Source organism: Grampus griseus, assembly GCF_964374135.1.
Source record: "Grampus griseus genome assembly, chromosome: 4".
NCBI classification, from domain to species: domain Eukaryota; kingdom Metazoa; phylum Chordata; class Mammalia; order Artiodactyla; family Delphinidae; genus Grampus; species Grampus griseus.
In genome coordinates this window covers 139,940,341-140,226,601 of record NC_138997.1, presented here as the reverse complement: position 1 = coordinate 140,226,601, position 286,261 = coordinate 139,940,341, and the positions used below count along the sequence as shown (strand labels likewise).

The 286,261-nt window shown below is 52.5% G+C and overlaps 5 protein-coding genes across 9 annotated transcripts in view; 2 read left to right on the top strand and 3 right to left on the bottom strand.

The window, feature by feature from the left end:
• Nucleotides 1-33,964, bottom strand: part of SORCS2 (sortilin related VPS10 domain containing receptor 2) — a gene marked incomplete at both ends in the record, with an annotated part of 482,856 nt that extends 448,892 nt beyond the window's left edge. The window contains one exon of the mRNA XM_082653831.1: nt 33,488-33,964. Coding sequence (XP_082509957.1) covers nt 33,488-33,964 — 477 coding nt within the window. The remainder of the gene's footprint in view (nt 1-33,487) is intronic.
• A 99,259-nt stretch (nt 33,965-133,223) lies between these two features.
• On the top strand, nt 133,224-144,832 carry GRPEL1 (GrpE like 1, mitochondrial). Its single transcript, XM_082653389.1, has 4 exons — nt 133,224-133,344; nt 135,342-135,504; nt 136,849-136,930; nt 143,703-144,832. The coding sequence occupies exons 1-4, from the start codon at nt 133,250-133,252 to the stop codon at nt 144,047-144,049; spliced, it is 687 nt and encodes a 228-aa protein (XP_082509515.1). The 5' UTR covers nt 133,224-133,249; the 3' UTR covers nt 144,050-144,832.
• Nucleotides 144,833-146,351: 1,519 nt separating this feature from the next.
• On the bottom strand, nt 146,352-161,478 carry TADA2B (transcriptional adaptor 2B). The gene is made up of 2 exons (XM_082653180.1): nt 161,185-161,478; nt 146,352-149,653 (listed from the first exon to the last, which is right to left on the bottom strand). Exons 1-2 carry the CDS (start codon nt 161,452-161,454, stop codon nt 148,661-148,663), a joined length of 1,263 nt encoding a protein of 420 aa, XP_082509306.1. The 5' UTR covers nt 161,455-161,478; the 3' UTR covers nt 146,352-148,660.
• Nucleotides 161,479-162,075: 597 nt separating this feature from the next.
• On the top strand, nt 162,076-163,710 carry CFAP184 (cilia and flagella associated protein 184; the record flags this gene model as incomplete). The annotated part of the gene is made up of 1 exon (XM_082653534.1): nt 162,076-163,710. The coding sequence occupies one exon, from the start codon at nt 162,076-162,078 to the stop codon at nt 163,708-163,710; it is 1,635 nt and encodes a 544-aa protein (XP_082509660.1).
• A 5,004-nt stretch (nt 163,711-168,714) lies between these two features.
• TBC1D14 (TBC1 domain family member 14) lies at nt 168,715-271,899 on the bottom strand. Of its 5 annotated transcripts, none has more exons than XM_082653762.1 (14): nt 271,869-271,899; nt 260,907-261,645; nt 225,439-225,559; nt 202,631-202,749; nt 200,803-200,885; nt 199,400-199,517; nt 197,239-197,345; nt 193,732-193,812; nt 192,559-192,653; nt 190,253-190,324; nt 189,435-189,563; nt 186,798-186,907; nt 174,868-175,126; nt 168,715-171,401 (listed from the first exon to the last, which is right to left on the bottom strand). In XM_082653762.1, exons 2-14 carry the CDS (start codon nt 261,626-261,628, stop codon nt 171,336-171,338), a joined length of 2,082 nt encoding a protein of 693 aa, XP_082509888.1. In that variant the 5' UTR covers nt 261,629-261,645; nt 271,869-271,899; the 3' UTR covers nt 168,715-171,335. The 5 variants fall into 5 exon arrangements, with proteins under 5 accessions (XP_082509888.1, XP_082509889.1, XP_082509890.1 ...); XM_082653763.1 differs by lacking the exon at nt 271,869-271,899 and adding an exon at nt 271,370-271,456; XM_082653764.1 differs by lacking the exons at nt 190,253-190,324; nt 271,869-271,899 and adding an exon at nt 271,370-271,456.
• Between the last annotated feature and the right edge of the window lie 14,362 nt (nt 271,900-286,261).

Here is a 286,261-nt window from a genome sequence, read left to right as displayed (position 1 = left end):
CTGTGATTGCAGCAGGCCCCTTCTCCGCGAGGATGCCAGGAGAGAGGGAGTTTCAGCTATGTGGTTTCCTTCTTTGCCGCTTGCACCTAGGACAGTGCCTGCACGCGATCAGTGCTCAGTAAGACTTGTGGAGGTGTGCACACTCCCTCAGGGCTGGGCAGTACCTACAGCTGATGCTCCACAGGTGCTCATGTCCGTCTGCAAATCAAATTTTGGCGCTAGCCACGTGACCAAAAGGGCTCGCCCACCCGGGGAAGCTGCCCTTGGAATCCAGACAGGTGCCTCACCCTTGCTGTGAACTCTAAGTGTCTCCGCCCCTGAGCGCTCATCAGCATGGCCCCAGTGGACCCCAAGGGACAAGGTCAGTCCCTGCAGCAACCAGGACCTGGTCTCTCAACAGGCCCTCAAGCAGCCAGGATGGATCCCAGTGGGGGCTCAGCCAGGGGCTCAACAGCGCGTCCCCAGGAAGCTGTGCTGCCCAAACACTTCCCTCTAGTCACCCCCAGGGAGCGGTTCTCAGCCACAAGGCACAGGCTTCGAGGCCAAAGGAACCGTGACAGGACCTTCTGTGTGACCTTGGGGGAGTGGCCACACCTCTCTCACCCTGCTCTGCCCATCCTGCGGGTAAACTCCCGCCTCTGTCTCTACGAGCCTCCACCCGTCTCCTCTGCAAGGCTTCCCCAGTCTCCAGCCCGGAGCAGTCACTGCCCCTGACCCATGGCTGCCTCGCGGCCAGAGCCTGGGTGGTCCTCTGTCAGGCAGCTGGAGGGGCGGCAAGCTGTGCCCATGGTACCCAGAGCTTAGGGAGTCTGGACCGAGCACCACCTGTGTGCCGGGCACCGTGACAACCAGACACGGGACCCTGCCCTGAGGGGCCCAGGTGGCGCCTGGGGGACAGATCACAAAGGACAGCGGCGGAGGGCAGCCCCTGGACCTCAAGCCCATAGCCGGGGTGAAGCTGGGGTTTCCTCATGCTCCGGAGGCCCCCCAGGGAGGGTGGCTGTCTGACTCTCTGGCTGTACTGCCCACGGATGGCCCAGAGCCATCACCATGCAGGGTCACCAGGAAGAGCCCTCCTGGAAATCCTCAGGCCAACAGCCCTCCGAGGGCACAGGACGTAATTCAAAGTCATGCTCTCTTCCTAAAAAGAAAGACCAAGAAATTGACAATGGCTGTCAACTCCTTGGGAGCTCAGCACAGCCCTGACCCCCTTCCCCCAGCTACTCGAAATCAGTTCAAGCCATCAAAGGAATGGGTACATTCGAGGGTGATGGACAAACCTGCCACCTTGGTGACGGTCCAAATCCTGGGTCACCATCGAGAACCCCAGCACCTGGGGACACCGGGCTGCCAGGCTGGGGGCTCAGTGAGGGTGACCGATCCGGCATCTGCAGCTCTCTCTTCCCCAAGCCCAGGACCACAAGGCACCCGGGCCTGCCCGCCGCAGCACGTGGCCCATGCAGAGACTCACGTAGGCCTCTCCCACCACTTCCAACCTGTCCCTCAGGTCCAACTGCCATATTCTAGGGATGAGGAAACCGAGGCCTAAGAAGGAGACAGGACAGTGTATTACTCAAGTCACTCTTTGAACGCTCATAACCACCATCTGATGTGTGCACGGTGATGACGTCCATTTTACAGACGGGGAAACTGAGGAACGAGGGGCAGGGACTCGCCTGAGGCCCCAGCAGGCAGAGCCAGGGACAGGACTCAAATGCAGGAAGGATGGCTCTGACTGACCTGGAAGGTGCCGCACGGTACAAAACAGGGGGGCCTTGTCACACCATCTGGGGACTTCACGATGCCCTGTCTGAGAAGCACTCCACCACGCAGTCACCACCGGCCGCGTATGGGGTCTTCCTCTGGGCCGCGTGCACCCAGCCCCATGGCCGCGGGAGTCTGCTGCGCTCTGAACCCCTCGAGGCGTGGTCCGCCGAGGCCGAGTCCTGGCTGCAGGTGTGAGGGGTCCGGCTCCAGGTGATGCCCTTAGGGCCTCTGTCCACCATGGAGCTGGAGCTCAGCAACGGCCAGAAGACACGGTCACGGTCACCCTGACTGTGCTCACGGGGCTCCCATCCCGTCACGGCTTCTGCAGGTCAAGGCCACAGTGAGCAGGGCAGCCCCTGGACCGTCCCTCCAGCTCTCCGGTCTGGCCTGCCCTTCCCCCTGCTCCAACACATCCCAGGCCTTCACCTCCTCGCTGTTCCTACCGCCTGGGGCGCCTCACCTCTTGCAGCACGGGGGTGGGACCACACCTGCCTCTGGCCCATCTACCTCCACCACTGGCGGGCTACGGCATCAGACTCCTGGGTTCAAACCCCAGCCCTGCCACCCTCAGAGGTGTGACCAACCCTCTCAGTTCCTCAGCTTCCCCACTTATAAACAGGTGGTGATACAGTAATGCCGGCCTCATGGGGCTGTAATCGTAACAGATGAACTGACCTGAACCACGGGAGTCCCAGAGCGGGGCCTGGAGGGGCAGCCGTGAGGTTTGGCTACCACAGTGCTGTACCCATCACTCTGCCCCGCCATGCCTCACCGTGGCCATGCGGCCGTGTCCCTGTGGGACCCCATGATCCCCAGGGGCAGAGCTTTGCCCAGCCTTGACCCTGACACCTGGTGCCTGACAGTCCATTAAGTGGAATTAAACTGAGCACCTGGGCTCCTCCACCGCGTCTCCCACAGGTGGGAGGGGACTCACGGCCTCCCACCCCAGGAGGGGGGAAGGCAGGCGTCTACACAGCACAGCGCCTCCCCCGGAAACGGCTGCAGCTGGCCCAGCGGGAGCCCACACCTCCTGCAGAGGCCGGCGGGCTACCGAGGCCTCCACTGAAATGTCGCAATGTCGGAGCTGAGCGGGAGTCTGAAGGTCACAGACCATGGGCTCGGCAGGGAAGCAGACTAAGAGCTCGGGACCAGAACCCTGGAGGGCTTCAGAGCTGATGAAAAGAATGAACCCGCCGCCCTGGGCACCGTGGCTTCTGGCCTAACGCGGCCGCGCACCATGCCTCGCTTGCTAACTGGAGCTGTCCGGTGACCAAGCGCTGGGCCAGGACCCACGGCCTGGACGCCCTGGGCAGCTCACCTGGGAAGGGAAGGGGCACCGCACCATGATCAACCACGGCAGCCTCCCAGGACGGAGGCCACGGCATCATCGGGATCCCACCTTCCTCCACTCTGCCAGGGCGGCCTTCCCACCTGTCCCTCCCTCCTCCTTGCTGGCCCGGCTCCCGGGGTGACAGGGCTGGCGGAGGCTCTGCCCCCGCGGCCATGCTACCAAGGGGGAACTGGGCTCCCGACCTGAGCGTGTCACATGGGGTGACGTCGAGTGCCCTCTGCCACCTCCCACCAGTAAGGCCCACCTCACTCTCAGGCCCCGCGAAATGCGGTTTCCTAGAGAAACTGAGAACCACGTGGGGTTTCTCGTCCCAGTCTCTGCAGCGGGGGAAAAGCCAGGGCCGCAGAGCGGAACGCAGAGCCAGCGGTGACCAGAGAGCTCCAGGCGCCCCGACGTGCACGGAAACCACGGAGGCCTCCCGCCCGCAAGGCGGTTTGAGCCGGTCTCGTCTAGATGTCAGGAGGCAGGAAAGCCACAGCCGCCGTCTGGCTTGCATCTCAGGATTGCTCAAGTAGCGGGGAGACCCGCTGGCCACTTTCCTGAGCGTGTGTGAGTGTGCACGGGCGGTGGAGGCGTGTGTGGGCGACGAGGACACACTCATCCCAGCCTGCGATGCCCGGCCCACTTCCAGCTACGGCCCCATGGGTCGCAGAACTAACTTGCTAGCAAAGAGCTTGTCATTCAGTTTAGATGCTCGTGATCTTGGCGATAAGGAGGCCCAGAAGTGAGAAACCAAAGACAGGAAAAGCCGGCGCCCTGGCGCTTCCTGGGGGTCCTCGAAGACACAGAACAGCTGTGCCACCCATCCGCACCCCCCAGAACAGAGCAGGGCCTGGCCGTGAACCCTCGACCAGCGAGACTCCCTGCCACAGTGGAGCCACTGTGTCTTACCCTGAACGGTGACACTGAACAGGAGGTAGCCTGCGAAAGCGGGGACAGATGGCGGTCTGGACTAGTGGGTCTCGGGGGAGGGGCCGGTGTGTTCCTTGTCTTGCACGGCATGTAGCAGGCTGTTAAGGGCCTGCAGAACCACGGCCCTGTGCCCTCCACCTGTTAGGAATAAATCCGGTCATAAATATCCCCTTGCGGGGTCCGTCGTAGGCATCAGGACTTAACCCTCGAGCACACAGGATGGCGCCAGCCACAGCTATGGGGCACATTCCACACAGCTCCGCCACCTCCGACCCAGGGCGCCCCCTGCTGGAGGGGCGTGTGGGGCACATTCCACACAGCTCTGCCACCTCCGACCCGGGGCGCCCCCTGCTGGAGGGGCGTGTGGGAGCCGAGCAAGCCCGGGCTGGGGGTCAGCTGGACTCGGGTTCAGATCCAGCCTCTGCTCCTTAGGCTTTGTGACCTCAGGCCAGCGACGTGGCCTCCCCCAGCCTCAGCCGTAAAGGAGGTGAGTGATGCCCGCCTCCCTGGGTCCGGAGCAGAGACGGTCGTGCCTGCACAGCCGTGCTCCAGCACACACGCACAGACATGACCCGAGGCCTCTGACCCTCCCGACGCGATGGAAAGCCGTTACAGGAGATCAGAGGTTGGGCTTCCCTGGTGGCGCAGTGGTTGCGAGTCCGCCTGCCGATGCAGGGGACACGGGTTCGTGCCCCGGTCTGGGAGGATCCCACATGCCGCGGAGCGGCTGGGCCCGTGAGCCATGGCGGCTGAGCCTGTGCGCCCGGAGCCTGTGCTCTGCAATGGGAGAGGCCACAACAGAGAGAGGCCCGCGTACCGCAAAAAATAAAAATAAAAAAATAAAGATCAGAGGCCCCTGGGCTGGGGATGGGAGGGGACTGCAGGGGCGCTTCAGATCTGCCACAGCTGCGGCTTCTCACCCTGGTGGTTTGCAAACACAGCTCCAAAAGCTAACTTTGCTCCCATGGCCTATGTTCCCTCCCCTGAACCTGGACAAGCTTGTGGCAGGTTGGCGGTGGAGGTAACACTTTGTGACTTCCAAGGCTGCGTCCCAAAAGGCCACGGGGCCTCCGCTTCTCTGCAGGAGCCCCACGCTGGGGCCCAGGACGGCCACGCACGCACTCCACTGCTCTGAGGCCACCGTGCCAAGAGGAAGCTCAAACCGGTCCACGGGCAAAGCCCTGAGAACCCTGAGAGCTCGTGAAGAGAGGGGCGTCTACACCGACCCCAGGGAACCCTCCAGCCCCCAACTGTGCCCTGCTTGACAGCCTGGGACCACAGGGGGGTGCCAGGGTCTCTGCCGCTTCCCAGGACTGGACCCAGCACACACATGGTTCCATCCTGACAACTGCCAGGCTGGCTGAGTTCCAACGACTAAGAGGAGAAACGAGGAAGAGTTCAGGAAACAATGCAACAAGCATCCCTGCTGTGCTCTGTGTCTGGCCAAACGCTGTTGTCAGTATTCCTTTCCATTCAACAAACGCTGTTCCTTTCCATTCAACAGTGGTTGTGGCCCATCCTTAGCCAAGAGCAGTACTGCACAAAGATGAAGATGCAGTGGTCCCTGCCGTCCAGAGTTCCAGGCCCAGCAGGCCAGACCCAGACACCCAGGAACCGTAATGACAGTTGGGTATGACCCAACAATGATAAAACCGTGTGTGCAGCAAAGCACCGGTGTGAGCAATCAGTGTGACTCTGTCCAGGGGAATCAGGAAAGACTTCATAGAGAAGGCGATACCTCATTAGGGTTTTGAAGGATGAACAGGAGTCTGCCAACATATTTTATATAATTGGATCCTACACTCAATCACTCCCTCTTCCTCCCTCTCTCCTTCCCCACCCGCCTTCTTTGAAGCATTTTATGGGACATAGCATTTGCACATCACTCCTCCATCACTAAGGTGGAGGGAAGACTGGTCTGTTTACCATCATGTAGACAAAACACCCAAGCAAAGAGGGCAAATGTCTTCCCTAAATAAAATGCATAATGAAGCTCAGAATCCTCGATCGGGCCCGTGTGGCCCCCAGGAGGCTGGTGGGACAGGTCACAGCCTCAGGACTGCCCTGGAGGGGAAGGGAGGGCAGGCAGGGGAGGGGAGGGGAAGCGGACCTCCAGCCCCTCCCTGATTTCACGCTTCCACGGCCCCCCGCCAGGACCACCAGGATCACGAGGTGTGGGCAGAAGAAGGAGGTGACTAAAGCAAAGGACCAAAAGGCAGGGTTTTTAAGGACAGAAAAGACAGCTGCCTCGTGCCTACGGATGCAGAGCCTGTGGATCTGGGATCGCAGCTCTGCCTTCCACTCACCCCACCCCCATCACAGACTATTAAAAAGTAATTCCGAGTCGCCCGTGTGGCGCCGTAATGGTGCATCCGCCTCACACTAGAGGATTTGGCCAAAGGAGGCAGGTTTAGAGGACGAAGTTAAACGCAGTCAAGCCCGCCTTCCCCAGCCTGCTCAGCCGCGCCCTGCGGGGCTCCTGCGTCACCGGCTAGGGCTGAGCTTCTCCGGAGCTTCCGTCCTCCCAGCAGGTGGGTCAGACTCGGCCTCCTACCCGCGGTGCCTGGGGGGCCCTGCAAACCAGCACGCCAGGCCACCGCAGACTTCCCCAACCAGCGCAGGGGTCCCCCCCATCTGCTGTGGCAGCCCCACTCTCGTTGCACATCTCGATTCACTTGCTGACACAATTGAGAATAATGAGATCGGACAGCCATCGGGCTCCTACGCTGTGCCTGGGAGGCGTCCGTAACCCCACTGAACACATGAGAAAACTGAGGCCCAGAGAAACCACCCACCGCACAGCTGCCTAAGAGCATGGATTCTGGAGTGCGGCAGCCAGGTTCAAATTCCAGGGCTGCCACTGAGCTGCGATTTACTTAACTCCTTTGGGCCTTGGCTCTTCTAACTGCAAATGGGGTGCGAGCAGCACCCGCCTGGTGGGATCGTTGCGAGGCCTGAATGAGTTCACTCATGCAAAGCCGGAGCGCGGACCTGGAGCGACAAAGCGCTGGGTGAGCGCGTGTTGGGGGTTGGGAGGGAGAGACCCCAGCCCGGCCGGGCCACCCCCATCACCCCTGGAGCCCTGGTCTGCCTGCTTCCTTGGGCCCCTCACAGCAGCCGGGCAGCAGCGGCTCAGATCTAGGCGGAGGGTGGGCCGAGAGGAGGCTCCCCCTGCTCTCCGCAACAAGCCCCTTCTCGGCGGGTCCCAACCTTCACTCCAGCAGGCCTTTCAAGCAGGGGCCTCCCGGTTACACAGCTTGTCCTGTCCAAGGTCACACCTGGAATCAGACACACGGCAGCCTAGCCCGCCCCCCAGGCCGCCACTGCCTTCCAGGGCCGTCATCCCCCTCTCCCAGCAGGCGTGTACATACCAGCGCTCCCCAGGGGCACCTACGTTTGTGCCCACTTGCACTCCATCCACGTCTTACCAACCATCAACTCGAGTCATTTATCTGTGGAAACCAGAGGCCCACGTGGGGGACCTCTATATTCCCGGGACACTGGAGTGACCGCTGCCCGCTGGAGCAGCAGCTGAGAGCCACAGCCCGAGCACTGGGGAGGGGAGGGGGGCGGCTGTGTGTGGGTGCATGTCCAGGGGCCGCGGGAACCTTCTCGGTAACCCAGCACCCTCCTGTGATGAGCACACCCGCCGGACCAGGCTCTGACCAATGAATGACTCCTGGAATATGCAGGTCACTGGTGAATAGAACCAGGATGCCTTGCTGACCGGCACTCAGAACACTTCCAAACACTGAAGGACACAGTCTGAAGGCTCAGCTATGCAAGTCATAAAAGCCTTCATTCAGTAAAATTCCTGGATTTCTGTTTTAATCTTCCAATAAAACTTCAGCAAAGCCTCGGGCAGAGAGGGGCTGTAGGGTAACCACAGCCACTGTGAGATCACAGGAGAAACACTTCTGGGCTGGCTTCACGTCCCCAAAGTGAAGAGGCCAAACAGCCTGTAATAAGCGCAGGCCAAGGCTGACGGGCTTCACCCACGTGCGAAAATAACCGTGGGGATCCAGGCCCAGCAGGAGCCCAGAGGCCAGCCTCGGCAGCCACGCCCACGGAGGCTGGAGGTTGAGTCGGGGTGCTGGGCAGGGAGAAGTGAGCGCCGGCTTCCCGGCCTGTCCAGCGCTGGGAGACCACTCAGCTTTGGACCCCCAGCTCCCTCACTCCCTCCCCCAGATAAAGGTGTGTGTTCCAGCCATGGAGACTGCACAAACTGGTCCCCACTGCACCATCCCACAGTGGGCCTCGCCGGACCATGCAGCCTCCAAGAAGCCCTTCCCAAGCCCAGCCCTTCGCAGGAAGGGACCAGAGAGCCCGTGTGACACCTGCACTTGGAGCCACTGTGACTCTGGGTCACATCGGCGGATCTTTCCAGAAAACATCTGCATAACGGCTGCTGGTGTGTTCAAGGTTCATGACCTTTGACTAGTGACCCTTTCAGGGAATTTGTCCTAGGAAACTGTCAGACACATAGATAAAGAGTTGCCTCCAGAGGTGTTGATTTGGTTAATGATGTCAATACCATTGTTCATAATGAAAACTGCTCTTCCTTCCAAGAATACAACTATAGAAAAACAATAAAGAAATGACAGTTTGGGCTTCCCTGGTGGCGCAGTGCTTGAGAGTCCGCCTACCGATGCAGGGGACACGGGTTCGTGCCCCGGTCCAGGAAGATCCCACATGCCGCAGAGCGGCTGGGCCCGTGAGCCATGGCCGCTGAGCCTGCGCTCCGCAACGGGAGAGGCCACAACAGTGAGAAGCCCGCGTACGGCAAAGAAAAAAAAAAAGAAATGACAGTTCTTAAGAGGTGCAAACTTCCAGTTACAAAATAAATGTCACAGGCACTAAATGTACAGTGTGGGGAATACAGTCAGTAATTATGTAATATCTCTGAACGGTGACAGATCGAATCTAGAATTATCACGGTGATGATTTTGAAAGGCACAGAAATATCCAATCACCATGTTGTATAACAGGAACTAACACAGAGTTGTAGGTCAATTATACTTCAAAAACAAGCAAACAAAACTCAGAGAAGAAGAGATCAGATTTGTGGCTACCATAGGTGGGCTTAGGGGGACGGGGAATTGGATGAAGGCTGTCAAAAGGTACAAACTTCCAGTTGTGAGATAAGTAAGTACCAGAGATGTAATGTACAACGTGATAAATATCACTAACACTGCTGTATGTTTCACATGGAAGTTGTTAAGAGAATAAATCCTAAGAGTTCTTACCATAAGGAAAAAAGGCGCTTTTTTTTTCTATTTCTTTAACGTTGTATCTATACAAGAGGACGGATGTTCACTAAACCCATTGTGGTCATCAATTCATGATGTATGTAAGTCAAAACATCACGCTGTACACCTTAAACTTATACAGTGCTGTATGTCAATTACATCTCAATAAAACTGGAAGAAAAAAATTTTAATAAAGTTCTAAAACAACAACAACAAAAGATGTGATTGGGCTTCCCTGGTGGCGCAGTGGTTGAGAGTCCGCCTGCAGACGCAGGGGACATGGGTTCGTGCCCCGGTCCAGGAAGATCCCACGTGCCGCGGAGCGGCTGGGCCCCTGAGCCATGGCCACTGAGCCTGCGCGTCCGGAGCCTGTGCTCCGCAGCTGGAGAGGCCCCAACAGTGAGAGGCCCGCGTACCGCAAAAAAAGAAAAAAAAAAAAAAAAGAGTGATAGTTCATTCACTGTAGTTTTCGAAGGATTTCCAACGACGGAGGAAAATGCTGACAACAACATAATGTTAAGTGTACAAAGAATTCCAAACTGTATCACCGGGTTCTAATCTTTGCTCAGAAAGGGAACGATCAAAAGGTTGGACACTGTTATCTCTGAGGATTATCAGTAATTTCAGGTTTCTTTTTTCTTAGAACTTTCTTCTTGCAAGGTCTAAGATGAGCACGGGTTACATCCTTAATCGATCGTAACATGAGTCCGGATTTTCTGCTGTTCGGTGGGTCGTTGGTTTTTAATGAACTACACACCTTGGTCAATTCAGGGCTCCGGAGGTCTGAGATGTCAGCATCTGGGGGCCCCAGGAGGGAGCAGGACCAAAGCAGAGGAGCCCTCCCTCCACTGTCCCGGCAGGGGTCTGCCCGAATAAGAGACAGAAGAAGCCCCTGCAGGGTAACTAGTGGATTAACTGAGGCAGAGTGGTGAAAGACGAGCAATGGTTTTCCAGCCTCCATTTGGTTCCTCTGCAGCAAATCTCTCCAGGCCTGCCCTGTGACCACACCTGCTGTGCCTGGCCCCGCCCACCTGTGCACTTCCACACCCACCTCTGCCACCCTGAGCCTCTCCAGCTGTTTCCTGAGGCTCCAGCTCTCTCTAGCCACTTCCCCGGGGTGCCCTTTCTCACCCCATCTGTTCCCCCTGCCTAACCACAGCACCTGCGCCCCCCCACCTGCTCTGCTCCAGCCACGCCACCTTCTTTTTAACAGTTTTGTTGAGACAAAATTCACACAGCATAAATGTGACTGGCTTCCTTCACTCTGCATTGTGTTCCAGAGTCCATGCATTTCGTGTATCCGTGCTTCATCTCTTCTAGTGGCCAAATAACATTCCATGTATGGGTACAGCACAGTGCCAATCCATTCATCAGTGGAGGGTCATCTGGGTTGCTTCCACTGTGGGCTATTGTGAATAACGCTCCGATCAACAATCACGCACACATTTCTATGTGGGTTTTTACTTCTCTGGAGTAAAAACATAGATGTACATATACCTAGGGGTGAGACTGCTGGGTTGCGAGGCACTGCCCTTCTTTCTGTCCCCCAAACCTGCCAAGCCCATTCCCAGCTCAGACCCCGCTCTTGCATGCAGGCTCCTAAGCCATCCCTGATCACCGCAGGTCATTGTTGGTTTGATTTTCTCCGTAGCATTTACCACCATCTGAACTTACTTTGCTGGCTTCAGGTTATGTGTCTCTCTCCCCCTGATAAAATGCAAGCTCCACAAAGGGGGTTTGTCTGATTTGGTCATGACTGAATCTCTACCGCCTAGCACAGGGCTGGAGACTCAGGCGATACGCAATGCACATGGGCTTAATTTAATGTAATTTAATTCCCCACATCTCAGTGAAGGGCCTCCTCTTCCAGGAAGCCTGCCCTGATCCTTCCCCAGCAGCCCTGGTCACTGCTTACTTGTCCATCTGCTCCCTGGACTCGGGGAGGCTGGCGGGCAGGGCTTACATGTCTTCTTTCTCTGCCTCACGTGTGCCCACGCGGGCCTGGCACACAGCAGGCGCAGGTGAGTTGTGCCAGCTCACGGGTCCCCCTGACACCACTCCACCTTGCGATGGTTCATACCGCTCAGGGAACTGGGTGCTTTTCTCACCTGTCCCACGATTCAACTCGCCCTCTTGCACACCTCGAATTGGAAGGACACAGAGTGTAACCACGGCCACTGAGGAAGCCCCGACCGAGTTCTCTGATCCTGCTGGCCACTGCCTGAGAGAGAGCGCCCCATGGAGGGGTACAGCCCAAGAGCTCGTGGAAATCCAGGCACTGGGCCCACCCACCGACTCCCACTCAGGACATTGGAGGTGAGTTCCGGCCTCTGCCTTTATAACAAGCTCCCCCAGGAGAGTCTGATACACACCAGTTTGGAAATAAGTCATCGAGGACATCAGTTCAGCAACTCAGGGGGAAAATATAAACGAAAAAGAAGGTGATACTATTTGCCCACCAGAACATGGGGACATCTGGTCAACCCCAGGGGTGGGGAGCCGGCTCTGCCCGTGTGAAGGAGAAAGTCAACGTGATTAGGTGCTGAACTGGGCACCTCCCTGAGCTGGTGCATTTGCCCACATAAGTTATTATGATTTCTTAAACATCATTCTGCTTCTTAAAGCCTTCTTTTCTCTCTCTGACAAATCAGCGGGGCTTTACTTCGTTTTGGAAAATCATTCCTTTTTTAAGAAACTGTGTGGGTGCTGCTTAACTAATCATTTACTTTCTATAGCAACGTGGAAACAAACTGAACGCGCAGTGTGCTGAAATCATTTCTTGGAAGGTTCACGCAAGCTCACCCCCTAAATCCCTTCCCACTGCACAGTCCCAGCAAGCACTCGGGAAGGGACTAAAAACAGCAGGTCTGAGCACCAGCCTGGGGAGGGCACCCCACAGTGCTGCACACAGCATAAGGGCACCTCCCCTCTGAGCCAGGCAGCAGGCCCAGCCCTTGCCTGAATCAACCCCACCCACCGAAATGAACACTGAGCAGATAGGTATGTCCAGAAAGTCAGTTTCAAGGGACACCAACACGTAGGCCTGCCTGAGACGCACCCACGGCCCCACCTGGGTGTAGGAATCAGGAAAGCAGGCCCCTTCCCTTCCTCCTTCCTCTCCTCCATCCATGCGTTCCTCTACCCCAATTATTTTCTGAGGTCCTACTATGCACCAAGCCTTAACTTAGGTATTAGGGTGCAGAGGTGAATTGGAGGCCCCTGTTCCAACACTGCACCCTCCAGTGGGGGAAGGTCACACCAACACCAATATGTACCGCACACCAGGAGAGCGTGGCCCGGTCCCCTCTCGTCCCGAGCCTCCGTCTCTGCTTCAGGAGCTGGGGAAACAGCACGGAGCTGGCCCTCCTCACTCCAGGGCGGCCTCCCCACATCAGGGCTGCAGCCAGGGCTTGAGGACAAAGCCAGACTCAGAATCTGCAGCCTCAGCCCACCGCCAGCGACGCTAAGCTCGCCGGGCTGGGCGGCCAGTACTGGCTGCTGTGTTAATGCTGGGAACGCTTTTCGTGGAACTAGCACTAAAATCCATTCCACAAATCTCTGGCTTCTTACGCCGAGTGAGCCAAACGCTCCTTTATCTTCACACGGACACGGAGGCGTGACTCTGAGGCCGCGTGGTGGCCCCTGAGGGGCCTGGGCTGGGGCTGCTCCTGGCTCCACATCGGGGTCCCATCTGTCCTGCAGGGCCTCCCGCGTGCCCGCCAAGTTCCCAACCCGTGACAGCAGTTCTCAAACGTGGCTGCAGGTCAGAATCATCCAGGTGCCCAGGCCCACGAAACCAGGCTCCCTGGAGTGGGGCCCAGGCAGCAGAAACTCTAAAGCCAAGTTAGGGACCCCCGGATCCGGAGGACTTCGGCACCCGGGGCACCTCAAACTCAGCATGGCCCCGAAGTCTGACACCGTCCCTGTATTCAGGAAACTATTTCTGATAGAGACAGAAAAACAGACAGACAGACATGCAGACAAAAAGATAAATCAAACAGAGTTTTCACAGTGTAATTAAGGAAACGGGTGGAGACTAAAAGGACACGTTTAAGGAGACTGATGGGAAGTCTTTGCTGAAAAGATCCCCAAAGTGAGACGGAGGGGATTGCGGGCACACGGAGGCTGAGATGGGGAGGGCCTGGCATGTTCCAGAAGCTGAAAGAACGGGGCTCTACAGAGTGCAGAGGGCAGGGTGAGTGGAGGCCAGGCAAAGAGTCTGGATTTTATCCCAAGAACAGTGGGAAGCCCCAGGACGGTTGTCCACATGCAAACGTGGGTGGAGGGATGCGTATTAGAAACAAGACACGACACCCCATCAGGATCCATCGTCACAGTATTAAAGGGTTGCCTTCTCGACCTTTATCGTCAAATCCCCACCAGCTTCAGAGACTTGAAAACACACGTGGAGTATGGAATCAACCATTAGTTAAATACAGGAAAGGTATCAAATCGATTTTAAATTCCCTAATCTCCTATTTCCATCCCATATGCCGAGCAGAAATAGAGAAAAAGAATATGCATTACGTTTAACAAGGCACAGCGTTTTAAATGTCTTTAATCTCTGGAGAGAGGAATTATTTCAGTGGGCTGAAGCCGATACCTATAATTAATATCTATGAAAAGTTGAACCCAAGAAAAAACTTTTTCAGGCTAAAAACCCTCATGTGATTTCTAGGTAATTAACAGTTTGGTCTCCACCACGGTAAAAATAGGCTTCCACCTGAAACTAATTCCCTTCTTGGCTACCAAGGCCATTCTTTGAGTGATGGAGGAGAAGAAAGCTATTTGAATCCATTTACGCGGCACAAATAGGAAGTGACACCTGGTCGGATGGGAGGTGAGCCGGCCAAGTGCAACTTGGAGCACAGAATCTCCTTGTTTGGGTTTCTTTCACTGTTTAGCACAAGCTTCTACTTCAGCCAAGTCCGACGGCTCACAAACCTCCAAAACTGAGCTTCTGCTCCTGGAGGGGCCCTCCTGAGTCCTGGCCCATCCAGTGGCTCAGCCCACCCTGGCCATTCACCCTGGTCTGCAGGGAGAGCTCCGCGTCACACGCGGGGCGGCCAGGCCACCGAGGGGTGCGATGGTCCGCGCAAGGTCACAGATAACCAGCGGAAGGCGCAGGCCTGGGACCCTGTTCCCCAAGTTCACCATGACCCCAGCTCAGCTTAGCTGTCCCCTCTCCAGGGCTCTCAACTGTCCCCCAGATCCCTCAACCCTCGCCATCCTAACATCCAGGCATCCATGCAAGACCCCGGCCCTGCAGAAGGAGCTGCCCGCCACCCCCCTTCCGTTTCATCCATTTGTGCACCGTTGTCAGACACACATCCGCACACAACTAAATAATAAGTAACTTGAGAGCAGAGGGCACAGGCCTTGGGCACTTTGGTTGTGGGCATGAGGGCCACACCCTTTCACCCACCCCGAGGGATCCGCCTTCTGTTCGCAAATGTTCAACAAATATTTGCTGATTCGATATCATTCAAAGTTGGCCATGGGACCTCCCTGGCGGTCTAGTGGTCAGGACTCCGTGCTTTCACCGCTGAGGACGCCGGTTCGATCCCTGGTCAGGGAACTAAGATCCCATAAGACGCGCAGCGCGGCCAAATTAAAAAAAAAAAAAAACAAAGGTGGCCAAATTTTACCTCCAAGCGGCTTAAAAACCTTCATCTTAAGTAAAAGCACGCAGATTCAGGCCCCTGGTAGGGGCTGTTTGTCCCGTGGACCCCCAAGCAGGTCTACAGGCAGAACGATGGACCCGAGAGGCCAAAAAGCAGCCAAGTCGGTTAAATGCGCTTTAAAAATAACCTTCATTTACCTGCAACTCACTACGGACTCTTCCACTCGCCCGTCTGTTCCACAGACATTCACTGAGACCCGCTGTGCCCGAGGGCTCTGGCACCTGCAAGGCTGCGGGGGCCACGGTGTCCCGGGGAGACGAGAGGAGGCGCGACACTATGGTCTTGAGTGGGGGCTCCGACGGGGCAAAGCAGGGGCGGCCAGCAGTTAGGAGCCCAGGCTGGAAGGGTCCAGGTTGAGGAGACGCGGTCACAGGGGCAAAGGCCAAGAGACAAGGGGAGGGAGGGACCTGAGGACAGTCGGTGGCCGCTGCGGCATAAAGGCCAGGCAAGGCTGGTGAGAGAAGAGGGTGGTGACAGGCTGATAACAGCCCCCAGAGATGCCCACGTCCTAATGCCCAGAACTGGTACCTATGCTACCTCGTAAGGGACTCTGCAGATGTGATGAGGGATCCTGAGGTGAGCAGGTGGTCCTGGGTTATCCAGGGGGACTCAATGTACTCACGAGGGTCCTTGTAAGAGGGAGGCAGACTGGACTGCAGCCCGGTGAGACTGACGGTGGACTTCTGACCTCCAGAACTGTAAGAAAATACATCTGTGCTGTTTCCAGCCACCAAGTTTGTGTTGTTTGTGACAGCAGCCAAAGGAGGAAGCAGTGCAGAGAAACGTGGCCTTGGGAGAACGGCCCTAGCCACAGACCCCACCCGTCTGTCCACCACTGCTGGCCCCAGGTGGACCAGTCCTGGGCTGGGTTTCCACTGGTGGCGGTGCTCACCATCACAAAGACAAGGCAAGCTGATCTCGCCTTCGCCTCCGCTTTCTAATGTATCACCCGGCAGCAAAGCTGGGGCCACTCAGCAGTGCCGCGCATCACCGTGCTTTCCCTGAGGTTCACGGGTCAACAAGACACACAGCCCAGAAAGCCAACCAGTGAAGACAGGCATCCTTCGCGCCCATCCGGACGACACACCCTGCCTGCAGCACTGCCTTCTAACACAACCTCAACTCGGTGCTGACCTCAGCTGCTCCCAGCAAGCCCAGACACCCTGGAATGTGCCGTCCCGGGAAGGGGGTGAGCCTCCCGTCGCTGGAAAGATCCCAGCTGGGGCTCGGTGGCCTCTGAGTCCACCCCGGGACTCCTCCTTGGCAGCCATCCTGTGCACAGTAGGTGCCCACGTGGCATCTGCTGAATGAATCTGCCCCGAGGGCCTTCCCACCCAACAGCTGTCCTTTCGGTGGAAGAAGCTGACTTCCTTCTCGGAGACAAGCGGAGGCCCATCTGTGATTCACCTTCTCCCACGAGTCCTGTCAGACACCAGGGCTGGAGACTGGAGGCAAAGACACCAAAACAAAGTCGCAGCCGACTTCCTGCCAGAGGGGAGCCAAGCCCTGCCCACGGCTCGCTCACCGCAGGGAGCTTCTCCCTGCAGCTCAGGGTAGAGACGGGACATAAAAGGCTGGGGAGGCTGCTGCAGCCACCCCAATCCCTGGAGGCTCAACCAGGGCTGCTCGGGCATCTGAGAGCCTTTCCCAGGGTCCACCCCCAGGCCCTCTGGGTCTCCATCTGGAAAGAGCCCTGGCCTGGGACCCTGCAGACCTGGTCTAGCCCCACTCTGCCACCCGCAGCTTGGGACTCTGTTCAAACCACTCGACTTCCCAGGGCCTCAGTTTTCTCATCTGTAAACTAAGGCCACGGGGCTCTGAGATGCCTCACGACACCCACAGCCCTGCTTGAACTCAGCGGCTCCTGACTTCCTTGGGTTGAGATTTTGGCAGCACAGGGACGGAGAGACTCAAATCACAGCCAAATCACGGAAGCGTGGGGCCCCTCGGCTCCAGGCCAGGATGACCACACCAGGCACGGCCCACTTCCCTGACCGCCTTCTGTCCATGTCACCATCTGAGAGGGCTGCCTCCAGCCTGCCTGGGCTGTCCTGCGGTCCACGACCAGGGCGCCAAGACCTCGGGTGTCCCAGGACACGCCCGCCCCTGCCCGGGGTGGCGTTGGCTGCCCCCTGCACTTCACCCCACGTCCAGCCACCGCCGCTAGGCCCCAGTGGACCTACGGTGTGCATTGACCAAAAGACAGCACAGGTGGCCCGCACAGGAGCATCCAGGCCACCGTGAGATGCGGTGAGTGCCACACACCAGGAGTCTCCTCTGCTCTGAGCTACGTGGACGCGGGCATGGCCCCTGGCAGAGCCGACAGGCCTGGGGCTTCACCGCTCAGCACACCATAAAAAGCAGAAGTGTGGGGCTGTCTCGGCCTTGACCATGTGGAAATCACGCAGCCCATAACTGACCCCTCTGGGAGTGCAGGGCATTGGGGGAGGGAGTGGGGTGTCATCAGCGGCCATGGGTATTCTCCCAACGTGGAAGGATGACCCTCCAACGACAAAGCCGGGAGAGACGCGACGCTGCTGCTGGACCCCCCAACTCACGACAACGCCCTCTGCAGGGTCCTACCCAAAACTACGCTCTCGGTCTAGTGCGCGTGGGTCCAGGGTTGGGGCCCTGGCCTGACAATCAGCATATCAGCCCTCTGGCCGAGGTGACGGGTCGGGGTGGCCATGTGACCCATGCCGGCCAGTGGGTCTCTGTTCTGGACTTCCACTGAGAAGGACTGGTGGACGGCAGCATTCTCCAGCCTCAGGTTCTCAGGGAGCCGTGACCCGGGTGGGCTGTCGGAGAAGGAGGCCAACACACAGGGAAGCTGAACCCAGGGACAGGGACAGAGGCTGAGGGACACAGGCTGAGAGACTGCACCTGGGGCCCCTGGAGCCAGCCACACCTGAGGCCAGAACCCTGGACTTTCTGGACCTGTGAGCCTACGAGTCCACTTTTTCACTTAGGCTAGTTGGAGTCGGGTTTCTGTGACTTGTGACCAAGAATCTTGCTTCACACACCCCCTTCTGTGCACAGCCTTACAGAAGCCATGGGAATGGCAGGAAATAAGAACACACACCACACCCTCCTGTAACCTTAGACCGAACCAGGAAGACCTGACCAATCGGCCCAAACACACCAGGTGGGGACACAGGATGTGACCAGTACTGCCGATTAGAGGCTGGGGGAGAGGAAGACCCCAGAGGGCCGAGTGACAGGAGCCAGATCTCACTCCTGGGCCCCCTGCACTCTGTGCTTTCTCTTCCTTCCACAAGAATTCCTCTCCCCACTGGGGGGACGGGAACTCCACCAGGGCAGCCACGGAGATTCAGGGCACTAAAGGAGATGTAACCACACATATTGCTGGGAACGTTCTTGAAAGAATTAGACAGAAACAGACACCAGATAACGTTCATTATATACTTGCACTGCTATAGAAAATGGACATTACATTTTCCTCCAGGTGAAGCAAGAATAAAAGGGATTAAGGATTAGCTGACAGAGTCTTCGCCCCTCGCCCAGGCCCCCTCCACCTCGTCACACCCACTTCCCTCCTGACGATCTGGGGACGTGTGTGCACTTGGTAAGATGATCCACGTCTTCTAAAAGGCACCGTGACATACAAAGTAACCTATCTACAAAACAGAAACAGACTCACAGACATAGACAACAGACCTGTGGTTGCCAAGGCTGGGGGGGGGGGTACTGGGAGTTTGGGGGTGATAGATGCAAACAATTACATTTAAAATGGATAAACAACAAGGTCCTGCTGTAGTGCACAGGGAGCTGTACTGAATATCCCGTGATAAACCATAATGGAAAAGAATATAAAAAAGAATGTCTCTGTGTGTATAACTGAGTCACTTTGCTGTACAGCAGAAAGTAACACAGCATTGTAAATCAACTAGATTTCAATTAAAAATTATTTTTAATTAAAAAAAACAAAGAGGGCTTTCACTAGTTAGAATTTCTGTTGTCTTTGTTAAAATTCTGAGAACTTTATTTGATTTCTTTGATATAGCATAGATGAAAAACAAACAAACAAAAATAAAAGGCACCGTGACAAATGTTAGGTAAGTGACCGTCCCAGTGTCACCGCCTGGCTCCTCCCAGGGACCCTCCCTTCTGGGTTCTCCTTCCCCCACCCCACCCCAAATTCCCAAACTCACCAAGATGCAACAACGGGCCCAGCCTTTGCCCTGCTGTTCCCACTACCTGGATGCCCTCCTTCCTCCCACCCTCCTTTCCCGGCCGCCACCTCTGGGAAGCCTTCCCAGATTTCTCCAGGAAGGGACGTTCAGGGGGAAGTTTTGTTCCCTGCAGTAGGATGAAGACTCAAAGTCAGAATTTATTGACTTCAAGAAAAAAATGCAGACACATGAAATTTCTTGCAGTGAGTTTGTGGCCCCGACTCAGCCCTGCTGTAAACTTTCAGGCGTTCTGAGGAGCAGAGGGAGCTCCCGGAAGAGCCCTGTGGGCACCGAGGTGCTGGCAGCTGGCAGGCCACCACCACCTCCCCCAAAATGCCTCTCTCGTAGGCTCAGGAACGGCCAATGCCACTCAGCAGGTGGGAGATCCTTGTATCCCCTTCCTGGAATAAGAGGGGTGCCAGGCTCAGTGGGCTCTTGACTGGGAGAGGACAGGCGGCCCTGAGCACCACAGCCACCATCCCAGGCACCCCCAGGTCCAGAGAGGACGTCGGACAGAGAGAGGGAGGGAGGAAGCGCCAAGGACAAGGGCAGCCTGGCTGCTTTCCCTGAGCGCTCCCCACTGCAACCCTGCACAGCACCGCCCAGGGCACCCTCCAGACCTCCTGGAAATGCCACCCCCTCCTTGGGACCCCTCCCTGACCACTACCTCAATCGGGCCCTTGCTTCCCCTACCCCAGTTAGAGACCCCCATCACCTGTGCCTTCCCCCACAGCATCCCTCCCACCTGCCCCTGCCCTTGTGTCCCCAGGTCATCAGGTCATTGTCTGCCCCTCTCCCCAGGCAGGGACCATGCTTCATCCTGGCCATGTCACCCCTTCCACCTGGCAGAGGGTCTGGCCCATAACTCAGAATCGATGAACGAATCAACCACTGCAAAAGCCTCTCTGAAACGCTCTGGGGCAAATGCAAACTCAGGCCAAGCCCCCATGGGCATCAACGAAAGCTCTGGATTCGCTGGTGAGTGGGGACATCTGGAGCTCGGCCCTCCTCCATCACGCTGAAAACAAGCTGAAGATGGCATCGCGGTGAGTTAAGAGGGAAACACCAGACTAGAAACGCTGACCTGTGAGTTTGGGATCACGTGCACGTCAGGCCAGCCGCCACAGTTAGGGAGCTCTGCCCGCCCCGTACCCAAACGTGCAACCCATCGGGGACCAAGCCTACCCACAGCAGCCCAGCAGAGGGGCACGTGCCGGCACCTCCAGCCGGCCTCACCGCCGGCGGCCACCTTCCAGCGGAGGAGGTCCAAGGGCTTCCTACCAAGCAGGGGCATATGGTCCGCACAGGCCCCCCACCCCCGGTCGTCCCACCCACCCCAGGACGGGCCAGCCAAGCCCAGAAGGATGAGGTGGCCTGGAGGGGCCGAGCAGAAGCTGGCCGCCCAGCATGGAGCCGAGCCCTAGCACGCACCGGCCTTCAGTCCGCAAGGCCCGAGCGGGCCTCGTCACCCCTTCTAGGATGAGAAAGACAAAGGTCCATGGGATCAGGAGCTGGCCGGGGCCACACGTGGCCAAGAGGCGACAGAGCAGAGTGGACACCCCAGTGGAGGGCAGTGGGCGTGAAGAGGGCCTGAGTGTGGTCGGGGGCAGGTGGGTGAGGCAGACAGGACCACCCTCCGGGCTCTGCCCGTCCCAAGCCAGGGCAGGGGAGCCAGGCAGCTCGCAGACCCAGCCAGCGTCTCGGAGCTCCTTCCCGTGCTCACGAGACCCAGACCGGGGCACGGCCGCAGGCTCACCCAAGAGACTAGAGAAGATTCATCCCCACAGAGGACCCCGGGGACCCTGAGGGAGACAGAGCACGGCAATCCCGGCCCGCGGGTCCTGCTCGGCCCCAACTGAGGCAGAGAGGGGACAGAGCCACAGCCTCTCATCCTTATAAAAGGCTGCGTGGGCCCTGCTCGCGGGCTGTGGGGCTCAGGGGATAACGCTGCACGGGCTCTGCACTGGGCACAGGGCAGGCAGGGCTGGGGCCCCATCACGTGACAGGAGCCTCAGCCAGAGCCCCGCCCCCGGTCCCCTCCCACCAAGCCCCTGCCCTGGCGATAATTCCCCATCACTCCAGTGGACAGCGTCGCTTGGATATGCTCCAGAAAACAGGACTCCCAGGAGCCCTGGAGAACTGAGGGCAATCCGCTTCCTTCCCCCATGTGCCATGTGGATGGCCCCCAGCCCCACCCTTCTCCCAGGTCAGAGGTCAAGGTGGCCAGCACCAAAGTCGGCCAAGTCTCCACATCCCAGAAGAGCGAGGTGCCAGGTCAGGCAGGGCAGGGCAAGGCCACCTCAGCACCCAGGGTCCGTCTGCTTGCTCCTCTGTGCCAGGGAAGGCACATGTGACTGCAGGGCCGGCTCCCTCCCTGGGGCAGGGGAAGCTGCGGGATCTAGGGGAAGCAGGTCCCAAAGGGCCCTTCCCTCCAGACCCCGCCCCGTAAGGCCATGGGTTTCGGGTTTCCCCTTGGCTGCCTGCCGGGCCTCTGCTCCGTGAGATGGAAAGAAAGTCTGACTTGACCTTAGGAGGTGAGCATTTCAGGTGATAATTCGTATCAGGAAACTTGCAAAAAAAAAAAAACAGACGTCAACGAGAAATCCTCCCTCTAAAAGTGGGCTCCTGGAGCCCACGCTGCTGGGCTTGGCTGTGCTTTAGCAAACTACTCAGGAAATGGGACGAAAATGGAGCCACGCCACCCCCCGCACGTCAGCGGGGCCCTGGCCAGATGCTGGGGTGAGCTCCGAGCCCACACATCCCTCAGCCCCCCAGGGAGTAAGGGGAGGGTGCGAGCACGCAGCCACAGCCTCCGAAGGTGGCACCTTCTCAAGCGTTAAAAAGGTAACGTGCTGGGACTTCCCTGGTGGTCCGGGGGCTCCCAATGCAAGGGGCCTGGGTTCGATCCCTGCTCAGGAAACTAGATCCCCCACGCCACAACTAAAGATCCCACACGTGGCAACGAAGATCCCACGTGCCGCAGCTAAGACCCGGCTCAGCCAAATAATAAATAATTTGTTTAAAGGTAACTTGCTGATGTGACTTTAAAGAAAAGACACGGGCAAACACAGAACGAAGGTGATGAGGACCAAAACCATTTTCGGGGGCTCCCCCACCCCAGGGCTGATATCAGGACCTAGTTATCCCCGTAAGGTTGGCCCAGAGGAAACGCTCAATGCAGGTCTGATGGACGGATGAATGAACGAGGGACCAAGCGGGTGACACTTAGAAAGACACCCATCAGAAAGCCGACCTTCCCAGTTTTCCCCAGATGGCCCTCCAGGAAAGCACCTCCGTGTTTAAACCCACCCAGGGTTGCTTATCTGCTGCAAAGCGGAGCCAACCATCTCCTGGGTGCTGTGTTACGTTTTATGTGAATGAAATGAGGCTGGGAGCAGAGAAGCAATTTAAAAGCGCCAACTTCATTTGGGGACTGATGCTCCCTCCCCACTGAGCACCCCGGCTCCTGGCTGAGCCACCCCAGCCGAAGGGCAGAGGCCCGGCCAGGGGGAGGCACAGGGCGCCGTGGCCTGGCTGCACGGCCACTGCTGCCAGTCGAAGCTTCTGGGCAGAAAGCTTTGGGCAAGAAGCAGTCTCTCCCTCTCCCCCAAAGGGCTCTTCCCTACGGGGAAGGCTCAGGATCCTCACTGAACACGGGTGGGGACAAATGAGTGCTTTACAGAGCTTCAGAGGTCACAGGGGGAGCAGGCAACTGAACAGGGAGGCCAGCTCTGTCACCCACCGGCCACGGGGTCCTTCCCAGATCCTCAGCAGAGAAGGAGGTGGGCCGGGCCTCTGAGCTCATAGCCCTTCAGGACCAATGAGCCCCTCCTATCCTACTCATCTGGTCAGTTGCCAACGTTTACTGAGCATCTGCTAAGCACCTAGCACTGGGAGACAGCAGAGAACAGACAGACCAAAGCTCCGCCCTCGCGGGGTCCACACCCTTAGGGGCCTGAGGGAGACAGGACACTGGGAGCAGGCACTGGGGTGGGGGGTGGCGGAGAAGAGAATCATCCCCACGGGGTCCGTCCGTCCCCTCTCTTTCCCAGGAGCCACGTCCTACCTGGCTTCTTCACTTCTATTCACTTCACTTCTACTCACCTGTGATTCCCCGCCAGCTCTGCTGGGACCACAGAATCCAGGGGCCCATGAACTTGGGTGGAGAAACAAGAACTGGGTTTATTTTCATCAACTCCGACTGAAATTGGGCGTTTCCTTCATCATAAAGCAACAAGTCACAATGTTGTCATTAGTACCTGGGACTTTGTCACCAACAGAAATCACAGGTGTTTTCCCGGGCACGCTCACAGCTGTTGCCGACCCCGAAATATCGTTTACGTCCATCACAACTTCAGAACTGTGGTACTTATCACACTTGCTGCTAACTCTTGTTGATGTGTTACTAAAGAAATCAGCTTTAATATTCTGGTAACTTTATTGCCATAGCATTTATTTTTTAATAATCATCCTTTATCTATTCTATTCTATAATCCTATCTATTCTATGTTATGCTGGTTATAAAAACTACATTCTGAGAAACTTCATGGGCTTCTCCAGACTTGGGGTGGGGAGAGTCTATGGCACAGAAAGAGCTGAGAACCTCTGTGCCAGGATGGGCGGCGGGGGTCCTTGAAGCCGGGAAGCCCCTCCGCGTGTGTCCCGGGGCAGCCCGTGGTGTGACACCCAGCAAGGCACCCAGCAGCCGCCTCAAACGACTGAGACAGAACGGCTGCAGGAATTAAATAAAATCCCCGAAGCCCCTGCACGGTCAAGTGATCAATCAGCACATAAACCTGGATGGGGTTAAGCAGTATCGATGGGAATAAACTGAAAAAAACGTAAGATTTTTTACTGAGCGCTTCATTTTTACGAGTGAAAAGTGAATTATTTAACTGGTCGATGAACTAGTCAATAGGGAAAAGGGCCTAAACGCAGGGAGGACGTAAAGTGCACGTGAACTTGAAATACAAACGGCAGGAGCTCCAGACCACGCCCCCCTGGACCATTTCCTACCCCCCCGCAGGCCCCCCACCGCCAGACCAGTCAGCCTATTTCTGACTTTCCAACGTTGACAGATCTGGATGTCCTGGGCTCCAAGCAACAGCCCCTCCCCTTGGGTCACACATAGCAGAATGGGGGGTTATCAGAAGAAACCAGAAATAGCACCACTCCCACCCACTGTACTGTCTCCCTGCTGTGTCCTTCCCAGGTATGGGATGGCCCTTAGTGCTGTGAATATTTCTCCCCCAAAACCACAGGGCGACAGGTTTCTTTGGGGATTGCAACCACGCAACTAATTAGCAAGTGGGCAAAAACTCAAAGCAGACACAAGAACGATGTCTGCTGTAGTTAAGACCTCAGGCTCAATCCAAAAACTAACACAGAATTCTGCAATCCCACTTCTGAGTATACAGCCAGAAGAAGAGAAAGCAGGGGTCTGAACAGACATTTGTACCCCAATGTCCACAGCAGCGTTGCTCACTCTAGCCCAGAGATGGGAGCAGCCCAAGGGTCCACGGATGAATGAACAAGAAAACAAATGTGGTCCATCCACACAGTGAAATATGATTCAGCTTCAAAAAGGAAGGAAATTCTGACACAGGCTACAACTTGGATGAACCTCGAGGACATCATGCCCAGTGACGTAAGCCCGTCACATAAGGATAAACACTGTGTCACTCCACTTATATAAGGTCCCTAGAAAAAACAGCCAAATTCACAAACGGAAGTAGAATGGTGGTTTGCAGGGAAAGGGGGAGACAGGAGGCGATGGGGGGCTAGTGTTTAACGGGGACAGAGTTTCCATCTGGGAAGATGAAAAAGTTCTGGAGGTGGATGGTGGTGACGGTTGCATAACAATGTGAATGTACTTCATGCCACTCAACTGTATACTTAAATTGGTTAAGAGGGTAGATTTTATCTGTATTTTATCACCATTAAAAAATAACAATAAAGAAAAAAGAGTAGAAATATTTCTTGCACTAAAAAAATAGCACGCAGGGACTTCCCTGGTGGCACAGTGGTTGAGAATCCGCCTGCCAACGCAGGGGACACGGGTTCGAGCCCTGGTCCGGGAAGATCCTACATGTCGCAGAGCAACTAAGCCCGCGCGCTGTTACTACTGAGCCTGCGCTCTAGAGCCCGCGAGCCACAACTACTGAGCCCGCGTGCCACAACTACTGAAGCCCGCGTGCCTAGGGCCCGTGCTCCGCAACAAGAGAAGCCACCGCAATGAGAAGGCCGCACACCACAACGAAGAGTCGCTCCCACTCGCCACAACTAAAGAAAAGCCCACACGCAGCAACGAAGACCCAACGCAGCCAAAAACAAATAAATAAATAAATTTATTTTTAAAAAAATAGCACTCAGGCTCAAGAGTGAAGAAGGAAATCGCATCTCAGACCCTTTTTAGCTGTGTGACTTTGGGCCAGTCCCCTGGATGCTGTGAACCTTTCTTTTCTCGTCTGTAAAATGAATATAATAATCGTATCTATTTTTTTAGGACTGTCTCCAGGACTAAATGAGTTAATGCCTGTGATGTGCTCGGCACAGCCATGGACACATAAAAGGGGACTGTGATTATTGACTTCATTATTACTAATCAGAAGCAATATGTAAATAATGAGAAATTGTTATTATAAGATAAAATTACGTCCGAAGGAGAAGCACGGAGGCGATCCTAAATGCCATCTCTCCAGCTAAGGCCTGGAAGATGGTATCTCTACCTCTGACGCCTCAGAATTATGCGCAGCACAGAAAACTCATAAAGAGCCCTTTCTGAATTAAAAGTGATCTGAAGAGAAGCAGCCACACTCGGCCTGGCTCTTTTCTTACTTTAATTTGAACTTAATTTATCTCTGAGCATCAGGAAACGGCATCATGCAAGAGATGTGCCCTGTCGGAGTCAAGGCGAGCTCAACATTGCGGGAAATGATCTGCTTTTGCAAGAAAATCACGAAGGAAGGAGGGTGCTGTTATTTTAAGATCTTCGAGCTGGTGTGAGAAGAAACTAATTAAATGATTGTAATTTTCTGTGCAAATGCAGCAACTTGACTACTGCAGAGATGCAAAATAAGAAGGAACTTTTCCACCTCAAAAGAACAGCGGAGTCTTAATTTTTTCTTCTTTCCGGTTCTCCAGTGACAGCTCACATTCAAGTACTCCTATAAAACGTTTAAAACAACAAACAGAGCTTATGCGGGACAAAGATGATGTGCACACTGTGTGCTCTGGGAAGTGTCCTGGAATCACGGGGCTGGAGTAGAAATGGTTTTGTTGCTGCCCTCAGTGGGCTGTCAGTCGCCAGCTCACAGCGCAACTGGGAACAGGTTGCGAGAGTCTGTGCTCTGCAACCCACCGGAGGGACGGCTGCACCGTGGGAACCCGCGTGGGGCAGAAGCGGGGCCTTCGCCATCCCCACCATCCACTGGACAGAACCGGAAGGGCCACGGGTGCGTGTCTCCATGGCGGTTCTATGCCCAGCATCCAAGCTCACGCCCCGAATGAGGCTTTCAAAGGGCTCCCACAGGCAAGAGCAGGCTGGGGACAGACCCACACGCATGCTTCACCCTCCAGATACTGGGATGGAGACCTTGTCGTGACCACGATGAGAGCCAGAGTTCCCCTGCTCCCTGAGCTTCCACACCTGGGCACACGCTGGCCAGGAACAGGGCTGCAGTAACAGCTGGCTTCACGGGTCATCACATCCCTCCGTGCTCCATAAAGCACCCATGCAAACTCGGGAATTAGGAGCGCGAGGGCGAAACGGGCTATTGGTAAGAATCTATAAATAACTCACTCTTCGGATGCTAAAAAAAGAGAAAAGAAAAGTGAGGAAGCTCCCAAACAGAAGGCAGTTTACAAGCTCGCCCTCCGGGTCTTCCTGAAATGGAAGCGCTCAGGGATGCTCAGCGTGTCGCCAGCGCATGTTCTCATGGCTCCAGCTCCGCACTCCCACGGTGTCATCCTCGGGGGCTTAGCCTGCCTCTGACAAATTATAATAAAGTAACATGTTAAAACAACAGGAGCTCCAAAGAAGGCCTAATGCAAGCACTGGGCTGCCTTCTAATCTGAAGGGGCGTGCAGAAGAATCAAGTTCATTTATGACCTCTTTAAAACACTCTCAGGAACCCTCATGCAACCACAAATTAAATAGCCACGTCATTAAAGTAAACGTAGATCTGTGCAATGTGTTCGGGAACGTTATTAACAGGGCTGTTTTGATGCCTTTGAGCCAAAAGCTTCTTGATTGACGGACCTGTTCTTTCTCTGCCTGGTGCTCCGGGGTCTTCAGGACCCCGGGCCTCTCCCTCAGCCTGCACAGTCTCACCATCGCAACATCCTCCTCAGCCCAGGTGACACTGACTCTACCCACCCTTCAGAGCTGCTCGATCATCACCTCCTCCAGGAAGTCCTCCCTGACCCCCCCAGCACAGATCCTTAAAGCACCAGAATTCTGTAATGAACTCCTGTCCAGTCCCAATGTCCTGCCAGGACAGGGGCCATGAGTGATTTTGCTTGTCACTGTACCCCGGCACCTAACAGACCCTCTTAGAAAGCAGCTGCTCTGAAGGCTACTATGAGGTCTCTTCTCACCTGGGGCTCTCAAACTTTGTGTGATCTCTCCAGGCACAGACAGAATGCAGAAGACCCTAGGTGGTCCCAGGCACAGGGCAAGCATACCCCCAAGTACAACACTGCTGCCTTGCATGCCAGGACTTCCCCAGGCTCTGCCCACCAAGCATACGTGTCCACTGAGCGACACCCATCCCACAACACAGGCTGCCCTCGCTCTCTCATCACTCTTGGTCCAGCCGCCAGGCCCAGGGTCCCCGACAGGTGGCACAGCTGGCTTCCTGACAACAAATGTGACAGGCACTCAGTGCTGGTCACAGCATCCCGTGACCTCTGTCTGCCTCTGTCCGTCTCTGGGTGGCCATTGGCCGCCCTTGGTGAAGCTGCCACGACAGAGAAGTGCTTCATCTGGGGGCAGAGGCCCACAGCCAAGCACTGAGCAGTCACAACTCAGCCACCCATGAACCGGACCACTCTGTCCAAGGGAGTCCCCACCCCAAAACGCCGGAAGGCCCGCACTGTGCTGGTCTGGAATCCCGAAATTTCTCACGGAAAGTTCAGCAGACTTGGAGCCACCAAGCCCGCCCACAAGAGCGGAGTGGAGCCGTCACCACGAAACCACAGCCGTCAGACTCAAGGCTACAAATCAGCTTTGTCGCTGGATTCACTCAAGAACCCGAAGGGCTTTCCACGAAGGCCTTCATGGTCTCTGGACGCTGGAGCCTGGCCGTGAGCCATGAGGCCTCCGTAGGGGGTTGGGGAGCCACGTCCCGTCCATCCTCACCTGAACCCTTTCTCAGACCTGCTCTTCCCTCCCTCGGCCCCCTCCAGGGCCCTGGGCCAGGCCTCACCGTCACAGCAGCCTCCTCCCCGAGTCTCTGTACAGGTCTCACCTCCACGGCCCCTCACCAAGCCCACCCTGCGCACTGTCCCCGGGTCACTGGTTGAAACTCAGCCCAGCCCTGCTATCACTCCCTGAGCACCTGCTGCAGGCCAGACCCTGTCCAAGCACTTTACGTGGATTACCCTACTGAACCTGCACCACAGACAGACCTATGAGCCTTCACTTCCCCCAAATCTAAGACACTGAGGCCCAGAGAGGTCAGTCCATCCACCCCAAATCTCAGAGCCAGAGAGGAGCAGGGCCGGGTACAAGCCCAAGAAGGCTGAAGCTCAAGCACCAGTAACCGCCCCCCCCGCACTGCCACGCTAGGCTGTTCAGCCTCATATTTGGGACCCATTAGGAGTGGACTTCAACCAGTTTCTTCCAAACTTCTTTCCTCTGATTCCTCTCCACGCACAATGCATTCACTGTCTCTGTGTGTGACACAGACATACCTTCAGATTCCCACCTCCCAGACCTTGCTCAAGCAGTTCCTCACCCAGAATGTTCCTCTCCATCTCCCATATACTCCCCCTACTCGTCCCATAAGTCCACCCTGATGCCACCTCTTCCATGCAGTCTTCCCTGATTTCCCCACTGGGGAAGATGGTGCTCACCCCTCGTATCCCAACTGTTCACATCCATCCCTTTTTTCCCCACAGGACTACTCTGAGCTCCCCTGCGTTAAGCTCAGGGGATGCAAAAGTAATTGAGGCCCCTCCCCTGCTGTTACGAGCTGAACTGTGCCCCCCTCACCGCCCCCCACAAATCACATATTTAAGTCCTAACCCCCAGGACCTCAGGATGTGACTATACTTGGAGATATGGTCTTTAAAGAGGGGATTAGGGTAAAATGAGGCCACTGGAGTGGGCCCTGATTCAATATGGTTGGTGTCCTTATAAGAAGAGATTAGGACACAAACACAAAGAGAAGACAGCCATCTATAGGCCAAAGAGAGAGGCCTCAGGAGGAACCAACCCTACTGATCCCTTGATCTTGGACATCCAGCCTCTAAAATGGAGAACGCATTCTGCTGTTAAAGCCATCCAGTCTGTGGCACTTTGCTGTGGAGGCTAATACACCTGCCCTCAAGGAACCTGACATCTGACAGCTGTGTTAGGTGTGACCCATTTCACACCTTCAGAAGCTCCATGCTTCTGACTTGGAGCTCTGGCTCTCTGGGTATAAAATATGCACAGATATCAGGTTCCTGAAGATCCCTGAGCAGAGAGCATGAATAGTCAGGGCAGAATCACCTCTGCATACAGCTCCCCTCGACATCCTCAACCCTGCAGGACAGCACAGAGCAGATGTGGAGCGGGGGTGGGGGACATGCCGATCTGCTGACCACCAGCAACAAAACTGAACCAACTGGGCCTGGCTGCAGGAAGCTCACATTATAGTCCACTGCCGCATCGAAACTGAAGTTCCAGTGCCGTGAGGGAAGGCGTACAGGCGAGCTGTACTTAAGTATAACGCGCACGCGATTTCCCAGAAATGGTAAAATTGGGACAGGGCACAGCACCGTCCCATTGGGGCAGCATGAAGCCCTGACCCCGGAGGCAGGGACCTGCATTGCCATGCTTGTCTCCAGATCACACCTCTGCCTCTGAGGCAGCTCGGGAGACCCAGAACCTGGAGCCTCCGTGCATGACCCGTTCTGGATCCATCGAAGGTAACACCAGTTGGTTTCAATGAAACACTCATTTCACACATAACAATTCATTTCTACAGCTAAACGGCAGACAGAAAGGCAGTGTTCGAACTTCCAAGCTAGTCCCCTTCTGTATCTCCATGGGAGCGGGAAGAAACCGAGCCTTTGGAAGGAAAACGCACATATGTTCTCAGCGCTACAGCGACGGGGCCTGTCCTGGAATAAGCTCGAATCCTGCCGTTCCTTTCTGCAGATGCTCTAAAACACCATTTTAAACAGTCTATCCCTCCCCACATGCTTTTTTTAACTCTGTAAAACACCTGACATGGTAAAGCAAACACCACCTCTGCTCTTGTAGAGCACATCTGCAGAGCGTAGCTCCTTGGGTTCGGATACCTGTGCAAATCAGATGACATAAAATTTTTAAAAGACTCTGCTCAGCAAATCAGCCTCAAGTTAGTTTCTTTTCCGTTTTAGCTTTCAAAGATGGGGCTTTCAAGCGGAGGTGAACCACGTGCAGAATCCTGGCTAAAATCCTTAGCCCTGCGGCTGCCAGAGGGACCAAAGCGCATTTCCGAGACACTTCACGTGCGGAGAAAACAATGCAACGCATGCGCGGAGTGCTGAGAAAATAATGGTTTGAAAAAAGGGTTTTCCTTGGCTCTCGGTTACAGCTTTCACTCCTCTTGAGTTCTTCCCAGGCAAGTGAAACTCTTAAAGCATCACCTGCTCCCCAAGCCAAAGGATGATGCGCTTATCCAGCGAGAACTCCCGTCTCCCCGACTTCCCAAGCCTGAGAATGGGTGAGGGGGGGCGGGGCTGGCAAGAGAAGTGGGAGGTGCTTGAGCCAAACGCCGGGTCAGCATCTCCAGAACCACAGCCGGTAACAGTGATGAGTACTCGGGCTTCGCCTCCCGTCTGCTGAGTGCCAGGCCACGCCCTGCTCTCCACAGCCACCCCGGCCCCCCATTTCCCAGAGGCCAGGGGAGAGCTGCCTCTCTCAAAGCTCCTCCCCGGATCTGGACTTCCCACCGCCCACTAAAGAGAAGTCAGCACCTCCCCACATTCCCACTCCCCACTCCCAAGCCCCCCCTCCAGGCATTCAGCTGCCAGCAGCCAGGAGACAGTCACACAGGAGTCACTCAGCTCAGCCACTGTCCCCAAGCAGCAAAGCCAGGTGGGCTCCTCTGCCAGGCCCCGCCCCACTGGCCCAGACTCTCCTCAGCCTCTCCAGGGGAGCTGTGCTCTCAGGATGGGGGTGGGCGGGCGGGCTGGGTGTCAGTGAGCCCTGAAGGTGCTGGTCCCACCTGGGAGGCTGCTCTCCACCCCTCTGGGTCTCCCTAACTTCTCTCACCCCTACCGCCCCCCACCACGAAGCTGAAAAGAGTGAGCTTCTGGAGGAACAACCTGGGGGGAGGGGGCTTGGTTTGGATGTTCCGGCTCCACTGGTCTGACTGTTAATGCTTACTGGTTCTTTTGAGTTACTGGTGTCCAGGTTACCTTGCAGTCCCTGAGTTACAGCTTACGGTACACAGGACACGATTTGCTCCCGAGTATTGGGAAGGAAGGAAGAAGGGCGGGATCCAGCTGCACGTCTGGGGTCTGACCCCTCTCTCCAGATGTACGTGGGGACGTTCCCCCAAGGGCTCTTCGAGGTAGGGGCGCCTGCTCCCCTCCCTAAAGCACCGCCCCTCAGGGCCCTGCCTGCCCCCTGCTGGCCGGCGGAGCGCAGGGGGTCAGCGCCGACCCGCCCCTCCCCCCAGGGCTTCCAGTCTGACTGGAGACGGTGACCAAGGACCAGAGACCCGGCACAAGCGTGAGAAGCTGGCTGGGGAGGGGGTCCGGCAGGGCGCCGCGCTCTGGACCAATCAGGCCCATCCAGTGCCGCCCCTGCCCCAAGAAGCGCATCCACCCGCCCCTCCCTTCTCCCGCAGAGTTCCCCAGCCAGCGGGGCTAGACAGAGGAGGTGGGTAAAAGTGCCGCCCAGCCCAGGCTACACCCCTGCGGTGACTAGAGAAGCACCTGCATCCCCGCCCCTCCACTCCCAATGGACGCAGGGGCCCTGGCCCAGCGCGGCTTCCCCAGAACTTTGGGAAGCCTTGGTCAAGGAGAAGGGTCGGGGCTCAGCCACTGGACAGTGAGTGGACATTTACGGAAAGGAGTGACGAGGGGCTCCCATCTCTTCTCCCCATAACCTCGCGCGCACACACAGCTGCCACCTCCCTCCACCACTCCCTCTCCCAAAACTAGAGATGATCCACGTGGGGCTGCCGACAGGTGACCCCAAGACAGATGACCACGGGTTATCTGCTCCGGCGGGAATAGAGCGGGGTGGGAGGGAAACGACCCTGTGGCACCCCCCCCCCCGGGGAAGAATATGAGGGTATCCCCATGCCCGGGAGACACCACCAAAAAGGAGGAGGCGGGATCCAAGAGGGGGCAGGACCCACAGAGCTGGTGGAAGGAGGCGCCAGAGGACCTTAACAGAAGTGTGTTTGCAGGGCAAGGGGTGTCCAACTTCCAGCTGGAGCGAGGCCGAACTAGCGGCCAAGGTGGGGGAGGGCAGGGAGTGCAAGGAGCTGGCCTCCGCTCCCAGCCCCGCGAGTAAGCAGATCCCGGCGCATCCAGGTGCGTCAGCGGCCGGTCCTCAAGGCAGCCGCGGGTCGCCCTACGGGAACGCGGGGATAGCGGCGGCCCCAGAATCGAGGGTCCCAGAATCGGACGCCGGGCTGACCGGGGAAGTCCTAGAGCCCGTGGAGGTGCCACGAGCGGGGTCCCGGGTAGACCAGGGTGGAGCGGGTCCTGGAACCAAAAATCCCAAAGCAACGCTGGGTGGACCGGGTGGAGTCTGAAGGCGATAAAGGCGCAACACCGAGTCGTGAATGATCTTAAAGGGCCTGGGGGCGCCCCAAGGTGGCCGGGGTCCCGAAACCTCTGGAGACACCCACCCCCCAACCTGCGATCTGGAGGCCAGTGGGGCCGCCCCTGAGGTGGCTCAGGGTCCCGGAAATCAGCGGAAATGCCCCCCGAGGTGAGGCAGGGCGCTCACGTATCTGGTCCCCAAGTAACCAGTGGCCAGGGGCCAGCAGGGCGCCGCCGAGGTGACTCTCGTCCCCAAGTCTCCGAGAATGCCCGGGGTGACCGCGGGGCCGTCCGGAAGTGGGGGCTCCGAGGTGTCCGGGGCAGGGCCCGGGGGGATGCGCGGAGGTCACTTACGCTGCTGTTCTCGCCCGTCCAGTGCACCATCGCCTGGTTGTGCGTCGCGTCCCCCTTGAGCACGAACGACGTGCTGATGAGTGAGACCTGCGCTTGCGAAGCCGCTCCGGCCACTGGAGCCGCCCGTGCCCAGCGCCCCTGGCCCGCGGCGGGGGCGCCGTCCTCGCCGGGACCCGGAGCCTGACCGGGACCCGGGGCGCCGGGTTCCGCGCCACGCGCCTGCCGGTCCTCGCCGCCGCCGGGCAGCGCGCGCCCCGCAGGCGGGCTTGGCGGCGCCCGGGTCAGCCGGGCGCGGGGACCCAGGCGCCAGGACTCGGGGGAGCGCCCCGCCGCCCCGCAGGCGGCCAGCAGCAGTAGCAGCAGCAGCAGGAGCGGCCGCGAGCGCGGCGAGCGCGGCGGCGGCGGCGCCCGGGGGCTAGGGGCTCGGGCGGCGGGGCCGGGGCCCTTCGGGGCGCGCGGGGGTCCCCGGTGCGCCATGGTCGCCGAGGGGCGGCGGCGGGGCCGGCGGCGGGGCGGCGCGGGCAAGGGAGACCGCGGCCGGGAGAGCGGAGAGCGCTGGGGAGCGCGAGCGAGAGCTCAGAGAAAGGACCCGTAGAGGGGAGGGAGCCGGCGGGAGGAGGGGACTCGCCGCTCCGCCGCCGCCACCCGCGCAGCCGAGGGCGCACCGCCACCTGCCGGCCGGCTCCGTGCCCGCCCGTGCGAGCGCCAGCCGCTCAGGAACCAGGGGCCGGAGGTCCTGGAGCAGGCCGCCACCCTCCAGGGCCACAGGCCACAGACCCCTCTCCTCCCTTCCTTGCTCCTTCCTTACTCCTTCCCTCCTCTCCCGCCCTCCTGCCTTCCTTCCGCCCTTTCTTCTTGTATTTACTGACCACTTACTCTGGGCCAGCAGAGTTCCAGGCAGTGGGGACACAGGGGTAAACACAGCCAGGTGCCTGTTCCCACTGCTGAGTGTCTAATGTGGGAGAAAGACCACACCTAAGTGGACACGTTCACGGACAAAATCACCCCAGAGAACCAGAATGAAGCCAGACCGTAAGTGGGGAGGTGGTCTCCGGAAGGAGCCTCTGAAGGAGTAACAGTGGAGACAGGACCTAGCTCCTTGAGGGTGAGGAGGAGACCTTCTAGGCAGCCGAGGGCCCTGCGAAGACGCTAAGGCAGCTTCCAGATGACCTACAGGTGCAGCCACTCCTGTGGCTTAGGCTTCAGGACTTGCAGACAGTGGCTTTATGTCCCAACCCCGGGGGCCACCAAGGGGGCAGTCCCTGAACATAAGGACAGACGCCTGGGTGAGGAGAGGGTGTGGGACAAGGTCCCATTCAGAGCCTGGCAGCCACGGTGCAGAGCTGGGGAAACAGAGGCTCAGCGCACCAAGTCCCCACCCAAGGTCATGAACCTACTTTAGGTAGATTTCAATGTAACTTCATTGAGCACCCACCATGTGCTCCGCACTGGCCTCAGGGAAAAGACACAGGAGCACGAGATTCTCCGAGGCAAGGCCAGGGTCAGAGTAGCTGTGCATCCTCAGCCAGGGGCCACCCCGCCTCCTCCTTCCCCAGTGGCCCCCACATTAAATAAAAATCCTCAGACTCAGGCTTCCCTGGTGGCGGCACAGTGGTTAAGAATCCACCTGCCAATGCAGGGGACACGCATTCGAGCCCTGGTCCGGGAAGATCCCACATGCCGCGGAGCAACTAAGCCTGTGCGCCACAACTACTGAGCCTGCGCTCTAAAGCCCGCAAGCCACAACTACTGAGCCCGCGTGCCACAACTACTGAAGCCCACCTGCCTAGAGCCCCTGCTCCGCAGCAAGAGAAGCCACCGCAATGAGAAGCCCGCACACAGCAACAAAGAGTAGCCCCCACTCGCTGCAACTAGAGAAAGCCCGAGCACAGCAACGAAGACCCAGTGCAGCCAAAAATAAATAAATAAAATAAATAATTTTTTTAAAAAAATCCTCAGGTTCAGCATCCCCGTCACACTCACCTCCCAGTTGGGTCTCTTTGCTTCAGAGAGAGAGAGAGAGAGAGAGAGAGAGCGCAGAGTGAGAGAGCCTAACGGGGCCAAGGAGCAAAGGCTCGAACGCTTGGGAAAGACAGACAGTGGGGCTTCCCGCTGGCCCCCAAAGAGCTGAAGCACCCAGCACCCTGTCTTCTGCTTGCTCACCCAGGCTCACCCGGAATTCATAGCCAATAACAGACTGGGCTTGCCCTCTGCCCAGTGCTGGGGTGGGGGGCGGGGCTTGGCTGGATACCTATGAAGTCTCCTACCTTGGAATGTGCCCTCACCCCCTCCGTGGTGTAAATTCCCCATCTGTCAGAGTCTACGTCTCCAGCTCAGGCCCAGGGTCGGGAGAGGAGGGGGAGCCAGCAGCTGTGGGAACATCTGGTCTAGCACGGGGAGCAGAGAAGAACAGAACAGGGTCAGCGCAGCACTGACGGGAGGGGAGACAAAACCAAGTGGCAGGCGGGCACTAAAATGACGCTTACGAGCAAAGCAACACTGCAGACGGTGGCTGGCGGGAAGGTGCTCGCTGCACGGCGGTCAGAAGAGCTGGGTCTGTCCCGCCTTAGACACAAATTCACCAAGAGGCTCCCTGATGCTGGCTCAGCCTCCATGTCCCCGGCTGTGAAGGGAAGGGGGCTGCACAGTCTCTAAGGTCTCTTCCAGTTGTTTGTTCGTTTTGTTTTGTCTTGTTTTTAAATAAAGGAAGGCCTCCAAGTATTGTCCTCAAGAAAACTTGACAGTGACACATGATCGAGCACCTACTGTGTGCTGGGCACTTTCCTAGGGACTGGCTGCGTCCTGGAAAAGAAGATGGGGGCCTCTGCTCCTGGGGTGGGTGATGTTGCAGGTTATATTTAACTCTCACCATCAGGCTGTCCCCATCTTACAGTCACAGAAACAGACTCAGAGTGATGGCTGCCCAAGGTCACCTGGCCAGAGTCAGGGGCCAGACTCCAGGCACATTTTCTGGCCCCAAGGGGGCGCTCTTTTACCCCACCCCGGTTACTTGCCATCTGTGCGTGTTACCCCTCCGAGGCTTGGAGAGCTCAGCCAGGCAGGGAGGTAACGTGAACACACATCACCCCCAGGCTCAGACCGAGGCCACATCATTAGGGATTTGGTTAATGTCCCAACAAACCGGGGAGAGGGTCCAGGTCTGGAATGCAGAGGCCATGATGCCTCACCAGTGCTCCCTCCAGAACAACTGGCTGCCTCTGCCCTAATAAGGCCACAAGGCATTCGGAAGAGCAGGACTGATTCATCCCTTTTCTGAATCCAAATCCGGAGACGCTGTGATTCCCCGGATCTCTCAGCTCACAAACATCACTGGACCCCCAGGAACACAGTGATGAGGGAGACAGACAAGTTCCCTGTGCTGGGGAGGAGCGTCCGTCCTCATGCAGCTAGACAGATCCGGGGGAAAACCTAGACAGTGCTGCGTCCCCAGGAGAAAATAAGGCAGGTGTGCGATGGCAACGAGGAGGTGCTGGGGGCCAGGTGACTTGGAGCTGAGAGGCCCGGCACGAGCCTGGCGGGAAGAGCCATCCCAGCAGAGGGGGAGCACGTGAGCCCCAGCCCGGCCCAGAGCAACTGGGTATTCGGAGGAGGAACTGCCAGGCTTCACTTGTATCCACAGACCGCTGCAAAGCCTCTGGAGGGTCTCAGGCAGGAGAGTGAGACCAGCAGCGTTCTTACAGCATCACTCTGGCCGCCAGGAGGACAGGTGCAGGAAGGCACTGAGGACACGACTGTGCAGGACAAGAGAGAAGTCGTGGCAGCTGGGCACAGGGCAGTGGGCTGCGACGGAGGAGGGGAGAGTGGAGGGGAGCCCGCTTCTGGGTGCCTCCCTCACCCCAGTCTCACGCCCCCTACCCCCGCACTCACCCTCCTTAGTGACTCACATCAGGGACTCAGGGACGCAGATGCAGGAGAAAGGTGCAGGCAAGTGTAGAAAGCAAAGGAGAGCTTCGATCAGGCATCCTGTCCGACACCCCCGGCGCAGTGGGGTCTCCGGAGGCCACAGAGGCAGTGTCTGCGGCGCCCACCGAGGTGGCCGACAGCTCAGCAGGTGTCTGGGCATGAACACGTGGAGGCAGGCCACGTGCAGAAGCTGGGGTTCAGCGCCTGGCATCAGGGTGCATGCGTGAGATAAATATTAAACCCCCTCCAGATCTGTAACACCTGATTCTTCACAACAGCAAGATCCTAAGACGGGGAAACCAGCCCCAGTCATCCTCCCTCTTCGCCTCCACGCAGGGCACTGGGCTCCAGACCGAGTCAGGCCTGGTCCTGCTCCTGGAGAGCTCGCAGTCTGATGGGGGAGGCGCACGGCTCAACAGTGACGTCAGGGAAGCAGGCGATCCCAGGGAGGTGTCTGGGGGCCTAAAGGAAGGGGGAGCCGCCATCTGGCCTTCTGCTCTTCCACTCATCCCTCCAGGTAACAGTAACAATAACAACCGAGACTGCCACTCGAGGGCCTCCTCTGGGCCAGGCACTGTTTCTGATGGAAGAACCCAGCGCACCTCTGACTCCCCTAGAGGGTAAGTACTGTTTTCCCCAATTTAAAGGTGGGGAAGGTGAAAGCACACGGGGGCAGTAATTTACCCAAAGGATTCAAAGGCCCACGTCCTCATGTACCAACTGGGTGTCCTGAGCGTGGCCCAACTTCACCTCTCTGTTCCATAAATTGCTTCACCTGTGAAATGGGGCCAGCACGGCCCTGACTCGGTGGCTCTCAATGTGTCATCCCTGGACCCGCAGCATCTGAGTTAATGGGTTGATTTCTGGGCCCACCCCAGACCTACTGAACCAGAAACTCCGGGCTGGGGCCCCGATCTGTGTCCAACACGCCCTCTAGGTGGTCCTGACGCACCCAGTGGCTCTGGGCCCAGGCTGCACAATTGGCATCACTTGGAGGACTTCAGAAAAATACCGACGCCCAAGCCCCACCCCTGACCGCGCCATCTCTGTGGGGCATCTCTAAGCTCCCAGGTGATGCCAGTGTGCAGCCAGCCGCGAGCCCCTGGCCTGCAGCACAGCTTTTCATAAGGATTCGTGAGAGGACAGATGCCAAGTGCCTGGCGTACGGCTGGACCACAGTAAATGGTGCCTTTCCTGACAGGTACGTGGGGGCCCCTGGAACCCCAGGCCAAATCTTTTAGTTTCAAGACCCAGCCTTGCTTCCCGGTTCCATGACAATGCTCTCATCCAGAAAGCAGAAGAAATACGTTGTCACTCCAACATTTTTTGTTTTGTTTTGTTTTGTTTTGTTTTTTGTTTTTTTTGCAGTACGCGGGCCTCTCACTGTTGTAGCCTCTCCCGTTGCGGAGCACAGGCTCTGGATGCGCAGGCTCAGCGGCCATGGCTCACGGGCCCAGCCGCTCCATGGCATGTGGGATCCTCCCGGACCAGGGCACGAACCCGTGTCCCCTGCATCGGCAGGCGGACTCTCAACCACTACGCCACCAGGGAAGCCCACTCCAACTTTTAATCAGACTGCTTGCTCATTAAAAGTCTCAAGCTTTTTTAAATGATCAAAGGTCTCTAGTGATAATATTTTAATTTCTCTTTATAATCGTGACGAAGCTCGGCAGACGCAGCTCCCCGAGCAGGCCCGTCTCAGAGACAGTCAAGGAATCACGAGCGATACTCACCAGGGACACTGGGGGACCCGGCAGGAGGGAGACTGAGGGAACAGGCTTTCGGGGTGCTGGTGGGGTGCTGGGCTCCACAGAGGGGAGCCCCGGCCGCTCCCTCAGCTGCCCAGCTCGGCCTCCCGCGACGCTGAGAAGCTCTCTGCCTGCTCCGGGGCAGGAGGGCAGCGGTGACTTGCAGACAAGTGTCCTGATGACTGTCAGGGAACAACAAGGGTTCGAGGTACCAGCTTTGCGGAGAAGGATCAACCAATGCCACAGCCTCATCACCAGGCTGGCCGGGGAGAAGGCAGTGGGGAGAGCTGGTCGGGACACTAACTTGGACCAGGACAAAAGTTTGCTCCCGCAACGGCAGGGAAACGCGTCCAGACGGAGGAGGAAGACGCGGCCCCACAGCGAGACAGACAGTGCGCAGGCTGCCCCGAGCCAAAGAGGGCGGGGAGACGGGGAGGAAACGGCGGCAGCTCCTTGGGTGGTGCCGCGTAGGGGTGCATTATAGGCAGTGGTGAGGGTGGTTGCTTTTTGGTGGTGGCAGGGATTTCCATCCCCAGAGCACCGGCACTGTGGGCCACCAAAGCCCTGACGTGTGAGAGGCTAGCCAGGTAGTAGGCCCGAACCGGACAGAGAGCAGATGACAAGTGGCCCTTTCCCGGCCATCAGGGCTCTCTTTAATCACGGACACCGCACAGTTAGCGCCTGCAAACAACTTGGTTCATTTCTTCCGCTCATCAAATGTTTACTGAGCACCTACTGTGTGCCTGGCATGAGTCTAGGCCCCAGGGAGAGAGCAGGGAATGAACCAGACCAAATCCCTGGAGGCATAAACAGGAACTGGTGGTGAGACCGGGAAGAGTGGTCCTGGCAGAGGGACCAGCGTGTGGCGCGAGCTGGAAGAAGACAGCATGGGGTCCTTAGAGGAACCAGCGGGTGAAGAGCTCCAGGGCAGCTGAGTGCAGGGCAGGGCGGGCAGGGCCAGTGAGAGCGGAGGCTCCACGGTCCCTCAAGCGTCCACCACAGTGTCAGGGGACCAGGCGATGACCAGAACCAGTGCCCAGCCTCAGGAAGGTCAGCGCCAGCAATGGGGACAAGGACGTCAAAGACACTGCAGCAGAGACGTAGATACCTCCCCAGCACGGGGCACCAGCCCTGCTCCAGGCCTTTGCAGGGCTGCCTCGCTCCCCGCCCCGTAGCTGGGGGGAGGGGTCCATCACCGTCTCCTTTTCACACAGGAGGAAACTGTGGCACAGCATAACCAAGCAGAGGGGCTCGCCCAAGTTTACACCAGCAGCACGAGGGTGGCAGTGGGCCATGAACCCATGCTTCCGCATATGCCAACGAGCTCTGGGGCGTGGGGTGGGCCCGGGGTGCCCCACCTCTCCCCATGCCAGGCTCCTCTGCCGCAGCCTTCACATCTGTAACCCTCCCGACCCTGTGGGGCTGGGTTGACTGTCAGCTCCACTGATACCCGGTGAGACCAAGGCTCTCGGCGTGACAGTGTCCGGCCTACCCCGTGCAGCAGGGAAGCACAGGCAGTGGGGCCTGAGCCTGGGCCCCCCAGCGCCCTGCTGCTGCCCACTCTCCACGTGACACAGAACACTGTGGAGACAGAGCAGGGGCCATGACCACGCTGGCCAGTGCAGGGCGGGTGCCACCCGATACCCCGCTCTTACTGGGTTGGAATGTGGCTCAGAAGTGAGCCCTCAGGGCCTCGGGGCACTACAGTACCTGACCATCTCCTGATGGGCACCAGGGGAGGCTGGGAAAGTAGCCCCCACGGGCCCAGGGAAGTGGGATCCCCCGTCTGTCCATCTGGGGCCAGAGCCCAGTTTGGTCAGCATAGTGGGCAGGGCAGAGAGGAGAAAGGCTGGACCTGGGAGTGACATACAACCAAAGAGAGACCATCCTTGGGGAAGACGGCAGAGGCCGGAGTCTTACCACTGAAGCCGAATGCACAGGCCCTGGGCTGCCGCAGGAGCCCAGGGAAGGTCTAGGGACCAAAGCAGGGAGGCGGGAAACGGGGCGGACACAGCCAGCCCCGGGGGGCACAGCCTCCCTCAGCCCCACCCACCCACCGCCCCACACACCAGGGTTCACCGGAACTGGGGAGGGGGCAGAACTTGCCAATTGCCTCCCATGTGCCAGTGTTGGGGTGCATCGTTATTTTGATGTTAGAAACGGAGGAGGAAACAGAGAGGCCCAGAGAGGCTAAGTCACCTGCCTTGGATCACACAGCTGGAGAGCGGCAGCCCTCGGGACAAGGATGCTGATGGTAATGTTTCAGGTGCCGCTGTGAGCACACTGGCAACACCTGCCTCACAGGTGGGTGTCCTGTGTCTGCAAGCGCCCACCTCATCAGTGTGTACTTAGCGTGCGCTGGGGGGAAATGAGCTCAGAGCGCGGGCGGGAAGCGAGGCTGGAGCTGAACTCCGTCCCGGCCCTGCAGGGCTCTGGGTGAGTCAGTGAATGTCTTTGTGCCTCTGTCTCCTCCTGTGTTCAGTAAGAATGGTCATCAGTCGTTGTGCGGATAAATGAGTGTAAGATGCTCAGGAGGGCATTTCTGCAGAGTGCGCTGCAGAGAGGCCTTCACGGGGGACAGGGACAGAACGACCCACAGTAAGTCCCGTCTGTGTCACACACACCTCATCTATGGTCTGTGACCGTCCACTCTGAAGACTCAGCCCAGACACCCAAAAGCCCCGTCTGGGATGCAGCGCACGTTCATTCACAACGGAAACGTTCCCCGAGGCCGGGGCAGAGCAGCAAGTCCCAGAGATGCTCAGTGGGTGGGGGTCTCTAACTCAAGGGGCCCCCCTCTGCCCGCAGGGCAGCCCCCTGGGAAGCCAGCTGCCTCACCCTGGCCACTCAGTGCTGTGTGCCCGGGGCCTCAGTCTCCCAAAGGGTGAAACGAGGGGGTGAGCTACGTAAGAACTTCAGCAGGACACGAGCCCAATGAGACACCCTCCAGAAATGTACCTGTGGTTTAGGAAATGCCTCTGAGTCTATCCTGTGACATGTACGTATTAAGGACGGAAAAGTTCTGCAGTTTCAAAATCTGTTTCATTTTGATTACTTCAGTTTCCCCCCAACTTTCTGACCCTGTAGTTCTTTACTTCTACTTAACAGCACGAACACCCCAGAGAACACGGGCTATTATGAAAACATGAGCACGGAGGAAGAAATGGAGGGAAGAATGTATTCTGTCAGAAAAAATACATTTGAGCAGGTCTTGAATGATGAGTCGGGACCCAGCTGGAGTAAAACAGAGGGTACGGCGCACACAAGGGACAAAGGAATCAGGGTGCCTGGTCCGCTCAGGGTGGGCACATGGGCCTGGCCCTGCAGGACGGAGCCGTGGCTGCCAGACTGGAGGAGAAAGCGGGCCCAGGAGCTACGGGCTTGCACCTTCTCCTGAGGTCAAAGAGAACCTTCTGGGGTTTTCAGAAAAGGAGCAACAAGATGAGATGTGTGTTGTGGAAAGCTAATTCCGGCAGCTTCTGAAAGCTGGAGCTTGGAAGAGAGACAGAGAGACCAGCTGGGGGGCCATGGCGTTGGTCCAGGAGAGCAATGACGAGACCTGACCAGGATCGTGGGGGGCCATGGAGAAGGAGAGGTAGAGGCGGGTCCCCAGAACCTCTGATTATGCAAGAGGAGAAAGGGGGAGGAGTCAAAGAGGCTCTGAGATATTTGGGAAAACAAGGATGCCATGTTCCTCATTAGGGAACAAATCTGAAGGAGAAGGTGTCTGCGGGGCATCCTGAAGGTATTAGTCAGGTGAGGCCAGGCGGCGCCGCAGTAACAAAGAACTCCAAATCTCAGAGGGGTAACCCAAGAAAGGTGTACCTCACCCATTCACAAAGTCTTACGGGCCCCCTCCAGCCTGTGGCCCCGCGGTCTGGGACACATGACCTCCAGGGTCACTGAGGCAGAGGAGAGAGAAGCACACAGGATGTTTTGTGGGGGTCAGACCTGGGAGGTGCTCCATCACTCACATCCTACTGGCCAGAGTCTGAGTTGACGGCCTCCACCTACCTGCAGGGGAGGCTGCAGGTGTAGGAGCACGTGGGCATTTGGCGAGCCCTACTCGCCACGGTCACACTGCCAGGGAGGCTCCAGAGGCCCTTGGAAACGGTGATCAGCGGAGTATCGGGGCCTGAGACGTAGATTTGGGCATGACTGTTGAGTGAGACCACCCAGGAAAAAAAAAACAAAAAGGAAAAGAGAACAATGGGGTAAAAGAGGTAACACCTCCAAGGTTGTATTTAGGAATTCCCAGAGGATGACAAGATCTAGTCCAAAGTCTGTTGTTTCCAAATATCTGATTATTTGTTGTCACGTAGACAAGGCATCCAGAATTTTTGCTGAATTTTTCAGTTTCCATATGGTTCCTTGGCATCGCACAGGCAGCTAAGAGCAGTTGGCAGGTGTCTGAGTACCACACCATCCATAATGCTCTGTGTAAGGCCAAGGGCCTCACGATGACAGATTCGTCTGGAGCAGAGGTTTTCAAAGCCTTCAATTTCAATAAACGTTTTTTCCTTTTGTTTTTTTGTGGTTTTTTTGCGGTACGCGGGCCTCTCACTGCTGTGGCCTCTCCCGTTGCGGAGCACAGGCTCCGGACGCGCAGGCTCAGCGGCCATGGCTCACAGGGCCAGCTGCTCCGCGGCACATGGGATCTTCCCGGACCGGGGCACGAACCCGCGTCCCCTGCATCGGCAGGCGGACTCTCAACCACTGCGCCACCAGGGAAGCCCTAATGTTTTGAAAGAGACCTCACCGTATTCTTGCCTTTAAGATTCACTTCAGAAATCAAAACTTTTGCTACAAAATTAATGAATATGAAACTGATTTTTTTAGTTTAACTGCTTTGTACGCTTAACATTTTTTTCAAAAATAAAATTATCCACAAATAAAATTTTGGTTGAAAATCATGGTTTGAGGGAAAACTCACTGTTTTCCTTGGAAAGTGCTTCTGCCTTAATCAAGACTACCAGAGAAGCAGGGGATGCTCCTTCCAAATGGCTCCTGCCAAGCCTTTTCCTGAGGCTACGGTCCCAACTCGGAGACCATGAGCTTCCTGAGCCCTGGGACTGTGTCAGTGTTTGTTCTCCACTTATCCTCACTATCCAGCACCCAGCTGGGCACAGAGTAGGCACTCGATCCATATTGGGTAGAGGGATGGAGGGATGGAGGGATGGATGGGCCTTACACTGAAAACCCCTAGACATTCCGACTTCTAAACTACAACTGCTAAAATGAACAGCAATTTGCTGGAAGGGAAAAGCATTGGACTGGGAGTCAGGAGACCCAGGTCCCGTGTCAGCACTCCAAGGGCTGAGCTTTGACAACTTGGGAAAATTCCTTTCCCTGTGGATACTACTCTTCTCCTCCTCTGCTAAATGAGGTCTCACCACTCAAGCCAACCTTTATACCCTCATATCCCGTCACTTCTCCCCTTCCCACATCCTTCCAAGGGCCCTGAACTGTGCCCCAACATTCCTAGTCGAAAATGCACTTCAGGGAGGCAGAACTTGTACTTACAGCCAAGTGAAGAAGTTGGCAAATCCTCTCTCCAAAAGTCAATTATGAAACTGCACAAATTGATAAAAACAACCATTTCCACACTCTGGAAGTCAGCCAAGAGCATGCAACCATGGGAGAAGTGTTTATGCTTGAAAACGGCTGAACTTCAGGTACAAACACTGAGTCTGCAGCTTTCTGGCCCAGGGCTGCTCCCATACCACCGTCCCAGCTGGGGAGACTCAGAGATCCTGCAAGGTGGGGCAGGCCCTGAGGGCCAGCAGCTGCCGTGCCCCGGGGGAAGGGGAATCACACAGTTTGGAACAGTGGGTGATGGCCACGCCCAACAGCATTGTCTATGGCAATCACCATCCTGGAGGTTGTGTAGAACGACTGAGGCTATGTGACTCTGGAAAGGGCGCAAGCCAGCCACAGACTCCTAGCTGACCCTAAGGCCATGTATAGGCACACAGGAAACATCCAAGGCCTAGAGAAAAGGGAAAGCCGGGCAGACTTGAAAATGCCTAAATTTTGAATGTGTTCCTCTTCTCTCCACACACAGGTCTTTGACCTGTGTCAGATAGATAGATAAAGGCTTACTAGATCAAGGTGTTTCAGAATGACGTCTGATCAAAAACCGGCTGACCTCTAGGCTATGCAGAAACAGGGGCTCAAAAGCCGGACTTAAAAATAAAAATTAGAAACTTAAAAAAAAAAAAAACCCGCAGCAGCAACTGCACACAGCAAGGGAGATGAATTTCCCAGATTTAACCCAGACATGTTACTAAACAAACAAACAAATGAACAAGCAAAAACTAGCAACGACCTTCTGGAGGAAATCAAAATTCAGAGCTGCTACAGTATATAACCTAAGATGGTCAGTTTTCAACACCAACAAAAATATGATAAGAAATGCAAAGAAACAGGAAAATGTGACCAATATCTGGGGGTGGGCAGTCCTTAGACGTCTCCAGAAATTGGATTTGGTAGTGAAAGGCTTCAAAGCAGCTATTAGAAATATGATCAGAGAATTAAAGGGAAGTATGACAATTATCAGTCAACAAGTGAAGAGTCTCAACAAGGAGGAGAAATCATGTAAAAGAACCAAGGGCAGATCTGAGATAGCAGGAGAATCAGTGAACGTGTAGAGTAATGCAAATTACCAATATGAGAAAGAAAGAAAACATTGATGAAAAACAAACAGAGCCTCAGAGACCCACAGAACAACTTCAAGCACACCTGTGTGCACTGTGGGTCCTAGTGGATAGGAGAGAGAGAATGGGGCTGAAAAAACACCTGAGAAGTCATACCCAAAAAGCTTTGAAGATTGATGAAAATCCTTAAACATCCAAGAAGCTCAAGAAACCCCAAGCAGGTTAAATACAAAGAGATGTGCACCTAGGCACATCATAACCTGTTGAAGGACAAAGAGAAAACATGAAAGAGAAGACCAACTTACTAGGTATTGAGGAACAATATGATCAACAGGAAGAAAAACAGGACACTGTGGAATGACACATTCAAAATGCTAAACGGAAAAGAAGGGCCACTAAGAATTCTATATCCAGCAAGACTATCCTCCAAAAGAGGCAGATGAAGTCAAGATATTCCCAGATAAACAAAGAGCGACGGAATTCACTGCTAACAGACTTGCCTTACAAGAAATACTGAAGGAAGTCCCTCAGGCTGAAAAGAAATGACACCAGATGGTAAATGAAATCGATAAGAGGAAATAAAAAGCATCAGAAATGGTAAATATGAGGGTTAATATCAAATACTCTACAAATACTCTTAAATTCTTTAAAAGACATTCATAATAATCACAACTCTTGTTGTTTGGTTTATAACATTAAAAATGTAATATATATGTGATAATCATACCACAAAGAGGGGGAAAATTGAAACTACATTAGAGCAAAGTTTCCACATTTGATTGGAAGTAAGTTAGTATTAATCTGAAGTAGATTGTGACAAATTAAAATGTATTTTGCCGTCTCTAGAGCAACCACTAAGAAAATAATTTAAAATATATTATTTTTTTAAAGGGATTAAAATGGGACATTAAAAATATTTCTTTGACACAAAAGAAAACAATAAAGGAAGAAGAGAAGAACCAGACAACAACAATAGCAACAACAAAACCCACAGAAGAAATACAGAAAACAGCAAAATGGGCAGTGAAATGACATATATATATATAAATTCCATTAAACGTGAATTAGCCTAGGGGACTTCCCTGGTGGCACAGTGGTTAAGAATCTGCCTGCCAATGCAGGGGACACGGGTTCGAGCCCTGGTCCAGGAAGATCCCATGTGCTGCAGAGCAACTAAGCCCATGCGCCACAACTACTGAGCCTGTGTACCTAGAGCCCATGCTCTGCGACAAGAGAAGCCACCGCAATGAGAAGCCCGCGCATCACAACGAAGAGTAGCCCCCACTCGCCACAACTAGAGAAAGCCCGTGGGCAGCAATAAAGACCCAATGCAGCCAAAAATAAATAAATAACTAATAAAAATAATATTTTTTTAAAAAAAAGAAAACAGAAAAGCAATAGAGAAAATCAATGAAACTAAAAGCTGGTTCTTTAAAAAATTAACAAAAATTGACAAAGTTTTAGCCAGATGAACAAAGGAAAACAAAAGAGAAAAAGAGGCACAAATTCCCAAAATCAAGCATGACCGATAATAGAGAAATTAATGCCAACAAATTATACTACTTAGATAAATGGACACATTCCTAGAAATACACAAATTACCAAAACTGACTCAAAATGAAATACAAAATCTGAATGACCTGCAACAAAGAACCTGAGTTAATAATTTTAAATCTTCCTACAAGAAAAGCCCAGACCCACACAGCTTCACTGGTGAATTCTACCAAATATTTAAAGAAGAAATTATCAATCTTTCACAAACTTTTCAGAAAATAGAGGAGGGAACACTTTTCAATTCATTTATTCCTCAATTTATCTCTTATTAAACTGATACCAAAACCCTTAATCAAATAGCAACAAACTGAATCCAGCAACATGCAAAAAGGATTCTACACCATGACCCAGTGGGATTTATCCTAGGAATACAAGGTTAGTTTACATCCAAATATCGATTAATGTAATACAGCGTATCAACAGAATAAAGGGAAAAAATCACATGATTATTGTACAGAAAAAGCATTTGAAAAAATTCAGTACCCACTGATGATAAAAACTCTCAACAAAGTAGAAATAAAAGGGAATTCTTCAGCCTGATAAAGGACATCTACAGAAGTCCACGGCCAATATTATACTTAATGATGAAAACAAACGAACAACAACAACAAAAGACCTGAATGCTTTCCCCTCAAAGATCTGGACTAGGGCAAGGACATCTGCCTGTACCACGTTTATTCAGTATTTTACTGGAGGTTCTAACCAGAGCAATAAAACAAATAATCAAAAGCGTCCAGAGTCAAAATGAAAACATTAAACTATCTTTATTCACAGATGACACGATCCTTTATGTAGAAAATCCCCACAGATCCATAAAAACTCTATGAGAACTAACAAACCAGGTTAGCGAGGCTGCACAGTACAAGATCAATATACAAAAAACAATTGTATTTCTACGTACTAGCAACAAACAATCCAAAAAAGAAATTAAGAAAACAATTCCATCTATAATAACATCAAAAAGAATAAATTTCACAAAAGAACTGCAATACCTACACTGAAATCTACCAAACATTGCTGAGAGGGAGAAACTGAACATGCTCTAAATAAGTGGAGAGATATTCCATGTTCATGGATTGGAAGACTCAATATTGTCAAGACGGTAATTCTCCACAAATTGATCAATAAATCCCATGCAATCCCTGTCAAAATCTCATTAGACTTTTTAATGGAAATTCATAAGCTGATCTTAATTTTATATGAAAATGCAAAAAGACCTAAAATTGCCAAAACTATTTTCAAAAAGAACAAAGTTGGAAGACTTATTCTACCTTTCAGACTTCCTATTAAGCCTCAGTAGTTAACACATTGGGGTGTTCATGGAAGGACAGATGTATAAATGAATGGAACAGAATTAAGAGTCCAGAAATCAAGTCTTACATTAGGTAATTGATTTTTGGCAAAGGTGCCAAGAGAATTCAATGGGGGGTAAAGGATAGCCTTGGATCCAGAACATATGGACTCTTAAAACTTGAGAAGAACCCCCCAAAAATAAAAAGCAATTTAAACACGGACAGAAGAATTGAATAGACATTCCACCAAAGGAGATATGCAAATGGATAATAAGCACATAAGAAAACACTCAACACCATTAGTCATTAGGGAAATGCACATTAAAACCACAAGGAGATCCTGCTACATACCCACTAAAGTGACCATCATAAAAAAGACAGACATGAAAAAGATACGGGGAAACTAGAGCTGCACACATTGCTGGGGAGGAAATGTACAATGGCACAGCCACCTTGGGGGAGAAAAAGCTGACCGTTTCTTTAAAAGTTAACATGGACTTTGCATAACACACTCAATGCCCCGGAGCCTCACTCTCCTCATCTGGAAAATGGGGGTTTTTCACTCCTAAGGAGCAATTTCACTCCTAAGAATCCAACCGAGAGAAATAAAACACCCACCCCCACAGAGAATATACGTGAAAATTCACAGCAACATCACCCATAATAGCCCCAAACTAGAAACGACCCAAACGTCCATCAAATGAGCGGTGGATAAACAAGATACGGCAGACGCATCTTTATCAATGAAAGGGAATGAACGGATAGCTGAGGCCTGCTACACCATGGACAAACCTCGGAAACATCATGCCAAGTGCAAAAAAGCCCAACTCCAAATATGACATAGTGTATGATTCCATTTATTTCAAATGTGCAGACGAGGCCAACTTGTAGGAACAGAAAGCAGACCAGTGTGCGCCTGGGGCTGGGGTGGGGATGGGGACTGACTGCAAATGGGCACAGGCTGGGGTGGTGGCCTTACTCCAAAGCTGGATTGAGGGATGACTGCACAAATCTAGGAACGTACTGGAAGTCGCCGGATGGTACACGTAAAATGGTGGATTTTACGATGTGGACATTGCACCTCAGTAAAGCTGTTTTTTCAAAAAGAAAGAAAAGTGCTTCGGGCTTTCATCCTTCACTTGTTTAACCACCATTTCTTGAGCGTTTCCCCCATGTGGCCTCTGCTGGCTGCTGGGCACACGGGGTGAATTATAGTACAAGTAGCTAACGGAGACGAAAAGGCCACTGCTTATCTTACCTCGCCTCTCATCCCTCACAAGGGCCCCGTGAGGTGGGCCCTGTGACCCTCACCCCCAATTTACAGATGGGGAGAGTGAGGCTCCCAGCAGGAGTGTTGTGCAAAGTAACCCGATAACTGTCAGAGTCAAGGTTTGAACTCTCGCAGCCTGCAGCCCGGCCCTCACTCCCACGCCCTTCACCTCCACCTTGGTCCTCACACTTGCCCCTGTTCTGATCCAGCAGAGCACCACAGAGGCAGCCCGAAAGCCTTCATCCTGGGAGCTGGCCTCCACCCCTCTGCGGGACGACCTCCCCTTGCTCCTCTGTACCTTTGCTCACACCCCTCCCACCCTGCAGCGGCCTCGCCTGGCCGCCTCCCCCAGTTCCCATCTGCCCTTCAGGACCTGCTCTCGTGTCCCGCCCGTCCTGAACTGCGTCCTCCTCCAGCACGGGGTCCCACTCAGGGGCCACACCTCCTTGACTTGGCCTGACATTGGGGTCCCTGTCTTCCCCACCCCCCAGACCTTGGGGGCTGGTCTAGGGGGTGAAGGTCTGTAGTGAGTTGACTTCTGTCCCCCGAGAAGATCCGTCCAAATCCTAACCCCCAGAACCTGTCCATGTGACCTTATTTGGAAACAGGATCTTTGCAGATGGAATTATTTAAGGATGTGGAGGTGAGATCATCCTTGTGGTTCTAAATCTAACCACCAATCTCCTTATAAGAGACAGAAAGAAGGGGACGGCCACGTGGAGACAGAGGCAGAGATCGCAGCGCCGCGCCTACAAGCTAAGAAATGCCGCAGGTTGCCAGCAACCACCAGAAGCCAGGAGAGAGGCCTGGGGCAGGTTCCCTTCAGAGCCTCCAGAAGGAACCAACCCTGCCCACCCCTCGACCTTGGCCTCTGGCCCCTCAACTGTGAGAGAATAGTTTCCTGATGTTTTCACACGTGCAGTCTGTGGTCATCTGTTACGGCAGCACCAGGAAACTCAGACAGGGTCCATGCCCAATGCGTGTCCGCACCGCCAGCCCTGACACAGCGCTGGCCCCATCTGGGAGAACCAGAAACGTGTTTGAGTCTCAACCTCCTTGTCCCTCTGATTCATCAGTTGGAGCTTCCTCCCTGAGACGGTCAGAGCTGCTCCAGGGATGGTTTTGTCTTTTCTAGAAAATCGGATACTGCATCCGTGATCCGCGGCCTGCCCGTCTTCACTGTGAGCTCCTTACCGCTTCAGAGCAAGAGGCTCTGTCCTCACAGCAAAACCGGTGCAGGACAAAGGCCACTGAGAATGAGAACAGAAATCAGCATGTCTGGTGAAGGGCGGGGGCGGGCACGTAAGTTACAAAGGAAAGAACAAAGAAGCTCAGGGGGGCTCCTGGAGCAGACAGCTCTCCTTCTTGGCTGGGCGCTGGGACACAGGTGTGTTCAGCCAGAGAAACCACAGAGCTGTTTCCTCACGATACCCGCCCTTTGCAGGCTGTATACTTTACTTCCATGAAACATTTTACAAATGGAACCGAGAATTACGAACATGAACTGATTCTGCCCTCTATGTAACAAAACTGTAGATATAATTGGACTAAAGGGCTGATTTTTAGGACCAGTCAAGTAGAAGTCAAAGCTTGCACTGGGGTATTTTCCGCTGTGATTTTTTTCTAAGAAAGTTCTGTGATAGCGAAATACAACATCCTTCACTTTGGTTTTTTTGTTATGGCTGGCCCACTTGACACCCAGAGAGCGGGCAGAACATTACTTCGGGGTGTCTCTGTGAGGGTGTTTCCAGAAGAAATTAGCATTTGCAGCAATGGACGAAGGTAGATGGTCCCCCTGGATACAGGTGGGCCTCACCCCATCCACTGAGGGCCTGAATAGAGCTACAGGTGGAGGGAGGGGGAATTTGCTGTCTGGCTGCTTGAGCTGGGACACGGATCTGCCCTCGGTGGCCCGGTTCTCATGCCTTCAGACCCGGACCAGAATCTACACCTCCGCTCTCTGGTGCCCAGGCCTTCAAACGACACCACCAGTTTTCCTGAGTCTCCAGCAGCAGACAGCAGGTTGCAGGGCTTCTCAGCCTCCATAAATGTGTGCGCCAACACCTGGAATGAGATTTATCATAAGATACAATATATATTCTACTTGTTCTGTTTCTCTGGAGAACCCCAATAGAACGGCGAAAGTGGGTCCCTTCTCCAGCATAGTGGAGGGCTTCACCACATCAGAGTGTCCTTTTGGGAACATCGGGCCGATTCCCTGTTCTTCTGTCACTTGCTCTCTAGTAGCACCACGCTCTCCTTCGCCACGTGCTTGTGACCGAAGCAGTTCCCTGACCTCACCTGCAGGACTTCGTGAAACTCTGCACCTTTGCCGAGAGTCACAGCTTGCCTTTGCTGTTGGTCTGCATTGTTTGCCTGACTCTGGAGAAGGTCCAGAGTCCAGGTATCAGAGAGACACGAGCCACGCTGACTTGGCAGGTGAGAGCGACTCCCGCAGTCAGACACGGGGTGGTGATCAGGAACTACCTTATAAGTGGTCAGGTCAAAGTACCAGAAACTTGGGGCTTAAAAGAACAAATTTTATTCTCTCACAGTTCTGGAGACCAGAAGTCCAGAATCAAGGTGTTGGCAAGGTGGGCTCCTTCTGAAAGCTCTAGAGGAGAATCCATTTCCTCAGCTTTTCCAGCTTCTAGAGGCACCCACATCCCTTGGCTCGTGGCCCCCTCCTCCCTCTTCAAAGCCAGCAGCCTGGCATCTTCCCATCTGTCTCTGTCTGACCTCTCACTCAGCATCACATCTCCTTCTCAGACCTCTTGCCTGCCTCTCAGAAGGACCCTGGCGATTACCTTAGGCCACCTGGATAATCCAGGACAATCTCTCCATCTCAAGATCCTTTTCTTCATACCTGCAAAGTCCCTTTTGCCATGTGAGGCAACATCATCACAGGTTCTGGGGATTAGGGTCGGATATCCTCGGTGGGGGGGGAATATTGCATATTATCAGCCACCTTCACCCCCCCCAACCCAGCCACCCCCTGCTCCTTGCTCTCCCCTAATTGCCCAGAGCCTACCCATACCTTCCTCCTTCTCTGGCCAACCAGCCGCCCGTGCCCTGCAGCCCCGTGCCCTGCTCGGGGATAAGTTCATCCGCGCTGAGGACTGGATGATTTCCACCACCAGTCCGTCGCCTACCCCCTGGGTGACTCAGGAGGAGGTCACTGAACGTCCAAATCTCCACCCCAGTCTCTCAACGACAAGTCTCGTCTGCCTGCCATGTCCATGGCATGCGAAGGGGCATTTTCCTCTGTTCAGCCCCTCCTTAACCGCATCCCCCATTAGTCAAGGTCCAGGCAGGAGACAGGGTCACATGGACAGGTGGGCAGGGCCCGGACATCAAACATTGTGCAAATCTGCCTGCTGTTTCTGCCGTCCAGGTGGCGGGTGGGTAAAGGCTCGGGACGGGGCTTCCCATGTCCGCCTTCTCCAGCGGCATCCACTGGAATGGATGGTGAGTATGGTGAGTCCGCGACTTAGAATCAGAAGGAGAAGGTCTCACAGCGGTTTCGACCCCAGACACGTCCACTGCCCCGGCACTCACGGGAACCCCACGTTCCGGTGCTGGACATTCATGTTGAGACGGTGAAGTGGGCTCAGCCCCCTCAGGAGCCCCAGGAGGAGGAGAAGGGCGCGGCGAGCCCCAAATTGTGAATTTCTGGGGCCCTGACTATTCAATAGCATCAAAACCAAAAACTGCTACTCCTGTATCTGCCCACCAGGGCTGTCGTGGGACTAAATGAGACTGAGGGGGGCTTTGTAAGGGGCATAAACAAAGTACAAAGCCATGACGGACCAAGTGTCCGTCGAACGATGGATGGGTAAGCAAAATGTGGTCTGTTCATACGATGGAATATTATTCAGGCTTAAGAAGGAAGGAAATGCTGATGCAGGCTGCACCCTGAGTGAACCTGGAGGACGTGTGCTTGGGCACACGAGCCAGTCGCACAAAGACAGATACTGTAGGAGTCCACTTGCATGCGGGACTTGGAACAGCCAAGTCCACAGGGACGGACACTGTAAACGTGGTCACCAGGGGCTGGGGAAGGGGCACGGGGAGTTGTTCACTGGATACAGTTTCAGTTTTGCAAGATGAAAAGAGTTCTGGAAATAGATGGGGGTGATGATCTCACAACAACGTGAACGTGCTTACCATTTTCAACTATACACTTAAAAATGGTTAAGATGGTAAATTTTATATGTATTTTACCACAATTTTTTAAAAAACATAATAAAGGGCTTCCCTGGTGGCGCAGTGGTTGAGGGTCCGCCTGCCGATGCAGGGGATGCGGGTTCGTGCCCCGGTCCGGGAGGATCCCAAGTGCCGCGGAGCAGCTGGGCCCGTGAGACGTGGCCGCTGGGCCTGCGCGTCCGGGGCCTGTGCTCCGCGACGGGAGAGGCCACAACAGTGAGAGGCCCGCGTACCGTAATAAAAATAAAATAAAATAAAATAAAACATAATAAATTACCACCACCACCTTCATCCTCTTCCCCATCTTCCTCATCTTCATTCCCCACCGTGGATTCAGGCCGGGACAGCTAACAGTCTCCACCCACATGCTGACTGTGATCCAATGGGAGCGTCTGCCTGGAGCTGCCCCGTGCCATCAAGGCTTAACAGAACCCTGTGCCTGATCGATGAGTGATGTCTGCTAGGGGATCGTCAGCAGCTGCGTGGTTCATCCGTCTTGGTTTAAGGTGTTGTGCCTCCCGGGGCATTTCACTTTAACAGGAGGATTTGAGGGTTGTATGTTCAAGGGTGGAATCGGTAGCACACGTACAATGGGAGGAGCCATCTGGGGGGGGAACTTTCCTAGGAGCTCCCACCCACCGGCGAAACTACACAGTGACTTCCAATCCCACGGAGAGGTCAGGTCTGCCAATGGAACCTTTCACCATCCTGCAGGACACCTGATTTTCCGTGCCAAGTTGTGGGTGATTTTCCCAGCTTCCTTTTTAAATCGCCGAAATCAGATGTGGTTTGACTAGAGAAAGATTTGCAGGGCCGTCGAAACAAAAGTCAATTTCCGTAATCACATGGAGATCCTGATAGGTAAGTGTGCCGACAGGTGAGTGACGGTGTGATGGAAACACATTTGTACTAAAAATATTCTAAAAGCCCTTCTCTTGATTTATACCCAAAAGAAAATATTGCAAAGGAGAATGAGTTTTCAACTCAAGGAGCACTTATGCTTGATCTAACTAAATTAAGCTCTTTTGAACAGGTGGTTTTGCTCCGTTGCCTTTAATAAAAATAACAATAATGTGCATTTAGAGAGTGTTGCATCCTCTCCAAAGCACAGATCTTTTGCAGTGTACAGTCCCTCTCATCCGTGCAGGGTGACAGGCAAGGTGGGATGGGGGTTTGAGGGCATGAGTTAACAGCAGCTGATCACATTTGGTAAAATCAGCAAATTTCAAATACACAGTAAAGCCAGTGTCACAGTGCTCTGAGGCCAGAAGCCGGGTCTTCCCCTCGTTACGGACTAAATCATTTTCCCCCCAAAATTCATACGCTGAGGGTATTTGGAGGTGGGGCCTTGGGGAGGTGATTAGGTTACATGAGGTCATGAGAGTGGGGCCCACAGGATGGAATTCGTGTCCTTATAAGAAGAGGAAGAGGGACTTCCCTGGTGGCGCAGTGGTTAAGAATCCGCCTTCCAATGCAGGGGACACAGGTTTGATCCCTGGTCGGGGAACTAAGATCCCACATGCCGCGGGGCAACTAAGCCCGCGCGCCACAACTAGAGAGAAGCCCGTGCACCACAACAAAAGATCCCGCATGCCGCAACTAAGACCTGATGCAGCCAAAAATAAAAATAAATTCTTTTAAAAAAAGAAGAAGAGGAAGCGACATGGCCCTTCCTCTCTCCCGAGGCCATGTGACGATACCGTGAGAAGGCAGCCCCCGCCAGACACTGGAACTTCTAGTAATCTTAGACCTTGACCTTGTACTCCCCAACTTCCAGAACGGTGAGAAATAAATGTCTGCTTTTTAAGCCCCCTGGTCTGCAATGCCCTGTTTTGGCAGCCTGAGCTGACCAAGGCACCATCTTTTCTCTAAAGTTTGAGCTTGGGGCCCTGGTGTAGAGACGTCAGGAGGTGTAGCTTCAAGTCTCAGGCCTGAGCTGACCAAGAGCAGCCTCGGGACGCATCCCCTCCCACCTGGAGAGCGCCACCCTCCCTCTGGCTGGCCCACCCAGAAGTCGCGCGGGTAAAAGGCAGGGACTGGCCCGACACCAAGCTGCTTGCAGTTCCCACCACTCCCCTCCCGTGACCCACACGTTGCTGCCTGGTTCCTATGCACACATTCCCCAGTCCCTTCACTGCGGTTAATTCCTTCTTGCTTAGCTTTTAAAACTGATGCTCATTCAGTACCACCTCCTCCAAGAAGCCTGTCCTGACCACCCACCCCTCAGAAGAGTGGCGACCCCCTGCCCTCCTGCAGCCTCCTGCAGATCCCAGCACTCGCGGTTGTCACTGTCTTTTGCACATCAGCCTCCCCCGCTGGAGCGGGAGCCACCTGGGGCAGAGCATGGGAGTTATCCCAGCAGCCGGCACAGAACAGGCTCGACAGATGCTTCGAGACCTCGGTTTAACGTGAGGCTCGCTGCTCCCCACCTGCAAGCTCAGCCCTGTCACAGGTCTGGGGGGACGTGAGGAGCCTGAAATCTATGCCAAGTGGCTCTTCATTAGTCCACGGCCCAGCCTGCAGTTCAAGGACCTACTATCGTGACTTTGTAAAACAAGCCCCCAAATCCAAACTCAGCCCAAGACAGGGACTGGGGTCCAGCTCTGCCCCTGAATACCAGCCCTAGATCACAGCCAGGACCATCTGTGGAGTGAGTCCTACGGGCCAGCCCATGTGCCAGCTCTTTACATGAGTCACCTCCCTCCATCTTGTAGGACAAGCATCATTACCCCATTTCCCAGATGAAGAAACTGAGGCTCCTGGAGGGAACTGTTTGGGCTCCCATTGCTGGCAAGTGGCTGGGCTTGGACTGAATCCCACCTGACTCCACAGCCAGAGGTCCCCACCAAGTGTCTGGACCACCACAGGGGCAGCTGGGTCCAGGGGAAGAAGGGGGCGGGGCCCCTGCCAGAAAGAGTCCAGCATTTTCTACCGCTCTGGAATGCATGCTCTCCTTGCAGACGCTCTCACTCATCACCAAGGAGCGAGCTCTTCTCTCCTTACCCTTGACATTTTTCTTTGTATTGAGATTATTTTGATCGCAAGCGAGGGCATCCCAGCCAGAGTGCACAGCATGGGCAAAGGCATGGAGGTGTGACACGGGATGACAGATTTAGGAAGCTGTGAATCATTCGGGGCGGGGCTGCCAGCAGTGGGCCCGAGGCTGGAGAGGCAAGCCCAGGCAGAGTAGTGAAGGGCTTCAGATACTATTCCCCAGGTCGCGGGAGTCTCAGTGGGTCCGACACGTTGCCCTTCAGGAAGCGCCCCCTGGTGGCTGTTCAGCAAGGGGGTTGGTGGGTGATTCTGTGCCATCCCTAAATTACTCACCCAGACCTCTCCTCCAAGGAGTGTCAGCCCCAGGGCCCTGCCAGGAGTAGCTGACCACAGCCCGGCCCACCACAGCACCTGGACTCACCACCCTTCCCCTGGGTTTCCAGGCTTTCTTACCCTCAGACAGCCTCTCTCCCCACCCTCCCCATTCAATGCAGTGATACGGAAAACACAGGTAAAGAAAACACAGGCTGGGACACGGAAGGGCATCAGCTTTCATTACAGAAAACAAACGAGGCCCCAGAATGCCAGGGAGCTTACGCTGCAGAAATTCCAAGGCTCCGTGGATGAATAATATATGAATAATCATATAACTTTGCACTTTTAAAATGCTTTAATCCAAGGGTTTCGGGCCCTTTGAAAATCACACATTTGACTCAGGGAACATCCTCCAAACACCTCCTCTCTACGCTGGGCACTGGGTAATCCGGAATCATCCGTGCATTCAGGAAAGACCCAGGGGTGCTGCCTGGGTGCCTCACTCAGAGAGGTGATGACAATGGGTCAGTGAAGGGGCTGTCACACAGGCACAGGCTGGGGTTGAGGGATCTCCACAGGAAGATGTAGCTCTCCAGGGTCAACAGCAGGCAGTGTCCCACTCCTAGGCCTGACTGTGGACACAGTGACATCGGTAGCCACGAGTGGGGCCTCCGGACAGGAGAGCACAGCCTCTTCGAGGACCAAGTGCAGGCAGGTAGGAAAGCAGGAGGAAATACTCCAGCCTCTCTCTCACCGGGCCTTCCAGCCTCCCGCTGGTGAACCCCACTGGCCGAACACGACTGCCTGGACGGGCACATCCATAGAGGTCAGCTTCTGGGGCTGCAGCAGGGCTGGGAAGGGGGATTGAGGGGGTCCGAGGGTGGCAAACAGACGATGGCCTGCACACGGGAAGGTCCAGGCACTAGAGGTGCAAGGGCGGCTGCTGGGCCTCGTGGCATCATAAGAGACGGATATAATTCTTACTGTCATTTTACAGTTGTAAGGGATGTTATCGGCTCAACTGGGTCCCTCCCAAATCCACATGGTGAAGTCCTAAGACCCCAGCACCTCAGAATGTGACTGTATTTGGAGAGAGTGCCCTGAAAGAGGTGATTAAGGTAAATGAGATCATATGGGTGGGCCCTGATCCCACAGGACTGGTGTCCTTATAGGGAGAGACTAGGACACAGACACACAGGGATGACCATGTGAGGACACAGGGAGAAGATGACCGTCTACAGGCAAGGAGAGAGGCCTCAGAATGAACCAACCTACCTTCACCTTGATTTGAGACTTGTGGCCCCCAGAACTGTGGGGAAATAAGTTTCTGTTGTTCAGTCAGTGGTCCTTTGTTATGGTGGCCCCGGGGAATGTCCGACAGAGGAACTCACCAAAAGCAGCACAGCCAGAGAGTGGGATCTGGGAGGGCAGCCAGGGCGCCTCATTCCCAGCACTCCATAAAAGGCCCTTATTGGGAACGATGTCTGATACCTCTCCTGACACCATGGATGGTAAGCAGACATGCCTTATTTCTCTGGGGAGTGGCACCCGAGCAGCCTCTGCTCCCCCAGGTCAGAATCCCAGGGGAGTGGGTCACCCCGAACCAGGAACCACCAATGAGGGCTCCTCTCTAAACCCACAATGGCCCTTCTGTGGAGAACAAAGGTCTGTTTGGGGCCTCTCCCACCCAAAGAGGTGGTGAGAGTGACCCAAGGAATTGGGGCACAGGTTGCATGGTTCAGCCTAATTTATATAAGTTGAAGCACCCGGCCCAAGACCTGAACACAAGCCTGTTTGTCTTAACCCCTCTCCTGCGCAGTATTTAGCTTCCCAGGGCTGCTGTCACGAAGTATTGCAGATCGAGGGGCTTAAACAGCAGCAAGGTGTTGTCTCCTGGGTCTGGAGGTCAGAAGTTTGGGGTCAGGTGTCAACAGGCTGGGTCCTTCTGAGCCGGAGGGAGGATCTGCTCTAGGACTCTCTCCTAGTTTCTGGGGCTTTGCTGGCCATCCCTGGTGCTCCTTGGCCTATAGATTTCTTCCTTCGTCATCACATGGCTTTCTGTGTGTATGTGTGACCCCACATCCGAATGTCCCCACTTTTAAAAGGACACGGTCATGTTGGATTAGGACCCATCCTAACGACCTCACTTCAATTTGATCATCTGTAGAGACCTTGTCTCCACATAAGGTCACGTGCTGAGATCCTGGGGGTTAGGACTCCAGCATATGATTGGTTGGGGTGGGGGGGGGTGCGGGAACCACAATTAAATCCACAGCACAGTCTAATACACACACAAGAGCACATGAAACGGAAATCTCCAGCTTCACCAGGACTCTCACCCAAGCGACCACAACCCAGGGCAAGAAGCAGAACATGGTGGTCCCAGAGGCCCCTGGGTCTTTCCCGAGGTAGCCAGGATCCGACTGTGATGTCACGGCAGCCTTGCCGTGCTGTGTGGTTCTGCCCCCACAACCCATGTGCACCTGGACCCAGAGCTCAGCTGTTATGACATCGCATAAATGGAGGCACACAGAGGCTAGCTTCTTTTGCTCACCACGTTTGCCAGGTTCACCCTGTCACCGAGCATGCCTTCCCGCTGCAGGAGACTCACCCAGGGCCCCGTCGTGTGAACACAGCACTGTCTGCATCCACTTCCACTGTGTAGACACAGCACCATCCCCCCGGGCTGTCCGTGCATCCCTGTCCTACATCCCTGCCCACGGAACGTCAGGGTGGATCTGCTGCATCCGTGGAGACGAGCACCTTGACTTCCCTGGAGAACGGCAAACTGTTTTCCCAAGTGGTGGCGCTGCCCGAGAGCAAGTTTCAGGGAGAGAACGGTGCACGGCACCCAGAGGAATTCGAACGTCTGTTCTCCAGAGCTGGGTTGCCGGCGTTCTCGGGAGGGGGGCCCTTTCTGGGCACCAGCTCTGGGCCTGGCATCCGTCCACTTTGTCTGGAATCATCTCCTAACGGCCCTGGAAGGTGTGGTCCACACGTCCCCACTTCCCAGGTGAGAAGTGAGAGGGCGGAGTGACTGGTCCAGAGTCACATGGCAGATCTGAGTTTGGAACCCAGACCTGTCCATGCACGTGTGAACGTGAGGGAACGCACAGCAGGCAGTCGGGAAGAGAGAAGCTTTCAGATCTAACACCCTCATGCCAGGCGTAAGCTGAGAGGAGCAGAACAGGATATGACATCTCTGAACAGGCTCAATATCGCTCAATTCTCCCCGGCCCCAAATCCCTCACACTATTAGCTCCTGGACATGCGGAAGCCCATGCTCGGACTCCACCGAGCTGCCCTAGATGTGTTCAAACCTCGGGGCGATTTAAATGTGCTTTGTGCTTCATGATTTATAGATGAAGGAAGCCCTGGAGAAAGCCTGCTCAGGTGGCCACAGCGCGCATGTTCGTAGAACGGCATTCACGTGAGTTATTTCTGGTCTGCTGGGCGGGAAGACCACGCTTCTCCCTTCTGCAAGCCTTGGAGGATCTGTCCTGACCAGGGAAATCTCAGAGAATTTATTCTTAGGTAGAATCTGGGCTTTGCTCCCTGCTTTCCTAATCATCTCTCATGCAGTTAATTTTCAACCGTTCAGAGCAGTGAGACGCGCCAGCGATTAACCGGAAACATTAATTCTCTGGAGTCCCGTTTTCAGCCCCTCTTGGCACCCTGGTGAAATCGTCAACATCAGCTAAGTCTGTCCTCGTGGCTCTGGGCCTCTCCTTCCCCGGGATCAGGACCTGTCCCCCAAGCACCACGGTGGCTTCCAACCCAGGATAAGTTACCCTCGGCCAGCACTTTTCAGGTTACAAAGCCCATTCACGGGGAGCGGACATGTGGGTCACCCCTTGGCGAGGAGACAACGGGTAGCCCCATTTTACCAGATAAGGAAACTGCGTGTCTGAGAAACAAGCCGCCCGGCACAGAGCTAACATCAGGGCCGGAGCCGGGACCACACTGCTCTCCCCCACGGCTCATCTGAGCGCTGTGGTCACAGGACCATGGATATCCCAGTTTCCAATCTGCCTGGGAGACTGACATGGGGGGAACAACTTCTATCAAAGCGGCGAGGTTAACAACGCTAACTGCCTGGGATGGTTTGAATTGCGTCCTCCCGGAATTCATATACTGAAGTCCTAAACCCTGTGCCTCAGAACGTGACCTTATTTGGAAATAATAAGTTCCATTGCAAGAGTAATTAATTAAGATGAAGTCATGCTGGAGTTGGATGGACCTAATCCAACACCGACTGGTGTCCTTCTTATAAAGGGACATTTGGACACAGACAGGCACGCAGGGAGGAGGCCATGTGACGATGCAGTCAGAGATTGGGGTGACGCTTCTAGAAACCAAAGATCACCAGCAAACCCCAGAAGCCAGGGCAGAGGCCTGGGACGGAGGCGCCCTTTCGGCCTCAGAAGGAACCACCCCCGCTGATACCTTGATCTTGGACTTGTGGCCTCTGGAACGTGGTATAGGCCCCCAGCCTGTGGACCTCGTGATAGCAGGACACCAGGGCACCGCCCCTTAGCAGTGCCTGCTTAGCAGGGCGTGCAGGATCCCGAGGCTGGAGTCCAAACTTGGGCCCTGCGCTGCCGGCCGGGTGCCCTGGGCTGCGCCTCCCACTCCCTCGGAACCCCAGAGTCTTTAGGAATTAAGGTTGCCTTTGACAGCAGATTCTTAAATCTCACCCGCAAATGGCTTAAACAATAAGGAAAAGGTACTATCCTCACGTCACAAGAGGTCTGGAGGAGGGGTCACTCGGGGGCCCTGAGGGGAGACCCAGCTCACCCCGTGCAACCCCCTGGCCCTCAGAACCGGGAGATAACGAGTGTGCGTGGTTTTAGGCTGCTGAGTGCAGGGCCATATGTTACGCAGCAGCGGGAAGCTCGTACAGTGCGGAACAAGGTGAAAACGGAAGCTAGCTCGCGGTCCCTCCTCGTGGGAGCCGGGAACGCTCATTCAGACAGGAGATCACAATTGAAATGAACTAGATCCATGTGTATCAACACAGATACATCTCCAGAAACATGGTGTGCAGTGAGCTGGGCGAGTTGCTAAGGGGATAACTGTGCGGCCCTCTATGTAAATATGGGCGACGGCATGTATCACTACAGCTAAAATGCCCTTCGTTGCAAGTGCCAAGCCTCCCTGCGAATGGCAGCATCACCCAGGGAACAGGGGCTGCTTCTGGGGATGGGAGGAGGGGCAGGAGGGATCGGCACCCACGCTTTGTCGGCAGCGCTCAGGTCCACGGGCGGGTGTGGAGAGAAAGAAGTCTAAGACTGTAAACAGTGTCAATGGTGGGTACGTGGGTGCTTTGTGGTTGTTTTCTGATTTTTTCTGCATGTGTTAAGAGTGTTTAAAACATTTACATTGGTTCTAGTACCTGGGCCTGCCACTTATCCAAGGATCTGGCCAAACTTGGAGAAAATCTCCAAATGTCTTGTAGACCTATGGGTGGACCCATCCCTCCATCCCTTGGTTCAGCCGTCGCCCCCGCCCCTTGCCCCCGAAGCCCTCTCACGGGTCACTGTGGTGCCCTGGCTCCTCCTCATGGAGAATCGGAGCCCTAGATCTCCCTGGGGTTGGCACTGGGTGTGAGGCAGCTCAAGGACGCACAATGCCGCCTCCTGGGGTTGAGCAAGGTTCACGCGGCGCAGCTTACAGGGCAGCCCAGCCCGTTAAGATCTGTGTCCAGCGCTAGCAGTTCCAAGGGATGAAGGCGGAGGGCCTACATCATCAAGGCCGTCCAAGGGGCAAGATCAAGCCCCAACCCTCCCATCAGGGGATGGGACTCCGTGTCCTGAGCCCCACCAAGGGCCAGCTTCTCCTTGTTTGGTCTGTTTACCCTCCGCACTCCTCCCACCCGGGGAAGAGATGAAGCTGCCCCTTACTCACAGCCTCCCCTCTGCCTCTGGAGCACCTCCTAAATTGCTCCACCCCACTCCCCTTCTCCCCCATCTGCTTGGCTAAGGCCTCGAAGACAGCTCCGGAGCCACCTCCTCCAGGAAGCCTGCCCTGATCTCTGAGTGCAGGACTCTGGGCCCCTCCCCGCTCCAGCAGGGCTTACATGTCACCCACATGGAATGAAGGATGTCAGTGTGTGTGTGGTCTTCTCCACTAGCCTGTGGGCTCCCTGAGGGCAGTGGCCACGTCTTATTCCTCACACCCGGGGCCCAGTGCGAAGTAGCCCTCCAGGGGATGACGAATGAACGAATGAATGAACGAGTGAGCGAAGTGACTTGCCCAAGGTCACACCCTCCACCCTCACAGTGACAGCTCAGTAAACACGCCAGCCCCCACAGAGCAGGCGTCCTGAGCTGTCTACACGCGGCATTCCACAAGATGCCCGTTCTAGAAGGAACCAGAGCTCCACTCCAGCCAGCCTCCCCGGGCCAGGACACCCAGGGCCCCAGAGGGCCAGCGCTCCCCAGGAGGGGCCAGCCTGGCCATGCTGCCCAGGGTTCCTCTGACCCCCAGGGCCTGAGCTGAACTCAGACTGACGGTCATTCTCCCAGGGCCTCAAGTTGGACTTCTTTCTTAAATTTAGAAATAAATTGTTGAATGTAGAAGGAATGCATTCCTGCTGAAAAAGAACCTCAGCGTTCAGATACACATAAGCACATAAGAGTAAGTGTGCCCTCCCCTCCCCCGCCCAGCCACTGTGAACAAGTAGGTGTGGATCCTTCCAGATGTTTGCTCCCTCCCACCTCCACACACACACACCAGTGTTTACTTCACGACGCCTAGACTTCAACATTGACATTCTGCCCTCTAACTCGAACGAAGCCTTGTATGCTTTGTCTAAAAGTAGATTCTAAAACACAGCGTCCGAGACACAGCCTCCGTAAAGATGTGGTTAAATAGATATTATCCACTGCCCAGAATCCAGAAAGCATTTAAGACGCATAGAGAAAAAATGTAATCCAACGTCATTAAAACCACCACTCCAAAGAGACTCTTCTTTGGGTCAATGAGAGAGAATCTTCTTTCATTCTTTCGTTGAACAAACATTTACTGAGTGCCTATCACGGAGCGATGCTTCTCTGACTGCTGGGGGCAAGCGGCACACGGCAGGAATCCCTGCCTCCTTGAGCTTCTTTTCTAGTGGAGGGAGGGAGACCATAAACAGAGAAATAAACAAAACTCTATCGTGTGTCAGACACTATGTTCCAAGGGAAAAAACAAAGGCAGGAAAGGGAGACGGGGGTGCAGCGGGGGTCTGACCACAGACTTTGGGCACCGCTCCAATCACTGGCCCGTCTCCTGCCCCCCTCTCTGTTGGCACCCACCTGTGCCCAGGGCCCAGGCACTTTCAGATTGGAAGAAAACATCACACCTGAGCCTGGGATCTGGGTCCCTGAATGGCCAGGGAGGGCTGGATGAAACAACACAGACCTGTGAGTGGATGAACTCCCTGGGGGCGTGAACCTTAACCTGTGAGAAACAGGATGGAGAGAAAAGGTAGGCAGACCCATCCCACCTCTGTGCTCTCACCTGTGGACTCCTCCAAAACACGACCCCTTCCTGCAAACGTCCTGGAGAATTCCTGTGCACCAAGCAGCCTCCTGTGCACCGTCACGGTTCACTGTGAAACCCGTGACACGGTGGTCCCTTCCCCCATCCTCGCTGGTTCCCTTTCCCCTCATCCCCACCAGCCTGGACTGGCACCTCCCAAATGAAGCACAAACACCGCAATCCTAGCCTCAGGCTCTACTTTCTTTAGGACCACAAGATGCAGTTTTAAACATTCCAAAAGGCACTATCCTCACCAAGAAAGGACATTTGCCAAAAGCCTCAAAGAGGAGAGAGAAGCAGCCACGCGGATATCTGGGAAAAGAGCGTTCTAAGCAGAGAGCACAGCAAGTGCAAAGGCCCTGAGGCAGGAGCATTTCTGGTGGTTTCTAGAGACAGTGTGGAGGCCGGCGTGGAGGGAGCACGTGAGCAGGAGAAGGAGCGGGGGTGGCGTCTGAGTGAAGCAGGAACCAGCTGGAGGCCTCTGACCGCGGGGCAACTTGATCTCCCAGGGTGCCTGGATGCTGAGTTGAAAACAGACTTAGGGGGATGCAGGGGGGAGGCAGGGAGACCCGATAATTCAATAATCCAGGTGTCAGAGGGTGGAGGCTTGAATCAGGATGGAAGTGGCAAGAAGAGGAGAGACTAGAAGAGGGATTCTGGATAGATTTGGTTGGTAGAGTGAACAGGCTGTGCTGACACACTGAAGACGGGGCATAGGAGGAAGATAAGATTCAAGGATGAGCCCCAAGATGTCCTGTCCAAGCACGGGAAGGATGGAGTCACCAGCAACTAAGATGTGAAAAAAAGAGGGAGGAGCAGTATGTGGGAAAGGGCAGAAGTCTGCGTTTGGAAATGTTAAGTTTGAGCATCAGTTATACTCCCAAGGTCGGAAATCATGTAGGCAGCCGGACATACAAGATTTGAGCTGAGGGAGGCAAATGAGGATGGAGATGGATATGTGATAGCCCATGTTCATGTCAGTGCTTTGAGACTAGATGAGATCACAGGGTAAAAAACATAGATTAATAAGAAAAGGGTCCGAGAATTGGGTGGGTGGGTGGAAGAATGGATGGATGAATGGTGGGTGGGTGGGTGGGTGGATGGTGGATGGATGGATGGATGGACTGATGGGTGGGTGGATAGATGCATGAGTGGATGAGTGGGTGGGTGGATAGGTAGATGGGTGGGTAGATATTAGAATGGATGGGTATCTGTTGGGTAGATGTATAAACAAGATAGGTAGATGGATGAATGGATGTTATGACAGGCAGGTATTTGTTGAATGGATGTTATGGTAGATGGGTGTTTTTTAAATGGATGGATGCGTGGATAGATGCTAAAATAAATGGGTTTTGTTAGATAAAGTTTGAATGAAGATGTTTGTTGGGTAAATGGACGGTTGGGTGCCCGCACGAGTAGGCGAATGAGTGCTTCCTCTTGGGATGTTTAAGATGCTTTAAGTTCTTAAAACCAAGTGTTCACGCAAGTTCACTGGCCAGCCTCATTTCCCTCAATGAAAATGTCTCATGGTTCGGTAGTTATCTGTGAAAAGAAAGAGCACGGGGTTAGGAGTATAGGGCTGCTCTCCGGGATTGGGCCAGGTGGCAGGTAGATGGTTCAGAAGCCTACATGAACTGAGCACAAACTGTATGCAAGTGTCCTGCAAAACACACACATTACATTGCTATCTTCACAAAGCCCCTATGATTAGGATGACGGTGAAATTTCTTGTCCAAACCCAGCAGGGACACCGCTGAGATGAAAGGGAGCGTAATTATTCTCAGTAGTTATGCCGTGATAGCATGCACACAGCAGGACTGTCTCAGGCAACAGGACACATGGTCACCTATCTGTGCGGTACTATTTGTCACCCCCAATTTAAAGATGAGGAAACTGAAACTCGGGGACATCAAGCAGCGTTAGAAGGTCCCCTCCTTCTCACTGGCCCCCTTCGCATCATTCCCAGCACTGAATGCGCCCACCTGACTGGGCAACCCCCTCACCAGGGCCAGCACCACTGACCTCAGACACCACTGCCCATTCGGGGGGCTTGCCCACCAGCCCTGTGCAGGCACAGACATACTTCTCCACGTGACCCTCCATGGCGCTGAGACCCTCACTTCCACTGGCCCTCAGCTTGGAGGAGGGTAATCCTGCTGCTCCCCGTTCTGTTCTCGGCCACACTCTTCCCAATGCCTGTGTCTGATCCGGGGGATGGAGGATGTCCTGACGGGGGTCCCTTGCCACCCTCGGGCCCCCCACTCCAGAAGCAGCTGAGAAGGGAACTGAACAGACATCTCTTCTCCAACACCATATCCTTACTTCCCTTTTTTGAAGAATAATTTATCATGAGTTGAATAATTTGTCAAAAATTTATCACAAAGTGAACAACACTCATGTAACCACCACGCAGATCAAGAAATGGGTCATTGCCAAGACCTCCAGCGCCCCTCCTTGAGCCAGGCCCCCCTCCCGATATAACCCCTATCAAAAGGTAACATGCTGTGAACTCCCAGGCGGTCCAGTGGTTGGGACTCTGTGCTTCCTCTTCTGGGGGGCCAGGTTCGATTCCTGGTCGGGGGGCTAGCATCTCGCAAGCACACGGCCAAAAAAAAATTTTTTTAAAACACTTCTCTTAATGGAAATAAAAACAAAAATAAACAAATGGGACCTAATGAAACTTCAAAGTTTTTGCACAGCAAAGGAAACCATAAATAAGACCAAAGGACAACCCTCAGAATGGGAGAAAATATTTGCAAATGAAGCAACTGACAAAGGATTAATTTCCAAAATTTACAAGCAGCTCATGCAGCTCAATAACAAAAAAACAAACAACCCAATCCAAAAATGGGCAGAAGACCTAAATAGACATTTCTCCAAAGAAGATATACAGACTGCCAACAAACACATGAAAGGATGCTCAACATCATTAATCATTAGGGAAATGCAAATCAAAACTACAATGAGATATCATCTCACACCAGTCAGAATGGCCATCATCAAAAAATCTACAAACAATAAATGCTGGAGAGGGTGTGGAGAAAAGGGAACACTCTTGCACTGCTGGTGGGAATGTGAATTGGTACAGCCACTATGGAGAACAGTATGGAGGTTCCTTAAAAAACTACAAATACAACTACCATATGACACAGCAATCCCACTACTGGGCATATACCCTGAGAAAACCAAAATTCAAAAAGAGTCATGTACCAAAATGTTCATTGCAGCTCTATTTACAATAGCCCGGAGATGGAAACAACCTAAGTGCCCATCATCAGATGAATGGATAAAGAAGATGTGGCACATATATACAATGGAATATTACTCAGCCATAAAAAGAAGCGAAATTGAGCTATTTGTAATGAGGTGGATGGACCTAGAGTCTGTCATACAGAGCAAAGTAAGTCAGAAAGAGAAAGACAAATACCGTATGCTAACACATATATATGGAATTTAAGGAAAAAAATGTCATGAAGAACCTAGGGGTAAGACAGGAATAAAGACACAGACCTACTGGAGAACGGACTTGAGGTTATGGGGAGGGGGAAGGGTGAGCTGTGACAGGGCGAGAGAGAGGCATGGACATATATACACTAACAAACGTAAGGAAGACAGCTAGTGGGAAGCAGCCGCATGGCACAGGGATATCGGCTCGGTGCTTTGTGACCACCTAGAGGGGTGGGATAGGGAGGGTGGGAGGGAGGGAGACGCAAGAGGGAAGAGATACGGGAACATATGTATATGTATAACTGATTCACTTTGTTATAAAGCAGAAACTGACACACCATTGTAAAGCAATTATACCCCAATAAAGATGTTAAAAAAAAAAACACTTCTCTTCTTTATAGATTTCTATCTAAACCAGCATCCCAAGACACTATATACTTTAACAGCCTTGTTGCAGTATCATTGACAGATGATAAACTTATTTAAGGTATAAAATCTGATACGTTTTGACCCTGTACAGCTCGTGAAACCATCACCATAATCAGGAAAATAAATCCATCAGCCCAAATGTTCCCTGGTGCCCCTTGTAATCCTCTCTCCACCGCCCCCTCCTCCCCACCGCCCTAATCCCTGGGAAGCCACCGACTTCCTCCCTACACACCCCTGAGGTTCCCCACCAAGCCTCTGCTCCCTCTGCAGCCCCCATGCAGCTCACCTGCGCCCCAGACGTCACCTTCTCTGTGCGGCCACACCGTCTGTGTTATCACTGTGTCCTAACTGCTGCCTGCTCGCCCAAAGGCCCCAGACCGGCTCTAGGTTAGGAAACCCAGCCGAGTTCCCTGCTGTCGGGTAGGCTGAGCCACACCCCCTCCAAGGCCGCCCTGGCGGGAGAGGGGCCCTTCCAATTTCTTCTTCCTGGTTTCTCTCTCAGCCCTAAGCTACCATACAGAGTTTCCCTACACCTGTGGGCACTCTTTCATCCGAGTTTAACTGTTCTTTACATTCAGCTTCTCTGTTTGACGCACTGTGTGGTTTTCAGCTCCTGACTGGACCCAGACTGCGGCAGTGACCTTGCCCTGAAATTGGGAGGACGTTCTCTCTTGGGATAAAAGTCTAGGTTGCTGTTTACTGCTGCCAGCTCGTCAGGGATACCGTTCGCTGTCTCATGGCTTGTTGACAAGTCAGCTGAGGCTCTAACCATTGCTCCTTGGAAGGAGAGCTGTCTTTTACAGCTGGGTGTTTAAGAGTTCCTCTTTACCTGTAGTTTTTGGAAGTTTTTACCATGGGGTAGAGAGATGTGGTTTCCTTTTATTTATCCTGCTTGAGGTTCACAGAGATTCCTCAATCTATGGTGTACTGTCTTTGTTATGGCTGAACTGTGCGTCCCCCACCCAAAAAACAATTCCTCTGTTAAAGCTCTAATCGCTGGTACCTCCAAATATGACTGTATTTGGAGACAGGATCTTTGAAGAGGTGATGAAGTCACAAGGAAGCTGTCAGGGTGGCCCTCATCTAGTATGACTGTTGTTCTTATGAAAATAGGACAGTTTGATACAGACACATACAGAGGAAAGGCCATGTGAAGCCACAGTGAGAAGGCGGCTGTCTGCAAACCAACAAGAGAGGCCTCAGGAGAAACCGCCCCCGCCAACACGCTGGTCTTGGACTTCCAGCCTCCAGAACCATGATAAAATAAAGTTCTGTTGCTTAAGCAACGCCCTCCTCCAAATATGGCATTTTGGTATGTCGGCCCAAGCAAACTAATATAGTCTTCCATCAGTTCTCAGCCATTATCTCTTCAAATATTGCTTCTACCCCATTTCTTTCCTTTTCTCCTGGAATTTCAGTTACACGTATGATAGACTTCTAACCGTATCTTAGCCTCTGTTTCTTTCTCTCTTCTATTTTCTATCCTTTGACTCTCTGCTTCATTCTGGTTATTTTCTTTCAAGCCTTCTTATGTCACCAATTCTCTCTTCAGCTGTGGCCAATCTGCTGTTAAACCCATCCACTGGGTTCCCAACTTCATTGAGTATACTTTTGAGTTCTACAATTTCCAGTGAGCTTTTTTTTTTTTTTTTTTTTTTTTTTTTTGTGGCATGCGGGCCTCTCACTGCTGCGGCCTCTCCCGTTGCAGAGCACAGGCTCCGGACGCGCAGGCTCAGCAGCCATGGCTCACGGCCCCAGCCGCTCCACGGCATGTGGGATCTTCCCGGACCGGGGCACGAACCCACGTCCCCTGCATTGGCAGGCGGACTCTCAACCGCTGCGCCACCAGGGGAGCCCCCAGTGAGCTCCTTTTTATAGTTTCCAGATCGTCACTGACATCCTCAATCCTGTTTTTTATCCCTCTGAATGCAGGAAACATAGTTATTTTAAAGCTCGTATCTGATAACCACTCTATCTGAATTCCCCCGTGCGTCTGCTTCTTCACTCTGTTGTTTCTGTAGCTTTTGTCATGCTGCCTTGTCTCCTTGCGTGCCTGGTAATCTGTTATTGTGTCTAAACACTGTATTTACCTAATTGAGGTTTAGGATGATATCATCTCTGTCCAGAAAGGATTTACATGTGTACGCTGGTTGTCTGGGGCAGCAGCTATCCCAGATGAGCTCAGCACAATTTCAGGGATTAGGATTATGTGAAGTTGGCGTGAAGTGAAGTCCTGCAAGGGTCTGTCTACTCCTGTTCGCCCTCACTTATAAGGTGCAGCCCTTTGGGGTCCTAACTCAAAACGAGGTGGGTTGACCAGGTCAGGTGGCCTTGGAGGGTCCCTGTACTCATTTCCTGTGGCATCTGTAACAGATTACACACAAATTTGGTGGCTCAAGACAACATACATCTATTTTCTTACAATTCTCGAGGCCAGAAGTCTGAAATCAGTTTCTCTGGGAAAAGTCAAGGTGTTGACAGGGTTGTGCTCCCTCTGGAGGCTCTGGGGAGAATCCTTGCCTTTTCCAGCCTCTGACATCTTCCCACACCCCGTGGCTCATGGCCCCTTCCAAGCCATCAGTGTGGCATCATCCTTCAGTGGCCACACGGCCTCACCTTCTGTCTCTGTCTTCTCCCTCTGCCTGCCTCTTATAAGGCAAGTGTTAGCACTTAGGGCCCAGTCAGATAATCCAGAACAATCTCCCCACCTCAAGATCCTTACTCACATCTTTAAAGCCACTCTGCCATGGAAGGTAACACTCACAGGTTCCAGAGACTGAGACCTGATGTCTTTGCGGGGGGGGGGGGGGGGGCGTTACTCAGCCGGCTAGAGCCCTGGACCCCCGCTCCTGTCCCGGCACCGCGTGAAGGGGTCGAGGCAACACTCGACATCTCACAAAGCGTGTTCCGGGATAACCGTGGCCCCGGATGCCGCGCTCCCCTCCCCGAGCCTGCATCTCCCCGGAGACCCTGCCCCATTGTTAGTATTGCCCCATTTTCTGGTTCTCCTTCGTGGGAGGGATCGTCCCCCTAACGCTTCTAGGAAACAGAAGTTCCCCATGCTCTCTCCATGAGGAAGCGACAGTGGGCAGGGGCCAGGCCCCAAGTGAGGTCTCCCTGAGGGCTGGGAGTTAGGTGTTCCTATGTGCCAGCCTTGGTCGTAGATCATAAGGACCCTGGCTTTTATGTTTAAATTATCAACCCTTTCTAAGTATAGAGCACTTTCATATTAGTTCATATTAGTCACTCCATTTAGTAATACTTATAGCACTATTCATTAACTACGCTCTACGTGCCAGATTCTGGGTAAGCACTTTCCCAATTATTCGCACTTTTAACGCTCACGCTGAGCCTGCAGCGTGAGCACAACTGTCATCGCTATGAGATGGGGAAACTGAGGCTCCGGGGGCATGGACAGACTGCCCAGGCTTGCACAGCCAGTGGGCAGCAAAGTAATGCTCTGGACACAAATATTTCTGACTTGAAACCTTTATGCTTCCTTACGTTGCGCCTAGGAACACAAACACGTGAGTGGCTTGAGCGACGCAGCACAGCAAATTCCTCACTTCAAACCCTCCTCCTTCCTGTTCTTAGTTCTTTCCCTGGTAAAAAGCTTTCACTGGCCCAGGTGAGTCAGGGAGAGGGTCCTAGAACTTGGAAACAAGACCAGTTTGACCTACTTTGACAGAAAATTGTACCTCCTAAGAGTTTCCAGGAAACTTGGCTCACATAAACCCTGACCCCCAATTAAGGGGAGGTGACCCTCCCAGGGACAGAGACAAGGCGGGAGTCTTTGGAAGCCTGCAGGGGCCCCAGGCATGGAGGTAACTCTTGAAAGCTGTGGCCTAACCCAGGACAGTCTCTGCTTGCTGGGGACACCAGAGAGAGGAGCCGACGGGGACCAATGAGGGATTAGACTGTGTTTAATCCAGCAGCGTCTCTGCCAGGACAAGGGGGATCTGCTTTCAGAAAGACTCCCTGGGGGAAGAGAAGGGTTATTCCTCGGGGGTTTCAGCCTGCTAGAAGTAGCTGTTGAGAATAACTAAATCCATGTGTCTCATTCCAGGGCTCTCCTGTGAGAAAGGAGGAATCAGTCAATAACAGATCAATCATTGCAGCTCGAAACCTTTTGATAAATGAGTTCAGCTAATACCAAGACACTGATTTCTAAAAACCACCCTCTGAAAGGAAGCAAAGCTCCTGGGAAAAATGGCTAACTCCAGGTCTCGGGCAGAGACGGCACACAGTGGGTCTGCAACATCTTGCTGGTATGATAAAGAGTAACAGAGAATCCAAAATTCATGGGGACGGTACACTGCAGGGGGAAAAGGAATATATACACGAGGTGTGGAGTGGGGGAGGGAACACTGTTCAGAAGAATGGACACGATTAAATGGAGACAGAAAATACAACTAGAAAATCACCGCTTTTTGGCCATCATTGTACTCATTGATTCAGGCAAGGACCACGGATGGATGCTGAAGCCACTGGTGAAGGGATGCTGGGTCATGAACTATCCCCACAGTCTCAGAACGTTACCTGCTGGGTTACCGATGAATTGCCAAGGGAAAGGCATCTTTATACTGGAGAAACCAGGTGGAGCCCACCTTAACCAGGTGACCAAAGGGGACAAAATGACTTCATGTGCCTCCCGGCATGACGTACCGGGAAAGACACAACAAATGTTTGACCTGAATCTACAGTGAGGAAAAAGTCAGCTAATTCAAAGCGAGAGACACTCTGCGAAATAAGTGGCCTGAATTCTTCTAAAGCATCAAGTTATAAACCTTTTATGGGGGTGGGGCTGTGCTAGGTTAAAGCAGAGCAGGAGGCGTGGCGACTAAACACAACCTGTGATCTCTGACTGGATCCTGGCTTAAAAAAAGAGCCATAAAGAATATTACTGGGGGGCTTCCCTGGTGGTGCAGTGGTTAAGAATCTGCCTGCCAATGCAGGGGACACGGGTTCGAGCCCTAGTCTGGGAATATCCCACAGGCCGCGGAGCAACTAAGCCCGTGCGCCACAACTACTGAGTCTGCGCTCTAGAGCCCGCAAGCCACAACTACTGAGCCCGTGAGCCACAACTACTGAGCCTGCGCTCTAGAGCCCGCAAGCCACAACTACCGAGCCCGTGAGCCACAACTACTGAGTCTGCGCTCTAGAGCCCGCGAGCCACAACTACTGAGCCCACGCGCCACAACTACTGAAGCTTGCGCGCCTAGAGCCCATGCTCCCAACAAGAGAAGCCACTGCAATGAGAAGCCCGTGCACTGCAACGAAGAGTAGCCCCTGCTCGCCGCAACTAGAGAAAGCCCGCGCACAGCAACAAAGATCCAATACATCCAAAAATAAATTAAGTAAATAATAATAAAATTTTTTTAAAAAAGAATATTATTGAGTGGGGAAATCTGAATATGGATTTATTTTAGAAAATGATACTGTATCAATGTTAAACTTCTGGAGGGTGATCACTGTTGTGATGGTTAATTTTAGGTGTCAGCTTGGAGAGTGTTTTGGGATAAGATTAACACTTATATCGTTCAGTTTGGGGTAAAGTACGTTGCCCTGCATAAGGGGGGTGGGCTGCATGCAATCAGTTGAAGGCCTGAATAGAACAAAAGCAGGTCTCCCCAAGGACCAGGGGATTCTCCAGCAGATGGCCTTCAGGCTCCATCTGCACCACTGACCCTCCTAGGTCTGCAGCCTGTGGGCCCACACTGCACCCACACTGCACCCACACTGCACCCGCACTGCACCCACACTGCAGACTCTGGACTTGCCAGTCCCCATAATCACAGGAGCCAGTTCCCTATAAAAAAATCATGTTAGATAGAGAGAGAGAGAGAAATGATAGAGAGACAGATAGATAGAGAGAGAGAGAGAGAGAGAGAGAGAGATGATAGAGAGAGATAGAGAGACCCCCTTCCAATTGCTCCTGTTTGTCTGGAGAACCCTGGCTAATACAATCGTGCTGTGGCTGTGTAGGAAGACATCCTTGCTTCTAGGAGATGTGGACTAAAGGATTCCGGAGTGAAGTGTCATATGTCTGCAACTTGCTCTCAGATCGCTCCGCAAACAAGAAAGTGTGTGCAGGATGTTAGGGGGTAGGAGATGCGTGTGTCTGCATGTGTGTGTGTGTGTCTGCGTGTGTGTGTGTGTCTGCGTGTGTGTGCGTGCGCGTGCATGCGTGTGTGTGCATGTGAGTGCGTGCGTGTGTGTGCATGTGTGTGTGTGTGTGTGTGTGGAGAGAGCGTGAAGGCAGCTGTGGTCCAGTATTAACCATCACTAGCTCTAGGGAAGAGCACACAGTTACATTGTTCTATTCTTCCCATGTTTCTAGAGGTTCTAAATGTTTCAAAATAAAAATACCAGTCGGGGCGGCGGACTCCTTTGATGCCTTCCTATTCCCTTCGAGTCTAGTTAAGACTCAGCACCTTCCGGGAGGCTGCTGGGTGTTGGGGACCCAACAAGTGGCGCCCCACTTCCCTGTCCTGGTGCTGAGCCAACTGAGAAAGAGGCACAGGAGTGAGCAGACAGGAAGCAATATATCAGCTCGGCTACGGACAGCTGATGACGCTGGCAAGGAGGAATGACCTGGGGAGAGCGGCTGGCCCCCCGCTGCCGCCCGGCCTGGAAGCAGCCCCCCAAGGAGAAGAAGCCTGCAGAGGAAAGCTGCCTTCCTGGGCGCTGGTCCAGGCGGGGGAGGGAGGGCAGGTCCAAAGAAACCGCCCCCCCACCCCGGACCTTTGATGGCAAGAAACGTGGACCAGAGAGTCAGCCGACAGGCAGGGCAGCCCTCCGCCTCCCGGGGAGCCGAGGACGAGGCCGGGTACGGGTGCCCGGCAACAAGGGTCTCGGTCCCCCTCACGCTGCCCGCGCCCACCTGTGCTCCTCGGCCTGCTCTTCCTGGGCTTCTCGGGGCCCAGAGCCGCCCTGGCCTTTCTACTCAAGCACTGTGGCTTCCCCGCCTCTCCCTGCGTCTCCCTGGGGGCTGCACAGTGCTGCGCCCCTCCCCCGCAGTCCCCGTCCCTCCCCCGCAGTCCCCGCCCCTCCCCAGTCGCTGCTTCTGCTGCTGCCCTTGCTTGTGGACATCTGTCTTGGTAAGGGGACCAGGGAGGTGGCTCGAGCCTGGCCGCCCTCCACGGTGTCCACTTTGGCACTGCAAATCCAAACCCCGCCCCCGTGACGCTGGCTAAACCAAGCGCTAGATGCAGCTGCGACGTGGGTGTACGTAAATCCGGGTATGAAGTTGACCTTAGGGCCAAGTCAGCACATCTGCTGTGGGAGGGGCTCCTTCCCGCCAGGTGAGGCCTGGGGTGTACCATGTGTCTGTCCCTGTCCCTAAATTCTTCTGGTCTCTGGCCTCCTCTTGGAGCCCCAGCTCTCACTCTGGGGCAAGGGGAGACACCCTGGGCAGCACCTGGACCCAGGTGGTGGGCCACCCGGTGTACAGATGCTCACTGAAGCCACCAGAACCTCTGGATGGTTGGAAGTAGACAAGGGGGCTGCTCTGTGTGTGACCAGCAATCCATCCCTGGTCATGTGGGCCCAAGAAGTCCCCACACGGCTCATGAGGGGACGGTGCGAGCCTCCTCCCTCAGCACTGCCGGGGTGCTGGGAGCTGGGGGAGACCTGCGGGCCTCCGAGGGCTCCGTGGCGGCTTAGGCCACAGAGCACGATGCAGACTGAGGGGGAGCAGAGGAAACACTGGGAATGCACATGTGGACGAGGGCCAGAGCACGTGCGAGAGCAGGGCCCTGACCCTCGGGCCGCAGCCGCCAGCCCCGGGAGCCAGCCTGCTGGGAGTCGGACCTGCAGGAGGGCAGACTGCTGTCTCTAGTGACAAGCCAGGAGGCCAAACAGCCACCGCTGGACAATCGGCCAGGACTCGATCAATACTGACGGCCTCCCTAATCGTCGTCCTGCCTCCGACTCAGGACCAACCGCAGAAGGCCGCGCCTGCCCCCGACCAGTCACAAAGAATGCCCCCCCTTCTAGACCCTCCCAGCCCTCCAGGCCTCCAGCCCCATCAGGCACCCTGAGCCCCCTTTTCTCCCCTGGGAAGCTCGCCCACGCCTCTGCCTGCCTCTGGGTCTCCGCCAGGCTCAAGCGACAGCGGCCGACCCCCTGTGCAGCCAGCTCCAAGCAAACAGACTTCACTTTCCTCCTTTGGTTACTTTGTTTATTTCCTCAATGAACAGAGTAATAGGGACAAAGCTTTAAAAACACACAACTTGGGACTTCCCTGGTGGCGCAGTGGTTAAGAATCTGTCTGCCAATGCAGGGGACACGGGTTCGAGCCCTGGTCTGGGAAGATCCCACGTGCCGCGGAGCAACTAAGCCCGTGCGCCACGACTACTGAGCCCACGTGCCTAGAGCCCGAGCTCCGCAACAAGAGAAGCCACCGCAGTGAGAAGCCCCCGCTCGCCGCAACTAGAGAAAGCCCGCGTGCAGCAGCGAAGACGCAACGCAACCAAAAATAAATAAATAAAATAACTTATAAATTAATTAATTAAAACACAGAACTTAGCGAAACCACGTGAGCCATGCATCACAACTTCGCTGGCGTGAATTCAACTCACACGCACACATGTGTGCTCACCAGAAGCCCCAGCAAACCAGAAGCAACCCACAGCCCAGCCCCTGTAGAATATGGAGGGGAACAAAGGGGCTTTGGGGGACGGTGTCATTCTGTTTCTTGACCTGGGTGGTGATCACACAGGTTTAGTAAATATTGTGAAAATCCTTCCAGCTCTACACTTAGGATCTGTGTACCTTTCTATGTGGATTTTCTATGTGTGTGATTTTTCAATTAAAAGTTTACTCAAAATCCATGCCCAGAAAAAATCTGTGCACACTTTATAAAAATGAAGTGTGTAAGTGCATTAAACACTTACAACAGTCCTCTGGGGGAAAGGTGGGCAGGAAAGCGAGAGTGGGGAATGGGGATAGGGGATCACGGGCCATGAAGTGAGGACAAGCCCAACCCGGGGCCCCTCCGGACGGAGCAGAGGAACCAAGGGGTTGAAGTAGAAAAGGAGATTCACGCCATATCACGAGTGTCCTGGGCTGTATTAAGAGCCTTCACTCCTCAGACAATGAGAATTGTAAAAGTTGCCAACACTCAGAGCCGTGAAAGTGTGGCGCAACCCTAACTGGCGGGCGATTTTTGGATCTCCATCAAAGCTTTAAACACGTGACTGTTTTGACCCAGCAATCCGTTCCACTTCTAGCAAGACACGCGGTTGAGAACCGGCGGGCAGGCGGTAGCGGGCAGGCACCACGGCACGGCTGCGGCGATGTTCGTCAGCCAGGACGCTGGGAAACGCCGACGTGTCTCTGAGCGTCAGCCTCATGACGTGCACAGGGGACAGTCAGACCCAGACCCAGCCAGCTCCGGGCCACTGCGGAATGAGGTGGCCTCCCACCCACAGGGCAAAGGCCCAGGACAGAGCGAGCACGGACAGCAGGTGAACAGGAGGCACCACGTTCTGCTTCTGGAACACAGTTCCACGTTCATACATGTACTGAACAAATCACAGCGAATCTGAAAGTCCCCACCAAGCTGTGGGGCGGTCACCTCGGGGCCGCGGCCGGGGAGGGTCCCCCTGTACCCGCCGACGCTCACGTCCTCACGGCGGATGCACCGCTTCTGCAGTTTTTAGATGAAACCCTGGTGGGAAGGGACAGGCTAGCTGAACGCGACACCAGGTTCCTTGTTGTGAGAAGGGCCTGGAGAAACACGTCCCGACTCCGTTTTGCAGAAGACCCAGGCCAGGAGCAGGGAGCTGGGTTCTCGACCGCAGTGGGAACTTGACCCGGCCCCTGCTCTCCGGGCCAGGGCTCCCTGGCTGATCGTGATCCCGGGAGCTGAGCAAGGTTATCTCCTGCTGCCCATCAGAAGCTGCTCCCAGTTGCCCTCTCCCCTGGCCACCTGCGTCCAGCCTCAGAAAGGCCTGTGGTTGCCCACCTGCCTGCAGGCCATCAGCCACCACGAGGACAGCAGTGGGCGGAGAGACACTGGCCTGGCCAAGCTCACCCGTGCTGAGCTCGGAGCAACCGGTTCTTGGCTTCTCACGTCTGACCCTGCCCAGGCGGTTCCCTCTGGGTCCAGAGCAACCTGCCCCACCTCCTGCCCCTTCTTGCCTGGTGGGTCCCCCTCACCTGCTGCCACGCGCGGACCAGCCCTCCAGCCTTCATGCGTCTGGCTCATCATCCAGGTACTTGCCAGCCAGGCCCGCGGGTCTGGAGGCCACCCCGGTGTAAGGGTGTCGACGCATCTCCTTATCCCTGGGGTTCAGATGTGGTTACCGAAGCAGGGAGGGCCCTGCAGGTCCCCTGACCCCAACACATCCCTGCGAACGGTGCCCTCATTAGCCCCTGTCCAGTCACTCCCCTCTGGAGAGGGGTTAAATGGGGGCCCCAGAAAGATACACCCACATCCTCACCCCCAGAACCTGCGATTATGGCCTCATTTGGAAACAGCAGATGTAATTCAGGCTCTTGAAACGAGACCATCCTGGATTTAAGGTGGGCCCTAATCCAACGACCTGTGTCCTCATACGAGAAAGGAGGGAGACTGGAAACACAGGGACACACGGAGGAGACCGTGTGAGGACAGAGGGAGAGCCACGCCACCCCGAGGACTGCTGGAAGCGGCTGGGAGCTGGGAGAGGGGCCCGGAACAGACCCTCGATCGACGTCACCAGAGGAGCCACCCTGGAACAATCTTGGTGTCAGACTCCTGGCCTCCTGGACTGTGAGAGCAAAACTCTGTTATGTTAAGGCCCTTAGTTTGCGGCAAGTTGTTCCAACAGCTCTAGGACACGGACGCACCCTCTGGGGCCCCGGTGAACACAGGGCCACAGAAGAGGGGCTGCGGCCCCCTCTGCTGGGGGCCCCGCACCCCAGAGAAATCATAGCACATCCAGCATCCAGCATCCAGCGGGTCTAACTTTCCCAAAGCTGATGCCACCGGGACAGATGACAGAACGCACAGCTCAATGGACCCTCTCTCCAAGGCGACCCGAAAACCTGTCTCAGAGGTGTCCCCACTCTGCATGGTGTGTGACAAGCTGACTTCATCTGTCGACGGCGCTGCTCAAGCCGCCTTTGGGGGAGGCCCACAGAATCGTGTGGCCAAGAGGGGGGCCAGTCCCGCCAGCCCCGCCCCGCTGGCTCCCAGCGGCTTCTCCCTGCAGCTCTCGGGCTCACGGACGTGGCCAGAACTCGGCCTGCGGGGCAGATCCGGGGCCTCGCGCCAGGACATCGATCTCGGCCACTGCAGTTTTCCCTTGTCCTTTACTGGCTCAAAACAGTGTGAAGCCGCATCTGGAGATGGACACTGTTATTTAGCAAAAGCGAATGTTCTGCAGGGTCTTCCTTGTCAGGAGAAAACACAGCTGAAGCCTCTGGGTTTGGCCAATTTCATGTTCTTTCTCCTTCCTGTCAGTCTGTCATTAGTCACTGCCTGAGTCAGCTCAGCCTGTCACGTAACGAAATACCACAGATCAAGTGGTTTAAATAACAGAGATATATTTTCTCACAGTTCCAGAGGCCAGAGGTCCAAGATCAAGGTGTTGTCAGGGGCGGTTTCTGGCGAGGGCCCTCTTCCTGGGGAGCAGATGTCCGTCTTCTCGCTGTGACCTCACATGGTGGAGAGGGAGTGAGCTCGGGTGTCCCTTTTCCTAAGGACACTAACCCCAGAGGGTCGGGGCCCCACCCTCATGGCCTCATTGAACCTTAATCAGCTCCTTAAAGCCCCCATCTCCAAATACAGTCACACTGGGGGTTGTGGCTTCAACCTGTGAACTTGTGGGACACAATTCAGCCCATAGCAGGAGTCTTTATCCTCTTGGGATTTCATCTTTTGCATTTGGTCCAGTACACAGGTCTCTGCAGATGGAGACAAAGACGGGCTCTGCTGTGGACAGAAGTCCCCTCCTCCATGGAGGCTCACCCCCACGAGAATCCCAAATCCCCACCTGGCTGGTGACAAAGATGCCCTCCTCGACCCAACTCGAGACAGCCTCCACAGAGCCCTTTCTCAGGCCTCAACCTGGGCCGGCAAAGACTTGACCAAACACCACTGTAGTTTCTCACAGCTCAAGGCAGCCTCCCTAGGAGGACCCCAGGCCCCCTTGAAGAGCCTGCTTGGGAAGCTGAAGGCTGACAAGAACTGACTGTCTTTTCCAGCCCATACCTGAGGTGGGCCTGTGTCCCGGCCTCCGTGGGAGGGGAGGACCTAACTCCAGAAGCACAGTCAGCAAACCCAGATGGGTGCCACATGGACCCATGCCCCGTTCCACTCGTTGTAACTTTCAGCTCCCCAACTCCACCAAGCCCCCATCTCCCTACTCCCTCTAAGACGCCCAGTCACCTCTGCACAAATCCAAGTGAAGCTCGGGACACACTGGACTCTTCCCTACTGTGACAGTTATCACTGGTTGAAATCTGTCCTTGCCACTGTGGCCAGTGTCCGGCTTTGTTATCTTTGGCACCGGCCACCAACCCAGCGCACACGGGGTCTCCGCAGTTAAGCCTAATTCTCATGCCAAACCGCAGGTCAGAGCATGAAGAATCATCCACTCGCCCATCCCTTCAACAACCCTGCCTCCTACTGTGTGCTGGCATTCGCAGTGGACACACTTGAACTTGAACTGCTTACACTGGCAGGTCCAAGGCAGTGGGTGCTGTTAGGAGGGGGCCAGCCAGCAGGGGGCTGGGGTCCCAGCGGGTGCAGAGAGCCAGGCTGAGCACGGCACGTGGCGGGTGACACATGGTGCGTGGAGGCCCCTGTGCACACACACTGCTCCTGCCATGCTGACCGGCCTCTCCCCGACATGCCAGCAGAGTTCCAAGGTTCTTCCCCCACTGGAGAAGCTGCCCTCCCCACCGTAGTCAGGCATCCTGACTGGCTCCCGAAAGGTCCAGAATGCCTCCCAGGGCAGCAGCCCCCACCCGTGAGCAGACTGTGACCGTGGACGTGACATGAGCCTTTGCAACAGGGACACGCCGTGTCCACTGCCACGCCCCATGAGGGGCTCCCATGATTCTGGACAACGGTACCGCCCAGAACTGCCTGTTTCCCCAGGCGCCGAGCTGGGGGACGTGCGTTAGGGCCAGGAGCGGGGGAGACGGCAGGTGGAGAGCCCGGCCCCAGGCCTGCATCCCCGGCACAGCGTGTCTGGGGCTCTGCCCCCACGGCTGTGTGCCCTGGGCAGGTTACTCAGCCTCTCTGAGCCAGTCCACACAGAGGAGCGAACACCTGCCCTACGAGCCGGTGTGGACACACGTGCTGGGTGACAATCAGTGCACCTGGGCCCTTTCAAGGGACAGGAGCTACTTCTCCGAAACCCAGTGGCCTGGCTGTGGCTCATGTGGAAGGGGTGCCCCAGGGGTGAGGTAAGAGTTGTCTCTCTTTCCTCACAGGCCGAATATATTAACCCACCAAGGCCACTGTCATTATTGCTACTATTTTATTATAAGCTGAAACCTGAACCAGGAAAGGAAGCGTCAAGCGCAAAGGCTCAGAGGCAAGAGAGACGGGCTTCACCCTCAGAACCCCCGGGGCGGGACCCGGCTGGAGCAGGGGCGCATGGGTGAGTGTGCCAGGCAGGCCTCCAGAGGCAGGTCAGGACAGGGCCTCATGACTGCAGTGGGGTTTGAACAGACATGGCAGAGTCAGATTTCCCCGTAAGCGGACTTGCTCTTGCTAAAGTGTGAAAGACACACTGGGGTGTATGAGGCCAACGAGGAAACAGAAGGCTCTGAGGATTCAGGTATGAGACGGTGGATGTCCAGGCCTGGGCAGGGTCGGAGGGAGGATGCCACAGAGACCAGAGCTAGCTAAGAGGAAGAAACAGCAAGGCTGGCACGTGTCAGGGTGGGCGCAGTGCGGCTGAGGGGGCTGGAAGCATAGGTAGCATCTTTCATCATCTACGGCACCTGGAGGCCCAGCCTTGGCTAGACAGAGCGCTCAACTCCAACTGGCCAAGGACACTGGGAATGGGTGTTGGGAGACAGACTCCCGCACCACGGAGCTCCCAAATCCTCCAGGGCCCCGCCTGCACTCACGGCACAGTAATTCTCGTCTCCCTGTACACAAATGAAGATGGTCAGTCTCCATCTGGGGTAGGAAAAGGGGATAAGCATTGTTACCCACAAGAGAGAAGTGAAAAGACCGCTCTGAGAGACAGCTATGATTCATAGCGGGGGTTTTGATTTATGAGGGGAGAGTAAAGGAACCCAATCTGGATTGCTAGAGCGGGTAAGATGGGCCAGAGCTGAGGGACGTGCAGCCCTGAGGAATTCCATTTCGGGGCTGATCTGTGGGGTAAGACGGGCAGAAAAGCTGACAGATGAACGCGCAGTTTGAAAGTAGGAAATGACTTTCCAATACTGAGAGGGGATTTCCTGCCAGGAGTGGAGAATCGCCCACAAGCAGCAGAGAGCAGCAGCTCCCTCTCTGGACGTGCAGCTAACACAGGACTGCCCACACGTCCCTCTGGTGTGGAAGCCAGGCCCTTGGTGTGCAGAGGTCACTCATCCAGGGGGCCATGCAGGACTCAGGTCCTAAATGAGGTGGCAGGAGGTTCTCCGACCTGGCCCTTGAAGGGCTCTGTAGCCGTCAGGGCTCTCCAGAGACAGAGAACCAGCAGAGTGAATGTGCGTGTGTGTGCACAGAGAGAGATTTATTTTAAGGAATTGGCTCGTGTCATGGCGAGGGCTGGCAAATCCAAAACCTGCAGGGCAGGCCAACGAGCTGGAGACCCTGGGAAGAGCTGAAGGCCGTCTGCTGGCAGACCTCCCTCTTCCTTGGGGACTTCCGTCCTTTTCTCACGAAAGCCTTCCCCTGATTGGGCGAGGCCCACCCACGCCACAGAGTGTCGTCGGCTTTACTGCAAGTCCACTGACTTAAATGTTACTTTCATCTGAAAAATACCTTCACGGTGACACCTGGACTGGTGTTTGACCAAATATCTGGGCGCCGCAGCCCAGACAAAGTAACACGACAGGCAGACCCTAGCGCGTGCAGGGAGTGGCCAGTCCAGGAGAATCTGGGCTCCAACATGGGGGCAGGTCACCTGACAGCTCTCTCTCTCCTTGACACTGGGCTGGGGCCCCAGCTCTGCCACTTACAGGTGTGTGACCTATAGGCGAATCACTGAACTCCTCCGGGCCTCTGTGTCCTCATCTGTAAGTGGGGACAATCACAGTGCCGACCAACAGGTATGGCTCAAACGAGATCAACACACACAGAGCACTTAGAGCTCACCTGGCCGGAAGCGAGCTACCGCTCGCTGCTCCGTTACCCGGCTGCCCTGTGGCACAGTTTTTCTGTCCTTAAATCAGATCTAAACTCTTACACTTTGGGAAATAAAAACCAGCTGGAGACGTCCCTGATAACATTCTGGGTATTTTGAATTTATTTTTCTTCCCACACACGTGTCATATGGTATAAATAATTTTGCTTTTTTCACTTAAAATGTAACCATAAGCATTTTCCTGTATTATGAAAATCTTTCATCAGCCCCATTTTTATGAAAACGATATAAAATCTTCTAGCACATAAATATACAACTTATTTATTATCATCTATTGTTTCCAAATTTTTACTATTGTAAATGATTTTCGTAAACATCTTCTCACCTCTGTATTTCTTTGTCCAAATTCTTTCTCCTCCCTTAATTCCCCAAAGTGGAATCCCTAAACCAGAGAGGAAGGCTCTTGAGAGACGGTGATGAATCACTTCCCAAAGACTGGTTTTAATTCAGCTGCCGAAAAGGTGGGTAGCGGCCTCCTCTGCAGCTGCTCAGACCCCACAATGTGCATTTTAGGCGCTACTCTCTGGCATCGTCTTAATCTCTTTTCTTTCTTTTCCCTTTAATGCCCACAAAGTTCTAGTTGTGAAAACTTTCAATCCCAGGCAGAGCAAGGTGGCACACACCTGGGTATTCATCATTCAGAACTCACAAATGATAGATTTTTCTTACAGTTTAAGAAAGTTCTTATAGTTTCTTAAATTCTTATAGTTTCTTACAGTTCTTACTGTCATTGCTTGAGGTCTTTTTATTATAAGAAACAAAACACTGCAGACACAGGCCTCCTTCACATCCCTGGGGCCTGTCCTCCCTCCTCTCCCAGGGCAACAATTACAGTGAAGTTGGCACATGGACAGCTAGCCTACACTCTCACTACTATGTGTCCATAGGGAAATCAGAGAATTGTGTTGGTGTTTTTGAAATGTAGGTAAACGATGTAAAGCGTTAGTTCTGCACCTTGCTCCTTCCTAAGTGTTGCATTAAAACAAACTAAGACGCGAAATAAACAAAAAACGCCTCTTAAGGACCCTGGCAGGACCTGTATCACCTGCTCTAATAACATCATGTCCCACCATTTCCTCTCTTCCAGAAAACAAAGTTCATCATGAGTCCAGTAAAAAACATACAGATGTTTTTAATTCCCAGAATCACATGGTAATGAAAATGCTACGTGTCAAAACTTGTAGAGAACAGCTGAAGTTGTTCCTGCAGGGGAATGTGTAGCCTTAACAGAATGACTGAAAACCAATGAGCTCTAAGCATCTCACTTAAGACATAAAAGCAGCAGCTGAATAAACCCCAGAAAAGTAGAAGGAAGAGGATAAATGAGTGAAACAGAAAACAAAGAAAAATATAAATAACGAACGTCCATTATTTGGGAAGGCTAATGAAATACATACACTAGCCTCTGGCAAGAATGATCAAGAAAAAAACACATAAATAAACAATATTTGGAATTAAGTGGATACGACTATAGATATATTAGAGATTAAAATACTAATAAAACAATATGATAAGAATCTTCATGACAATACATTTTAAATTTAAAATAAAATAGACAGGACTTCCCTGATGGCACAATGGTTAAGAATCCGCCTGCCAGTGCAGGGAACACGGGTTCGAGTCCTGGTCTGGGAAGATCTCACGTGCCGCGGAGCAACTAAGCCTGTGCACCACAACTACTGAGCCTGCATTCCAGAGCCTGCGAGCCACAACTACTGAGCCCACATGCCACAACTACTGAAGCCCACACACCTAGAGCCCGTGCACCGCTACAAAGAGTAGCCCCCACTCACCACAACTAGAGAAAGCCCATGCGCAGCAACGAAGACCCAATGCAGCCAAAAATTAATTAATTAATTAATTAATTAAAATAAATAAAATAAAATAGACAAATTCCTAACAAGAATTATGACAACTGAACTTACTGAGGAAAAAAATTAAAATTTGAAGAGCCCCATGATTTAAAGTAGGATAACTGGCACTTCCCCGGTGGCACAGTGGTTAAGACTCCACCTGCCAATACAGTGGACACGGGTTCAAGCCCTGGTCCGGGAAGATCCCACAAGCCACGGAGCAACTAAGCCCCTGTGCCACAACTACTGAGCCTGTGCTCTAGAGCCCGCGAGCCACAACTGCTAAGCCTGGGCGCCTAGAGCCCATGCTCCGCAACAAGAGAAGCCACTGCAATGAGAAGCCCACGCACCGCAACGAAGAGTAGCCCCCGCTCACCGCAACTAGAGAAAGCCCATGCACACAACAATGAAGACCCAACACAGCCAAAAATAAAATAAATAAAATTTTTTAAAAATAGGATAACTCAATCAGTAGTTTCTCATAAAGAAAGCACCAAGCTTGAATGGTACCAAACTTCCAAGGAACAGATCATTCCAGTCTTATCCAAACTCTCCCATTCTGTGAGACTGGTATAACACGGATGCCAAAACCAGAGACAAAATGCGTGAGAAAGAAAAATTTAGCTGATTTCACTCATAAACAAAGATGGAAAAATCCTAAACAAAACATTAGCAAGCAGAATCCAGCCTTATACACAAAATAAAGGTAAAAGTAAAGTGTAAACACACCATGACCAAGATGGGTTCATCCTGGTCATGCAAAGACGACGTAACATCCGAAATTCTTAAGTGCGCTTCACCACATGATCAGATTAAAGGGAAACATGATCATCTCAACAATGCATAAAAAGATTCTGATAAAACCCAACAACCATGACGTTAAGTAAAACAAAAAAACATTTAGTAAATGAGAAATGGAAAGACATTTTCTTCACTTGAGAAGTATATCTACCAAAACCTAAAACAAACGTAATCTTTCCTGGGAGAAAACTTCAGAAGTGCATTCTCACTGCTGCTCCAGTAAGGCGAGGAAAATAAATACAAGTATAAGAAAGTAGTAACGACTCTCATTCACAAACAACATATCTACATAAAGAACACAAAAGAGACCTACCATCCTATTATTAGAAGTGCTAAGAGAATCCAGAAAGCTTTTTGGACGTAAGCTTCATAGAGAAGACTCAATCCTATTTCTGTACACCAACAACAAACAGAAAATGTAATTTTAAAAATATACCACGTAGAATATCCACACAAAATATTAACTACCTAGAAATAAATCTAATAACTATGTGCCAGGCTTTTATGGAAAAATCCTTTTGCGATGTAATGCACATACAGTTAAATCCCCCCGTTTTGGTGTACAGTCCTGAGCCTTCGTCTAACCACCAGCACAATCAGAATGGAGAGCATTTCCATCACCCCGAAAAGTTCCCTTGTGCCCCTGAAGCTGTCCTCTTGGGCCCAGTGTCCTGTGTACCCAGTGGAATGTGTATGGCACTTAGGACAACGCCACCCAGTGCCAAGGGGCCGAGCTAGGGAAGGGTGAGTGGTAGCAAAGAACAGGGTAGACAGGAATGTTCCATTAATGGGACCCTGCTGGACAAAAGCTAACAGGTTCTTGGGCACAAAGCAGTTGGATGTTTTTGTTCAGTGGGACAACAGCTTCCCCCACACCCATGGGTTTCTCCAACCTCTAGCCCTGAAGCCCAGAGAGGTTAAGTCATGAACCCAGAGTCACAAAGCACCTGGGTGGCAGAAGTCCCAAACTCTCTACCCTCCACGGCCGCAGACCCCCCACTGCCCCCCGCACAGTCACAACCTCCCCACCATGAACTCTGCTTCCTGGCCTTTCTCTTCAGCCCAGAGGCCCAAGGCGTAGCAAGAGGAGGCGAGTGCAAACGCCACATGAGCTTCACACTGACTTTTAAATGGTTTGGTGAAACGAGGCCTCCAGAGGCAGGTCTAAATGCTACCAGATGAGTCAGGAGGGTGGCGACTTCGCAGTGGCTGCAGCGAGCAGGGTGGGAGGGGCTCGGCTGCCCCTGGGCCTCGGCGCCAGGTCCACCACCAAAGCCCTTACGTCCCCAACAGAAGGGGTACCTGGCTTCCTGGCCCACCCCACCTGGAGATCCGGTGGGCCTCAGAGGAGAGGAGGACTCCATGCCCCATGCTCCTCCAGGGCTCAGCCTCACTCACTGGCAGTGGGCCTGCCCTTCCCACTGCCCTGGTCCCGGAAGAGCCCCCAAAGGGCAGGAGCCAACTCCGTTCAGGCCGTGTGCCCAGCTCTCAGCGCAGTAACCACAGGGCATGTCTGCAGGTGAGTGGGTGGCGGGTGGAGACAGGGCACCCTCAGGCCTCCCCACGTAGACCTTCCCCTCTCCCCTCCAGGATGGCCGCCCCTCCACGCATCGGCCTGCCAGATTCCCACCTGGGTTCAGACTCCTCAGTGTTCCCCGGCGATCCCGTGGCCCTGCATGGTGATGGACGGACTAGACCATGAACACCTCCAAGGCAGGACACAGCTGGGCTCCAACTCTGTCTTCCCCACTTATTTGCTGTGTGACCTTAAGCAAGTCACTTAAAGCCCCTGTGCCTGTTCCTCATTTGTAAAATGAGGTTAATAACAGCACCTAACTTACCACCTCACAACAGTCAGAACGGCCATCATTAAAAAGTCTACAAATAACAAATGCTGGAGAGGGTGTGGAGAAAAGGGAACCCTCCTACACGGTTGGTGGGAATGTAAGTTGGTGCAGCCACTGGAAAACAGTATGGAGGTTCCTCAGAAAACTAAAAATAGAATTACCATATGACGCAGCAATCCCACTCCTGGGCATATATCCAGACAAAACTATAATTCAAAAAGATACACCCAGGCTTCCCTGGTGGTGCAGTGGTTGGGAGTCCGCCTGCCGATGCAGGGGGCGCGGGTTTGTGCCCCGGTCTGGGAGGATCCCACATGCCGCGGAGCGGCTGGGCCCGTGAGCCATGGCCGCTGGGCCTGCGCGTCGGGAGCCTGTGCTCCGCGGCGGAAGAGGCCACAGCAGTGAGAGGCCCGCGTACCGCAAAAAAAAAAAAAAAAAAAAAAAAAGATACACCCACCCCTATGCTCATAGCAGCACTATTCACAACAGCCAAGACACAGAAACAACCTAAATGTCCATCGACAGATGAATGGGTAAAGAAGATGTGGTACATATATACAGTGGAATACTACTCAGCCATGAAAAAGAAAGAAATAATGCCATTTTCAGCAACATGGATGCAGCTAGAGATTATCATACTAAGTGAAGTAAGCCAGGCAGAGAAAGACAATACCATATGATATCACTGATACGTGGAATCTAAAATATGACACAAATGAACTTATCTACAAAACAGAAACAGACTCACAGACATAGAGAACAGACTTGTGGTTGCCAAGGGCAGAGGGATGGAGTGGGAGTTTGGGATTAGCAGCTGCAAACTATTACACAGAGAATGGATAAACAAGATCCTACTGTATAGCACAGGGAACTATATTCAATATCCCGGGATAAACCATACTGGAAAAGAGTAATAACAAAAGCACCTAACTTGCATGCATTTTACTTCAGCAAATTAAATGAGCAAATACATACAAAACGTTTTTGACATTTATCGTCTGTGTCCCCAGTGCCCAGGTCTCAGAAACACCTGTTGACTGACTCACTGACTGGGCAAACAACTTTGCCCCAGTCACCTCGCCGTGGCCTCTTTCTGGTAACAATGCTGCAGGTGCCGAGCAGTGATGTGGAGGCCACAGAGTATAGACTCTGGAGCCAGGCTGCCAGGTTCCAATCCCAGCCCCACCAACTTCTCGCTGTGTGACACCAGGTGGCCCCTCAACCTCTCTGTTTCTGGGCTGTAAATGGAGGTGGTCATGTTTGTGCCCTGAAGAACAGCTGGGGGATGGGACAGAGGATGCGTAAAAGGTGCACGGTGAGCCCTCGAGAAGGCACTGTCGTTACGGCCATTAATAAGGATACCTTTGGGCTTCCCTGGTGGCGCAGTGGTTGAGAGTCCACCTGCAGATGCAGGGGACACGGGTTCGTGCCCCGGTCCGGGAAGATCCCACATGCCGCGGAGCAGCTGGGCCCGTGAGCCATGGCCACCGAGCCTGCGCATCCGGAGCCTGTGCTCCACAGCGGGAGAGGCCACAACAGTGAGAGACCTGCGTACCGCCAAAAAAATAAATAAATAAAGATACCTTTCCTTGCCCTCCTCCCTGGAAAGGCTGGGAAAGGGAGGCGAGGAAGCCGAGGACAGGGGAGTGATGAGGCCGTGATCACCCCGTCAGAAGGGACTGATAAATGGAGCCGGATCCAGAAAGGATTTCACAAGCCCCTCAAGTTGGCTGTAAATAAGGTGCTGGAGCCCAGGAAGGGGCTGCCGCGGCAGAGATAAATAGAGACAGACGGCCCACCACCCGTCGCCAGCAACCCCACCAGAGGCCCCAGCTCCAGGGCTGGCGTGTCAGTGGGCTTCAGGAGGCTCAGAAATTACCCCCTTTCAGTGGGTGCCCCCTGAAGATGGGGGGCAGGGACAAGCCAGGCTGGAGGGGACAAGTAGAGAGACTCAGCAAACAGTGGAGGGGCCTGCAGCCCCCGAACCTCCCCCAAGGCCCAGCTCGGGCCAGGCTCTGCGCTTAGCAGCAGAGACGGTGGAGATGAATATGGCCCAGCCCCGTCCCCAGGGAGCCCACAGCCTGTGAGAGCCTTCAGGTGAGAGTCCAGCCCTGGAGCGGTTGATCCAGGGCCAGACGCTGCCTGGAAGGAGAGCCCCTGACAGATCTCGGGCAGACCGGGCGGAAGAGCAGGTGCTGAGCACGGGGAAGGGCCTTGGCGGGGTCCCTGGTCCTGTCCAGAGGGGGAGGCGGGGCAGGCGGACAGGCCCAGGTCACGCCCGCACTGCCCTAGGGCCTCACATCACCCTGGGGGCTGCTCTTATCCCCACGTACAGCTGAGGAGACTGAGGCACACAGAGGCTAAGAAACTTGCCCGAGGCCGCTTGGCTAATACGCTGAGCCAGAATGTGACCCCGCCCCCAACCCCCCAGGTGCATTAATGCCTCTGGGGCAATAGGAAGCCACCGAAGGTTACTGAGGGAGGGAGGGGCCTGGCTGCCCTATGAGGGGCTGGGGGGAGGGGGAACGGAGGATGGGGCTGGAGGTGGAGGCCTGAGCACAGCCCAGTCCGCGGCAGCGAGAAGCAGCTCCGGGACAGCAGAGCCGGGGCCACGTCAGAGTTTGGCAGTGATGGCAGCAGATGTGCCAGCCCTGAGGGCGGCAGGGGCAGGTCTGCAAGCCTCCTCCGATTGGCATTTCCCACCCCTTCCTCACGAGGTCAAGCACAGGTGGCCCACAAGTCCACTTCCCAGCTCTGCTGCCAGGCCCAGCTGGTGCCCACTTCCTCTCTCTTCCCAGAACCCACATCCCTGGTCCAAGGCCGGGGCCTCCTGGCTGCTCTGAGACACAGCGATGATGATGTGGCTTGGGACACCCCATTTTCAAAAGTCCCCACTTTACCTTTGCTGGGGGAGGCTGGCCCCAGTCTCTGCTGTTCTGCCCTGTGGCTCACCTGCAGCTCAACTATCCAAGAAAGAGGGAAGCTGTTTCCCTCCATCGGGTCTGCGATGGGGGCAGGGCGGACAGGTGGGTGGCGTCCTCCCAGCGAAGTCTACGCAGCCCCGCCCTGCCTGGCACAGACCCAGCTGGGTGCAAGAGTAACTAAACATGAAATTCAGATTAATGTTCTGTTTAGTCAGGATGTGACTTTCAAATCAGGCCCCGAGTCCACTCAGATTGACAGTAACCCATCTCCCAGAGCCCATCAATTAGCACCTGGTCCCCAGGCCCACCAGCCCCTTCGGCATCCAAGCAAGCGGCTTTCGCAGAGAAGCCCAGCGCATCGAGACAGGCGGGCGGGGGGCTTTGTGCCAAGACAGGCGGGTTGACACATCCCAGGCCCTGCCTTCCAAGGTCAGGGTCCCCCCCCACCCCGACCCGGGCTTCCACACCAGCCTTCCCCCAAAACCTCCGGTTGATGTGGGCTTTTCCAGCTTTATTGAGGGACAACTGACAAATGTGTAAGATATTTAAAGTGTATGTCATGGTGATTTGATATACGGATACAGAGTGGGACGATTCCTCCTATCTAGTTAATTAGCACAGCCGTCACATCACACATTTATCATGTTTGCCTTTCTTTCTTTCTTCTTTTTTCCCTTTTTTTTTTTTTTTTTTGCTGAGAACATTTAAGTTCTACTCTCTTAGCAAAGTTCAATTATACAATACAATGTTATCAACCATAGTTACCGTGTTTTATGTTAGATCCTCACCCCTTATTCCTCCTACAGCTGAAAGTTTGTAACCTCTCACTAACCTCTCCCTCTTCCCCTCTTGCCCCACCCCCCAAGCCCTATTGCCCTGGCAACGACTTTTCTACTCTCCGTTTCTATGAATTTTACTTTTTTTTAAGATTCCACGTATAAGTGATACCAAGCAGTACCCGTCTGTCTCTGTCTGACTTATCTCACTTGCATGGTGCCCTCAAGGTCCAGCCGTGTTGTCACACATGGCAGGAGGTCCTTTCCGTGGCTGGATGAGATTCTGGTTGGTTTTTTCCCATTAATTTTGCTGCACTTTGCCATCTGCTACCATCGGTCCACACGAGAGCCAAGAGAAGATGCAGTCACTGGCCCATTCGATGCATTCTCCTTTCCCTGTGGCCCCTCCGGGCCTGGCACTGGCCAGCTGAAGGCTGTCCCTGCACTGGGACACCAAAGACACTGTGACCTGACGGTGTGCCCTGTTCCTGGCACCTCCTATCTCACGCTCACCTTTGGCAGGTGCTCGACTCTCCTGACAGCCATTTCCGCACCTGAGAAATGGGGCGACACCACCTCCTGCAGAGACCTGGCCGTGCCCGCGTGTGAGCGGCTCAGTGACGCTCAACAAGTATTTATTCAGGCCTCCCGTGTCCCAGGCCCCATCCTGGGCGGGCAGGGGGGTCAGGGGTGGACACCAGAGTGAACATATGGACCAAACTTTCTGCCCTCACGCAGCTGACGTTCCAGGCAGTGGTTCTTAACAGGGGTGGGTTTCTTCCCCCAGAGGCCACTTGACAATGTTGAGATGTGTCTGGTATTCACAAGTCTGGGGGTGGGGCTGCTCCGGGCCTCGGGTGGGTGGAGGACACAGATGCTACTCAACATCATCTAACGGACCGGGCAGGCGCCCCACAGAGGGTGACGCAGCCCCAAACAGCAAGAGCGCTAGAGCTGAGGAGCACCGTTCTAGGGCGAGAGACAGAAAACAAGACAAACAAAGAAAACGAACAGATTGCTGTTAAGTGCTAAGAGCTAAAGAGTCAGCCCCACACATGGAAGCAAGAGCCGGGCTCCATCTTTGCCAGCACAGCAAGAATGAGATTTCGCAGGCAGGAAGTGCTCCCATGCCTGAGACCCAGAGGCAGGCTGCCCACCTGCTTCTCCACGGAACCAGGCTGGAGATGGCCCATGGTGGCTGCCGGTGGACGCGCCTGGGCCCCCAGAAGTGAATGGGGCCAGGCCCCTGCCCGCCGAGACCACCAGCCTAGCAGAGGCAACACACACACCGTGCCCAGTGCCCTGGCCACCTGTGGGCTGTGTGCTCTTCAGCAGGTGGCCTGACCCTCTCTCTCAGCCTCAGTTCTCCCGTATGTAAAATGGGGACAGTGGTGGGACTATTTTAGGGTCAAATGGGACCTAGTCATAGGAGTTGCTCAGTCAAGGGTCACTGGTGTCATGGTACACAGTGGGGGGGGGGGGTTCTGGAACACTGAGAGGAGGGAATGGTGAGGATGCCATCGGGACACAGAGGAGCTCAGAGAGGCTTCCCTGGGAAGGGACACCCACCTGGGGTCTCAAATGCAGAAGTTCACCAGGTAGTTAGATCAGGAAGGAAAGTAAGACAAAGGGACCCACTGGGTGGGTGTCACTGGGGCGTACATGTGTGTGTTTGGGAAGAAACTGGGGGACAGGGAGGGACAGGGCAGGAGGTGACACTGCAGCCCAGCACCTGCAAGGCCGTGATTGCCACAGCCAGGACTTTACTTCATCCTCACCTCCTGACTGCCCCCGACAGTCTGCTCTCGACTCAGCAGCCAGAGGTTCCCTTGAAACCCAAAGTCTGACCTTTCCCTCCCGTCACAGGCAGTGTGCAAGCCACGTCCTTACAGAACTCCACAACCTATTGGGACTGACATGCACACACCGCTGTATTCAAAATGGACAACCAACAAGGACCTACTGTAGAGCACAGGGAACTCTGCTCAATATTCTGTGATAACCTAAGGAGGAAAAGAATTTGAAAAAGAATGGATACATGTATATGTAAAACGGAATCACTCTGCTGTGCACCTGAAACTAACATGACATTGTAAGTCAACTATAGTCCAATGTAAAATAAAAATTAAAACCCACAGCCGACACAGACCTCACCCTCTCAGCCCCTCTCTCTTACTCCCCCACGCCCCCTCCGCTCCAGCCACACTGGCCTCCTTGCTGTTCCAGAAACACTGCTGGCACACTCCTGCCTCAGGGCCTTTGTATCTACTGTGCCCTCTACCAGGAGTCCACTCCCATCAGTACTCCAGGGTTTGCTCCACCCTCCTTCAGGGCTTTGCGCAGTCAGTGATGATGTCAAAGAGAACATGACCTTTGAGCTGGGCCTTGAGAGAGAGTAGGGGTTTGTCAAACGAAGGAAGGGAGCCCCTTCCAGGCAGAGGGGTCCTGCAGAGCTGGAGGGTGCTGTGTGGGAGAGCACGGCAGATGGAGCTGAGGCCCAGCAGGGAGGCCTGTTAGAGATGACCCAGAGGAGAGAGATAAGGAGGAGTTGCCACGCCTCAAAGGTGTGGAGCTCGGAGACCTGGAGCCTTCAAGGAGGGGAGCTCTGAAGGTCTGGCCCCACCCAGAATGGAGGGACAGAGGTAGCATCCACAGACACCATCTCTATCCCATGTCACTTATCCTCCTTGGAAATAGAGGCCAGCAGGGCTGGACTTTCCTGGTGGCGCAGTGGTTAAGAATCCGCCTGCCAGTGCAGGGGACACGGGTTCGAGCCCTGGTCCGGGGAGATCTCACATGCCGCGGAGCAACTAAGCCAGTGCGCCACAACTACTGAGCCTGCGCTCTAGAGCCCGTGAGCCACAACTACTGAGCCTGCGTGCCACAACTAATGAAGCTCGCATGCCTTGAGCCCGTGCTCTGCAACAAGAGAAGCCACCGCAATGAGGAGCCCGCACACTGCAGTTAAGAGTAGCCCCCACTCGCCGCTACTAGAGAAAGCCCACGCACAGCAACGAAGACCCAATGCAGCCAAAAACAAATAAATAAATAAATTTAAAAAAAAAAAAAGAATCCGCCTGCCAATGCAGGGAACACGGTTGCAATCCCTGGTCTGGGAAGAACCCACATGCCACGGAGCAACTAAGCCCGTGCGCCACGACTACTGAGCCTGTGCTCTAGAGCCCGTGAGCCACAATTACTGAAGCCCACCCGCCTAGAGCCCGTGCTCCGCAGCAAGAGAAGCCACTACAATGAGAATCCCACGCACCGCAATGAAGACCCAACACAGCCAAAAATTAATTAATTAATTAATTCTTTTAAAAAAAAGCCTATCAGGGCCAAACGGCTTGCCCCACCTCCAACCCAAGGTAACCCTGTCCGGATCCGGCTGCATCACTCCCTTACTTTCCTTCACAGATAAGTTGGCATCATTGCCAAAAGCTCCCTATTTTGTTTTTAGATTTGTAAGTTATGGCGCTTACCGACTCTATAATCTTTTAAACGTACCTTCTCTCGCAATAGCATATGGTTAATTAAGATCATCTGTTTCGTCGCACACACCTGCGGCTGTTCATTTTGCCGGCCGTGTGGCATTCCACCGGATGACTCTTCCGTAGCTGACTCGTCCAGTCTCCGGGTGACGTGCACCGGGCTGGTTCCCAGGCTCTGCGAGGGAACAAGGAGCTGCTGAGAACACTCTGCTGCGTGGCTCCTTCTGTGCGGGTGGAACTGCTGGTCCTGAGGCACTGAAGGCCCACTTTTAGCAGATCCTGCCAAGCCTGTTTCCAAAGGGGTGGCACCAATTCGCACTCCCACCTGCTACGGACAAGCCTCCCGATTGGTCCACATGCCTGCCAATGATTGGTCGGGGCATAGGCACGTAATGTCCATCTAGCCAATGAGATTGAGGAGAGGGCTGCCCCAAGGAATGCCGGAAGATTCCCTTAATTCGAGGAATGACGCGGAGGGGAGAGTACCTCTCCTCTTCGTCTGCACATCATTGTGTCCAGATGTGATTCTCCAGCCACCTTGTGACCACCAGGAACGCCCAGCAGAGCAGAGAAATGGAAAGATCTGGGTCTTAGCGTCCATCAAGGAGCCCCTGAATTAACCACCCCTGGAGCTGCCCTGCCTTTGGATTTCCACTTGTTACAGGGAACTGTGAATTTCTTTGTTGTTTTAGTCATTCTGAGCCGAGTTTGCTATTACTTTCCGTTGAATGCGCCCCAGCTGCCTCCCCACCTCGTTGTCGAGCAATTCCGTGGTGCCTTACTCTCCTTTGCAGCAAATTCTTTTTCTGCTTAAATCGGCCAGATTTGATTTCGGTTACTTACAGCTTAGAACCCTGATGATACAGAGGAGAGTCTTAACGCAGGCCTGTCTGCCAACGAGCAATGGCGTTGAGACAGAAATGAGGAGTTTGCTCGGAGGTGGAGATGAGAGAAGGTGGAGTTCCGAGGGTTAACCACCCACTCTCAGGTGGGAACCTGGGAGGTCAGAGGGCAGGAAAACAGCAGGGGGCAGATCCTGGAAGGACTTGAACACGGAGCAGAAGAATATTGAGTTTATTCTTAAGGTCATGAGATTTTGACCAAAAGGGTCACCTACTGGAATTGACATTTCAGGGAATTTGCCTGGACTTAGGGTCCTTGGGGAGGGGCCTCTGGCATCCTCTGAGCTCCTCCAGAGCCAGTCAGGTCCCCACACCATCTCAGCGAATCCACACAGCTCCCTTCTGAGGGAGAGATTAATCTCTTTTCCAGATGAGAGGTCTGGGGTGCAAATCGGGAAGCGATCTGCCCGCGCTGGCCAGCTGGGTAGGGGCACAGCGAGAATTGACAGGCACCAAACCTAGGCTCTTTCAATCACATCCTGCTGCAACCCCATGCATTAGAAGAGAGTTTGCGCTCCAGGTCTGATCCTGCCAAAATCGTCTGTGCTGCTCCAGGAAGGGAGAAACCTCTACACCGATCAGCAAAATGTTTCTGTAACTCTTAAGAGCCAGTGACCAGGTCACTAGCTTTAAGGCTGTCTCATCACACGGCTGCCAAGGCCAATAAGTGATATTCCATCTTTTTATGCAACATTAATTTAAACAAAGCCTTTGCCAGATGATGATGCTTGTCTGTGTGTAATAAAGGCAGTTGAAGACATCTTAGAGCAACGCAGGAGCACTGAGGGAGAAAGGTGGAACCTTGTCGGGGTCTCAGGGCAACGAGGGGTAGCTCTTGGACCCTGGCCTGGGAGGCAGAGTCCAGAAGCTGTACTGCTTCTGCCGGGAAACGCCAAGCTGAGCTCTCTGCCAGCCTCTTCCCGGCCTGAACAACGTGCACAGGGCATGGGAGTTATGAGGCTTTTGCAGAAACTCAGGGACAGTGATGAAGAGACAGCAATTCCTGCCATCTGCAGGGACCAGGCACTCTGGGGATAGATGCTATTTGATTCTCTCAGTCACCCCCTAAGGTAAGTGCTGCCCTTACCATCCTCATTGTATAGGTGGGAAACTGAGGCCCAGGGTTACTGGGGGACTCGCTCAAGCTCACACAGCTGACAGGTCCTGGACCCGAGCCCAGGGCTGTCTGATTCTGAGTCCAGTCCACTCACCTGCCCCTCACTGTGTGAGCACAGAATGACCAGGGAGGCTTCGTGGAGGAGGAGGCATTTGTGCTGAGCCCTGAAGGGTAAGTAAGAGCCAGAGTGGTTTAGGGCAGGGAAAGGCCTTTCCCAGAAAGGAGAGAAGGACGAGCTTAGGCACAGAGGTGAGCAGCCAGGAGGCAAAGCTGCAGGTCAAAACAGAGTCCTTTCAACCCTCCATGGTTCTCTCTTTTAAATTCATCTCAAGATGGGGAGCTGGAAGAAGCTACGTCCCAAAGGAAGATTTGGGGTTCCCTTTCTCCCTGGAACAAAACTTAGGCCAAAAAGATTTTTTTTCATTTATCTATTTACTTATTTTTGGCTGCGTTGGGTCTTCATTGCTGCGTGTGGACTTTCTCTAGTTGCGGCGAGCGGGGGCTACTCTTCGTTGCGGTGTGCGGGCTTCTCATTGTGGTGGCTTCTCTTGTTGCGGAGCACGGGCTCTAGGCACGCGGGCTCAGTAGTTGCGGCACGCGGGCTTATTTGCTCCACAGCACGTGGGATCTTCCCGGACCAGGGCTTGAACCCATGTTCCCTGCATTGGCAGGCGGATACTTAACCACTGCGCCACCAGGGAAGTCCCAAGGCCAGGATTTTAAAATTCTTTTTCCTCTTGGAAAAACATCTCCGGTTTCAAGCCTGCATTTTTGGCAACCTCATTCCCAGAGCCTCTCGCCATTCAGGAGAAACAATGCACTCAGACGGAAGGCACACAGCGTGCAACGGGGAGAGAAGCCTGGGAGGCCGTGAACAGACAGGGTGGGTGCAGAGAAGGAAAAGGAAGAAAGCAGGCCTGTGAGGGGCTCTGATCCGGAGGGGGTGCCCCCAGCAGAGGGGGGGAAAGGAGCACCTACTACGTGCCAGCACTGCCGCCAGGGCCGCTGCCCACGCCTGCCCGGCAGCCTGCTTGGCCCGGATGCCACCCCAAACCCCAGTCCACCTTCCGGCCAACTTTAAAAACGCACCTGCTGGGTACATGATGCCACTGTGTACCCGAGGCCAAGAACTCAGCCTCTGTGACTCTGTCCCCATCAGGAGAATGAATTTACTTCCTGGATCAGAAGGAACTAACATCATCAATACGATAAGTGAGGAAGGGCTTCCCTGGTGGCGCAGTGGTTGAGAGTCCGCCTGCCGATGCAGGGGACGCGGGTTCGTGCCCCGGTCCGGGAAGATCCCACGTGCCGCGGAGCGGCTGGGCCCATGAGCCATGGCCGCTGAGCCTGCGCGTCCGGAACCTGTGCTCCGCAACGGGGGAGGCCACAACAGTGAGAGGCCCGCGTACCGCAAAAAATAAATAAATAAATAGGAGACATTCATTAATTGAAAACATCCTCAATGGAAGGAGGACTTGTGTGGACAGACCCGGCAGCTGGTGAGGGCAGCAGCAGGCAAGCAGGTGGCCACAGGGGGTGGGGTCAGCGCTTCAAGGACTCTGGGCACCCACTCCTCACTGGCGCTGGGACCACGTGAGACTCAGGCACAGGCCATGAGAAGCTCACGGTCCAGTGGAGGAGCCAACACACCAGCAGCATGTGTGGAGGATACTTCTCTGCCCTACCAGGTTTGGCTTGGGGCCATGGCATGTTAGAGGATGGGAGGCAAACAGAAGCTTTAAATGCACCTGTGTTGTGAGACTTGGCCTCTTGTGCTCTGGTGATCCGCCACAAGCCTGGCCCCCAGAATGAGACATGTTAGGAAACCTGAAACCAGCCCAAGGCTGGGAACCAAGCCCCACTGACCCACAGCCTTGGCCAGACTTGCTGCAGCCATCCTGAAGACCCAGGAGTGAGAAAATCAGTACTTTCTGTAATAAACCACCTAACTGGGGGATAATTTGTTATGCAGCATTATTGTAACCATAACTGAGCGATACATAATGACATGGTACAATCAGTGCTTGGTTAGAAGGATACCCAGGTGAGCTCAGAGGAAGCCCTGAGCAGTTAGAGAAGACTTCTGGGAGGAGGTGACATGTGGACTGAGCCTTGAAGGATAAGCATGAAAAGGAAATAAGTCTTTCCAGGCCGATAGAGTAACCACAGAAAAGGAATGAAGGCAGGAAAGAACATGGGCTCAGTAGGGAAGCTGCACTACTAGATGCTCAGTGTAACCAGAGCACGTAGGACGTGATCATCACGATAACAGCCCAGCTGGACCACGGCAGAACGGGAAACCCACAGAGTCCCTGGCAACTGTCGAGCCTGAGCAGTGATCCTTCCTTGGGGAGCCAATGGCCACTCTCGTACTGCACCTGGGAGATGTTCTGTTGCCCACGATTCTCCACAGCCGTGGCTCAGTGCTCTGTGGGGAGGGAATCTGCTGGTCCCTGGGTCTCCATGGCCACCTCTGAGATGGTCATTGGAGAGAATGCCGTCATTCCTGGGGGCCAACCCCTTCATAGCCCACCTGTTTCTGGTGCAACTTGGTTGGGGAGCCCAGGGACAGCCTTAGGGGTTCAATAGCCTCGAGCCCAGACAGATCTAAGCCTGCTTTAGTAACAGAATCCCCTCAAAAACCTAGAAAGCGTCCAGTCCATTCCATGTGCACACGTCCACAGTCTCGCTTAGGCTCAAAGCATGAAGACTCTAGTGTGTCCACCCTGTGCTCTGCCCAGGGCCCCAGCCTTAGCCCAGCTGTCTTCATCTTGAGGTCATTCAAGACACCAAGCTCCAGAGAGAAACACCGCCCTCAGCCGGATTAGTACTGGGTTGTTCTCTCAAGAGTACGTGCTGGCAGGAGGATTGGGGTATCCGGCCCATTTCCTGCTACACCCGTGCCCCACCCCCAGGTCTGCCCACATCACTTTCAGTTTGCGGTAGAAAAGCACTGACCCTTTCACCTCTGGGAGGCCTGAGCTGGTCACCATACATGGCGGGCCCAGCCTCATACTCACTGGTCCTCCTGCATCCCTCCTCATAGATGGGCTGGCTCTAGTCTCAGCTCACATGTCTCTTGAGGGACCTTTCCCAAAGCCCCGAGGAACCGGCCCATGCCAACATTCTGAAACTTTCCCTCCACCCTCCTCACGCTGCGGCCAGACAGCACGTGGCCTTTGTCCAAAGCAGAGCAGAGGACCCTCAGATAAAATATTTCTCCACCGCATCGCATGGGTCACCAGCTTTCCAACCTGCGACGAGTCTGCACTAACGTCCCCTCCCGCCCTTTTCCATTCAACCAGGTCCACATTTTCAGTGGTGTTACTCATGGCATCCGCTTCTGGGCACCAGAGTCCGCTTCGGCCAGGATTCCGTTCAGCTGCTTGTAACGGCAGCCTCCTTTCCACAGCCAGAGCTCCAAGGCAGGGCTGGGCTGCGTGGGAAGCTGACTGTACCCGTGGGCACTCGGGAGGCTCCCTGGGAGGAGGACAGGCCCTCGGAAGGGCACTGGTTGGGGGGATGGCGGGGCGGGGGCGGGCAAGGACTTCCTGCTTTCGCCAGAGGGTAAGATTTCAAGAACCACATCGGGGGAACTGACCCTCTAGGGTCACCCCCCAGACTCCCCGTCAAGGAAGGAGGGAGCCAGCCTTCAATCCCCGCCCCCTCAGGAAAGTCCCCGGCTGCCCGGCTCTGTGCCCAAGGCCACGCCCTTGCAGGGCAGCCCACATTCAAGGATGGTCCAGGCTGGAATAGAAGGCCCTGACCATTCTGACCCAACATTTAACGACTCTGAAGGGCCTTTTAGCTCTAGAGCCCTCCATCAGGCTAGACAGGGCTGCCCCTGGGCCTGAGCTCAGCTGGACTTCTGCCGAACCCTGCTTCCCTCCACTCCCTTTCCCGGGGCTTGGTTCCCAAGGGCACTCCCTGATACAACCCCGCACAATAACACCACCTCGGAGTCAGCTTCCTGGGAGGCCCCGCCTGGGACACCAAGGAGTAGCAGGTGCATCGCCAGAGGAGTGGTAGACGCTCTCAGATACAGCACTGGAGGAACAGCCGGGTCCCCACAGCGGACCCAGGAGGAAAGATAAGGGCGCCTGCACGTCTCAGGGGCCAGAGCTGCGAAGCCCCTCCGGCGTCCAGGAAGGCCAGGTCCTGGAGCCAAGGGTCCTATGAGCAAAAAGCCCAGCAGTGCAGTGGTGGGAGACGAGGGTGTGGGCGGCAGGGGCAGGGCCTGACAATCCCAGCCTCGTAGGCAGAGCACGCACGTGTGCACACACGCACCTGTGGCTGCCGTGGTGTCCCTCCAAACCGGGAGAATCAAGACAATCCTGTCTGTGTGCAGCAATGAGACACGCAAGAAGGCTGCCCAGGGAGGTGGTGCTGGGCACGGTATTTCAGTCATCAGGTGTTTGAACAGCCATGCAGTCTGGAGAGGTGCAGCAAACCATCACCCCCACCTGCCTGGATCACAGCCCCTGGCCAGTAGGAGTCCGTGGGCCGCCTGGGATGCTGGGAGTCTGTGAACCCTGCTGCCACGTTATAAATGCTCAACCCCCCTCTCTGTGCAGCTGCTGTGTCCTGGGTCCAGGAGCCTGTGCCCTGGGACTGAGAGCCCGGCACAGTTGGGCAGCAGCCTGGGGTGGCAGAGGCTTTGCCTCCAGTTGGGGGGAGAAGAAAGGACTCAGAGGGGGGTCAGGGCCATCATGGAGGTGAAGGGGCCCTCAAGGACACAGAGGGGCTGAAGTTGGAGGTGAGGGCCGGGAACAGGAGGAGGGTGAGGCTGGTCTCTCCTGAGTTCATCCTGGGAGGGACAGCAAGGGCCAGAGGAAACAGGGCAGACTGCCTCAGGCAAAGAGCCCGGAAGACCTGGGGATGCGTTCCATAGTTGGACTCTCCAGCTATGTTCTTATCTCCATCCCTTGGAACAGGCTGTTTCCTTCACTGTAAGGCTCTCTCCCATCACCTTTTCTCAGATAACAAGCAGGCTAGATAGCAGCAGTCCAGGGATCGTCGGGAAGCTCCAGAACTTGTTCAGGGACCCAGACTCTTTCTGTCTCTAGGATCCTTGGGTTAGTGTCTCTCCTTATGGTCACAAGATGGCTGCCAGAATACCAGGCATCGCCTTGCCATTCCAGGCAGGAGGGTAGAGAAGCCCCACCCAGGAACTTGCACACACATCTCACGGCCAGCACTGAGTCCCATGGCCACCCAAACTGCAACAGACCCTGGGGAATCTGCATTTTATCCGGACACAGTGCTGCCCCCACACAAAATCAGGGTTCTGCCTGATGTAAAGAGGGAAGGGACTCATCGTTGGGTAAGCAACTCATCGTCTTCCAGCTGTGTGGAGGGTGGGCGGGAAGGTTCAGAATGGAGGCAGGAGCCCAGGGAGGGGCTGGGCAATGGTCCGGAAGAGAGCTGAGAAGGCCATGGGGCAGGAGGAGAGGGCAGCATGCCACACAGCAAAGCCACCTCCCACTGGTCCATGGGAGGAGCGGGCTGGCGGGGTCTGAGCCAGCGTGCAGGTGCCCCAAAGCCCGTGACCTTGCTAAGCTGGTGGTTTGGGGCCATGAGCACATTCCCATAGCAGCCTGGCCCAGGCCCCCTCGCGCAGCCCCCCACCCCGGGCCCTTCCGTCCTCCTTGCCCCAGTTACCCTCCTGGCTTTTCCCTGGCGTCCTTGTCCTGGGTGCCCAGCCCAGGCCCGGAGGAGGGGCGGGCAGGGGGGAGGTTGGTAGGACAGGCCCAGGGAGGCGCTGTTGGCCCTGCACTTGGGGCTGGGAACAGTCCTTTGCTGGGAATTCCCGAGTCAACTCCTTTCCCTGTGCGGCGGCGGGCACGTGTTAAAGCCGCCTTAGACTGGAGGGCTGTGGGTGTGGGTTGTTTGGGTGGTTTTCTTAACATCCTCCCAGGTTTTAATTCTGCGGCATTTGCCTAAACCTCCGCCTCAGAAGCCACCGGCCTGGGAGATCTGCAGGGGCTGCTGCAGGGGCAGCTCAGCTTTCTTCCCGGCCCCGGTGGGACCGCCCGTGACCACCGGCCACCGGCACAGGGAGCGGAGCGGCCTGGCCCGGGGACCTGAGCCCGGCCTTCTCCCTGCAGGGCCCTGTTCCGACCCCCCTCACCACCCCCAAGTCAACCTGCCTCAGTTTCCCTCATCTGCCGTCATCCCTTCCCTGGCATCTGCCCTGCAGCCCCACCAGCGGTGCCTCTACCTCTGCCGCCTCCACGTGCCCCAGCCCTGAGAGGACACACGTTTACACACAACTTGCACACACGTGCATGTGTACACATACACTATGCATACGTGTGTATGTGTACACGTATACGCACAGGTACATGCTCACACGTGCACGTGTGCACGCTCACATGTGCATGTGCACACACGTGTGTGCGTGCATGCAGTCATACACGCTCAAGTGCACGTGTACACACACAGGTACACGCTCACATGTGCACGTGTACACACACTCTCACATATGCATGTGTACACACTGCAGACATTCCCACACATGTGTGTGCACACGTACACATTCACGTGCACGTGTACACACATACTCACAGGTACGTGCTCACATGTGCACTTGTGTACACACACCACACATTCCCACACGTGTGTACGCACACATATGCACGTGTACACACTCACACATATGCATACTCGCATATTCATACACACCCTCTTCTCCACATGCTGGCACGCCCACCACAGCCCACACCCACCCTGCCAGGACCATCCCGGCTCTGGCCCAGTGACCCTGCTGCGGCCCCGACACACAACCGGCCTTCTCTCCCTCCCCCTCCCTCAGGGCAGCGCAGGGGCCCTCATGCCTCCTCCAGCTGCGCCGCCTCTCTGGGCTCCTTTCCTCGTGCAGGCGCCGTGGTCCTGGCCCGTGACTCCAGCAGACTCCCCAGGCAGTAACTCTGTTCCAGCCGTCCCAACACAGCCAAGACCCTCCACGGGCCGGTGGAGGAGCTGTCTGGCTGCCTCTGTCTCTGTCAGAAAGCTCTGGTTGTGTTTGGGGGTCCCACTGTGGCCCACCCATCTCCCACCCCAGGGCCCTTCTCAGGTCAGAGTCAGAACTCCACCATCACTCCCTCCCTGCTGGTGGTGTCAGGGTTCAGCCTCCTGCCTCGCCCTTGTAGGTGCCACAGCCTTGGGGGCCTCTCTGGTTCTGGTCCAGCTGTGTGTCTTAAGGCAGGTCACTTAACCTCTCTGAACCTCAATCTTAAGACAGGGATACTGGACTCTGCTTCAGTCCCGCGTTCAGCTTTGGCCCAATCATCTGACCTGCCTGTTGAGGTCTTGTGCCCACCCTGTGGCAGGGAGGTCACGGCCCCTCCCTGACAGTCCCACTGGAGCCACCCGGAAGCGTGGGGGAGTTCCCAAAACTCAGGGGTGCTGGACAGACGGATGTGCCTCTGTCTCTCCGGCATGGGGGTCGTGAGGATCTTTTGGTTCCTCTAAAGGGAGATTTAGCTCGTCCACTTTTCTGAGAGATAAACAGCCACCCCTCCCAAATAAAAGCTCTTCCCGTGGCCCCAGGCTGGCTGCTGGCTGGAAACCTCTTGGTTTTAACTTAGTCTCCAGAAGGTCTGTTTTCTAGACTTGGGTCTGGAAGGAGGTGTGGACCAGATGGAGGGAAATGGGCCTGGACGGAAACTTGCTGGTCTGCAGAAGGTGCAGGCAGGGCCCCAAAGCAGGAGACACACCATAAAAATCCCACTTGGCTGAGTTACTGCCAAATTCTCACTTCCCCACAAACGGTCCCTCTCATGTGTGCATACACACACGCACGTACGCACGCACGCACGCACTTCAAGGTGACGTTTGCATTGCCAGGAGAATCAGGCAGTCTTGTGTTGTCCTCATGCGCCCCGTCAGGGCCGGGGCCTTGGTCCCTGTTACCTTTTCTATGCTGAATGCACCGTACACATGGGGAGGCACCACCCAAAGTTGCGGCGAGGGCTTGCCCTCAGCATCCCAGCCCCCAGCTCGCAGGTGGAGGCCACATGGAGACCAGGGAAGCAGGGGAGGGGAAGGAAGGTGGGGAGAACCCGGGAGATATAAAGCTTACAGGGGTCCCCAGGATAACACACTTGCCTGGAAGAGATTCCGGAATGCCCAGGCATAGCAATGAAAGTGAGCTGTTTTCCTGGGCAGTTGTTGAAAGGTGCAAATCTAGCAGAAACCCATTTTCCTGCAAGTATTTCCTATGAAATGACCCAGGAAAGGGGTACTTTGAATTTAAAGACATGCCCCCATCGCCATGCTGAGTTTCACATGATTGTTAATGCTTGGGGCCCATTTTCAGAGTCATTCACCTAACAGATATACTGATTGAAAGCTTTGCTCTGTCCTTAGGCCCTGCTCTGGGCACTGGTGATACAGCAGTGACCGAGACACGCAGGACCCCTGGTCTCATGGGGCTGGTGTTTTAGAGGAAACCAGTGAAGGACATGTCAGGGGAGGATGCTGTTACTGTAGCTGTTCTCTTAGCAGCTGTGGGGCTCTGCATCTGCCTTTACTACGCTACGGCCCTCATGCAGTAGGTGTCTTGGTTGAATGAATGAATAAACAAACGGAAAATAAAATGAGATCTGTAGGACCAATTTGCTAGATAGGAATAAAGTAACCCAAACATAAATCATCAGGAACACAGCTGTGGCCCAGAAGTAGCTGATCCCCCCCAGCCCTTGTTTTATTCCCCACGCTGAATCTCTCTCTCTCATGGGCCTCTTTGTCTCCTTGGCAGGCTTTCAGTTTTAGCAAATAAAAATACAGGACCTTCAGCGAGATTTGAATTTCAGATTAAGCAACGCATGATTTTTAGTAGTAAGTATGTCCCATACATTGTTTGGGATATATTTATACTAAAAACGATTCCCTGGGAATTCCCTGGCAGTCCAGTGGTTAGGACTCCACGCTTCCACTGCCAGGGACCTGGGTTCAATCCCTGGTCAGGGAACTAATATCCCACAAGTGCAGCCAAAAAAAAGAATCTACAACTCAGTAAAGTAGTCATTGAAAGAAGCTAGAAACCATCAAAATAAAAATCCAACTTTGAAAAAAATACACATTAAAAGAAATTAAATAGGGCTTCCCTGGTGGCGCAGTGGTTGAGAGTCCGCCTGCCGATGCAGGGGACACGGGTTCGTGCCCCGGTCCGGGAAGATCCCACATGCTGCGGAGCGGCTGGATCTGTGAGCCATGGCTGCTGAGCCTGCGCATCCGGAGCCTGTGCTCTGCAATGGGAGAGGCCACAACAGTGAGAGGCCCGCGTACCGCAAAAAAAAAAAACAAAAAAAGCCCTCCCCGCCCTGTGAGGACTCCGTGCCTTGCCAGCCTGCCTGCCTCTCCTCCCTTACGCGTGAGGTCTGCCGGACCTGCCCATCCAAAATCTATCTTCCTGACACATGCCTAGCTCGAGCCCAGGCCTGGGAACCAAACTAGCCCTGGAAGGTCTCCAAAGATTGGCCCCCTGGGCCAGGAGGGCTGGGGAAGCTCTCTCTTACTGTGGGATCTGAGTTCTGGGAACCACGGAAACCTGGATTGCGGGCAGTCAGCTTCCCCAGCTGCCCGGAAGAACTGCTCAATAAAGTCGAGGCCCAGTGGAAGGCAGACCCAGGAGGTGGAGAGAGAAGCGCACACAGCCCTGCCGCCCCCAGGTTCAGCAGAGCCCGGGCCAGCCCGACACCTGGCCTTGCTAATTACCTGAGCCATCAACTCCCCCGCTGGAGCCAGCGTGAGCTGGGTTTCTGTCACCTGCAAGTGTAGCCAAAAATTCTACAACTAGCTGCGTGGGGGACACTGTTTTCGAGAACAGCTTGGTGAATTGGGCTCCATTTACCTGATTTCTGGCGCTAGCTTCGCGCCTAACCAGGTGATCCCAGCCAAGGCATTGTATCTTCCCACGACTCGGTTTCCCAGCTATAAAATGGAGCTGATGTTCATAGCTGCTTCTCAGCACCTGTGAGTAAGTGATGAAACAACAGAGGTGAGAGGACGCTAGAAAGTCAAAGTGCTGTTCAGAGGACTGGCTGGCGTCTCCCACCCAGTGGCATTACCTGTCCACTTCCGCTTCCCCTCTCCGGACCACGGCTCCCTGACAACAGAAACCTCAATCTCCTCAGCTCTTTGCCCCCGACACCTGGCGCCAGACCTGGAAAGTGCTACAAGCCTGGGTGGGTTTACAGCCCAAAGAACCGAAAGCAGGGACTAGGACAGATGCTTGCACACCCATGTCCACAGCAGCGTTGCTCACAACAGCCAAGAGGTGGAAGCAGCCCTGGTGTCCCCGGATGGATGAGTGGATAAGCAAATGTGGTCCGTCCCCACAGCAGAATAACATTCAATCTTAAAAAGGAAGGATGTTCTGACACAGGCTACAACATGGATGAACATTGAGCACATTATTCCCAGTGAAATGTCAATCACAAAAGATAAATTCACTTATATGATTCCGCTTATATAAATTCCCAGAGCAGTCAAATTCCTGGAGACAGAAAGTAGAATGTTGGGGACCAGGGGCTGGGGGCGGGGGGACGGGGAGTTTCATGGGGACAGAGTTTGGGAAGATGGAAACCTTCTGGGGATGGATGGTGGTGACGGCCGCACCATCACGCCAAGAACATGCAGCAGCGAGGCCAGCACGGCTTCTGTGGCTGAGCCGTCATCATCCAGCTAGAAAGGAACGTGAGCCCAGGGGCAGCCCAGCAGCTGCACTTCACAATTCCAGGAGCCAGAGCTTTTCTTGTCACCTGGCTGCCTCACACCTCCCTGACCCCTGACCTCCGTGCTCCTTTCACGCCTGTGTCACGTGAATGCACTTGATGTCACTGAACTGCACACTTAATGGTTGAGATGGGTTTATGTTATGTGTATTTTATCACAACTTTTTTAAAAACCTGGAAAGCAGGACTTGAAACACACTGAGTGGGAGGCATTAAGTAACTTCAGCAAACAAAATAGGGAATCCCAGCGCAACTTGTTTGCCATGAAAATCGCTCTTGGAATCATAACAGGATTCACGATGTTTTGGGCCTTTGCAAAATGCTAGTCGAGAATCACGTCTGCTCGGTAAATGCGTCTCAGTGCTTTGAAACCACAGTTGTGGAACAAGCTGACACTGCCTGTGACAAAGCTGTGCCTAGTAAGGATCATTCAATCCCCGCACAAAAGGTAGAGACGGTTCTCCTCCCCAGTGTAAACTTGGCAAAGCCGAGGCCCGGAGAGCGTCTGGAACACGCCAGGAACATGCAGCAGTGAGGCCAACACGACTTCTGTGGCTGAGCCTTCATACTTTCTAGATGTTTCTGCGTTTACCGCATGAACAAACAACGTTAACGATGGTGAATCTTGGGATGTGGAGAGAAACCTTTTCCACTTTGTTTACCAGCTTGCATGTGGCTCAACTTTTTTCAATCCACATGTTTTAGTTTTGCAATTAAAAAAAGAAAGTTTAAACAAGAAAATCTCATTGACTTGGGAAGGTAGAATTCCATAAATCAAAAATGGGTGCAGCCTTTGTTATTTACAGAGATCTGATACAGCCACTGTTTTATTTGGTCTCCAAAACGACCTGGGAGGAAGGATTAGCCCATGTTAGAGATGGGGGAGGGGTGGTGATAAGATTTCAGTCATCGTCCAGCTAGAAAGGAATGTGAGCCCAGGGGCAGCCCAGCACCTGCACTTCACAATTCCAGGAGCCAGACATTTTCCTGTCACCTGGCTGCCTCTCACCTTCCCAAACTCCTGACCTCCGTGCTCCTTTCACGCCTGTGTCATCACAGCACCTTCGGTGCCTGCTTTGGAGAGAATTGGAATAACCCGTAAAGACCGTAACAGAAGGGCAGGCGGGTAGCTCGTTCACCCCTGAACCCTGAGTACCTCACATCAAAATCAGGGACTTAAATAAATACGGAAGGATGGGAGGGAGGGAGTGGGGAGGGAAGAGGGGAGAGGAGGAGAGCAGATGGGGGGGAGGAAAGGGAAGGAGGGATGGGGGGGGAAGATTAAGGGGGCAGTTGCCAGCCTGGTATTGACCCAGCAGGGGCTTTGCACATAAATCTCTAATTGCCAGTCTTTTAGGCAAAATAAAGTAGTCATCAAATCTGAGTCACGGGAGCGTGGTAAGGAGCCAAGGTGTCTTGACACCTTTACAGGAATTCCACACTCCAAGGGCCAGGCAGCAAGCGGACAGCATGGTTTCTGACCCTTCAGCACATGCAGTCCGAGCCCTGGCTCTGGCCAACCCATTGGGTGGAGGAATCACAGCTTTGCCTTCAGGGAGCCCGTGTCTGTACGATCAGAGGACAGACTGCCTGTGAGCTTCCTTGATTGCCCACAGAGCCAGCCCAGCTCATACTGCGGACACGCCTGGAGCTACCGCGGGGGACGTCCGAGGATCACTTAATCCTCACAAGCTCCCCATCGGGTGTGGGGGTGGCGCTGGAAGGAAGCAGAAGCAGAGGATGGGCATGGGAGAAACCTGCCAGGTCTCCAGGCTGCGGAGGAGTTGGGATGTGAACGGAGGCAGCCCAGCTCCAGATGCCTGCGTGGTGCTGACCTGCCTCTCCCGGGGCGGGGCGGGTGGGAGCCCAGGACACTCAGGAGCCCCAGCATGGAGGGCCCTGACCCAGCCTGGGTGGGAGGGGCTGGGGAGGCTGCCAGGTGGCTGGGGCCTGAGTCAGAGAAGCAGAGGGGGGAGGGAGGAGACAAGCTCTCAGCTGGAGGGCAGCCAGGGGCCCGAGCCAAAATCCATTCCATTGGCCTGGTGTTTAGGGAATTGGGCAGAGGAGAGGTGATCTCACAGAGGAAAATGAGGACCAGACGCTGGGCCCCTGAGACTGTGTGAAGCGGAGGTATTTTACCCTAAAGGCAGTGAGGCGTCATGGCAGGGTTGAGGCAGCTGGTTGCCAGGGTCAGATCTGCCTTTTAGAAAGATGCCTCTGGATACCGCACGGAAGGTGGGTTCGAGGAGAGAGGTGAGGCTGAGGCCAGTAGAAGCCACCTAGACCACCAGGACAGTGGCCGTGAGGCTGAACAGAAGTGGACACACTCAGGTGGACCATTCTGGAGACTTCCTGGTGACCATAGAAGCTGCACTGCACAAGCCCACAGCAGGCTCCAGCCTTGCCTCTGCCCCTTAAGCCATCACCGGTAAAGAAAAGATCACCCATTGCTTCCCACCAGCAGGAAAAACAAAAATAGCATGTGTTTCCGGTAAACGAACAAAAGCAAGAGAAGGCTTTCTTGGCACTTGGTACTGAGCCCGGAAAGAAGGGGGGTCTCCTGTGGACTGAATGTGTCCCCCCAAAATTCATATGATGAAGCCCTAACCCCCTCCCTTCCCCACTCCCCCCGAGCATGAGATGGTATTTGGAGGTGGGCCTTTGGGGTGATTAGGTCACGAGGTCATAAGGGTGGAGCCCCTGATGGGGTTAGTGCCCTCCTAAGAGGAGGAGACACCAGCACTCTCTTTGTGAGGACACAGGGAGGAGGTGGCCATCCTCAGGTCAGGAAAAGAAACCCACCAGGAGCCCGACCATGCTGGCACCCTGATCTTGGACTTGTTGTCTCCAGAACTGTGAGAAATAAGCCTGTGCTGTCTGAGCCCCCCCGTCTGTGGTATTTTGTTAGGGCAGCTGAGCAAAAACAGGCATGACCACAGCAGCCTGGGATGTCTGCAGAGGGCCTTCTGGTCCAGGCTCACCTTCTCATCTTGAGATGCACAACCCTGGGGGCCTGTCCCCATTTGCAGATAAGGAACGGAGAAGAGAAAAATGACCTGTGCAAAGTCACACATTTACTGAGGGGCAGAGACACCGCTCTAGGAGATACTTGTCATAGAATACGAGACCCAGGCTCAAATCCTGAGTCACCCTCTAATGACGTCACCCTGGGAAATTGACTTAACCTTGAGCCTCAGTTTTACTCATCCATAAAATGGGCATAATAATATTAACCACAAATAATCATTTCAACATATAAACGAAATTACATATAAGAAATACTGTTGTAAACCACAAAGTTCTGGGCATCCATGAGTTGGGACGCATTTTACTTCCTGAGGAAGGATGACGTTTTTATTTAGATGTCTTCTCCACTGGAAGAGCTCTTAGCCCTCCTTCAAAGCCCCTCCCCAACATCCCCCCCCTAGGATGTTTATCGTGACTCTACCCTGCGGGATTCCAGGGTACAGACCCCAGACCCAGCTTTCCCCCAGCACTGCGATGACGTGCCAATGTAGCTGTCCTTGCCAGTCCGAACTCATGGAGGGCAGGGACTGGCACCAGCTCCGTGCCTGATCCCCCAGAGGGGCTCAGAATTAATTTGCTGAATTAATGCAAAATGAAGAAATTCACATTCACCTGGCGCCTACGTGGCATAGTCCCTTAAGCTACATGCTTTGCTCGCTTGCTATCACACTTGATAGAATCCTCCCCCCACCCCAGGTGAGGACGTCATCCCCACCCAGGAGAACTCGGGGGCAGGTCCCAGTCTTCAGCCAATAGAATCTGAGCAGCAGTAGCCCCCATCACCTCTGGCGGAAGCTTCAGCACCAGTACAGGACATCTCATCCCCTTGTCCTGCAGAACCACCGGCAGCTCTTCAGGGAGCGGGGTTCCAGTCGGCCTGGGTTCCGGAGCAGAGCAGACGGGGTTGGTGCCCATCCTCGGTGTCACTGGTGCTTGGGCTTCCTTCCAGGACCCCGGCTCTGTCTCTGGGTGCTTGGCCTGGGTTTCTTTGCAGGTGGGTGAAAGTGCTGGGCAACCCACCTCCAGGGCCCATGATGGACAAGACTACCGACAGTAACCTTGCCTTTGGGTGGGCGGTTCTATACCTTCTCCCAGGGCCCTGTGGGATTGAGTCCACTGTCCACAGGGGTCGTCTGCCCCCAAATAAAGCAGCCTCATATGGCTCCTTCCCTCCCTCTCGCCTTCCCCCACTGACACTTCCTGCTGTCATCTCCCAGGTAAACCGCCTGCACGCAAAGCTTTATCTCAAGGACGGCTTTTGAGGACCCCAACCTCAGACAAGGGATGAGAAAGACATCTTTTTTTTTTATTTTATCCTGACCCTTTTATTGTTGCAATTAAAAAATAAAAGGTACTTAAATACAATGGTGAACACATAGGGCAAAACAGAATCATAAAATTTAATGTTGAATTAAGCAGTGAGCTGAATGTTTGGGTCTCCAAATTGGCTTTGAACCCAAAACCGCTTAAAAAGGGGTATGTTCACAGTTAACGGCAATTGGCTTATAGGTGAGAGATGAGGGTCTTGCGGGGCCCTCATCTGGCCCCTGAGGGCCGTGGGATTTGAGCAGGAGACAAGCCTTTGCTTCAAGCTCCTGGGATGGGGGAGCCGCTTGTTAAGGCAGCAAAACTCAGCCGGGCTGGGAACCATGAGCCAGGTTGGAGATGCAGACGCAGGGCTCAGGGAGCCAGTGGCAGGGGAGGCTCGGCTCACAGCGGTGTCCCACTCCAGGGCAGGCGCCCTTAGCCCACCTACCGGTGCAGGAGGTGGGTGGGGAGGGAGGTGACTCCTCCCAGCCTGCAGGACCCACAGGGCCCAGGGCCCCTGGCTTCACTGTGAGCAGCCAGGGCTCTGCCACTGGTCCAGGCAATCCTGCATCCTGTGGCCGCTGCTGTCCTCCCCACCAGAGGCCGTTTCTGCTCTTCAACCAGACCTTGCAGACCAGCACACACGCTGGCCCAGGGTCTGGAAAAGATGACAGTCTCCTCTGGTGTTCATATTCTCTCCCGCAACGGAGCAGTATCCCCTTTCTCATCCACCTGGGGGAACGCCCACCAGCCTCTACACAGAGGCACCCCACTGAGATCGGCCCTGGTGCCCCTACTTTGGACCCTCCTGGGGACGGGGTTCTGTCTTTGGCGGGGAGTTTGGAAGGAGGTTGAGGGTGAATCTTTCTTCAGACCCTCCTTGGTCGGGCCAAAGGATCATTGCCAACTCTTTGTTTTCCAGACTCTGCAGTTTTTTTGGCAGCTCCGTGCTGGCTCTGGAAATTCTCAAGGTGTTTTTTGTTAAGTACTCTTTTAGCTTTAGTGAGAGAGGAGAGAGAAGAGGGGCGAGACACAGAGACAGAGAGACAGAGCGGGAGGCATCTGAAGACCCACTTGGATCTGGTTCATCTCTTACAGCCATGGGCACAAGGGCAAACCTGAGGCTGGGGGGAGGGCTGCAGAGATCTGCTTAACAACTTGAAAGCCAGGGGCTGGACAAGTCCACCCCCTGACCCCTGGGCCTGGCTTGAAGGCTACATTTTTATAGGCTCTTTCTCTAGACACCGTGGCCGGAGTGCAGATGTGCATAAAACTTTCCTGGATGAGTTTCCATTGTTTGTTTTCCGGCCTCCTCAGGGACTGAGAGGTTCTCCCTGTTCTCACAGTGCCTGGCCAGAGCCGCCTGGCCTGGACTGGTGGAGAGCTCCCGGTCGCTGGAGGCATGCAAGCCAGGGATGCCTCCGATGGAGACGGCTCCCAGGCACCCAGCTGGATGTAACCCTGCCTAAGTAACTTCTCGCGGGGGGCACTCCCTGCCAGAGTCTCGGCTCCAGCATCTGCCAGGGGAACGTGATCAGGTGTGGACACTGGTGGCTTGGGGCAAGTCCCCACCAGGTGTGACCTTGCACACGGGACTGTGTCACCTATCCTCTTTTCTCCATCTTTACAAGGGACAGGGGCGGCTCCTGCCTGGGTAAGGCCACGTGTGCCCAGACTTGGCACTGCCTCTCCACCCCGGCCACCACCAGGCTGCAGGCAGCACCTGGAGCCTTCAGGATCTCAGAAAAGGCAGGTCCACCCGAGAAAGGGGTGAGTCATGATCGGTCCACACCAGTCCTGGCATCACATTCCTCCAGCCTGCAATTGCTTAAAGGGTGGGCATGTATGACCCGGTGGTGACCAATGAGATATAAGGGGACTCTCATGGAGGAGCTTCCCTTCTCGACCCCAAAAGCAAAGACCATGGAGGGAAAAGGTCTTCCTGTCCTCCATCTTCCTGCCTGGGATGTGGATGTGATGTCTGGAGCCACAGCAGCCTCATCCCTGGCAGCACGAGGCAGCAGCCGAAATCATGCCAGGGGCCACTCCCTCCAGACTTCTTGTTCTGTTCCTTACAGGAGGAACATAAACGCCTATCTGTTCAAGTCCCTGCTGGTCAGGTTTTCAGACTTGCAGCTAAACTCATTCCTAACTGACCTGCAAAGGGCCTGCCCAGACCCAGTGCCTACCGAGGCAGAAAGCCCAACGTTCTCACTTTCTGGGGGCCACTCAGCCTCAGCCCTGGGAAGATCAGGGAAGTGAACTTCCCAAAGAAGAGACCCAGCCTTTAGAAAAGCCCCATCTCCCTCCACCACGGGGAGCAGTGTCCCTCACAGGTCACTGCCCACCATCCGCCCTCCTCTATCTAGCCTCAAGGTCACGCCCTCTTACAGATGAGGACCCTGAGGCTCAGAGTGATTCAGCAACTTGTCCAAGGCCACACAGGAAGGGACAGAGCCTGTTTCAAATAAACTAACCAAGCCAGCCTTCTCTCCCTCTACTGCCTCCCCAGAGAGGCCAGCTGCAGGGTCCGGATCAGAGGCCAGCTCCTGGGCTTCTCAGGGGGTGCACATTTCTGGAGCATGTGGCCACGTCTTCACCCCAGTACGCTGCCCTTCAGGGCCAATATCAATAACAGTGACTGCTGTTCTGTCTCGAGCACTTGCTCTGAGCCCCGTGCAGTGCTGAGACCTTTCATCTCCCTGAACCTGCACAGCATCCTGTGGGGCTGGTTCTGCTTCCTCTGTGTTTCTAGGGGAAGAAGTGGACGCTCAGCGGCGGGGGATTACTAGCCAGGGAGGGGTGGGGGTGAGCTAAAACTTGAGTCCATCAAACTCCAACACTCACACCCTCGCCCTACCTCAGACATCCCCAGAGAAGTTCCTACAGGTAACGGAGCCCGGGGTGCACCCTACAGTGGCAGCGAGGGGAAGGAACCCGTCTGGGTCACCGAGAGGGCAGAGGGGAGGCGCAGGGCGGCCCCTGCCCCAGCTCCCCTCCCTGCCGTTTCCTCAAGACTTTTCAGCACCTCCACTGGGCACACACGCAGCCAGCGGAAGTCTGCACTGGCTACAGTGGGCAACCCACCTCGTCCCGCCCCTGACTGCGTGGAAGCCAGCTTTTATTAAGTTAGTTCAACGTGACACTCGTGCACCTATACCTTCCAGGTGCCTGGCCCCGTGCTGGATGTTGGGGATACACAGAGCACAAGACAGAGTCCTTGGCCTCAAGGAGCTTGTAGTCCAGGGGCCGGGGGGGGGGGTGGAATGAACCCGCAAAAAGAGCTGGCACTGCGCGTGGCAGGTGACTCCACAGAGAAGGTCCTAGGGAAGGGTTCTGACTTATACAGTGCTTTTCTGACTGTCTCACCTGGGGCACTTTGAGAGCAGGTGCGGGGCATCTCACCACCTCCTCCAGTACTGATACCCACAGCCGTGCCCGGCACAGGGCGGATACCCGTTGTGTTTGTTGAACAGGCGTCGGCCCTGGGATGGGCCGGTTCCCAGGCGCTGATGTACGTGGACGGTTGGTACCGGAAGCCCAAAGCGGACCCGGCAAAGAGAAGCGGGTACCGGGAGCTCCAAGTCAGGCCGGCACACGGGCCACAGCCCGGCGCAGGGCTTACAGGCGCCGCCCACTGCTCCACGCCCCAAGCAGCTCCCAAAACAAAGGCCCTCCACTGTACTCCGTGATTTTCTGCAAGTTAGAATTCTGCCACGTAAATTACCCTGTATGTTGCCTTTGTGAAAATCATAACCTGCGTTGCGATCGAATACAGAATGTTCCCTCTCAGAGCTGCAGGAGGTACTTAGCTGCTTTTCTCTGCCTGACGATCAGGTGTCCTGCTCCTGCCATACAGGCATTCCTGCTGAGGTGGCTTCGTGACCCAGGGGCACGTCCTCTGCCCAGGCTCGGGATCCTGCAGGGAGGGCTGTTCTGAGGGCATATTGTCACGTTGTTCACTCAAGACCCTCATGAGCCCAGAGGTACAAATATATAATAATACTTCCCCGGCTGCACAAAGCAACCAGAATGCCTGCTCCCCCCTCCGCTCTCTGAAGACAAATTCCAAACGCCTGCAGTCATTCTCGTGGCGGACGTTCGTCAGCCCAGATGCCTCCCCTGCTGGCAGGAATAGAAATGCACCGGCAGAAGGAAGTCCACTTTTCCCACCTAAGGAGTGTACTTAACATCACTTGTTGCATGGATTTTTCAAAACATAAATAGCGTGTGTAAGATATTTCCAGGAACAAAGAAAAATTGGGGGCCACTTATTTAAATCATCCCTCTGGGCTGAACTCTTGGCAGAGTTGGGAGTGGCAGTGGGGGAGGCAGCCAGGAGGCTCGGGACTGACCCGGGAACCACAGCTGGGCCGAGGCCCATTGGGCCACATTTATCACCTGCCCATTGAGCCACGTTTATCACCTCGAAGCAAACCGCTTGCTTCTAGACAGGACCCGGCAAATGGCCAGACCTAGCTGGTAAATCACAGCTGGTGTGGAACGGAAGGTGGGGGCAGCCCGGAGAGAAGGCTGGACTCCGAGACGGGGTGTCAGCGGCGCGGAAGGAGGCCGCTTGCAGCTCTGTCATTATCCCGGAGGAAGGAAGGGACCAGTAGGGGGCAGTGATGGGAGAAGGACGGGAGGAAAGACAGCTCCTTCTGTTCAGCTCAATGCCCTGAGAGGAGTCAAGCTGGACCCACAGCCTCGGCCAAGACAAGAGCAAAGACGCCCACACACGCACGCACCTCTGTGTGGCCAGGGCCCCGACGGAGGAAGACGCCCACACACGCACATGCCTCTGTGTGGCCAGGGCCCCGACGGAGGAAGACGCCCACACACGCACACGCCTCTGTGTGGCCAGGGCCCCAACGGAGGAAGACGCCCACACACGCACACACCTCTGTGTGGCCAGGGCCCCGACGGAGGAAGACACAGAGCAGAATCCCAAAGCAGCCTGGGCAATCTGGGCGAGGCTTCCTGGAGGAGGTGACGGCCCGGTTGGGACCTGAGTCAAAAGATAGCTATCAGCCAGGCAAAGGGAACTTGGGGGGGGGGGTGTTCAGGAGAGGAAGGAATGCTCCGGGCTGAGGCTGTAGAGACCAGAGGGTCTGCAAGACGTCAGTTCACGGTGCTGATGGGGTCTGGAGGGGCACGCAGGGAGTTGAGGACGGCCATCCTAGGGATGTGAGCTTCATCCCGGTGGCAGCAGAGACCCACCTGTGGGCGGCAAAAAGGAACCACGGGATCAGATGTTCCCAGGGGCCCAGCCAGTGGCTCCTCTCCTATGTTTTCAACAAGAAAAGATGTCAGGAAAATGACATGGCAGATAGGAAACCAACATGGGAAACCTCTGTTGCTGAGGAAGTTGATTTTGGAGAATGTGGCTTCTATCTGCGGGCCAGTGGGTCTCCTGACAGCGGGCCCCAGGCCTCCCCAGCGTGGGCAGACATCCTTCATCGGGCCAGGAGAAGTGTGCTCGGTCTCTGCTGCCAGACTTCATGGACTAGGAGAGCCACCTGTCACTGGCTCAGAGCCCAGAAGCAGAGGTCTGAGTTGCTGCTAGTCAGGGCTCTCCAAAGGAACAGAACCGGGGATAGAGAGACATTTACATAAGAGGAGGTTTATTATAGGACTGAGCTCACGGGGTCATGGAGGCTGAGAAGACCCACAGTCTGCTGTCTGCAAGCTGGAGACCCAGGAAAGCCGATGGTGTAATTCAGTCCAAGGCCAAAGGCCTGAGAGCCAGGTGGGTGTCAGGTGTAAGTCCTGGTCTGAATCCAAGAGCTGGAGACCCAGGAGCGGGTGCCTGAGGGCAGGAGAAGATGGACGTCTCAGCTCAAGCACAGAGATCAAATTCCTCCTTCCTCCACCTTTTGTTTGGAATATTCTGGAATATTATTCAGCCATATAAAAGAATGCAATACTGGGACTTCCCTGGCGGTCCAGTGGGTAAGACTCTGCGCTTCCACGGCAGGAGTTCGATCCCTGGTCGGGGAACTAAGATCCCACATGACACACGGTACAGCCGAAAGTAAATAAATAAATAATAATAAAATAAAATAAACATTTTTTTAAAAAAAAGGGGCTTTAAAAAATTGTTTTAAATAAAAGAATGCAATACAGATACATGCTACAATACAGATGAACCTTTAAAACATTCTGCTAAGTGAAAGAAACCAGTCACAAAAGACTTCATATTATATGATTCCATTTTAGGCAATGTCCCGAATAGGAAACTTTACAGAGACAGAAAGTAGATTATCATTTGCCGGGAGCGGGAAGAGGAGGAAATGCAGAATGACAGCTGATGGGCACAGGTTTCTCTTCGCAGCGATGAAAATGTCTGAAAACTAATTGTGGTGAATGTTGTATACGTATCTATGAATATACTAAAACCACTGAATCGTATACTTTAAAAGAGTGAATTGTATGGTATGTGAATTATATTCAATAAAACTGTTTTTTAATCTTTTAAAGAAAGGAAGGAAAGTGACATATTGACCTCAGCTTCTACCATAAGAAACGAGAAATATAGGAAAGCTGAAACCCAAAATAAACAGAAGAAAAGGAATAAAAATAAAAATCAGAGTAGAAATCAATGAAATAGAAAACAGAAAGCAATAGAGAAAATCAAAAGTTGGTTCTTTGAAAAGGTTGATAAAATTTATAACCTCTAGTTAAACTAATCAGTAAAAGAAAGAAAAAAAAAAGACATAAATGACCAATATCGGGAATGAGAGGTAACATCATTACAGATCCTACAGACACTTTAAAAATTATTTTTGCTCAGTTTGTGCCCAAACCACAAGCTTTTAATGAAAAACACTTTCCAGTTCTAAGAGATGTAAAATCTCAGGAAGAGGAAACAAAAACTCAGCGGAAACCATTTTGCTTTGTTTTACAAAATGCAATCGTGTGCATTTTTTAGATTGTTTCAGGTAAACAGTTACAAAACAGTGTGATAAGCATTGTGATAGAAGAAGCCAAGTGTTACATTTTATTCAGATTATGTATTCATGTGTTAATTTTCCCCATCAGACTCAGGGATTCTGTCTGATTTATCTCGGGATCCCCAGGAGCAGCCCACAGTAGGTGTGCAGTGAACAGTGAGTGAGTGAATGAATGGGTGTGGAGGTACCCAGTCCCTGAGCACCACCTCCGTGCCAGGTCTGGGACACAGAGAGGAGCACAGATTTGGGACTTTTTGTTTTGTTTTGTTTTTTGCGGTACACGGGCTTCTCTCTGTTGTGGCCTCTCCCGTTGAGCAGCACAGGCTCCGGACGTGCAGGTTCAGCGGCCATGGCTCACGGGCCCAGCCGCTCCGCGGCATGTGGGATCTTCCCGGACCGGGGCACGAACCCGTGTCCCCTGCATCAGCAGGCAGACTCTCAACCACTGCGCCACCAGGGAAGCCCTGGACTTTGACTTGATGGTATTTAGATGAGATTTTGGACTTAGAATTGATGCAGGAATGGTTTAGACTTGGGGGGATATTGGGATAGTGTGAACACATTTTGCATGTGGGAAGGACGTGAATTTTGGGCAGCCAGAGGGCAGACTGTCATGGGTTGAATTCTGTCCCCTCCAAAGATACGTTGAAGTCCTAACCCTGCCCCCACCCCATGCCCGTCAATGTGACCTTACTTGGGAATGAGGTCTTTGCAGATGAATTAGTTAAGATGGAGTGAGGTGGGCCCTGATCCCATTTGACTGGTGTCCTTTAAGAAGAGGGAAATTTGAACACAGTCACGGAGGGAAGAATACATTTCTGTTGTTTTAAGCCACCTGTATTAGCTCCCCAGGGCTGCCATAACAAAGTATCATAACAGATGGGCTGGCTTAAACAATAGAAATTGAATGCTTCACAGTTCTGGAGGCCAGAAATCCAAGGTCAAGGTGTCATCAGGGTGGTGCCTTCCAAGCTCGAAGGAAAATCTGTTCTCTGCCTCCCTCTCCCAGCTTCTGGGGTTTGCTGGCAATGTTTGGTGTTCCTTGGCTTGCAGAAGTATCACCCCAATTTCTGCTTTCGTCTTCACATGACATCTCCCTGTGTGTCTGTGTCCAAATTTCCCCTTTTTATAAGAACATCAGTCATATTGGATTACAGCCCACCCTGATGACCTCGTTTTAACTTGATTACTCTGTTAAGACCCTGTTTCCAAATAAGGTCACATCCTGAAGCACTGAGGATTAAGACTTCAACATATAAATTTTGAGGTGGGAGGGGGAGAGAGAGAGAGAGAGAGAGAGAGAGAGAGAGAGACACAATTTAATTCATAACACCTGTTCAAGGCTGGTTTATTTCTCATCTTAATTGAAGATTTACAATGTAAATGGGCCATAAAATTTATCAATCCTGTTTTTGTGAAAAGCATTTAGGTTGTTGGTCTTGTATGTTTTGCTACTTAGAAGAAATTGAAATTGACTAAGCAGGAGGTCTCAAAGGGGTTTAATTTGCTTCCATTCCTCCCGACACTCTGCCAGGATTTTCCCAAGCATGTCCACGTCCATGTCTAGTAAAATGTTTCCAAACCCATCCTAGGTTTTTTTTTTCTTACATTATTAATTGTTTTTGATTGTGGTAAAATATAGATAACAAAATTTTCCATTTTAACCATTTTCAAGTACACAGTTCAGTGGCATTAAGTGAATTCACTTTGTGGTGTAACCATCACCACCGTCCATCTCCAGAACTTTTCGAAACAGAAACCCTGTCCCTGTTAAATAACCACTCTCCATTCTCTCTCCCCTCTCAGCCCCTGGGAACCACTATTCTATTTCTGTCTCTATGGATTTGCCTATCCCAGATATTTCCTGTAAGTGGAATCACACAGTATTTGTCCTTTTGTGTCTGGCTTATTTCACTTAGCATAATGTTTTCAAGTTTCATCTCTGTTGTAGCATGTGTCAGAATTTTCTTCCTTTTCAAGGCTGAATAACATTCCGTTGTATATACATAACACATTTTGTTTAGCCATTTATTTGCCAATGAACATTTGGGCTGTTTCCACCTTTTGGCTATTGGGAGTAACGCTGTTATTAACATGACTATGCAAATATCTCTTTGAGTTCCAGCTTTCAGTTCTTTCCGGTGAATACCTAGGAGTGGAATTGCTCATCCCAGATGTTTAACTGTCAAAAATCTTTAGGTCTGTGCACTTGGGTCTTACCTGATCGTCTAATACATTAGTAGGAACCAAACAGTTCCCCGGGGATTTCTACTCTGAGACTCTGGGAAACTCACCGTGTCCCCTGGAGGGAAGGATGTGAGGACTGACCTCTGACGCTCCTCCTGGCATCTCTGCTCAGCTTGACGCAGCTTTGATCCTTCAAGGAGGTGGGGGTAACGTGGTAACCACCTGGGTGACTCCAGACTGGCTTGGGGTGGACTTGAGGATTTCCACACAACCAGTTTACAATGAGCACAGATTGAATTCAGTTGGGATAAAAGCCAGCGGGAGTGCTGTTAGGTAAAGGATCCTGGGTTGAATAACGGGCAGCAAAAATCACAGGGGAAGTCAGACGTCTGTTATATTTGAAAAGTAAGATAACATCAGGATTAAGGCTACCAGAGCCAGGACACACACACACAGACAAGACGCACACAGACAAGACACACAGAGGTACACACAGATACACACACACACAAATACACACACACACACACTCAGGAGGGGCCCCTGTGTGGAGCGCCCAATGCGAAGTGAGCATCGGAGCCGTCGAGGCGAGTGAGAGAAACCAGAGGCTCCTCTGCAGCCTGGGAGGGACCAGGTGGGCGGGTGGTGACAGGCGTGACCGAGCAGAGACAAGGGAGAGGCCAAGGTGCCCAGAGGCGGGAGCAGCAAACACAGCTGCACAAACCAAAGGCCCCATCACCGCCTTCACCCACCTGCTCTTCTGTTCCTTCCGGTCACCCTGAGCCTGCCCCTGAGCGCCACCACCGGCTGGCCCCAGTCTGGGTGCTGGCGGGAGGGCTGAGGGTGCCCACAGGGGAACCACCTGGCCCAGAGGCCACGCCTGGGGGCCTCGAGGCAGTCAGCGGGGCCGCAGCCGGTCTGGTGCGAAGACTGTGCAAAGCCGCCGGGGAGGCCACACGGCCCAGATGGTGCCACTGCCCGACGGCAGGCCCTTGTCCCTGGGCTCCTGGAGCCCCCGCCCCTCGACACGGGCCGTGAGCACAGAATCTCCCTCACCGCCGCATGGTCGTGATAAAAGAAATATTCCCATGGTGAGGTCCGGGGAAGTCATTCTGGCTCATCCGTGGGTCACCTTGGATTTCATGCTAACTCAGCCTGTTTGTGGCCTGTCAAACATACATTGTCCATCTGTTTAATTACTGAGGAAAAGGGCACATTGACCAGATGTAAAGAGTGTCCACCTTAAAAATAAAGGTTAAATGCCTCTGTTCCTGGGACGCCAACACTGGTCCTCCTTCTGTAATAGGGAAGAACCTTTCTGTACTCTATTACATGTTAATCAATAAAGGGATGTTGCCAATAAGCTTAAATTACACATAATTGTCCATTTCTGGGAATCCTGCTTCCCAGATAATGAGCATTAAGCTAAAATACCTTTGTTCAGCTCACAGGAAACATCCTGACCGGGCCCACCTGTGAATGACTGCAGGGGGAAGAAATGAACACATCCCCTCCAGAGGCTGACGGGAACCAGGAAGTGTTTGACTTTGCTCCCTCTTCTTTTAGTATAAAAGGAGCCTGAACTCTAATTCACACAAGATGGTTCTCTGGGGCACGAGCCCACCGTCTTCTCCGTCAGCTGACTTCTGAATAAAGTCACTATTCTTTGTCCCAACAACTCCATCTATTGGCCTGTCTCACGGCAAGCAATACAAGCTTGGCCCCGGTAACAAAATGAGACGTAAATAACAGAAAGAAAGATATAGAGAAGTCATAGCTGACTATACAGTTACTTGAAAAATAACGCTAATCAACTGAAAACAACTTGAAATAACCATTCAGTAAGTTGTAGTGAGTGAGGATCTCAGTGCAAGGAAAATGATCTGACCTCAAGGTGGCAGGAGAGTGGGATGAGAATCATTTGGGCTGCCTTTCGTCATGGCTGGATGGGGGGCGGGCAGGGGAGTCCCTCACAGTGTGAAACCTTCCGGAGACTGCAGCCCAGGGCCACCAGCCAGAGAGGGAGGAGGGCACAGGACCTCCTGGGGGAATCACTGGCGTCACTCAGCATCGTGTGGGGCGTCTCTGGGCCAGAGGGCTCTGAAGAGACACAGCCACCTGGAATCTTTCACAGGCCCCTTTGCTGGCAAATTTCACATGTGCAAAGGAGGCAGGCACCAAATGGCAAAAATATGCTTATTTGGTGTATATTTTAAGTGACTGGATGTGTAAAATTTGAGCTTGGGGCCAGCAGGCTTTGAACTAACAGTCCAGGCTGCCGTGACGAAGTAAGTAACCCAGGGCCAATATGGGGCCATCTTCAATCCATTTACGTAACATGAGGTCAACATAGGAACACCATAGGCTCCCTACACACCAGTGGCCCATTTGCACAGAACAGTCCTTTCACACAAGCAGCAAAAGGAAAACTCTCCCACAATATATGCGCGAGAAAACAACAAAACCCTTCCTAAAGAAAAATTTAAGGGGATCTGAACAACATGATTGTATCATTTTTCTGGAAGAGGCAATTTAATATTATAAAGATGCCAGTTCTCCCGCAATTGATCTATACATTTCAACCTAAATATTCCAGTTCACCGGACTAAGAAGCTGACCCTAAAGTTCACCTGAAAGAGAAAAAGAGTAAGTATAACCAAAACATGTGGCTTTGATGATGAAAAAAAAAAAGAAACAACCTAAATACAATATATTCATCATTAGGGAAATGGTTACATGATCAGCAGTTACCAGTAAAGAATATATTTACCGGCATGGAAATCAGTCTTTTTATTAAAAAAAAAAAAAAAAAGGCAAGTGGAGAACATAGAAATAACATGAGGAACCCATCTTTATAAAACCAAATCTATTAGCTAGTGGGAAGCAGCCGCATAGCACAGGGAGATCAGCTCGGTGCTTTGTGACCACCTAGAGGGGTGGGATAGGGAGGGTGGGAGGGAGGGAGACACAAGAGGGAGGAGATATGGGGATGTATGTATACATATAGCTGATTCACTTTGTTATACAGCAGAAACTAACACAATATTGTAAAGCAATTATACTCCAATAAAGATGTTAAAATAAATAAATAAATAAAACAAAGAGACGCAGTGAAGACGGAAAAAAAAATTCTATGCGTTTACCTATATATCTATCTACCTATCACCTACCCACATACACACATATGTACATGGCTAGGAATGTATCTGGAAGAATACATGACGACCTTTAAAAGTAGTTGAACATTTCAGGCATGCAGACTTTCATTCTGCGTTGTTTGGATTTTCACAAGAAGGTATTCATTGACCACTTGTGTAATCAAAACAGAAAATGTCTTTGATAATGCAGAGGATTTTACCCTGCCCCTGATGTGGTGGGTCCTTCTCCTGCCCTGAGCACTGGGTCAGAGGGACGTAGTTCTCCCCGCCACCTCTTCCCACCCATCCCTCTGACACTCCATCCCTCGTCTGCGGGACGGATGAAGCCCCGCCTTGCAGAGCTGCTTCGGGCTGAGCCCAAGGATTCCCTGCCCAGGGCCCAGCACGTGGCTGGTAGGTGACGTAAGCAGGAGAGGGCACAGAGGCCCCTCTTCTCATGAGTGCCATTGTTGTTGCTGAAGTTACCATCATCATACCAATAAGACGATGGTGAGAATTTCAGTGGAAGTAGATCGCAGGCAGTGTCATCACTCGGGGCAGGTTTGTGGGTGTCCTGATCTCTGTCACTGCACATCACGCTCGGCCACTCACACGCCTGCTGAGGTCCTCCTGCTGGCGTTATGTGTAGCATGGGGCAGGGGGTGGCACCGTGCGGGGGGGCAGCCCAACCTCTGCCCCACAACTGTGCGTCGTCTGGCTCCAAGCCTCGGGTTCTTCATCTAGAAAACCTTCGCAGGGCTATGACGGAGCTGTCACACTGAGGTTGTCATGATGTAATTACACGAGAGACAGTGTGTGCTGGAAAGAGCACGAGTCCAGAGCGAGCGAGATTGGCATCTGGATCCTGGGTGCACCCCCTGCTCTGTCCATTGGGGTTACGGCCTTGGAAGTGACTGTCAACATGAATGTTAGTGAGGACCATGGGTTCTAAGGGACAGAAGACCAACTCAAACCAGCTTAAGCAAACGGGGCTAATTCGTAGTTGGTTCTCAAGGCTGGGACGGATGCTGAAATACCTCAGGAGTGAGGAAAAGGCTGCCAGAAGTGAAGATTTGGACACTGGAACAGGGACTCAGGCCCTCAGACTTCAGTCTCCCCACCTCCCCTCTCTACTTGTCTCTGCTGGTTCCCTCTGGGGTGGGGGGCAGGGATCACAGGGTCCAGATCTGTCTCCCAGCACGAGAACCCTGGCAGTGAGAGAGCTTCCTCCAGTTTCCATATAGCATTGCCAGGGAAGGATCTGATTGGCCCTGCCTGGGTCACATGGCCAGTCCTTGGACCAACCACAGTTGCCAAAAGGATGGGCATCTATAAAAGCCTGGGTCTCAGGCACAGCCTTCTGCCCAGTCTGTCACAAAAAGAAGGGAATTGAAACACATGCTGGGAAGTTCAAACAAAACAAAAAAAGCCAGTTGTAATTGTTTATTACAAAACAAGAGAAAACAACCACAGGGGCCACAGGATTCAATGAGTGAAGGTTTCTGATGCACTGGAAGAGGCCCTGGCACACAGTAGGTCCTCAACATGGGACAGAGAACATGCAAATGAGGTTCCCTTCCCCCAGCTGTCACCGCCACCCCCCACCAGCAGAAAATCCTCCTCAAAAAACACTTCAAAGCATTGTGCATGTTTTTTGAACCCAATTTTTGAGAAACAGTATCTGGACCGAAGCATGTTTGCTCTGTACTCAAGACGCTTCTTGTTCAGAAATGAAACTCAGAACCGGCCATCTGTAGACTGTGAAGCTGGGCAGATGGGCCGAGGCCCAGCAGGAGGGCAGGGAAGCCGGCGGGAGTGGACGGGCTTCCCCCTGGGGTCCCAGCCCCAGCCAGGCTCCGATCGGCTTTTCTACTGCCTTGGAACGCTGGCCTTGTCTCTGTTGAAAGGAAAATCTTCAGTTTTGAAAACTCACCTTAGAGAAAGTGTTTTCCGGGGCTTCACACCTCAGGGAAACGCAGTCAAGTCCGTGAAGCAGCTATAACTTTAATCATATCATGGAGAGGGAAACAATTCTCACGTGGTCATGAAAGGGAGGTTTTCTCCCCAGACTTCATGAAGCCCTAATTCATACATCCATTCACCTACGGGCGCTTGCACTGAGCCCCAGGGGCTGTCATGAGCTGTTGAGATCCGCAGCACATAAAACAGACCCCTCCTGCCCTCATGGAGCTTACGTTCTGGTCAGGAGAGGCCCACGGAGGACGAGACGAATAAGCAAGACAGATCTGCAACGGATGGACTGGTGGGGCAGGGGGATGTGGACAGGGGGAGCAAATGCTGGAAGAACCAGGCTGGCTGGCCAGGCACATAGTGACCCAGTGTCACAGCCTGCAGCCCCTTCCATGGCCCGCTGAGGACAAAAGGGGCATGAGCTCGGGGCTGGGCTCCCCCGCCAAGCCCTGCAAGCCATGTCCTCACGGAGAGCACCTCTTTCTAACTGGCACAAAGGCACCCCAGGGGCTAATGGTGGCCACCGTGCCTGCTATGAGCTAGTGGACGTCAGAGGGCACAGAGGAGAGGGCAGGTGGGTCCCAGCGTGGGGCTGGCCTTGTAGCCGGGACTGTGTGGGCTGGGAGTGCTCTGTACAGCGAGGACCAGAACAGAATAGACTGGGTGGCACCACCGGGGGCGGGTGTTGGCAGGGGCTGGAGGTGAACCTGTCCCCAAGGCCGAGCAACAGGACCTGCTGACAGACGGGGTGTCGGGGTGAGAGTGGGAGGACCCCAGGGGTTTGGGCCAGAGATGGGGGCTGTGGTCAAGCGGGGTTGAAGGATTAGGGGTGGGGTGTGGGCCCGGGACAGACCCGGGCTCAAACCCTGGGTCCAGCACGCATTGGTTATGGACTTCACCTCTCTGGGCCTCAGTTTATCCATCAGTGGGGTGCATAGCCTAGAACTCGGGGGTGTTGAATGAGTGGGTGGAGAACCCACCCTCGCGGCCTGGCGAGAGCATGGCCCTGGCTCGTAGGAGGGGTTTGCTCCAATCCCTGGGATGTCAGGGAGGGGGTCCCCCATACCCAGAGGGAGTGGAGGGTCACGGAAGAGCCCAGGTGGAGCTGTTGCTGGTGTCCCCAAGCATCCTTTGTCCTCTGCGGGACTAGAATTTTAAGCTGGGAAGGGATCACTAGGAACAAAGACCTCCTTCCCAGACTCCCTTGCAGCTAGGTGTGGCCATGTGACTAAGGCCAATAGGGAATGAGCTGATATGGTACCTGGCATCCTGGCAACCTCCTTAGAAGACTCCTGCAGTGCGGCCTTTCCCTCCCCTCATCTCTGCCAGCCTGCTGTTTGAGATATTGCTGTCAGGACCAGAGATCCATCCTCACCGTGAGGGCGAAGGCCCTGCCCTGGGGAGGGCAGAGCTGTGAGCAGGAAGGAGCCTGGGCCCCTGAGGACCTGAAGCCACAGAGCCACCTGGACTTTTGCAGATGGGGGACATAAACGCTTCTGGTTTGCTTTGGTTCCTGATCCAGGAGGGCTTGGGGTTAAGAGCAGGGGCAGGTGTGCCCGCTGCTTCCATGGCTGCCCTGTGTGCACCCTGCATCCGTGTCCATGTTTCCAGACAGGCACCCGAGGCCACCGGTGGCAGGGGAAGGAGGTTCCTAGGCAAGTCGGGTTCAGCCACAGCTCCTGGGAGCCCCTCTGCCCTCGAGCCCTGCTCGTGGGAAGCCCGGGCTTTTCACAAGAAGTGTCATTAGCCCCGTGATACAGGCAAGGGACCCAATCGTCTCTGCTCATCACAGGGTCATGGCTGTCACCTCAAGATGCCTCTGGCTCTAGTTCTGGGTTTGTAATCAATCCAAGGTCAGGGTCAAGGGGAGACAGAGTGCAGGTGCCCAAGGTCCCAACAGGGATGAGAAAGAGGAACTCAGGAGGGAAAGGCTGATAGTCCTACACTCTCCTCCCATTTACATTTTGTAACATTTCTAGGATGGGCATCCATTATTTTTATAATGAGAAACTGTCCCTCCCGCCAACCCGCAGGCTTTGCACCCTTCTGACCTTTCTTCTGGCCAATGGCTGATTCGACCGACACGCAGGAGCGCTCCAATCACAGTGGGCTTGTGATGAACGATTTAGTCAGCCTCGGATTCAGACTCTCTCTGACGTCCAAGGGCTCTTGAAGACACTCTCCTCGGGATGGGGGAGTTTGCCGCTGCTCTCTCCTTCCCTGTCCTTCCAGCGTCTCTGTGGGAGGAACTGATGGTGCCGAGGGCTGCGCCTGAGCCGTACCTAGAGGCCACTAGTTCCAGGCGGCTGCCGTTGGCCTTCAGATGCTCTCGGGGAAGCGGCTGCCAGTTAACGTGTTTGCTCGTTCCTCGTGCAACTGATTTGGCTCCTTCTGCAGAAAGCTATTTCAGCTTGAACGTCTGTGGCCCCTTCTGGTGGCATTTTCTTACCAAGGACATGCATTTCAGTTTGGCGCCCATGTGCTTGGGAGGAATGTCGGTGAAATCTGCCGGTTTCAGGTCCCTCTTCCAGCAAAGTCTCTTAACCGGGGAACCCCTGTTTCCTCCAGGTGGAGGTTTTTATTTGGTGGGGGTCTCCTGTAGCACGGAAACAAATGAACAAACAAACAAAAGTGGGCCAAGAATAAGACCCCATGAAGGGAATGGGAACAAGGTTTATGGTTACTCCATTCTGTGTACTGATATCCCAAATACAGATAAAGTGGAGAGGAGAGAAGTAATGCCCCTCAAAAGGCCGGGCTGGGCTGTGGTCTGGGGACCCGCACAGATGGCCTGTGGAGTCCAGTGCCCTGAGACAGCAGATCTGAGGCCCTCACGTCCTCGCTGGTGGCTGGAGGGGGGCCGCCGTCTGCTCCCTGAGGCCACCTTCTCACTCCCCCGTCCGTCTTCGCACCAGCAGCAGTGATTCGAGTCTTCCTCTTGCTGTGAAGCTCTCTGCCTTGGCCTCCTGGAGGAAACTCTCTGCTTTGAAAGGGCTCACCAAGGTCAAGCCCACCAGATACTCTCCATGAAGGTCACTGACTTGACACGCCAACTACATCTGCAAAGCCTTCACAGCAGCACCTAGATTAGTGTTTGACTGAATAACCAGAGGATGGGTATCTTGGGCCCATCTTTAGAATTCTGTGCACCACACCCATCATAGCCATATATATATTCTTTAATTTGCTTATTTCAGAGTTAAAGGATGAAATTCCATGCTCCAGCCGAGGGACAATAATAATAATAATAAAAGGTGACGATGCACCTTATGGCAGCAGCCAACATTCTGATGAGGGTTCTGGCCCTGATGGTCACATGGGCTGGGATTAGTCGGGAAAAACAGGCAAGAGCTCTGCCTTTTTCCAAGTGTGTGACGAGCCTGGCCCATCCCCCGTCTCCCCATCACCGCAGGGCAGGCTGGTCCAGGAGAGGACACCTGCGCGGAGCCTGGCACTTGTGGGCACTCAGCTGTCATGAGCATCACACCCACAGCCCACATGCTGTTGCTTCTGCACAACCTTCTCCTGAAGACATTTTCTTTTAAACACAGCCCCATCCTTTTTGGGGGCACCATGGGCTGTTTAGCTTGCTCTTCCTGCACCCCCTGTCTGGGCCACCCACTCTCTTGGCTAGAAATTCGTTCCAAGGGCTGATGCAGGAGTCTTCCCACACAGGCAGCTTCATCTCTGCGTGCTGATGACTTGCAATGTGGTGACAAAGAAGTTCCAGACTTCACGGAACTACCTGAGCAGGCGCCCAAGGGCGTAGTTCCCAATGCTGCCACGAGGTGGCAGCACAGACGGGCCTCTGTTCCGGAAAATCTGCCGTTTTGGACGTAATAGATCTGGGGCCTGGCCTCTCGGCTGTCCTGCAGGGACCAGGGATTCAGTGTCGCAGAAACATCGCCACTGCAACAGCCATTGCCTGGCTCTGTCTCAGGACACAGCGGCTACCACTGTTGATCGTCCCCATGCTGCACTGTGAGCTATTTACGGCAGGATTCCCATCTGATTCCCTTGAGCCCTAAGAGTTAGGAAATGAATAGTTGTACCTCTTTTAAACCTCACAATGAATGCTATAATCCCAGGTCTACAGGGAGGGAATCAATGCTGAGACCAATTAAATGACTTGCCCAAGGTCACCGCCAATGAGAAACATGACATGTTTTAAATCAAAAAAAATTTTTTTTGTAGTATAGTTGATTTACAATGTTGTGTTAGTTTCAGGTGTACAGCAACGTGATTCAGTTATACATATATCTATATTCATTCTTTTTCAGAGTCTTTTCCCATATAGATTATTACAGAATATTGAGCAGAGTTCCCTGCGCTCTACAGTAGGCCCTTTTAGGCTATCTGTTTTACACATAGTAGTGTCCGTATGTTAATCCCAAACTCCTAATTTATCCCTCCCCCTGACATGATTTACATTTTGTTACAGAAAACTTCGGGGCTTCCCTGGTGGCGCAGTGGTTAAGAATCCGCCTGCCAATGCAGGGGACAGGGGTTTGAGCCCTGGTCCGGGAAGAGCCTACACGCCGTGGTGCAACTAAGCCCGTGCGCCACAACTACTGAGCCTGCGCTCTAGAGCCCACGAGCCACAACTACTGAAGCCGGCGTGCCTCAACTGCTGAAGCCCGCGCGCCTAGAGCCGGTGCTCCGCAACAAAAGAAGCCACCCCAATGAGAAGCCTGCGTATCACAACGAAGAGTAGCCCCCGCTCGCCGCAACTAGAGAAAACCCGCGCGCAGCAATGAAGACCCAAGACAGCCAAAAATTAATTAATTAATTTACAGAAAACCCAAAAAAACCCCAAATATGACATGCAGGCAGCACCACACTTGGGACACCACGGGCTCCAGCCCAGGACACCTCCTCTTCCAGCACCTCGGCTCCTTCGTGGCACGTGATACGGTAGCACTGACCTTTGATAGATTAACGAAAACATTTGTATTTATGAGCTTTGGCTGTGTCCCCTGAGCCTTCCTCGGTGCTGTTCTTGTTATGCTTCGTGTTTTACTCTGATAAAACTGAAGGTGAAAGAAGAGGGCAAAGAGAAAACAACACACACCCAATTCCCCTCACCCAGCACCAACGCCGCCGTGCTGTGTCACATCTGCTTCCTGGGTTTTGGTTTTCGCGTTAATAGAACTGACAGGTAGCGACGGAGTCCCCTCCGGCCACCAGCCCTCGCCCCTTCCCCCTCCTCCGCCGCCGCCGCGGAGCCGCAGGCAGGACGGGTGGTGCTCCCCTAACACTGTTTTTTTTTTTTGCGGTACGTGGGCCTCTCACTGTTGTGGCCTCTCCCGTTGCGGAGCACAGGCTCCGGACGCGCAGGCTCAGCGGCCATGGCTCACGGGCCCAGCCGCTCCGCGGCGTGTGGGATCCTCCCGGACCGGGGCACGAACCCGCGTCCCCTGCATCGGCAGGCGGACTCTCAACCACTGCGCCAGCAGGGAAGCCCCCCTAACACTATTTTAACCGACTTTTTTAAAGTCCTGCGGTTGCCCGTGGACGTGCTTTTGTCCTTGGCCTATTTGCAGTTAGTCCACACTGAGCGCCCGGTGCCCGGCACGGTCCCAGGAGCTCGCGCTGCAAGGTAGAACAGGACAAATGCCAGCCCCGGCGCATCGCCGACTCCCAGAGGAAAGGGCGGCCTGAGACGTGCAACGTACAACCACGCGGGAAAACCGACTGCCGCCTCTCTGCTCTCCCAAGTCCGTACTTCCGGCGTCCCACCCCCATGCTCCCTCCCTATTGGTTCTTCCTTTGACCACGCCCCTCCGCGGAGAGTCTCCTCCCACGGTTTCCTTCACCTTTCACCTCCTCACCTTCTCGGGCTCTGGAAGGCCTCAGACCCCGCCCACCGGGGGAGGGGAGAGTGCTACTCCAAGACCGGCAATTAGTGGTGAGTATGATCTGTCTATCAGAGGAGAAGCGGTGGTGGATTGGCTGAGGGGAAGTAGTTGGGCGGGGGAAGGAAGCACAGAGTCTGCGCGAGTGTCCTGGTGGCCGAGGGGAGGGGTCAGCCGCCTCCGCGCATGCCCCGTGAGCGCGCAGACCCCGCAGCAGTTATGGCGGCTCGGTGCGTGAGGGTGGCGCGGCACAGCCTTCCGGCTTTGGCGTTGTCTCTCAGGTAAGGGGCGCCGGCTGCCCGGGCTGAGGAAGGGCGCGGTGTGCGTGCCGCCCCCGTCCGCTCCGACCCGAGTCCTGCCCGGCTCCGGCCCGGGCGCTGTGGGCGGCGGTTCCCCCACGCGGGGCGCGGACACCGCGGGGTTGCCCTGCGGCCTCGCTGCCCGTGCTGCCCGCGCGGCGGACCCGGGGAGGGTGGGACGGCGCCCCGCGCGAGCCCGAGGCCGCGCCGAGCCTCCCGCGAGCCCAGGCCGGCGCGAGGCGGCCGCTTGTGCGGGTCCCCGGGGCGCGGGGCGGCGGCGCGCTGGCTCCTTCCTCTCGGCCCGAGTCCTCGTCCACCTCCGCGTGCCCAGGAGCCTGAGGTCAGAAGGGCAGCGGTGCCTGCCCCACGGTGGGGACAGCGACTTATTTATACAAGAGCGGTGACTCCGCGGCGGGGGTCACGAGGCAGTGCCCTCACCTTGGCTTTTCTTCTTTCGTGTTTTTTTTTAAAGCGGCGGTTTCTGCTTTTTCAAAGTCTAGCCTCATAAGTTAGTTTAGCGAGTGCTTAGCACCGTCTGCGTTGGAGGAGCTTCCCAGAACCAGGTTATCTGGTAGAAGACAGATTGGGTAGAAGCTGCGCAGAGCAGGAGCTGGGCTTTCCCCGCAGGAGCTGCTTGAGTGATGGGGAGACCGGGCCGGGCAGCGTGGACTACGGTAGCGCGCGGGATGCAGCGGCGATTCCAGCCCGATACGTGGTGTAGAACTGTGTGGGAACAAGCCCCCCCTGGAAAGCCCGAGTGAAAAGGCCTCTTTGCTCGAGTAATTTGTGATTTTTGTATCTGGAATTAATTGCCAAGACGCGTGGATTTCTGCTCTGAGAACTGGGTTTGTGGCAAGAGGCTCAAGTTGGGGAGTTTAGAGAGCTGAATTGTATGCGTAGCTTTCGGGGTAACTGAGCCCCCGGAGCCTCCGTCTCCCTCCCTGCAAAGCAAAGCGAGACTCGCTCTGGCTGCTGCGGGAGCCTCTGGCGCTCCAGGAGGGGGTCGGCAGAAACAGCTTGTTCAGCCGTCTCCTTCTGACAGCGATCTGTTTCCAGTTGCTGTAAACATCCTTGTACATATGCTCTGTGTACTCCTAGCTTTCCTGTTCATTGAGGCAGTTTGTTTTAATCTGGGAAGAAATCGCATGTGGTTTATTTTCAGGTTGGACTGTGGCATAATTAAGAGTTCCACTGGACCTGGTGCAGAGATGTGTATCATTCCTTAATGGCTTTGCGGCCTTGAGTTTATCACTTAACCTTTTTCATGTGGGGATCAGATTGGGTAATACTTTAAGTCCCTTGCAGCATTAGTTTTAGAGCTCTTTGTATTTCCCCTGTACATACCATCCCCATGCTTTCCAACCTCCAGTCCTTCCCTCTTCCTGAAGTGCGTCTGTCTCATCCATTCCTGACTCTGTATGTGAACTCTTACTTATCCTTCAAAGCCTCGCTGCACAAACCCTTTCATTGCCTTCCATTTACCCAAAGCTAGAAATATTCTACTCTGAGCCTCCCAAAGTGCATGGTTCCTCTTTTATCACTTTCAAACCCCACATTACGGTTCTTTGTATGTAGATATCTTTTTTGCATGCCCGAAGTACCGTGTGGGCAAGATCTCTGCCCCTCCAGCTTTGTAATGAGCATCAGCACTGGGCCTCACCTCCAGTAGTAGCTACTGCATTGCTGTGTGGTGGGCCTGGGTGACCATATCTCAGAAGGAGATGTTTAAAGTGGGAAGAAGAGGAGGTTAGTACCATAGCCTTGGTACACTGACATGTTAGTTTAGGCATTTGTTGCAGAAGACTTTATATCAACAAATAGCTTCTATACGTCATATGCCTTTATTGGATCTGAAATAAATCTTTTCTCCCCCATGGGTCAGTAGCACATAGTTTTAAATTCTGATTTCTTAAGTCATACATCTGACTTTAAGAAGCAAAACAAACATCTTAATTTCTAGCGTGTGGACTTGTCTTTAGGTCCTCTCCTCGGCTGCTGTGCACAGCTACAAAACAGAAGAACAATGGCCAGAACTTGGAAGAGGACATGGGTCAGAATGAACAGAAGACAGATCTGCCCTCGGCAGAGAAGACACTGATGGAAGAGAAGGTCAAGCTGGAAGAGCAGCTAAAGGAGACCATGGTAAGGTTGCGGGCTCTGGGGGGAGTGTGGTCGTTCAAACTCCAGGTGAGTCTTTTCCGAGGACGTCTGGCCAGCCTCCGTGACAACAGAGACGGAGCCCAGACAAATCCCATCGTTGTCCAAGGACTACGGCTGGGTCCTATAACAAGTTACTACCGGAGAAGGGATAGAACCCAAAGCCTGTGTGGCTCTGGTTGTCATGAGGGTCATCTCTATGTGCTACCTAGATTATATTGAATTGAGGCTTAAAATGGTCTTTACAGGTGAGGACTATTCAGTAGGGCCCTTTAAGCTGGTCTTAGGGAAGGACAAGGGTGGGGGGCAGAGGTACGGCCACGTGGCGCTCTCCTAGGGAGGTAGGAGTTCTGTGAACTGATTAGTAATATGGATTATGACCCCATGTGGAAAAGCATGAGTGGCACAAATCGAGCTCTGTGAGCATTTAAGAATGATAATATCAAATACTGTGTGCTGGGGCCGTTCTCACCCCTTTATTTATATTAATTCTCACAACAACCCTGTGAGTCAGCCGTTAATATCCCTGTTTACAGATGAGGAAACTGAGGTCCAGGACGGTTTGGTAAACTTGCCAAGGTCACCTGGCCACTGAGTGGCAGGGCGAGGGCCTGAGCCTGGGAGCTCTTGCTCTTAACCACGGCTCTGGAATCGCCTGAAGGCTGAACACGGTAACCTGGTGCACACGAAAAATAGAAATTCCAGGAGACGGATGAGATTACAGGAAAAGTTGGTGCAAAATGAGGAAGATACCAGAATTCAGATGATTAGTACACAATAAATGTTTCAACTGAATCATATCTGGGCAATCTTAACAATACCAGAGGTTCATTGATGGGGTTTTTCCTCTTCTGTGGCGTAGAGGCCAAAGCTGTCCACTCAGGTTCGTTGTTCTCCTACACGTCTCTTCAGGGTGTGGGAACTGAACGGGTCAGCCCCTAACCGGGCTTCTAGGATTCCCTTAAGTTGGAGATTCTGCTGAGGAATGAATGAATGGTCCTCCCTGGAGGAGAGCCATCGGAACCATGAGAAATGAGAAGCCTCTCCTTGTCCTTCCCCAGCTGCACACTGAGTGAGAATGCCCTCGGGGGCTATGTGAATACGCGACACCGGGCCATCTGTTCCCCACTTGCTGGAAACAGTGACACGGGTTAATGTGTTTGTGTTTATTAAGCAGCAGCTGTCTGTAACCCCAAATTTCAAACGTGATGATAGCTGTTGTTTGTGTTTTGACTTGGAGTTTGTTACATCAGATATGCTTTCCTATGAATTTGTTCCATATTTAATTCACGTGAATCAGTCTTTCTTTCTCCCTTTCTTTTTTTTAAGGAAAAGTATAAGCGAGCTTTAGCAGATACGGAGAACTTGCGGCAGAGGAGCCAAAAATTGGTGGAGGAGGCGAAACTATATGGTAACTTTCAACGTTACATGACATTGACCGAGGGAAACACGGGGCAAGGGAGGGGGTATCAGAGTGCCAGGCAAAGGGGCCAGCCCCGTGAGGAGGTGGGGAGCCTGCTGCTTCACTCCCTCCAGTGTTGGAGATGGGTCAGCCGTTGTCTAGAAGGAGCAAAATTGCCCTTAGGACTCGCACTCGGAGTGGTGAGCGTGATTCCTTCAATGAGGAGCGTGTGCTTTGCTCTTCCACAGAGACCTCGGTGTGAGCCTGCAGGTAACTAGCAGGTCGGCTCTGTGAGGTTCGGCTCCTTAGCTGGAGCAGCCCTAACACGGGTCTCACTTAGGACCTCCTCAGATTCTGTTTGCATTGTCACCTTTGTATGTTTCTGTTATCGTCCTTCCCGTTTTTACAGTTGAGATCAGTGAGGTTGAAATGACTTGCCATTCAGCACAAACCTGGTAATGGCACTGGCACTGAGGCCCGTCTCCCAACCCCAGATGTGTTGTGTTGATTACCCAAAAGGCTACCATTTGAGTACCTATGGGGACGGAGCTTTCAGTCCCCCTGTTGTAGATGCAGAACCTCAGGTTCACAGCAAGACCTTGGGTGCTCACAGTGGAAACTTGATAAGATCCGAGTTCAACACAGAGAACAAATCTCTCTTTTTTTTTATTTTAATTTTATTGAAGTATAGTTGATGTACAATGTTGTGTTAATTTCTGTTGTACAGCAAAGTGATTCAGTTATACATGTATATATTCCCCCTTTTTTTTTTTTTTTTTTTGCGGTATGCAGGCCCCTCATTGTTGTGGCCTCTCCTGTTGCGGAGCACAGGCTCCGGACGCGCAGGCTCAGCGGCCATGGCTCACGGGCCCAACCGCTCCGCGGCATGTGGGATCTTCCCGGACTGGGTCACGAACCCGTGTACCCTGCATCGGCAGGCGGACTCTCAACCACTGCGCCACCAGGGAAGCCCTATATTCTCTTTTTTATATTCTTTTTTTAATATATATATAAATTTATTTATTTATTTTTGGCTGTGTTGGGTCCTCGTTTCTGTGCGAAGGCCTTCTCCAGTTGCGGCAAGCGGGGGCCACTCTTCACTGTGGTGTGCGGGCCCCTCACTGTCGTGGCCTCTCTTGTTGCGGAGCACAGGCTCCAGACGCGCAGGCTTAGTAGTTGTGGCTCACGGGCCCAGTCGCTCCGCGGCATGTGGGATCTTCCCAGACCAGGACTCGAACCCGTCCCCCGCATTGGCAGGCAGACTCTTCAACCACTGCGCCACCAGGGAAGCCCTCCCTTTTTTATATTCTTTTCCATTATGGTTTATCACAGGATATTGAATATAATTCCCTGTGCTCTACAGTAGGATCTTGTTGTTTATCCATTCCATATATAATAGTTTGCATCTGCTCATCCCAAACTCCCACTCCATCCCTTCCCCACCCCCCTGCCTTGTCCACCACAAGTCTGTTCTCTGTGTCTGATTCTGTTTCTGTTTCATAGATAGGTTTATTTTTGCCATACTTTAGATTCCACATGTAAGTGATATCATATGGTATTTGTCTTCCTCTTTCTGACTTACTTCACTTGGTATGATAATCTCCAGTTGCATCTGTGTTGCTGCAAATGGCATAATTTCATTCTTTTTTTTATGGCTGAGTCATATCCCATTGAATATACATATATACCACATCTTCTTTATCCATTCATCTGTCATTGAACATTTCCATGTTTCCATGTCTTGGCTATTGTAAGTAGTGCAGCTGTGAACATAGCAGTGCATGTATCTTTTTGAATTATGGTTTTGTCTGGATGTATGCCCAGGAGGGGAATTGCTGGGTCATATGGTAATTCTAGTTTTAGTTTTTTGAGGAACCTCCATACTGTTCTCCATAGTAGCTGTACCAATTTACATTCCCACCAACAGTATAGGAGGGTTCCCTTTTCTCCACACCCTCTCCAGCATTGGTTATTTGTAGACTTTTTAATGGTGGCCATTCTGACTGGTGTGAGGTGGTACCTCATTGGAGTTTTGATTTGCATTTCTCTAATAATTAGCGATGTTGAGCATCTTTTTGTGTGCTTATTGGCCATCTGTATGTCTTCTTTGGAGAAATGTCTATTTTGGTCTTCTGCCCATTTTTTGATTGAGTTGTTTGGTTTTTTGTTATTGAGTTTTATGAGCTGTTTGTATATTTTGGAAATTAAGCCCTTGTAGGTTGCATCATTTGCAAGTATTTTCTCCCAGTCTGTATGTTGTCTTTTTGTTTTGTTTTTAGTTTCCTTTGCTGTGCTAAAGCTTGTAAGTTTGATAGGACCCATTTGTTTATTTTTGCTTTTATCTCTGTTGCCTTGGGAGACTGACATGAGAAAACATTGGTAGAATTTATGTCAGAAGATGTTTTGCCTTTGTTCTCTTGTAGGGGTTTTACAGTGTCTTGTCTTCTATTTAGGTCTTTATTTAAGCCATTTTGAGTTTATTTGTGTGTATGGTGAGAGGGTGTGTTCTAACTTCATTGATTGACCTGTGGCTGTCCAACTCTCCTAACACCACTTGCTAACAGACTGTCTTTTCTCCATTGAATATTCTTGCCTCCGTTGTCAAAGATTAGTTGACTGTAGGTGTGTGGGTTTATTGCTGGGCTCTCTATTCTGTTCCATTGATCTATATGTTTGTCGTTGAGCCAGTACCATGCTGTTTTGATTACTGTAGCTTTGTAGTATTGTCTGAAGTCTGGGAGGGTTATGCCTCCAGCTTTGTTCTTCTTCCTCAGGATTGCTTTGGCAGTTCTGAGTCTTGTGGTTCCATATAAATTTTAGGATTATTTGTTCTAGTTCTGTGGAAAATGTCATGGGTAGTTTGATAGGGATCACATTGAATCTGTAGATTGCTTTGGGTAGTATGGCCATTTTAACAATGTTAATTCTTCCAGTCCAAGAGCACGGGGTATCTTTCCATTTCTTTGAATCATCTTCAGTTTCCTTTACTAATGGTTTATAGTTCTCAGCATGTAAGTCTTTCACCTCCTTGTCAGGTTTATTCCTAAGTATTATTTGATGGGATTTAAGAGATATTGTTTTTTTTACTTTCCTTTTCTGATATTTCATTGTTAGTGTAAAGAAATGTAACCAGTTTCTGTATGTTAATCTTGTATCCTGCTACCTTGCTGAATTCCTTTATCAGTTCTAGTAGTTTTTGTGTGGAGGGTTTTCAAAATATAGTATCATGTCATCTGCATATAATGACAATTCTACCTCTTCCCTACCATTTTGGATACCTTTTATTTCTTTTTCTTGTGTGATTCCTGTGGCTAGGACTTCCAGTACTATGTTGAATAGAAGTGGTGAGAGTGAGCATCCTTGTCTTGTTCCAGATTTTAGCGGGAAGGCTTTCAGCTTTTCACCATTGAGTATTATGTTGGCTGTGTGTTTGTCGTAATAGCTTTAAATGTTGAGGTGTTTTCTCTGTACCCACTTTCATAAGAGTTTTTATCATGAATGGTTGTTGGATTTTATCAGATGCTTTTTCTGCATCTACTGAGATGATCATGTGGTTTTTGTCTTCTCTTTTGTTGATGTGCTGTATTGCATTGATTGATTTGCATATGTTGAACCATTCTTATGACCCTGGGGTGAATCCAACTTGGTCGTGGTATATGATCCTTTTTTCCGTGTTGTTGGATTCGGTTTGCTGACATTTTGTTGAGAATTTTTGCATCTGTATTCATCAAAGATACTGGCCTGTAATTTTCTTCCTTGGTGGTGTCTTTGTCTGGTTTTGGCGTCAGGGTGATGGTGGCTTCATAGTGTCCTTCCTCTTCAGTCTTTTGGAAGAGTTTGAGAATTGCTATAGGTTCTTTGTGTGTTTGGTAGAATTCATCTGTGAAGCCATCTGGTCCTGGACTTTTGTTTGTAGTGAGTTTTTTATTTTATTTTATTTTATTTATTTTTGGCTGCATTGGGTCTTTGTTGCTGCGCACGGGCTTTCTCTAGTTGTGGCAAGTGGGGGCTACTCTTTGTTGCAGTGCACGGGCTTCTCGTTGTGGTGGCTTCTCTTGTTGTGGAGCACGGGCTCTAGGCGTGTGGGCTCAGTAGTTGTGGCACGTGGGCTCAGTAGTTGTGGCGCATGGGCTTAGTTGCTCCTTGGCATGTGGGATCTTCCCAGACCAGGGCTCGAACCCATGTCCTCTGCATTGGCAGGCGGATTCTTAACCACTGCGCCACCAGGGAAGGCCCAAGGCCTGTTTTTAGTGTGGATGCCTGCCACCTCTTTCCTCATCATATCCTGGCCATTATCCCCTTGATAGGAGGTGTGACTGGTGGTGTGGTGACCAGAGTCTGCACTGGATTTGAGCGGGGCCTCCTCTCTGCTCTGTGGTTGTCACAGCCCTGTTGGGGGCAGGTCCTGCTCCCTAGTTGTTGGAATAGAGGCCCCCAGATCCGTTTCTGAGCTGCCTTGTGGGGCAGGCAGGATTGGAGCGCTCCTGCTGGAAGGGGAGCCACCCAGTATCCCTCCACCAGAGCCATCTACCAGGGAGTGTGCTCTGTGATGCCATCTGTCACCTGTTGTGCGGGCTCACAAAGTGCGCTGTTGTCAACTGCCTTCGGCCCCGCCTGCACCGTGGGAACGCAGGCAGTTGGCCCTGGGGTCCCTCAGGTGCTGTGTGCACAAAACCACCAGCACAGATCCACTGAGGTCAGGTACCAGGACCGGAGTAGTCGTGCGCCTGGACCTGCCGTGGGAGCCGCCCAGACCCTGGCCCTGCTTCTGTGCGTGCCCACAGAGCCCACAGCTGCGAAGGCCGGACCTGTCCCAGCCGCGGGAGCACCCTTTCCACTCGGACGTCCCGCACGCGCTGCTGAGTTGACAGAGTCGGCGGCAGTGGCGTGGATCACACAGCCGCGAGGAGGGGGCTCTGTTTTCAGTCTCACCTCCGCGTGTGGGCAGCCCCCTGGCACTGGTGCTCCCGGAGCTCATAAAGGCGGCACCCAGCAAGAGGCTGCCATGGCGGGCCCCACCCTTCCCTCGCGGGCCCCTTAACAGCGGCGCTTCACCTCTTCTAGGAACTCTTCGTTCCTGGATGCGGTCACCTCACCTCCTGTTGCTCCTCCTCTTCCGGGTCATGGCCTGCGCTGGCTGCGTGTCTGTCGCCCTCCACGTGTCTGGGTTCTTCAGGGCTCGGAGCAGGCCTCCCCCCTCCTCTCGCTGTCCCCCCTACTGACTTGCCCTCCCACGGGTCTGAATGGCATCCACGCACAGGTTCTCTTTCCAGTTCAGACATTTCTTCTGCGTTCTAGCCCTGTATGTCTTTACCTGGACGTCTCAGGGGTGTTTTAAACTGGATTCTCCCCTCTGCCTGTGCTTCCTGTCTTCCTCATTTGAGTAAATGATACTGTTGCCCGCCCAGGTATCTAGGCCAGGCATGTGAACTGTCCTCTCCTCCCTCAAGCTCACTCCCCTCCTATCCGGTGAGTGGTGATGCTTGGACTCTGCTTCATCCACTTGTCTCTGCTGCCTCCGCTGTGGCCCAGGCCAGCTTCAGCTCTTGCATCCCTGCTCCACACCCTAGGCAGAGTGGCCACAGCAGACCTCTACCCATTCCACTGCACCATCTGGAACCTTCAGCTACTCTGGGTCTGCATCTTCCTGGTAGGCTGGCCGTCCTCAGTTCCTCCAACGTGTGGCTCCCTCCCGACTCTCCAGGCCTCAGTTCCCAGAACCCTCCTCTGCCTACCCTGCTGAACCACGTCCCTTAGGTTAATCTCTTCTCAGCACTCACGAGTGCGCCTTGTGTAAGTATCACTGTGATTGTACTTGCCACTTGTGTGACCGTTTCTTGCGTGTCTCAGAGACCATACGGGAACTAGCACAGGGTTAATCCTTAATAGACGCTCCCATCTTTATCAGATAGGTGGAATTTTAATTTCATTTTAAAGCAGTGGGGTGAAAACCCTGTGTGAAAGAGTAAAGCCTAAAACGAGCGCTGCCTCCTTCGAGACGCACAGCCTTCAAGACCCGAGAAGACTTGAGTGGGCCGTGCTAGAGCCTCACGGTCGCTGCGCTGCCGGGGCCAGGGTGGGGCGGGCCGGGGGAGCTGAGCCGTGTGCGCCTCTCATCCGCCCTGACCTCCTTCGTTCAGCAGCTGAAGCATTGTCTTGGAACCACAAACGTTTGTATCTGTGCGAAGTTTTTTAACACGTTATTTCTTCTGTTAGATAAAGGTTAAGGCTTGGGGTGTGTCCCGGTAACTTTTACCCCACGGTGCCAAATAATTGCTAACGTGTGTATTGAGTCCTTAAATGTTCTAGGTGCTCTGAGTGTGTGTGGTTTTGTCCTCATAACCTCACTGTGTTAGGTACTGTTATCCCTGTTTTATAACCAAAGAAGCTGAGACCCAGAGAGGTTAACCAGATCGCATGGGCAGTTCCGTGACAGCCAGGGATGTGGCCCCAGGCCCCGTGTTCTTTAGCTGAGGCAGCCACCTGCGCCCCTTCCTGGCTCTGCCGTCTGCGGGGGTTGCACGTCCTCTTAGCCTGGAGCAGGACTGATGGTGGTTCTGCAGGTTTTCAGCTGCTGGTCTTTATACCTCATTGGCTTTTGTCTAAACCCCAGAAAAGTTTGTCTGTTTTTTAATCCAGCCATTGAAATTCTAGGGCAAACTAGTGATTTGAGACGGTGTCATTAAATAGACCGTGTGTGACGTAAACGGGGCTTACAGTGTTGAGTTGCCCATGCAGTTGGTACAGAATGCAAACGCTGTTCTTCTTTAACTTCGTGTAGGCATTCAGGGCTTCTGCAAGGACTTGCTGGAGGTGGCGGACATTCTGGAGAAGGCAACACAGTGCGTCCCGAAGGAGGAGATTAGAGACGATAACCCGCACCTGAAGAACCTCTACGAGGGGCTCGTGATGACTGAGGTCCAGATCCAGAAGGTGTTCAGGAAGCACGGCTTACTCCGGCTGAACCCCGCGGGGGCCAAGTTCGACCCCTACGAGCACGAGGCCTTGTTCCACACGCCGGTTGAGGGCAAGGAGCCAGGCACGGTGGCGCTCGTTAACAAAGTGGGGTACAAGCTGCACGGGCGCACCCTGAGACCCGCCCTGGTTGGGGTGGTGAAGGCGGCTTAGCGGCCCCCACGGGCTCCGGGGCTTTGTTACGATCACTTGCTGACTCAGGCCACTTCATCTTTCCTCAGCTGCGGGTGCGCGTGACCTTTTCCTAAACCTTGTTGCCAGGCTTTAGTGACCAGTGGCTGGACAGGAAGTAAGCCAGTTGCACAGTTGTGTTAATGAACATTCGGGAGTTACTAGTTCCACGTGCTCACAGGCCGGCGGGATGCTACCGGACCCTAGGGTATCAGGAAAAACACCGTGTCTGCTCAAACTGGTGACGTCAGAGTATTTCAAATGAATAAAAGGTCTTCAGGAGTCCTGCTGTTTGCTAGCTGGCTGCGCCGGCTGCACTGCGTCCTCTGCGTCTCACTGTAGCACGCGAGTTCCTGGACTGCTTAGCCACCACCCGTCACTCAGTGAAGGCAAGGCAAGAGTTTAAACATTTTTCTTGCTAAGAGAAATTGTACGACACCCTTGGCGAAGAACGCGTTCGCGTTCATTTATGATCAGTTACTGTCTCGCTGCTAAGAGCGATCGTCTTCTGGCTTTGGGAGGTGAGAGACCAGCGGGCACACCCTAACGTCCTCACCTCCTTATTTTGCCAGTAACTGAATTTGACACACTCAGTTACTTTCGTCCTGTTTTGTTCATCTCTTTATAGAAAGGTTTAAATCTATACCCAACTAGTTACTAATGACCAGAAGGTACTTTCCCCCTAGTAAGATGGACTTCCTTAGAAATCTGAGGGACTGTGTGCTTGGTATGTTTTAAATGTTAAATTTAAAATTTTATTTCAGAGGATTGAAGCCCTGTTGTTTATTTTCCTACGCTCTGCTAGCTGTGTGCTTTGGTGGAGGAGATCCTTACTAAGCAGAGAAGTGTGGCTTAGCTTTCCGGGTCTTTGCTCAAATCCTGCAGCTGTGCGCCTGACACACGTAAACGTGTTGGCTTCTGTCCCGGAAGGGGACCGTGGACACTTGGAAGCAGCAGCAAGGACACACGACCGGCAAGCGCTGGCCCTGTGACTCGCCGCCGGACCCTCCGTTCCTCGCTTGAGGGGAAAAGTTGAATGACTGAGGTATTCTTATAAACGAGGGGAAAAAAAGTAACCTTCCACTAGCTTTGCTTCTAAGAGGTACTTCTAGGATTAAAGGTCAATACTACGTAAGAAAGGTGGGTAGTCGATTTGAAAGGTGTAGGTGATATTCCCATAATTAAAATTCCAATTTATACCATTTCAAGAAATTTCCCCCCCTTTTATAAATTTATTTATTTTTGGATGCGTTGTGTCTTCGTTGCTGCGCACGGGCTTTCTCTAGTTGTGGCGAGCGGGGGCTGCTCTTCATTGTGGTGCGCGGCCTTCTCATTGCGGTGGCTTCTCCTGTTGCGGAGCTCAGGCTCTAGGCGCGCCGGCTTCAGTAGTTGTGGCGCATGGGCTCAGTAGTTGTGGCGCACGGGTTTAGTTGGTACACGGCACGTGGGATCTTCCTGGTCCCCTACATTGGCAGGCGGATTCTTAACCACTGCGCCACCAGGGAAGCCCGTCCCCCTTTTCTTTTAAGCTGCTTTAAATAACTTGGTCAAGAGCATAGCCCAAAACTAAAGGCAACAGTACAGCATATTGAGAAACAGCCGAGAGTTACGCCTGCTCTTTACACTGTGGCTGTGAGCACAGCCTTTCGCCTCCCTGGACTCACCTGTAAAATGAGGGTGAATAAAGAAGTAATTTTCAAACTAATTTCTTGGAACGTGTGCAGTCCCATCCCATCCCTTTTCACCTAGAGCTGCACCTGCAAAAAGGTGCTAAACCTAGAGATGGTCTCGCTTAAAGGTGATCAGCTATTTGTTTACTGTTTCACTCATCCACAATCACCGCTAACAGGAAAACATTTAATTTTGTACACACTGACACTGGCAATTAAAGACCCGTGGGCTGCACTCTTGTCGAGTTCCTGGGTTTGTGCAATCGTGGCCTGGATTCATAGCACGTGTAGGTGACAGAGGCAGCGCTGTCTACTCACCATCGGTTCTCCCAGCCTGGCTCCACGAGAGCTCTGGCTGTTCCGCTTCTTTCAGGGAAGGAGAGTGGTGTAAAGGGGTTTCTGCTTAAGTGAAATCTATTTTAACTCCCCACAGTCTGGAGGAAAGACTGGTGTGACACGGAAGTGCCGCACTAAGACGTCACGGGCTGTCCCCCATCCTGATTTTGAAGGCTGGCTCATACCATCTACGAGACTGAAAAGCTAAGGCTCCAGGGGCAGGCGGTAAAAAGCAAGCAGTGACACTATTTGGTTCTCAACCTGTTTAATATGTAAAAGGGAAATAAGAACAGTAGGCAGAGTTTCGGTTTTAATACATTCTCGGAATGTTGGCCACTCAGAGCATCATTCTGAATAGCTGATTATCTTTTGTGACTCAAAGAGTTTAAATTCTGAAAAGACCTAATTAACTCCATGGGATTATGGTGACTAGTTTATCATGAGAATTAAATATAGAAATTTAAAGGCTCCGAGCTAACAGCAGGGTAAGGACTAATGTGACAGTAATAGCTGGAGTTGATGGGATAAGAGGCAACCAATCATAAAATTACATTTCCCTTGTAACGAAGCGTTAATACTCTAACATAAATTATACATTCATTATGGTGTTTGTTTCAAAACAGTCAAGCCTAGATAAATTCTTCATACCATCAAAGAGATACACATACTGAAAACCTGCTTAAACACAAAAGTTTTTCACTTGACAGCTCTCAGCCAGGGCCACGCACATTTACAGGGAGCTTTTGCTTCTCAAGCTTAATGAAAGTCTGGCAATCATTTTATATAAAAATAAGACTAAAGTTAAAACCTCATCAAACTAGGAATCTGATGTAGAAAATCAATGACATCAGAGTAGCTAAAGCCAGTAGTTCTCAAACTTCAGCCTGCATCCCGGTCACCTGGAAGGCCAGTAAGAACACAGCTCCACGGGCCCCACCCCTAGAGTTTCTGAGGACTGGGGCGGGGCCTGAGTACCTGAATTTCTAGCAGGTTCCCAGGGGGTGCTGATGCTGCCAGTCCAGGAACCCCAGGTGAGAACCACTGGCTGAACACCTGCGGGAACGTAGCACTGCCTCCGTCTCTGCTCAGTGGTGGACGGGACCCGCTCTCCGCCAGCCGTCGTCCTGCGGGGCACCGGGAGCAACAGCACGGCCCGCCACCGCGTGCTCACAGAGACGCCCTGGACTCCTCGCTAGGCCACAGGGAGCGCTTCTCTGCCAGCGTGCCGTGCAGTTTACAACTAAAGCCATATACAGTGTATCTGAAGGGCTTACTTAATGCTGAAAATTTCACCCCTAGAGGACAGAAGAACGTAAAAAGAAAGGAAAAGGCACCGTAATTAAGTCGTTCTTGGAAATGATGAGGTTTTCTTCCTTTTTCTTTCAAATGACTTCACTTTAATGTAACTTCAAGCCCAAACACTCCAGGAGGTAAACAGTCTTGGTAGCTATGAGGGAGGAGAGGCAGGACGCGCCCCAGGAGGAACTGACTGCTGGGCTCTGGCCACTCCACCAACTCTAAAGCAGGGCCTTGGACACAGGAGCCCTGAGCAGCGGGAAGACGAGGGACTCCTCAGGTTCCGGAAGGAAGGTACCGTCCAGGTCCACGAAAGAGCGCCCCTGGGAGCATCTCTAAACAGGGCCGGGCAGAAGCCACCTCTGAGTGTGGTTCAAGACGGTGACCCAGAGAAGCGGTGCCCAGGCCTCGCCCTCGCCAAGCTGAGCGCCTGACACCACCCCAAGTAAGATGCAGGGCCAGAGTTGCAGCGAAAGAGGTACCTGCAACCGGGGTGAAAACCCTGGGGGGAGCTAACGCCAGAACCCAGAGAACTCTCAACCGTGAACCTTCTAAAACGAGTTCTTCCAAGTACAACGCATGCAAGTTCTCAGAGCAGCAAAAAGCAGCCCCAGCATTCTGGCAGTCCGTGCTGGGCCCGGTGCCCCCGAGACCCAAGGGAGCCTGCCAAGGGCCGCTGCTCCTCCCACGGTGACCCCCTCACCCCCGGGAACAAGCCGGGGCGGTCGGACTCGGGAGCTACGGACGCTCCATTTGGCCAACTTGTTCCACACCACATTCCTCCTCTCCAGTCCCTACGGACGCCCTGTCCTGTCCTCCCCCGGCCTCTCTTCCACCTGCCCTGCCCGGCCCCCATCTAAAGTGCCACGTGCCGGGCTGTGCCGGGGTGTCAGGTCACAGGGCAGAGCTGGCAGCCCGGCAGGGCAAGGCGTCCCTCTGCCCACAGCACAACAGTCACGTACCAAAGGGAAGAAACTCACAAAGGGAAATTACCCAATCTCGTAATTCTCCAAACTGAACACTTAAAGGCAAATCGTCATCTTAAAGTATTACTTTCAGGACTAAGGTAAAATAGATACTTGTCTCCCTCATGATCTGATCTAAGTGTTACTATTGCTTCTGAAGAGGACCATAAAAAGAATTTATATCCCCCAAAAGAGAACTCAATTTGTTTAAAAAAGAGCAACGGGAAAAAAAGCGTTTCCTCGCCCCTCCCCTACCCCCCCACCCCCCGGGTCATTTTGGCTCACAAGCTTTTCAGCATCACTCCAGGTCTCACAGGGACTCGCCTTCAGGAAGCATCCCTGGAAATCCAACCACTCTCCGTGAGGAAGTTTAAAATCCTTTTCTTCAGGACCTTGTCCAGGTAGCTGGGCAGGCGGCTTTTGGAGGGGATGCCCTGCCGCTTCTGGAGGTGGTCCTTGATGATGATGGTCTTGACGGTCACGTAGCGAGCGGGGCTCAGGTTCACGGAGCTACAGAGCACCTTCTCGCGGTCCGACAGCAGCTCGAAGCCGGGCAGGTTCTCGATGGCGGCGAATTCGCTGTCCTTGCCGTCCTCCTTCCCCCGCTTGGAGCCGGCCGTGTTCTTGTTCTCCTTCCGCTTCTCCCGCTTGTGCCGGGCCGCCTCGTACTCGGCCGATTCCTCCATCTTGGTGATGCCGTTGCGCCGGTACCGCTGCAGCTCCCGGATCTTGGCGCGCAGCATCTTCTCCTTGTGCATGTTTTCAAAGAGGTCGTCGAACTCCTTGCAGGACATGAACTGGTAGAGCGGCCGCAGCTTCAGCCGCAGCTCCTTCTCCTCCTTGGTGACCTTGCGCTTGGCCGTCTTCTCCTTCTCCTTCTTGTCCTTGCCCAGGAAGGCGGGCACCAGGTTGTAGTCGCGCGCGATGTTCTTGCGCCGCTGCCGCTCCTTGAGCTTCCGCACGTACATGTCCACGTGCGCGCGCTTCAGCTCGATCTCCACGTCGTCGTCGTCGTAGTTGACCGAGAGCCCGCTGATGAGCGTCTCGGCGTCCTGGTCGTACTCGATCTCGTAGTCGTCCCGCAGTGGCATGTAGCCCAGCTGCTGCTGCTCGGCCACCGAGATGTCTAGGGGAGGCAAGGGGGTGGTGAGGCTGGGAGACAGGGGGCCTCCACTGGGGCAGGTGTGGTCTGTCACCCGATTGGGGATGGTGTCGGGGATGCAGGCTTTCCCCAGGTTTCCGTGGATGTACATGCTTACATAATGCTCCATCACTTCCTGGGGAGTCCGGGAAGCGCCAACGTGAGCAGCCATATCCTCCTACAAGGGCAAAGGTCAGAGGTCATTTCCAAAGTCAGAGTGTCAGACTCAGGGTTTGCGCGATTCCCTTAACGCTTTCACAAAGGTTCACCTGAACTACTTCCTATGGCATCATTATGGTCCCCCCGCACCGGAGACACTCCTCCTGCACGTTCTCTTGGGCTGGGCTGATCGCGTGGAAGTCAGCGCTAGAGGGAACTTCGAGGATTCCGCCCGCGAGAAAGTGAGGACCCAGAGAGGCACCAACGTGCACGGGGTCACGGTGCAAGCTGGCGGCAGAGTGGGGCTGGAACCCATGTCTGAGACCCCAACTCTCCTCCGGGCTCCCTAAGAGGGCGAGCAGAGGCCCCTGGCACGGGCCGATCTGCCCGCCGCTCGCCCCGCACTCGGGGCGGCTGTCTGGCTGAGGGGCTCACAGGACGCGGGCGCACAGCCAGAGCTCTGGGGCGCCCGCCTCATCCCAGCCCACCTCTCCATTCCCACACCGGACAACAGACGCACCCGGGTCTCCAGCGCGCTGCCCGCCTCCCAACAGAAAGGGCCGAGGCCCGGTCTTTGACACCCCGGCCCCGAGGGTCCGCCTGTCCCTTTCAAAGGAGAAGGCGAGCCATCACTTCGGACAGCCCCCGTGGTCTGGCAGCTGGAAACGCCCAGGCTGCAAGCAGGCGTTCATTCCTATAGAAGGTAACTGCCCGCGAACACAGGGTTATTAATGGGAGGAAATCGTACAACTCCCTCAATCTTTTCCTTCTGCCAAGAGGCCTCTTCCTCAAAGTCAACCGCTAAAGCCACTTCAGAAAGTAACTGCCCAGAATGCGCACTCATTCACCGGCAGCCACTCAGCACCCCGCCGGCCTCGCTCACCCCGCGCTCTGCCCTCCCGGCTCTGGCAGCCGCCGGGGCGTCGCACAGGCTGCCTTCCGCCCCAGAAACTCGCGCCCCCCGCCCCCCGAGATCGGGATGCTCCCTGTACCCCGAAAGGCCAAACTGGAACCCAAGAAAACAGCCGGCCCCCTCGGGCTGACGCTGCTGACAAACTGGGCACGGAGGGGAGGGGAGGGGAGGGAAGCATTAGGAAGGATCCCTGGTACAGTGACCAGACCCAGCGGCCCTCCCGGAGGTGCCGCGCAGAGGGCGGGGCTGAAAGGCACCGGAACAAAGAAGGCTGGACCAGGACCTAACTGCACGGCCTCTTTCTGAGCACCATGCAGGGAAAAGGGAGGACCAGAGCTAAAGCTAGACTCTGTCCCATGGAGAAACTACATGCTTTCTTCTTTAAAAATCACTCTTAGCGGGTTTCTTCCCTGGTGGAACAGTGGTTGGGAATCCGCCTGCCAGTGCAGCGGACATGGGTTCGAGCCCTAGTCCGGGAAGATCCCACATGCCGCGGAGCAACTAAGCCCGTGCGCCACAACTACTGAGCCTGCGCTCTAGAGCCCGCGAGCCACAACTACTGAGCCCGCGAGCCACGGCTACAGAGCCTGCGCTCTAGAGCCCGTGCTCCGCAACAAGAGAAGCCACTGCAATGAGAAGCCTGCACACGGCAACAAAGAGTAGCCCCCGCTTGCCGCAACTAGAGAAAGCCCGTGCGCAGCAACGAAGACCCAACACAGCCAAAAGTAAATAAAATAAATTTATTAAAAAAAAAAGACACTCAAAAAAATCACTCACTCTTAGCATCAACTCTGTCATTATCCTTCCCCAGGAAGCATTTCGTCCAAAAAACAACAAAACAAAAGCAAGTCACAACCACTCCCAACAGCTACTGTCACTGACGCAGGCTGGCCCCGCCCTCCTCGGAGCCTTGAGTCCCACAGTAAAGGAGCAAGAGCCCCCCTCAGCGGCCGGCGAGGCTCTCGTGGATGGTAACGGTCTTCCTCCACCCCACCCTGGGGCCCGGGAGCCCCTGGGACACGCTGGGAAGACATTGTCCCTGACCCACGCCCTTTCGGGAGCATGTCACCCTGGTGAGCGTGTCGGGAGCGGGACTGCCCGCCTGCGCCTGGTCTGAGCTGCCAGCTCGGGGAGCCGTGCCCCTCAGCCTCTCCCCCTAACCGCAGCTTCCACCCAGGCTGCGTGCGTAGGAACTTGGGCCCCAGATCTGGGCCCCGTCCCTGGTGCGGTGCAGACCTGCTGTGAGAGCTCTGCCCTCCAGCAAGTCCGCTGTCCACCCTGAACCCCAGCGACCTGCCTCCCAGAAAGCATCAGATGCTCAGAGCACCACACTGAGGGTAAAATTTAAACCCTGAAAGAACAGAAGGATTCTCGGCAGTAAAGCTGCATCTGACCAAACCAAGGTATTTTTATTGATCTGAGGTTCTCTCCATCAATCCCGACACTCTGGGAACAGAGAGCCTAGGCTGTGGAGGCAGCAAGGAAGCCTGGGGGCCGCAGGCCAGGGATGCACGGCGCGTCCTCCCGGCGAGGGCTCCCGGGGCCTCACCCGCGTTCGCTCCCACATGGGGCAGCTGAAAACGCACGCAGCAGAAGGGTGTGTTCACGCTGCTGCCCTCGTGCCCTTGTGCCAAAACGGCTGGGAGACAGAAAGCTCTCCGCCTGTGGTGCATCAGACACCTTCTAAGGACACACGACTCCAGCCCCGTCCCCCAGGGCATCGGGTGGGGTTGGCAGTGGGCCACTTCACTGCACACCTTCTCACGACTTAGCGTTTTCAAGTTATGAACGTACTGCCCATTTTTAAAACTAAGGAAAAGTCCCAAGCAGAGGGAAGCATCAGGAAAGGGGACCCTGAGCGGCTCTGTTCACCACTGTGAGGCCAGGGCCCGGCAGCCAACCGCAAACTACAGACGCCCCACAAGCACCGGGCCAGCACTCCCCACAGGTGTCCCGGGCCCAGAGACACGGAAGGAAGTGTGCAGACCCAGAGAGGACGAGACGTGGCAGCTACCTCAACGGGGGTGCTGGTGGGACCCCGGGCCTGTCTGTGCGTGGGCTAATGGCTCTGGGCCAGTGCTGGCTTCCTGCACGGGGCAGATGCAAGATGCTCACACTTCGCGAGGGATTCTGTGTGCTGGGTTTTCACTTCTTTTGAGTAAAACTACAAGTATTTTTTAAGTAAAGTTAAATTCTGCCTCAATTCTCTGTTTACACAGGTCTAAGATTTTCATCCAAAATGTGTAAAGGAAAAACATACAGAGCCCTTAAAAGACACGGCTCTTGGGCCTCCCTGGTGGCGCAGTGGTTGAGAGTCCACCTGCCGATGCAGGAGACACGGGTTCGTGCCCCGGTCCAGGAGGATCCCACATGCCGCGGAGCGGCTGGGCCCGTGAGCCGTGGCCGCTGCGCCTGCGCGTCCGGAGCCTGTGCTCCGCAACGGGAGGGGCCGCAGCAGTGAGAGGCCTGCGTACCGCCAAAAAAAAAAAAAAAAAGACACGGCTCTTGTGTTCCAGGGGGCGACGCCCCAACGCTTCCGTGGCTGCACGCCTCGCTCTGCAAATCTGCAGACACTCCCGCGCTGCGTGGAGGCCAGGCAGTTTCCGGCCTCGCCAGGCAAGAGGGCCACACAGCTGCGGGCCCTGCGCTGACACCTCAGTTATCCAGCTCCTCTTCAGGTAACAAAGGGGGTCTCTGGCTCCAGACGGACCCGGGTGAGGGGTTATTTATGAAGCCACAGATCAGTGGGGCGCTGTGGGGCTAGCGCCCTGTCACCAGGAGCCCAGGAACCCCCACCAGCAATCAGGCCAGCCACTGCCAGGAGACACTGGCCGCCAGCTGCTGCTGAAGAGAATCGCCCCCCAGGGGCCACCACGTGGGCTTCACGAGCACTGAGAAAGGCCCGGGAAAGCACGCAAGGTCCTTGTTTCCAAGGACCCTCAAGCAGGGAGGGTCATAATGGAACAGTCTAAGTGACAGCGATGACCCAGCTCTGATTCTAACGGGAGTCCACAGAAGGCAGACAGGTTCAGGGAAGCGAAACCATAGAAAGATGATGGTTAAAAACAGCAACGGCACTCCTGCCACAGGCCCAGCACCCTGCTCGTCACCCCCTTCAAGCTTCACGTGTCAGTGGTCACACAAGGCCAGCCCACACACGTGAGAGAAGTGTCCCATCACCAAGTGACAGCGTCCCATGTGACAGCAGGGGGGTGAATGGGAGGGAAGTTCTTTCCCTCACACGTTCAAGGTCAAAGTTGTTGCTTAATCCGGATGGATGGATAGACGGATAGATAGATGGACAGAAGATGGATGGATGGAAGGACAGATGAACAGAAGCATGGATGGACAGACAGACGGCTGGGCAGGCAGGAGCAACAAAAGTGAGTTTGGGGGAAAGAGATTTGAAGAGAAAGTTCACTTCAAGTACAACTAGAACTAAACAAGGAACACAACTGTATCCTGCGGTTGGTTCCGCTCCCACCGCAGCACGCAGTAACACACCGCAAGTAGCCCGAAGTCTAACGCTAAACGCTTAGAAAAAAAGAGACTCCCATCTTTGCAAAAAGGTAAGGAGAGTTAGGGATGCTGCTTCCTTAAGTCCTCCGAAAAACAAAGGAGAACGTGTCTCTCAGACACGGAACTGGGCCCGTGAAGTCTACTTTCCAAGGTCACTAGACCCAGGCCAGGATGCGGCCTCTCCAGGAGAGGAAGGAGGCCCCAGTGGGCAACAGCTCCACCGGGCTCTCTGGCTGCTCTGCACGCCCTCCGGCCTTTCCAGGCGCACGCATGCCAGCCTCCAGCACCTGAGCAGGGAAAGGGAGAAAGAACCGTCTAGAGAGCCGCCAGCACTGCGGGCCGGCCCGCTCCCGCCAGTGGCGCCGCCTCGGGGTCTCTGCCCTCCGTGCTGGCCGCTCTCACCCGAGGCAGCCTCGGCCCCTCCTGACCTGAAGGTCTGCTCGCCGGGCTGCCGTGCCGACATCCTCCAGACAAGTGCCGACCATCCTCCACGTGCGCAGGCTGGGGCCAGGCCTCGCGACCCACTCCTGGCTCCACCCCTTCACTGCTCAGCAACTCAGACGAGTCACTTCTCCGTGCCTCAGTCTCCCCGTCTGAATTACGGAGGTAATGCTACCACCTCCTTCACGGCACAGAAGAGGGAGTTAATGAGGTGATGCACGCACAGTGCTTGGCCCAGCGCCGGGCACAGCGTGCCCCCAGGGATGTTGGCTATTGTTACTACTGCGAAGCTGTCAGCGTCACTTCCACAACCTGTGTTTATTCTCAAGACCCAGATCATCTCCTCCAGGGAGGCTCTGACGATCCCCAGAACTAGGGTCAGATTCTGGCTCAATTACTCACTAGCGTGGGGTCCTTATCCTCTCAACTTCTGCTGCTTGATCTGTAATTCCTCCTCTTAAAGGGTTTGGTCAGGATAAAACAAAAATCATCATGAATAGCGTACGACCCTTTACATCTGTCACCTCGTTTCATCCTCCTAGCAGTTCCCACGAGGTACCATGACTTTTACGGACTGGGAGAACAACGCTAGGTGAAGCTACCCCCAGGGCACCGGCCAGCACTCGCCCACCCGGTGGCGCAGGGCACAGCAAGAGCAGGCCATGCAGTCAATTGCTTTCTGAGACGTTCAAAAGGCAGCGCAAGGCCCCGCCGCCGGGCTCCAGCTCTCCCTTCCAGACGGACCACATCACAGAAGTGCGGCCGCGGCTCCCTCTCTCCCCTCCGGGATGTGTGAGGGCACTGCATGACCTACTTCTTCCCGGGCAGAGAATTCAGTCCAATCTTTGTGCACAAACCAGTGCCTTTAACAGAACGACTGTCTTTAGCGTCACAGAGCATCCTTCCTGTGCAGGCTGGCGGTTCTGCTCTAGAGCGTCCTAGAGAGTGCACATCCTTTCTCGGCGGCAGCGTCTGCCTTTGCTCCGGAGGCTCAGGGGCCAGGCCCGGGGCGGACGTGCGCTGCATCTCCCCAGAGAGGCCCCGCTCCAGCTTCCTTTCTCTTTAAGGGAAGAAGCCTCAAGGGGACAGAAGCAACCCGGCAGTCCCGGGGGCTGGCTTCGGACCCGGACCCGGACCTGCAGCCCCGCCTGGACCTCTGCGCCCCCGCGTGCATGTGTGCCCTTCTCCTTGGACCGGCTGCGAGGACCCCGGGCCAGGCCAGCCCCCTGCGCGCTCACACAGGGCCCTGGACGCGGCCATTGCCTCCTCCAGCCCCGGCCGGTCACCTTTCACACTGAAGAGAACAGCCCGCCTGCCTCTGGGGGCTGGAAGGACGCCCTGGGCCACCCATCCCGCATCGTAGGCCCCAGACCTTCCCCTGCCTTCCAGCCCGACCCCTCCTCCGGGATGCGCTGCTGTCCAGGTCAGGGCCGCCTCCGACCGCAGAGGTCGGTGACTAACACGGGTCTCTCGTCTGTGCTTCCAGGTCATCAGCCATTCCAGGGGCCCTGTTTCCCGGGGCCACTAATCCTGTCTGCTAGGTTTTTTAGCTGGAAAGTTCTGTAAGCCTCCTCCCAGTTCCAGGTTCCCTGTCTGCCTCCCTAAACTCACTCAGGATTCACCAGCTCACACAGGGGACTGGCCCTCAAGGGGACTAAAGCCTCTCGGGTCAAATCAGGCCACCTGTGAAATAGCCTGATAAAGCTGTGTGCCCCACTGCAAAAGCAGAGCACGGCAGGTCCTCAAAAAGACTGCACAGATCCAGCCATTCCATCTCCTGGTATCTACCCAAAATGAGGACTCCAAAAGATAACTGCACACCTACATTCACTGCAGCATCATTCCCAACAGCCAAAAGTGGAAGCAACCCAAGTGCCCATCGAGGAAGACTGGATAAGCAAAAGGTGGTCGGTCCACATAATGGAGTATTATTCAGCCTTAAGGAGGAAGGACGTCCTGACACCTGCTACAACCCTGACGAACCTGGGGAACATTATCCTAAGTGAAACAAGCCAGTCACAAAAGCACAAACATTATTACGTGAACCCACTTACGTGAGGTCCCCAGAACAGGCAAACCCACAGGGACACAAAGTAGAATAGCAACTACGAGGGGCTGGGGGAGGTGGAGACGGGGGACGGAGTTTCTGTCTGTGAAGATGTTCTGGGGACGATGGTGGTGATGGCTGCCCAACGTGGACGTACTAATGCCGCCGAACTGGACACTTACAACTGGTTAAAATGGCAACGTTTATATTATGTATGTTTCACCACAATAAAAATATATACTTTTTTTAAAATAATAGAAGTTTTTAGAAGTCACAGGCCGTGCTCCACATCAGTGGTGTTTAAGGAGGGCCCCTGGGCCAGCGGCAGCTTCACCGGTGAAGTGGTGAGAAATGCAGATTCTCACACCAAGACTCAGACCTGTGACTTCAGAACCCGGAGGGGGAGGGGGGCAGGACCCGCGTTTAACAAGCCGACCAGGCGCTCTCAGTCACACTGCTCTGCATAACTGTGCCCATCCTGGCTGGTTTCTCCATCCAGGCTCTTCCCCCCGCCGCCTCCTCGCCATCCGCAATGGCGACTGAGAACCCCGCCGTCGGGAGGCTCACGGGATGGACTTGCCCGCTCCCACCAACACAGAAGGGACTTGCGCCTGGTTGAGAAGGTGACAGTTCTCATGGTCCCCAAACGAGGCTCTGCTGACCCACTGCATTAGGACTCCCAGAGAACGTCTGTAAACACCTATTTCCAGATCTCACCCAGGGGCTACTCTCTGCACCTAGCACAGGGGCTGACATAAAACGGGCCCCAGGGCTTTCCTGGTGGCGCAGTGGTTGAGAGTCCGCCTGCCGATGCAGGGGACGCGGGTTCGTGCCCCGGTTCGGGAAGATCCCACATGCCGCGGAGCGGCTGGGCCGTGAGCCATGGCCGCTGAGCCTGCGCGTCCGGAGCCTGTGCTCCGCAACGGGAGGGGCCACAACAGTGAGAGGCCTGCGTACCGCAAAAAAAAAAAAAAAAAAAAAAACGGGCCCCAAGTAAGTGCCAGATGAACAAATGAACCAACGACTGCACAGCACAGCGATCACCTACACATCCGGCATCACCCAGGCTGCCGGACGCCTACTGTCATCTACAAGCGTAAAACTCCTTGTTCAGGACATTCCACCTGCCTCCAATAATCAGGCCGAATGTATGTGCCCAAGCACAAGCCCCCGCAGAGTCCACAGAGAGCTTCGCATCCTTTTTCAATTTGAAATCTAGCTTCAAGGCCAGCTTGAACCCCACCTCTCCCTAGAGTCCTCCTGACCACCGTCTGCAGGAGCCCGGGCCTCCCTCAAACTGTTCAGTGCTCCAGCAACCAATCAACAAACGTACAATATTTCACCCTTGTGTTTACATCTGTATCTGCATTCCTGCAGGATCCGTGTCTCATTCTGAATCTGCACAGCGTCCACAACACAACCGGCTGCCCTTGGGGGAGGAGGTCTCAATACCCACGGTGATGAGACCCTGTGGGCCCACCCGCCAGCCCTTCCCCGGTCTCGCCGTCACAGTTGTGTGTCCCCCCCGGCCCCCGCGGCTCGTCCCCAAACCCTCCCGGCCTTACTGCCAGTACCCCTCGGCCGGGCCCGCAGCGCTGGGACACGGCGTGAGCAGATGGCCCGGGCTTCACGGCAGCCTGTCCCCACAAAGTCCCCACGACCCTGCGCTCACACGAACCATCGGAGAAATCGGAATGAAGGCTGTCACCTGCCTCCGCGCCACCGTCCCCACTGCCTTTCTCCACACTTCGCACTCAGCCCGTGAAAGCCGGTTCCTGCACCCTGCCCCGTCCCACCCACTCACCTCCCACCGAGCCGGGTCCAGACCTGGCTCCTCACGTCGCTCGTTACCCCGGGGAGGCTAAGGCCCAGGCTCCGGGGTCAGGCCTGTCTAAACCCTGGCTCCACCGCGTGGAAAGCTGGGGCATCCTGCACGAGCACTTTAAGTTCTCAGAGTCGTTGCTCTTCAGCTGTAAACTAAGAGCAACCCCACAGGGCCGCTGGGAGGAGCGTCACCCAGAACCGGCGCTTGCCAACGACGGCAAGCGTGGGACACACCGCTTACGAGCGCACACCGAGCGCACACCTGGAAACGACACACATCTCAGAGCAGCAGAGGAGCTTCTGATGACACACAGTGAAGCTCAGGGTAAAGCAGCCCCAGAGAGCACAGCTACAGACACTGGAGCCGGCGCCTCGGCGTGGCCTGTGGCCCTCCAGGCCTGGTTAGCCTACCCCAGAAACCCACCCCCGGTTCGGCAGGGAGAAGCACCCGGCTTTGTCTCTCGTTAACAGCCGAGCCTGCTGCCGGCCGGGAGCCGGAATCTGCATTTTTAACAAGCTCCCCAGGTGATTCATGTTAAAGTTTGAAAAGTCCTGCTTTCCAGAACGCCCTCCCAGCTTCCTCCGATACACTACAAATGTTTTAGTCCCCGGCTCGTTTTTCGAGCATTTTCCACAGTGCTGCAGGGCAGGCAGTGTAGACAGTGCAGCTAGGAGCACAGCCTCTGAAGTCAAACTATTCAGTTTAAAACCTGCTGCACTGGGCTGCCGGGAAGATCTCACAAGCAACACAGGAGAGCTCAGCACGGTGCCTGGCACCCAGCTAGGCTCTCGGTCCACGCTAGCTATTCTGAGCTGCTACTGTAGAGATAAGAGCTGCAAGAATGAAGTGGGGAAGGGAAGGCTCTCTAAGGCACTGATATACAGGAAGAAAGACTAGTCACGAGCCATGATCTGGGGGAAGAACTCTCTAAGCAGAAGAACTAAAAAATGACCAAGGAGGATAGCAGCGGGGATCCCAGGAGTAGGCAGGAAATATAAGGCCTGCAGGCCCTGAAGTTTCATCTGCAGAGAACTGGACGCCACTGAAAGCTGGTGTGACGTGACGTGTCCTCAAAGATCACTCTGATCCTGTTGCCCGGAATGGGCTGCAGGGCACAAGCATGAAGCAGAGAGGCCAGTAGGGAGGCTCCCGAAGTGCTCGGGCGAGAGGTAAACAGCAGCCCGGACTAAGGCTGTGACGAGAGGTTAGATTCTGGAAATATTCTGAAGACAGGCCTACTGCTGAACTGGACCCAGAAGGCCCTGAGGATGGCTCTTCATGTGCAGCCCGAGCAACTGCTCGAGGTGTGAGATCTGGGTCAGGGAACGTCGAGGTGTCCGGGAGACAAGCACGAGGATGTCTGGGACGGGTTCGCGATCGAAGGCCGGAGCTCAGGGCAGAACTCCAGGCTCGGGGCCAGCTGCTCACAGCACTGTCAGCCCCTGAAGACCGCGTGAAGCCTTTCTGTAACACGCTCAGAGCAGATGCTCCACACACATCAATAAACGGCATTTCAGGACAAAGTGAGAAGGAAGGTTTTGGCGGGTGGCAATCATGACGCTGGTGCCTAGGTGAGAATTTGTACAGCAGTGTCTCTAAGGAGTTGGGGAGAAGAGTAAAGATTCCAGGGCTGTGGAACGGGTACTGGTCCCTGAAGACTGGCTCACTTTACAGAAAGAAAAGCAAACATAAATAAAGGCAGGGTGTGTTTGGGAACGTGGGGAGAAGTGTGGAATGTCTTCCAGTAAGCCCAGGAGGAGGGGTGTACGGTCGGCTCTTGGTACCCGTGGGTTCAACCCCGCTTCGCCATTTTATACAAGGGACTGAGTACTGGAGGACTCTGGTGGCCTGGGAGGGTTCTGAAACGCATTCCCCATGGATACTGAGGGCCGGCTGTACTGCTGGAGAAGTGGCAGCAAGATGAAATACTGGTTCGGGGAAGCTAGGGGACCATCAAGTGGAAGGGTCTGGAAAGATGGGGAGCTGGGGTCGGGTCTCTCCTCCCTACTTCTCACAATGCCTGGAGGTGGCCGCACATCCTTGGCGGTTGCGGCCCAGAGTACAGCCAGGCTTTTTCCCTTCTAATAGGGATGAGAGTTTCCTCTTGCAGAGTGAAAAGAGCGCTCCTCAGGGACCACCTAGAGAAGCACCGCCACGTCTCTCTCTCTCAAGGAGCCCGCTGTTAACGAATCCAGTCCAGCTCTCGCCTTTTCCTCTCAGATAAGTGTCCCTATAGAAACCTCCTGACAGAGGAAGAGACCAAAACCCAGGACGGGACGTTCCTGTGGCGGAACCCACTGAGTCCTCCTCACACGAGGTCCTGGTGTCGAAGAGACGCCAGGATGAACAAGTGCCTGGCAGGGGACACAGGCCACAAAGCGAGCGGGGCCATGAAGGCAAGGTGAGCGCCTGCGAGGCGGTGGGAGAGGCCGCGGGCCCGTGAGGAGCTCGTCTGGCCTTCACCACCACTGTCCTCCAGGCAAAACCAACTCCTTCCTCGGGCGCCTACTGCTGTCAAGTCTGCGGACCTGCCTGTGTCCCCCGACTCCCACTCCGTCCGGTGTCTCGCCCAAGGGGTGCATTCGGCAGACACCTACGGAAGGAATCCCAAAGGCGGGGAAAACGGCCCTGGTGTCAAGACAGCCACGGTCCGAATCCCCGCTCCGCTACTTCCTGCTGTGTGACCTTGGGCGGGTGGCTTAACCTCTCTGCGCCGGGTCTGGGGCGTGAACTGGCCCTGTCCCCCCGGCCCTCCGCGGCCGCGCCGAACCCGCAGGTGCGCCGGCCTCCCGGCCCGCTGCTCACCCAGTTTCCGAAGCCGAACTGCTCGATGGCATCCAGCAAAAGCTGCTCCTCGCGGCTGGTCCAGCCGCCCTCGGCCTCGGGCCCCCACAGCGTGAAGCGCCCGCCGTCCACCAGCTGGTAGCCGTGGTAGCGGCGGTGGTGGCCGATCTCGGCGCCGGCTGAGAAGCACTCGGGGCACAGCTCGATGTCCTGGCACTCGGTGCAGCGGAAGCGCAGCGGGCTCACCTCGGCCAGGCAGTACACGCAGTACTTCTTACCGAGCTCCGCCATCTTCCCCCGCCCGCCGCCCGCGCCCGCCGCCGCCGCGCCCGCCGTCAGCGCGCCGCCGCCCGGGCCCGCCGCCGCGCTCCAGCAACCGTCGCCCGCCGCCGCGGCCGCCGCCACCGCGCCGCCCCGCCCAGGCGCCGCCGGAGCCGGCCTGCCGGGCCGCGTCCCGCCTCAACACGCAGGCGCCCTCGGGCCGGCCCGGCCGCCGCCGCCGCCGCCGCCGCCGTCGCCCCGCTGCACCGCGCAGGCGCCCCGCGCGCGCCACCGCGCGGGGGCCCGGCCCGCCGCGCTGCGCCTGCGCGTCCTTAGCGCCGGCCGCCCGCCGCTCCCAGAGTCTCCCCGACGCCCCGCCCCAGGCCGGGCGCGGGGAAAAGGGCGGAAAGGAAGCGCGGCACACGCGCCACGCCCCTCGTGGAGCGAGCCTACGGCCTCCCCCAATCAACGCTACCCGTCGTCCGCTCGCGACCTCCCATTGGCCTGCTCTTGCCAGGAGGCGGGGGAAAGGGGCAGGGCGTCAGGAGGACGTCCAGCCAATCGCCGGGCCCACCGCGCGCGCCCCTGGTTGCCCCTGGAAACTTAACAGCCTGCAGCCGGGGTCCGTGGCGCCGGCCCGGCGGGAGGGAGATGGACGACCGCTCCGACCACAATGGGGACCCCGAGAAGGAAGCTGGAGCTGTGGAGAGCCTGGCCTCACGGCTGTCCGGGATCAAAACCAGCTCTGGCCCCCAGTCCGCGGCCGAACCCGCGGAGCCGGAGGCGGAGGCAGTAGAGGCTTCAGAGGAAGGCGCCGAGCCGGCCGAGTCCCAGGAACAGCCGGCGGCCACCGAGGTTGCTGGCGAGAAGGGGCCCGGAGAGCCGGAGTGGCCGGCCGAGGCCGAGGCGGAGGCCGAGCCACGGGACCTGGCGGAGGCGGGGCCTGAGGAACCAGCGAAGCCGGAGCCCGAAGGCGGCCCCGAGGAACCAGAGGAGGAGTGGAAGGAGGAGGACGAGGCGGAGGTGGCGGCGGAGCCGAGGAGGAAGGAAATCCTGTCGCAGGTCTGTCTGCAGCAGGCCACGGCCGGCAAGGAAGAGGCTGCGCCAGACCGAGAGGCTGAGCGGGAAGGACAGCTGGCGGAGGAAGGAGAAGAGAGCGAGGAGAGCGAGAAGAAGCTTGTGCAAGGAGGCCTGGGCAAAACCGAGGACGAGCTGGGGGATTTGGACGAGGGACCCGAGCTTGAGAGCTGCGACTGGACTGAGGAGGTGCAGAAGCAGCAGGAGCAGCAGCTGCGCGCCGAGCTCCTGGCACAGTTCCGCTCCCTGACGGCGGAGCGAGAGCGCCAACAGCGTTACAGCATCTACCTGCAGCACAGGATCCTCGAGGCGCTGCGCAAGAAGGGCCTGGATGCAGCCGAGGTGCCCGAGAAGGGCGCGGAGCCTGAGGCCCCCGAGAAACAGCAAGCGTACCTACGCCATCTGGCCATGCTGGAGGATCTGAAGAAGCAGGAGTCAGATGACCTGCGCTGGTACCACCGCGAGCTGGACCAGCTGAAGCGGCAGTGCGAAGAGAAGCTCTCCCGGGTGGAGGAGGAATGGCGACGCTTGCAGGCACTCAAGAAGCAGGTGGTGATGCAGGCCATGGGCAGCTGCTGGATGAGGGGTGGTCGCCAGGCCGCTCTGCGAGAGGTGGAGCGGATCCAGGCGTTGGAGGATAAGAAGGAGAAGGCGATAAGCGCTGTGAGGCTAGAGAACGTGCAGCTGAAGCAGAGTTTGGTGCACTTTGAAAACAAGCTGAGGGCCCAGGAGGACCAGACAGAGGGCCTGCTCCTGATAGATTTTGAACAGCTTAAGACTGAGAACCAGACCCTGCATGAGAAAGTCGAGGAGAGAAATGAGGAGCTTTTGAAACTGCGCAGCAAGGTGACCAACCATGTGCAAATCATAACCCATGTGAAGGAAAAGTTACACTTTGTGGACATAGAAAATGCGTGTAAGAAGTCAGAGCTTATGCAGACTGAGGCTCAGGTGGCCCTAAAGAGGGACATCTTGACCAAGACTAAGCAAGCCCGGGACAGCCTGCGGACTGACAACATCAAGCTGAATCAGAAGTGCGGGCTTCTGGGCAAGGAAGCACTCCTTCGGGACATGGAAGAGAAGGTGGACAGGACTGAAGAACTCAGCCAGCACTTGGAAGCCCTGAAGCACCATCACGCTGGGCTTATTCTGTCCTGCAGAGGCGTGAAGCAGAAGATCAGGGAAGCCAAAGCCTTTCTGCCTCCTTGACGGGAAGGAGTCGGCAGAGCGTCTTCGATCTCAGCAAACTTCATCCTTCGTTAACGCTTATTCTCCGTTTCTTGCCATTCTTAAGGCAGCCTATGATGTCTGGGATGGAACTGTGTTTTGTCTTCTTAATTTTTCAGCTTCCCAATTAGTGCTGCGCACAAAATTGAGTTAGCACTCAGTTCATACAGGGTTAAGTAAAACAGGTACAGAGGAACGAACAGGGATGACTTACTCCTCATAAAAAGCTGTCAAAAGCCCTTTTCTATCTGAGCAATTCCATAATTTCAGTGTCCTGACACTGAGGAGAACTCCTTCCTCCATGTGTGACAGGGTTCGACAAAGGGGCAGGATGCCAACAACATTCCTGTGCATTAAGCTGTGTGAAATGCCCCTTGAATGCATTGAACTGTGTGGTCCTGAGTCTCCCGGCTCGGTTCGAACCTCACTAATTCCCTTAGTCTAAAATTGTTTTGCATGTAAGTAGCACTAGCTTCTGGGGTAATAAAAAAATACCCAGGAACAGGAGGAGTGAGAACCAGGGAAAGGAGCTGACGTTCCTTCGTCTCTCCTTTTCCAGTGAAAGGAGGCTCAGTCTGTCTGCTTAACTGTGAATGTTTGTTTCTGGCTCAACGAGTCTTCAATTCTAATGAAACGTTTTCTTGGATCCACGAAAGAAATGCATTGATCTGTACCAAAAAATGAAATTTTGTCTTCCAGTGAAGACAGAGTGGTGACTGTATTGTGTATTTTGCCAGGTGCAAAATATATAGACTGGTGACTGCCGACTGTCTGTAAGCCTTTTGTTTTCAGCGAGATATTTTCAGATCTTGGACCCTCACTGTGCACATGATTTCACTCTGCATCAAATATTAAAATGTCTCTCATTCCTTGAGTTCATGTGAGGAACACCTGAGAGGTCCATCTCCTCAACCTGGAATCAGTGATGAATGTTTTCCGGTTTCTTTGACACTCTGGGGAGCTAGGGGTTTGGTTTTATTTCTTCTTAACCTTAGCTTGAATTTTGAGATGTGCAGATTTGGGATTAACAGTATTCTCCCATCGCTAAACTTACGAATAAGAAAGATCATAAGGAGGGTGATCTCTGTTTTGGTGCTAAACACCTTTAGAAACCCTTCTCTAGGCAGATGACTCAGTTGGTCGTGAGAAAATCACAATAACTTTCATCTTTTGATGACATGATTTTGTTTTCTGAAGTGTGTTCCCTTTAAAGCCAATACAGGTTGATTAAAATTCCTTCAGCACACTTACACACTTTTTTATAACACTGTACTTATCAGAGCACACAAATGTAACAAGGAGGGGAGTAAAAAGCTTTGCCTTCCTACTTCCCTTCTCCTCAACCTCTACTACCTCTAATTTCTGTCTTCTCTCCACCCTATTCATCAAGACCAAAGTGAAGTAGTGAATCACTGACAAATAGAACTTGGTTTTCCCGGTGTCTCAAACTGAAAGCGACACAGGCGCACTAGGTTCTGTTGTGGCTGAGGAGGCTTGAAAGTCAAACTGGCAACAGGCTCGGTGCCTTCACCAAGCGAGCAGCTTTCATTATCAGTATCCAGCCCCTTGGTTCACTAGAGAGAACAGGTATTTTCAGCTGACTCTGAACCACTGGCAGTTACCCAGGTGGATCCAAACCTTTCCTCATGAGCCTTCAACCCAGTGACTAGCAGGTCTCTGCGAGCACAAAGACACAAAACAGACTGATGAGGCTGGCCTTGCTTTAAGCAGCAAAGCTGCCGATGGTCTCTCAAATTACATGACCTGTGCTGGAGATGTTCCAACTGACTAGATAAATAATCTGTTGATTATAGAAGCCAGGACCCTAAAGCATCCTCTCCCCCGTCTTACAGCCCTCTGCACCCCACAGCAGCCTGCGTTTAGCCCCATGCCAGCCTTTGACCCACCGCTTTGTGAATGTCTGCTTCATCCTCTGTGCCCCCGAGACAAAGGCCCCGGAAGACAAGGACTGTTGGCTTACCATCCTCCTTAATGGCCAAGCACAGTGCCAAGCACACAATCAATGTTGAATAAATGTGTTGGACTAATGCATGATGTCAGTCTCATTTTCTGAAAATAAGGGTTACTTGAATGCCTATTATATGTCAGGCACCAAGTTCTATGTCAGATTCAGAAACAATTACAGGCAGAAAAGAGGATTTCTCACGAAGTAGAACCACTGAGGAAAATGACAGGGGAGCAGGCTTGCAGCCACGGAAGAAGGACATGCACAGAGTTGTCCATTCCAGCAGAGACCCTGCCTTCCATGAGGGGAAAGTTATAGAGAGTAGTGCCTGAGTTTGGACTAGAAATCCCTAAAACTAAGATTATTTTTATGAACACTAAAAGGCTAAAGTTTTTTTTTCATCTCTGTGTCAAAAAGTACAGGGCTTGGGGCTTCCCTGGTGGCGCAGTGGTTAAGAATCTGCCTGCCAATGCAGGGGACATGGGTTCGAGCCCTGGTCCGGGAAGATCCCACATGCCGCGGAGCAACTAAGCCCGTGCGCCTGCGCTCTAGAGCCCGCAAGCACCTCAACGAAGAATAGCCCCCGCTCTCCGCAACTAGAGAAAGCCTACACGCGCAGCAATGAAGACCCAACACAGCCAAAAATAAATAAAATAAAATAAAGTACAGGGCCTAAAAATGCAGGCACGAGAAAATTTGAATGAGGTGTTACATGAAACTAGCCTTCTGGGTTTTTTTTGTTTTCAACACTTTATTCTAATTTCGAAATACAAATGTACAACCGCTTCTAATCTTCAGGTAGACAGCCAAGGCCTTCCCTTAAGGGTAGATTCTTTGATTCTCGAATGACTGCACCCATTTTGAATTGTCTATGGAGTTCAGAAACTTAAATTTCTTGTAAAATAATCTCAGCACAGACTCCATTATTATTTTCTTTCAAAATCCTGGCCACACCACTTCCTAAATCAGGCAAGTTGCTCAGCCTCTTTGTACCTTGGTTTTCTCAGTACCCATTTCAGAGTTACTGTGAGGATCAAACAGATATTTTATATAAAGGCTTAACGTAGTGCCTGACACACAGTAAACACCCAACAGATGTTAACTATTTTCCAGTTGTGTCACCCACACCCAATTCAATAGCATTTTAAAGAGATCTGCCTTTATTGAGACTTTTCAAAGCTTTCAGTGTTCTTAGAAACGACAATTTCTTTTTGCACCATCGGTTCACATAACATTAAATTATGTAAATACAGTAACTACTACCATTGGCATAAACAAACTTTGGAACAAGAATCACAGTGACTTACACTCAACTCGTAGATGTGGACATGCCAGAGAGCAGCCTACTGGGCCAGGAACGTTCAGGGTAAACTAGCCTTTTTGAAAACATTGGTCTGAGTCGGACGTGTCCACTGTTACAGAGGGTTTTTTGTTTGTTTTGGGCAGCAGTTGGCAGGAGTGAAGCAGGCACTATCTGGATAGAGCTCCAGGCATCTGAAAAAGAAACGCTTTTTTATTGGTAAATGAAAATCATTTTTTGGTGACATCACATTGGAAATTTTGTACTACATAAGTGGAAATACATGTTCATCTGCAGCTATAATTTAGATTTTTGCCACTCAACAGGGATGCCTGTCTATAAAAAGAGTTAATGCACCCCAATTTGGTACTGTTTATGTTTTAAACTTTCAGGTAAGTCTTAAGTCAGAGTGATGAAGCATGCAAATGCTATGAGTGAAAAGGACTCCAGGAGCGTACCTCCGCCGCTTCCCATCTGAGGACTTCCTTAGCTCCAAGTTCCCTCCGCTGGCCGCGCCCTTCCTCTGGTCCACCTGGTGACCAACAGCTCACCCCAAGGCCCCACTGGGTGGCCCGCACCTCCCCACCCCACTGGCAGCACCTCGTTCCCTCTCCTGCCTTCTCGGCAGGCTGCACACTGCGGGGGCGTGGTTTTTGAACTGTCAGCCCCCAGTTTCTCTCGGGAAAACGGTCCCCAACTTCCGCTCCCACCCACGGCTCACGCGTTGCAAGGGGGTCCTCCCCCAGGGGCCGGCCGTCGGGCACGGCTCTACCTCTTCCGAGCTGAGGTCAGAGGCCCCAGAGCAACGTGTTCTCTGGGGAGGGGTGTTTCTGAGCAAGGGCTGGGGAGCCACAAGGCCAGAGTCTGAACCCCAGCTCTGCCACCAACTGGCTGCAGGGGCCCAAGCAGATCACTTCTGAGCCACACCTCAGAAATGGGGCAGTGACAGAGCCGCCGTGGACAGGAATCAGGTCAGCCACGGAGCACTCAGCCCAGAGCCCGGCACGGGTGGAGCAGTGAGCGAGCCCCCGGCAGTCAACCCTCGAGCACCCTCAGCCTGCGGAGGACGGACACCACAGGGCAGTGGCCCAGAGCGGTGAGGCAGGTCACTTGCGGAGAGAGGGCACCGTTTCTGAGCACCGTGTGAGGGCCCAAACACCCCACGAGCCGCGCGCCTCCGAGCACTGGAAGGAAGGGCGCACCGAAACGTGGGCATCGCTCTGCCCAGCTCTGCGGGACCTGGCGGCCTGCTCCTAGCCCACCGCCGCCACGGGCGGTGCTGCTGGTCTCCACCCCAGACGGGAAGGGGCCACGGCCGCCCGCTGACCTTACGAGGCTCCCAGCAGGGTCGAGGTAGTGTCAAGAGCCCGGCGGCTGGCCCAGAAAGCCCGATGACCTGCTCGCACGGGCGGCAGGCTCAGGGATGTGAGCAGGTGAGTGTGGCAGACACGTGGAGACGAGGGGCTAAAGCCACGGGCGCTCAGGCTCGAGGGGCAGCAAGGCTGGGGCTCCCCTCCGCCTAGAAGGGGTGCAGCGCTAACTTTCCAGCCCTTGACTAAATTACCATAACTGTACCATCTTCCTTATTTAACTGAGACTAGTAAGTGGATTTTAAAATATTCAAACAGCATGGTACTCAAGATCTTACCATGCTTCAGGGTGAGAACTCCAACTTTAAACCAAACTGCCATGAACGTAAGTAACAATTTTACATGACTTTTATTTAATAAAACCACATATTTACAATTGAAAAAGTCCTAGTTTGATACACTTTACTAAATAAAATTAAAGGTTAACTGTACAAGCAATTAAAACATGATATGTAGAGCAAGTGTTATCAGGGGTTTTCTATCAGCAAACTATTTAAAATAGTCAAAAACTGAGCCGTTAAAAAGTACCCTTTAAAGTGAACGTTTCTCCAGATGGGATTTCAATGACTGGTGGGGACACGGCATCCGACTCTGAAGTACCAGCTGCACAGAGGTCCCAAACCTGAAGTCTCACATCCTGAAAATCAATGGCACGGGAAGCGGAGAGGGCAGGCTTCCAGGGGCTGCACTTCAATTTCTGCTTCCAGTTTTTCTAAACGAGAAGGTCAAGCAGAGAAGCACAGCCCTGTGCTGTCCGGCAGCCCTCTGCGGAAAGGTGCGAAGTGACCCTAGACTTGGACTTAGAACTTCCCGGCCTCTGAAGTGGACGCATCAAACCAGCAAGCGCTTGTGTGGTCCCTGGACAGGTCAGGAAAACCTCCTTTGAACTGAAGATGTGGAAGTATTCCAGATTGGCCTGGAATCCTGTTTAAAAATGTAATGCATATATGGTGCTATCCAAAGAGATTTATGTCAAACTGTCTGACGATAATGTTGAGGGCTGGGGTCTGACTACACGTGAAGTTGCACAAACGCATTCTCGATAACTTGCCCACGCCCCCTGCTGCATCGCTTTCTGTCACCACTTAAGGAACATCTTTATGTACAGTAAGAAAATATATACATCTTTCAAGAACAGAAAGCCCATGTCATGGAACAAAACCAAGTACATCCGTGAGGAACGGTGTGACAGGGCTCGCGGCCCATTTCCCAGGCCGGGCTCAGCCTGGGTTACACTCAGCCGCATGACGTCAGGGAACGGCTGTGTCTGGGAGGCTGCCGAGAGCTGGGTGGAGACAGAACACCTCCTCCAGGAGGTCAGGCAAGTCAGCGTTTAAAGGCTGAGGCAGACAGTGTATGCAAGATGCTCTGCAACCTCCCTGGAGAGTTCAGCCAGGAACACAAGGGAAAAAATGACACACGGAACAGAGCTGGGACGGAGGGCATGAGGATGGCCACTGGCTCGGCACCTTGCTTTGTACCTGAAGTGTCATCGGCGGATATGGCAGATATAGAAAACCTATAAAAATAATGCTGTAGTTAGGCTCTACCCCAACCCATGTCTCCCTGCCGCACGCTATGCTCTCAGAGCCGAGGGCGCTCCCGACATCAGGAACCAGGTCAGCTGGGGGCACTCCCTGGGGGTGGGACAGGGGGCTGACAAGGGCTGCAGGGCAGCAGGTGCCCTTGAACCTGGCCTACTGAACGCGCCAGAGACCAACATGCCAACGCGTTAGCATGGAACCGGTTTCCGTGGAGACTGGCCTGTCCTTTGGACCCTTCTGTGCCAAAACTCTTCATGTCTTTGAATTTGGATAACCAAAGTTCTCAATACAAAGTTCTCCAAATTAGTCAAGGAAAAGCTAGAACAAAAAAGTTGCTACGAACTTGGGGAAAACCAGCTGTGCGGGGGGAAAGGCTGCCAGCACAGATACTGAGAATCCTGACAAGACGTGCGGGCCGCTGGATCCTCAGTCCTTACAACCGTCCGTCTGTAAGTCAAATGCGTGAGGCGGGATCACCGCACGCAGGACTGCGCCTGCCGTTTAGGGGACAAGGGGAGTGCGCTGGCAGAGCAAGGGAGCAGCCCCCGACCCCGCCGTGCTGCGCCGGCCTCCACAGGAGCCAGGAAGGTGCACGAGGGGGTGGGTCTGAACACCCTCTTGCCTCCCCTCCGGCTCAGAGGGGCCGCCGCCGTCCGTTTCCCACTAGCGTGAAGCCCGTCTCAACTATCGCAGCGTCTCCGTGCGCACCTCCTCCTGCTTGGACTCATCGCCACCGCTGGACAAGCGTGGGCGCAGCCTCTGGGACAGCAGGGCTCCCACTGCAACCTAAGCATGCACTGTCAGCCCTCCTGCTGGAATTCTGTCAAGGCAACGTGGTAGAAGGTCAACCTGAAGGTCAGATCGTGTCCCGGGGAGCCCATGCGCACTCGTCAGCGGCTGTCCTGTGAGAACCCACTTTCCTGTAATGTTATCTTTGGTAGTTGGGCTTTAGAAACATGACCTGCGGCCCTCGAAAGATTATCTCGGTAACTAAATCAGTAATCCCTTTCTGACGAAAATATGAGCCAATAACATCTCTGAGGTCTCCCAAATAACGTTTCTCATGCACCCTGGCTATGAAAAATTGTAATGTACTTTCCAGTAGTTGACATAAAAGCATTACAATTTAATTAACTTTTGCTGAAATGAGGGGAGGGGATTAGCCACTGCCCTATTTTTAAACCATGCAGAATATGCAGTGGTTGGCCATGGCCATCATTCCACCGAGCTTCTTAAGGCTTAGCCTTGGTTTAATTCTTTTAAAACTTTTTTTGTTTGTTTTGTTTTTGTTTAAGGCCAACTCCAGCATTAGGAATCAAACGTGAAAACAGCCCCTGTTCTTCGGAGCTGCCAGCGTGTCCGCCTGTAACAACACAGGTGCCACTTGGAGAACCGCTTCAGTGCCGAGCGCAAGTCCACCTGCCGCCTCAGTGTCTGAGAGATGGGCTTCCTTTCTCCATTTCCCGGCTGTCCTTCTGCAAGGCGGTCAGTACCTGGGAATCACAGGAAGACATCGGTGGGTGAGCTGCAACACACACTGAACACAGGTCCTGACAGCCTCCTGTCACCTGCCCCCTCTCTGGTCCGTCTGCCACGCCTGCATCCAGACCCACCCTTCAGCATGGAAATCCGAGCACGCCGTCGCCAGGCTAACGTCTACGACCACTTCCCACCAGCCAGCAGGTACCAATGGCAAGGCAGGGCTGCGGGGCTCTGTTTCTTCCACAGCCTGGCTCCAGCCCCCGCACGCCCCACTCTAGAATGCCAACATCCTCTGGGGCCTTCACACGCAGCTGCCCCCGCTGCCCTGCCCCTCTCTCTCCACCAGCAAATGATGCATCCTTCTAAGGCCTAAGAGACATCAGCTCCTCGCACGCCTTCCTGGGAGCTCCCAAGGCAACCGAGCTCATTCAACTGGGTGCTCAGCTCTTAGTTAACACCTTTGTTTTTAAAAACATGACATTCCACTCTGATTGCTTTATAACAGCCGGGACATAACAATAGGCCCCATTTATCGCACGCCCACTCTAGCCAAGCAGGGCCCTCGCCAGGCACCTCCAGCACAGCAGCTGTTTAATCCACACAACACTGTAAGTCACCTGAACAACAGACACTCATACAAGTGACCTGCTAAAAGCCAAACAGCTCATATGGACTCAAACCCAGATCCGTCTGATTTCAAAACCAAGGGACTCTCTGTAGCACCTGTGCTGAACTACCTGGGCCAGGCACTATGCCACTTCAACTGAATTACAAAGTACAAGGGGTAAAGCAGAAACACTTTCTGTGGGTTTCAAATAAATTGCGCAGAAGGGCTAAAGGTAGAGAAAAGTCCCTCTCTCTCCCTCTAAGTAAATGACACTTTCAGCTAAACATAAACATTTAACTGTTTTGTAAAGCTCACCAGGATCTTAACCTTAAGCACAGTGTTTAAGAGAAACGGGCATAAAGCACAGTTCCCATGGGACCTGGAACTGAATAACCTCGTGGTGCCTACCAGCAGGCTAACTCCCATTACTGTCCCACCGTCAGAGAATGTCCTACTGTTTAATAACCTTCGACCTGGTTTTAACCAATAATTTTCACCTAAAATGCAAGGAGCAAAATGACAGATCTGGATTCAGTCCTTCTCTCTTCGCGTGTCTCTGTGGGTACGCGGGCGAGGGTGGGGATAGAGGCAAGGACCAGTGAAATACTGGGATGGCCAGAAAGTCCCTTCGGGTTTTTCCGTAATCTTACGGAAAGATACTAATACTAATTAAGGATTTCAAGATGTAGCCCCGTATTTTCATTCTGCGTTAATCAGAGAAAGGCTCTTCCCTCTCGCCAGATCCCTGATAATTATACAGCCAGTCCCGCTCACACGTGAGCTGAGTTGTTTTAACGGCTTTGCTGAGATACAGTTCACATACCACACAATTCACCCATTCAGAGTGCACAATTCAGTGGCTTTGAGTGTATTCGTAGATATGTGCAACCCTCGCCACAGTCAGTTTTAGAACATTTTCATCACCCCATCCTCCAGCTATCACAGCCCTGCCCCCCACCTCGCCCATTCCCTTGGCAACCACTAATCTACTTCCTGTCTGCAGATTTCCCTTTCTGAAACTGCATATGAGTGGAACCACACAGTATGTGGTCTTCAGTGTCTGGCTTCGTCACTTAACATAATGTTTTGAAGGTGCATCCATGTTGTAGCATGAGTCAGTACTTCCTTTTTATAAACTGAACATATTTACTTCAGAAATGCAACTCATGTCACAGTAAGCACAAAACAGTGGCCACCCCACCCTGTAAAAGCAGGGGAGCAGTTCACAGTAACACCCAGGGGCCCACTATAGCAGCTGTGCTCCTTCCCAAAAGACCTAGATGGGAAGGAAGACCACCAGCCAGAGAGCATCATGTAACAGGACAGGGAGATGAGGAAGGACTAGCCGTGAGGCAGACCGAAGGGCCCAGGTGAGAGGGGAACCTCTCTCTGGTTAATAAGTAAACAGGAACTGAACTGTACACTTTTAAAAAGGTGAATTTTATGGTATGTAAATTAATAAAGCTGTTATAAAAATAAAGAGGCTGCTAACTAAGATCAAAGGGAGAGAGTCTAATCACCTATGAAGTAATCTGGCCAAACATAAAAACTGACTGAGCCTTCAGATCTGTCAATTTACAGACATACAGCGTGGAAGGACCACGTTAAACACCACCACAGGGGACTTCCCTGGCGGTCCAGCAGTTAAGACTCTGCGCTTTCACCGCGGGGGGCGCAGGTTCAATCCCTGATCTGGGAACCCCGCGTGCTGTGTGGCAGGCATGAATGAATGAATACATTTTAAAAACACCACAGGGATAGAACCTGCAAAATCCAGATAGTGGGAACTGCTATTGGACAAATGACCTCGTTTCCTCAGTAAATAAAGGGGGAAGGGAGAAGTGGAAAGGTGGGTAGCCTATACACTAAAAAAAAAAAGACTTAAAAGGCATTTCAACCAACTGCAATGTATAGACCTTACTTGGATCTTGACTTAAGCGAACTATAAGCTACGGCTGGCATCCGAAAACAGAAATCTGAAACTGGAGATGTGACAGGCACATGGGGGTTCGTTATTCCATTTCATTCTATTTTCGAATGTACTTCAAATCTTCTACTAATAAAAAAGATTAATCAGGAACAAGCATCGTATGGCACACTTGAGCAAGTGCAAGCCCCCCCGGGACCTGACGCTCAGGCAAACTGAGCATACGCTGCGTCAGGAAGCACGGTTTTATTCTTTCCCTTTCGGAATGATCAAGACTAGAACCAGACAACAACAGCCAATCCCACAGGGGACAAAACCTAAGAGGGGTGTCCAGAGGAGAAGAGAGGAACCTAGAAGAAGCAGGCCCAGGGTGGACGCGCTCCCGCGCTATGGGCTCAGCTGCTCCGCTAACAGCTGCTAGAGCCGGAGCAACATATCCCCACATCCAGGGAAGCCCTCCTCCCACCCTCCCCCCTCCCCCTCCTCCCCCCACCCTCCTCTGCCTCCGCAACTGCTGAGAACACACAGTTCACCTCTTTGGGCCTCCCTTGCTTATCCGTGACATGGGGACAAGTTAGTTCCCTTTGTTTACTGTCTCTGACATTAAAAAAAAGGGGGGAAGGCTTGTTTTACAAAACACTATCTGACACGCAGAGAGTACTGGGACGGCAAACCAGAAGTTCTGACCTCCCAGTGCCACTGCAGAAGGGGTGGGAAGGCTTTTATTCTCCAGCCCCTTCTTCTGGCAGAGACCCAGAGAGGAAGCGCCTGCCCAAGACCCCCCTGTGGCAGAGCCAAGCCTCAAGCCCAGGTCACCTCACTTCCAGCCCAAGAACCACTCCAGAGAGGGCTGTTTCCTCAAAGGGCACTCGGCATAACTCACTTCCTGAATCAGACCACTGAGCCATGGCTCTACGGAGTAGAGAACAAAAGACCCGCTTACCTGAGCCCACTTCTTGTTTCGACTTTGCATCTGAACTGCAGCTATGGAAGCAAAAAGCTCCTCTGCCGGCAAGTCCTCGGGCAGCCGCGTTAGGAACTGAGCTATGTGAATGAAGTCCATGTGGGTCAGGATGTCCTCGAACAGCTTCAGGAGGCCCAGGGCCGTGCGGAACAGAAACTGCTCCCCGTCACGACAGAACACATCCCACACACGACAGGCCAGATCCAGGGGCAAAGATTTGCTGTATAAAGTAAAGATCCTGGAAAAAAAGTTTGAGTTGTTCGCATTCTGGATGGCACAAAGAAAGAGCTCTGAATTCAGGTCGAATCCATTAAAATGCTCCCTGAGTTAGTCACTTTCATACTTACGCTGCGGGGTGGTGGGGGGGAGGTGGAGAAGCCCTAAGCCTGCATTAACTCTGACGGTCAATTTAAACATTTTATAGAACAGCATTATCAGGGAGCTTCCCTGGTGGCACAGGGGTTAAGACCCCGTGCTCCCAGTACAGGGGGCCTGGGTTCGACCCCTGGTCAGGGAACTAGATCCCACATGCGTGTCGCAACTAAGGAGCCCCTGAGCCACAATGAAGGGGCCCTCCTGCCACAACTAAGACCTGGCACAACCAAATAAATAAATGAAAAACAAAAAACAGCTTTATCAGCTTTCACAGAGAATCTCAAACACCGTACAGTTTCTGAATTAGACATCAATTACTTCTGCATACAACACATATTCACCGTGCACCTACTATGTGCTTATTACTCTGAGGTAAGTGCTAGATATAAGGTCAATAAGGCAGACAGAGCTTAGAGTCTGGTAGGGAGTAAAAACAGTCAACGGAAATGTATAATTCAGGGACTTCCCTGGCCGTCCAGTGGTTAAGACTCCACGCCTCCACTGCAGGGGACACAGGATCGACCCCTGGTCAGGGAACTAAGATCCTACGTGCCACACAGTGTGGCCACAAAACACACACACACACACACACACACACACACACACACACACACACACACACACACACACACACACACACACACACACACACACACACACACACACACACACACACACACACACACACACACACACACACACACACACACACACACACACACACACGTACCCATTACTTCTGAAGAGTACCATACACTTTTCTCCCAGTAGGGGTCAGCAAAGGAACAGAGTAAATTCTTCCAAATAAATTTGACAGTGGATTACAAGAAATTGATCTTATATTTAGCAATGCAAACCATCAGATGAAAAAAGTAAGTGAAACACAGATATGTACTCCCTTAGAAAACTGGGATGGTCACAAATCAAACTACCAAACAAATACAGTCTTAGGTGAGCAAATAGGTCTAATCATCTCTACCCTGGACTTGGGCCTATGTCACAAAGCAAGGCGAGTCCAGGGTGAGATGCAGGCCAAGCTGATTCTCTGTGAATCCGCCCTCCTCCCGCAGCTGTGAGACGCAGCCCGGGTGCCATCTCCGGGTGCTTCCTGACCCCCACCCGCTCCGGGCCCCGCTCTGCCCCTGTGCTTTGACCGCGAGCTGTTTGCTCCTGTCTTCCCCACGGACACTGCCCAAGAGCAGGGACCCCACCCACTGCATCTCCATCCGCAGCACCTGGCATTCTCTGCTGAGGAAGTGTGTCCACAAACTCCCAGCCGATCCAGGACGGTACAGGTGTTAGTGGTTCTCACTGCCTTCTTCCCTGTATTAGTCCTCATCACAAGTGGGAACGTTCTCTAGCCCTCCTGGAAAATCACTTGTCCACAGGTTTCAGTATTTCCTCAGTGCCCATGCTGACTCGAGACCCACAGGGCCCGTGAAGGCAGCTGAGCTCAGGTGCTGGACTCAGACGGCGGGGCTGCCTTGGTCAGGAGGTAGTGTCACCAGGCCTTTAACAGCAGGACTCTCACTCTCCTACAACAGATCCTACCAGAAACATTACACCGGGACCTCGCTGGTGGTCCAGCGGTAAAGAATCCTCCTTATAATGTAGCGAAGGCGGGTTCGATCCCTGGTCAGGGAACTAAGATCTCACATGCTGCGGGTCAACTAAGCCCGCGTGCGGCAACTACTGAGCCTGCACGCCTCAACAAGAGCCCGCGAGCCGCAACTAAGACCCGACGGGGCCAAAAGTAATGAATAAAGTAAATAAATAATAAATCTTAAAAAAAAAAAGAAATGTCACCCCATGCTGGCAGACGTGCTCACAGGTTTCACAGGCACGGGCTTCCTGTCTGCCGCAATCTACTCTGCCTCTCTTCCCCTGGCAGGATGCTCTGCGGACGAGCATTCATACAGCGTGCTGAGACCCAGTAACCTTCAGGGCTACCCCCGTCAGTGCTTTACAAGGTTCAAGAAAGGCATAATAATCTAGATTTCAACTCAGATGATGGAAGAGGGAGACAGATGTCAGAGAAAAATCACCCCAGCTCCCGCCACCAGTGACAGAACCAGACCCTGAACCCATGCCCTGAATGTCCACAGTGGCACACGTGCCCTCAGGCAACATGCTGGGGAGGACAACCTACCTTTAAAAGGCACAACCAACCTTCAGCCTGAGGGTTTTACTGTCTCAAAAGACAGAAAACCATCTCATTACTCAGTCTAGAAAACACAGTTCAAGGGACAGCCAAGAGATCTTTGTTTCGCCTCTCAGTCTGAACATTCTCAATTCTATCTAGAAGACATTTTATTTTTAAAAAATGAAAAAGAACTGACCTAATCCATGTCAATTCATCAGTGGAAATCAAACCTTTACATCTTAAAAGCAGAGTCTTGAGCAAAAAAGATGGGAAAATTGAGTAGGTATAGGCAAAGAGGGAGAAAAACAACAAAAGAAATTTCTCCAACATAATATTCTCGAGTTCAGATTTGTGTGTGGGTCTTCATAAACTACTTCAGATATATTTTGAACTTTACAAAATTAAGCCAACATCCAAATGATGGAGAATGCCACATTCATCTGGGACACAGTAAAAGTTCTATACAAGTGTGATTTATTATTACATTTTTTAAAAATGTATACCAAAAATGATATATATTAAACACATTCGAAGTACTGTCTATGGAGTGGGGATGGGATAAAAAGGAATAACGACAGACAAACAAGAGTAGCCTTGCATGAAATAGTGACACTAGTTTACCATGAACTCAGAAGTATGATTAATTTAATCCTCTTCAATTTACATTTTTTAAAAAATTCACAAGAATTTACCAATCAAGCTGTTATCAACCATTTGCTTTACTGAGTTGGCAAATACGGATTATTTGCAGGTAGCATTTGTAGTAAGTCAACGGTTCAAAGTTCAAAAAACTCACCCTGAACTTAGGATGGACTTAAGATATAAAAACTGGACTTCCCTGGTGGTGCAGTGGTTAAGAATCCGCCTGCCAATGCAGGGGACACGGGTTCAAGCCCTGGTCCGGGAAGATCCCACATGCCGCGAAGCAACTAAGCCCGTGTGCCACAACTGCTGAGCCTGCGCTCTAGAGCCCGTGAGCCACAACTACTGAAGCCCGTGTGCCTAGAGCCCGTGCTCTGCAACAAGAGAAGCTACCATAATGAGAAGCCCGCGCACCGCAACAAAGAGTAGCCCTTGCTCACCACAACTAGAGAAAGTCCACACGCAGCAACGAAGACCCAACACAGCCAAATAAATAAATAAATAAGATATAAAAATTACAGCCAAGCCCAGCCCACCCCAAAAAGAAAAAAAAAAAGGGAGCGCCACCCTTAATGCCTGTGATGCCCACCTGCTCCATCCTGCCAACCATCCTAGGCATCCCATTACTCCATGAGGTCACTTCCGAGATCTGAGCCCTGCTGGTTCTCATCAGGTCAGTCCATTCATCATCAATATTTTCCAAAGCCTGCTCTATGCCAGTCCCTGTTCTTTGTGCTGAGGCTATACAGCACAGAACAGAACAGACAAGTTTCCCTGCCCTCATGGGTGGAAAGGATATGCACAGAATGTCAGATGTTGATTTAAATAAAAGCAGGGGTGGGAGATAGGGACTGCCAGTGTGGCTGTGTAAACAGGACGGTCAAGGAGAGTGCATCACTGAAAAGTGACACTTCCATAAAGCCCTGAAGAGGAAGCGGCAAGGCAGGAGAAAGGGTCAGGGAAGTACCCAGACAGAGGAAGTGGTGAGTTCACGAGGTCTGAGGCAGGAGTAAACCCAGCAACACCCAAAGAGCAAGGAGGCCACTGGGCTGAAGCCAAAAACAGCCAAGGGGAGAACACGAGGATGCCTGTGGGGACCAGGGGCCCAGCACACAGGACCTTACAGGCTGTTACAAGGCCTGCAGGTTTTATTCTATGAGTGGAGCATCTGACCAAGGGTGGGGCCTGTCCCCTGCACTGAGAAGCGCCTGCAGGGGAACGCAGGCCTCACTGGGCGACCGCTGAAACAATGAGGCAGGTCAGCACAGCACGGCAGCAGTGGAGGTGGCCTGAAGCAGAGAGACTGTGGACAGACTCTGCGATGGATGTGTCTCACGGGAAATGCAGTGGAGGGGTCTAAGATGCAATTCAAAGGATGGAGTTCTCGTTTAAGGAGATGTGGGATCGCTGGTTTGGACAGGAAGGTCAGGAGGTGAGTTTGAGGCATGTTACGTTGGTAAGCCGGACATCCAAGCAGATAAATGAATTAATCTGGAGTTCAGAGGGCTCTGGGCTGGCGACAGTTTGTGTATAGATGGTATCAGATAAAGGAAGTATTCTAGAATCAGAGAGTGAAGAATGTCAAATGCTGCTGAAAAGTCAAATAAGACTGAGAACTGATCACCAAGCACATACTTCATGTAGAAAAGTAGGAACTGTGCCATACATTGTATCATTTACTATTTTTTATGTACTGAAATGGAATTATTAAGGCCTTGAATGTACTATATCTTAAATAAAATGTGCCTTTCAAATAAAAACGTTTTAAAATTTTCCCCTGGCAAATGTCTACTCACCCACAGCTCAGCGTAGGTGACCCTCTCTCGGAAGGCTGTTTCCTGGCCCCTGGGCTAGGCTGGGTCTCTCCCGATAGATGTTCACACTGCACCTCATACATCCCTTTCATAACATTCATCGAACGGGGATGGGCCTCCCACCCCAGCTACCTTCCGTGCTCTGAGCCTCACAGGCTCTGGGAGGCCTTCCAGCAGTCAGCTGCCGGCCCCTGGGATCCAGCCCGGGCCACCTCCCGCTCAACACCAAAATTCCAGGGTCACTGCCTCCCGGTCTCCTGCCTCTGGATGGCCAGCCTCTGAGCAGGGAGGTTGTTCTCCTCCCCCCTCCCCTTCAAGCAGGGCTGCTCTGATGTGCTCCAGCGTCCGCAGGCTCCCTCCCTCTCCTCCCAGCTCCCCTTTCACTGGAAAACCATTCATTACCAGCAGCTTTCAAATGCTTGACTGTATTCTAAACCACATTCAGACTCAGAACCAGCTGTGAAGAGGACACTGAAACAATGCTCTCTCCTGGTTTCCTCTCAGAAGAGTGGTTAATCAGACTCCATTCCTGCTGTGAAGAGCCACTCAGCTCCCTGGGGCTGAGGTGAGCCGCACCAGCCCACAGCCCACAGCCCACAGCCCACAGCCCAGGAACACGAGGGCTGCTGTGCTGTGTGCACAGGGCCCTCCCTGCCTGCAGTCCTGCAAGTCTGCTCCCCAAGGTGGACTCGGCTTCACCCTGCTCCAGCCAGGATGCGTGTGGAAGAGACGGGGGCAGACGGCGAAAGCCCCACAGGCCTTCCCGGGACCGCTGGTGGTGTTCTCCCATGGAGGAAGAGAGAATTCGAGGATTTCTCCCCCAAGACACACTTGCTTTGCTCCCCTGGACCACTGCATATTACTGCACTGTATATGAAAGATGATAGTTTCAGGTACCGATTCAACTAATGCATAAAAATGTCTTTTTCTATTGCTAAACTAATGAAGTGGCTATAGGCTCATAAAAGACAACAAACACAAACTGTGTGTATCTATTTCCCCCTTAATGTATGTAAGAGGAACAGTTTCTTCCCTGTCAAGTCTTCACAATTTCCAGAAAACATTCTTATCTGGCGATGCCTAATCTAACTGCTTGCCTGCAAACAGGGAGCACAGTCAGGGAAGGGAGATGGGGAGGGAGTCCACCACTTCCAAAGCCGGGCATGGAGGCAAAGCTCCTTCTCAGGAACCAGTAGTGGGAGAACGGACACCCACCCTGGTCTGCTTCTCAAAGGCCCTGGCTGCAGGTAAAACAGCCGCCAGGAAGCACATACTTCCCGGGGCTGGGCGCTGCTTTATAAGCTCCTACCTGGATTATCCAGTTTATTCCCTGAGGAAGTACAACAATCACCTCCATTTTACAGGTGAAGAAACCACAAATAAAGGGAGGCTGTAGGAACACAGACTTAGCCTGAGGTAAAAGGGCAAAGGTCACCTAGCAGTCTCCCTCATGGAGAAGCCACCGTCAGAGACGTGGACCTTCACGGCCTGACATCACCGATTTCCAGCTGTGCCCACATTTTCCCATCCTGACCAGTTCCTAAGAATGAGCCTTCGTCCCCAGAGCCCTGAACCCCACTCCCAAGCCCACCACGGTGCTCCAGAAACTCAGACAAACAGGGAAGACGCTGCTGGATAACTACCTAGCCTCCTTAGATGTTGTGAGGAGTAAATAAAACAACATTGAACACCCAACGCACAGCTGCATTCATTAAAAAATTGAAGGCAGTTGTATGTGTCTTGGTTCAAACTTAATTAATAAGCCCAACCCCTGACGCAATCCTGGAAGCCATCAGCCGGATCCGCCTCTGAGCCCCCAGAGCACCCTCCCACTTGAGCCCGAAGGTGTTCTCACCTTAGGCGCCAGCACCAAGCAGCAGGTAAATAATGTGGCCCCTGCATTAGCGCCTGGGCTCCATCTCAGCCAGGCTGCGGTGCGCTGGCGACCACAGGCTGCGCGGGCCCTTCCTGCGAGCAGCCTTCCCACCTGCGGCCTTGGAACCCTCCTCCAGCCCTCCACACGCGCTGAGGAGGCCCCCACGTGGGCCGGATTCTACTCCGGATGCCGGGAGCTCTGCGCGACAACCGCACCCTGGAGGAGCTCTCAGGCAGACCCGGAAGTTAGAAGCTAATGGGTGAGGGGCTTCCCTGGTGGCGCAGTGGTTAAGAATCCACCTGCCAATGAAGGGGACATGGGTTCGAGCCCTGGTCCGGGAAGACCCCACATGCCTTGGAGCAACTAAGCCCGTGCGCCTGAGCCTGCGCTCTAGAGCCCGCGAGCCACAACTACTGAGCCCGCGTGCCACAACTACTGAAGCCCGCGCGCCTAGAGCCCGTGCTCCGCAAGAAGAGAAGCCACCGCAATGAGAAGCCCGTGCACCACAATGAAGAGTAGCCCCCGCTCGTGGCAACTAGAGAAAGCCCGTGGCAACAACGAAGACCCAACGCAGACAAAAATAAAATGAATCAATTAATTTAAAAATAAATAAATAAAAGCTAATGGTGAAATGTATGCAAGATGCGATGGAAACTAAAATCTTCCGACGGTAATTTCACCTTGAACCTGCCTTTAAGGTAGAGACTGAGTGTAATGACAGGATCTCCAAGTATCACCAAACGTCATTCAAGAAACGTTAATCAGGATAGAGAAAGTTCTGCTTGACTCTTTTATTAATTCAGGATTATATATTACAAAACCTACTCACGCCTCCGAATAATTCTGCCGTTTGACAGCAGTGGGAAATGTTTTTGTAAGTTAAATGACCACATGTCAGTCCTCTGCCTGAACACTGAAAACTCTGTAGGAAGATGAGCACAGCGGGCAAGACCCTGTTGTGACCCTCCCGTCTCCGTGTGAGCAAAGAAGAGCGACAAGCACACTAAATAAGACCCCTTGTCAGGAAGGCGGCATCGGCAAGTGGATCTAAGTCTCAACTGTGAAGTCTCTGTAGCGCTGGGCAGACGGCAGCCCCCAGTCCACGTGGGGAGGCTAGCACCCGAGTGAGCCTCGGGCTGGACTCCATGGATTTTAAACCCAGGAAGGGCCCCTCAGGAACAGCTGAGTTCTTGGCTCTAGGACTCTGAGCCCAGCACGGGGCCAGGCACTAGGGACACAGAGGGGACTGACAAAGCTCAGTCTGTTACCGGAGCAGCAAGAAACCAACGATGCTCTCAGTGGGTCGGCGCTGTGATGGACGGAAGCGCCAACTGCTGGGGTGGAGGGGAGAGAAAAGAGGATTCTGGAAGAATAACTCTTAAACTGGTCAAGACAATGTCCTATAAAGCTACAGTGTTATAATCCAGGGGGTGGAGAAACTGTCCTGGGAGTGAAGAAGGACAATTCCTAGATGGCCTCTGGTGGGCAGACGGCGGGGCAGGAGAGGAGATTTTGTCATCTAATCTGAGCACCTACACAGCTCACCCAGGACACTCTACTGCGGCCGAACCACAGGGGCTCCACAACCCTCCGACATGGACAAGGAGAGTCAGCCCCCGGCACCCTCTGCAGACCACACACACAGTGCAGCTCCACCAGGCGTGTGCAGCTCAGGCAGGCCCTGATGTCAGGGCTGTAGACGTGGCTTTGGGAAAGTGATGGGATGTAGCAGAAGAAGCAAAAGCTCTGGAGAGAGACCGATCTGGACCGCTCACCACGGGTGTGACACTGGGTAAGGGGCCTCAGTGGCTCCCTCTGTGCTAAGACGGACCTGCTCCAGAGGCTGTGAAGGTGAAACAAAGCAATGAATGTCTCTGAAATGCCAGCGTCTAGGGCAGGTCCTGAGCAACACCTGCTCTTTCCCTGGGCCTCCTTCCCATTGCCCACCCTGTTTCTGATCTGAGCTTCTACCAAGAGCCTGAATCACTGCAGACCTTCTATAAATGTGGACTGCAAGGAATCATGAATGCACTCAACTCAAATAGCTACTAAGGCCTGCGCTAGGACTGCGGATACAGGCAAGGTTCTACTTGGTCCTAATTCTAGAAAGCAGTCCAGCACTTCACCAAGAATAAGCCAACACCAGCAGAGGCCCAGGCACCAAAGCACAGCGGGCAGCATTCACGAGGCATCAGGCACCGACCACATCACATCACAAAGGTCTCGGGAGAGGAATCCTCGGAGCCCCGTTCATTGAGACACCCAGTGCTCTGCTGCACGTTCACTGCCCACGTGTCTGACGCACACTGTACGCTCTCTCATCAGAGTGCTGACGCGTCTTTGAGCTCTGGACCCACCTCGTGGGCTATGCTGCCTCGTAACTAAATCCCTCAGCGAGGACTCTGTGGGGAGGCGCACAGGCTCTGGAGCATGAACACCAGCAGTACCATCCAGCTGGCCGGGTGGCCTTGGGCAGGTCACTCTGCCTCTCCGGGCCTCTATTTCCTCACATGTAAAACAGAGGTGTTACAATTCCCTCCAAGGGCTTGTCCTAAGGGTTAAATGAGATCACGTGAGAAGCAGTGGAGTCAATCGGTGCGAGTCCCCTTGGCCTCTGCCCCCGCTGCGTTACAGCTATCCTCGGCCTAGAAAAAAGACAGAGAAGCGCTACCCAGGACAGCGCTCTTCACACTGCCCGTCGTGACCATCACTGATCTCTTGCACCGTGACATCATCAGAGTAGGTCAGCACCAGCTTTTTGAACAAAAACAATAGGAAATTCCAGGGCGCTCTGCACATAGTAAAGGCCAGGTGCTGCTTCAAAACACCTGTCTCAGTCATATATGTATATATACATATTACATTGCTGCACACATGGCCACACACCGGGTCACAACACAAAGTTTATTTCCTTTTGCAAGTCAGGGTGAAAAAAGTTTGAAAGACACTATTCCAAGACAGTGTTTTCCAAACCTCCCTTTAACCTGGAATCCTAAGAATCTAACTTGGGGGCCTAAAACAGATAAGGTGGAAGTTGGAGACTCTGGTCCCACGTGATCCTCTCGTAACACCCTCCCCGAGGGGTCACAGGCCCCAGGCCTGGGAATCTGTGAGGCCAGGGTTCATAGTCAAATTACAGCACACGTGCACCAACAGGGGTGCAGAGGCACAGCCTATGCAAAAGTTGACTGTTCATGGTGTAGAGAAATCATTTGTTGGTTAAATTAAGGTGGCCTTTCAGGCAGGCCCCAAACACTCCCACCCGGCACAGCCAGACAGGTGAGCCCAGCACCCCAGCAGTGGCCGCTTCACGGCCTGATGTCTATACTATTCTGTAGTGACGTCAGCACTTGTGGCCTCAGCTACGAGCTCTGACCTCCAAACCCTTGTTCCCAGCAAGAATTCAGCGTAGTCAGAACAGTCTCAGGGTTTAGAACAGAAGTAATGAAACGCCAAAAGTCCCAAAGGCTCATTCCCACGGGTGCAGACAAATCAGCTTTATTTAAGGGACTGAGCCTCGTTTCAGATGACATTCGGACTTGACCTTCTAGAAGTAAGCCTTTTGTCTCCTGAAAAAAGTGAGCAAAAAAAAAAAAGTCAAACCAGCTACACGTTCCCAGCAGTTTTAGATTCACTGCGCAAATTAGTGCTGGAGCCCAAACGGGCCTTTCAGTCGAAGTACATCTTTCCTTCTGCAGAGCCCCTTCTGCAGGGCGGGGCAGGGGGATGTAGGGTGATCACCTTACAAGGCCCTGAAAGGCTACCCATCTGGGTAGACAGATGAGGAAACAGGCTCAGAGAGGCTCCACGGCCCTCGCTCAGGCCACAGTTAAGTAACGAGAGAGGCCAGGGGTCGGGCGGGACTGTGGGACCCCGGAGCTGACACTCTTCCTGCAGTGGGGCCTGAGGCGCTGCTCCCTCTCTGCCCCCGGCTACCGCCAGCCTTCTCAACTGGCCCCCTGCGGGTGACATTCCAGCCTTTCCCCAGGCCGCCACATCCACTGTGAGAGAAGACTTGCCGGTCTACCGCTCCACCCCGGAACTCTCTGGAAGCCTGTAAGTATACTCCGAGGTCCAACAGGTTCCCTAAAGCTGCCCTGTCGCCGCATGCGGCCCCTCTGATCTCGGCTGGTCCCTGGTCCCGTAGCACTTGCCCTGGGGCCCCAGCCCGCCCTGGCCAGCGCCCCTCCCTCACCCTCCACCCACTTCTGCGGCCTTGGCTCAGGCCCTGCTCTTCCACCCTTCGTCTGTCCCGCCTCCAGGCTCCCCCACCTCCCCTAACCTAAAACTCACTTCCAACAGAACGCACCTCCATCCTCACCCCAAGCAAAGGCCTTCAACTGCTCCCTCTGGCCCCGGTAATCCTGCCCGAGCTCCTCAGCTTGGCATCCAAGATGCACCAGACTCGGCCTCCCGAGCTCTCGCCAGCCATTCTCTGCCCTGCACTTTAGGTTCCCACATCGCCACGCCAACTGCTGCTGCCCTGATGATGCTGCAGCACCGCATGCTCATGTCACGTCTTGCTCAAACTCCCGTGTTACCTTGTGTACCCTGACCCCTCGGCCTGTCTCCAGGCCTCGGTCCTCCCCTTGTTCCAGAGACGGCATTCATCACATGCTGCGCAGCCTCGCTGTGCACGGACAGCCTCTCCCCCGAGACAGAAGCTCCGGACAGGCAGCTCCGCCTGCCTGTCTCCGATCCCAGCGGAGAGCCCGCACAGACCTGGTGCTTAGCGACGCCTCGCAGAAGGAATGGGTAAACGGCACCTTGGCAGCTGAGAGTCCAAGACACCCTTCTCCCCTGGAGGGAGTTCAGGAGGACGAGTCACAGTCACAGGCAGCGCTCAAGAGAGTAACAGAGCCGAGCAGGTGACCAGCAGCACGGGGCTGAGGACACGGGGCTGAGGACACGGGGCGTATCGTGCTCAGGGCGGCTGGGGAGACTGTAAGGCAGGACGTGGGGCTCAGGTGAGCCCTGAGAGAAGCTGGCAGTGAGGAATGAAAAATGGGGGCACGGAGATGAGAAAACACTCTGAAAACACATAAAAATGCAGTCTTACCAATCGATTAGGTAGATGTCTGGAGTTAAGTTGTTTTTCTTGAAATGAGCAAATAATTTCGGCAAATTTTCTTCAAAGAATACCTCAAATGCAGCAAAATAAGTCAACATCTAGGGAGATAATGTGAAATACACTAATAAACGCGTTATCAGCACACGTTTCCAATCTACCAAAAACAGTCAATATACTTACACCTTTAGAATCTGACAATCATCTTCGTATGTACATTCCCACACACCTTCATCGGCAACCCGACACTAGGCACTACACAGCCAATTTCTAAATAAGCTCACTCCCTAACCTCATATGACGCTACCGACTCCATCTTATTATTTGTTTCACTTGTAGATAACTGAAACTCAGAGCAGTTGCGTAGCTTGCCTAATGAGGCCACATCACCAGCGTGTGGCAAGGCAGGGCCCTGAACCCGTGCCTGTCCCGCAGGCTAGGCTGACTCCTGATGGGCTCAGTCTTTTCTAAGAACCAGGAACGAATTAACTGTCGAAAACGATCTCAAAAAACACGCCTGCCTCCCTGCTGACCCCCAGCATTTCCAGAGGGCATATAATGCTAATACTGAGGCAGGGCAACAGCGCTCTGGCTCAAAAGTGCAGCTCTTCTGAGGCACTGAGGGAGAAAACGCTGAAGGGAAGGGAAGCGGCCACAGCCTGTTTTATGAGCACATGCTTTTCAACTTCTTACAGGGTTTGCAGGGAAACGAAACACACAGAGCAGCGGTGCGGTGCTGAAACAGAAAGAACAGCTCCAAGTGGGTGGGAGCGATATGATCTCAGAGGCTGGATGCACGTGGGCAGACGGCAACTCCTGGATGCTGTTCGCACATCTTCATGAAGGCATGTACGGTAAACCCGGGGTTCCCAACTAGGGGGCATCTGCCTCCCGGAGGACATCTGGCTGTGCCTCGGGACATTTCTGGTTGCTCCATCTAGAATGGGGGGGTGCTACTGCATCTGGTGGGTAGAGGCCAAGGATGCTGCTAAACAGCCTCGATGCACAGGACAGCCTCCACCACGGCTACCCGGCCCCAAATGTCCACAGCGCTGCTGCAAAGAAACCCTGCTGGAAATGCAGGTCCCACTCAACGTTATGATTCTATGATTTTTCCTTAATAATACAAGCTAAAATTTTTAAGCACAGTTTTTATCATGTGTTTCCAAAGAGGAAGCTGGGGTCTTATCTTCAAAATGAGGAGGTATTTAGATGTAAGTCATTTTATTATATATAAAGAGTTTTTTCCTGACTATGAAAGTAGTATCTGTTAAAATGCTCACTGTGGAAAACTTAATGAAGCACAGAAATGAATAAAGATCATCCGTAAACACTGTTACGATTGTGGTATATTTCCTTTTATCGTTAAATATGGTAGCTGTTATGGAATACGTTCTGTTACACATGCTTTTGAAAAACTTAGCATTTTATCTTAAATATTTCTCCAATACAATTCTTTGCAATCAGTACTGCGCTGGATATATTTCCAGATTTTAAGGAACCATTCTGCATTCCCTTAAATCCCCATTTTTAAATGTTTTCATTTTTTACAATGAAAAATAATTTTAAATTTTATTGAATAACTACAACCAACCGTGTAATAACCACCTTTGTGCAGAGTGCCTTGCCCACACTTGAACTTTCTTAGAACCGATTCTTACGAGCAGAATTATATACCAACGCCGTTTACTGCTACTGACATCTAACACCAAACTGTCTTCTAGAAGGACTCTGCCAATTTAACATTTCCCTTCACAGCCAGCATTCAGCAGCAGCTTTAAAACACTTCTTAAAAAAAAAAAAATGTATGTATGGGCTGAGCAAGAAATACTCAGGAGTCCTTAAGGTGTCAAGGAGAAAAATTGCCTAGCTGATCTAAATTGTTAGATCGCTTTGGTCCTAAAGTACTGACGATAAATTAATTATCAGTGAACTATCAACAAATGATCAGCAAATCAAGACAACGTTAATTAAAAAGCTGATGATCTGTTGAACTGGTGACTCCTCGTCTGGGCTACGGGAAGCAGAAGGGGTTCCGACGCTGGCTGCTCGCGGACCAGCTATGCGCCTCGAAGGAACCCCGTCACTCCCGAGCCTCGCTTCCTCACCGCGCCAGGAGCAGGTGGGGCCTCCCCAGGGCAAGGACTGCCAACTCCTTCCTGAACACGCCGCCGCCCATGGAGACGCTGGTCTCAAACGCGTCTCCCCTCCTGCGTACCAGCCCACCGCGTGAAGCAGAGCCCCGCGTGGCAGCGAGCAGCCACAGGGCCCCACCATGCGACGGGCTATTGGACAGACCCTAACGTGGGGCCTGCTCCTGAGCTTCTGCTTGGACACAAAGTGTGTACGTTTGTGCAGGAGTCTCCCTCCTCCCTCACTTAAAGAATGTATTTTCAGAAATACTTTCTGAAAGAAGGTACTAAGAAATTCATGCGTATGGCTATTGACCACGTTTTTAAAGTCCAACACAACGCCCCAAATGAGCCGCCACGTTACCTAGGGCGACTTATTCTCAGTATCTTAGTGGAGGGAGAAGGCATTCTTTATCCCGCTGAAGAGAATGATTAGGCAACGCTTGCTGCGTGAGGACACAGCACCCAGGACACAACACACACAGGGGATACTTACGAGGCCGTGGTCCACTCGGAAAAACGCCATTTGACAGGGTTTATTCAAAAGATTAGAAAAAGCAATGAAGGCATCTGCAGTATCTAAGTTCAAGATCAACACGGCCGCTATAAAGGACATGCCCTGAACCTGAGAGGAGAAGAGAAAGGGGCGTTAAACGAACGGCAGCCGCCACAGTCAGAGCAGCTCTTCCATCTTATTGAAAGAGGAACCCAAGCACCCTCACGCTGGAAGGTCCCACACTGCGCCCACCCATCGCCACCCACCAGAGGCTGGACCGACAGCCTCATGGATCCCGGCCCGCCCTGACTCGGAACCAGCTCCCTGGCGCGCCAGCCGCCTGTGTGAGCTCCTTCAGTCCCACCCCTAACACGTGGGAAACCGTAACCGCCCCCACCTCTGCATTTGACACGCTGCCCTGCAGAATGTACAGCTTCCTGGTGCCGCAGAAATGTACGTCTGAGCGAACACGTCACTCTTTCTAAAGCCATGCATGCACACGTCTGCTAAGCCACAGAAACGTCAGCAGCATAGCTTTAAAAACTGTTATTGCTAAAAGCTTTCCTGATTTAACGCTGAGAAAAAAAAATCACATGCAAAAAATGAAAATCAAACCCAGTTAAAATGTAGTCAATGCCACAGAGCGGCCATGTCAGCTCCATTTCTCTACGAGGAAACTGAGGCAAGTCATTTACCGTGAGACTTTCCATACCCAACAAAAAATGGCATTCAACCCGACATCCGCACCTACGATGTGCCGGGCAATATTGTGACTTTCTAGAGGAGAACATTATAAAATATTGGAAAAGTTCACTTACATAACCCACATCCGGTCGGTAACAAGTGTAAGCGCCCAAAATGCTGTGCAACATGTCGTGGTACGGGCCACCCTACAGGGACCAACACACCAAAGACATGCGTCAGCCGTGTTAGTGCTTGGGTGATGGATGTCGCCGCCACCAGGCACACCTGCTGTTTCTGAGCAGACCTCGTGGCCAAGCATTATTAAGCAGCTCGGCGCGTAGCACGTGACTGGACAAACGCTGTCTACCGACCCACAGCTGACCAGGTCATCTGTAGCTCCGCCTACGAAGCTGCGCTGAGCTGGTGGGCCAGGTGTGAGCCCTGCGCTAGAACAACTCCCTTAGCTTGGCTGCTGCTGTGTGACTGCAGTTCCCGGGCAAGTTCAGCAGGGGACCAGGTACCCAGGCTCTTCAGAGCCGGTGCATGCCCACAGGCGCTCTGCCCCCCCACCCCCGGCACGCCCCCCTCCTGACCACCCTTTCTGCCTCCTTTGCCCTAACGGCCACTGTCTGGGTTTCTTTTGTATTTTTCAGCATGGCAGGTGCAGGAGATACCCTCTAATTCTTAAGTCCTAATAGCTACCTTTTTATTCTAAGCATTCTCCGGCTCTTCCATCCCTCCAAGATTTCCATTTGTTCCTGTAACTTCTTCCAAAAATTTAATTTTGGAATTTCTTTTTCCTAACTGAGCACAGAGGTGCCTCGCACTGATGCTAACGTGTCTGAAGACACGGAGCTGACGGGCTCAGCCCACGTCACATGCTCACTGTGCACGTCCGCCGTGTGGCTACACGAGAATGCCATGGCCCAGCCATCCCATCCTGACGTATAAAAAGAAGAGGCACTTTCGAATCACAGAGGGACAAAAGCAAACAGCAAAGGGAGGGTAAAAAGACGACATCCAGGGCTAAGCGGGTAAGAGAAGGGGGGACAAGGAGGGACCCTGCAGTAGCATCAAATGTCCACCCGAGGATTAGTGTCGACTGTCACCAAGTGAAATCTGGTCTAAGGCCAAATGAGAAGAAAGCAAAAGCACTATGCTGAGCTTTCCTTAAAGCTAAACGTTCTTAACTTACAAGATTTCCCACCACCCTTCTGATTACGTCCCTCTAACTTTGGGGCTAAATGGCCTTTGTTTGGTGAAAATATGGTGCCAGCAGATGGCAGTTCCTTATTTTAAACGTCCTTAACTTGCTCTGGACATTTCATAGTTTCCCCACACCCCCCCTTTGATGTTTTTAATACCGCCCATTTATGAAATCTAGAACTTTGGGAACCACAGACTGAGAGAGACACGCCCGAAGGAAGCCAGAGCAAAGAGGAAAGCTAATTGTCCCCAGCCTCACCCGAAAGAGATCCCTAAAGCTCTCCTCCTCTTCTGAACACGTCTTTCGGCACCAAGTTAATCACCCGGTGACTCTCAAAGTCAGTGATGCCGAACCCCCAAGAGATGTTCCATGGAAAACATTCTGGGGCCTGGGTCTGGGAAAGGCTGGACCTCGGTGCCCACAGGGTGCAAGCACCCTCTCAGACTCTGTCCCAGTTCTGTGACAGCCCTTCCTGGCTACACTCCAAGTGTGTCTCAAAGCTCTGCCCTTACACTCTCTTTCCTCCAGAGCAGGGACTGCCCTGCAGCTGGTTCCTACCTCAAACAGAGCAGCCACCAGTTAGTTAGTAGGGTCCACGGAATTGAGCTGTATCCTCTCTGTTCATTCCTTTAGCGAGGTTCCCTCTCCCAAAAGGAAATGGGGATTCCCTGAACCATAAGCTGTTTGATGCTTCCATTCTGGTCCTCCTTCTGCCTGGAATGTCTTTCCCATTCTCTGGTCAGGCTGTCAATTCAAACCTAGTCCAACCACAGCCCAAGAGCCACTTCCTCAGTGACAGCATGCCTGATGCCTCACCCCTGACCTCTCCCGGCTGCTGTACGTACTACCAGGAGAGCACCTGGGACACGCCACATTTTTGAAAAGCCCAGCTGTGTCTAAGCTCTGCACCTCCTGGCTCACTCTAGGTGGGCGCTAACTGATCTGCTGTAATTTATTCCACTGTCCTTTACTGGTTACCTAGTATGTACAAGGCATGTTGCTAGAAACAGGGGCATGACAGAATCAGATTGGGTATTCCTAAGTCATATTAAATGTTTGTTGGAAAGGATCAGTTACCCTTATTTTTAAAAGTCTAACTGTATTAACAAAGGACCCTCCCTCCCAACAAAAATCCCTAGTACTTTTCAAACTTGATTACAAATACATGCAGTTTGACATCTGTGAATTTTAGACAAAACATACTTAGAGCAACAAATCACTGCCACCACCTACTTGCTGGAAAATGCAGAGATTAGGGAATGTTCTGGAAATGTCCAGTTTAATTAGCTCCAGACTGGCTTCTCTGTCTGCTGCTGAAAAACCAGCATCTGTCAAAAGATCAAGAGTCATCACACCTCTCAGAGGTGAGTGTGTGGAATAAGTGCGAGGCTTAGAACTTTTACAAGAATGAAACAAGGGAAGGAAGTTCCTCAGAAGCACACGAGCCTAATTACAACTTGAACCAACAGGATCAACAGTTTGTAGGATTTCTTGCTTTAAGAGTAAAAATCTCAGAGCACCATCTAATGTTAGCTCATCATCAGACATTTTCTAGAGTCTGAAATCAAAATCTAATTTGAAATTACCTTTTACCAACGACTGTCAGTGGAAGTAAGGGCAAGTCAGGGAACAGACACAAATGAATTCCAGGCACAGAAAACACCAAAAGAATCATTATTTAATCCAGAACATCACTGGTATGAACGTAGAATATGTGTGGGTTACCGCAGTATAACACTCGTGTACTATTTCTAACAAATAATTATGAATAACTTGCTTTATATTTTTAAAATTCCAATACCACACAGACAGTATTAAAAAAGAGCGGCAAAAAAGATACTAGTTAACCAACAGGAGTAATCATAACCATTCTCGTGTGTCCCAGAAAATCCTAAAAGCATAACCTAGGAAACGCAGTGTTCTTCTCTCTTTGGAAGTAGCTCTGATGCTCTTATATAAACCAACACTCAAGCAATCCCGGGTGCCAGGCCACTGTACATCACTGAGCAGTGAATAAAGGAGAAGATATCGGTCATGACCAGCCCTCCAGCATGCTAGGACACTAACAAGTCTCAGGAACTCGTATAATCTTTCTTATAAAAGTTTTCTTCTTTAACCTGTTTGCTCTAAAAACTCCCTTTTCGGGGACTCCCTGGCGGTCCAGCGGTTGAGGACTCGGCACGTTCACTGCTGTGGCCAGGGTTCCATCCCTGGTCAGGGAACTGAGATCCCGCAAGCTGCTCTGCGTGGCCAAAAAATAAAAATTAAAAAAATCCCCTTTCCCATGAAGCTTTTATAAATTTGCACCAACCACTACTTCAGTTAAGTAAACCTTCCTCGTCATGTACTAAATAATGATACGCGTAACTGATCAAAGGAGCCCGCCGGGGTTAGCGCCATGTATACCTTCGTTCTCCACTTCAGAGCCTCCCGTGCTAAAGCACCGCCACCGCTCCTTGGCTCGGGCAAGACAGATGTCAAAGAGCTCTGGAAGAGAAGCCTTTGGGTAAGTGTCACGTGCACACATGTCTCCTCAGAAACACAAGACACTGCTGCCTCGTTCAAATATTTACAGTTCAACTACACACCACAGGCTTATTACAGCTACTAAAACGATCCCCCCAACTTAGCCAGAAGGTACTTCTATTGTCTATAGACATCACTATATACAAAGAAATACATAAAATGCCTCCATGCCTGGTATTCACTCTGTTACACAACCCACCCAGAAAGCGATATTGTTTTGATGTGTTTGTGAGTCTCTCGCCTTACTAGACTGTGAGCTCCTTGGGGTAAGACCATGAGGGTCTCTCATTCATGTCTGTATCCAGAGCACATAGCTCTGGGATTGACACAGATCAATATAATCAATGAATATCTGACTGATGAAGAAAGGGAGAAACAAGCAGAAAGCCCAGACCAAGCAGAAAATCTGGTTTCAAATAAAGACAAGATGGAACCGCTACCCCCTGGCCCAGTCTTCCTGAACTTCATTCCTGAAAGTGGGAGAGGGGTGCAAGCAACACAGGCAGAGGTTTCAAAAAATAAGGATGCTTGGTGGCAGAGACGTATCAAGACAGGTCTCTCACAAGACAGCTTCCAAATCTCTCCATATTCAGAACTTATTTTTTCCGTAATTCTTCTCTTTGGGTAGTTAGGCAACAGTTAAATAACTCACACTCACAAATCTCACTTTTATACCCAGACTGCCAGGGGTATAGCCGTGCCCCACTCCTCCTGAAAGACGGAACCCACAGAGAGAGGCCTCCCAGGCCTCTGCTGGCCCACCCGTCCGGTGGGTGCCTCCCACGCCGCCCAGCCATCGGTTGCCCTGGATCACGAACGATCACTAGTCAATCACTAAGACTTTAATTGCAGCTACCCAGAGAATTTCGACCACTTTATTTTCTCCATCAATACTTCTGGAAAATAAAGCAGAGCACATCTGCCTTCCAGACAGTATGTGCTATTTTTTTAAATACAAGGTAAATTCTAGTAACACTGTTGTGTTCCAACAAGCTAAATTTTGATTAATGACCTTCTTCTAACCTTGTGAAGGATCTGATTTACAATCTACACTAGTCTGCAAGGGCAGTACAACTATGAAATATAACTTCATACTAACATCATCACCTGGAAGGACTGCATGCATCTTAACTCAAATGCTTATGGAACAAATCTGGAGGTGTGCTGAGCTGGAGGCTAGAGGGTCTGGGAAACTTCCGCCCACTCCCAGTTTCCAGGAGGTGGGCTTAGCTTTGCTCATTTTGGCAGGAGGTGGAGGAAAACAACTGTGTGGCCCCTGACCACTGGGAACAACTTTCCAAATGAGGTTATCTGACAGTTAAAGCACAGATGCTGGCAGCCTCAGGGTAAAATGGGTCAAAGTGTCAGTTTTTAAAACACCCGCATGGTTTTACTGGCGTGTGTCTGTGGGGGGAGAGGGAGTTAGAACAGTGAACACACCTTCTTTCCAGACGAAGCTTCAAAGTACAAGGCTGACTTCCCAAAGAGTGAAGTTTAACAGTACGATTAGGTTGACCTTCAGTGAGTTTCCAACTGCACAGCCACAAAAAGAGCAAAACCATGGGGCTTCCAAATCGCAACACAGGCTTCAGAGTCAGCCAGTGGCTGACTTTCTCAGTAGGGAAATAAGGTCAACAATACCTGCCCCTCAGACCGCTGCCAATGTTAACTAAGATGCGAGTAAAGAACCTAATCCGATGCCAGGCCTCAACAGCAGACTTCAAGATCATCTGTGTTGTCACATTGGCTTGAATATGCAGCAAAAGAAGGACCCAATAAGGTGGCACTCATTCATTCATTCATTCAGCAAATACTTCCTGAGGGCCTGACTGCACAGAGAGCTGTGCTGGGCTCGGGTGACAGAAAGGAAAGCATGACAGGTGAGGCCCCAGCTTCCTGAGCATCAATTCTATGGGGGCAACTGACATTAGGCAGCTAATTATACAAGAAAGACACAATGTAAACAAAACGAGCCAATATCAAAATTTAGACAAACTTTCAAGGCATGTGACTGATTAATTAGCCATTTAGCCTGATATAGGATGATGATACGGTCTATGAAGGATTTTAATTTAAATAAAATCAGTGCAGCCAACAGTGAGCACCAAAAATTAAACCCACACACACAGAGTTCCCTGCATTACATCCAACGGGTGTAGAGTTGTTGATACAGTTTAGAAATTTTCAAGAACAGGGACTGAGATAAATGGTCATCCATTTCTCCAAACATCTACTTCCAGGGAAGCTGCGGAAAAACCATTTCCACAAGGTAAATGCTATCCATCTTCTCACGTACAGATGTTAAGTTTGGGGCAGGTAAGGATTAGCCAAAAAAATGCAACTTTGAGGAGATCACAATGAAAGGAAACCAGTCCCCATTCACCCAACCAGCTGTCGTTACTCAAGACGGAGCACACTGCCGGCCAAGGCTACCACTGCACGTGGTGAGATCAACACCTGACAAAATAAAAATTACAATAACGACACGAGCCCGAGCCACACAGAGAAGACACAAATCAATCTACTTTAAACTCAGGGGCCTTCAACAGGGTGAAAACTGCCACCACCAACTCCACAGCTGGGCACTGATACAGAGAAGACAAGGAAGGCGCTCTTGTCCTGAGCAGCTTAGACGGCAGACAGGGAGGAAGAGGGAAAAAGGAAGGATTACCATTTCTTCAGCACTTAATTGTAAGTCTATGAGCTCCTAGCGTCAGTTTCACCCTGGCTCACAGCCTGCAGAGCGCTGGGCGGAGAGGGGAGTGAACCAGTGAACACACTGGTGGAGGAGAAGCACACCCAAACTGTATGAGTGCGTATGGCGGGACAAACAGCCCTAAGAAAGGAGGGTACAGAGCTCGCCTCCCTCTGGTCTCAAGCTACTAGACCCTCAAGGACCCAGTCCTAGCACAGTATGCTGTCCCCTCTAAGGTGCTGATGTATAAGATGCCTAGGGAAAAAAAAGAGTCACAAAAAACCGGAAGTACCCCAGATACAGCACCTCCACAGAAAGAAACATCCTTCCCTTCCACTTTCACGTCTCCATCAAGGCTCACTTTCTGCAGGACTCTGAGAAGAGATCCGAACATGGCTCAGCCCACTAAGGCTTTGAGCCCCACCTATGCTCCCCACGTACTCAGGGAAGGTGACAGCTATCAGGAAGAAGGCGGGCGTCCGCTCTCAACTGACACCAGATAACTGTAGCACCCAGGAGTCAGCCCCGGCTCCCCACCGGCTCCGCTCCTGGAAGACACACTTACCTGGCCTCTCCGAAGACACAGCGGCGTGGCGATGGCTGCCTTTCTTCCTAATGGGGCAAATGGGACAGGAGAAGCCACAGGACCCAGGGGTGGACTCCCCAGGCCTAGGGTCATGCAAGCCACTCACCGTGGGTGATGTTTAACTCGTTGCCAATGGCTAAGCTCCAGACCTTGCCTCTCACGCTGGGAGGGATTCCCTGCCACCATAAATCTCGAACTTTCCTAGAGCACCACCTGGACAAAAACGGAAGCATGAGTTTATGAGTTTGTTCTCAGTGACGAAATGTTTGTCTACCCACGTGCTTAACCCCAAACCACAAAAGCGGGGGAGGCACAGTCGTTATGTCACAGCCCCTGGCCTCAGAGAGCTTACAGTCCACCATTCCAGACAGACAGACCAGGAGGTCGACGGCTACCTTCCACTGGGTCACTGCTGTGCCAGGTGTGCCACAGGCACTGCACACGCAGAGATGGGCGCCACAAACCAGGAGCCCAGAGCGCTACTGTGGAGCCAAATTCTCAGTGACCAGTAGCAGTGGAAGCAGAGGAAGGGTGGAAAGGACGTTCTGCACAGAAAGCACAGCAACGAGAAATAAGCCGGCCTGCTCCGGGAACAGCAGGCAGCTGGGCACGGTGTGCGGAGCCAGCAGGCGCTGCCGCAGAGCTGCCGATGGAGGGCAGGCCCCAGGGGGCCTCGAGAAGGGAGCCCGAGGGCACAGCCGCCAGCCTCTGCACAGCTGCACACACACAGCTGAAGCGCTCAGGCAAGGCAACTCTAACGGCAGGACAGCTCTGCTAACTCAGAATATTAGGAACTGCAGAGTCGCTGAGGTCTGCTGGTCACAATGAACACACACTGCTGACAGACTGGGACAGACATAAAGGTGCCAAAGGCTCCCAACACGGTGCTCCTCGGCACAGCGCAGAGGGGAGAGCACGGGCTGACGCTGCAGAAACCGGGGCTGCAGCCCCATAACACCCTTAGCTGGGGAACCCGGAGCAAACTCCTTCTCCTCTCACTATCATTCTCCCTAAACCAAGATGACGGAACCTTCCCCCTGACCCCCAAGGGCTGCTGTGAGGATTAAGTGGGACAAACCAGAAAGGTGCCCGGCACCCAGCTGGCGGTCATTAAGCGGCAGTTCCTGTATGAATGCACGCGTCTGGACCACATCAAGCATCAGTCAATGTAGGGTGGGCCAGGGCTCTGCAGCCACACAGGGAGTCAGTCCAAGGGTTCTGAGGACCTTAACTCTTGTTACTGGGCCCCACTGCCCAGAAAAGCAGGCTCTGGGCACAGCGTGTGTTCCCCGTGCAGAGCCTCAACAGGGCAATCTCTGCTCCCCCCGGACCCCACCTCCACAGTGGGAGTGAGTAACACCCAGGTAAGTGCCAGAAGCAAGTCCCCAACAACCTGACACACAGTTCAGGTTGGAAGAGAGAAAAAGGAAACTGGCGTCCAAGCTCCCCCAGCTCCTGCTGATAGGGGGAGGCCCAAAAGAAGGCACCAGCCTCTGTGCGTGGCTCCAAGACTGCTGTCCAGACACCGGCCCCTAACCATTCTGACCACGCACGAGGAAAGACCTACAGCTGTCCCTCAGACGTGAAGGAGACAACAGTGCCGGACTCTACTGTGTGCCGGCTACCGGGGGCTGTCACCAAAGCACACCCGGCGCCCCTCCTCAGACAGGACAACAGAAACTTGAGCAGACAGATGCAGTGTACCCAGCGGGGTCCTCTACAGGCACCTGGAGCCAGGGCGAGGGCAGGAAAGGCTTCTCCAAGGAAGACTGAGCTTTAAAGAACAAAGTGTTAACCGAATGAGGAGATACAGGGCAAGAGCACTCGATGCAGAGGGAATGGAACATGCAAAGGCCCTGAGGCTCCCTAAGCAAAAGGGCACTGTCCAAGCAAAGGAGAGATGAAAGGTGAGGCTACAGGGAAAGGGACGTGCTGTCCCACGAAGGGTCCTGTCGGCTAAGCCAAGCAATTCCAATTTTACACCGAGAGTCACAGGAAGTCACTGACATGTAAAGTATGGAAGTGACGCAGATTCGTGCCTTAGAAGATCCCTCTGGCTGCCGAGCAGAAGACAAGTGGAAGGGGCGGGAGGGGAGCTGTCACAGTACCAGGTGAGAAACGGCAAGGGCTGCACCAAGGCAGAGGAAGGAGACTCTGTGCAACTTAAACTTATCAGATAATTTCATCAGGGGCTGTGAGAGGAGCTACAATTAATACAGCTGCTTCCCCTGAATTCTGCAAAGAAGTGTAGCGTCTAGAGAGCTTACATTGTTTCCCAGTTAGGCAAAATCTCATTATTCCAAGTGAGGACAGCATTTCCAATACTTTCTTCTAATCTGCATCTTTCTTCCAGCTGCTTTTTTCTCCTCTGGGCTTCTTTCAGCTCTAGAAATCACAGTTAAAAGAAGGAAACATCTATTAACTGATATCCACTGATTTCAAGCTAGGTGACTTTTCTCAAAGAGCCAGGCTGCAAAAACACCAGGAAGAGGGCAGTGAAGTAGAGCACTGAGACCTGACCTCTTCCGAGACTCATTTCACACCTTACGGAGTTTAGAAAGCTTAGGCGTTATCCACCTTTTAGTAAGCTTTTCTGTAACGTAATACAGTATAACATATAAACAGAAAAGTATACAAATAAGAACCTAACGAAATTATCACAAAATAGACAAACCCATGAAACTACAGCCCCCGTCAAAAGACCGAACAGGAACAGACACACCAGAAGCCTCTCTGTGCTCGCCTCACCCTTTCCAATGGAACCTGCAACTTCACTTCTCACAGCTTAAGAATAACTCTTAGGGTATAACAGCAACTCTGAGAAATACCATGCATTTTCATTTATATATACATTTTTTGTGGTAAAATACACAAAACATAAAATTTCCCATTTTAAGTGTACACCCAGTGGCGTGAAGTATATTTCACATTGTTACGCAACCATCACCACCGTCCATCTCCAGAACTTTTTCATCTTCCCGAACTGGAACTCTCTCCCCACGAAACACTAACTTCTCACCCCCCGACACACACACCCCGCCCTGCTCCCCAGCCCCCGGCAACCTCCACTCTACTTTCTGTCTCTATGAATCTGACTCTTCTAGATACCTCATATAAGTGGAAGCACACAGCATTTGTCCTTTTGTGTCTGGCTTATATCACTTAGAATAATGTCTTCACGCTTCATGTTAAGTGTGTGTCAGAATTTCATTCCTTTTTAAGGCTGAATAACATTCCATTGTACAGACAGACCACGTTTTACTATACATACTTTTTAAACATCTAAGAATCATAGGGTTTTTAGGTGTCACAAGGCACTTTGTCAAATCCCATCACATCTTCTTGTAAATAAGGAAAACTGAGCCCACAGACAGAAAGAGATCTGCCTCTCCAGCATCACTGGCTAAAGCTTTCTGCAGCCTAGTACTTTTATCCTACACAGTCTCTTTCCTTGTGTAAATTCAAAGTGCTATTACCTTGAATGAAGTAACCAGGAATAAGTAGTTAGTAGAAACATACGTTTTTGATGAAAATTATAAATCTCAAAATATTAAATAAAGCATTCACCAAAGTTCAGGTTCTACAGCTCCATCAGGTAAAGAGAAAATATCCACAAAGACACAAAATCTTGTGCTGACTTACATAACCAAACACAGGTGAGCTCCATTACCTCGTTTTTTGGCCTGAACCACCATTTCTTCATACTGTTGCCTGTGTTTCTGAGCTTCTTCAGCTGGCTTGGCCGGGAGATTTCTTGATAGAAAAGAAATGATTTTTCACCATTTTAAATACTAAATAAGAGAAACTTGAAGCATCATTTACTAACAAATGAAAAGCTCAAAGACCAAAACCACATTTGTTAGATGATAAAGACGCAGCTCTTTCATAAACTAAAAATATTTTTTTACAAAAGTATTAAAATAAGCTCATTTTTAAAAACTGGAGTCTAAAGATTAGCAGAAAGAAGAAAATAGCAATTAACCATAACTCCAATGGAGATAAACACTTAATCTTTGGGTTTTTTTTTTTCACCCCAGTCTCCAAAGAAACTTTGATTTGACCACATCGCACGAATACAATAATTGTCAACAGTTACCCTTGAAGTAGAGTACCCTAACGGCATATGTTATTGATACATCTATGTATGAATATATTCCCTGGCCAGTTTTTTTAAGTAAGTTTCATACTAGCTATGTGGTTCATCTCATTTATACACACACACACACACACACACACAGATTCATACAATAGTTCTAAACGACTAAATGTGCTATACAACTCTGAATCCCGGTTAAAAAAATAAAACGCATGTTCTCTTTCAGAAACGTGCTGGTGAATTTGCTGGTCCTTGAAAACTGGGAGGGCGGCAATGTCTGGCTGTCTGCGCACATCACAGTGTTTTTGCTGCAGGAGAACAGGGCACGGCTTCCCACAGCTCATGTTTTAGACAGCATTACAGGACGGATCCTCACAGTGCGGCGGCTTCTACCAATAATCTCTACCTACCTTCTGAATCCTCCATTTCAGGGTTTCTCTCCCCATCTACCCACACATCCACAATTTCCAAGGACCGAAAATTAACATCAGAAGACACATTTCTTCTGCAGACTTCATCAATTTTAAATGTCAGGGTTGGCAGGGACCTTAGGGATCCTAGCCGAATGTTTTACAATCTCTCTTTTTCTTAAAAGCTGTGGACGGGCTTCCCTGGTGGCGCAGTGGTTGAGAGTCCGCCTGCCGATGCAGGGGACGCGGGTTCGTGCCCCGGTCCGGGAAGATCCCACATGCCGCGGAGCAGCTGGGCCCGTGAGCCATGGCCGCTGAGCCTGCGCGTCCGGAGCCTGTGCTCCGCAACGGGAGAGGCCACAACAGTGAGAAAAAGCTGTGGAATCTTTCTATTCAAATACAGTGTTCTATGGAAACTCGATGCTTAAATAGAGATAAGCTATGGCCTGGTACAATGGAGCAATCCCTTTCCCTTACTAAGGTCTCCAAACACGATCTACAAGCCCGTCATCAAAACCCATCTCTCCTCATCAGATGGATGGAAACCAGAGGCCCAGAGGGAAGGGAACTTGCTGGGATCACCCAGCCTGTTTTCTGCAGATCCCAAAGAACCAGTAGGCTAGTCCGGGAATTGTTCTACAATACTGGGGTGCCTCCAGAACACCCACTTTCGAGTATACTTCCTGGTGCTTCTTACCGTTACAAGCCAGTCTACAATTAATAACAGCTCCTTAAGCATCTGGAAATGCTAAATTAAAGTAAAAAATCACCTGAATGGAAAATCCTGATCAAAAACTTCTACGTTAAATGAAAGTTTTCCACATCAGTCATGCTATCGTATAGAACACACGTTAGTGGAGGGAATGAAGAGGGGCCCCGCATTTTTAGTAAGTGACGTGCTAATTTTTCTTCCCCTTTTCTAATGAAAAGGTGACTAGCAAATGTACTTATCCCTGAAAACAAACCCTCCACAGACTCTTCTTCAGACTCACGCTGGTCTGTCTTCCAGGATGAGTGCGGTGGTGGAAAGAGGCTCAAAGTCAAGATGCTTCCTCACATTCTGCTTTGGAGAGGGTGGCCTGCGAGGTCGTCCAGCCTTGTCTTCATATTCCTAGGACAAAGAAACCAGGGATAACTCCAGGCCCGGCCAATTCTGATATTACGAAGCCCTTTCCAAAGTAAGCAAGGTGTTCTGTTGTGAAGTCCTTTAAGTCGATTTTGAGGATGATGCACTGAAAATATTGCTTGCTCTTTAAAAGGAAAAACTGCCCATGAAAGGGGTTCAGCTCTGCAGTTCAGGCCATCACGTTATGGGGACTGTGGGCTTCCCATACTGGTAGGGAAGTCACTAAGGATCTCATCATCCCAGCTGCTCCGCTAAGGGCCCGCAAACATCGACTCGGGTCTCCTAGGCTGCTTCTGGGTAAGAGGTGTGTATTCTGTCTTCTGGACACCGTAAATTTGAACTGATTATTGCAGTGGTCACAGGGAAGCTCAGAGTCAGAGTGATAGCCAATTCTAGCATGCATCTGACCCCCACCCCTGGCTTCATCTCCCACTCCCACCCTAAATTTCTAATGCATTTCCTTTTACACCACAGCATTTTATCTATTTTTGTTTGCCTTTCAAACCTTTCCTGAAATGAGGATGGGCTTAAAAATTAAAAATCTTTTGCTTGAAGATGATGAAAGCTGTTTCATTTTCTTAAAGCAGAAACGTCAAGAAAGAAATTCTTTAACATCTTTGTGTGAAGCCATCACTGCAAGCTGTTACACGAATAATTGTGCCATGCCCTGGAAATCTACGAGCGGCCTCCACACTTCCAGGTCATTAATTCGTCCTATGAGCTGCAACCACAAAACCTCAGTCACACCTGGTGACCCACATTCCAAACACCCAACCAGCAGAGTTCAGGAGAGCCAAGTAATCTGTGCCAAAGAGTCCAGTTTCTGCAACTGTGTGTGTATGCGTGCCTGTGCATGTGTACCCTTAGCCCTCTGCAAAAAATAAAAAAACAGTGTTCTCTTGTTGCCTATTATAGACAAGGCTCTCAGGACCCTCCCTTAAGGGAAGGCAACCTAACTGGGAAGACAGGACAAACAACCCAGTAGTTTAAACTAAGATTTAAATAACCACTCCCAATACAATAGAAGCAGTATCAGGAGTGGAAAGTGATGACTTGCTAAATGAATTTTATTAACACTAGTTGTCAAGTGGGGTGTTACTGGTAAAATTATTCGGCAAGCAATTATTCTCTCAGCCAGGAAAGCCTACAGAGGCTTCTAAAAAGTTAAAAGAAAACATTTTTTCCTCAAAACCCACAGGCTATGAGAAGCGTGTGCACCAAGAAACAGGCGGGTGGGGCAGTTTCTGTATATCTGGATGTACAAGGTTAGATGTCTTAACATTGTTCACCCCGGTGTAAAATGGTTCCATTAAAATCTAAAACGACCTCCACTCACCCAAAGCGGAGAAAATGGACTCACTGTGTCATCCATTCAAACATCTGAGCACCTCCACGTGCCAAGCACTCAGCTGCAGCTTCACAGGCTACAACAGCCATCCCAAGTATCCTATGTAGCCATCAGATTCTACCTACGTACCCAATGTAAAATCTTGTATTTTATAGGAAATCTACCAGAAGTTGTGTGCGGAGAAAGATCCTGAGGCACGCTGCATGTTAACAGGAATTGTTAGCGAACGCCCTGCAAGGTGCTACTTACTTGCTGATGCTGGTCTAGTGGGCTCTATGCCAAGGCCAAAGGCGCTGAGCCCCGAAGGCAGAGGTCCCAGCATGCGGATGCCCACCTCCACTGGCTTTGTGTGCTTTACACATAGTTTAACTTTATCTCCATAACGATCTCTATGGCAAGTGTCACCGCATTTGACAGGTAGGGCCACTGAGGTTCAGAGTGAAGTGACTTGCCCCCAAGTCCATAGCCAGCAAGGAGCCGGGCCTGCAGGACTCCCCACTCCGCCACTCTGCGCAGGCCCAACCTCTCCTGTGGATATACTCAACAAACAGGTGTGCAGTTCTGGAGGGAAAAGGCCAGGGCCTACTCGAGTTAAGTGTGGTCTTCGGGGCCAGACGGGCCTGGGAGCAAATTCAGATCCACCAGGAACTAGCTGTGACCCCCGGCAAAGCACAGCTTAGAATCCCTGCACCTCATTTCCACATCTGCAAAAAGGGAAACAGCACCTAGCAGAGAGGGCTGTCTAAGGAGTGGCAGAGGCTTGTGAAGCAGTCCGCACAAGCCTCTGGGTGCAGAGGAAGTGCTCCGTAAAGGCTGGCCCTGGCTGCCGTCTGCCATGACCCTTTTTCTCCTCGGGCTTGAAACCGTATAAGGCAGAAAAAATACCCTATGGCCAAACAACAATCAAGGAGCCCTGCAAGGTCTGCAAAGAGCACAGATACGAAGACGCGTTGTAAAGTTAATTAAATGCCTTGACTTGTGATTTTAAAAAAATCAGTCTCTTCAGTTAGAGCTCGGAGGCTCCACCACAAACGGTAACAAGCAGCACAGTCGCAACGGGCCAAGCACTTTACACACACGGAATGGGCTCAACTTGCCCTTCACACTAGCTCCCCACAACCCCGAGAGAGGAGCTGCCATCAGGTGGAGGCCGGGCTGGGGCTGGAGGAGCTGGACCAGAGGCCAGCACCCTGGCTCTGCCCCTGCACTGCTCACCGCAGACTGCCACTCACTAGAAAGCATGATCCAGTTTAATCATTTATATTCAGTCTAAATGAAGCTTTCAGCTATGACACAAACCTGTAATAGTGAATTAAGTGCAGATGCAAGTCAAATACTTATGTTTTAACCACACAGAGCCCCGCATGATTTAAAAAAAAGGAGGCCTGGCCTGTCCATACTTGAAATCCCAGGGAAAGCCTTTTCAAAATTCTAAATGGCATTTCAGAATACGAATGGCTTTGGAAATTGTTAACAGATCCTACTCCAGATGTAGTTCTCACACTGCTACCTAGAGGGGTCGACAGTAAGCTCATCTTCCAAGCCAGACAAACCAACTTCAGGAACAAGAAAGGGGACGATTCACTCTCAGGACAAACAACTTTCAGCTGTGAGTTACCAACACTGAGGTCAGCATGTGATATGGCAAGAGCTAGGGCTTTGGAAGCGAAAAGACTGAGTTCTAAATCTAAGTCCTGGCTCTGATTTGGGGCAAATCATCTTGCTTCTCTCTCGGCTATAAAACGGTAGCAACTGTGAAGACTCCTGTGATGATGAGATCACGAGACAAACATTTAACGGCTGCCCATAAAGTATGAGCCCTTTCTGTGTGCCAGGCAAATGGTGGGGTCGGCCCAGCCCCGGTGCAACTCATCGTTCCAAAGTTTCTTCTCCTCTTGGGGCCCTTATGGGATCAAGTTGAAGTCTCTTGGTTTAAACCAAGTAACAATACCATTCATTGCTGTGCTCATCAGAAGTCCTGCAGGCTCATCAGTATAAACCATCCATTCAAGGAACCACTACAGATTCCAACACGCCGCATAACCCTAGAGGGAATTTAGAACAGGGTTCTGCAAAGTTCTAGTGGCAAATCAGTTTTACTGGTCACGACAGTATTTTTTTTAAATCAAACAACACAAAAATACAGAGTGCACATAGTAAGGACAGTTTGTTTCAGTTCTGTACCTACTTACAGCTATGCCTTCTTGAGAGAAATGAGTCTCAACCTAAATTTTCTAACCCGGGGATGGGGGTGGGGTGTTGTGTCAGAATAAAAAGTTTACAAGTCACTAATTTAGAAGAGGTCACAGTCCCTGCCCAGAGTGGTGCTTGTATCCTGCTGGGAAGGTAAGACCAACACCAGAGAGACAGCAGCAAACAAAGCCTACTGCACCCAACTGGGGGCTAAGTGCGGCTGTGGTCTGATAATGCAGCAAAGGTTCAGGAAGAAAGCAGTACACCAGGGCAGCCGAGCAGAGCCTCAACTCCACACAGGGGCCAGGAGCTCATTTGTGAAGGGGCCTGGCACTTTAGCAGACCTGCAGACCCCACCTTGAAGGGCTCACTCACTCTAGCAGGGGCAGTACGATGCCAGCAGAGGCTATGAAACCAGAGCAGACGATAAAAAATGTGGGAGCCCCAAGGACAGGACACCTGTGGCTGGAGAGAATAAAAGAAAACAGCTCATAAAGGGTGCCATCTCAATGGACAAAGGACAGGGGAGAGCTGGGCTGGAAGCCGTGAGGGAGGGGCAGCCCGACAGCACAAGCAGCAGCCAGGAGATGACGGCGAACAGGCTTCTCTGTGGGTGAGCACGAACGCTCTACGTGGGGAATGACGCCGGGTCCAAGTTCTGTTCTAGACTTCATGGTCTCAACAACAAGCTTCCCAGAGCTGACGGGACAAGCCAAGGCCAAGCGAGAGAGAGAAAGGAAGAGCTAGACTGGGGTAGAGCCCGAAAGTAAACAGTGTGAGGTGTGATGAGCCCATTCGATACATCCAAAGGCAACGTCTACATCATGTGCATGATCTGAACAGTGCTGGAGATAAGGACGGGGCATGAGACTCCTAAATAAAGTTATAATCTGCCAGTTGAAGAAGAAAGAAAAAAGTGTCTACCTCGACAGACATCTGTGTAAGAGGAGAAGATCAAGATCCTCAAACAGTAAAGAAAGTGCTCCTGGTAGGATGACAAGAGGGGTGTCACTGCTACGCACAGAACTGGAAGAGTGCTGTAAAAGACAGCCAATTACGCCCAAACATGGTAACAGAAGCCCCCTAGCTTCCTGGAAATCTATGTTAGTTACAAGGAGAGAGGCTCATCAGTTAAAACCTGTGCTTAAGCCTTGGACTCAACTGGTATAGCATCAAGATTAGCCTTTTAAAATAACGAGGGGGTTTTAGAGGTACGTCTGGAATAAAGCATAGCAGGTCACCACGTGGCACCTATGAACAGACTGACGTGAAACCAGCGTAAGGGACAGAGAGTACGGCAACCCTGTGGGCACCGGCTGAGGACCCTGCAGAGGAAGCACTGTGAGTTGGCGGCAGGCCTGGGTCTGAACCATCACCTCCAGATCATCACCAACGGCAGCGTGACCTTGGGCATGTTCCTTCGCCCCTCCAAGCCTGCTTCCCCACCTATTAAATGAGAATGAATTAACGAAAGACACATGGCCATAGCAGGTGCCTCAAAATGACAGGGAGTACTACTGTCATTATTTTGCCGCAGAATTACTTTTCACAACACTTCCCGCTAAGAGTGGTGCTTAATAAGGTTGTGAAGAGTAGATGAAAGTAAAGAGCCCAGAACACTGCAGCTGGCGTCACACTTTGCCATTTATAACAAGCAACTTTTGGGGGGAGAGGGGTGTTGTCTCACAATCTGGGACGAGATCTGTTCTATTTTGCCATTTTTAGTGGTTAAGAGTGGCCTGAACAGGTCTTACAAATGCTGGGACTTCCAAAACGACAGTACTGGTGACCAATGAGGCTGACCTCACAGTAAGAAGGACCCTCCGGAATCCTCTGAAGGGCTCCTCAGACTTCAACTCTTTTCTCTCCTTATCACAGTCTTTTTCCCAGAAAGCATCCTCTAGGTTACCAGAAATGTTGGCATTTGGGACAGCAACTCTCAGGGGGCCTTTCTAATTGTCATGTTACTTACAAAACATGTAGAACACAGAAGTTCACCTGTGGACTGGTGAATGAAATGTGTTAAAACTGAACTGTGGGTTTTAACAAGCTTGGTTACTGCTACGATCTGACCACCTTACTCGGACCCTGAGCAAACGGGGTACAGCCTGAGCTCCGTACAAAGGCTTCTTGCCCCCAGGATCACGGGCAATGAATGCCATTCAGGCCTCTAAGAGGGGTGCCTGGCCTGGACTGACCTCAGTCTGAACACAGGGTGCGATCCCCCTCTGGGTGGTAAGAATTAGGACGCGCTGGCTCTCTCTCCTACAGTCCCCCACCGTACCCATTAAAACTCAACGCTGTGAGGAAATTACATGGAATCACAGACAAAGAATGGCAGGGGGGAGGAAGGCGCATCACCGCGGCCACATGCAAGCTTCAGCTCGTTGGAACAGATGCGTGTAACACACACACATGCACACGGGCGCACCCACGCTGGGGCCTCCGGCCGGTGACGGGCGGGCAGACCCCCGGAGGGGCGCGGGCGGGGCCCCGGCCCCACTCACCATGAACGCCGCGGGGCTCAGAGGCGCGCGGCCGGCGGCTCCATGCCCGAGTGAGCGGGCGAACGAGCGAGCAAGCGGGGCTCCGCGGCGGGACCTCGGGCGGCGGCTCCGGCGGCCGGGCGGGGGCGGCAGGCCGCTCAATCGCGCGCAGATGCCGCGCAGCCGATCCGCGGCTCGGTTTCGGCGCGTCAGGCCTGGCTCGCCGGGACCCTGGGCGCCGGGCGGGGCTGGGGGAGGACCTGGGTCCCCCAAGTCCCAAGGGGTTCCTCCTCTGGCCGCCCAGGTAGGGAAGGTCGCGCGGCGCCCTCCAGACACCGGACGTGCCCACGCAGGCGGGGAGTCCAGACGCGGGCTGTCCGCCCGCGATACAAACCGGGCCTAAATGCTCGCGCCAAGCGAGTTAGGCTGCGTCCTCAGCACACAAATATCACGCTGGAAAACGTACACTCCAAAAAGGAAGCGGTGACACGCCAAACAACGTACGCCAAAGCTCTGCTTTGTGAGATTTTCTAAAAAATGACACAAGTACATTACCGGAAGGCACTACATAAGAATAGTAACCTCTGGGTAGTGGAGTGACTATGAGCCATTTTATTCTCTTCTTTATACGCTACTGCGGATCAAATGCTTTCCACAGTAAGATCAGTTCAATCAGAGCGTCAGGGTGCACGCAGGAACACCTAGTGATGGAAATCTGCCTAGTGACTGCTTCTCGGGGACTGACTGGGAAGGGGCAGAACATATCCCCAGGGGGGTGCCAGAAGTATCGTCTTGATAAACATTCATCACAACTAACTGAAGAGTACACTTCGGACGGCAGCATTCCACTGTTTGGAGAGCATACCTCAATGTTTTAAGTCTTTAAAATCTGCATAAGGTCAAAATTATTTCTGGTCAGCCCATAGGTCCAATGTCCAAGTGCTGAACAAACTGGGCTTGAGACAACACAGACTCTCCTTCCGGAAGGGAACTCACAAGTCCTCAGACCATGGTACCACGCTTTCCGCAGCTGATTTTCTGGATGATAGCATTACCAAGTTGCCACCAGAAACTTCTTCACTCAGAAGGAGACTACAATGTCCATCAAGCTATAATCGAGAAGACAGACAATGACAGGTGATGGCGAGAATGTGGAGAATCTGGAATTTTCATAAGTCACTAGCAGTTGCAGCCATTTTTGAAAACAATCTGGCAGTTTCTTACGTAGTTCAATATACACCTACCGCACTCCTAGGAACCTACCCAAGAGAAATAAAAAATACACCCACAAAAAGACTTGCCTGCAAATGTTCACAGCAGCATTATTCATAAGAGCCCAACACCAAAAAACATTCCAAAAACCCATTAAGTGAGGAATGCATAAACAGCACTGACGCAACAATGAAAAGGGCACTGATACACGCTACCACATGGACACCACATGGGTGAGCCTCAGGGACATTGTGCTTAGTGAAAAGATGCCAGACAAAAGGTAATGTGCATGATTCCATTTATATGAAATTTCCTTCTCTAGAGAGAAAGCTAATTGACGTTTGCTTGGAGCTGGAGGCGGAAGCGGAGATCCACTGCAAACAGGCGTGAGGGGACTTTGTCGAGGGGTGAAAATATTCTAAAACCGGATTGCTGTGACAGTTGCATAGCTGCATAAGTTTATTAAAAGTCATGAACATGTACAATGAGTGAATTCTATGGTATAAAAATTATACCACAATAAAGCCATTTTTTAAAAGTAATAGGATAAAACTGGAGAGGCTGATTCTGGCTGGAATGATTAGGGAAAGCCTTGTTATAAAAAAATTATTCAAAATTTGGAAATAAGACAAAAGCATGGAGGAGAGGTGTCTTTTCCATTTATACCTGGGATTTTTTTTTTTTTTTTGCGGTACGTGGGCCTCTCACTGCTGTGGCCTCTCCCGTTGCGGAGCACAGGCTCCGGACGCACAGGCTCAGCGGCCATGGCTCACGGGCCCAGCCGCTCCGCAGCCTGTGGGATCTTCCCGGACCGAGGCACGAACCCGCGTCCCCTGCATCGGCAGGTGGACTCTCAACCACTGCGCCACCAGGGAAGCCCCTACCTGGGCGTTTTTAATATGCCTGCCTGAGGTTTATTTAATTCTCTAGGAGAATGTGCCTGTGCTACTTACTACTCTATTAGAGCCCAGACACTGTGAAGTGACATATTAACTTGCGGATTTATGTCCAATAGAATAGATAACTCTGAAGATGATGTTTTCTTAATCTAATGTAGCAACCTTATTCTAACTCTTTTGGTTTTATGTCTATAAATACCTAGTTCCTCAAATGCCTTTGGAATCAATTTTACCATCTTACTGGTTCATTTAACTGATTTAATGCATCTCCTCAATGTGTTGAATGAAGCTTTAACTAAGAAGATCATTCAAAAAAAAAGGTAAATGTCATGGAAGAATGGTAGAGTAACTGTTCTAAGAGAATAAAGTGACAAATAACTAAAGGCAATACACAAACCTGACTGGAGGCTGGTTCATGAAGAACAGTTTGGTGTAACTAGAGAAAGCAGAACATGATCTGGTCACGAACATGGTCTGAACATGGTCATGGTAAGATGCTATTATGGAAATTAACTGATAATTTTCTTAAGCCTGATAACATCTTCGTGGTTGTGTAGAGAGCTGAATGAATGCTGAATGTATTTATGGATAAGATGTCATGATATCTGCAACTTACTTTCAAATGATTCCATTTTTTAAAACTAGAAAGAGGCACAATAAGTGAATATGGAAAAATGTCAACGACTGTTCAATCTAAGTGGAGGATATATGGCTGTTCATCATTAAATTATTCCTTGAACCCTTCTCCAGGTTTGAAATTTTTCTTCACAAGGGGAATAAACCAGTAAGAAGACTGATGACCAATCCTTTAGATCTCATCTTAAATACACATCCCCACAGAAACACTTCCTGCCCTACCATGTAAACTACAGCAAGGCCCTGGTTCCTCTCTCTCCTAGCATCAGGTTCTGTTTTCTCATAGCACTTAATCACAACTTGTAATTACATGACTCTCTGATTAATATTTATTTCCCTCAAGAGACTGTGAAACCTCCGAGGGCGGGGTCTTACTGTAGTCTTCTCCGCGCTGATTGCTAACAAAGTACATGGCACAGAGGAGACACTCAGCATCACTGTTCCATCCTTCATTGCACCCGTCCAATAAGCACTTATGGTGCTTGGCCTTAAGAATAAAGATGAACAAGGTCCCTGTCCCCAAGTCCCTCACAGACCAGCAAACAATTACCACACTATACGGGTGCTCAGTCCTATGACTGAGAGAAATCTGAGGGCTCCAGGAGCCCCAGGAGGCAGCTGACCTGACCTGAGGAGTTACTGGTGACTTTCCAGAAATAATTCCTGCAACTGGAAGAGAGCTGGCGTCCTTCTCACAGCGAGGCGTGGGTTCTCAGCCCCTCCACGCCTCCTACCAACACGTAGTGCTATGCATACTGTAGACATCAGCCAACCGGGGCCCACAGGCTCACTAAATGTAAATATGAGACAGACGCATTAAGCTTGTGTTAAATACACATTAAGATGTGCTTCCAAAGCACACTGCTTATCTCCTCTGACAGGCTGTAACCTGCAGGTTACTTTACCAACAGTTTCTATCACATATTTCGGAACTGGGTACCATTCAGAAAGGTTTAACTATTATACCATGTGATGACAGGTTGACTTTTACTAAATTTTGAAACTTAAAGCAAAAATAAGACGTTAACAGAGGCTTTTTCTCTATCTCAATCTGATGTGACTTCTATCTTAATCCACCTGAAAAGAATTCTTTCTCCTGAAGTTTTTGAGTTAACCAGCACTCATCCCCCTGCTTCCTGTATCTCCACCAGCACACGGGATTTACTTGCTTATTTGATTAACCTACAACATTGTTGTCTCTATCCTTTGAGATCAAGGAGGGAAGACTGGGTGATTTGTTTGATGCAGCATCCTAAGAGACAGGCTGACAAACCCAACCTTGCTAGACCACCAGGTTTCACAGGATCAAAAGATCACTGAAGGGCTTCCCTGGTGGCGCAGTGGTTGAGAATCTGCCTGCCAATGCAGGGGACACAGGTTCGAGCCTTGGTCTGGGAAGATCCCACATGCCGTGGAGCAACTGGGCCCGTGAGCCACAACTACTGAGCCTGCGCATCTGGAGCCTGTGCTCTGCAACAAGAGAGGCCGCGACAGTGAGAGGCCCGCGCACCGCAATGAAGAGTGGACCCCACTCGCCGCAACTAGAGAAAGCCCTCGCACAGAAACGAAGACCCAACACAGCCAAATAAATACATAAATAAAATAAATCTATTTAAAAAAAAAAAGGTCACTGAAGGAACGACTTCAACCTGGGAGACTGGTTAAGTGAACCATGATACAGCTACACAAAGGCCATTACTTAGTGAGTAAAAACGAGATCATGGAAGAATATTTAATGATATGGGGAAATGTCTCTGTTGTCATAGAGATAAGAAGAAAGTCTACAAAGTGGAATGTTTTGAAATTTTGACATCCATCCATTTAACAAACCTGTATTAACCATTCACTAAAGCTAGGTACTTCCTATTCTGGGCCCTGGAGATAAAGTGAGAACCAAACAAGGTCTGGTCCTAGGTTTCATGGGCTGTGCCGAAAATACCTGAGAGTTCTGTGACAGAGTGACAACGGATGGGGTGACAGTGGGTGGTTCTTCAGACGGGGTGGTCAGGGAAAACTTCTTAGAAGACACCACCTAGGAGGGAGCATCTGAGCTAGGACCCGATGAGTCTCATTCAACCCTAACAATCCCATGAGGTAAGTACTGTGCTACGCTGAGTGATGGCCCCCAAACATGCCCATGTCTTAATCCCTGGGACCTGTGACTGTTACCTTACATGCCACAAGGGACTTTGCAGATGGGATTAATGTTATGGACCTTGAGATGGGGAGATTATCGTCGATTATCTGGGTGAGCCCAAAATAACCACAAGTGTCCTTAAAAGATGGAAACAGGGACTTCCCTGGTGGAGCAGTGGTTAAGAATCTGCCTGCCAATGCAGGGGACATGGGTTCGAGCCCTGATCCGGGAAGATCCCACATGCCGCGGAGCAACGAAGCCCGTGCACCACAACTACTGAGGCTGTGCTCTAGAGCCCACGAGCCGCAACTACTGAAGCCCACGCGCCACAACTGCTGAAGCCCACGCACCTAGAGCCCGTGCTCCACAACAAGAGAAGCCACCATGACGAGAAGTCTGTGCGCCGCAACGAAGAGCAGCCCCCGCTCGCCACAACTCAAGGAAGCCCATGAGCAGTAACAATGACCCAGCAGAGCCAAAAATAAATAAATTAATTAATTAAAAAAAAAAAAAGATGGAAGCAGAGGGAGATGTGACTATAGAAGGGGAAGGCAGTGTGTTGATGGGAACAGAAATTCCTTGGCCACAAGCCAAGGAATGCCAGCAGTAAGCTTATAGAATCTGGAAAAGAAAGAACAGATTCTCTCCTGGAGCTCCTAAAAAGACCAGCCCTGCCAACACTTCGATTTTAATCTGGAAGACTCATTTCAGACTTCTGACCCCCAAACTATAGGAGAATAAATCTGAATTGTTTTAAGCCACCAAGGTGATGGTAACTTATTACAGGAGCAACAGGAAACGAATATAGGTACTATCACCATCATCTCCCCTACCCCCCTCTTCTCCCTAGATGCAGCAACTAAGGCTCTGAGTAACTTCCCCAGTTAAGTAAACAGCTGGTCAGATGCAGGGTGGGATTTAAACCCAGGCAGTCTGGCTCCAGGGCCTCTTCCTATCAACTCCCCTGATGCACTGCCTCTGAACTAGGATCCCAAAACAGTGTTCCCTTTGTGGCCCTAAGGCCTTGTTAACTACCAGACACAGGCATAAGATCAAGGAACAAATGCAACACTTGCCTATTAATTAGGGATATCACGGAGTTTCCAGCACCAAACAGAAGACTCTACCCAAAGTGCTTCCACACGCTGACAAGATGTTAAGTAATATTCTGAGTCCAACTTGGACAAGCAACTTAAAGGGGAGTTTAGAGGAACCTTAACTCGAAGGAAAGCAAGGTTAACAGCCTTGCTCTTCTCAAATCTGAGGTTTCTCCAAGTCTAGGCGGGCGCTTGCCGATGACGCCTCCTTGGGAAGGCCAGCTGTGCTCCGGGCCCTGCACCACGCACCACAGCCCAAGACAAGCCAGCCGGGCCTGGCAAAGACCCAAGAAGCGTCTCCCCTGCTGATCCAACAGTGTTTAGAGATTATCTAATACTTTAAAATCTCAACCTTCCATCGGGAATTAGATCAATGTGAAAAAAGCAGTTTTCTTTGGCTGTCAGTATTTTCCCATCAACACATTAAATTGCTCCGGGAAGGGCAAAAGCATGTGAAAGCTTCCAAGGGCCACCTCCCCAGGCCTTCCTAGGAAGCTGCCTCGATTCAGCTACTTCCAGGAAACGTGCTTTTCTGGTTCAGCTTATTCAACAGGCCACCCAACTGCAGACACTATCGCCTGAGCCCAGAGTCGGTCAGAAAGTGGATTCAGAACACGGACGGTCGCTTCCGAAGAGCCCCGGCCACAGCACCTTCAAGGTCAGTGCTGGGCGGGTCTCCTGAGAACCGATCGTGGACACACCAGAGGGAAGCTGCACAACTCTCTCACAAACGTATGCATGTGAGTGAAACGTACACAAACGTAATCTGGCTCAGAGAAAGGCCTGGGAGGGTGGGCACTAAACGGTCAGAGACTACAACCAGGAGGGGGCTGTGGAGTCTCGGGGGGAAGAGGCTTTCCCATTTGATTCTGCCCACCTCCATCATTTGGGTATTTTACAGGTATTTTTTCATGAACTATTTTTTATAATTTGAAAAAAAAAACAATTTTTAAGCCATTTCAGATGGAATCCAAGACTGATTTTGGCAACAGCAAGTTCCCAAACACACTGAACACGCCTGAGCAACAGCAAAGTTTTTGTTTTTATCCACTCAGAGGAGTAAAGATGTAGCCATGATGTAAGACCAGAACGAGAGAAACCACTGACCTTTACTGAGCTCCCACTGGACACCAACCACTGCTCCAGGAACACCCACACTTCATCCTACTGAACCTTCATGAGCACAGGCAAGATGGGCATTATCTTTGCAGAGGAGGAGACCAAAGGTCACAGAGGCAAAGTCAAGTCGGAGGCCTAAAGTCACACAACTGACTATGAGTGACAGAATCAGGACACAGACTAGGGGCTCTGTGATCCTAAAGTTAGAGTCCTTCCCAGGCCCCCTGCCTTCCCAAGCCTGAGACCCCTCTGACCTCAGCACTGTTAGTGGTCCCAGTAAAGATCTGTCCATTTCTTGTTCTCTGAACTCCTGTCTCTTCCTGGGAGCCACAGCGGTAAGACTGAAAGTGTGCTCTGAATGCTGCCCTCTCAGACTGACGGGGAAGTGTCCACATTAGGAAAAACAAGCAAACCTTAAGAAGCACTATGCACTAGAATTTCAGTTTATATTATTAAAGGCATCTGAGGTAAGAGAGTTATACTCCTCAGATCAACTAACTGTTGCCACGACAACAGTAGGAGACAATCTACCCATAGAATAAAAACAAAGTTCAAATTAAATGACCATGCTGCCATTTCCCTTTCTTCTCTCTCCCCCTTTTCTTTCTCTTCCAGAAAGGCATCATGTAGAAATCTGATACGTGATTAACTTGCTGCCTCTCTAAAATCCAAAATTAATAGCAATTAGACATTTTATGAGGTGATTTCCTGATAGACTCACCCTCACCCGAAAGGTCCTGGTCCTGTACACGCGTGCCACCTACCACCTGGACAAGCCAAACCTTCCAGAACAGGCTCAGCTTTCTCCTCTGGATCACCCCTCACTGGGTAACGTTGCCCTCTTTGCCCTACCCCTAGGAAGCTCAGTGTCAAATTTGTAGTGTCCCTCTACGAGCTACATGGGAATCTGTGAGCTGTAGTTTGGGGTATCCATTAGGCTCTTGTTGCGTCTTGTGGTCCTTTGCCCAAATTCCTTAACACTTTTTCGTCTACCATTCTGCATACTTTTTAAAAACTTTTTTTAGAGTAGACGTGCACACAAAATAAAATCCAAAAGGTATCAAAGGGTAAACAGTGAAAGCAGGTCTCCCTCCTCCCCCAGTTCATTCGCCTCTCCAAAGCAATGCTATTATTATCAGTTTCCTAAGGGGCCTCCCTGATACAGTGTCCGCACTTACGAGCATATGCATGTATCTCATGCGTACAGAGCACACTAATGGTTATTCAGCTTGCTTTTTTAAGGTATGCACTGCATTGCATTTAGGAATTTAACCAATTCCCCACTGCCAGGCATGTAGATGGCTTCCGGTCTTTTCTAATCAATCTTTTTTGTAATCTTCCAATCTTTTCCAATCAATACCCTTATAAAACCATCAGTTTACCTACGCAGTAACTCATCTGTAAGATAAATTCCTAGAAGTGGAAATGCTGGGTCAAAAGTACCCTAACTGCTTGATTGATTCATTCATTCATGTTAGTTTTATTTTTTAAATTAACATATAGTTAGCTTTTTGGTGTGTAAGTTCTATGACTATTAAAACACGCTGTCTTATAGCCATCACAATCAAGATACAGGACAGTTCCATCCTCCCCAAAACCTCGTCCATGCTCTCCCTTAGTACTCACTCCTGGCACTGCAGCTTTATCTCTTCAAGTATATCATACAAATGAAATCATATAGCACATACGTAACCTTTTGAGACTGGATTCCTACAGTCAGATAATACCCGTGAGATCTGCCCAAGATTGTTAAAATAGTGGATTACACTGATTGATTTTCAAATAATAAATCAGCTTTGCACTCCTGGATAAATGCCACGTTTAAATGTATTGCTGAATTCAATTTGCTGATAATGTGTTGAGGACTCCGTGTGTCTTCATAAGGGATACTGGCCTCCAATGTGCTTCTTTTGTACTGTCCTTGTCTGGTTTTGCTATCAGGGTAATACTGGCTTCATATTATGAGTCAGTCCTTCCTCTTTGAAAATTGGTGTTATTTTTCTTCAAATATGCAGGAGAACTCATCAATGAAACCCCCTCTGGGCTTGGAGATTTCTTTTGCGGGAGGCTTTTAACTAAAATTTCCATTTCATTAATAATTACAGGACAACTTGGGTTATCTATGGCATCCTGGGTGAGTTTTGGTGATTTGTGATTTTCAAGGAAATGGACCATTCCATCTAAGTTATCAAACTTACGTACATAGATTTATTCGTAACATTCTCTTATTATCCTTTTAATTTCTTCAGGGTCTACAGTAGTATCTCCTTTTTTCATTCCTCTTACTGATAATTTGGTTCTCCTCTCTCTTCCGTCAGTTTTGTTAGCATTTGATTTTTTTGATAATTTCCAAGAACCAGCTTTTGGTTTCACTGACTATTAATTTTTCTGCTTTCAATTTCAGTGATTTCTGTTCTTATGTGTATTATTTTCTTCCTTTTGCTTGCTTTGGGTTTATTTGCTCCTTTTACAGTTTCTTAAGGTAGAAAATTAGATTGGAGAACTTTTTTCTTTACTAATCTGACTGGTTTAATGCTATAAATTTCCTTCTAAGCACTGCACCCCACAAATTTTGATAGGCTGTGTTTCTGTTCAGTTCAAAATATTTTCTCATTTTCCTTGTGACATCGTTATTGTTCCAAAACATATTTAGAAGCATGTTGCTTGTTTAATTTCCAAGTTTGGGGAGATGTTCTTGTTATCTTTCTGTCACTGTTTTAGTGTAATTTCATTGTGGTTAGAGAACGTATTTTGTGTAATTTTAATCCTTTCCGATTTAGTTTCTTTTATAACGCAGGTTACGGTCTATCTTGGTGGCCATCCACGTGTGCTTGAAAAGAATGTGTGTTGTGCTCTTGTTGGAGGGTGGAGCGTTCTCTAAATGTCCGTTAGCCTGGCTCACTGACGGTAGGTTCTTCTATGTCCTGGCTAATTCTGTCAATAGTTCTACCAATTACAAAGGGGGTGCTGACACTTCAGTTGTAACTATGGATTTGTCTACCTGTTTCAGATCTCTCAGGTTTTGTACCATGTAGTTTTGCAGGTCTTTTATTAGGTACACACTCATTTAATAGCATTATGTCTTCACTGGTAATTGCCTTACCTTATCCCTGGTAATTTTCTTTGCTCTGAAGTCTACTTTTTCTGATAGTAATCTATCTACCCCATCTTCATTTTGGCTAATGTTTTCATGGTGGTGTTATCTTTTTCCATCCTTTAATTTCAACTGCCTACTTTATATTTGAAGTGAATTTTTTTTTTTTTTTTTTTTGCGGTACACAGGCCTCTCACTGTTGTGGCCTCTCCCGTTGTGGAGCACAGGCTCCGGATGTGCAGGCTCAGCGGCCATGGCTCAGGGCCCAGCCGCTCCGCGGCATGTGGGATCTTCCCGGACCAGGGCACGAACCCGCGTCCCCTGCATCGGCAGGCGGACTCTCAACCACTGCGCCACCAGGGAAGCCCGAAGTGAATTTCTTTTAGACAGCAATCTGTCAGGACTGAGCATTCAGACACACAACTGGTATGCTCACACAATTTACATGAAGGTAAATTATTGGTATCTTTCAATTTGGGCCTACCATCTTATTTGTTTTCTATTTTTCCTTCTTCTATTTCCTCTTTCCTATCTTGATTTCAGTTCTTGGAACTTTTGAGAATTCTGTTTTAACATACTGTGTTTTTCACTCTCTCTATGTGTAGTTTAGTGGTTGATCTGAGATTTACAATATATATTTTTCACAATCTAATTAGTATCAATATTTTAGCACTTCAAGTGGAATGCAGAAACTTTTCCATCATATCCCCTCCTCCTTCGTGTTTTATTTGTAATACGTATTACATCCACATGTGCTGAAAACCCCATACAACCTTATACTTTGCTGAAACCAAACATATTTAAAAGAATTCATTAAGAGAACAATGGTCTACTGTATTCATGTGGACATTTACCATTTCTGTTCCTCTTCCTTCCTAATGTTTCAAGTTTCCTTCTCGTATAATGTCCCTACTGTCTGGAAAACTTCCTTTAGTAATTTTTTTAGATCTGCTGGCAACAAATTCTCTCAGTTTTCCTTTATCTGAAAAGATCTTTATTTCACTTTCATTCCTGAAGGGCATTTTTGCTGGATATAGAATTTGGGGTTGATAGTTCTTTTCTTTCAGCACTTTAAAAATGCTGAAATCACTTCCTGCTGGCCTCCATGGTTTCTGATGGGAAAATCACAGTCAGCTTCCTTTTTCTTAATTTGTTAATATCTTATACATCTTTTACATGTGAATATAACCGAGAAGTATTACTAATTTATCTAAAGGAGCCCCTTCCCCACTTCCCAATAACGGACCACAAAGCCACAACCACCTCCTGCCAAGGCTACACCAGGAGCACCTCTTTAAGAAGATTTCATCCACATGACCTCACTGGAGCAGATGCTCAAAATCTCCCAGCAAGTCACTACTTCTCAAACCTTACGGCACATCGGATTCACCCACAGAGCCTAAACAAAAACAAAACACCTGTCAGACTGGAAGCGAGGTATGAGAAAGAGAAGTCAAGAGCAATTCTAAAGTTTCAGGCCTGAAAAAGAAGGCTAAGACTGTCATTCACCAAAATGGGGAAAGCTGCAAAGGGAACAGGTCTGACAGAGTGGAAAAAGAAAATCAGAGTCGGGACTTCCCTGGTGGCGCAGTGGTTAAGAATCCGCCTGCCAATGCAGAGGACACTGGTTCGAGCCCTGGTCAGGGAAGATCCCATGTGCCGCGGAGCAGCTAAGCCCGTGCACCACAACTACCGAGTCTGCACTCTACAGCCCGCGAGCCACAACTACTGAGCCCACGTGCTGCAACTGCTGAAGCCCGCGCACCTAGAGCCCGTGCTCCGCAACAAGAGAAGCCACCGCAATGAGAAGCCCGTGCACCACGATGAAGAGTAGCCCCCGCTCGCTGCAACTAGAGAGAGCCCGCGCGCATCAAGGAAGACCCAACACAGCCAAAAATAAATAAATAATTTTTTAAACAAAAAGAAAGAAAGAAAATCAGAGTTTAGCTCGGTGCTTGTTAGCCACAAAATGTCTATCAGACGTCCAGGTGGAGCTGTCCAGTAGGCAGCTGGCTGCCTACGCCTGGAGTTCAGGGGTGAAGGCCTGGCTGGTGGTCAGCGTAGGCATGACATTTACAGCCTGAGTCCAGCGGAGATCTCCCAGAGGCGCCCACAGATGAAGAAGCGCTCGAGAGGCACCCTAATGTTCAGAGGGCTGGAAAGCTGAGGGCACCCAGCAAAGGAAACTGAAAAAGGAGGAAGAGCGTGGTGACCTGGAAGCCACAGTAAGAAAGCCTCCCAAGGAGCAGAGAAGTGGACAAGGGCTGAGGGAAATAACCACTGGACCTAGCACCTGGAGGTCACCTGAAAACCAGTCTCAGAGAAATGTGCTCAGTGGTACAGAAGCGTCTCAGGACGGCTGCGCTCTACTTTTCCTTCGCAACATTTATCACAGCTACAATTATCTGTGGAGTTACTTGTTCAAATCTTTCTTTCCCCGACCCCTGGTAAGTTCCAGTGAAGGCAGGGGCCGAATAAGCCTTTGCCCTTCATTATAATAACCAGGATTGGTTCACACAGTGTCTCAAATTTGTGGAACACGTGAAAGGACCATGGAATCCAAGACAGAAGGTTCCTCTTCATTCACAAACAAAGGACTGTACTTCTGCGACAGCATCACCACCCGCGCCAATGTGGCCAGAGCCCTGGTCCATACAAACCCAATGACAGGAGATCTGAAGGCAGCTATCTTCAAATACCTTCTCCCCGGCTTTACTCTCAAGAGCTTCGCCAGTCCACCAGCAATGGCCGAACGTGTACACGGCATACCTGGGCCCTTTATTTAACCCGCTGTGGGCAAAGACGGCTATTTTCCTCCTAATAGCCAGCATTCCCTTCTCACACGGCAGTGGTTCTTAAATTTTGGTGTGTGTTAGAACAAATGCCTGGAGCATTGTTAAGACACAACGTGTGGTGCCCCAGCCCCAGAGTTTGTTTCAGTGTGACTGGGGTGAGAGGCCTGAGAACCTGTGTTTCTAACAAATGCCCAGGTGATGATGATGTTAGCTTGGGGACCACAATTTGAGAACCACTGGTTTAGTGTGATTCTCATAGTTATTCTTGGTCATTTTTGCTTCCCCTAGGAAAAATCATAATGCAAGCTGACAGAAAATTACTTGCACTTCAAAATGTTTATGAAATTTGAAAAGTTAGCGGAAAGTATCAATAACATTGCATCACTTCCTTAAAAATGGCAACCAAAAAAGAAGGCCCAAACCAAGAGAATGTGGCCCAGTTACAGTGAAGTCAGCTGTGCCCCAGAGCACCCTGGGCAAACCACAAACAGCACCCAGTCCACTTAATGGACCAATTTATTAACAAAAAGTCATGACAGCCACACCCGAGTACTAACTCTGGGCCACACACTGTACTAAACATTGGGCAAAAATACTTCACATACATTATCTGTTAATTTATAAGTTAACAGGCCCATTCTGCAGATGAGGAACCAGAGACGTCACTGGCCCAAGGTCATACAGACAAGAAGAGGGGACGCCGGAAATCAAACCCGAGCCTTCAAGTCCAAAGATCTTGGCTGGTGTTCGTACCTGAACCCTCGGCTCACCACGGGCTCCTTGAGACATGTCCACCCATCCGCTTTTGTGTTTCCAGTGCCCAGTACAAGACCTGGCCCCAAAATGGCACAAGGTTTGCTGAACAAGCAAACTAAGGGATCTATGGAGGGCACAGGCTCACCCTCTCACACTGTGATCCATTTCTCAGTCAAAGGAAACAAACAATGATACCAGCAGACACTTTCTAGCCCTTGGGACATTCATAACTGCTTGCAGCACATGATGTATACTCACTCATTTAATCCTCACCACCTCAGAGGTAGGTACTATTATTCTCCTAACATTAAAGAGCAGGAAAATGAGGCTCAGAAGGGTTAAGGGACTTGCCCAAAGTCACACAGCCAAAGTGTAGCAGAGCTGGGATCCAAACGCAATAAGTCTGACTCCAGAGTCCATGCTTTTAAATCACTACGTGATGCTACCTCTCTCAAGTATAAAAAACTTCCAAAGACAAAGGGAAAAGGAATTAAGAGTTTACTAAGTATCTCAATTATGCTTTAGCTCTAACTAGAGTTATTGTCACCATTTGGGATTACAAGTCTGGACACTCGGACCCCAGTGATGGGCTCTCTAAAGTGGGGAGGGGAGGCTGTGTGAGCCGACACCTGTGACAGCAGCCAGCTCGAGCCTGGTGCCCAGGAGCTTCCTCCCAGGGGCAGGTTCCCGCCCCTGGATCCCTCTCAGGCCTTGCCAGCTCGGGGGAGGAGGGGACAGGGTGACAAATGAGAGGGCCAGAGACACAAAGCATGAGCAAACAGGACAGAGGCAGGATTGTATGACGCATGCAGGTACGATTACATCCTTTATTATTGATGGTTAGAGCCAGATGGCCCTCTTCTTTGCAGTACTGTGTTACTACATAATTAGCTGACCTAGTCACTTCAGTTCACAAAAATCCTTTAAGTCCAAGAACATAATCCACGTTCACCTTAAAAAAACGGTACGACACAGATAACAAAGAAATTCAAACATGATGCAAGTGACATTAAGAGCCATGGGAAAATCTATTTAACATGATGGTTACTTTTTTGAGAACCATAGATTTCTTTAAGAATTTTATAACAGCTTAGCTACTGAGTTTCCTAAGAAATGTATAGCTTAGCTCTGCATACAAACACATCATATTTTAATTGTATGCTATTTTAACAAGCCTACACAATAAGTGATTCAAATTCAAAATGTAACAGTCTAGAAAAATGAATTCCAACACTGATTTACTTTGTGAGTTTCCTAGGCCCAGACAACTGCTATAAGGAACACTACACAACATTCAAGACATCTTTAATTTGACGAGGCATAAAAAATGAAATACGTGCAAAGCCAGCTTGTTGTCCAAGCCAGAGCCCCAGCACGTGCTCACACACTGCAGCCCTGGGCCTCACATGTTTATCCTCAGAGGGCCACAATACTCTGCAGCCCCACTGCCACCACTGCACTGAGCCAGACCCCACTGTCTCCCACCTGGACTAGTCCAAGAGCCACACTCTCGCCAGGGGGACCTCCTCACTCCCTACATGAGTAAAACCCTTCAGGGGCTCCCCAGAGCCTCCAGGTTAGAGACAGGTTCTGCATGCACCACATCCCACCCCACAGGCCCCATGGACAGCCCCTCTCACTGCTCCCTGGGTTCACGCTGCACGAGTCGCCCAGCACCTGCCCCTCCCTTCCTGCAGGGGCACAGCAGCTGCGAGGGCCCTGGCGCCCAAATGCCTGGGGCTGAACTCCAGCTCTGCCGCTTACTAGCCGCACAAGTCACTCAGCCTGGTCTCAGGGCTTCTTTGGTAAAATGAAGACAGTAACAGTGCCTTCTTCATAAGGTTGTTGCGAGTTTTAAATGAACTAGAAACCCACGTGCTGGCTCATTTATCGCCAGGACATAGTAATCACTCAGTACACGATCCCCATTACTATTAATTCTCTGTCACACCATTAAACTCAGACTTCTGTGCCACGTCACCCACCAGGCCCGGCCTCCCTGCCACGCACCTGCAACACCTGCACTGGCATCACTCCCTCACCAGAGGGGTGCTCTGGAGCCTGGGTGCAGTGCCATCTCTCTTAACTCCAGTGCTGGCAATTAGAAGTGTTTGTTGAACAACTGTCCGTGAATACAAAACTGAGGTTGGGGGGTAAGGCTGCTGCGGGGCAGTGTCACAGCACCGGGCAAGCACCGCACTGTTAGGACAGCTGGGACTCAGGGCCAAGCAGAAGATGCGGGTGGTAACAATCAGGGCTGCCGAGGCCGCTGACACCCGGGGCCTGGCTGAGTCTGTGCTTGAGCCCCCCTCCCCACGAAGATGAGCGCATGCCTCCAGCAGCTAGCATCACTCCCTCCACGGGGAGCGAAGTAGCCCAGTGGTGGTGAGATTCCACGCACCTGGCCTGGCCCTGAACCCCACCTTCTCCTCCCAAGACATGTGGGCAGCGTCGGCCCGCGAGGGGAAGAGGTCATACTGCAGCCTGGGTAACAGTGGCCCTAGGTTTCCTGGTCCAAGGAAGCACTGGAAGGATTAAGTCCTTCCCAAGAAACCCCTGGGATCAGAGAGGAAGAATTCTTTCACATCAAACACAATTAATAAAAATTAGATCGTAAACATATTTGCAACTCTTATTGAAAAAAAACTGATTAAATTTCATCAAGTTATAAATATCTAAAGCCCAGCTCTCTCAACTGAACTTTCCTATGTGTGCATACGAGCTGTAAGAAGTGAAAAAGGTTAAAGTCATCCACATTCTCAAGACAGACTTAAATTTTAGGTACTTAGCATGCAAGTGAAAGCAAAGCTTTCCAGTCTCAAAGCCTCCGGAATGGTCCTTTCTGCACGGTTCATAAATGCATGCTGTGCCGCACGTTGCTGTGTTTCTGTATCGTGTATACCTTTTGTATTTTCTTTGACTCTTTCTGAGCATTCTCTCGGAGTGGTACTTTTCCAAATAACTTCCATCCCAAGTCATTTTGTTTGTCAAGTCTTGCATTTTGTTTTCTAGCAAGCAAATTCCTATAGGAAGAAAATAAAAGGGTTAGGGAATTGTTGGGTATTTACAGAAACACTAGGACAGCCAAATCACTCTCTAATGAAAACAAGTAGACTTTCCTCTCAGAGAACAATGTGATGAACCACAGACTTTAATTCTGCAGACTTGATTTTCATGTCGACCAAGAATTATGAAGCAGGTGAAAAGACCTTGAACCAGAGCAAGCTTTTTGTTATTCACCAATAGCACGTACAAGTTCTATCATTTAGAGTCAGGAAATGTATTATAGCGTAACAAAGCATATCCAAAAAAGTGAGCTTTGAAGTCAGACCAAACTGAATTGAAACCCTGGCTCAATCACTCACTAGCTGTGTGACTCTGACCGGTATATTAACCTCTCTGAGGCTCAGTTTCCTTATGTCTAACAAGGGTCACTATATGAATTAAAATTACAGGTACATGATCAGTGCTCAAAGGATAACAGTTGTTTTAGTACTTAAACCTCTAACTTAGTTTAAATTATCTATAAGGTAAATTTATACTATCTATTTATAAAGAGTCTCCATGTACCATAAAAAGAAAGCCACTCATGAGATAATCACAAGGTCTTCTCTCCCAACAACACGTGAACAAACCCAGATAACATAAATAAATCCCAAATGGTACTACAAAATAAACTATGTTTTGGAATGCATTGTACTGGTGCATTCATTAAAAACAAATGGTTTCTAGGGCTCACTGGAAAGTATAAGATGAGCATGAAGCATCTTGCGTGCTAGAAAGAAGGTGCTCAAAGAAATATGGGGACAAGTTTCATGAAAACAGTACCAGCTTGAAAAGGGCTCTCACTAGCTAAATCCGGAACAATGTAATCATCAAAATAAATAATGGGGTTATAACCCATCAAATGAAACAGAAATCCATGAGCCCAAGTGGATATGGATACAAATACACAAACAGAGGAGGAAGGAAAACTCTTAGAATGTCCCCCTAATAAGTAGAGAAAGACTGATGGGGTTAGGAATTAATCAATGGATGCTGAAACTGGTAGGTGAAAGCTGGATGAAGAAAAGGAATTTTACTTAGTTTGAAAGTATCTCCCACAAATTACTTGTAATGACAAAGACAAAAATAGTTAACTTTACAGTCGAGAAACCTCATTAGCCAAGTGATCAAAGCTGGCATCCCCCAGGTCAGGATGGACAGCACACGTCACCTGCTCTGATGCTGAGAACAACACACCATGTCAATGGCAGTTACCAAAAGTGCATCACCTGAATATAACCATGAGGAGATGTAGACACACCCAAACTGAGGGACAGCCTATGAAATAATGAATCTCACTCCAAAAAGGCCAGTGTCACATGTGGACAAAAAAATAGTGCCTGTCATTTCGGTAAACAGAGAATGTTGCACCCATCCAGCCATTAGCCACTGTAGCCATCTCAACGGTGCGCCCTGAGGGGATTCTGGATGGAGAAAAACTGGGATCCTGGCCCTAGCTAGTGAAGATGCATACCAAAGGAATAATTTCAATCAGCCCAGACTCTTACATCTTCCCATACAATCGTTAACTTGAGAGGTCTGTTTTTTGTGATTAGCAGTAATCTTTTGATGCTCAGCTGCATGGTTTTTTGTTTTTGCTTTTTTCAGCAAAAACTCCTGTATATCCTGGCTCCTTGCTTATCTCTTTGGAACAGTCCCTCAGAGCTATCTGCGAGGCTGCCTTCCTGGGCTATAGACCTCAGAAAGGCCTCCAAATAAAACGTAATTCTCAACTTTTAGGTTGTGCTTTTTTTTTTCAGTCGACAAAGAAAGGTTGAAGAATTGTTCCAGATTAAAAGGAGGCTAAAGAGACCTGACAATTAAATGCAGTAGGTGGATCCTGGACCACATCCTGGACCACGGGCCAAGACAGGTATAAAGAAGACTACTGGGACAATGGACGCAATTTGAACATAGAGTATAGAGGAGAACAGCATTGGGTTAATATTAAATTTCCTGATCTTGATAACTGTACTACAGTTACAGAAGAGGATGCCCTTGTTCTCACGAAACATACTGACATACTTAGGGGTAAACGGGCATGATACCTCCAAATGATTCTTCTAATGCTTCCTCAAAATTCTTATACACTTGGGCTTCCCTGGTGGCACAGTGGTTGAGAGCCCGCCTGCCGATGCAGGGGACGCGGGTTCGTGCCCCGGTCCAGGAGGATCCCACATGCTGCGGAGCGGCTGGGCTCATGAGCCATGGCCGCTGAGCCTGCGCGTCCGGAGCCTGTGCTCCGCAACGGGAGAGGCCACAGCAGTGAGAGGACTGCGTACCACAAAAAAAAAAAAAATTCTTATACACTTACATAAAATAGATACCACACTCACAGAATGAATAAAACAATGGAGTAAAATGTAAATGGCTAGTGAATTTGGGTAAAGGACATAAGGGAGTTCCTTGTATTTTTCTTGCAAAGTCTCAGTAAATTTGAAATTATATAAAAAAAAGTTATTATACAAAAACTTTCAAACAAGTTTTCTTTGTATTCTTCCTTGTTTTTCTGTTGTGGTTATAATAGAACCTATTTCAGAAATGGTTTCATACCCCAAGGCAATTTATATTTACATTAGTAAGAAATGAAGTTTGAGGTGTCTCCAGGCCCAACCTGTTTAACATCTAAGATTCAGCCAGCCGTGAAAGACTTAACACAATTAAAACCAAGCTAAAACCTCAGCCACCCAGAAAGGTTCTAAGAATTTGGGCATCCAGAGCCTGGATCCACTAATGGCTAACATTTTGCTAAAGAGGAGTTGCCTCTGAGGAAGGGAACTGGGTGCAAGGGACAAAAGGTGAGGAAACCAAACGCACCCAGAAAGGGGAGGGGCCAGGAGTGAGAGGTAGGCCTCCCAAAGGACCCTGACCTTACTCTGGAGGGACGTGAGTTGCTGAGGGTCTAGAGGGGTAACAGTAGAGAACCGCTCAGAAGGGACTGGGTACGGGGAAACTCAAAAGAAGCCTGGGCTTTGTGATCTGGGAGGCTGGGTGTAAACGGTGGTGCTATTCGCTGAGACCGACCAGCAGGAGGTGAACCAAGGGGAACAGAAACCTTGGCTTCTCTGCCCACTGCTAAGGCTACATAAGTTCACACAAATGTAGTGCAGATAAAGTTTATCAAAAATCAAAGTTGTGGGACTCCCCTGGCGGTCCAGTGGTTAAGACTCCACGCTTCCAGTGCAGGGGGCGCAGGTTCGATCCCTGGTCGGGGAACTAAGATCCCACATGCCGCATGGCGAGGCCAAAAAAATCAGAGTTGCAGAATTCTTTTTAGCATAAGAGCTTAAGGTATACATAACAGGCCATGACTTTTGAAAGGTCTGTAAAAGGTATCTTTGGATGTATTACTTTTTGTGAAGTTGCAGTCACCACACGTACCAGGAGCTCTGAGCACAAAGGAATCCGTCCCCAGCTTCAGCTGCTGTGCCGTCTGCAGCCCTGGCGCAGGCACGGGGAGTGGGGAAGCCCACCAGAAAACGGTTCCGGCCACCGGCTCCCCTTCCAGGTCGAGGGTCATGGAGAGCCTGGCATGGAGCTGGCTGCTGGGCCCAGGAGCCAGGTGGCCCCAGGGACCCGCCTCTGCCCATCACACGACCCAACCCCACTCCGGGGGCCAGGTGCAGTGCGAGAACACGGGCGGCGGGGCGAGCCGTCCCTTCGGCACCTGTGCTGCCTTCCTGACTGGGTCTCAGAGGAGCCCTCAGGGACGCCCGCAAGTGCGGAGGCTCCTCCCCAGTCCAGGAGGGCCCAGAGGGAAGACGCGTCTGTGGATACCTCGAGAGGCCCCCGCATGAGCTGTGTGACCACAGCCTCGGCCCAAGCCTGGCCCTCAGATGCCTAAGAGCGCTCTCGTGCTCCTGGGGACGGCAGTGGTCACAGCCGCCGTCCCTGACACTTCACCAGGTGGCAGAACACGGGGGCCGTGTGACTGAAGCAAGTCCTCTTACTGAACACAGGTTACTCTGCAAAGCCTTGCCTGTCTGCCTGCCACCAGCCCAGCCCCCAGGCCTGGGCTCCCACACCAGCAGTTTCTAGAGCACTCACCAAGTTATTCTGTGTTTGTTGGAGCTACTCTGTCTGCTCCCCTCTCCACACACCTTTCCTCTGGGGTGGGGTGGCCCAGGCGGCAGGGCAGAGTCATCTCTGCATCCCCAGCGCTCTATCCAGCATGTGTCTGCTGGCAAATGGAGCAGCCAGCATAGGTGTCTGCAGGGGACGCGAGGAGGCAGGGTGGGAGCCGCCCCAAGGCCAGCGGGGGCCACCTCCAAGGGTGGGGCACACGCATGGGCACCCTCAAGGCAGGGCTCAAGGCAAGAGAGACATATCTGGACAAATCAAAGCCCAGGACTGAGAATTACACAGAGGTAGCCTCTGAGCAGGGGCAGGAGTCCCCCTGGAAAGGAGGGGCAGTGGAAAGCGGGGGGCTGGGAGAGGCCGGGGCAGGGGGTGGCAGAGGACAGCACGGCAAGCTGGCTCCTGGGGGGAAGGAAGCCAGCGGGGGGTGATGGCTCCGGGGGAGCACCTGAGCACTGTGCCAAGGAGGCAATGAGAACTGGGCACCCCAGTAAAGGGCCCTTCGGTGCGAGGGCTAAACCCCTTCGCCATAAGGAAAGCAAGCACTTCCTCTATTGGCCGCGCTAGGGGCCTCGGCTGATGGCCTCAATTCGGTCTCTGACTGAAGGGCAAAAACAACATGGAAGTGGAGGAGACTCTTACCTGCACCTGAAGGGAATCAGACCACCAAGGGCTAATAAAGAACCCGTGCCGCTCCTGGATACGTCCCCTGTCTGCAATCCACAGGGCACAATGACAATCTTACCAAGACTGTCCACGTGGAGGTTCCCTGAGAGCCACCCAGGACTCCAGGCGATGAATCCTGCCCCACCTACCTGCACACATGCGGACACAAGCACACCAACCTGGCACCCCTCACCCCACCTACCTACACACACACACACACACACACACGAGCGCACGCGTGTGCGGGAGAGGGCATGGCTTAACTCCTCACTAGCCCCCTTCTTCCAAGCGGCCACTCAAATCCACTCAAATCTACCCTCCCACAGCTGGCACCGGAAGCACCTGAAGACTCTTCCGAAGACAGAGGACAAGGACGTCTCCCAAGAGGCTGACCGTGCGACTAAGCCTCCAGCAGCCCTGCCCCAGAAGCACCCCCTACAGGCAGGGGGCCAGAGTGGAGATGCCTCTCAACAACCCACCAGGCCTCATTCATTCAACGAATACTCTCTGAGGGCCTCAACTATACTGAACAACAGAAAAGGCAGCCTTATGTGCTTAGAAACCTTCGGCCTCTCCTCAGGCTAACGGCAAACCGCGGCCCGATGGCTATGGTCTGGCCGCCCCCTCGGGCCCGGGCCTTTAAGGGCCTGTGGTCCCTGTCCCTTGGGCACGGCTCCGTGACCCAACAAGCCCTGGGCACCTGCAGAACTCCAACACCATCTCTTCACACAGCGGCCGGGGCCGTCTCTTGAAAGCACGGATGGACCACGCAGCCCCAGCCCCAAATCCCTTCAGTGGCTTCCAGCTGCTCACGGCACCATCACACATGCTGCTCCCTCTGCCCTCAAAGTGCTCCTGAAAGAGGAGCCAGGAGTGCCTGCCTCACGGGGGGTCGTGAGGATTAAACGAGGCACTGGACCCCGCAGGCCGTGCACAGGCACTGGCACACACACTTGGCCACCAAAACTCCGCCTGGGGACTGAGTGCTGGCGAGCAGGGAGTGACCGTCCCCAGGCTCAACGCCCTTCAGCCGAGCCAGCCCTCTGCACCCGAAGGCGAGGCTTCAAAAACTGCGGGCTGAAGGAAGGTGACCTAGGAGGCTCCGGCTCCACCTCAGGAAACACACTTTGGGGGCTGTCACATCCAGCTGCAAGGGAAGAGCCTCATCCTGAAAGCCTGAGGGAGGCAAGAAGAAGGAGCCATCCCTGGCATCTACCCCAGGGCTTTCTGCAAAATATTTATTCCTGTCTCAATACGCACCAACTCAGAGGACAAGATATGGGACACCGGTGACAAAGCAGCGTTCGACATACAGTGCGTCAGGTCCTGCCAGCTCCCCCGTGAGGCTGGATGCTCACAGGCACCGTGGACGCCATGCCACAAGACACCAGCGCCATCAGATTTAGGAGCCAGCTTGCTTACTGACGTTTAGCTGGGACGAGGTGGACCTGTAGGATCCCAGCCCTCAACAGGAAGAGTCAGGCGTGAGCCTGCTCACATCCTGACCACACCTTCCCTTTTCTCAACCTCCTCTGCACTCGAAGTCACCAGGATCCTTACTGCTGCAGGCTTGTCCCCTGTGCCCCACTGACAGGAGGTACAGGCAAAAGGCGGCTGAGTGTGAGTGGGGAAAGCAACACCTGGAGACCTGAACGCCCCTCACCTTCTGACAAAAGGTTTGGCCCTGCGCTGACCAACACCAGAGCCGCTAGCCACACGCGGCCACTGACCACTTGAAGGGTGCACATGTTGAAATGATGTATTGGCTTAGAAAAGATTTTCTTTCAAGTGTCACTGAAAGACTGAAACAGCCCCAGGGTTCATGATCTACTCATAGGCAGGCTTAAAGGATCAGGGGAGCCTTGAAGCTTATACAATTTGGGGAATCCTCTTTAAAGAAAGAAAAACTCATTAGGTACAAGTGAGAGGTCCTGAAGGTTAAGTATCGTTAACGTTGTCATAAACCCAATTATATGTCTTTGGCTTCTGAAACCTGGGACGAGTGTCGCAGCGGCTGCCGGTGCTCACAGGTGATGAAACTCCAGCAGGTGAAACTCCAGCACCAACTTATGTCCAACGTTCCATGTCTCTGTTTTTAGACAAGCGATCGTAGAGCCAAAAAACCAATAATACCCTTTCTTCGTAGGTGTTGTGAGGCCGAGGTTGTCACCTTCACCTCCACCCCGCACGAACTTAACTTTCCCAAGTTACTGAAGCCAAAAGAAGGCGATTCCAGGAGCAATTAAAAATGCTCGCTGACAGGGCTTCCCTGGTGGCGCAATGGTTGAGAGTCCGCCTGCCGATGCAGGGGACGCGGGTTCGTGCCCCAGTCCGGGAAGATCCCACATGCCGCGGAGCGGCTGGGCCCGTGAGCCATGGCCGCTAAGCCTGCGCGTCCGGAGCCTGTGCTCCACAACGGGAGATGCCACAGCAGTGAGAGGCAAAATGCTCGCTGACAAGATTATGAGGTGTTGGACCTGGGTCCCTGTGCTCGCGAACATCGAGGTGCTGTGAGCGCGCTGATAGCAGTGTGGGCCCCCCAGCAGGCACTCAAGTACATTCCTAGATACTATTGACCTGTGATTTCGTCTTCTGTCACCAAAATGTAAAGTCCACGAGGGTGAATGCTGTCTCTTCTATTTACTGTGGTGCCTCTAGTGTCTGGAACAGTTCCTGGCATATAGGAAAAGACTCAAACTTACTGAATGTATGCTTTTTTCAGGGAATTTTCATAAAGATTACATGAGAATTATCCCCGCCCATTTAAAATAGGAGAAGCTAGGATTCGGAGAGGTTGAGGAGTCCCGCCCAGAGAGACACAGCTAAACGGCACAGAGCGAGGCCACTCCCTGGCAGGTGTGGAGTCAGGGCTGTCCCAGAAGACAGAGGACAGCTGGGATGGAAGGACGCGATCCTCCCTGACCTGGTGGAGCAGGTTCCACAAGCCAGCGGCACTCCTCAGGGGTTTCTCAAAACTTCTCAGAGTCTTAAGAAATAAACCTCTAAAGTCCTCCTCCTTCAAGACAACGTGCGCTTCAACTCCCGTTTGTAATTCAGTACTTGGGGCTTCTCGCCCTCCCCTCCTGTCTCATTAACAAACTTAGCAAATCCTGCTTCCAAAGCAATCAGAAACAAGCGGAAACACCAGCTGCCCCGAGAACTCCCTGGCCCAGATGGGTATCTTCTCCACCACTTCCTGCATCACAGATCACCTGTCAGGCACTGGTCCTGCACCAAGCACTTCTAGTGTATCTTATGTGTGAAACAACCCTACAAGAAAGGCATTATAGTTACTACCACACAGACGGGACACAGGCTTGGTGAGGTTAAGCAATTTGCTCCTCAAGGGACATATCAATCGTGACGCTCACCTGAGGCAGAGAAGGGAAAAATCTCCACTGATTGCACTGAAGTTCCACCTCATAGGTATTTTTTCCAGACGTCCACCCCTCAAAATCCGACATGCTCCACTGCCACATACACTTACGCTGCACCTCTGACTCCGCTCTGAAAACGCAAGGGGAAGAGGCTAGCTCACTTCAACTGCCACAGAAACACCAAAGATAAAACAGCATTCTGCAAAGCAAACCTCCTGTGTGATAAAATTCTCCCTCCCCTGTGGGAAATAGGAAGTGAGTAAGAAAGACATGGAGGCGTTATTACTGCAATCAAAATCATTGTGCCAAAAATTCCTAGTTCCACACACAACTAAAAGTACCCGGAGTCTCTCCTCTTTCAGAAAATGTTACCCAAGTAGCATCTGACGCTAAACATTTAATCCCCTAAAAACAGGGATAACACACAAGGGAGGGGGGCGCGGGCAGTGAGCACGGATGTAAACACAGGCCCGAGAACTCGGGCACACACACACAGCAGACCCTTGCTGGATCAGACCCATTTTAAACTGAGGAATATCCAAAGAAACAACTCTGCCCCATGGTGGGGTGGGCAGGCTAAATCATGTTAAATCCTCCATAACGTGGTAGAAACCTTGCTCCAGTTAAGTCTCCAATTACAAAAGCAAGAAAGGCAAGACCGCAACCACAAACCTGTCCATTAACAGGAGCGCAGGGGAGCAGGCCATCACGTCTACGGTAAGCATCCGGGTCTGCATGGCCAGCCACAGAGGCGCTGACCCTCCCCTGGAAACATTCCTGCCCAGCTGGAGCCACAGTCCCAGGAAACACTATGGGCGCCCTTCCGAGCCCTGCTCCACACCACACCGTCTGGAAGACTGAGGCATGCAGGGCGGAGCGGACCAGCTGGAAAGGCAGGCAGTGCGGGTAGGCTCTGACTCCTAACTAATCACAGGGAGGGAGGGTGCGGGGAGTCTGGGAAGCAAAGCTGAGTGACCGGGTTCCTGGGCCCCAGCACAGCTCTGCTCCCGCATCTCAGCACCCTGCCGAGACCCAGAGCCACACCACGCCAGGATAGGCGAACGACCACCAAACCCACGGCCACTGCTGGCCAAGAGGCAAGGCAAAATGTATCTGGAACCACTGTGAGCTACTCCTTTGGGCCAGGCCCTGCACTTTGTGAAGAAGCAACCAAGTACTTAGGTGAGTCACAAACACGGTCACATAAATCTCTGTCCAAATACCTGCATTAGAACCATCACTACGGGATTCTCCCTCCATGACTTCAAGTAGGGTTCAAAAATTTTAAAGGACAAGATCTGACTAACAACTTCAAGGTCTATGGAACTGATCTATTCTAAATCCACAAGAAGATACTATAGGTTGGCTGGCCCTTGGGGCAAGCATCGTTCAATTATGTGTCAACAATTAATTAGCCCATGGTAATACAATCCTCCAGGCGCCTTGGCCAGGGTCCTCTTTCTAATAATCGGCTCCACCGTCCCTTTAAAAAAAAAAAAAAAATCTGTCGGCGTGTCTGCAACGTTTGAAACGACACAAAAAAAAGTCTGACTGGAGACAGTCATTAGATGGACATCTCTGGCAAGAGGAGGCGGTGAGGACCAAAGAGGGAAATTTTACTTCTACATTACAAATATCTGTATTGCTTTTTAAAAAAAATCAAACGTTGGCAACTGAAAAGAAAAGACAGACAATCAAATATGGGAGATAAGAGGGCACAAGAGTGGTACTGAGCACGTAGCCTGTGCCAGGCCCCGAGACCAGTGAACAAAACCGACAGAAGTCCTGCCCCAGGGCAGCTGACACTAACGCACATACTCTAACAATGCGGGGGACCCCAAAGTGGGGTGTCTGGACCAGAGGCAGCATTACCTGGGAACTGGCTAGAAATACCAATTCTTGAGCCCCATCCAGACCTACTGAATCAGAAACTCTGGGGTAGGGCCCAGCAACCTCTGTTTAACGAGCCCTCCAGGTGGCTCTGATGCTGCTCAGGTTCGAGAAGCGCACTGTTCTGGACGATGTTTATATGCTTAAAATTCCTGCTGTCCTACTTAAAACTTCTGGTCAAATTCCTCACTGCCCAAGGAGTCAAACCGACCCTCTTCGGTCTGGCACATCAGCAGCTCAGGGTGAGCGCAGAGTAATCATTGACAAAGTGACCACAACAACAGAGGAGTCAGCCACCCCCAACACACGGCCCCCGCCTTTCTTCGGCTTCATCTTCGGTCTTTCTCGGGATGCTTTCTTTTCTCCTACACTACAGGAGAAACTACAGCTTCATGTCCCTACATGCTTCCAAATTTTTCCTCAACCTGCGGTATTCATGTTTTATCATTAATACCTCAGCAAAAAATTTCCAAAAATATCCTTAATTTTAAAACTCACAGAGAAAACTCAGGTCCAGATGGTCTCACTGGTGAATTCTTCCAAACGTTTAAGGAAGAAACACACACACTCTTCCAGAGAACAAACCTTTTAATCCCCACACACCCCCTCCCCAAAGCAAATTTATTAGGTCACTCAATGGATACATTTATAGGTATTAGTCACCAAGAAAAAAAACAGGACTTTCTGATGCTCCTTCAAGGATCATTTGACACGGAGTGTGTGTGTGTGTGTGTGTGTGCGCGCGCGCACACGCACACATGTGTGTGTGCACGCACGTGTGTGTATACTTTTTTAAATTCCCATGAAGCTTTTAATTATTTTTTAAAATTCATATACAATAAAACTGACTTTTTGGTGTACAGGTCTATGAGTTTTAACACACTGGTCAGTTCGTTTAACCACCAGAGAAAAATCTTACAGAAACTCTTTGAGAAAACAGAAGAAAGAACATTCCTCAACCCGTTTTATAAGGTCAGCATAATCTTGATACCAAAACTTGTCAAGGACATTATAAGAAAGGAAAGTTACAGGCTACACTCTTATGAATACAGAAAAACTTTTTAAAAACACAAAATATTAGCAAATCAAATCCAATAACAGATATAAAGGATGATCTATCAAGAACAAGTTGGGATTATTCTAAGAATGCAAAGTTAGCTTACTTAACATTAGAAAAATATGTTATTCACCACATAAACAAAATAAAGGAGAAAACACATATAACCATCAATAGATGCAGGAAAAAAGCATTTGATAAATGCAACATATTCATGATTTTTTAAAATCATAAAACTAGGAATAAAAGGGAACTTCCTTATTAATCTGGTAAAAATAGTTATTATAAAGTAAGATATCTGATAAAAGGTATCTTACCGCAAAAATCACACTTAATGAGGAAATGGTGAAAACTTTCCCAGAGACCAGCACCACACAAGGCTTTCTGCCAGCACCACTTCAATTTAGCACTGTATGGGAGTTCCTAGTCATGCAATAAGGCAAGAAAACTAAATAAAAGGTATAAGAATTGGAAAGAAACAAAACTCATCCACAGACAGCATGATTTTCTACAGAGAAAACCCAAAAGAATCCATAAACTATCAGAACACCTGAATTTAGCAAGATCATGGGATTCAAGGTCTACACACAAAAATTAACTCCACTTCCAACTAACGTTTATAAAATGACACTTTAAAAACCATCAAAAAATAACAAATATCCTCGAATAAATTTAATGAAAGAAACACAGGACCTTTACATTAAAAAAAACTATAAAGTACTGTGGAGAAATTTTTAAAAACCTAAATAAATGGAAAGACATACCATATTCAGAGATCAGATGTCTTCATATAGTAAAAAATGACCAACAGATTCAATGTAAACCCAAACAAAACCACAGCAGATTTTTTGTGGTAATTGCCAAATTGATTTTAAAATTTACATGGAAATGAAAAGGACCTAGAATAACCAAAACAATGTTAAAGAAGAACAAAGTAGGAGGACTTACTCTATAGCTATTAAGACTTATTATATAGTAATAGTAATTAAAAGAACATTAGTGAGAGGACAAATAGATGATGGAACATATACAGTCACCTGATTTATTTCAAAGGCTCAGTGGGATGGACAATCTTTACAATAAATAAACATCAACCACTCACTACCTCACACTATAACAGAAAATTAATTCCAACAGATCATGGATCTAGTCTGTAATGACAAAACAAAGCTTCTAGAAGATAACACAGAATTTCTTAAACAGAACACAAAAGGCACTAACCATAAAAAGAAAAATTCTATAAAGCAGAATTCATTACCATTAAGAACTTTTGTTAGTTAAGAAAACAAAAGTTTAAAACATTAAGAGAATAAAAAGGTAAGCCATAGTGCAGGAGAAGATATTGCAATACATATGTCTCACAAAGGACTCGCCTCCTGAATACAGAAAGTACACCTACAAATCAGTAAGACAACCCCAGACAGGCAGGTCACAAAGGAAGGTGCCACATCGTCAATATGATATAAAAAAGTACAGCAAATTATTAGTCATCAGAGAAATGTAAATTAAAACCAAATACCCTTACCCTATTATCAGAATGGCAAAAAGAAAAGAAACAGAAAATTGAAAATTGCTAGTCCAAGTATATACTGGTACGACCACACTGGAAAACCACTTAGCAGTGTCCACTAAAGCAGACCCAGCAATTCCACCTGAGATATATGTGCACCAAAAGACATTATGATTAGCATTCTCCCCAGTGGTCAGAAGCGGAACAAATCAAACATCCATCCACAGGAGAACATAAAGAGATATATTTGTTCAACTGAAAACTATACAGAATGAAAGAAAACAAATACTGCTGCCACACAGTGACCACCTGGGTGAACCTCAGACAAGGTTGAGCAAAGAAAGCCAGATGCAAAAGTATATGCTGGGACCTAGAGACTGTCATACAGAGTGAAGTAAGTCAGAAAGAGAAAAACAAATACTGCATGCTAACACGTATATATGGAATCTAAAAAAAAAACAATACATGGTTCTAAAGAACCTAGGGGCAGGACAGGGATAAAGACGCAGACGTAGAGAATGTACTTGAGGACACGGGGAGGGGGAAGGGTAAGCTGGGACGAAGTGAGAGAGTGGCATGGTCATATATATACTCCCAAATGTAAAATAGCTAGCTAGTGGGAAGCAGCCGCATAGCACAGGGAGATCAGCTCGGTGCTTTGTGACCACCTAGAGGGGTGGGATAGGGAGGGTGAGAGGGAGGGAGACGCAAGAGGGAAGAGATATGGGAATATATGTATATGTTTAGCTGATTCACTTTGTTATAAAGCAGAAACTGACACACCATTGTAAAGCAATTATGCTCCAATAAAGATGTTAAAAAAAAAAAGTATATGCTGTATGACTCCATTTACCTGACATCCAAAAAAAGCAGAACTCATCCAGGGAGATGGAAGTCAAAACAATGGTTGCCCCTGGGGAGTGAGGTGCCGACCAGGAAGGGGTGTGACTGGGGGCACTGGGGATACTCTCCAGGACACATAAGAGAGGGCTCACATTGTCCATGTTCAACAAACACTAACAGCTCCAGCCACTCTCCTCTGGAGCCTTCCGGGCTGATGGGCCTCCTTCCTCCCGAGTCCCTCCTCTGTGCCCCCAAGAGCACTTTTACGTTGATTTTACATTGATGTCTGACAGAGAGCTGGGGACTGTATGTTAGTTATTTATGCATCACCTCCCACTACATGGGGAGGGGTCCTTCTTGGTCTTTGTACCCCCAAGGCCTGGCATAAAACCTGCTGGATTGGGCTTCCCTAGTGGCGCAGTGGTTGAGAATCTGCCTGCCAATGCAGGGGACATGGGTTTGAGCCCTGGTCTGGGAAGTTCCTACATGCCGCGGAGCAACTAGGCCCGTGAGCCACAACTGCTGAGCCTGCGCATCTGGAGCTTGTGCTCCGCAACAAGAGAGGCCGCGATAGTGAGAGGCCCGCGCACCTCGATGAAGAGTGGACCCCGCTTGCCACAACTAGAGAAAGCCCTCGCACAGAAACAAAGACCCAACACAGCCATAAATTAATTAATTAATTAATTTTTTTAAAAAAACCTGCTGGATTTGCTGCATTAACAGGTAATTCATTAACTAACCCTGAAACGCACTCCCGCCTGTGCGCCTCTCACTGATAAGTCAGAGTGCAAAACAAAACCCACTGTTCTCCTGCGTCACGACCTCCTTGAAATCTCCTTTGAACGCTCCCAACATCTAAATACAGGAAGGAAAAATTAAATAGAGATGCCTTCTCTAACACCAGCTTAGGTTTTTACAAGGAGAGAAAGAGAAGGCAGGGTGAAAATGCCTATGTAATGTAGTACAGAACGTTGCTAAGGAAAAAAATACAAATTTATTCTTAATCTCCGACGGAATACTAAAGAAGAGAGGAAAAGCAGAGTTGCTAGTAATAGTCTGTAAGCATCACAAATCATAAGTGGTCTGGGGACCGCAGCGACAAGTTGAGAGAAGGGATGAAATGGCCGTGTTCTTTCCATTTTAGGGAACATAACGAATAAGATCTGCCCTGCGGCGGAAAGAGCAAACACAGGACTCAGCGTCAAGCAGATGTGGCCTCAGATCCCAGCTTCACAACAAGCTGCCTGACTTTGCGTAAGAAATGAACCTCTCAGTTTTCTCAGTGGAGCAGAGGCACCACCACTCAGTTACCTGGTTTGTGACTGTTATGTGTGCTTATCAGTAACACTAAAAGCATTCATTCATTACACAGGGCCAAGCATCTCATCTAATTTCATCTTGACCTGCGTCATACATGTTATTCTTTTCATTCGACAAGTACACATTGAGCACTGATCATGTCCGAAGCTGTGACAAGTTCAGGGAATACAATCAATAACGACCAGAGACACAGGTCCCCATCCCCGACGGGCTTACGTGTGACTTTCAAGACGAGGAAATTCAGAGACATAACCTTGCCTAAGGTCACGCAGTAAACCGAAAGGCTTGGATTTGGACTTAAACCACCAGTATTTTCCCCTGGTGGTTCTCAATCCTGGCTGCAAACTAGAATCACCTAGGGAGCTTTTGCAAAAATCCTAATGCCCAGCTCTCACCCCAAACCAATTAAAACTGATCTCTGAGGGCAGGGCCTGGACACTTTTTGTTTGTTTGTTTTTTAAGTTTCCCGAACAATTCTATTGTGCTGCAAAGGCTGAGAACTTTGCTCCTTAGCTAATAAATGTTCCCTTCCCATTCTATCTCGTTTCTTTAATTGATGCTTTAATCTACACATACAAATTTAAGATTAACTCCTTTCCAGCAGTTTCCATGAAGAGTGAATTACTTTTAGATTTTGCTTTAAACTATTCCAACAATTCTACTCACTAAAGTAAAACCAAACTGTGAACACCTGCCTTACAATGTAAACTTTTCTAGTATCTTCCAGTCTCCTCTGTTCCCACTGACCAGGCTACCTGGTCAGGTAGCTCTGGAGTTCACCTGGTGTGCCCTCTCCCTCCACTGCAGCATATCCAGGCCTTGTCCCCTGGATTTTCTGGAACCCAGCAGATCCCTATCTTTTCTCATGTGGAAAACGCTTAGCCCAGAGCGTACACGAAGCAGGCCCTGCCCGTGGGCATTAAACAAACCAGTCTCTTACATGCGGCTCCAGGGACAAGAGACCATACTGTGCAATTGAACAGAACCAAGCCATGTTCTAATGTTCCAGGGCCAGTCAAGAACATTGACTGGACATCAGTTGGGCATCAGGGATGACAAAGACCCAGGCCCTGTCCCTGAGAGGCTCACAGTAAGAGCAAGACACAGAACAAAACTAGACTAAGCGAGGCTGTAGGAACAGAGAGCAGCATGCCAGGAGGAGGCTGCCTCTGCCCTGGCCACGCTGGGAAGGCTTCACAGAAGAGGTATCAGCTATGCTGGGCTGTAAGGCTGTGCAGAAATCGGCCAAGGGGACACAGAGCGGAGGGGAAGAGAGAATCTCAGGTAAAGGCAGGGCAGTGTGAACCAGCAATGCTGGGCTCAGAACATTCAGTCCCATGAGCCAGAGCAAGGGCCCAGGAGAAGCAGAGGAGGAAACCAAAGGCATCTCTGCATTCTGTAGACCGAACGACCTGGAAGGACAAATCCTCCTAAACTTCAATTTACAGTAACCTGAGGCCAGAGCTACGAGCAATTCTAACAGTCCATCAGCTCTCGTTGAGAGTTTCCTCATTCATAAAACAGAGGCTGGATTTTCACTGCAGTAAACTTGCACCAAGGACAGAGGACTCCCAGAGGTTTGCCGTCATCACCTCAGGAGAAGGCAGATCAGAGCTGACCGGGGTCAGGACCGCAGTCAGGAAGCAAGAAGCACTCTGGGCGTCTGTCCCGGGGAATCATCTGAAATGCACACAGTGCACACTGAGGTGCACACAGGTAATTTTATCATCAAAAAGCAGGAACAAAAACGATTTCCTTATTGTTGGAGAAGTAAATGATTCACTGGACGGAATACCATAAAGATAGTCATAACTGTATGAACAATTAATTTTTAATCATGTGAGAAGATGTTTTCTATAAGTAAAAAAGCAGGATGCCAAGCTGTACAAACAAAACCCTTTTTTTTTTTTTTTTTTTTTTTTTTTTGCGGTACACGGGCCTGTCACTGCTGTGGCCTCTCCCGTTGCGGAGCACAGGCTCCGGACGCACAGGCTCAGCGGCCATGGCTCACGGGCCCAGCCGCTCCGCGGCATGTGGGATCTTCCCGGACCAGAGCATGAACCCATGTCCCCTGCATCGGCAGGCGGACTCTCAACCACTGTGCCACCAGGGAAGCCCCAAAACCCATTTTTATGTTTAAATTTCATAGAAAGTCTGTAAGGAGATAACAGTAAAAAGGAAAATTAGTAGTAGGTGTAAAAGTGGAAAGGACAAAAACAGAATGATGAACATAAAAAGCACAAATTTTTCCTACGTTTTTGTATTTTTTTTTTTGCGGTACGCGGGCCTCTCACTGTTGTGGCCTCTCCCGTTGTGGAGCACAGGCTCCGGATGCACAGGCCCAGCGGCCATGGCTCACGGGTCCAGCCGCTCTGCAGCATGTGGGATCCTCCCGGACCGGGGCATGAACCCGTGTCCCCTGCATCGGCAGGAGGACTCTCAACCACTGAGCCACCAGGGAAGCCCTTTCCTGTGTATTTTTAAACAAAGAGAAGCTTTAAGAGAACATAGGTAAAAAAGGTTTATTGTCAAAAACAAAAAACAAAAACCTCTGAGAAGAACATGCCAGTTTCGCAGACACCCCAGGTGTGGACGCCAAACGTGCAGTCTGAAACCTACTTTGATGGGTGACCTGACAAGGGAGACCAAACTGTTGCGGGGGGGGGGGAGGGTCTTCTCCCAAATTCTAGAACAGTAATGTAGCCGAAAAGGAAAATATTTAGATTTTAAAAGTTAAGTACTCCAGATCTCTTTATTACTGTTTTAGACTTGCAGTCTACCCCTCCATCCCTTAAGGTTATATACTGAACATCCACTCAGTGCCTGCACTGGCTAGGAAAAGAGAATGAATAAGATGTAGCCCCTGCCTTCCAGAATCTCGTGAAGAGGCTGTGGTTGCTGTCGCAAAAGGGGGGCCTGCAGAGGGTGTGGGTGCTGTCTGAGGGCTCTGGAAGGGGGTAGGGTGATCAGAGAAGGCTTCCCAGAGGGGGTATCACTTAAGCGGAACCCTAAAGGACAACAGGAGTTTGCCAGGCAGAGGGAGCAGAGCGGGCAAAGGTGCAGGGGTAAGGCACGGTTGGTTCAGAGAACTCCCTTTTTTTTTTCCTTTGGCTGCGCTGCACGGCATGCGGGATCTTGGTTCCCTGAGCAGGGCTCGAACTCACGCCCCCTGCGTTGGGAGCGCGGAGTCTTACCCACTGTACCTCCAGGGAAGCGCCCAGAGAACGCTGAGTAACATTTTGTTGGGTCTGTGGCTGTAGCACAGGGCGGAGCTGGAGGCCTGAGAGGTGGGCAGCGGCTGGACCCAGAATGCCCCTTACAGTCAAGTAGTTTGGAGTTTAGGCTGCAGGTGGTGAGAACTACCATGTAAGCAAGAGAATGGCGCAGCATTCAACTCATGGACTCCAGGCGTCTAATTCCCATGAAGAAGGGGAATCAAGAAAAATGACCCCAGGGCTTCCCTGGTGGCGCAGGGGTTGAGGCTCCTAGCTCTTCACCAAACCCATTTTCTCGTTAGCCCAGGAACTGGTCCCATTTCCCAGCCTCCTTTACAGGTAGGTGTGGCCACGGGACAGTTCCAGACAATAAACTGTGAGTGGAGTGATGTGTACCACCTCAAGTGTGCCTACAGCCAGAAAACCTCCCCCGCCCAGCGCCTTCAGGCTCTTTCCCCTCTTTGGCTTGATGCAAAGGAGCCCAGAGTCCGCAGGTTGCAATCGACAGAGCCACAGATGGGAAGAACAGGGCAGAGTGTGGACATAAACTTCCACTGTGTCTGAGCCATGATATTTCACGTTTGTTACAGCAGCTGGCACTCATCTAAGTAAATATCAATACATATTTGTGTGTTCTCCTCACAAACTTTGACCACCACTCAATTTCTTCTACTTTAAAAACAACTGCTGTCAAGGGAACTTCTAGAAAGAATGAAACCTGTTCATTCCAGGGTAAAGACTTGGAGTAAATGAACCGTCAGGCGTGAGGGTGCATCAGGAAATATTTTTCCTCATGTGACTGGCCTCCTGCCCCTTCTTCCTCCTCGTACTGGGCTCCCTTCCACCTGTGGACAAAAAAGTGCTGCCTGCCATTCCAGTAAACAAGGAACGCTGCCCACCATCAAGCCATCCAGCCACTCCGTCCAACCCTCTGGTGCACCCTGAGGGGATTCAGGATGGAGAAAAACAGGATACTGGCCCTAGATAGTAAATGCATATCTAAGGAATCATTTCAATCAGCACAGACACTTGCATCTTCCCATATACAGAAAAGCTCTAAAATCATTAACTTGAGATATCTGGGGTTATTTTTGGTGATTTAGCAATAATCTTTTGTGCCTCACTGCAAGTTCTGCTTTTTTCCCCAGCAAAAAACTCCTGTATATCCTGGCTCCTTGCTTATCTCTTTGGAACAGTCCCTCAGAGCTATCTGAGAGGCTGCCTTCCTGGGCTGTAGTCCTCAGTAAAGCCACCAAGTGAAACATAATTCTCAACTTTCAGGTTGCGCATCTTTTTTCAGTCAACACACCTCTGCAGGACGTGGACGGGGAGGCAGAGCCCATGCCCTCCTGACCTTTTCCCCTGGGCCTCCCCTCCTGGTGGGAAATGTATTTAACCACCCAAATCTGAAACCTAAAGGAAATTAGGACTTAATTCCAAACCCTAATTTTCAAACCCCTACAAACATTTACTATTCCCTGTAACACCGTACACAGAGCCTGGATTCTAAAAGGCCTCTGGCTGCAAGCAAAGGAGAATTAACAGGAAAACTGGACGCTTGTGGGGCCCAAAACGGCTATTAGGCAAGTCTGCCTGACTCATCATTGTTCCATGTACAGAGCCTTACAGGAATCCTGAGACAAACCACAACTATTCATAACAAAGAATCAGCAAAACTGGAATTGAAACAACTCTCGGTTACACACCCAGTTCCCCTCACATAAACAGGAACTAGCTGATTTGATGTGGCAATCCAGTAGGATGTGTACCACGAAAAACGCAGAAGGCTCAGATGAGTTTAATGTTAGCTATACCAAGTACCCAGTGTTCTACGAACAAATACATAATCATTTTAGAATAGGCACTACTCGGGGCTTCCCTGGTGGCGCAGTGGTTGAGAATCTGCCTGCTAATGCAGGGGACACGGGTTCGAGCCCTGGTCTGGGCCACAACTAGAGAAAGCCCTCGCACAGAAACGAAGACCCAACACAGCAAAAATAAATAAATTAATAAATTCCTACCCCCAACATCTTAAAAAAAAAGAAAAAAAATTTCTAAAAAAAAAAAAAAAGAATAGGCACTACTCGAGGTAGAAAACAGAATAAGGCAGTTTTAATTGTTGTATCGCTCCACTAACATTTTTTAAGTAGAACAGATTTTACACCCACCTGGGCAAAGGGAAGTTAATTTATGAGTAGAAAGTAGCTGATGGCTGAAGACCTGCTTTGCAGGAATGCGTTTTGCCTGTGGCTTTCTCACAATCCCACAAACTCCTATACCCCCCACAAAGTGTCCTGCATTTCACAGTGAATAACCCCTCCCAGGCTGACCATAACGTCAAACTTCCACAAAGACGCAGTGTATGATTTCCCGATAGCGCCAGCACACTGAGGGTGTTGCATAAACTCAGGAAGCCAGATGAACCTTGCAAAGAACAAATACGTTCTCCTCACCCCACTCCCCAAAACTACCCTGCTTATGGCTGTGATATTTCTAAGGACATGAACACCTTCCAGAAGCTAGGGCAGAAATGCGGCAGAGAAATCAGTGCAGCCTGTGAGGTTTACCAGAAACATACATGGTCTGGCTACTGAATAGGACACATATGTGCAGGCTGAGGACATTCTCTCTTGGTTCTGTTCAGGCCGCTCCTGAATTTACTGATTCCGGCACTCTGCAGCGAAAAGTCCCTGCCCTCCCCCCCGGGGCCAACCGGCATTTCAATGTCAGCACCCAACAATAAGTGGCTGAACTTAAAAGGTTTCTTTCCTCAGATACGGACAAGTTTCCTAACCCACAAACGCGAAGGAAACAGATCATCAAACCCAGCTGGGATCTCCCAGAATATCTTCCTGTTCCCTTAAGTTCCACACCTAACAGAGAACCGGCGAGACCACACAAAACCAACCAGTGGCCTGATTTTAATCAAGTCCATCAGTAACATGAAAGAAATCCATTGTGTCCACCCTTCAGGGCTGACTGGATCCATTGTCTGTGTTCCCTTTCCTGCTGCTCATCTCCTGGGCACGTTGGCACTTACTTACTAGCGTTCATTCATTCACTCAACCAAGAAGCAGGGAAGAGACCCCTCATAAATTCTAGAGAGGGTGCAGTACCGCCACCGTGCCAAGCCCTTTACTATATGCGTTGCCTCCTTATCGCCACTTCAGAGATAAGGGAACCAAGGTTCAGGAAAATGAAGCAACCTGCCCGCCACCCATCCAGAAGGGCAGAACGGATATTCACATCTTTGGCTCTACAACTGCACGCTCTGAATCCCCACTGAGTTCACTGGAGGCACAACAGACACCTTCAGGACACACCTCTGAGGGGGCAGGCTCCTCCCCATCTACTCTTTTTTTTTTTTTAATATTTATTTTATTTACTTATTTTCTTTAGTTTTTTGGCCGCATCGGGTCTTAGTTGCAGCATGCAGGATCTTTTGTTGCGGCGCACAGGCCCCTCGCTAGTTGTGGCACACGGGCTCCAGAGCGCATGGGCTCTGTAGTTTGCGGCATGCGGGCTTAACTGCCCCGCGGCACGTGGCACCTTAGTTCCCCGGCCAGAGATCGAACCCGCGTCCCCTGCATTGGAAGGCGGATTCTTTACCACTGGACCAGCAGGGAAGTCCTCCCCCTGTCCACTCTCAAGTATCTGGGGATATTGAAACCTGCACTAGAGCTCACAGGCAGTGTCCAGCAGGGCCTCCGGGCAGATCCTCAACACCCTGCAAGCGGCTCTGGCCCCCCACCCCTCCGCTCCAGAAGAGGAAGCAGGCCACCCTGTCTGTTTCCTCCCTCTCGCTAGGGGTCCCGTGGATGGTTCTTTCTACAGGCTTCCCTTGGCTTCATACACGTCATAACTGATTCGCTTGTTTCACAACCACCATGTGCTGCTTTTACACGTGAAAACAAAGGTGAAAACTCAAGCCACAGACTGTCATCTGGACGATCTAGACCAGCGCTAGACGACAGAACATCCCACAATGACGGGAATGTATAAATCTGAGCTGTCTCATGGGACAGACCCTGGCCACGTGTGGCTACTGAGCCTGGAATGTGGCCAGTGTTACTGAGGAACCAAAGTTCCCATTTAAATTCAAACAGCTACGTGTGGGCCAGTGGCTAACGTGCTGGACAGCTCAGGTCTGGACTCCGGCAGAAGCACCTACTGTGTCCCAACGTAAGGACCCAAACAACGAAGCAGGGCGCCTCTGCTGAAGCGTGCACGAGCTGCCGGGGGACCAGGGACGTGGAGCCCACTGGTTTGCTCCCCAGGGAGATGGGTGCAGGTCAGTGGAGCCCATAAGACACACACATCAGAGAAACAAGGCAAGTCCCCACCAACCTCAGCACCTCTGTACCTGCCGTGTCCTTCAACCAGAACACTCTTGTTCATCTCACTCGGATCTCTGCTCAGATGTCGCCTGCTCAGGGATGCCCTCCCTGACCTCCCTATTTAAAACGGAACCTCCCGCAGCCCGACCCTACACCATCCCTCATCCCTCTCCCAAAACGGAGAGGGATGTTTTGATCTCTCCCCAGCAGTTAAAGCCTGACATGGAGCATCTCCCGCAACCCTGTGGCCACAGTAGACGTAAGGGCCACTTGGTACTTTTGCTGGGGGAGGGGCGGTCGGCTGCTGCACCCCCAGCACCAGGTCCTGGGTGGCTATTCACCGAGGAAATGAACGACATCTGAATTCAACGATCAGACAAGCATCTACTGAGTTCTAACTAGATGCCAGCTTGGGATGAGTGAGATGTAGTCCCTCGGGCACCCAGGCCGGGGGCGGGGGACCCATCGGATGACACTACACGATGGCACAATGGTCCCCGGGAAACTTTGGTAGATTCTTCTCATTTAAAGTGTGCGCACAGTGAGGGGCAGAAGGGAACCTACTCCAGGAGGGGTCGGCAGGCCTGTGGGAGGAAAGCAGGGGCTGCACGCAGGTGAGACACCGATCCAAGACGGCTCCTCCCGCTGGATCAACCAACCGCCTGGCCCAACTCTGCATTTCACACGTGGGAACGCAGCACCTGCAAAGCAACTTGCCACAGGTGCGAAGGGGGTAGGCGGCAGAGCTCTGAGGAAGAGGCCACCACCCGACGTCTCGGAGGGCTTCAATCAGGTTCCCACTGCCCCTTCCCACACGTCACTCCAGCTGAGCCCACGCCCCACCCCACCCCGGGAAAGGGTAGCCGCTAGTGTGTCACTGCATGTCCCCGCCTTTACTTGTGCAGTCCCCATGCTGCCCTCGAGTGGGCTCCAGCCCCGACAGACATTCTGGGAAGTGCTATTGCGGGGCGAAGGGGGGCACCCACGGACCTGGAATGGCCAGGAGATGGGGCCCACCAGGCGGAGGGCAGCCAAAGCCCCAGCACCGGGCAGCTGCGATGACGCACACAAGCTCCCCGGCCCCCAGTATCTTCCGTGAGCCCCCCTCTTGCGTGAACACGGGCTCCTCGGGGCACACAGAAGGCCCGTGAGGCTGGTCCCCACGTGGAGGATGGACCGGCCCCTGCTGACACTGGCTAAGCATCTACAGGCACGCTTCAGGGTGCAGATCCTCAGAGGAGCATGCAGAAGGCGTCCCTGAGTGAGCAGGCCTGTGCCTGGACAGGGGGCCACAGGAACATCAACACAAAGGCGCGGGCAGCCAGCGGGAGGGAGGGTGGAGTCCCCTGCAGACCAAGGACTGAGGAAGACGGAGGGGCACCTCGCGTCCAGCCCGACAACGGTCACGCTCCTCGCAGACCTTTCTTTGTGGCATTTCTTTCCCCTCTTGCTATCCTGGCCTGGGCGGCCACTCCAGGGCACAAAGCCCCAGAGCAGGGCACCAATGTCCCATGCAGCTCCTTAGCAGTGGGGCCTGCAGTGAGCCCCGGGGAAGGGGGAGCCACACGGCCCATTCAGCACTATTTCCCACGGTTCTCCCCCGGCCCCAAACACGGGACCCCGCACCCCACGCCAACGTCTCCCTGAGGACGGGGTGCTGTTCACAAATGGGGGTCTTCTTATACCCATGGCCAGCCCACCAGAGCAGTGCCGATCATGACCATGCCCCTGGGACAGCGGCGCTGCCTCCCTCTCCCGCCCCAGCAGGCGACAGGAGCGGGACGAGGCACTTCGCCGCCTTTCTTCCGCCTTCCCTGACCAGAGTCATCAGACAGAGCTCTAACAGTGTGGTGGCCCAGAGCAGAGCAGACAGACTGGGGCTGCGGAGGAGGCGGGCTGAGCCCCTCCAAGCCCCACTGCCAACTAGCCGTGTGACCCTAAGCCCGTTGGCTCACGAGGTGAAGACCCCACCAACCTCGAGCCTTGCGTCTTTCCAACTGGCTCCTCTGATTTCCCCACCCACCGGAGTCTCTGCTGAGCCTTCCTCCTTTCACTGACCCTCACCCCCCAGACACCCCCTACCCCTGGCTCGGCTCCAAGGCCAGGTCACACTCTTACACATACCCTCAGCTCCCCTGCCTGCCTCTCACTTCACTGGACCCACTCAGCGAAACTACGCCCCTGCCCCACGTGCGTACCCGTGCAGGGAACCCACGGGAGAAGAGGCACAGCTGCCTGGTCTCCAGCCACGGGCCAGACCCCTGACGCCCCCGCAGTCACGCTGCCCTGCCCTTTACTCTCCCAGCCACCTGGATGGCGTTCACACCTCTTCCCTGCTCCTCCGTCGCCACCCTCTCTGTCAGCTGAGGATCTTGCTTCCTACTTCACCAAGAAAATGATGCAACAGAAAGAGAATTCCACTGACAACAGCAAATGCTGGCGAGAACGTGGAGCAACAGTAACTCTCGCTCACTGCTGGTGGGAACGCAGAATGGTGCAGCCACGTCGGAAGGCAGTGTGGCAGTCTCTTCCAAAACTAAACATACCCTTACCATTCCATCCAGCAATCAGGCTTCCTTGGTATTCACCCAAAGGAGCTGAAAACTTACTTCCACACAAAAACCTGCACACGCATGCTTACAGCAGCTTTACTGGGAATTGCCAAAACTTGGAAGCAACCAGTATGTCCTTCAGTAGGTGAAGGGATAAATAAACCGTGGTCCATCCAGACAGTGACTGTCACTCGGCACTAAAATGAGATGAGCCAGCAAGGCACTGAAAGCCATGGAGGAACCTTAAACGCATATCACTAAGTGAAAGAAGCCAATCTGAAAAAGCTGCATACTGTACGATCCTGATGATGGAAAAGATAAAACTATGGAGGCAGTAAAAAAAAGCAGTCACCGGGGGTTAGTGGAGAGGGAGGGATGACGAGACAGAGCAAACAGATTTTTAGGGCTGTGCAGCTACTCTGTCTGATCCTATAATGGTGGATACATGTCATGACACACTTGTCCAAACCCACAGAATGTACAACACCAAGAGTGAACCCTCGGGGCTTCCCTGGTGGCGCAGTGGTTGACAGACCACCTGCCGATGCAGGGGACACGGGTTCGTGCCCCAGTCCGGGAAGATCCCACATGCCGCGGAGCAGCTGGGCCCGTGAGCCATGGCCGCTGAGCCTGCGCGTCCGGAGCCTGTGCTCCGCAACGGGAGAGGCCACAACAGTGAGAGGCCCGCGTACCGCAATAAAAAAAAAAAGCGTGAACCCTCACGTAAACTATGGACTTTGGGTGATAACGATGTATCTATCGGGTTGGCCAAAAAGTTTATTCGGGTTTTTCCATAAAATGTTATGGAAAAACCAGAACGAGCTTTTTCGCCAACCCAGTATCAATGCAGGCTCATTGACTGCAACAAAGGTACCACTCTGGCAGGGATGCTGACAGTGGGGGTCTGCGCAGGTCCCGGGGGAGGAGGTATGTGGGGACTCTGCTTCATGCTGCAGTGCACCTAAAACTGCTCTAAAAAATAAAGTCTACCTTTTAAAAAGCAAATATGTTGATTAAAATCTATATTCACACACACACACACACGATGAAGCAGCATTAAAAACGATAAAGTAGTCTCCATGCATTGAAAAGGAGAGGGCTTCCGGCCTCCTACGGCCACATCTGGCCTCCAGCATCTGCGCCCACACACGCTGCTCCGCCGCCTGTCTAGCCAGATGACGCCACCCGGCCAAAGCCAATTTCTCTATTTGAGCCCTAGATCCCACTCCGACGGAGGCAACTCAAGGACAAGGCTCCAGAATTCTCTACTCTCTCTGGTATGTTCAACTTCTACTCTTTTACTTCACAGTAAACAAAAACAGTAACAAAAACAAAAACAAAAGGATTTCTCCAGTCTTAAAGCAAGCTCACACCACTTCTTCCTCCAGCTATCACCCCCTTTCCTTGCCCCCGACGCAGCTAACCCACCAAAAGCACTGCGCTTGCCGCTTCCAGCTTCCCTCCTCCCGTTCCCTTCACTTTGCTCCAGTCATGCTTGGCCCTGCACGGCTCCCCTAGAACAGCTCTGGCCAAGGTCCCTTTGCTAAAGTCACTTGTCCTCATCTCCCCTGACCCTCGAGCACCCTCGGCCCAGCCGATCACACCCCACCCCCGACGCCCTGTCTGGTCTGCTCCTGGCTTCCCTGGGCTCCGGCACCCCATTCCTCCACCTCCCCGGCCCACCTCCCGCAGGCCTCTCAGCGCTCCATGCTCGTTCCTCTTGGTGACCTCACCTTGTCCCAAACCCCCTGGAGTTGTTGGAGTGCCAACAACTCCAAACTCGCATCCCTGCTCAGACCCAGCTCCCCAGGTCCAGACTCCTCCGTCACCACCTACAGCAGCCTCCAGGCCCGCACGGGGCCTGGTCCCACTGACCTCAGCCCCCTCCTCACTGCTCGGCCTCTTCGCTCCCCGGCCCGAGGCGCTCCTCCCACAGGCATCTGCTCCATGAACTTCCTTACCTGCTTCAAGTCTTTGCTTAAACCTCTCTTCATTCACCCGATGGGCACTGCTTCGGTGGGCAACCCTGACCTGCCTTCTCCAGTCCCCCTGCCCCTCTTACCACCTCTACTCTCTCATTTTCCTCCCAGCACTCATCACTGCCCACATATATGCTTCACTTATTTATTAATGGTGATTATTATCTGCCTCCCCCCACTAGAATGTAAGCTCTCCGAGGACAAAGGTCTTTGGTCCACAGATCAATCCCAAGTACCTAGAACAGCGCCTTGGCATATGGTGGCTGCTCAGTAAATATTTCTGGAAAGCACGTATGATGAGAAACATACTTAAGGACCTAGCTCAAGGCTTGGTACACTGCAGGCACTCAATAAATAAATAACCATGGCTGCGACTTGCTGCCAAAAGAAAACAAACAAAGCCTAGCAAAGCACAGGGAGGCAACGCACCCTCAACAAACCCAGCTGTTCCTTCTGAGCACAGCTGTATCGCCGACAGAGGGCTCTCCAACAGTGCCTGCGGCGGCACCCAACCTCCCCCAAGTGTCCAGCACAGACGGCCGGCCTCCTGCGGCTCCCGTCACATGTTGGCAGAGGGCCACTATCTGCTGCATCTTCTCCGAACTCAAAGGACAACCTCAAACTGACCCTCACCTGGAGTGAGAGAAACATCTCTAGTCAAGGTCACCGATGACATCCCAGGTGCCTAAACACCAGTTGGTGAGAACTGAGCTGGGCAAACAGGGGTCGGAAAAGAAGTGCAGGCATTCCGTAATCAAGGGGGCTGAGCTACTGAAAATCCATCTGGTACAAGAATTCACATCGGAGGCGCTGAAAACCCTGGGGTGCGGGTTTCAAAACAGGGTCAGAAGCCCCAGGGTAAACGTGTGCCTGTGAAAACAAGGCACACAGAAAGGGCAACACTCGGAATAACGGAGACGCCTCACAGACCTTTCGTTAGGGACATCGGAACCACCCTAGCAGGGTCCTTGCCTGCTAGAGCCCCCCTGCTCCTCCGTGCTCAAGGCCAAGGCGGCGCCTGGCACTGACCCTGCTCTGCCGCAGCCCCCCACGCCCCCGTCCGCGAGCCAGCAAGCCTCGGAGCTGACCCCAGCCCTGAGGAAGTGTCACGACCCTGCCCCCTGACCCACCCGGCTTAGTCTCTGCTCCTCCGGCCTGCAGAGTCTCCACCTCCTCTCCTCCTGCCCTCCCTGCCCAAGTCCCCCCTCCCCTTTCTGATCACAACACACACGTGACAAGGGGCAGGGCTGTGTCTTCTGTAGAAAGAGCAGGGACTTCGGAGTTGGACAAGTGAAAGGTCACAGTCCCTACTCGAAGGGCTGTGAAACACATGCCTGAGGGAGAGTGAAGTGCCTGGTGCGTGCTCAGAACAGGGCAGCTACTCCCGCCCCCAAGGGGAGCCCCTCCTCTAACCAGGTTCAACCCTCTCTTGTCAAGGCAGCCATCAGCTCCTGGGCAGACCTGCATCTTACTGTGTGTGGCTCTTAACGTGCTTTGAGTGCTTTGAGCCTGAATGTGGGTCCTAAAGGCCCCGCCGAATATGAGCTCCTGCCCACCTTTCCATCTCCTCTCCCACCTCTGCTCTCCATTCTGAGCACCTCCTGCTACGGTGCTTTCCCAGAAATGCTGGGCTTTTCCCTGCTCCTGTGACGTTGACAAAGAAACACTGTCTCAACCTTGTGCACACGGAAGACACTTTCAAAGGCCTGCTGGCGTGTCAGCCCTGTATTTCTTTCTGGACCTCCCCAGGGCATTTGCTGCTGTGCTCGTATCTCTTTCCAAACCCTCATCACACGGCACAGTATAGGGATTTGCACAGCCGCCTGCAGCTGTGTCTGCCCATCTTCGTATCTTCTTGCCTGGCGCTTGAGCTCGACACCTTGATCAGGTCCCTCCTTTCATTTTCACAACTCAGAGGAGGACACCCTCAGCTCATTTTGCAGACAAGGACACTAAGCCCCAGAGGGGCTGAGTGGATGGCTTACCCAAGACCACACGCCAGCAAACAGGTAGATCAAGAGAACACCAACCAGCGCTCCGTCCAGGTATCACAGCGGTGCATGTGTGTACACATACACACACCCCAGTAGCTCAGATATACAGCAGGTGTTTTCTGTATATCATTAATGCCAGGTCAAAGTCACCAAGAATATTGGCAAGCACATTTTAGAGAAAATTCACAGTTACAATGTTATACCTCAATTCACTGATGCTAATTCTAAAATGGTCAAAGCAGTAGAAAACTACAGTCAGGCAAAAAAAAAAAATAAACAAATAAATAAATTAGACATTAATATGCCTGCCATGTGCTGGGTGCTTCCCATCCATGTACATTTATTTCCTCCCCATTTAATCCTTTGAAGCATGAACTTATTTCTGTTTTCCAGAAAAGAAACCTAAGTTCAGAGTCCCAAACCCCGTATCATCTTTGTATCCCTTGCTAGCTACTTAACCACCTCTTGCCTCAGTTTCCTCACCTATAAATGAGAATTATTACGGCACTTACCTGAATCCATCAGCTTTCAGTGCAGCATACAGAACCCACTCCAGGAATTTTAAGCAGAAAGGGATTTAACTCAAGGAATTAGATGATTTCAAAATCGCTGTAAGGGCTGAGCTAGGCACCTCTAAACTGGGCCCCCAGGAACGGCTCCCTGAACAACACAGAACTGACGCACCAGGGGAGCTGCCACATCTGAACTGCCACTGGAATGGAATGCAACAGGAGCAGGAAGCCACCACAACTCCTCTCAACCCTGGGATGCAGAACGCAGCCACCTCCTGCACCGCCGCGGCCTCTACACATTCGGGAAAGGGACACAGGGAGGATGCTGCGGGGAAGCCTCACATCTCTATGACATCACTAAACAGCAGAAAACAGCCAAAGGGGAGGAAACATGGTCTCCGCCTGACTTCGGCCTCAAATCTTTCACAAACGGGACCTAATTCATGCCTAGAACCCTGGCTGCAAGCATCTCTGGGAAACACACACTTTTAACTCCCTGGCTCCACAGTGCAGGAAAGGCCCCTAGAAGGATGAACAAGCCAGCCCATCGAATCTAACACACGGCACTCCCTCGTGTGGCAGCTGAAGATTAAGCAAGGTGACCCCTCAGAAGTGCTGAGAATGGCACCCGGCAGGCACTGGGCATTGTCTGTTACTCCCTGTGCCAAGGGCTCTGGCTGTCACGTGTCTCTGAAGTGCATCCGCCCTGTTGGTAAGCTAACTCACCTCCCTAAAAAGAAAGCAGGGGGCAGATACGTTCCTTAGCACTGCTCATGTCGCTTTTCAAATGGTCAAATCCCAAATGCCTAGATCAGTACAGGAACTAAAATTTTAGTTGCGCACTTGCCCACTGAGTCAAAGTGCCCATCTAAAGATTTATTTTTCTTAAGCCAGTGGTTTCAAGTTTTTTCACACTCCCTTTTTAAAAAAGTGAAATCTTATGGGAAACCCAACAAAAGCAGAGAGCAGGGCCAGGAATCCAACCTGCTCATACTGGGCATGTGCTCTGCCCAGAGCCTCACCTGGAGGATGTCGTTTAACCTCCACATCAACGCTTCACAAGAAGCACAATTAACCCCCTGTCACCCAGTACACCCTGGGGACCACAGAGGTTATTAAGGAAGTTTCTTGAGGTCACACAGGTCAAAAATGGCAGAGCTGAGGTTCAAACCTGGGTCTGAGCAGCTCCGGCTCTGAACCACCAACTCCTCTGTCTCTATCTTTGAATTACAACTCAGTGCCAGGGCGAACCAGACACAGACTGTGCCCACAAGGACCTCTCAGCCAGGTCGGGAAGCGGACCGGAAAAATGCTTCATTACACTCCTTTAAACACACCCAGGGGCTCCACGGCTCCCAGCCGTCCACAAGCTGTCCCCTCTGCCCCACGTCTTCGCTTGGCGAGCTCCTTCTCACCCTTCAGATGCAGTTCAAGCATCGCTTCTCAGCAAAGGATACTCAGCTCATCTCTCCTGAGAGCTTAATAAAGGGCTGCACAAAAGAAGGTGTAAGTGGTCAAAGGTAATTACTACCTTCCAGCCCGGAGCAGATGAGTAGCCTTAAACCCCGGGCTTCACAGAAATCCCAGCCCTATCTCCTGTGGAAAACAAGTGTGTTACTGAATTCCTCTCATATTTGCTGTCCAGCTTTTTAGATAAAGGCTCTTACACTACACCGGGCTCAGAGGAGCCCTGAACACAGTCCCTCTCTTCTATATAAGATGAGGATCCTGGGCTTCCCTGGTGGCACAGTGGTTGGGAGTCCGCCTGCCGATGCAGGGCACACGGGTTCCTGCCCCGGTCCGGGAAGATCCCACATGCCGCGGAGGGGCTGGGCCCGTGAGCCATGGCCGCTGAGCCTGCGCGTCCGGAGCGTGTGCTCCACAATGGGAGAGGTCACAACAGTGAGAGGCCCGTGTACCACAAAAAAAAAAAAAAAAAAAAAAAGATGAGGATCCTGCTTAAAATATATTACATCAGTGGAAGATAGCCAATACTTTATATTAACTTTTTTTTTTTTTTTTTAGTATTTATTTATTTGGCTGCACCAGGTCTTAGTCGCAGCACATGGGATCTTCGTTGAGGCACGCGGGACCTTTAGCTGTGGCACGCGGATCTTTGGTCGCGGCGTGTGGGATCTAGTTCCCTGACTAGGGATCGAACCCAGGCCCCCTGCATTGGGAGTGCAGAGTCTTAGCCACTGGACCACCAGGGAAGTCCCTATAATAACTTTAAATGGAATAAATCTATTAAAATATTGAATCACTGAAACTAATATAATATTATAAATCAACTAGACTTTAACGAAAAATATACATATGTATACAACATTAGTAAATTTCCTTCAAAGAAGCAATTAAATACCAACATTTACAACCTGCTAGCTCAGCAGTCCTCGACAGTTGGGCGATTTTGCCCATCTCCCCACCCCAGCCCTCCAGGGACATTCGGCACTGTCTGAGGATATTTTCGGTTGTCACAATTGGAAAGATGCTACTGGCATCTAGTGGGTAGAGGCCAGGGATGCTGCTAAACAGCCTTCAATGCACAGGACAGCTCCCACCACAAAGATTCACCCCTCCCCAAATGTCAACAGAGCCAAAGTGGAGAAATCCTCATCTTTTTCAATCCTGGATTGATCAAAGTAAAGCACAATATGGGGATAAGAACCAGAGAAAGCTTTAGAAAACATATTTTTTAGAAATGATAATATTTATGTTAGAATCACTGATAGCTACTACTTACGGAGGGCCAGGAAGTGTGCTAGGTGCTTCACCTATTTGATCTCTAACCTTGCACAGTAGTTTTATGCCCCATTTAAGGCTCAGGGAGGTGAAGTAACTTGCCCATGGTCACACAGCTATTAAGTAGGACAGCTAACACGGAACCCAGGCAGCCCAACTCCTGAGCCAGTGCTCCTGACCTCGGTACCCCCAACACGCACGCACGCGCGCGCACACACACACACACACACACACACAGCCCCATGTCAAGACTCGTGCCCCCCACCCCTGCAGTGTGTGTCCATCTCCCCCACTGGAGGGAGCTCCTTACGGGCAGGGACTATCTCTAAGCTCAGGGTGGAGTCTCCACAGGAGGTGCTTACCGCAGCCTATGTGAAGGAGGGGCCAAAGGCACAAACTGGAGCTGGGCCTGGGCTTCCTCGGGGCAGTGGCCGGGCTCAGCCAGCCCTCCTGGCGCTCCTCTGCTCCTGACTCGTCCAGGCCACCCTCATCAAGCAGTCAGGTTCACCAACAGGTCTGCTCCCTCAGGCTCCAAGTTCCCTGACCACCTCCACTGCTTCCTCTGAGCCCCATTCTCCTAGACCGGCCTTCCACAATGCCGCCCACACTGCTTTCTACAACCCAGAAGTGGACTCGGTGAGGACAAGGACAACAGACGGGCACGAGGGTCAAGGGAGTCGCTGGGTTGAGGGGACAGAGTGGAGACACAGGATGACTCAGAAGCCTGGGCTGGGAACCACGAAGGACCAGCTCCAGCCGCAGCCCTGCCCCCAACAAGAACTCACACGGTCCACCGTCCTCGAAGTACCTGCTGTGTGCCAGGCCCTGCCTATAAACTCACCTGTAAAATGTTTAGTGGGTTCCAGACATTTTTGCACAGAACCCCCCGTTTTCCTCTCAAAGGAATTATGGACTGAAACTCTTCTCTAACACTTAAGACTCCAGGACAAAAAATTCACTACACTTGGCCCACGATATCACAGATCTTGATTCACTTGTCATTAATATGCCACCTGCTTCCCAAAGGTACTTAATAATGGCTCACAATAATAATGTCACAGTCATCAAAACGAGGGGAAGGAGATAAGAATTAAGAAATAAAACAACGAGGAGACATTTGATTTCTGTGGCACAAAGCCAAGAAAGGTTTTCAAGAAACAATCTGCAGTAATTGATAGTGTTTCCTTTCAAAGGAAATGAGGCTCCAACATAGACAGTAAGACAAAGGCAAGCAGACAAAGCAAGACGCAGTCACGACCATCACAACAAACAACTGACGCTGCAACGTTCACTCTGTCTGGGTCCGTACTAAGGTCCACATGTGTGCGCCCACTTCGGCTCCCTGACCACTGCAGGAGTAGGCCTCATCATACCCATTTTGTAGATGATGAAGCTGAGACAGAAAGCAAATGACGATGGGAACAATGCAGGTAAGACTACAAACACGGTATCAATAAATCAACAACACAACAGGCATCGTGTGCTAGGCTATTTACTAACGCTACTTCAGAGATGAGAAAGCTCAGAGAGGAGAAGTAACTTGTTCCAGGTCACACAGCTAGAATGTGGGTGCAGATCTGTTGAATTCCAAAGCTAAGTTCTTTCCTCTATGCTGTTTCCCAGCCACCCCCATTTTCGAGCAAGGTTTCCCAAATTTGCCAAGAACCTCAGATGATTCTGAAAACCTGTCTCCAAAGCCCTTCCCCTGAGATTCTGATCCTGGAGCTCTGGGATGGAGCCTGAAGCGCCGTATTTAACAGGCACCCAGGCGGTGTTCATCAACAGGCAAAGTTGAAGACACTGATCTGAGCAAAGGGAACAGTTCAGCCACACAGACCTGATCTGCAGCAGCACTGTTTTAGGGCTATGGCCTCAGTGAGGATCGTGGGTCTCCCCCACGGCTCTTGGGTTTCTCCCACTGAAGGCAACCGTGAAGTCACTGAGTTCTGGGGCCAGGATTCTCCTGGGAGTAGCACAATACCTGTCTGCGGGTGCATCAGAGAGAAGAGGTGCCCCATAAAACCACAGCCGCCATCGGAGAGCTTCTCACTCAGGACTGGTCTCGGCTCATCCAAGACGACCCCACCGTCAGACGATGCGTGAGCCGAGGCAGCCGTAAGTGGACGTGCACGCCCACAGCCGCAGAAGCCCCGGCTGATTCAAGCCAGCACATCCACCACCTCGAAGGGACACCCGTACCGCCAAGTGTCCAACACGGGCTCCGCTACGGGCACAGACAGGGGCAGCCAGGTGGACCACGGCGGCGTTCCTACCTGCCAGGCCCTGGGCCCAGGCCCTCCAGAGAGCTGCTGGGGACCAGACGGCCCTTCTGCACACAGTCTCCAGGGCCCTCGGCCCTTCCCTGCGGCACTCCACAGTCTGAGAGTTCACATTTGCCTATGTGACTGACTGATATGTCCACTTCCACCACTTCCACCACCCCCAGCCCGCAAGCCCACCCAAGGTCACTACCAAATTACTCCCATATTGCCTGTCAAGGGCAGAGCCCAGGACGCAAACACAAAACACTTGTTGAACGGAAACACAAGGGCACAAAAAAGAGGCTGTAGGAAGGGCTGCACGGGGCTTAAGGTGAGACACAGGGATGCCAGCATCCCGGTTCGGCGCCTGGGGACAGGGCACCACGGGGAGTGGGGTGGATGGCCCGGTCCTAACACAGGTGGGAACGTGTGTGGCTGCAGTGCAGTGACAGCACACATCTCAGAAGCAGGCCCAGGGCCAGAACACGAACAAAAGAGCACAGCCAGGCAGGAGCACAGGGCACGTGTCCAGGGGCACCCAGAAATACCTGCCTTGGGTTGTGCCAGCGGAGGCTGGAGTTACTAAGTCCGATATCACCCTCGCCAGCACCCTCTGCTTGGCCCAAGAAACTCAAGTTATCAGCATAAAGGGCCCTTCGGAGGATAAAGCTGACAAAGGCTGCTGATTTGCTAACAGTGGCCACTTACAGGTCAGCCTCAGCCACAGCAGGTCAGAGGCCAGGAAGTGACAAGAGACTGTGCGAGTGACAGGGACACAGAAGTGACAGCCAGCAGTGAGGAATCGAACAGCAGAATCACCAGTCCTCCGCACAAGTCCACAGGACTCTGGGCTACTGGAAAGGGCATAATTTTCTGTATGACAGTGTCTGCTCTGTGGGCAGGAAACACAGGACACACTGCAGACAAGAACAACAAAGCAACTGGTCTGAACTGAATAACCTGGCTCTTCTAGAGAGATAAAGACGGCATTACCTTGTAAAGAAGTTACTAAATGGTCCCAATATTTTCAATTTCCTCCCCTCCTCGGTTTCATCAACACAGTCCTGCTGGCGTAGGTCACGGGTTTCCTTGATGGAGCTCAAGGTGACATCAGTAAACTGTGGGTCATCGTCATTCTCCAGGGTCACGATGGCACTGGAGCTGCTCGTGACCACGAGGTCCAAGATGTCCTCATTGCTGACGGACAGCGTGGTTGACAGCTCTGTGCCGAGACTGGACACGCTGCAGACTGAGACATTGTCGCCGCGGTTCAGGGTTTTGGAGGTGGGGCTGTAGAGCTTCACTGAGTCATAGCCTGTCCTGGGAAACGTGGAGGACTTCCGCACACTCTGTTCCCGCTCGGCACTGGTGGGAGCTGGTGGCGCGTAGGAAGGCAGTGGGCACGCGCTCTGGCAGGCTCGCTCAGGGATGATCTCCGACTCGGACTGTTTCCTCTTCACGTGGACCACGCTGCAGGGGACAGGTTCCGGGTTGCCGATCTCTAGGGTAGGGATGCCTGAGTCCACCGATTGAAGGCTGTGCCGATCTTCTAAAGCACCAAGTTTCAGCTTGGGCCCGTACTCGGGCAACGAGAGGGATCTGGGTGCCTTGAGATTCAGGGGTTGCAGGTTCTGAACGTGGTTTCCTGGTCGACCGTCCAGAATGCCCACCAAGGCTACGCCATTTGTAGTGGTGGAAAGGTTTCCATCAGTCATCTTGGTCCACGGAAAAACTAGAAAAAACACCAAAACGGAAATCAGGACAGTGAATATAAAAGCCAAAGATGCAATTCCTCTGACGCACGTTCAAATGTTCTGACACCCCTTTTAAAAGAGGAATCCTTGAAACAAGCCCTACATACACAAGTTTTAATTCAGGGCCAGAAGCTAGAGTTTTAACGTATATTATCATGATATAAAACAACAGGAAGATAATTCAAACAAAGGATACACCTAGGGTAAAAATACATAAAATAACCATCTTTATCATCCCCATCACTGCCCCCAGTCACATCTGCGATCCTCAGGACAGCACTGGGAGTGTGAGGGCTGTGCCGGGCAGAGAGAAGGGGTTTTGTTTTCCACGTTTTTTTAAATGATAAACAGGATACCTCTGTCAAAAGTATGTGAATTCATAACCCATACATAAGTCAAGGTTCAACTTGTTCTGAGACAGCACAGAAATCGAGACGCCTTCCTCATGACAGAAAAGAAGATGAACTGTGTATGCCATGTGCAGTGAGATGACCCCAAACACATTCAAGTTAGCCATGGGTCTCCACGATGTTTTAGTCACCTTACTCAGGTCTACAAGGCGGGGCATATTATCCCCTTTACCATGGAAGAAACTGAGGCTCAGGTCAAGAAACGGGTCCATGGGACTTCCCTGGTGGCGCAGTGGTTAAGAATCTGCCTGCCAATGCAAGGGACACGGGTTCGAGCCCTGGTCCGGGAAGACCCCACATGCCGCGGAGCAACTAAGCCCATGCACCACAACTACTGAGCCTGTGCCCTAGAGCCCGTGCTCCGCAACAAGAGAAGCCACCGCAATGAGAAGCCCATGCACCACAACAAAGAGTAGCCCCCGCTCGCCGCAACTAGAGAATGCCTGCGCGCAGCAACAAAGACCCAAGGCAACCAAAAAGAAAAAAAAAAGAAATGGGTCCAGGATCACATTGTTATTTAGCCGCAGAGCTGGGATCTATAGGACTGACCCCAAAATAAGCCATAGTAGTGGATGAATGGTATAGTTTGGGGTTATAAAAACCCAGGTCAGAAGGCTGGCTCAGTGAAGACGGATGATCAATAAAGGAAAAAATAAAGGCCATGAACCTGCAGTAAACACACAGGCCCTGCTTATGGTTCTCTGGCCTAAGACTGGGGTAGGAGGCGCATCAGCCTGGACAGCACAGTCCCCTGTGCTCTGAGAACCCTGGGGTTTGTTACATTACCATCTCCTGTCCTTTTAAAACATCAAAAACTAAAGAAACCTGGTGGTGCCTTTAAATTTGATCCATCGAACAGAAACCACATAAAGAAGGGAACTTTGGGCTCAGTCCTTCCTGGGTTCTAATCCCAACTCCACTAGATTGCCTTGGGAGAATTAAATAAAGTGCCGTGAGAAAGGCATTCAGCAGGCGCCCCCCACCGCAGGCACTGTTAGCAGCTGCTATCATACAACAGCAAACAGCTGAAGGTCTGAAGCCTGGCAGTAATACTGATAACCACCCCCTTTCGGGTGTTATTTTAGCTTTTGCAATGAGCTTCCCGCTCCCCTTCAGGAAGCCTGGTCTGCCTCTCACTGTCAACACGGCCAAAGCAAATTCATTAAAAGCAGAAAACGGGGGAGGGGTAATCTCCCCCCCTCCCAGACATGGAAGGAACCAGTCACACAGTACAGCACTGGAGCAAAAACAGAAATAAGAAGGAATGAATTCAATTGCGGAATTCAGAAATAGACTGAACTGGGCTTCCCTGGTGGCGCAGTGGTTGAAAGTCCACCTGCCAATGCAGGGGACACGGGTTCGTGCCCCGGTCCGGGAAGATCCCACATGCCGCGGAGCGGCTGGGCCCGTGGGCCATGGCCGCTGAGGCTGCGCGTCCGGAGCCTGTGCTCCGCAACGGGAGAGGCCACAGCAGTGAGGGGCCCGTGTACCGCAAAAAAAAAAAAAAAAGAAAGAAAGAAATAGACTGAACTATGAATAAAAACTTGAAATATGACCCAGTGAGTAAGGAAGGATTATTTAATCATGGTGTCGTACTAATTGGTTATCAATTTTTCTTGGAAGGTAGAACTACACCAAAACAAAACTACAAGCAAAATTACAGCTTAATACAAAAATGAGATTATAAAGGTATTGCACAAAATAAAGTGCTTCCCTAACCTACAGAGCAAAAACTCAGTTCATCCTCGGAAAGGATCTGGGCATTCCCCTCACCACACGGGAACCTGTCTTAACTGTTTTGCAGTTCACACTGCCCTGAATTTCCTGGGCTGCGGCCCCTACCCTGAGTCCCCAGCCAGGAGTTCCTCCCAGGCAAGGCCACAGCAAACTGTCTCTGGAACCCTGCGCTGGGAAAACTCCCGAACCAAACCATGATGTGAAACAACAGGATTCACGACGGGAAGACACAGGAAGATAAATCTGTATACCAATTTGAAAGTTCTACTTTTTTTTTTTAATCAAGAGGAAAATCCAGTAAGAAACATTTTTAGCACATAGTTAAGAGCTAATCTTTGGCAACGCCAAAGGTAATGAGAATTATCCAAATACCATCAACACACCAACAGGTCAAACTGGCAAAAAGCCATAAACACAAGAGGAAAAACTCATAGTAAGCAGAGCCGAGACCCTCCGACAGCCCCAGCTGAAATTCTGGCCCTGCCACTTACTAGCTGGGGAGATGCTCAACCTTTCTGAGCCTCAACTTCCCTCCTCCCCAGGAGTAAAAGGGGGCGATACCATACACCTCACAGGCTGGCTGAGGATAAAGGAAATGAGGTGTGGTGAAGCGCCGGCACACCTGTACCTGACACACGGTAGGTGCCCAATAAATGTGAATTTCCTCCACTCCAGCCACATAAAGAGCCTGAGTACCTGGAAAAAAAACCTACGAATTTAAACTGAAATTTTGACACTAGAATAGGCAGCAACATGGAACAAGTGTGTGATGTGGACCCAAGGACCCCTTCTCCTCTGAGTCGCCAAGATGGAAGCACAGGGAAGAAAGAAACAAGGTCGGACAGAGTCCCAAGCCGCTTGGTGGTGGCCTCGTCCTCCGTCTTCTCTCCTCTGCCTTGGGGCCACAGAGAGAAGCCTGAGGGCCTCTTCTAGGGAGAAGCTGAGGGACCTTTGGGGCCCCCGATGGTTCCAAGCCCAGCTTAAGTTTCTTAAACTTGAGGAACAGACTCAGAGAACAGCCTTCAGAGAAATAAACCTAAAAGGGAAAAAGTACTTCCCCTTGCACCATATTCTAAGACCAAACTCCGCAAGGGCCAAGGCCAACTGTCCTCAAGCCCTTTCACCTGGTGCTACCAGTGCCATAAAACCAGAAGCCACGCGCCAGAGCACCTGCCTTCCGACGGGGCCCTGCAGGGAGAGGCTGCACAAAGGGGGTGCTTCCAAGAGAGGCTGCAGGGTGGACTCTGGAAGCCAGCCAGGAGACCAGCTGCAGATGGCCTGCCTCCAAATCACACGTTCTCTAAAGACAGAGTAAGCCTAAATTCCCCAAGCCGGCCCAGGGCCCTCTGGATCCGTCCCTGCCAGCCACACCAGCCTCATGCCGTCACCCTCACCTCTCTCAGCACCCAGCCGTCCTGCGCCACTGCCGCAGGTACTCTCCCCAGCTCTGCCATCAGCGCCCCTGGGGATCTGGGAGCGTGTGCCACAAGGAGACACAGCACCTCCCCTGAGAAGCCTTTCTCAACTCCCCCAGGAGGCTGCAGGCCCTCCTTCCTCCTGAGCTCCTTGCGGCCACACCCCACCTGCAGCAGTTTCCGTGTCTCTCTCTCCTGGCTCCTGACTAAGCTTCAGGCGGGCACATGCTAACAGTTTCTGGATACCACTGCCTGGTCAAATGCCTAGCATGGTTAAGGATTAAAAAATCTATTTGCGGGACTCCCCTGGCGGTCCAGTGGTCAAGACTCCGTGCTTCCACTGCAGGGGGCATAAGTTCGATTCCTGGTGGGGGAACTAAGATCCCACATGCCACGCAGTGCAGCCAAAAAAAAAAAATTGTATTTGCTGAATTAATTATTACTAACAACTACATTCTAGTTGTGGGCAGGTTTCAGGGGCAATCCATCCAAGAAACATCTGTTGAGAGCTGGGTTGTGTTTCAAGAACAAGGTGAGCAGGGGAGGTCACAGAAGAGGAAGAAAATAGATCGCGCTCCCAGCCGTGCGTGCAGACGACAGACCCAGCAAGTGAGCGGTGACCGCCCTGTGCGCCGTATCCGCTGCTAGACTAGACGGCGACCAACACTGTCAACACTTGACGGCTCAGGAAAGTAAAACGAAATTTCCCTCTGCAGTTGTTTCCCAAAGTCTCACACGACCCCCTGCGCAGTGGCCGCCACAGCATGCGACCTGGGCTCTCAGAGTCACCCGGGCACAGCCCGGCACCAGATCCAAGTCTGATGAGGAGCAGCCGTCACCGTCCGGAGGAGAGAAACACACAAGACATGATGCACAGATAAGACGAAGACTTTCTATTCCAGGCAGCAAGGCCACCTGAATTTTACTTACCTGCCACAAAACTGAGTCCTGCAGGAAGCAAAGAGGAAAAGTGCCCAAGAGACTGACACAACCTTCACTCCCAGGGGCCTGTCTTTAGTTTAATACGAGTCAGAGAGTGGAGAGCAGCTCTGCCAGTGACTCTGAACAAGGCTTTGGAAAACAAGTCCATCTTGAAGCAACAATTTAATTTTCTCCTCCTTAAAAAGTAATGGGACTAAGTCTTGACCAAGTCTTCATAAATGAAAGAAACAGTTTATGAAACCAAAACTAAATGATTTAGTTAGGGTCCCAGGGGAAGAAAACTCCACTCACTGGTGGCTTCAGGGAGGGACAGCTCTGCCCGTCCATGCAGACATCCTCTGCACTCCTCTCCTCTCCCGTGGCTCCTTCCTGCCCACGGGGCGTGTGCTATACACAGCCTCCCTCGTCCCAGCTCTCCCCTCTGGACACCGCGGAGGAGAGCGGCCCCCTCGCACCCCCATCAGCACGGGGACAACGCCACTCTCCCTGATCCTCCACGGAGGGTGCGCTCATCTTCGCTGCCAAGCCTCCTGTCAACCCAGGCCTGCCGCTGCTCGCCGTACCCTGCCGCTTAAGAGTCAGGCGTACACGGCCCCTTTCTATCAGCCATGGCCTGAGGGCCCATCTGTCACAGATCCAAAGTTTCCAGAGGGCAGGAACTCGGACTGCAAGTCCTGACAACACCAGAGCACCGCCATAAAACTACAATTTCATGAGCACCAGGCACCGTTCTAAGCTCTTACCATGCCATTCTGTGCCAGAGCCCTCAGCAGCCCTCTGCGCCAGGCATCACCCCCACTGCACAGAGGAGGAAACCGAAGCACACAGCTTGCCCAGGTCTCCACTTTCACGTGGCAGCAGCTGCGGCCTGAGCCCAAGTCTGTGACCCCAAAGCCCCTTGGTAAGCTTTGCTACTTACAGCCCTAATGCAGACATCAAGCACCTCCTCAAATCCTTATCCCTCCCGTGAAAGAAGAGGATCTCACAGGTGGGAACAACGCTGGGCTGAGCCAGAGGCAGCAACCTGCCCAAGGTCTTGCAGGGAGGGTCCCACCTGAGTCTTCTCTCTCCAACACCTGCGTCACCCTCCAGAAGGCCTCTCAGGGGTCCTTCACGTTTCCTGGTGAGGATGCTGGTGGGACCGCCAGACTCGCCACAGGAGTGGCTCTCTCAGGCCTTCACCTCAAGCCTAGACCAAACAAAAAGGAGAACCCACTGACCTGTGAGACATCTCCCATGACAATCAGACATTTGTGTAGAGGGCTCACAAGCACCAACCACTGTGAGTCTCTTTCTCTTTTTAATTCAAGCAGTGGAAAGAAAGGCATAGGACGTTCTGCATCTCAGGCGCCTCGGCATTAACAGTTAACACAAGCAGCTGCCTCTGCTCACCGGTGCACGCTGCACGGTGGGCACTGTGTTCGGTGTCCACACCCACCATCTATGACCTATGTAACCTCCCCAGCAACCCCCAGAGCTGAGGACACTGTCATCACCATCTCACAGACAAGACCGAGGCGCAGATGGAACACAGACTGAAGGGGTCCTGCTGGGGCTGACCTGGAGCCTACACTAAGGTGCTTACTCTTTCCACTGCTGTACAAGCGGCCTAAAATAATGGACTAATGTGCATTACATAGAAAGGGAAAGTCGGGACTTCCCTGGCGGTCCAGTGGTTAAGACTCCATGCTTCCACTGCCAGGGAAGGGGGTGGGGTTGATCCCTGGTCAGGGAACTAAGACCCCGCATGCTACGCGGCACAGCCAAAAAAAAAAAACCACAGAATAGGAAAGTCAACTAGAAAAGTAGTTTGTTTTTTTTAAAGAGTTATTCTTTAGGATAAAAAGAATCCTAAAAAAGAATTTCCTAGAAGCCCAATATATTCCTCTGGACGGTGCACGGCAACTTTGAGGCACCTGGAACTCAACGCGATGTAGTTCAGTAAGTTTCCGTCCATCAGCAAACCAGGCAGAAACTGGCGTTAAACTGCTGAGGGTCCCCAGAGGCTCCTTCCCAACCCTAAGGAACAGATATTTAACTTACACCGCCCAAAGGTGGTGATGTTTAAAAGGCACAGGTGGGACATTTTAAATTAAGGACTTTCAGTGCACAGGGGAGGTTTCCCCTCTACCCCCAAATGTTTCAGCTTCATATATTTACCAAAACTAATCATCATAAGTACCTGTAAAGTGACCGGAAGGCAACTCACAGGTTCGGAAGATAGTCCACTTAACAAAGCCAACACAATTTATAATCTTAATTATTAATAAGTCAAATAATTTACTGAAAATTTACCAAACACCAAACATACCAGGAGCTATCACATGCTCTAATCATCACAAGCCTGCCAAGTACACCCAAGAAACTATGAGATTCAGAGAAGCTGAGTGACACACCCAAGGTCACACAGCAAGAGAAACAGGATTCAAACCGGGTCTGACATCAAAGGCCAAACATGGCTTGCTGTTGTGCTTAAGAGTACAGACCCTAAACTTTGTGATCATCGATAAGTTAAATACAACAATATTTAGACTTCTCTGTATGTATGTTAGACTTCAATAGAAAAGTTTTAAAACTAAAATACACAAGGGGAAAAAATAATGCAGCTTCTGGAGGTAGACCACGTAAGTTCAAATCCTGGCTCCTCCGCCTAGCAGTTGTTGGACCTTGGACTAGTTTAACTTCTCTGTGCCTCGATTTCCACGTAGTAAGAGGGGGACAATAATAGACCCTATTTCATTAGGCAGTTGACAAGATCGGGGAAGAAACCTACATAAAGCCTTTAGAATCGTGCCTTGGAAGATGCTCGCTGGCATCGCTCTTCCCCGGGCACCCGACACGGCCAGCCAGCTCAGGCCCCCTATTTTAGCAACTCATTTGCATAAGCAAGCCCAGACACAGCCAGTCTGCACAGCCTCACTGTACGGCTTCGCCCTGTCACCAGCATCTCTCCTCGCACCTCCGCTGCGGCACTGACCGAGCGCTGGGCCTCAGCTTCCCCATCTGTCAAATGAGGTGACTAGCCCAGCCAAACTACCCGAGGTCCTTGCAACTTGACGATCTAGAATTCTAAACCCAGACCCTAGAAACTGTATACCCTCCCTACAGCAAACATTGACAACACGTACCCATTTTCCTAAAATCCTCTCTTACATATTAGGTACAATGTCTGGTGTGATGACAAATCTTCTCCAAGGTCTCAAAGCTCCGCGAGCACCCACGCCATGCTGGGCAAGCATCCTCTGTGCTGAGGGTGAGGACGTGACAGTCAGAAGCTCTGACCAACAGGGAAGACAGATTCTTAAGCATGTTGCTCTGATAAGCTGTGTCCTCTCTGCTGAGAGGCCTTCAGCAGAGCACAAGCAAGGGGAAGTGGAGGTAGGACGGGCAGGAACTCACCCGCTGGACAGAGGGAAGTAGGGCAGTGGGAGGGAGAGATGGAGAAGTGGAAGGGCGGAGGGGTGGAGGGGTGGAGAAGTAGAGAGAGGTGCCTGAGGGGAACTGCAGGGACCCGCGGAGGCCAGGTGAGGCAGCCCTGATTCGGAGCATGAGAGGGTGGGCTGGGGGCAGGCTGTAAACAGTCTCGCGAGCATGGAGCAAGCCCACCTCGGCGCCACGCAAAGTGCTAAGCAAGGACCTGCCAGGACCTGCTGGGGCCGTGAAGGACACTGAGATGAGCGGAGCCTGGCCCCGTGACCTGCCTCAGTGTGAATGTCATCCCTGCCCCTCTCCAGCTGGGTGACCCTGAACCGGTTACCTGACCGCCCTCGATGCGGCCCAAAGGGTGCATTCACTCAATAACCCTGAGCCCCAAGAACATGCCAGCTTCTCACAAGGGCTGTTAGTCAGGTGAAGCCCACAGTCTCAAGGGGTCAAACATACCACCACCAAGACAGTAGTAAGGCAGCCTTGGTTGGGGGGTGGGAGGGCGGAGCAACCCAGGTGGGACAGGGGCTAAGCAGTTGGGAAGAAGCCCTATCCAAACCTGAGACACAGGTTGGTACCGGCCAGATAAACCGGGCAAGAGGAAGGGACTACTGTAAGGTCTGGTCTGGTCCATGCACAGCTCCTAACAGTGCCCAGCAGCCACCCATCCTCTACAAAGGTAGCCAAGACAACGGCGAGGGGCCAACGCCTGCAGTCACGGGCCCTAAGACACCGCCCTGCCCCGTAAACGAAGGGCGTGAGTCCGTGCCCAGGAGCCTCCTGCCCACAGAACTTCCCAAAGCCAAGCTTCCACTTCCACATCCAAGTTGGAGCAGATGGCGCCTGTCCAACTTTGAAACGCACGCGGCTGCCTGTGGCCCGCTGCGCAGGCGCGGGGTCTGGGGTCCGCCGGCCGGCGCTGCGGCCTCGTGAAGAGGAGCCTTCCCGGCGGCCGCCGCCCCCCCCCCCCCCCGCTCCTTCCTCGGGGCAGCTCTCTGTCCCCATACAGCTCCTGCCCCTCAGCCTCCCGCTGGGATGCATCCCGAGGGGCGGGTCCCCGAGGCTGAGGGGGCTGTAGTCCAGGTACGGGGGCCCCTGAAGCAAAAGGGAGTCCCCGGCCTGGGGAGTAGGCGGTCCCAAGAGAAGGGGGCGTCTGCGGCCCCAGAACAGGGATCTGAGAAGCAAGGGGGTCGGGAGCTGCCAGGTGGACCCAGAGGTGGAGGGGGTTCCGGGCGGTCGGAGGCTCCGAGGTGTGGGGAGAGGGGCTCCGGCGAGTCGGGGACTGCAAACTGCCGGGGGTCGCAGGGGTCGGGGGCCCTGAGGTGGAGGGGGTCCCGGCGGCTGGGGGGCTCCGAAGTGGCGGGATCCCGGTGTTCTGTGGCCCCGACGCCGTGGGGGCTCTTATGGGTCGGGGAGCGCCGAGCCGGCTCCTCTCCCGGCCCGGGAGCCCCGCGCGTCTGAGGGGGAAAACTTTTCGTCAAGTTCCGGGAAAGGAGCGGGTCGGGGCGCGCGTCTCACCGAGGAGCGGGCGAGCCGAGCGCCCCCGGGCCCCGCGATGCTCCCCGTGCCCCACGCGCTCCCCCACCGTGGGAGGGAGCGGCGGCCGCGCGTCGAGGGGGCGCGCAGGCAGGACCCGAACCCGCGCGGCCAGCTCCGCCCCGCCTCAGGCCGCCTCCACGCTCCGGCCGACGCTGCAGCAGGTGTCAGCGGCCCCGCGCGCCCCGGCGCCCTCCCTCCCTCGCGGCCCGGCGCTCGCCGGAGGCCCTCAGTACCGGAGTTAGCGCGGCTCCGACGCCATCCCCGGGGCCAGCGGGCCCGCAGCCCAGGCCCTGCGGGACCCGCAACTTGCGCGGCGAGGACACCCGGCGCTGCAGGCGGCGGGCCGGGCCGGCAGGTGCCCGCGAGCTGCCCGCAGCCAACAGCGGCGCGCGCCCTCGCCCCGCCCCGCGCGCCCTCGCCCCGCCCCGCGCGCCCTCGCCCCGCCCCGCGCGCCCTCGCCCCGCCCCGCGCGCCCTCGCCCCGCCCCGCCCCCTGCCTGCGCAGGCTGCTCTTCCGCCCGGGCTGCCGCGCCCAGCCGGGCTGCCGCCGCTCCTCGAGCTCGACGCTCGTTCCGCTGCCCCTCCTCCGGCCCGCTCGCCCGCCCGCCACGGGCTTCGGAGCGGCGTTGCCGGACCTTTTCTTTCCCGAAGGGCAAGAGGAGCCTGTGGGGAGGCCTGAGGGGATTTTCATGCCCGCAGACCCCCCGTGAACACCCATCAGGGGCTTCCTTACCTGGTCGGCTCCACCCGCGGCCATCTTGGAAGTGGGAAGCGCCCGGGAGGGGGAAGGGGCACGAGCGGGCAGCGACCAGGCGTGGGGAGCCGAGCAGCGGAGCGCATCGATGGGCGCCCCTGCCCCCGAGCAGGTGTGCGGGGGAGGAAGAGCCCGGACCCCACCTGGCCGCCTGCGAGAGACCAGGAGGGCAAGATCCGAGCTCGGGCCCGGGACGTACAGCCTCGGGAAGGTCGCTTTGAGGTCTTCCCTGCCGGGCCTTGGTCTCTTAATCTGTAGAACGGGCTTTTCTGTTAGTTGTCTTTTATCGAGCGGTTACGCAATGCATAGCGCCGTGCCTCCCCAGACTTGTCTGCACTTCAGCGTCTCCTGGGGATCTTTGAAAATTTCAAAGCCCAGGCCACGCCCCAGGCCAACTGAATCAGTCTCTGGAGGTAAGGTACAGTTTTGGAAGCCGTGTAATGTGCAGACAAGTTTAGGAGCCGCTGGCCTAGCGTTCATGTGCATTACTTCCTGTCAATATTGCAGAACCTCCAGAGACAAGGTCTGTGATCAAAACCGTCGTACAGAGTGGGAGATGAAGTCACTTACCCAAGGGTCAGGGCTGGTCAGTAGCTGAGAGGGGTCAGAAACCAGATGCCCCGCCCCAGACCGCCTTCCAGCATCATGGAAGGCCCTGAATAAGAAAGGTCTTGTTCGCTCGTTGTTGACCCCTACCTCATCCCCCTCCTAGAATGTACGCTCCCTGAGCCAAACCGGGCTTATCTTGTTTATTGGTATGTTCCCTGAGCCTGAAAGATTATGTTCTGAGGGCATCAAGGCAAGAGGAAAGACTCCAGTGGTTGGGAGCTGGAAGGCCTGGGTTCCAAGCTAGGATTGGCTCCTGCCAACCAGGACCCCTGAGGGCTGTCGCGGCCAGAGCTACCACAGAGGAAACCTCAGAGAGACAGCCAGCTACATCTAGCAGGGCCGTCGGGGACAGGAAGGGTGATCTCTCCATCACAGCGTCTGGAAGCATGCAACGGAAGATTAATTTGGGCTGTGGTCTTTAGCGTTGGGCCGAAGAGCCCCTGACTTGTTTCTCCTGCCTGGGTCGTGGCTCTAATAACTCTTGGCGCCCATTATGATAGCAGGAGGGGTGAGAACTGTACAAAGGAAGTGTGTTACTAGAATACACTAACACCCTTCCCAGTGCTTCTGTTATGCCTAGAGCATAATGCAGGCTTTACAAATGCTTACATTTCTGCATGTCTTAAGGAAAACCAATAGCAGGCCTCTTTCAGCCCCGCCCCCCCATGTGCCCCCCTGAGCTTATTTTAAGGAAACAGGAAAGTACAGACTTGCTTCAGGCCTGACTTAATTAGCAATTTAATACATCAGGTTAATAAATCTGCCTTTACGGTGTTCTTTGCGACTCCCCAAATCCCTTGGAGCCCTCACTGTCAGTCTTAGGGTTTTAAAACCCCACAATGACAGGAACCATTGTTCTACATCCAGAACCGAGGAAGCTGGTGGTCCGTGGGTTTGCATTTGGCGCCCTCTGTCTGCCTCCTCACCCTCTCACACCCTGCCGCCTCCCTGGCTCCCGCCCCTCCCCCTGCCGCAGCCCAGAGCTCCCCACTGGAGCCCATCTGTCACCTAACACCCTCAGTGTGATTTGACCTATTTCTTACCCCTTGTCATCAGCACCCAGGAGTGTTCTAGATGAATCCTCATTGCAACTGCAGCCTAACGAAATTAAAAATACAGTGCACAAGATTAGCTGCGTGGCAGTGGGCACGCACGTCACCTCTCAGAACCTCAGCACCTCCCAGCCCCCGTCTCTGATATGGAGATGAGAACTGTATCAGGGTGGTCAGTGCCGTGTCCCCCTCTGCTGGCTCACTGCTGCCTGCCTGGGGGAAGCCATCCCGGCTCCCCTGTGCAGACGTAACCGCCAGGGTCCCAAACTGATTCTCACCTGGTCGCTCCTTTGGGGGCTGTAAAGCTGCCGCTTGATGTAGAGAAGCACCAGGCCTGCAGCTGCCTCACCTCAGTTCCAGGCACAGGACTGGTGGGTGGTGGCCTGGCCTGGATCAGCCCTGAAGCCTTCCCTCCCTTCCCTTCCCCAACTTTCCCCATCTCAACAAGGCTCTGAGCATCTCCGCCTCCCGAACTGTGTGAGGATTAAATGTAAAACAACTGTCTGGGGAATTCCCTGGTGGTCCAGTGGTTAGGACTCCACGCTTTCACTGCCGAGGGCCTGGGGTTCAATCCCTGGTCGGGGAACTGAGATCCCACAAGCCACGCGGCACGACCAAAAAAGAAAAGAAAAAACCCAGCTGTCTGGTTCTGTCAGTTTCTGGCATATTTGGGGGAGCTCTTCCTAGCAATATAATGTAGAGAAAGTCAACCCGCCAAGGTGAGGAGAGATGCTAAGATTCTCCAGGGACCCCACGGAGGGACTTCTTCAAGCCTGACCTGTGAGCCTTCCCCAAGCTCACCAAGCAGGAGTGGGAAGCCCTTCCCAGGGTGACTGAGTCCCACAGAAGGCAGCCCTGAGCCCACTGTGTGCCGGCGCCCTGGGCTCCGGGAACAGCAGAGTGACTGATAGCCCACAGTTCCTGCGCCCACGGAGCCCCCGTCTCGAGGGGCAGACAGACGTGGCACCTCGCAAATGCACTCACATCCCCTCACCGGGACAATACGAACTCACCAGGGGCAGACCCCAGAAGGGTCACCAGCAGGGTGTCGGAGCTGGCGGGACCCTCTAGAGTCCTCAAGCCCACCCCTCTCATTATTCAGTGGGGAAAGTGAGGCCCAGAGACAGACGTGGGGAGGGGCCCAAGGTCAGGTGGGGAAGGGGGTGGGCACAGGACCCGGCCAGCAGCCTCTGCCCCACCAAGCCCCTGTGCACCTCTTCTCGGGAGATGTGGGGTTCTAGCCTCCCAAATGCATATTTTGCCCCCGACTCTTCCCCAGCCCCGGGAATGTGAGCTCCTTAAATATTTGTTGAATGCGTGAATAAACCTTTGTCATACCTGCACTCGCGTGAGCCCTCCCAGGTGCCCCATGCTGTGCTGGCTGTTTCACCCCATCACCACACCTACTGGCACGTTGACTCCTGCTTTACAGGTGGGGAAGCAGGCGTGGTGAGGTGAGGCTGCTCAGCTTGGCCCTCACAGCTTGCCCCCCACTGTCCAAAAGCTCCCGCCCACTCGCCATCCTCCCTCCCACCCTCGTTGCCCCCAGCTTCTGTTCAGGGCCACCGGGGGCCCAGGGTGGGAATGAAAGTACCGGCGGCGGTGGTCACACTTCACTTGTGAGTGTCAGCGGGCCGTCCCCACCAGGCAGAGGCAGATTGAGCAGCCATCATTTATTTCCAAGGAGCTTTCCGCTGGCCCAGGGGCTTTCAGAAATCCAGGAAAGCCCATCTTTTCTGTCTTCATTCCTTGGAATAAAGGAATTCACTGTGGAGATGGACGTTCTCGTTTTTAGGACACAAAGCCTGGAACTTGGGTTTGCCTTGTTGCTTCTGAAAATTGATCAAGAGGAGGAAAAAAAAACAAAGTCAAAAGTAGCCCAGGTAGGTGGAGGTAAGCCTTCCAGCAACCTCAGGCCCAGAGAAGATGGCCAGAGACACGGAGACGGAAAAGTGTCATAACAACCAGAGTAGTCACCACGAACCTCTGCAGTTTGCGGCAAAGAAGCAGCATCAGACCCTCACAACCAGACCATCAACTCGTATTCTACTCAGTTTTAACAAGGGCAGTTACCTGTTGCTTACCTGCAGAGGTGAAAATCAGTGAATTCAGGGAGGTGGAACTCCTAGAAGTATTACAGCACATTTATAAAAGGGAGAAGGCATGGCTCCAGCAAAAGAGAAAATTATAACACACTGAATCCTTTTCATCTAATAGTGCACTTGAAGGGAGCTGTCCTTATAAAAAAAAAATACCCCCAAAGTCAGGCAAAGACTGTTGTAAAAATATGCTCACTGAAGTGCTACTTACAACAGTGAAATGGATATGATGTGGACGTCCAGTCATGGGGGAAGCTTAACTAACTGGAGAGACTTCTATGCAGCCATTTAAAAAATCTTTAGGGCTTCCCTGGTGGCGCAGTGGTTAAGAATCCGCCTGCCAATGCAGGGAACACGGGTTTGAACCCTGGTCCGGGAAGATCCCACATACTGCGGAGCAGCTAAGCCCGTGCACCACAACTACTGAGCCCGTGCTCTAGAGCCCACGAGCCACAACTACTGAGCCCACGTGCCACAATTACTGAAACCCACGCGCCTAGAGCCGGTGCTCCACAACAAGAGAAGCCACCACAATGAGAAGCCCGCGCACCTCAAGGAAGAGTAGCCCCTGCTCACCGCAACTAGAGAAAACCCACACGCAGCAACAAAGACCCAATGCAGCCAAAATTTAATTAATTAATTTTTAAAAATCTTCAAGTAGTTTATTATAGCAAAGAGGAAATGCATAAGTTGTAAGAGTGATACTGAATTTTAAATAAAACAATCATAGAATATGGAATGTCATCCACAGAAACAAACAGGTAGAAACACTCAAATGATATCAGAACACACATGATTACCTTCTGATTATGTATTTTGAAACTTTTAGATTTCCCGCAACAAACGAATGCTCTATTTATATATATATATTTTTTGGCCACGCCACGTGGCTTGTGGGATCTTAGTTCCCTGACCAGGGGTCGAACCCATGCCCCCTGCAGTGGAAGCGCAGAGTCCTAGCCACTGGCCGTCAGGAAATTCCCCTGGAATATTATTATTCTATTTATAATGTAATAATATTATTATTATATTATTATTACTATATTATAATAGTAATATTACTATTATAATATTCTATTTATAATAATATTTAAATATTATTCTATTTATAATGAGATGTGTTAAGATGCTGACTGATGGGTAACCGACAAGATTCAAGAGGCACAGTAACCTGAGGCCGTCGGATGAGGGCTCTGCACCCTGTCCCTTCTCATCAAAGCACGACAAGTCCTGTCACCATTTTGTCAGTGGGAACACGCGTGCTCCAGGGGGTTAGGTAATGAATGCAGAGCCAAACACACTTGCTGTGACGGGAGTGCTGACCACAGAGCCCTGTGACTACGGTCTGTGTGTTCTACCGTCTGTAACAGCGTCTCTAGCTGCCCTAGCAGCCCCATGATGCTGTATTGTTGCCCCATTTTACTGGGGACACTTGAACCACTGGGGTCTGGTGCCCAAATCAAAGGTCACTAATTCTCAGAGCATCCCAAGTAATTGCTTGGAGGAAGTAAGTTATAATGAAACCAACAGACCCTGCAAAGTACGGAATGCACAACCTGGCGCTGGTGGGTGGCGTGGGGGGGGAGGTGTGGTGCAGGGGACCCCCTGTGGCTTGCGGCTCACTGATGCTTAAGAGGAGCCCAGGGCTGGAGGCCTTAAGGCTCTAGGTACTAAGAAACCACAGAAAGCACGTGGGGGTGGGGCTCTGCGTTACAGCACACCACAGTGGAATTTTCCAAATAGCCTTGTTTTTTAAAGGCATCGCCCCGTTGCCTTCTGCTGCCGCCACCCTCAGAAAGCGAAACCCGATTTAGAAGCTGCGGGATCAGGTCTCACGTGGGAGCCACGTGAGATGGGTGCAGAGGGCAGAGGTGGCAGGGGATGCAGATGCTTCTCACGCCCGATCATCCCTTGCGGGAAACTCTCCCGCCCCTTCCACGCGTGCGGCTCCCCGGAAGCACCTCGAACTCTGTCAAGTCCTCCCCTTTGCACCTGCTCTGCCCTCGGCCTGGACCTCCTGGGATTCCCTTCTTCTCTACTTCCTAGTCCCCTCTGGTGTGTGGCTCAGAATGGTACCCCAGGTGCTCTGACCCTCGGAACGGCATCCCCGACTCTTACCCAACTCCCACCCGAGGCCGTGCAGGGCTCCAGCAGCCCCTGGGCCACCTCCCAGATGCCTTACCATCTTGTCTGGTCTCTGTGCAGTCCCCAGGTCCCCAGCGGGTAGTCAGGGCCCACACGGAGGAGAGGGGAAGAGCGTAGCCTGCCTGAGCCCTGCGCAGTGTGTGTCTACCGTCTTCGTCCTCGCAGTCGCCCATGTTGCCGAGAAGAACTGAGGCTCACGCGGGGGAACGTTCCGTGCCCACGGCCCCATAGCTGCGAAGGACACAGGCAGGATTGGCAACCAGGCCGTCTGGCTCCAGGTAACATACAGTGTGGTGCTTGTTTGGTGGTGACAGACGGGACACCTGGGGTGAGGCCCTGCCCATGCCACACTCTCCCCACCCCTGCTTCCCCACTGCCCCTCCACAAGAGACCCCATTTTTTTCCAGCCCCTGAGAAGCAGTTGACGATAGTAGAGAACATGAGCTTTCACGTCAGGCAGATCTGGGCTGGAATCCCAACTCTGGTGTTTACTGTGTGACTTTGGGCAAGTTACTTAACCTCTCTGAGCCTCGGTTTCCTCTTTCAGAGGAAGGGGTGTCCCACATACCTCAGGTGGGGGAGGGGTTTAATACGTGTTGTCTTTCTTCCTGACGCATCTACCCACCCTGACCTAGCGACTTCAACCTTTCCCTTTGCTCCTCCATCCTAAGCCAACCTTAGATATTGCCCACCTTAGAGGAACCTTCTTGGATGCACTCCATGTTCCTCTTCTTGCCAAACCTCAGCCCCTATTTTCTCCTAACTCATCCACCCACCAACCAACAGCTCCTGAGACACACACACACACAGAGTTGGGCCCAGCTCCCTCCTGGCTACAGAAGTTGGCTTCCTAAATGTCCCAGCACCCAGTCCAGCCGCTGTCCTTCCTCCGCCCTGCACCTGGAGTGGAGGATGTTCTTAGCTCTCACAAAAACACCCCTGGCGGCTCCTTGCCCTTCCCCCCCCCAGAGCAGCCGCCCCTCCTCTTTGGGGAGGGAGCAGGCCTCAGCCTGCCCACCCCTGGGTCTCTGCCCTGAGGGGCCTCACACAAGCCCCAGGCCGGCTGACCTTCCTCCCCCCCCCACCAAGTGTCACCCATCAGGAGACCTTCCCTCCCGCTGCCACTCCACCCCCAACCCCCAGATACTGTAGGCACCCTCTCTGCACCGGGCTCCGATGCCCAGCTGATACCCGGTGCGCGCCTGAACGAGGTCCACCTCTGCCCTTCAAGGTCTCAGAAGTCTCCAGGAAAAGCCTTGAGATTCTGCCGGGTCGCGCTGATTCTCTGAGCACTGGCTGCCCACTCCCTCCTACGGAGGGTGAGCTCATGGCTGGGAGACAGTTGGCCGCAAGGCTTTTGTTCTTGTTTGAATCTGGGCGGGGGGACTTCCCAAGGACAGGCCTGCAGAGGTGAAGGTGAGGGTGTGTGGGCCCGAGAGGAGCAGCGTAGCAGCCAGGGTGACAAGTAGACAGAGGGGGGCGGATCCACCTCCAAACTGCTGCCTCTTCATTTGCACCCACCCCCCCTACAGCCACCAGGCCACCAGCCCTGATCTCTCCAGGACCCCCTCCCAGATCCGGCCCCAGCCTAACTTTGCAGCCTCGCCGCCTCCTTCCCATCCAGACTGGCGTTTTCCAGACACCTCACAATCCTGGCTGCACAGAGCCCGCCTTTGCTTGTCCTGTTCCTTCTGCCTGGACCCCCTCCTGCCTTCTCCAGCCATCACAACCCTGGTCCCCTTGGCCATGTGCCACCCCCAGCTCCCACACCTGGCAGAGCTGGCCACGCCCTCCTGAGAGGCCCGGGAGCCCCTTGCTCATCCCCGTGGCCCTCCGTGCTGGGCACGTGGCAGGTGAACCAGATTCTCCAAGGGGGTGGCAGCTGCCGGATTAGGGGTCTCCCAACCCCACGCAGCCTGGCCTGGGACGCGCTCAGCATCAACACCCGCCTGATGGTCCAGCCCTCCTCCTGCCCTGCGGGAGTGGGGCTGGGCTTGGGGGAAGAGCTGCCCCTAAACTCTAAAATGGGCCAAGATATCGGCCAAGAGCCACAGGTGAGGTGTGCTGTCTGGAGCCGCAGGGAGACCAGGCCGAGCACCCTGGCCTCTGGTTTTCTCCTGGAGATCCCTCTCTGGGCCCTCTTGACATAGCCTCAGATCCTGGTCAGTGGCCTCTAGAATTGTCTGTCCACCTGCCTCCCCATTAGGCTGTGAGCCTAACCCTGGCACACAGGAAGTGCTCAGGACGGTTTGAGGATGGCTGTTCCAGGCATCAGGGTCCCCCCTCCAGGCATCCCCAATCCCAGTGGGCCCAGCCCTCCGGGGAGATCCAGGCTTCACCCAACAAGCACAACCACTCCCCGGGTGGGACGTCCAGAAAAGATGGGCCTGGGGCTGCCCAGAGGCGCTGAGCAGAGCTGGGTTTGGGCTTCAGGGGCGAGAAAGAAAAAGCTGGTCACTCCCCCAGGGTCCACCAGGCTCCGGGCGCCTTCCCTGGGGCCTCTTCGCATGCAGGGCCAGTCCCCATTTTCCTGTCCCCAACTCCAGCTCCTCCCCTGGGCCCATGCGAGGCTCAGCTGCCTCCTGTCCCAGAAGGAGACAAACCTCTTCCGAGGCCTGCTCCCAGCTGCCGCTACCTCTTGCCAAACCTGCGCAGCTGAGCTTCCAGAAAGAGCGATCCGCACACTCGGGTCCACACTGCCTCGCACCCTCTCACTGCCTTGACATGCAGGGCCGGGCCGCCCTGCTCTGCCCGCTTCTGCTCCCCCAGCACATGGCGGCGGTTGGAGACACCCGTCTGGCACTGGCTTGTCTTGACTTTGCCCTTCTCTGAGCCTCGGTTTCCTCATCTGTAAAATGCGGATGACCGTCGCCACCTCCCTGGGCTCTTGGGAGCCCGTGGGGAGGTGCATCCCTGGGGAGAGGCGGGGCTGCAGTGGCTGGTGGGGTTCTGCGTGGAAGGGGCAGGCGTAGCACCACCTAGAGGAGGTGAGCGGGGGTGTGCCAGGGAGCCCTGAGCCGGGCCCACGTTCTGGGAGACACAGAGCCTCCCTCAGCGCCCCATCGAGGCTCCCGGCAGATGTCTACATTGGAGACATAGGAGGGGCCCAAGAAGCCGCCCTGAGCCCCTCCAGAGGCCTATGCAGGGAGACCACGTGGGGTCAGGAAAGAGACCCAAGCCAGGAGACTGGGGTCGGCACCCCATCCCAGTGTGACAATGGGGCGGCATATTTAACATGCCTGAACTTCAGTCTCCTCATCTGTGAAATGGGCACATCAGGAGGTGTGCGGTTTATCCAAGGCACAGAGTGTGTGGCACAGACAGAGCTCTAACGTGTGTGTGGAGTGAGACAAGCTAGAATTTCACAAGGATGATTTTAGATGTACAGGGATTAGCACTTGCATTTTTATGTGTTTTCCATATTAGAGGAAGGGACTTCCCTGGCGGTCCAGTGGTTAAGACTGAGTTTCCACTGCAGGGGGCGCATGTTCGATCCCTGGTTGTTGAAGTAAGATCCTGCGTGCCATGCAGTGCAGAAAAAAAAAAAAAAAAAAAAAGATATTAGAGGGAAAGGCTGGCCTTCCGTTTGCAGAAGATATAAAGCATCTTCGCAGAGACCCTGAGTGGCCCTCGAAGGGGCGAGGGCCCAGGTAGTTTGGGTTCCTGTTCGTTAACTGGCTGGTGGTGTGATTTTTACCCTAGGTACTTTTTACAGGTTAAAAAAAAAAAAAGGATCTTTTATCATTACTAAAATATTTACCAAATTATCTCGTGCGTGCCAGGTCATGTGGTAAAAGCTAGGACCCAGAAATGATTCAGAAACAATCTCTTCTCAGTTTATAGAGGAGACGTGTAAAACGATATTTTATTTTTTTCAAACTTTTACTTTAGCTCCATGTGAGAGTAATAGCCACCGTGGAAAATTTGGTGAATGCAGATGAGTCCACAGAAGAAAATACACGGTGCCTGCCACCCTCCCTTCCAGAGAGAGCCACTGGCATGTGAGCCACTCAGACGTCCCCTTTGTCTTCTTTCCCTACGGACTACCCTCTGAGTAACCGTCAGCCCCGATGCGGTCCTTCTCTGCTGCTTATTCGGTGCAAGCCGCCTCTGTGAGCTGCACCTTCCTCGTCTCTGAAATAGAGCTTAAAACGCGTTCCCTCCCCCGTGGGACAGTGTGAAGCCGAGTGCAGCAGTGAATGTGGAGCGGTGTAGCCGGCGGGGCGGCAGGTGCTTGGTAGACAGCGGCTACCAAGGGAAGCCCGAGAAGCGGGCTACCAAGGGAAGCAGAAGAAGCCCACTGCGCCACCAGGGAAGCCCGAGAGCCATTTTTATTGTGGAAAATTTCAAACATATACACAGTGAACCGTAGAGCGATCCCCTAGGTACCCATCTCAACACTGGTTATATTCTGCTCTTCCTGTCAGCACCCCATATTCTTGTCGTTTTTATTTCTCCTGGATTCACTTAGAGTGCATCTCAGATATATCAGAACCCATGAAAATACTTTAGCTTGTTCCATGCACATCTTTAGTAGTAAGGTTTTTTTTTTTTTGAGGCATAATCATAATATCGTCAGATACCTATAAAATTAACAATAATTCCTCAATGTTTTATAATTCCCCAATTATCTCTAAAAATGTCTTCTTATAGTTTGTTCAAATCAGATTCTGGGAAATTCCCTGGCAGTCCGATGGTTAGAACTCTGCGCTTCCACTGCAGGGGGCACGGGTTCGATCCCTGGTCGGGGAATTAAGGTTCTAAATCAGGTTCCAAAAGCAACATACTGCACTTGGTAGATGGGTCATTACGTCTCTTTTAGTCTGAAATAGTTCTCCCTTGGTTTGTTTTTCCTACGCGATATATTTGATGACATTGCGTTATTTGTCTTGTGGAATTTTCCGAATTACGGATTCAGAGGACTGTACATTTGTGGTGGTGTTGAACAAGCTCCTCTAGCCCCAGTATTTCCTATAAACTCAGTTTCATCCCAAGCAGCGGTCCTCAATTTTGCCCCCAAGGAACATTTTGCAGTATCCTCTGAAGAGAGTCCCTTAGGAGGCACTGCGCTGGGGATGGGAGTGGGACCAGTAGAGTGGTCTGCATCTAGGGGTCACTCCCAGCATCCACGCATGTGTACTTCCTACATGTCCCATCAGGAGTGGACAGCTTATCCCACTCTTAGCAACATCGCCTTGGACTAGGGGGTCCCGGTGCTGTCAGCACATCACCTGATGATTCCGCAGCCATTCATAATCATGGTCTAGATCAACCATTCGGGTTGCGGGATGGTGAGACCTATTTTTTTTTTAGTGTAATGCAATTATGACTTTAATACTTTCTCACATACTGTTTACAAAGGGCTTTCCCATCCAGGATCGAATAACCAAACTCACAGCTATGCTGGAGGCGGGTCCAATAATCTTCCTCTTTTTTTGTAAATTGATTTTTACTGGAGAATAATGTACAGTGTTGTGTTAGTTTCTGCTGTACAGCAAAGTGAATCAGTTATACATATACATATATCCACTCTTGTTTAGATTTTTTTCCCATATAAGTCATTACAGAGTATCAACTAGAGTCCCCTGTGCTACACAGTAGGTTTTTTTAAAAATTAATTAATTAATTATTACCTTTTTTTTGGCTGCGTTGGGTCTTTGTTTCTGCACGTGGGCTTTCTCCAGTTGCGCCGAGCGGGGGCTACTCTTGGTTGCGGTGCACGGGCTTCTCATTGCAGTGGCTTCTCTTGTTGCGGAGCACGGGCTCTAGGCACATGGGCTTCAGTAGTTGTGGCACGTGGGCTCAGTAGTTGTGGCTCGCGGGCTCTAGAGCGCAGGCTCAGTAGTTGTGGCACACGGGCTTAGCTGCTCCGCGGCATGTGGGATCTTCCCGGACCAGAGCTCGAACCCGTGTCCCCTGCACTGGCAGGCGATTCTTAACCACTGTGCCCCCAGGGAAGCCCTATACCGTAGGTTCTTATTAGTTATCTATTTTATACATAGTAGTGTGTCTAAGTCAATCCCAATCTCCCCATTTATCGATAATCTTCTGATAATTTTCTCCAGACAAGGAGGCTGAGATCAGAGAAGGGAAGGGGCACAAGACCCCACAGCTCAAAAGGAGAAGCAGGCCAGGCCTGGGCAGGGCCGCCGCCCAGAGCTCCATTCACTGGAGGATGCTGAGCTCATGCAGCTGCAGAGAAGGGAGGAAAGGCCCTGTGATCTTCTTTTAAGAGCTACAAAAGTTCTAAAGCGTTCTCTGCTGTGCATCAGCTGTTTCTAGCATCCCTCTCCAACCTCAGAGACCACTGCTCACCCATGACACAAAGGGGGGCCCGGCTCACACCCCTTCAGGCCTCCTGCCACCTCCAGCATGAGACCCAAACCCTCTCAAGCCCCTCCCACATCTGTCTTCCCATCTTTTCCCACATCACGGTCCCCACCCCAGCCAAACCCAACTGGGACACCGAACTCGGATTCTGATGCACTAACAGGAGACTTCTGCTACGGCTTGACCAGCTGCTCTCGGTGGGCACTAAGGAGGCGGTTAACCCCTGTCCAGCACCCATGTGTGCAGGCACGTTATTGCTTTTAACACTGGGGAGTGGGTTTCACCTTTTCAGCTTTCACATGAGAAAACCGAGGCTTGGAGAGGGTGACCGGCTTGCCAAAGGGGGCCGGAGCTCATGAGGAGCCATGCAGGACGGCCTCGGCCCGGGCTTCTTCCAGGTGGCCCCAGGCAGCCACCTCCCCGGGGCTGGGAAAAGGTGGGCCCCAGAAAGTGTGGCGGAGAGCTCCACTCCACACGCCATCGGAGCTCCCCGTGCCGGGCCTTGGTCTCCTGTGCTTTCTGTCATCTGCAGCGCACTGGAGAGCGGTCACTGCCAGGAAGGAAACCACGCTGTTCACGGCCAATCTGCAGAGTGACAGGGTGGAAACGGACCCCAGTATGTTTTTTCCAGATGAAACGGGTAACTCATTCCACAGGAAGGGCCGCGTGTATGCCCTTGGAGTGTGTGAAATTGACGACTGCACCGCCTTCCTCCCCCTGCCCTGCCCAGGGATATCACATGGCCTTGTCAAGGCCACTCAGCTGTTCAGGGCAGAGCTGGGCCCCGCATACGTCACCCTGCACCCCTGGCCTGCTGACTTCCGAGGCCCCTGAGTGGGGCGGGGCTATCTGGGGGCAAGATAAGAAGAGCCAGCCTTCTAAGGAAGGGGGCTGCCTGGGCTCGGGGGGCTTCACCGCTTTCCTTCAAACTGCTGAAAACTTCAGAGGGCCAGAGCTCAGGCAGGCTGCAGAGACCCTCCGAAGTTTATCGAGGAGAGACGAAAGAGGAAATTGTGGTATCTTTATCACCAGACAGCTAGGGCTGAGGGAGGTTTACTGACTTAGAAAAATAAAATTCATACCATTGTTATAAAGCAGAAACTAACACACCATTGTAAAGCAATTATACTCCAATAAAGATGTTAAAAAAAAAAGATTCATACCAACATCAGGTTGAGGGCCTGGCACATTAGTAGGCTCTTAACATGTGTTTGTTGAATGAATGAATGTTTCCAAACCCTATTTTTTGCGACCAAGGCCCAGAGACCTCCTTTTCTTCCCAATTAGTAGCTTAATGCCAACATGAAGACACGCTGGCCCCCAAAAGGCCCCAAACTGCTGTCCCTACTTCCACGTGACGGCTCAGTAAGGTCAAGGTGCAGACTCCAAGGCTCCACTGTTCTCCAACCTCGTCCAGGTAACAAAACACCCTCCCAGCACAGTGGCACCAAGCCTGGGAGAAGCGTTTCTGAGCGGGGGACCCGAGTTCAGCATGAGGACATGACCCAGAGGCTCAGGTCTCCCCACTTCCTCCCAAGCTCAGGAGGGGGATGCCCAGTGGGGGAGTGGGCCTGGGGAAGTGAGGGTCCCAGGAGACCACCTGAGACCCTACCAACAGCTGCTGGCAGAGAGGCCAGGCTCACCCAGCACCCCCGGTAGGGCCTTACTGGGGGGAGGTGGGGCTGCCAGCGGGACTGAGTGCCACGCAATTTCAGGCTCCCAAGGCTGGGGCACGGAGACAGGCCCAGGTGAGTGTGAGGGGTGGTGACCAGAGCAGTGCAGCACTGCTGCTAAGAGCCAGGGCCCACCACTGTGAGTGTGCCTCCCGAAGGGTCCCCAACCTCTCTGAGTAGTCCTGGGGTCTGCGAGCGATCGCTGCAGGCTACAGGGACGCCGGGGGCGCACGCGAGCCCAGAGGGGGAGCCGCGGAGGGGGCTGCTGCCTATCGCTGGCTCGCAGCTTCCGGTGTGTGGGAGGATGCCGTGGTCACACCTGACATCTGTGACCGGCAGGAATTGGGTCCTGAGCAGGGTCACAGGAGTTGCCCCCGGGGCTGGGAGGAGAAGAGCTGAGAGTCAGGCCCAGAGGGGCCAGGATGTGCTCGAGGCCCTCAGTGAGCCTGGGGTTTTCGGCACAG

Excerpts from the sequence above, each read along its gene's own strand:
- TADA2B (XM_082653180.1), bottom strand. The coding sequence starts at position 161,454 with ATGGCGGAGCTCGGTAAGAAGTACTGCGTGTACTGCCTGGCCGAGGTG. Across the intron at positions 149,654-161,184 it reads AGTTCGGCTTCGGAAACTGG|GAGGATATGGCTGCTCACGT; the intron begins GTGAGCAGCGGG and ends TTGCCCTTGTAG.
- TBC1D14 (XM_082653762.1), bottom strand. The coding sequence starts at position 261,628 with ATGACTGATGGAAACCTTTCCACCACTACAAATGGCGTAGCCTTGGTG. Across the intron at positions 200,886-202,630 it reads ATCCTGGAAGACAGACCAGC|AAATCTCCCGGCCAAGCCAG; the intron begins GTGAGTCTGAAG and ends TTTTCTATCAAG. Across the intron at positions 186,908-189,434 it reads TCCGAGTGGACCACGGCCTC|ATGTTGACTTATTTTGCTGC; the intron begins GTAAGTATCCCC and ends TTATCTCCCTAG.
- GRPEL1 (XM_082653389.1), top strand. The coding sequence starts at position 133,250 with ATGCCCCGTGAGCGCGCAGACCCCGCAGCAGTTATGGCGGCTCGGTGC. Across the intron at positions 133,345-135,341 it reads GCTTTGGCGTTGTCTCTCAG|GTCCTCTCCTCGGCTGCTGT; the intron begins GTAAGGGGCGCC and ends ACTTGTCTTTAG. Across the intron at positions 136,931-143,702 it reads GGAGGAGGCGAAACTATATG|GCATTCAGGGCTTCTGCAAG; the intron begins GTAACTTTCAAC and ends AACTTCGTGTAG.